Raw genomic sequence first — 288358 nt, 5'->3', positions numbered from 1 at the left:
TCATTTGAAAATATTTTTACCACAAATGGACTTTAAGGAGGAAGTTGACAACAGGTGTATAATAGGGGCGTGACAAAGGAGAAAAGATCTGGATGTCTTTGAGGCTGCCAGAAGGCAGTAAAAGGACAGCAGGATCCTGGAAGTGGCAGGGTAGAGAGTAAGAGAGGATCATGGACAAAATGAATTGCCTGTGGCCTGGGAAGGATGAGGTTCACAGGGCAATTTGTTCAGTCAGTTGGACTTTAGTTCCTCATCCAAGACGTATATCCTTTAAATCTTGCTGCTTCCTCATGCTCCCTTGCACACTGCCTCTTCCTGCTTCATTATTTCCCTGTTCTACTCTGTCCCTCACTGGTCCCATCACTCTTCTATACAGGACCAGGATACTGGAAACAGAAGGAGAAGCAATTGGATCTAATTAGCTTGCTTCTATAAAAGAAATTGCAGAGATTCAGGTGTTGGATATTTACATTAAGTTTTAAGCTAAAAAATAAAACAAAAATTGTGAATATTTAGGGGGTGACATGTAGTGTTACATACATGGGTATTTGTGCAATGTTCACATCAAGGTAAATTTAATCTATCTCCTAAAGCATTATTTTTATGGTGAAAACATTCAGTATCCTTTCTTCTAGTTTTCTTTTTGAATATACACTATATTATCTTTATCTATAGTAACCCTATTATGCAACAGCACAACAGAACTTCTTACTCTGAACTTAGTACCCACTAATTAATCTTTGGTTTTGTTTTGTTTTGTTTTGTTAAATCCTTCTGTTTTGCAAAGAGATTTGTTTCATAGAGATATTTTAAGGCATCTATAATCACAAATGCATGTATATATATATATATATATATATATATATATATATATATACACACACACACACACATATACATATATAATTTCTACATCAACTGCATAAAAATTGAGCTCTTCTGTAATTCTTGTGTCTGAAGACTCCACACTCAGAAAATACATTATTAGACAATGAACATATGCAAGTAGAAATAAAAGGGAAGCAAATATTTTTACAAGTGGAAAGAAAGCCAAAGATCCTCATTTCATATGTGAGACTTAGTCACAGGTTTCCTGGTCATGTCACAAAATTAATCTGCTGCAGAGCCAGGTATAGAACCCAGATCTCTCCCGGGTTACTAATCCTCCTTTCTTTAGTATTTCTTCTACTTTACAATATGCCAACTTGCATGTTAATCGCTCATTCGTATTTTAAGTTTTCTCAAGGATGCCTGCCTTCTAAAATGTTTTACACATTTCTCCGCATAGAGGAAGCAATGAAAGAGACGTTGAAGTATTGATTTGTTACTACTCCTTTAACCACAGGAGTGCTCTTACAGAAGTTCCAGAGTGAGTCTATTGCCACCATGTGGCCATAATGCGCAACTACAACGTTGAAAGTTTGTTGGAGGGATTTCACATTTAAACAAAGGCTCAAGAATAATTGGACGACCACCAGTTCTTGTTTGTTTCTTTGTGTTACTGCGGATTAAACCTAGTATACTATTATTGAGCTACATCGTCAAGCTTTACTTTATTATGAAACAGGAGTTTGCTAAGTTTAAAGGCTCTCTTGAAAATTGCCATCTTACTGCCCAAGTCTAAAGCAGCAGGGGTTACACATGCACTTGAGTGCCTGATGATGAGCACAAGTATTTTCACTATTTAGATCCAATAATTATTACAATGTTACTGTAAATATGTTATCTCTTTCTCAACTATCTTTGTTCTGAATGATTTAAAAGTAATTTGCACAAAGAAATGAATCTAAGATTATGAAAAATGACATATTTTATATCACAACATAAAATCATATACCCCAAAATTTACCTTACTGTTCTCAAAAATTAAATATAATATCATAAAAACAAACAACAAAAACAACAATAACAAAAACATAAAACAAACAAGAAAACAAACAAAACAGAAAAACTCAGAAACTAGGAAGGAGAGGAAAATGAGAGCCAAATGGAGTATCTGGCATTGCATAATCCTAAGGAGCTCACAAAGGTAGAGGAGTCAGAGGAGATGTGAGCATTAAGGCAGTGTCCACTTTCCAGCAGAGGTGGAGAGGGTGATGGCCTGAGAGATTGTTGATCTGGTGCCGCTGATGTTTGCTGGGTTTAATTGAGTTTTATCAAGGAGACATAGGTAAAAGAGAAAAGAGTCCCATCATGACAGGCCAGGGACTCATGGTCCTCTTGCAACAGCAAACATGGTCATTGGAATTAAAATGGGCATCATCTTGCATGGCAAAGCAATAGTGTCTAATTTGTTTGGAATAATCAACTGTCCAGCATGCAGACTGCAGACATAGAGGAGGTGCTCCATAAACAACAACCTGCTGCTGGGCTTAGCTTTAGAGTGTGTGCTTAGGGAGAGGTGCACCCAGTTCTAATGCCTCTCAGAGGAACTGAGCCAAGAGAATGGCAGTTTCAAGGCCAGCCCAGGCAAACTAAAGGAAACCTAATGTAAAAATTTTTTTAAAAGTACGTAAATACATACAAGAAAGGGAAAGTAACTAAGTGAGAGAGCACCCCAGGGTACATTCAACACACACACACACACACAGAGAGAGAGAGAGAGAGAGAGAGAGAGAGAGAGAGAGAGAGAGAGAAAGAGAGAGATAGCAAGAGCAAGCAAAAGAGAAAGAGAGAGAGAGGCAAAGGGGTCTAGCTCTGTGGAAAAAACATTAAATTGGATGAGACCATAAGGCCCCATTCACTAGTATTGTGAAAAGAGATCAATTACTTAATGAAAGGTAGAACAACTTACATAGGAACTGTAGAGGCCCATATGTATTCCCCAAACGTCATACTTTAATACAATTTTTTAAAGTCTTTTGATTCCCATATAGGAAAGCATCTGTGGGTCTTGGAGGAAATGCAAAGAATGAAAAGTGCAATATTCCAATCACCCACTTCAAAACAGGTGAGACAGAATGCCTGCATGCGGAAGCAGGCAAAACAACAACCATGAATGGTGTGGTTCACACCTGTGCAAACTTATGGACAGAATCAACACAGGGCTTCATTACCCACACAAACTCAGTGACATACTGGGGCATAACCTCTGGTCAGAGACAGGAGTCCATTGGCCACTGTGGACAAACACTTCAGGCCTGCAGGGGGCTTCTATGTCTCCTCAGTTCTACAGAGTATTGCATGACATAAAGGAAGACTGGGAAAGATTCTCTTTTGATTTCACTTCTGGGAGGCATTTCTATATAAATGTAAAATTAAAAAAAAAACTAATCCCCATCATTTTTTTCTGACAGGAGGTATAAAGAGAGTTGATATGGAATGCATTCCTATGCAAAGGGGTAACTACAGCTCTGCCTTCCTCTCTTCCAAATGCATACTTTTTCTTCTGCATCTTGTAGGTTTTTCCTTTTCCACATGCTAGTGTGCAAGGCCAGACCAGGATGTGGTCACCGGGAGAAGCATGACCAAGAAAGAGCATCTGATGAGAAGCTGCAAGAGTGGGAAACGCACATCTAGGCCTGTGGAGGACTGAAGGGGAACGGAAACTCTTGGTATTCCCTTGCCTCTGGTATTTTGTCAAAATCAGCAGAGTCAAGACCAGGTGTGAACCCAAGTACAAGAGCAGGCCCTAGATGGGGAGAGCCTCAGGCAGTGTTGGTCACAGGCAATTTCCTTCTGAAAGTTCTTTCTCTGATGAGCAAGACCCTTGGGGTTGGGGGAATGCCTATGAGTACTGAGGCTTGCCCTTTTCCAACACTTGGTTTTCTGACTTCAAGTCTTTGGCTGTAAGTTGGCGAAGGTAACCTTGTTTTTAGCTCAGTCTCTTCAGCAGGGCAGACATATAAAAATTTTGCTCTAAGAGAAAATTGCACTTGAATGTTCTCATTTGAAAGAACTGGAAAGGATTCTGACACAAGACTTCTCTAGCAGTGAGGCCCGTCTTCCACACTTTTTCTTTTTCTTTTTCAGACAGACTCAGAATAATTGCCCAGGCTCTCCTGGGTCTCCTGATGTCCAAGAAGGAGCCTTGGATTCCCAAGTAGTTTGGCATTTGCAGACTGTACTTCTCTGCCTGGGTTCTGAAACACAGGGTATTTTCTGTTTTTCCAGTATGGACCATTGAACCCAGGATGCTCTGCCCCTGAGCTCCATCCACAGCTCCTTTGATGCTTCATTTTGAGACCAGGTCTCTCTAATTGCAGGGTGTGGCCTTCCATTTTCAATCCTGCCCTCCCAGGGTCTTCAGTGTCTACATGACCTGGATTCTGGCCCATAGCCTTTGGAAAGAATGTGAACTCTGGGGTGGGACACCTGGCTACTACTGGAATGCACCGGCCACCATGTCCATGAGTGCAGGCTACCTCAATAGAGGATGACTGTGGTGAGACAACCTCATCAACCCAGTCACCTCTACTAGGCCCTCGATGCAGGCTGGCACTAGACATCCCATCTGCTCACTGCCCACACAGGTGTGGGTCCTAATAAGCTGGAGCCAATCTAGCACAAAGCAGGATGATCCAGTGCACTGGATTCCATATTGCTGATCCTCCATCATATCAACTGAAACAATGATGTCACCTTGAAAGTCAGCCAGGAGCTCAAAAGCAAAAGCAAATGGATACTCTGAGGTTTAGTGGTGGTGTTGCAGTGTTCCTCAACTGAGATCTCCAATTCAGACCATCTGCCTAGGTCACTGCACACCATCTGCAAACCCCCCACCCCCATTCCTGTGACATTCAGCATCCAAAGTGTGGAAACCTGTCTCTAAGGCTCTAGGAAGTATGTTATCTTCTTGTGGGTCAGGTGTCAGGGTGATAGGGTGGTGGGGCATCCTCACCTCCTAGGCTTCTAAAGGGCTGCAATGTACCAGGAGAGGGGCCCACCCACAGCAGCTCTCCCTGACTCAAGGAGACAGCACCCAGGGTTCTGAATAGGACAAGTTCCAATGTTTATTATGGCTGGCTGTCCTTGGCCTGGTCCTGAAGGGAGTCTTTTGGACATGTGACTTCTCTGAATTTGTTTGCATGACATTACCAGGATCCAATGTGTGTAAGTTCCTTAGATGAGGGCTTTGACACACACACTCCACCCTCAAACACTGTGGACATCTGGACCAGTGCTCTAAGTCGATCCTCATACTGGGCCTGTGGCTATCAAGTCCTGAGTGATCCAGGCAGGAGGATGTCAAAATCTGTGCCAGTATTTGCCAATTAGGGAGTTTTTCACAAAATGCTCAAAGAAAGAGTCCTACCCAAGAACCTGGGTAGCAGAGCACCCTGGTTTCCTTGCACATTACTGCAAAACAAAACAAAAACAAAGAAAAAAGTAAAGAAGAGAGATGTTGTTTGAAATAGGTCAACCATCACGTTTTCAGGGCTTTGCATGAGGAAAATGTGGCTCCTGAACACGAACTTGTGTGCTCTTCCAATTCTGCATGGTGTGTTGGCATGGATTCAATGACATGTGCCCAAAGCCTGAGACCCAGAGTTGGCAGGGGAGTTCCACTTGCCATCACATTTCCATTTGGGTTCCTGCCACCCAGTAGGGGGAGGCGGTTCCACTCCACATTGGAGAGCAGGAGACTAAGTGTGACACACTGGCAAAGACACCTCTTCTGTTGGATTCTACATTTCATGTCCATGGTCTTAAGGGCATTGCCCCCAGAAAAGCAGCCCCTTCTGGTGGCATGGAGTCCTCAAACTTTTAGGCAGTCACCTCTCCCCCATACTCAGGGGCCTCTATCTCACCTCCTCCAGAATGACCAGTGTGTGTTCTCCCCTACAGGACCCATGTGCTCTTCTGGGGTCTCTCCCATCGAAGCTACACAGTGTTGGTGGAGGCACAGCCTCGGGAATGGATTGAGCAGGCAACTTGATATCACACAATGTAAAACTTTATTACAATACTTTTTAACACAACAATCTCAACAATGAAAAGTTATAGCGAAATAACCATAACAACAATAATGAAAGAACCTGAAACAACAAAACAAAACTCAAACCAAACCAGATAGTAAATAAATAAATGAACAAACAAATAAATAAATAAAGGAAGGAAAGAAGGAAATAAATAACTAAAGGAAATAAATAAATAAGGAAGTGAATAAATAAGGAAATAAATAAATTTTAGAAATCCAGAAAATTCCAGAGGAGAGGAAGAGGAGAGGTGTGGTGGGATCTGGAACTGAGTAGTCCTCAGGAGCTCACAGAGGTAGAGGGGCCAGAGGAGACATGAGCTCTAGGGCAGTGTCCACTTTCCAGCACACGTGGAGTGGGTGCTGGCCTGAGAGATGGGTGACCTGGTGCCTCTGGTGTTGTGCTGTATTTAATTGAGGGTTTTTCCTGGAGAGGCAGCTGCAAGAGAAAAGAGCCCCAACATGATGCCTTTCCCTGGGTTTTTCCCGATTCTCAGAAGAACCCTGGCTGTGAGAAGAGCCCAGCCCCTATCCTGGCATCAGGACTTCTTCCCAGACCAGGGCCCTCTAGCTGCAGGGGGTCAGGAGTATTTGGCTGGGGACCACAGGCCAGTCCCCAGTAGGAGCGGCAGAGGTTCCAGGACACACACATGCAGTCACCCACCCGAGGCCCCCTCATCAGAGGCCTCAGACTCACGGGGATCTATGTTCTCCAGCCCTGTCAGCAGGCTCTCCACCTGGACTGTCAGCCCTGACTCCGGCATGGTGTGGAGCAAGAAGGTCCTGAGACTCCTCAGGCTGTCCATGGACCCCACAACATCTTCTGGGTACAGGGAGAGCCACATTTGGACGGTGGAGCAGAAGGCCCTGGGGACATAGGAGTGGGGCAAGGAGCCATGAGCGACTGGGCATCGCCTTGAGCTGGAAGCCCCTTTGGACCACCCGGATGATGGGCTTCCCAGAGAGTGGCCAAGTCCCATGCAGCAGGGCGAGAAGGGGGACGTCCTGTGAGGGCCATGTGTGGGAAAGAGGCTCCCCTCTCCTGTGCATAGGGGACTCCCCAAATTTGCCTCAATAGAGAAAAGTGAGGGCCATCGTGCCTGGGGTTGGCTGTGGAGGGGAGGTGTGCTCACAGGGCCAGGCTCTGAGGCACCAGCCCCTCCTGCGGTCCTTAGCTACCCAGAATCCCACCACAGCTATCTGCCCACTCCAGAGGGAAATCACCAGACCACATCCGTGTGCCACAAATCACAGAAGGTGGACGCCTGAGGTTTTGCCCACCCATCCACTGCCAAGGTTCCCCAAGTGACCCTGGAGTCAGAAGCCCACTCTCGTGGTCCCCAAATCACTCACTTCTGTCCCGGAAGGAAGACTTCCCCCATGCATTGCTGCTGGTCCTGATACCTAGAGAAGGCCAGGAGAATGTCACCTCTTACATCCTGTGCCCTACATGCGCCAAGACGCCTGGTGGCTTTGACTAACTTCCTGCCAATAATGAAAGCTCAGGAGAGCTGGGAGGTGTGTGTGCACTGCTTCCTAATGGATAGGCCATGTGCCTGCCAAGGGCAGGTGCTTCACATCTATTGGGCCCATGAATGAACCCAACCAGGTCCCCCTCCATCCACCCCAGCTGTCCCCGCTGTGCCTCCTCCAGGCAGGTCAGGGGCCCTTCCTCATGCAAGCCACATGCTCCTTCCCCAGTGTGCAAACTGCTCTTCCTGAGGCCTCTGTCCAGTTGGGCTGAGGCACAAGAGTTCTCCACAGGGGCAGGACAGGCACCCCAGGGGAAGTCCTGAGGCCTTGGAAGCCAGGCCCAGTGAACAAGGCCTGAGACCTACACTCCTAGGGCTCATCCTACTTGGTTGGCTCAACACCCCGGCAGGTTCTCCTGTGAATATCCTACATCCCACAGAGTTGCCAGAGGTCCAGAGTGGTACCCTGCATCCCACCCACCACGCCAAGAGATGGCCATGTCCCGGGGCCTGGAGGTCATACACACGTTTGACTGAGGAGCTCCAGCACTTTCTGGATGCTGAGCACCTTTGGGCGTCTGCACAAGAATCCTTCCACCCAGGAGGAGTGCCCCCTCTGCAGGACGTTCACGAGGTCCTTCTCCAACTCCTGGCGGACCAGTGAGGTGAAGCTGTCCACCAGACGGGACACAGCCAGGGACGAACGCTTGTCATCTCCCTAGTTTCAGGGATCAAAGAGGGACATTTCAACCAGGAAACAGTAGCATCTGCAAAATGTCTCAGTGTCGAACAGTCAAGTGAAAAATCTAATCTAAAGGCTCTCCTTCCCTTCTAATTCTCAGTTGAAATGAGGGAAACACACGCACTCACACCCACTCGCATTTGGTGAGGGTCTGAGGCTATCCCAAGGGGAGTTGTAGAGGCGGATTACACTCTGGTCACCTGCAACTGTCTGTCTTGTCTCACCTCCAGTGTCCTTGTGAAAAATCGCCAGGGTGTTCTGGACCCACAGCTGACCCAGCACCTCCACGCACGTGAAAGGCCACTATGAAGGGCTTTCCTGAGGCCAGGGTGTCCACCGAGGACTGGACCACAAGAGCTCATGGCTCTCTGCTTGTCTTGTCAACGCAAGTGAATGGACAGGGGCTGGAGGTGGACTGTTGGGACCTAGCTAGGAGGGTTCCAAGTTCTATAGGTTCCATGGCCAAGGAAGTGAGGTCACTTCCTCTGGGACTCCTTACCTGAGTCCCTTTTTCACACAAGATGGTTCCAAAGGCCACCTGGGGTGCTGGCTGCTGCCATCTTCCCATGGCATATGTACAAGTGGACAGATTCTGCCAACCCAGCCTGGATCTCTTCCCCAGGAAGATCCAGGTCCTGACAGCAGCTCCCCTGGTTGGGGGAGACAGAGCTGGGTTCAGACCCATCTCCTCCATCTGACCATGGGTGTGAGTCTCAAGAATCCAGGGGGCCTCACAGGCTCTCCAGAGCTTCCTAATGTATCCTCGGTTCCTTCCACCCTCTGCTTTCGAGATGGTCATCAGCTGTATGTGCCCATGCATGTGTGAACCACCACCTGGTCAACCCTCATGCTGGGGCCATGTGTCTGTCATGCACAAACACAGAGGTGATACAACACAGGAAGGTGAGGAACCAGGGATGACATGCAATTCTACCCCACCCTGAGTCCTAAAGTGAAAGAGGGATAGTGGACTCCTCTCTTGGCTCTGATTGTTCCCGACTGTGCCTGACTGGCAGCGTGTAGAGACTGATTTTCAGAGAGAGCCTTCATTTACCCCAGAGCTGCCAGGGGCTTCTGGGAGATTTTGAATAGTACCCATGTCTCTTTCCATGGTATCATGTGGGTACACTACGAAGGCTCCCAATCTCCAAAGCAGCCCTGTGCCCAAGTCCTGTAGCTCCCTACCCTCTAGGGGGATCCACATCACTACCTGGATTCTGAGAAAGAGGCCACAGCCAGGGTCATAGGGTATGACTTGCAACTTGGTCTCATGAGAAGTCTCAGGACTGTCTGGCTTCATTGCCCCCAGCAAGAGCAAGTGCTGGGATTCTGGAGCTGTGTGAAAAAAATAGGTGGAGTGGCAGCAGGCAGAGACCCAGGGGCCTCAGGAAATAACCAGGAGCTGTCATTTCTCTGCTTCCATTTCCTAGTGCCCCACATAGGTGAAAATATTGGGGTTTCAAAATATATCAAGAAGTGAGGATGATGTCAAGTGGTCAAGAGTCTGTCCAGTATCATGGTCTCAAGCATGGGCGTGAGTGCCCCTTCCTCCACGACTCTAGGGAGAGGCGACATTGCTTCTTTCAGGGTGGCAGCAAGCCACTTTGGTTTGTTTGGTGACAGTGGAAGGCAAGACTGTTGTCTCCCATTCTTTCAACACAGAGGAAACCAGGCCCCAGTATTAGGAGCAAAGAAGCCTCCCAGAAGGCAACATGGATACAATGGCCAAGGCTTCTGAGCAGGCCCAAAGACAGACAACTCAGTGTGGAGGAATGGAAAGGGAATAGGACGCCACTCCTGGCAGGGGCACTCCCTCACCAAATGCATGTTGACTGAGCACCCTGCGCTCACCGTTTACTGCAACCCAAGAGGCCGAGGCCTTTCCCTGCTCCCAAGGAACTTCAAGAATTCGCCACCCGTGCCAGGAGCCTCAGGTCCACCTTCCTGGTGCAAGCAGAGCTAAGTGGCTGCTCATCATGCTGCCAGCCAAGGTCAGAGGCACAGCAGAGACCACTGGCCAGGAAAGACTGGAAGATCACTCCTCACACGCCAAATCACCCCTGAGGGGTGGGCTCCCAGCACAGGGCATCCCTGGCTGCATCTGTGTTCTTGGAATATAGATGCTGGAGAGTGGCATTTGGGAAGGGAAGGCCACAAGAAAGACCAGCAGCCACTCAGAAGGGTGATGGCCTTGGTCCACCCTGAGGCTTCATTCCTCTGGCAAACAGGAAATGGCCCCTGTGTTTGAAGCTGCTAAGAAGTCAGAGGAATGGAAAATCCTGCCCTCTTGTGTCCTGAAGCTACAGGCATTCAGTTCCTGGCCTCAGGTGATCACATCCCCTGGGCCACTCAGTTTCTTGGGAAAGGAGAAAGTGCCCTGGACCAGCCTCTCATGCCACTTTGGGACCTGTGATAGGAGGAAGTTCAGTCAGGATCCCTGCCACTAAATACAACCATGAAGCTGACAAGGGCAGCTGGCGATTTTTTGTCTTTGGTGGCCACTTCTGGGAAGCGACTCAATATTGCTCGGCTCTGATCTTCAGGGAACTCTCCCCAACACAAGAAAGAGTCTACACTTGCTTCAAGGACTTACACCTGTAGAATTTCATCCCCCTGCTGTGGACGGAGACATTAGTTTCCAGTTTCCTACCTCACAACCAACTTTCTCTGAGAGGCAAGCAGGCCCTGACCCCATTTCCAATCCTCTTGTGAAAGCTACAGTTGCACTGTCGGGAATAAATGTATCTCATGGCACTGATTTCTGGCCTAGGTTTAACGGCCTCACAGAACTCCACACATTTCTCAGCTCATCCACGAGGGTCACCAAGGTTTCCCTTCCTGCTTTCTTGTAACACGCAGGCTAATGCTCAGGAAAGGAGCCCACAGGTGTCTCACGGGTCCTGGCCCCATGCTGGAATGCATCCCATCCCAGACTTCGGCAAGAGCCTGGCAGGACTTGGAGGACTTAGCCTTAACTTTCAGAGTCTGAATGTGGAGCTGAAGGCAGCGATCCATCCACACAGTGGATTCAGACAATGCCTCTGTGGAACATCCTTATCCCCTGCTAGTCCTGCCCATGAAGCAGAGGATTCTTCTTTGGAAACAGGCCTCCTGCTCCTGTGGCCATGTACCCCAGGCATGGCCCTGAGCTTTGGGTCCACTCAGGCGAAGCCATGCTCTGAAGAGTTTGGGACCAGCTCTGGCCTTGGGTCCGTGAATGGCCTGAGTGAACAGCATCACAAAGATTGTGATGCCCTCTGCATCACAAAGATTCCTCAGCTTCCCCCAAAATGGCCAGCCATGCCCTGGCTTGCCTCACTCTGGGCCACCAAGGAATGAAAGCCACAGCAGCCTTGATGGCTGCCAGCTTTCTGTGCCTACACACCCTCTAACATCGTCCACCTTAGGAGCCCCTAGGAAGAGGCTCTGCAGTCACAACAGGTGTGCGTCCCACTTCTGCCACCTTATAGCCATGAAGCATGCTCCCCTACCTCCTGTCCAGGCCCTTTGCCTTCAGTAGAATCCCAGGATTTCTCTTGCACAGAGTAAGCCCTGGAAGAGATGCCCCACCCTGCTAACTGGAACTCTTCTTGCCCTTGGTCCTCCCTTTACAGCTGCCCTAAACTCACCTTGTGGTGCTCCTTCTGCTCTAGTGCCTCTCACCTCCTTCAGAAAGGCTCCATGCTCACCTGCTGTGCTGTGTCCCCGGGTCCTCTCTCTCCTTCCTTTTCTTCTTGGACACTTGTTATATATTTTAACCTAAATGCATGCTTTGGCTAACCCACCGCCACTGTACAGGCTTCCCCAAATCTGTCCATCTCTCCAATCCTGTGTCTTTTCCAATTCTTTATTCCTTTGTTGGGTGGGGTTTTTTGTTTGGTTTGTTTGTTTTTGTTGTTGTTGTTTGTTTGTTTGTTTGTTTGCTTGGCTTTGTTCAAGTTAGTGAGGATGGATCCCCCTTTGTCACACAGGATAGGTAAGCAATGAGCTCTATTTCCCACCACTTTTTCATTTCACTTTAGACAGGTTTTATTTCACTTTGAGACAGGGTTGCACATTGGCCCGTGCTGGCCAGGGACTCATGATGCTACTGCCACAGCTAACCAGGTCATTAGAATGGAAGATGGGCATCTACGTGGCAAAGCAATAATGTCTCATGTGTTTAGTTGAATATCAAACATCCACCATGCACAATGCACACACACAAAGTGGGTGCTCCATAAACAACAGCCTGCTGCTGGGCTCAGCTTTAGAGTGTGTGCTTAGGAGAGGTGGCACCCAGCTCTACTGCCACTCAGGGGAACTGAGCCAAGGGAATGGCATGTTCATGGCCAGCCTGGCCAAAAAACGGAAACCTACTGCAAAAAAGTCAAAACGACACAGGGATGTCAACACATACAAGAAGGGGAATAGAAGGAAGTGGTAGAGCACTGCTGCATTCAACCACTTTGTCCCAGAGAAGGGGGCGCCTGGGCAGAGGGAGAGGCAGATATGCAAAGGGTCATAGCTCAGTGGAGGAACCCTTAACTTGGATGAGAGCATCAGGCCCCAGCATCATTCACTAGTATTGCCCAAACACAGGAATTACTGAATGAAATGTAGAACAACTTACATAGGCACAGGAATGGCTCCTAGGTTCTCCCTGAATCATCATTCTTTCATAGGAATTTTAAAAGGCTTTTGGATCCCCTAGAGAAAAGCATTTGTGGGTCTGGCAGGAATTAGAAGGAATGTAAAGCACAATATTGGAATCAACCATTTCCAAGCAGCCGAGACAGCATGCCTGCATGCGGTGGCAGACAAGGGAGCTCAGAATCATGAATGGTGTAGTCTTGCCCTGTGCCTATCTGTGAACCGATCCCTGAGAGGACCCCAGGACCCAGGAGTCCTCAGGGACTCAGGCGCAATGCAACCCGTGCTCAGAGCCAGGAGTCCCTCCGTTGGCCGCTGGGCGGCACGCGCTCCAGTGCTGCGGGTGGAGTCAGCGTGTCCTCCTTTCAGCCAAGTCGTGCACTGCGCCAAAGGGCGCTGAGAAAGGTGCAAGTTGCGACCTTCCCAAAGGCGACCACCGGCCTCTCACTCACCCCATGCCACGTCTTCTCCTACCCCAGCGCAGGCCACGCCTTCTCCGCCCCCAGCGCAGGCCACGCCTTCTCCGCCCCCAGCGCAGGCCACGCCTTCTCCGCCCCCAGCGCAGGCCACGCCTCTGGGTTGCAGGCTGCCGCCAGCGGGACAGCGCCCCTGGCGGCCGTTCCTGGGCTTTCTGGAGTGGCCCAGAGGCTAGGGTCCTTGACCCTGGGGTCAAATTGCTTGCATTGCACACAGGATGGCCTCCATCTGTGGCTAGTCCATGCCAAGACCTCCAGGGGGATACAGCAGTCCCTGCTGCCTCTGAAGAGTTTTCCTAAATCAAAATTGGGCAGAGGCCTCCTAGCTGGCCGATTTTGCTTTGTTTTCCACTTGTGGGACGCATTTGCATATGAAAGGAGATAAAGAAGACAAAAAATAAAAAAAATAAATGAAGAAAAATCATCCTCAGGACTCAGGCTCCCTAGCAGGTTAGGCTTTCAGCTTTATCTCTAGGCTGCAAGTGTAAAGAGATTTGATATGGAAATGCTTGCCTATGCAAAGAGGTAACCACAGCCCTGCCGTCCTCTCTTCCAGCTGCATACTTTTCTTCTGTATGTTGTAGATTTTTGCTTTTCCACATGCTAGTATGCAAAACCAGACCTGGGTATAGACACTGGGAGAAGCATGCGCCACAAACACCACCTGGATGAGAAGCTGCAAGAGTGGCAAGCCTGCATCTTGGCCTGTGGAAAACGGAAGGGGCAGGGAAAATCTTGGTATTCCCTTGCCCCTGGTTTTTCTTGAAAATCAGCAGGGTCAAAGCAGGGGGTGAACCCAAGTACAAGAGCAGGCCCTAGATGGGGAGAGCCTCAGGCAGTGTTGGTCACAGGCAATTTCCTTCTGAAAGTTCTTTCTCTGATGAGCAAGACCCTTGGGGTGGGGGGAATGCCTATGAGTACTGAGGCTTGCCCTTTTCCAACACTTGGTTTTCTGACTTCAAGTCTTAGGCTGTAAGTTAGTGAAGGTAACTCTCTTATCAGCTCAGCCTCTTCAACATGGCAGACATATAAAAATTTTGCTCTAAGAGAAAATTGCACTTGAATGTTCTCATTTGAAAGAACTGGAAAGGATTCTGACACAAGACTTCTCTAGCAGTGAGGCCCGTCTTCCACACTTTTTCTTTTTCTTTTTCAGACAGACTCAGAACAATTGCCCAGGCTCTCCTGGGTCTCCTGATGTCCAAGAAGGAGCCTTAGATTCCCAAGTAGTTTGGCATTTGCAGACTGTACTTCTCTGCCTGGGTTCTGAAACACAGGGTATTTTCTGTCTTTCCAGTATGGACCATTGAACCCAGGATGCTCTGCCCCTGAGCTCCATCCACAGCTCCTTTGATGCTTCATTTTGAGACCAGGTCTGTCTAATTGCAGGGTGTGGCCTTCCATTTTCAATCCTGCCCTCCCAGGGTCTTCAGTGTCTGCACGACCTGGATCCTGGCCCATAGCCTTTGGAAAGAATGTGAACTCTGGGGTGGGATGCCTGGCTACTACTGGAACGCACCTGCCTACGTGTCCATGAGTGCAGGCTACCTCAATAGAGGATGACTGTGGTGAGACAACCTCATCAACCCAGTCACCTCTACTAGGCCCTCGATGCAGGCTGGCACTAGACATCCCATCTGCTCACTGCACACACAGGTGTGAGTCCTAATGAGCTGGAGCCAATCTAGCACAAAGCAGGATGATCCAGTGCACTGGATTCCATATTGCTGAACCTCCATCATGTCAACTGAAACAATGATGTCACCTTGAAAGTCAGAAACAAGGTCAAGAGCAAAAGCAAATGGATACTCTGAGGTTTAGTGGTGGTGTTGCAGTGTTCCTCTAACAAGATCCCCCATTCAGACCATCTGCCTAGGTCACTGAACACCATCTGCAAGTCACCCCTCCCCCACAGACCCCCCATTCCTGTGACTTTCAGCATCCAGAGTGTGGGCACCTGTCTCTAAGGCACTAGGAAGTATGTTATCTCCTTGTGGGTCAGGTGTTGGGGTGATAGGTGGTGGGGCATCCTCACCTCCTAGGCATCTAAAGGGCTGCAATGTACCAGGAGAGGGGCCCACCCACAGCAGCTCTCCCTGACTCAAGTGGCACCCAGGGCTTTGAATCTGACAAGTTCCAATGTTTATTATGGCTGGCTGTCCTTGGCCTGGTCCTGAAGGGAGTCTTTTGGACATGTGACTTCTGTGGATTTTTTTTGCATGATATTATCAGGATCTATGTATGTAAGTTCCTTAGACGAGGGCTTTGACACATACACTCCACCCTCAAACTCTGTAGATACCTGGACCAGTGCTCTAAGGACATCCACACACTGGGCCTGTGGCTATCAACATCCTGAGTGATCCAGGCAGGAGGATGTCAAAATCTGTGCCAGTCTTTGCCAATTAGAGAGTTTTTCACAAAATTCTCAAAGAAAGAGTCCTACCTAAGAACCTCGGTAGCAGAGCACTCTGGTTTCCTTGCACATTACTGCAAAACAAAACAAAAACAGAGAAAAAAATAAAGAAGAAAGATATTGTTTGAAATAGGTCAACCATCACGTTTTCAGGGCTTTGCATGAGGAAAATGTGGCTCCTGAACACGAACTTGTGTGCTCTTCCAATTCTGCATGGTGTGTTGGCATGGATTCCATGACATGGGCCCAAAGCCTGAGGCCCAGAGTTGGCAGGGGAGTTCCACTTGCCATCACATTTCCATTTGGGTTCCTACCACCCAGTAGGGGGCGGGGGTTCCACTCCACATTGGGGAGCAGGAGACTAAGTGTGACCACACTGGCAAAGGCACCTCTTCTGTTGGATTCTACATTCCATGTCCATGGTTTTAAGGGCATTGCCCCCAGAAAAGCAGCCCCTTCTGGTGGCATGAATCCTCAACCTTTTAGGCAGTCACCCCTCCCCCATACTCAGGGGCCTCTATCTCACCTCCTCCAGAATGACCAGTGTGTGTTCTCCCCCACAAGACCCATGTGGTCTTCTGGGGTCTCTCTCATCGATGCTACACAGTGTTGGTGGTGGCACAGCCTTGGGAATGGATTGAGCAGGCAACTTGATATCACACAATGTAAAACTTTATTACAATACTTTTTAACACAACAATCTCAACAATGAAAAGTTATAGCAAAATAACCATAACAACAATAATGAAAGAACCTGAAACAACAAAACAAAACTCAAACCAAACCAGATAGTAAATAAATAAATGAACAAACAAATAAATAAAGAAAGAAAGGAAGAAAGGAAATTAATAACTAAAGGAAATAAATAAATATATAAATAAATACTTTTGCTTTTCCAGGTGCTGGTGTGCAAGGCCAGGTGTAGCCATTGGGAGATGGAGGTACAAGAGCCATCACCTGGGTGAAAAGCTGCAAGCATTGGGAAGCCTGAGTCTTTGCCCCTGGAGGACTGAAGGTGAAGGGAATCTGTTTGTAATTCTCTTGACCCTGACTTTTCTTGAAAATCAGCAGGATCAAGACCAGGGATTGAGCCTAGTAAAAGGGCTGGCCCTAGATTAGGGAGAAGACCCTATGTTAGTCTTACCCAATTTATTTCTGACAGCCCTCTCAATTATTCACACAGGCCAATTATTCCTTCTTCTTGGGAACCAGGGGATTAACCCTTTCTCTTTTCAGGAAAAGTCCTGCCTGTCCCACACCATTGCCTCAGCCTCTTCTTTCTGCTCTCAAATGCACTGTCTATGGGACCCTACATTTTTTGTCTTTTCTCCCAGGCTGTGAGCACATGTGCCTGAAGTATTGTCAGTCTCATCTCTCCTGGATCTTGGATTTGGAGTCTGGCCATACCCAAAACCCACAGGCAGGACTCCGTCTCTCATCATTGAAGTGGGAAATAAGGAAGCAAAACATGTACTGACTCTTATCTAGATTTGTCCTTCATAACTCTATTGGAGATTCTGAAATGCTCACTGTTTATATTCAGATTATCCTCCTAGGGTTTCTAGATGGGAGCTGGGCCAATACACAATTCTGTTTTTACTTTGAAAATTGACTTGTCATTCTATCTGCAGTTTTGAGTTGTGTTATTTCAGAGTATATTTTTCACTTGTGCTCTGTTCGTTTTTTCCCATTATTTTGTGATGAACAACAACCAAAAAAATAGCCCAGTAGCCAATGGTCATGTTGTTCACCTTAAACCAATCACAGGAACAAGAGGGGTGAAGTTTCATGGGAAGGACGATAGGAATATTAGGGGAGCCATCAATGGAGTGAACCAGGATACCAAACAGGACTTTAATAAGTATACATGTTAGAAAGAGTTCTTTTCTCATTGCTCTGGCTCCTAAATTATCTCAGTGAATGGCTTCCAACTCAAAACTATCTTTCCTGATAATTTTCTTTATACTCATTAAATCACACTTGAACTCTGAGAGGGATTCCAGAATACCTATTTTTATCTCAGTGAGAAAATTAGTATTGCAGTGGTCAGGATGACTTTGGGAGAAGGAGAAAACTTATTATCAATGAAAGGTAGAACTTAGTAATTAGATTTAATTCAAAAATGATGGATCCACAAGAATCAAATCACAGAAAGATGAAGGGATAAAGCAATAAAGAAAGAAAGAAAGAAAGAAAGAAAGAAAGAAAGAAAGAAAGAAAGAAAGAAAGAACACCAACTCTGGCCTGGGAAACATTGAAACAAACAATAGAAATATAAAACTACAAAAAGAGAGAAATTGATTTTGGAGAGCAAAGAATTATGGGAAGAAGTGAGACTCCAGGGGAGAGAGTAGGAAAGCAGAAAATGCAGTGGAGTTTGGTCTGAATTCCTCCTGTGTTACAGGAGTAATCTCCTTTGTTCTGAGGGAATTTCTAAGGCCTGTGCTGGCTCTCACATTATTATTATTTTTTCCATTTGAAGCTTGTTTTGTTCATAGTCTGACTTTACAGTCCTAAGTCCCTAGGGACTCTGGTTTCCCCAGGTCTTTAGCATTGCAGAGTATCATTGTACATTGTTCTTACAGATGTGACAGAGAAGGGACTCTTTTGGCTCCAAGTAACCCTCTGGTCAACTACTGTGAACCCCAATTCACTCCTCAGTGCCTGCTTCTTCCTCAGTTCTTTGGGTGAACTTTTGGCAGAAGTACAAAGATGCCTGCATCCTCTAGGCAGTTATATTTATCAATTGCCTGGAAATTAAGCTCACCTCTGTTGATAAAAAGAGGCACAACTAAATGGGAATGTTATGCTTTCTTTGTTGTCCATTATGTTATTTTATTTTTTTGGCGGTGCTGGAAATTAAACCCAAGGCTTGGGCATGCTAGTCAAGTGCAGTAATACTTGTTTACACTGTGTCCTTTTAGAAATGTTATTATGAGATAGGGACTTGCTATGTGTCCCAGGCTGTCCTCCACTATGCAATTCTCCTGCCTAAGTCTTTTGAGTGACTGAGGTTACGTGTGCACAACACCATGCCCCACATGATTCATTATTTTAGACAATTTTGTCCATTCTTCTAGGTTAATTTTGCCTATGCCTAGTTAAATTTCCCATATTATGATCATAACTATCTCAGTCAGCTCAGGTTCTCTCAAGAAAATGCCAATTGAGTAGCTTCAAAACAAAAATATATTATCTCACAATTCTGGAAGCTGGAAATTTCCAGTGAGGATGATAGTAGCTTGTCTGTTGAGGGGCTCTCTCTTCTGGCTTGCAAACAGAACCCGGTCACTGGTCACTATGTCCTCACATGGTAGACAGAGAGAAAGGTGATAGAGGAGATGAGTCATCAGTTGTTTGCTTCTCTCACTTTTTTTTATTTGTGGTAGTAGAAAAAACAGAGTCTCTTAAGAGGGGGGCAGCTGCCCTACTACTAAGAATCATCCCACATCCAAGATAGAGGAGTTTGATTCAGTTTAGCCTCAAAATCAGAATAAAAATTAAGATGTGTGAAGAACTGAAGGGATGCAAAAGAATAGATCTTGCTTCATGGACATGCCAATCAAAAGGAAGTTTAGGTGTATCTCAGTGAGTTTACCTAGCATGAGGGAAGCTATAGGATCCATCTCCAGCACTCAAAGAAAAAAAATAAGAACACATTCTTCTTTTTCTTTCTGAAGAACTTATGATAAATGTGTTCATGGCACAAATGGCAAAAAGTTGTTTGTGTTACAAGAGTATCACTAAAATCCAAGTCTGACCTGCACAAGGATGTAGAGGACAGGATTGCAAAAGAACAACTAGACTTCCTTTACTATTAATCCAATATCTGAATTCCGGGTCAGACTTTTTATCTCTTTGGCACAGACACATTCATGTCCCAGGCTAATTTATCCTAATGTACTCTTCAAATAGTTTCATAAACACACACACACACACACACACACACACACACACACACTTATTAATATTAGATATTGAGCCCAAGGGTGATATAGCAATATACAACACCTCTCTCCCTATAGAATTTTTAATTAACTGGGAATTAAATATATACAAGATTCAGAGAGACTAAAATTATTACTGGATGTGGTGGTCCCCACTGTTGTTCCCAGCACCCCAGGAGGCTGAGACAGGAGAAATTCTGGAGTCCAGGAGCCAACTTAAATAAAACAGGTAGACCCTGCCTCTAAAAACAAACAAAAAGAAAAAAGAAAAGCAAATTAATCAAAGGAAAGTTCACAGATTTATTGATGGTTGATCTGAATTGTGAATTAGGGCTGAGTGTAAGGATTAAATATTGCCTCTAGACTGGATCTGACAACCCCTAGGGAGATATTTGATCAGTTAGTCCAGAATCAGGGCCCACTTGAGCCTAATGCAGAAGCCAAAGATGAGGCAGCTGTACCTGAGAAATGCTTCAATGGTCTCATCCTCCCCAGAAGAAACTCCAATATACAGTGTGGAGAATGATGGTGGGGAGGTAGTTAAGTGGTAGAGCACTTGCCTGGCACTCACAAGACCCTGAGTTCCATCACCAGCATTGTCAGGAAGAAAAAAAGAGATTAAAACTAGATATATTCACTCTTCTAGAGAGAAACCTGTGAGAAGACCAGTGTCTTCTGCTTTTCTATTGAAAGGGAGGAGGCAGAGTTAGGCAGTGAAAAAAAAAAAAAAAAAAACAGGGAAAGGGAATGCCCAGCATCGGGGCTTAAGAGACAAAGGGGGCTGAGGTAGCTTCAGCAAGTGAGCAAGACCTCATCTCCAGATGACAATAGAAAAGGCTGAGGATGTAGCTCAGTGGTAAAATGTGCCAGGATTCTTTTCTTATTACTGAAAATAAACACACACAAAACAACAACAACAAAAATAACAACAAACAACAAAAACAAATGAAAAAATAAACAAAAACCTGGTTGGGTACATAGAGAGGGAGAAAAAAGGACCTTATTGGACCTCTATGGAATGTGCTTTCCATCAGAAACAATGTTCTGGGGAGAACACATTAGAGGTGGCAGGAGAACGGGATTTGAAGAAAGACAATGACTCTTTGTCCTATTCATGTGCAAACCTATGCTCTTGACTTAAGAGGAATCATTTCAAGTTATAAGTCTTGTCATCTTGGAAAAACATACTTCATGGGACTCTAGCTTCTGTAAAGCTGCTGATCACATTGAAGGGATACTCCATATTCTACTTCCCAGTCAGTACAGTTAATGAAGTTGCTAGACAATGAACCCATGCTCGGGTGATAGGTCCTCTAAGGCAGCCTGGAACCACTGAGCTGCTGATGCTGGACCCTGAGAGTTGAGGTCAGAAAGTGTTTGACCTACTGAATGCACCAAAAAGTCCATATGAGGGAGATATACCAGGCATCTTGTAGAGGAGGAGGAGGATTTTCATCTTTGTCATAGGAGTTAGTTTCTCATCACAGAAATTTGAAAACAATAGGAAACCATCCTCTGAACTAAAGTCACATTGGAAGTATGTTGTCAGAGCAAAATCCATCAGACCTGAGGATGTATGGACCCAGAAGTCATGGCTGTGTGTGCCATGAATGATTTAAATGTAATGTATTTCTGAATGATTTAAAAATAATTTACACATAGGAATAAGTCTAAAAAAACTAAACATAAGATATATTTTATATTCAAATTTCCAAAGTTTCCTAAAATATCTTTTAGAGTTCCTTCCCCATTCATTCCAGAAGCCAAAGTTTACACTTTGCATTTGGTTACTGATACAGTTGGTCCTTTTTAACCAAGAATAATCCATCCTTCCTTTTTCCCAGTGGCATTTAGTTATTGATGTCTAGACCAATTTTATTACAGAATTTATTGCACTGTGAATTTTTTTTGGTTGTTGTCTCAAAATTTCAGTGTTAGTTTTATCTGTGCCACAGCTCTTAAATGTGATTAGGATTTTACTTCTTCATGAAATGGAGTACAAGCCAGGTAGAGTGGCTAACGCCTGTAAACTCAGCAACTCCAGAGGCTGAGGCAGGAGGATTGCCAGATGGAGGCCAAACTGAAGAGCTTAGCAGGGCCCTAAGCAACTTAGCAAGACCTTGTCTCAAAATAAAAAATAAAAAGGAATGGGGTTGTGGCTCAGTGGTAAAACACACCTTGGTTCAATCCACAGTATTATAACAATAACAACAGCAATAATAATAATTTAAGAAATAAAAATGGAATATAGAGAGAATGATGCTGTATGACATGCTATGCCAGACACAAAATTTAATGTGGTTTCTGCCTCATCCTCCTAGGTAGCTTGCTCTTAGAATTCAGCAAGAGAAGTGATATTACAAATAGGTATTCTAGTTAACAATCTAAGCCAAAGTTCCTGATGACAAGACAAGAAGCACTAATGATGTTTTATCACAATCACCTATTATCTTCATTTTCATAAAAGAAAACAAATGGTGAGATCCCTGCTCCAAAGAGATTCATGTCCCAAATTCTTTGTTATAGTACTTGAGATTTTCAACAAAATCTATCAATCATTCAATTTTTTTAAGTGTTCGAGTGACTACTATATGCTGTCTAATATTAGTGCCAAATTGTTTCTTATATTTTATTTTTGTTTTCTTTAGAGATGATGGTATGGTAGCTCTAAAAGTCTGTTGGTTAGCTATTCCTTCATTCTAAAAAAGTCTCTTGTAAACAGGAGTATAATACAGCATATGCAGTGAGAAAATAAATAGGCTGGAGCCCTATCTGGCTACCTAAATTTTGTGATCTTGAATAAATAGCTAAATCCTTTGGAAGTTTAATTGGCTCATAAAAAAATAGCATTCAAGACAACAATAATCTTCATGAGTAGGACTTTCTGCCAATATTTTGTGCATGTGTGTAAGTTATGCTGTCAATATCATTTATTAGAAATGCTCTATAATTGTTGTTTGAATTTTTTTTTCAGTTCAAGAATTATTTAGAAGACTGATTTTCCTTCTTCTAAGAATGGTTTTTTTGTTTTAATTAGAATATTTTGATATAATTTCTAAAATAATGACAAAAGATTTACTACTTTTTGAGAAAGGAATTGTGTATTCACTGAGGTAGGTACATAATCTTAAATAGTTTGTGAATCTGTCCATTACTTTTATTATAGTTTGTTATATCCTAATGGGCCTTTAGTCAAATAAACCTAGCAAGTATAGAGTATGATATGGTGAAGCTTCTCACTATAATTTGTTTCTGTACATTTCAAATATATTTTAAAACATTTCCTTAGATATTCTTTATGTACTTGTGGTACCTAAAAGTGCAAGAGCAATAATTTAAAGACAGCAATTGACTGACAATATCCAGTGATATTTTTGTTACTGGGGATACATCAGTCAACAAAAAGGGCAAAGACCCTAGACCTTGTAGCACTCAGATTCTCTGTTGGTCATATTGACAACAAAAAAATAAAATAAGAAAATATGTAAGAGTGAAAAAATATGTGAGAGGTGGTGGTGACAGAGACCATTGTACTCTATAAGGTATTGAAAGTTGAATATACTGAGCAAAGATGTGAAGGGGAAGAGAATGTTAGCCAATAATTGTTAAAGAGATGAGAGACAAGAAAGCAGGATCCAGGCAGAAGGAAGAATGGCTGGTGTGTTCCAGTAACGGCAAGAAGAGAACATCTGAAGAGAAGTAATAAAGGTAAGTGGTAGGAATTGTCAGCAGGATAGCAAGGCAAGATCATGTAAACTCCTGTCAGCCATTAGGAGGACTTGGCTTTTACTCTATGAGAAATGGGAAGAGCAAAGACTTGATTTGCCTTCCATTTTAGTTTTTAGGGATCACCTTGGTTTCTGTATTGGTAAAAGGCTATGAAGGTAAAGGTAGAAGCCAGCAGCAGACAGGTCAGGAGGCCCTACAGTAATAAATCAAGGAAGGAGGGTGCTCAGAGCAGTGTGAGAGCGGTGGAGACAGTGAATGGTGCTTGGAGCCTGTTATATTTTGAAGGTGGAACAAACAAAATTTTCTGAGACATGGGTTTGGGAGGTGAGAGAGGACAACAGAGGGTTTTGTCATCGGGGTACAGGGAAGGGAGATTTGTTACCAAATATAATGTAGATTGGATTGATGAATTTATCCAATTGCCTAGTTGACCTTGCTGGAAGATGTCTGAGGAAATGTATTTATATGTTTATATATGTAAAGTAGAACTCTTGATGATGTGCTCATTAACATTCTACTTCAAAAACTGATATTACAGCTGGGTTTGGTGCTGCATGCCTATAATTCCAGCTACTCTGGAATTATAGTAGTGGATCACAAAGAAAACCTTGGCAATTTGGCTAGTTCCTAAGCAATTTAGGGAGACCCTGTCTCAAAATATAAAATAAAATGGGCTAGGGTTATGGCTCAGTAGTTAAGTACCCCTGGGTTCATTCCTGAAACTTAAAAAAATGGTATTATCTATTTACCTACTACCACTAACAACAACAATTCTTGACTCCTCACTATTTTTTTATCCTGCCCAGCAAGTTCAAGTGGCTCTACTTTCATAAATTCTGAATATTGCTTATTTAACTCCCCAGCTACTGTCTCATTACAAAGCCACCTAACCTCTCATGTTTATTTTCTCTATAGTCTCTTTTGGTGGTCTGCTTCCATTTTTAATTGCTTAAAACCTATTCTTATCAAAGAAGCTAAAGTAATTCTTAAAAATTAAATTGTATTCATACTAATTAACTGAATAACTGATGACTGATCATTTCAACCATAATAGAATTTATTCATAGAAAAAATATTCATTGAGCAAATACCATATATTGTATATAAAAATACAGGAGAAGGCACAGTTTTTGGTTTCTGTTCTCATTGAGCTCACAGAAAAATACAGAATACAAATGCTAAATCAGCACTTTAAATACAATGGATTATGAAGGAAAAATCGTAGGTGGTACCAAGGGAAAATTTACAAAATGATAACAGAAGGAAGATTATACTAATTTTCAGATTCAGTTTAACAATATATTATTTTACACCTGGGTCAAGTGTAGGCATTTCCTAGGAAATGAGGGGTAATAGCACCTCAATCATAGCATATACCCATAGCATGGCTATAAACTTGTTATAACAAAGACTTTTATATTTGAGAAATAGATAGAAGTTCATTAGATTCATTAGACACTAGGCCTGAAGAGGGACAAATGTCCTTTTTAAAACATTATTTATTTATTTACTTTTGTTATAGAAGTTAGATAATTAATTAGTTAATTAATTAATTAATTTTTTTTTTTTTGGTACTGGAAATTGAACTCAGGAGCACTAAACCACTGAGCCAAATCCCTAGCCCTTTTTATATTTTATTTAGAGACAGGGCCTTGCTGAGTTGCTTAGGGACTCTCTAAGTTACTGAGGCTGGCTTTGAACTCATGATCCTCCTGCCTCAGCCTTCACAGCCACTGGGATTACAGGGATGTGCCACCATGCCCGGCTTAAACTTTCTTACTAGATAATAAAAGCAAGTCTAAAAAAAGAGTTTGTGTAACTTTTAAGTTGTGTAAATGAAATTCTTATAAAGTAGAGCATCAGTTCTCCACAACTTGAAAGAAGATAGCCTTGTAGTTTTAGAATCTTGACTTTGATCAATTCCACAGGTCTCAGGAAAAATCAGCCCCACTTGGTCAGCCTCACCAGCCTCAGGTTTAATGCTGATAGTATATATTAAGTAGATTAAAGTCAATAGTCTTATGAATTGTAAGAGAGAGAAAAGTGAATGTGATTTGAGTTAATTATTAAAACAGGATTTTTAACTATTTTTTATTTTCTTTCATGTTCCAGTACACATTGCAATGGCATAAAGAAAGGGCATTATTATAGGTCTGGTGAGACAAAACTAATTGATTTTAAATGTTAGCTTATTTCAGCCATAGATCATTTGATAAACAAGATTTCCAAGAAATGGATGAAAGGTTAGTGGAAAAATTGGGCTTAAATGGAAGAAGAGAACTTAATCTTATAAACAAAAGCTACATGATTCTACCTATATGTAGCATGGAAATTGGTAAAACTTAGAACTGAGTAGAATGGGAGGAGAGAAGGAGATGGGGAATTTGATATTCAAGGGGCATAAAATTTCAGTAATACAAGATGAGTTAGTTCTACAGATCGACTATGTAACATTGTGCTTATAATCATCAACATTATGCTTGTAATACAATATACACTAGAGCACTGGTTAGGTCTACTCCTGGAGCATTAGAGCACTCATTAGGAGGTAGCTCTAATGAGTGCTCTAGGGTTTATATGTTAAGTGTTCTTAGAATTCTTTTTAAAATGGAGTTCAGGAAAAATGTATTCAAATATATGTGAAATTTTGTGAGAAGTAGTAGAGGGAAATCATGTCTTATTTATTTATTTATTTATTTATTTATTTTTAAATATTTATTTATTTTTTTAGTTCTCGGCAGACACAACATCTTTGTTGGTATGTGGCGCTGAGGATCGAACCCGGGCCGCACGCATGCCAGGCAAGCGCGCTACCGCTTGAGCCACATCCCCAGCCCATGTCTTATTTATTTTATTGATATAATAGAATAAAACTTGGGAATAGTTGAAAGATTGGCAGTTGATGCAGAGTAATTTACATAGCTGGATTGCCAGAGTCTTTCTCTACAAAACATTCATTTGTGTAGTTGTGTTATTTCTTCAAAACTAGGTCATGAATAAAAGTAAGAGCATATTATTATTCAAGATAGCCCTGATAAGAATAATTATCAGATATAAAAAAAGAAAAGCTCCATTTCTTTCCCTTCCTTTGGTACTAGATAATAGCACTGATAACTCTTCCCTTTATGTCTTCATTACACTTTAAAGATGTCATGGTTTGAATATAATGTGTCCCTCCAAGGCTAGTATGTTAAGGGCTTGGTCCCAGTGCAGCAATATTCAGAGGGGGGATTTGGGGAAGTGACTGCATCTTGAGGGCCTCGCTTTGTCAATGAATTAGCCCATTGGGGGATTCATGGCTGCAGGAGAGTTGGGATGTGGTGGTAGAAACTGTAGGAGGTGGAGCCTACTTGAAAGGAGTCGGTCCTTGGGGGCATGCCCCTGGGCACTATATCCTATCCCCAGCCCCTATCTCTGCTTCTCAGCTGCCATAAAGTGAGCGGCTTTCCTCTGACATGCCTTTCTGCCATGATGTTCAGGCCCAGAGCCAGTTGACTGTGGACTGAAACCTCTAAAACTATGAGCCAAAATAAATCTTTCCTCCATAAAGTTGTTTTTTACAGGTATTTTGTCACAGAGACAGAAAACCAACACAGAAGATGCCACAAGTCAGTGACCAAAAGGAAATAAACACAGTTCTGATCTTTAAAAAGTTTTTGGGGGCTGGGGATGTGGCTCAAGCAGTAGTGCACTCGCCTGGCATGCGCGGGGTGCTGGGTTTGATCCTCAGGACCACATAAAAATAAAGATGTTGTGTCCATGGAAAACTAAAAAGTAAAAAAAAAAAAAAAATGAAAAATTCTCTCTCTCTCTCTCTCTCTCTCTCTCTCTCTCTCTCTCTCTCTTAAAAAAAGTTTTTAACAATGACCTTATCATTATCTTGACTAAACTATTTTCTAATGCCAAATAAGTGCTTTCCTATTTGCACAATCTTTAGTTCATAAAAGAAAACCTGGCTTTTAAAAGAGCTGAGTTAACACTTGGATTTTGTATTTGTAGGTATTTTTAAAAGTTAGTATTATTATTGCTTTTGTTTTGCTTTAATTTTGCACCCTGGAAGGGTAAGTAGTCAAGGAAGCAGTTTGCCAATGTATGCGCTGGACTAAATTAAACAAATATTATTTGAATAATTTTCACAATGCCAGAACAATTACAGTTCAGCACATGGAAAAATATTTATGCTTCTTCCTTCTTCCTGGAACAGTGCAAATCCCTGACCTGGTAACAGGAAAATAACCACTGGCTTTTCTCAATCATTGATCCTTTCTCTGGCTTGAAATGTCAGTTGATCTAACCACAGAGACAGGCTGTACAAACACAGATGGAATTGTAGAGGCTACACATTGTACAATGGCCACATTCTACACAAACAGAAATGGAGCCAGATTAAGTTCAAATTCTTATGTCACCTTATAGGTCTTAAATTTATGAATTCTTAAAATGAGCCAAGCATTGTTCTAAGCACTTTAATAACTCTTTAACCCTTTTAAGAAACCTATGCTATAGATACTAATATTTTTCTAATTTTACAAATGACAAATTAGTTTCTGAAAGGTTTCAACTTGCCCAATATGAATTTGTACTTTAAGAAGCCTAGATTTGAAACCTGTCAGACTCCAGAACCCACAATTTAACATAGTATATTTTTATTCTCTAAAACTTTATAACCAGCAATATTGTCTAACCAATTTACCCAAGCTATATATATGTTCATTAACATATCAACATAATTGTTAGTCATATTTTATATCTTATTTATTAACATCAACATAATTTAAAATTTTATTTATTTACTCTAGTGTAATATACATTGTATTTATCAGCAAATGGTTAATCCCTTTCTCATGTCATCATCATTAATGTCTTTATAAAATATTTAAAGAGTTAATACTAAATACATTTGCAACAAGAATTTTTCTAAAAATTATATATTACATTTCCCCCCTTTTCTAGTCAGTCAGTACCAATAAATCTTAATTTACAAGAACTTTTTCTCCCTGAGACTTTTACAAAACTCCAACTTTATTCCTCTTTCTATTTTTTAAAATAATGTTCCTTCATTTCTTGTATACAGAAAACATTCAGAAATTTTAAACTAATGAATCGGTGGAAAAGGGAAATTGATGCAAATCATTAGAATCTGAGTTTCCTGTTCTGAAACTACACTTTGGAAAAACTTCTCCCTAAACAGAAAAGGAAAATATATATCAGTAACTGTCATCATTTCAAGATAATTTTATTGTATGTTTGAAAAACTCAATACTTTAAAATGTTCCTGTACAAGACAGTAAAATATAACATGAATATTTAGAAATTGAATGAAAAAGAACTAAAGCAAAATGTTAATCATACTTCCTGCTCTCCATGAATAAATTTTTTTTGTATTTGACTTAAGTCAGTTCTGCTAGTATTCATGAAACACTCAGCTTAACTCTTGTTTGTGCTTAACATAAAAATCTTAAATGCTTCACAGTTCTTGACAGTTTGGGGGCTGAAAATGGGATACCAACAGACGCATACACAATAATCCCCGTGAGTTGGGATACAGAATATGAGAACACTTCCTGAGGTCTGATGGTCATTACTGTTACCCAAGCAGTAGGCAGATAGGGAGAATAAAATTCTTCAACTGACCTACCACTTAATCAATGTTTAGGTGCCAAGTAAAAGAATTGAAGCAAATTTCCTGAATGATGCCTTACGTTTTGCTACACTGTCCTGCAGAAAGTAACAGAGGCGGGCAGTATCCAGTCTTACAGGGCCTCAGAGGTCAGGCCTTCGTTCCATTTTCTGTTCCTCCTAACCTTGATTAGCTTCCACATTGTAGGGAAATCACTCTTCCTTACCTTGTCCATGAAAGTGTTCAGCATTTACTGTTTCTTTATGTATAGCACTGTGACCCCAAAAGAATTTTAGAAGACAGCCATGCCTATATTTTACAAAGACAAATAGAAAAGAAATATAATTTATCATGGAAAAATGATCCTTCAAGCTCTTGAAGAAATTAAAAATATATAACACCTCTATTGTATACATCATTCCAATTGTTTCTTCCTTTCTCATTTTTCCTCTTCTTTCCTTCCTAGGATAGAGGTAGTAGGAACTATCTGTAGAGAAAGAACCATCATTGCTTTTCCTTGGAAGCCTACAAGTGCAGGGACAGAGAGGGGCCAAACAGAAGCACACTGGAGGTAGATGAGGATCTGAAGAGAGGAGGATATTTCTAAGGGTGGTTTGAGGATATTAACTTGGGCAAATTAATTTAGTTGAACAAATAGATAAAATCATGCAGATAATTAGAATTGGGTTTCTCTCACCTGGAAATATATTTACAAACAGGTACACTTAAAAGTCCAAAATAACCCTACAGTATTGGATTAAAATGAATTATCAGTGTGAACTCATAGTTATAGATGTTGCATGTTTATTTCTCTCTTTCTATTTGTCTTTTCTCTTGTGATCATCTACCTCTGCTAACTCTGTGTCCACTGACAGGGCCTAGAAACAATAGTACTCCAGTCATAGTGCACACATACAGCACCCAGTACTTCTAAATACTGTCCTCTTCTAAAGAAACCAAAATTCCTTGGAGGAATAACTGACTTTATGGTCAAAGCAGGGAAAGTACAAAATTAGTTTCTAAATTTGTTTTTTGAACTCATTTTAGTGGGGAACACAAATAAATAAGCAAGCTAATATACATATATAGTTTGTCATATGGGAACGTGTTGAAGAAAAATAAAACAATGAATAGACTTGGAGCTGCTGAGAAATGTATAAAATATAGTGGTCAGAGAATGCCTCAGTAGAAGTTGGCATTTGAGAAAAGACTTGGAGCTGGTGAGGGTGTGAGCCTTGAAGTTACATGCAGAAGATTGTTCCATGCAGAGAAACAGCAAGCAAAATGCTGTGTTGTGTGTACACCATGCTCCTTCCGATCTCTTAAGAGGGAGAGGGAAAATTCTGGCAACTGCCAGGTTCTAGGTCTGTAATAAGGGAGGCTGCTCCTAACATAAGTTCACATTTCACTTGCAGCATTGGACCTGAACAGACTCTTCTCAGAAGAGGATATACAACCAAACAACAAATACACAACAAAATGCTCATCATCTCTATCAATCAGAGAAATGCAAATTAAAACCACTCTAAGATACCATCTCACTCCAGTAAGAATGGCAGCCATTATGAAGACAAACAACAACAAGTGCTGATGAGGATGATGTGGGGTGGGGGGACACTCATACACTGCTGGTGGGACTGCAAATTGGTGTAGCCAATTTGGAAAGCAGTATGGAGATTCCTTGGAAAGCTGGGAATGGAACCACCATTTGACCCAGCTATTTCTCTTCTCGGACTATACCCAAAGGACCTAAAAACAGCATACTACAGGGACACAGCCACATCAATGTTTATAGCAGCACAATTCACAATAGCTAAACTGTGGAGCCAACCTAGATGTCCTTCAGTGGATGAACGGATAAAAAAAATGTGGCATTTATACACAGTGGAATATTACTCAGCTCTGAAAAAGAATAAGATCATGGCATTTGCAGGGAAATGGATGGCATTAGAGTAGATTATGCTAAGTGAAGTTAGCCAATCCCCCCAAAACAAATGCCAAATGTCTTCTCTGATATAAGGGGGGTGACTCAAAATGGGGTAGGGAGGGAGAGCATGAGAAGAAGATTACCTCTAGATAGGAATAGGGGTGGGAGGGAAAGGGAGGGAGAAGGGGAATAGCATGGATGGTGGAAGGAGACTCTCATCATTATACAAAATACATGTATGAAAATGTGAATTCGGTGTCAACATACCTTATATACAAACAGAGATATGTTAAATTGTGGTATAAATGTGTATTAAGAATTGTAATGCAAAAAATAATAAGAATAATAAGAGAGCTCATGTATAATGGCATAGTTTGGCATGAACATACTTTATATTCAGAGTTATGAAAAATTGTGCTGTGAATGGATAATTATGATTGTAAGAAATGTATGTATGTAAGAATTTTTTTTAAAAAAAGTGTCTTGAAACACATGCACTTTATGATTCCAAGGCTCAGGAGAGTGAAGAAGATTTGGAGGGGTGGAGGAAAGGAGGGTATGGGAAAGTCTCCATGGCTGAGGAGACCTGTTATTCTTAGGAATCATCTTCAATTAATATAATTTCCACTTATTATTTTAACTAACATGGACTTATTGTGTGCTTACTCTGTTTGAGACATGGTGCTCTGACCTAGAATAATATACTTGTGAACAACCAAACAGATTCTCTGTTCAGAGGAAACACAGCACAATAAATATTTACTAAATGAATGTTTTTCCAAAGAAATTTCCATTTCTGGCTGGGGGGGGGTATAACTCATTGGTAGAGCATTAGCCTAGCATGAGCAAGTCCCTGGATTCAATACCCAGCACTGAGAATATTAAAAAAAAGGAATGTCTATTTCTTCTCTTAAGTAAAATGTATGTTATGTCGTCTTCAATACTGACCCACATATATTATTTAATAACCAATACAATGACACTCACTTTGAAATTTATACAAAACCATGGAAAAGAATACTTCACAAGAAAATTTCACAGAAATATATTTTTAAAATAATTACAGCAAAATAAATGGAACCAAATATCCAAAATTTAGCCAAGAATATCTAACTACTTGTACCAAGAAAACCCTGTTAGGAAACACAGAATCAGAAAACACTGAATTTTAGAAGTTTTATTGGAAAAGTTAAGCTTTAATTACAAAAATTATGCAGGTTAAAATTCAATACCCAATAAAACATTTATAATAGCAGAAAATTTGAAGTGTGCCATGTGTTTATTGATGAATAAAAATAAAACAAGGCCTTAAGGCCCAGAAAGCATGCCTGTGCTCTGCGGAACAGTCAACCTGCTTTGGCACAGATCTGCTTCCAACTGGAGGGGGAGATTCTGTTCTCATTCTCTGATATAAGGAGCCTGATTCATAGTGGGGTAGGGACGGGGAGCATGGGCAGAGGGGTGGGAGGGGAAGGGAGGGGGAAACGAGTTAGAAAAGATGGTGGAATGTGATGGTCATTATTATCCAAAGTACATATAGGAAGACACAAATTGGTGTGAATATACTTTGTATACAACCAGAGATATGAAAAATTGTGCTTTATAAGTGTAATAAGAATTGTAATGCATTCCACTGTCATATATAAATAAAATAAACAAAGGGGAGAGAAAAGGCCCAGAGAGCATGCCTGTGCTCTGCTGGGCAATCAACCTGCTTTGGCAACGGATCTGCTTCCACCTGGAGGAGGAGATTCTGTTCTCATCACACAAGGATGGCCACAGGGACTGATGGCAGCCCTACCATTAGGAATCTGAAATAACCCAAGTATTTCTTCATTATGTGTTCTGAAGGAAGGTTCCTGGGTTTCTGATGGTTCCATTTAGGACCTGGCTACATCAGCAGGACAAAGATTTCCTTCTTCAGTCAGAGACAACATCCTCTTCAGTTTATCAACTAGTCACTGAAATTTCAAAGCCTCTTCTGAGCAATCTAATGAAACCCCTCTGGGGCTGTGAGGGGCTTTGGAGAGAGGTCTCAGCACAATGTCGGTTCTCTCTCAGATACAACTTCATGAGCAAATAGCTTTTCCAAGTTGGCAGTTCAGGAGACAAGGAGAATTTCATGCCTCAAAGAAATAGGAAGGAAAGACAAGAAAGCAAACAGAAGACACTCAGGGATGATTCCATAGGCCAGGCCAAAAACAATACTGCAGTGCTTTGTCAAAAGTCCTCCCAAAGCATAGATTTAGATAATAGATCTACTCACAGGAGCAGGAAGCCAGAGACTGTGCTTGCTTCATACCTGTGAGTCAAACTGCCCCATCTTGTGCAATGCATTGGAGCACATTGGCACCATAAAAGAATATCATGTTCTAGGAACTCTGTTTCAGGTTATACTGAAAACTATTTAAATGGAGCACTTGTAATTGGCATTTCTTATTTCCTTCTCTTGTGCCAACACTGCTATCAAAGTAGTTTCCATACTGTTCTATAACTGGGTTGAAAAATGTCTTTCATATTAGGTTTTAAAATCTCTGTGTTGGAATCATGTCTTGCTAATTATTGAACACTTGCTACATTTTGCAATGCTTGGGGGATAGTAACTAGTCAGTATTTATTTGTTAAATGGATGACATTATTTTACACAAACTATCATGCTTATTTTTATCCTCACCCAATTACTCAAAGGACTTTTCAAGCAATGTTCACATTACAAGCATTGACAGAGTCCAAAGGCAAGAGAGAAATGATGACCTTCAATTTGTTATGCACAGTAACTTGGTAATCTACCTTGAAGGTATTATTGGAAATTCATGATCACCAATGAATGGATTGACTGATCATGAAAAAGCCATTAAGATAAATTATTAAATTGTCATATCTTGTTCCAAGAATGTAATAACAATTTAAATTAACATGCTTGATATTTACTGTTAGATAACAATGTCAGTCAGATGGAATTTTGAACTGGCCTAAGGCAAACAGGATGTGAAATATACCTTTGAAACCAACTCCAGCATAGAAATATAATTTATAACCACTAATGTATCATTACTGTATCATTGTGATATTAGAAAGTGGTAGAAAGACGAATATTTGCAATTCCATTAAATAATATAAGAAGAGTAATATATAGATATTGTCTTTAAATAAATAATATAAAAAAGTAATATATAGATATTGTCTTTAAATAAATAATATAAGAAGAGTAATATGTAGATATTGTCTTTAAATATATCCACAGTAGTTACAGTGAGCTAGATGTACAGACTAAAATGATTATTTAGGGTGGTTTGAGGACTGCCTAGATCACAGTGAAGTAAGTTAGACTACTCAGTTAAAGTTATTTCATTTCACTATTTCATCATAATGAAAAAAAAAAAAAAACAAAGATACAATTTCCCAGTGCCTCCCTTGTTTTGCAAAGAAATACTTCTTAGTTGATTTTACCAGTTCAGGAGTTGCTGATAGGAGGAAGAGTTCCCCCAATTCAGATGAACCCAAGGTAACACATTAGCTAATTATTGAGCACTTTTGTTTTAAATAGAAAGGGGGAAAATCATACTTCGTATTCCAAATGTAGCATCCAACTTCCAGATTCAATGTTTTGATTCCATAATTTTATAATCAACTTTTTCCATGTTATATATATTGCTGCATCATCTAGCCTGTTTGTGTAACAACAGTTTGGGATATGGAATTCAACAAAGTAAAATTAACACCTGAGGATTCTCAGTGGCACCTCTTTTGTGGAATCTTCTTTGATCCTGCTCCCCTCCAGGCAGAAAATATATGTTTCTAAAATGCAGGCTCCTCTACTCTTTCACTTACATGGTCTGGATTTGTTTTTGTGTTGATTTCACCAATCATATCTCCACATCCTCGAAAAAGCAAATCATACATCATTTTCCTTGATTTTACCCAATTTCAACACCTAAAATACATATTTATTGGTTAAGACATTTATTGAAAAGTGTGTTGACTGAATAATACTAATTGAAAGCAAAGTGTTTTGCTTAGGCCATCTTTCTCAAGACGGGTAGCAGAAATTTCTAGAAGAATGATTGTTTCTTCAATGATTCTTTCTTCGATGAACTCCATAGTTATGAATACTACATTATATTTTTATTGTTATTACATATTCTTTCTTCAATTTAACCATCCACCCCTTTAATGTTTTAGTATTTTCTCTTGCAAAAAATTGTGGAACTAAAAGTGTCTGACCTATATAGTGGTGGTAGCATTTAATAAGTTTTTGTGCCAGGCATGGTGGTGGTGCATGCCTGTGATCCCAGCAGCTCGGTAGGCAGAAGCAGGAAGATCATGAGTTCAGAGTTATCATCAGCACCTTTGCAAGGCCTAAGCAACTCAGTGAGACCCTGTCTCTAAATAAAATAGAAAAAAGGGCTGGGGTGACATTTGTTTAGTTTTGTCTTTTTGTCTGTGTAGAATTAAATTGTTTAGGCAAATAGAAGGATAAAAACTGATCCTAAATGATCTTGGATAAAATTATGTCTGACATTGTTGAATTTTGTTTACAGTGTTGAAAAAATGTAGTAATCATTCACTGGGTCCTGCTTTAGACATCTGTTTCTTGCTACTTTATTTTATTTTACTGGTATATTTTAATTATACATAACAGTGGACTTAATTGTTACATATTTGTACATGCATCCCCCATTACTTCTTTTCAATAACTTATCAATGATTGTGAATATTTTTTAGAATTTTTTTGAAAAACCAATGATCAGACAGTGACGCAAGAGATAACTTCTGAGAGCAAGAAGGGTAGTTTCACTTTTATGAAGCAGCTTATTCTTTTATGAGGAAAAAGTGATTTCCCTTTCAATGGATTGCCATATTAGAAACTGAAGAGTTTTATTTATTTAAAACATAACTAACTTCCTAAACATCACTGATCTTGGGCAATACTCTTGCAGCATTAATTTTAAATTTTATAAAGGTGAAAAAAGAAGTTTAATATGTTTTCACTAGCTCTCTAATAAAACTATTTTTATTGAGTTTTTAATGGATTATAACACCATATAGCTAGAAAAACTCAACAAAATATTTTCATGTTTTAAAAAATGTGTAAAAAATAAAACAAGTCTTTTAAGGCATCACCTCAAATTTAGTTAAATGGAATTAGAGAAATAAACAGATAGAAACATATGTTTTATGATTTTTTTTTGGTAGTGAGGATTGAACTCAGAGGTTCTTAACCACTGAGCCACATCCCCAGCCTTTGTTTAATTTTATTTAGAGACAGGGTCTCACTGAGTTGCTAAGTGTCTCACTACTTTGCTGAGGCTGTCTTTGAACTCATGATTCTCCTGCCTCAGCCTCGCGAACCACTGGGATTACAGGCATGCACCACCACACAAGACATATCATCACCAGTCTTTTTCTACCACTGACCTTCTTCCCTTTTGTAAATGTTTTCCCCATGTAATTATATCAAAGTCCATGATAATAATCCCATTCCTGTACTATAATGACTCCCAATTCTATATCCATATCTATTTTTCAGAGCACTAAATTATTTCCATTAACTGAAATCACCTCTGTTGAACTGCAGTTTCATTCTACTTAATATATACCAAAGTTAAATCCTCCCTTCATCTATGCTTATTTTGTCTTTAAGTGCAAGAGCATTCATCTTTAGTGTTTAGTTCCCTCCTCTCTCTCCTCTTCAATCCCCTATCAAAACAGCCTCAAGCTCTAGGAATTGGAGTGAAAAAAATCTCTCTTCAGCTATTGCCATTGTTCAGAGTTTGAGCAAAGCTTTATATGTCTTTCTTACCATTACCCTATTCTTACTCTTTTTTATTTATCATAAAATAGAAGCGTTATTATACTTACTGCTCTTTGCTATAACATTCAAACTTCTTTGCACAAGTTACAGACCTTCACAAGGCAAACAACATATTTTAATCTGCTCATTGATTTATTTCATACCACTCTCTTCAAGGAGTGATATCTTGGCATGGTTTTGATTTGCATTTCCATGCCAATTAGTGATTTTTGGCATTTTTCATATACTTGTAGGCCACTTGTATATTTTCTTTTGAGAAATGGCTATTCATTTCTATTTATTCAAATCATTTTCCTATTTTTAATTCAGATTACATTTTTTTTGCTGGTGTTTGAGTTCCTCATATGTTTAATATATTAGTCACTTGAAAGAGGAATAATTCATAACAATTTTTCTCGACTCTGTTGATTCATTCCTTTGCTATTTATTTTCAAGCTTGTTACTGATAAGATACTCTTCTTTCAATTTTTGTGTTTATTCTTTGTTCCTTTCCATCTCTTGTATTTTATGGAGTGTGATAGAGAAGTCCCTTTACTTCCATCATCACCTACCATAAGATACAGGATACAGACTTAAAAACACACAGAGACTGGGAATATCAAACAATGATGACTAATATATAAGAGCTAATGAAAAATAGAGAACTGCAAGACCAAATGAGTGTCATAGGAAGGATGGAAACTTATAGAATCAAAGGTGTTAAAAATAAAAAAAAAACCGTAATGGCTATAAATAGCAGCCTTGATGGACTTATCAGTACACCGAACACAGCCAATGAAATAATCAGAGCCTGGAGCTGTGTTAAAAGTAACTTTGCCATCAGAGGTACAAAGAAATGAGAGAAGGGAAAAATATGGCATAATAGACATAATATTGTATAATGAGTTGAGAAATTACAATATAAACATAATTGTGGGTAAAATAATTATCAGAAGAAACATTTGTGGTAATAATGGTTGGGATTTTCCAAAATTAATAAAAAGAAATGAAACCCTGAGCACTCAACGCTCAGGCTCACCAAGCAGGATGAATCCCTGCCCCAGTCCAGTGTCCTCTTCAGGCTGCTGAAAAACTTAACGTAATTAGAGGAAATATTGAAAGAAAGCAGAAAGAAACTAATACCTTAAATATGTAGGAACTATGATGAGAATTACAATGGACTTCTGCTCAGAAAACATGAAAACAAGAAGTGAAGTGAAACAGTGTTGAAAGAAAGTGCTGAGCCTGGGGCTCAGTGGTAGCGCACTTGCCTGGCACGTGTGAGGCACTGGGATCGATCTTAGCACTGAATATAAATAAATAAAGGTCTATCAAAAACTACAAGAATATTTTTTTAAAAATGCGCTTTAAAAATAAAGTATATTGGGGGCTGGGGATGTGGCTCAAGCGGTAGCGCGCTCGCCTGGCATGTGTGCGGCCTGGGTTCGACCCTCAGCACCACATACAAACAAAGATGTTGTGTCCACCGATAACTGAAAAATGAATATTAAAAAAGAATTCTCTCTCTCTCCTCTCTCACTCTCTCTTTAAAAAAATAATAAAAATAAAGTTTATTATAGAAAATACTTTGACTCATCCTCAGGGGGAATGTGATCAAGTGGAGTTGATTTGAAATGTCTTAGGAGAGAAAGAAAATACAGAAGAGAGTATTGAAATTCATATATTCAAGTAAAATTGGGAAACAATGGGCAGTAACCACAAGGATGGGTTTTTAACCCATAATGTTCCAAGATCTTGTCAAGTTCTTTATTCTTGTGTTTCAAACTTGGAGAAATACAAGGAAACAAATGATTCTGCATGGAATATCACCCAATTTAATTGTCAGAGATATTTAAAGTCAACTTTAGGTTTGTGTATTATTCCTTCTCTGAGTCTGATTAAATCAACAGTTACCCTCCACGTGCTGGTGAGGACCTCTGTAGTCAATTATGGTATCAAATAGCTTTTAATTCTCATCAGCCCAAGGACCTCTGCTTTCTATCTAAGTGGTTAGAGGGAAAGAAGAAAATTATCTTTTTGCCTTATTTCTAGGATTATTTTACTAATTTAAAGTTACTGGAGTGAACATTGGCCTTTTATTTACAAGTATGCATGAGAACAGTAAGACAGTGGCATACAACTGAAGGAGACTTCTGGCATCTGGGCCTCACTTTGTTGCACATTGAAATCATCTGGCAGGTTTACCAAATGCTGATGCGAGGCTCCCACCTCTAAAGACTTTTCTTTGTTCTGAGGTGTAGACTTAACATAGGGATTTTTAATGTGCAGCCAGACTTGAGAAGCTAGAAGAAGTTCTTTCAGGACAGGAACATCTACCCTATGCTAAGTAGTGGTGGGGCAGTGAGCACGCCCTTTTTTACTCATAAATGTGGAGACATCACGATCTCTTTCTTTGTTACAGTAGTCTTTTTTGCCACCTACTCTCCAGGTGATCTTACGAGGATTAATAGCTCTGAGTGAACTCCAGAAACACATTTGTGTTTTCTGAGGATTGCATGTAAGTTCCAGCACCAGGCCCAGCGCCTGCTGCATATTTATGTTCAGCTGCTGACTTTACTCTCTTGTATTTCCTAACATCCTCCTGCCTCTCCTTTTCCTACCATCACCTATGCTACCTCTGTCCTCTTCTTGCTTCCTTTTTATCTTCCTTTCTTCCTCCTTGTCTTCCTTTCTTCCCTTCTCTAATAGAAGGTAAGATCCTTCATTTTGTCTTATTCATCTTGTTATCTTTAGGAACCTAGCACCGACCTGGACACATACAAGTTCTCAATAGGTATGTTGGGTTCATATATAAATTTTCTGGGATCAGAGCCCATTGGCCAGAAGACTAAGCTGATCACATGAAATTATTTTGGTATATCACATTCATGGAGAGAGAGCTACCAAGAAAGCATGTTGGTTCTCAGGACAATTTTTAAAAATAGTGTACAACATATACTTTTGATAACACTGAATTGTCTGGATAAAAGCAAGAAAATTAGGGTCATTTATTCAGCATAAAAGCTTTGCATTTGGAAATATACAAGTTTCACTACTTTAGATTATTGGCCTTGGGTATAAATATTTGGTTACTCTATACACAATCTGCCTTGTGGTGTCTTAGGTGCTGGAGAATGAAAACTGGTGTGTTTCAATTATTTTGGAAGCTAGTAACTTAATTTAGTATGAAGAGTCATTCTAATCATAAGCCTAATAGGCTGTCAGAGGAAAGGGTATCAGTCAAAATCAGTTTGAGATTCCATTGGAATGAACTTACACCTTAAAATTATCAGGGAAGGCCAACAGTAGAAAATTAGCTTCTTTAGCAAATTTGAAGAGAGTTGGCTTTCTCTGCAGGGTTGGAGAGAAGGCACACAGAGACAGAAGTCCTAGATGGGAATGAGTAAAGAAGTAATATCTCAGCTCTACTGAGAGCAACGTGGTCAGAATTTTCATGAACACTATTCTGCCTTGGTAAAAATATGTGGTCAACAAGGAGGCCCTGATCTCACACGCTTTAAATCTTGTAGTTGCATGTATTTTACCACTTGCCTTATAAGTCCTCAGCTGTTATGTAACACACTGCAGACTGTCAAGAGTTTTCCAGTTTCTTTGTCATGGCTTGTTTGCTTTATAGAAATGAGATGTTTTTTCAATTAAGATTATGGTATTGTTGTTTGCCAAGAAGTTTGTGTGTGTGTGTGTGTGTGTGTGTGTGTGTGTGTGTGTGTGTGGTGTGTTATTCTATTTAAATGTTGGGAGAAGATACTGGGTAAATTAAACCTCATCAAGAAAATTATATTAAATGTTGAATGCATATAAACATTTTAAATGTTGAATTCTGCATTCTTAAATTATAAAAGAATCACTTAACAATTTCAATTATATATAAAATCAGCTTATAAGGAGATCTGTTTGCATCATATTTTGGCAATATCATAAATGCCCCTTCTCTCATAAGTCTGAAAAATTTACCTTTTGGGAATTGGTATGATAATTCTTTGGAGAAGCAATTTCTTCCAAGTGCTACCCTGGTGTAGCAGTGTTTTGATAACTGCGGTTAGTCCTGTGAGTGAAGTTTGGAAATGTGTCCAAAGTGTCACACAACTAGTTTCTTTGTTTTTCCTCTTTCTTCCTGTCCAACTTGTGCTGCTGATTCTAAAACCAGAGCATTATTCAATGAACTTAAGCATGAACTTTATGTAAAGTGACACCCCCTGAAGAAGAAATAGGAGATGTGATTTAAATGTGACAGGTGGGTCCCCTGACATTTGCTCCAAAAAGAAATTGATCTTTCATTGTGCATGACTATAAAAGCAATGATACAAAAAGGCAGAACAGAAGGAAGACAGAGTTGAAGTAGCTGATTTCTAATGAGAAAGTTTATTTTAATGTTGTTGCTGTTCAGGCATTGGGATTAAAATGGTGCCTACCATTTTGCTGAGCACCTTTTTGCTTCATTGGACTATTGCTGTGGCTTCAAAACTGTAAGGGAATACTACACTATTTATACTAAACTACTAAAAATATGACCTTGTTAAAATAAGGCCAAATAAAATTTAATTGTATTTTATCATTTCAATTTCTGCAACTGAGTGCTGGTTTTTCCTATAAGTGCTTAGCAAGCATAACATCTTAATCTTAAAACATCTCTTCCTCTACCAAAGTTTGTTGTAATGCTACCTATCATAAATGTGTATTTTAGAAATATTTTAATAAGCTAAAATAGCTTCTGGTGGATGTTATGTATTTTTCATACTCTTATTTTTATAATGTTGGTTATTTTCTTTGCATAGGCAATATATCCTATGGGTCCCCTCTGTGATAAAGAGTTATTCTGCAGAAATAGCTTGCCTCCATCTTTTAAACCTCAATGAATCTGTATCCTTGAGTGTTTTCTTAGAATATGATGGATCTAATACCACAATTTTTGACCTGTCTGTGGGAGAAGATACCTTCTATGCTTGTGCAGATTTCAAGGTGAGGCACTGAATTTACTATTTCAGAGCTGCAGATGAGGACATTAAATTATTATTAAAAGATTATTTTTAAATAACAAAACTAGATTTTGGATGAGTTGTAAAAATTAGGGGGCACAATTAGGAATTCCAGAGAGGCAAGGAATAAAAGGAAAATTTATACATGCAGCAAGACTAATGAAATGTTGCTAATCTTCTATCATAAGAATTGATAATGAGATAACTACCTCACTTTAGATAGTAAAAATGTTTCACATTGTGAGGAAAGAAAATTTAGGGAAAAAAGAAAGGTTTGAATTCAGGGTAACAGCAACAAAAGAAAGTAAATGGAAGGCAAGAAGATACAAACACAGTTTATTAGAAAGTGTCCTCATACTAAATTAAGCAGTTTTAACAAGCAATCATTAATAGTTTTTTTTAAATTTTTAATTTGTTTTAATTAGTTATACATGACAGTAGAATATACTTATATACTTTGGTATATCATTAATAGATGGGATATAATTTCTCACTTTCCTGAGTATACATATTGTAGAATCACATTGGTCATACAGTCACATACATACATAAAGTAATAATGTCTGTTTCATTCTACTATCTTTCTAATCCCCACATCCTCTGCCTTCCCCTCCTTTCACTTCCTTCTACCTAATCTAAGGTAACACTATTCTTTCTTTTTTTTGCATTACAATTCTTAATACACATATATACCACAAATTTTGTATCTCTATTTGTATATAAGGTATGTTGACACCCAATTCAACTCTTCATACATGTATTTTGTATAATGATGTCCATCACCTTCCACCATCCTTGAGTTCACAAGGATCTCTCTGTCTAACAAGTCAAATTAAGTCATTATGTATGATTTTCAAATTCTCTGCTTTCCTATATCAACAGGTCTCTCAGAAGTCTTCTGAACAGTTTGCTTTTGTGACACTCTTGGCTAGGGGAGATACTCTTACAATCTTTGAGAGGAGATCTGTAGCAATCAGTTCAGAGGAGAAAGTAACTTTTGTGCAGACAGATAAGCCCATCTATAAACCTGGAGAGAATGGTAAGTCAAAAATCCCCTTTCCTTTGTATCATTGACTTTAGAAATGCATTCTTCAAATTAAAAGCAATCCAAACATGTAAGATTTTGTTATGTTATCCTCAATATCATTGGATCATAAATTTAAAAAAATCTTATTGATGATCTAGGTAAAGTATGGGATAGTACCCTTTAACACAATTCACTGAATATTTTGATTTGTAAAATTTATCCATCTTCCCCTTCCCTGTGTATAAACTCTAGTGACATAAAGGTATAAAGGTTCAAGCATGGAATGGGGAGTATAATTGATTGATTTGAATCATTGCTCCATAGTTTGCCAATTGGGCAAGTTAATTAATCCTCTTTTTTTTTTAAACATCAGAAATTTATTAGTTGCTCAAAACATTACATTAATCTTGACATATCATATATCATACATTTGTTTCAAATAGGGTATGAATTCTTATTATTCCCACGTGTACAGATTGCAGGATCACATTGATTATACAGCCATGTTTATGCATACTGCCATACTAGTGTCTGATTAACCCTCTTCTTAAGGTTAAATTATATCCTATGTAGAGAAAATGAAAATTTATCCCAAGAATATTGTGAGAATGAATATTAAAAGTGCCAATATTAAAGAGTGCCTAGCACATAGAAGAGATCTCATAAGTGATATTTATTATTTTCACTATTATTACTGATTATCATTAGTGTAACTAGATGGATGATAACCTTGGCAGAACCCTGTATTTTTTTATTAATATAATAAGAAGAAGGTGGCAGAAGGATGCAAAACTTGTGTTCCAAAGGGATTGATTTTGGCTTGGTTAAAAAAAGTATATTGGGTTTTGTCAAGTAAGTTTTCATCTTTGGAACTTAGTTTTCTCATTTTTAAATTTAAAGTTGACTTAAAGCATCTTTACATTTGGTCCTGATGAATATTATATGTTGCTATGGTTTATTGAAAAGAAGTAAATGAACTAAATACAGAATTTTTATACTGAGATTTTTTGCTGCATTATACCCTCTCTTCTGAATTTACAAAGTGTTATGATGATAGCTTCTATATTCTGTATGCAAAAAGGATCAAAATTTTTCTTTTCAACTGTTAGCTAGTATCAATTTAATTTTTTAGGAGTATTGCGTTCTCTCTCTCATCATACATTTGGCATATTATTTCTTCTATGACTATTTCTGCCACCAAGTCTTTAAGTGTTCCTGTGGCTCTTGGGGTAAAAGTATCTGCTGGTAGTGGCAGCCAGTGTGTCAATTTTGGTCACAGAAAAACACCATTAAGAAAAGAATGACAAATGCAATAAGAGAGATTTCTTTCCCAGTGAAACTCAGTCTGAAATGATAAAATTGGAGCTGGGAAAAAAACCGGAATATGGTATTCTGTGATAGCAGGACAATTTAATTTCTTTATGTATTTAATTTAATTTCTTTATGTAGATTGTTCCTTGCTTTTCTTTTAGTTAAATTTCGCATTGTGACATTGGATACCCGCTTCAAACCTATTGAGGATTTGGTGAGTTCAGTCATTTCTAATGGTGCAATAACATTTGAACATATTAAACAAATCCATAGCTATCTAACACATCTTCAGGAAGCTTTCTAAATGTATGAAAATAAGGTTCCAAAGTAGAGTACAAGATAGGTGTAACTTCAGTGCTAACCTCATATTTAAATATAAACTTTCATTTATAGGGAGTTGAGTTACAATTTTTTAGTTCTTTTCATCAAATAAAGAAGCGTGTGTGTGCGTGCGCACACATGCACACACACACACACAAAACACAAGTTGCATGAAACTTCTTTCTACTTCCCAGAGAGATTTAGGTTCTATTAAACATTTGGGGTGTGTTTGGCACTTTTATCTATAGAAATTTTGTTCTCTGGGAATCAAGGGCTAATTCTACAAGATATCATATGTATAGTACAGTATTTGGCAAAAAGGAATGTGCTATTAAAGTATTAATCTATTTTTTACCTCTTTCAGTATCCTTTAATCACACTTCAGGTAAGAGAACTGCTTTTTGTATTCATTATTTTAATTATTCATATAAATAATGTATGTCTTGTTCTTGTTTCTATAATTAGAAATCAAGATGACTGAAACAAAGAGAAGGCAGTCTTTATGTGCATGTACTCCGTAAGGCATCAGATTGAGATCTAAATTAAAGTCTGTTCCTTTTTATGTTAGCCTGTGGGGCAAATGCAATATCTTGTTTTTTATGGAATATAAAAGATTAGACTCTAAAGCAGATATATATTCAAAAGAGCCTGATTTTGGTTGCCAAGCCCTTTTCAGTCTTAATTAATTCATATCTTATTATAAGAAAATGGAAAACACAAATACCTAAATTATAGAAATATATGAGAAGGTGACATTATTATAAAGTGGATTTTTTGCTTTTAGAAAATAATTAACAGTTTCCTTCTACCAGTTTGTCTAGAGTACTGTGGCCTTCAATTTATTTGATATCTTATTCCTATTAGTAAATAGATTGAATTTTAATACATTCAGAATACATTACTGAAGTGATGTTGTTTTAATGATTTAAGACAATTAGTTCCATATAATGATAGTACTTTCTTTATTTCCAAAATAAAGAAGGAAAGAAAAATATGCAATTTCTGATTGTCTTTATTTATTATTTCCTAGGATCCTCAAAACAATAAGATTTTTCAATGGCAAAATGTGACCTCTTTCAGAAATATTACCCAACTGTCATTCCAATTGATTTCAGAACCAATTATTGGAGATTATACAATTGTTGTAAAAGGAAAATCAGGAAATACACTGATGCATGAATTTACTGTTAATAAATATGGTAACCAATTTCTAGTTTTTATTTTCTTATATAAATGAGTTCAAATAAATGAGTAAAATTTTACATTAGACTTAGGCGAATGTAGGTGAAGCTTGATTTGGTTTTCTGCAATCATCTTATTTTCTCTCATCAATCCTTTCTTGCTCCTCACTCCTTATTCTGATCCCTACTTATCTGTTTCCCCTAGGAAACATCTATTTTTTAGAATCCAGATAGTTTTCTAGAATGTATTTAATATATTTCAACAACAACAAATGAACCCAGGGACTTGTGTATGCTAGGCAAGCACTCTACCAACTGAGCCATATCCCAGACGGTGTAAAGTTATGAGGACAGGAAAAAGGAAAAAAGAAGGGAGGGGGATACTGAATCCTTAATGAGACACTATCACTTACTGTGGTGGACTAGTTTCACATACAAGTAGGGGCAATTGAAACATGGTCAGCACAAATATAAAAACAGGAAAAAATTATGCCATCATAATTTTTTTATGCATCATCACTATGGTTATCTACATGATTTAAATTAGCTTTTCTTCCAGCCATATGGGAGCTGAAAATATATATCTCTTTGTTTTCAGTGTTGCCCAAGTTTGAAGTTAAGGTCAGTGCTCCACAAACAATAACTATTTCAGATGATGAATTTCAAGTGGACACATGTGCTAAGTAAGTATTTATTATGATTTGTCCCCACAGGTAACAGAAAGCTCAGAGATAACAAAATAGTTTAACTATTAAATTTGTTCATATGCTCACATTAAAATTCTTAAGAGTATTTTTGAACATTTAAAAACTATAAAGGAAAATGTAAGAAATTAGCTATAATTAATTGTACTCATTGTCATTAACATTGTGATTAGTTTTCCTGTAATCTTTTAGGAATGTTTTCTTTGACAGCAATCTTACCTTCTTATCTACAATACTTAAGAAAATATTTTTCCTTATTATATCATCCTTTTAAACTATTATAATTCCTTTCTCTATCAACATATCTTTACACAGTTATCTTTAGCAAATTCACTGAACCATTATTATTTTATTATCTAACATGTGGGATGTTCCATTTTAATTTTTTAGTAATTAATAATTTTGTAGTATGTACCATTCTATAATACTGTATAATAACTTTGAATTAACAATTGTTTACTTAGAAAAGATTTACAAAAGGAGAAATACCAAGACAAAATAGATAAAAATCTTGTAATCTTTTGTTTGCCTTATAGATCACCAAAGTATTATGCCAAGGTACAATTCTAGCAGCTGGTACAAAAGTACCTACCTCACTTAGTCTTCACAATCACTGAATATTCTCATAAAAAATTAAATGAATATGAAAAGAGGGGAAAGAAAATCTAACATAGATACAATAACATATTATTAATTGTATCTTTAAAATACATAAAAATAATAACAAATTGAGCTATTGAAATTGTCATAGTGGAACTAAGGAATTTTATACTTTAATTTGAATTCACTTGAATCCTCTTAATACAAAAAATCCAAATTTCTATTTTCTCCTTGGGAAATTATTTCTGATTACTGACATGCTACTTAATGTCAAATCTATCTGGCATATAGTGTAAAGTTTCAAGAAGTCAGAATAATGATCATAATGTAAAGTAATGTAATAAATAACTTTGATGACAGAACCAGGATTTACACCTGGGCTTTATGGCTTTAAAGATACTTCTTTATTAATAATTCCATTATACTTTATGTAAACACTTAAAATATCAATATTTGCCTTATCTGTGAAATAATTTATGGCTGACATAAAATTACTATTTTTTAGTATTTTGGAAGTATTAAAGATACATTATATAAAGAACTGTATAGTAAATTGTGAGGATAATTTTTGAAGTTCTTCAGAATCTTGGAAACTTTTAGTCTTTTTTAAAGTAGTATTTAAAATCTTTGAATTCTAGGGAAATGATCATAAAATTTTTCTGAGTTTAAATGTGAATGTGTGCCAGAATTAATATATGTGAGATTACATATTATCTGTTAAAAATCATGGGATAATCAACATAAGAATGAAGAAATCAAAGATCATAAACTGGTTTTGCTAGAAAATCCTACACGAAGCCAGAAATTTTAATGCCTTTCGCATTTCTAATGTATTCAAACACCTTGTATTATGCTAAGAAAGTACAACCCCACAAATCAGGAGACCCAAAATGTTTAGGCAAAACTTTCTAAGCCAATCACTAACATGAAATTGATTGTTTCTTACATTACTTTAAATTATGATCATTATTCTGACTTCTTGAAACTTAACATTATATGCCAGATACATTTGACATTAAATAGCATATCAGTAATCAACAATAATAATCTCCTGCCACATGACCAGGCAATTACATAGGAGCTGTGCTTGCTGCAAAGATGTTACTGAGCAGGCTTTGATGGAAGGACGTGAAGTCACTGTCCAGATCTCAACACAATCAAGGAGTTACCTTTTTGGGGGTTGAATAGTACTGTACCAGTTGTGCCCAGAGATTTAGTTGGAATGGCTAAGGAAAACAACAGCAAAATTAGATTATTTTAGCAAACAATCTCAGAAATGAATTAGGCTTTTAAGAGTGAAGAAAATATACCTACAGATAAAGAGATTTTTAATAAATTCCATTAGCACCATCAAAAGCTTTTCAAATCACAAAGGGCTTTCCTACATGTTCCAGGGACAAACCTTAGTCTGTAAATAGTTGTATGGTAAGAATTTTATTTTATAAATAAAAAATAGAAGAAATAATAAGATATTTGTCTTATAATTCTTACATCTTACATGCGACCTAACATTTTTGGCCCAATCTTACTTCAACTTCTATTTTACATGTGGTTGATAATTAGAACTAACAAATGATCATAGTAATTTAAGTTGAATCAAGATGTCAAAAGCATAAAGTATTTTTATGAAAAAAGAGAAATAAGTTAGTGGAATGACAGGAGAACAGACCATGGAGTGAAACAGATCTGAGTTTGAGTTTTCATTCTTTCAATCACAACTTGGGGAAGTTAGCAAATCTCAGTTTACTAATCAAGGTCACTGGAAAAATTAAATCATAAAGATCTGGTACAGATCAAAGTCCAACAGTCATAAAAGCAAAATATTGAAATCTATAAAATTCCTAATATTAAGATTGATTATCTCCTATGTATTTGCTCTCTATTTCTCTAAATCTAAGTGGAAAGAATCCTTAAGTTAAGAAAAAAAAAACAAACACTGATATTGACTAGCTTTGTGTTTGGTTGAAATTTTTTTTGTTGTTGTTGTCAATGGATCTTTATGTATTTATATGTGGTCTGAGAATGGAACCTAGTACCTCACACATGCTAGGCAAGTGCTCCACCACTGTGCCACAACCCAAGCCCACTGGTTGAAATTTTTCAAAAATTTGCATTATGGTTTTAGGAGAAAATGAGATAATTTGTGTTGTGCTTGTATTATGCTAAGAAAGTACAACCCACAAATCAGAAGACCCAAATGTTTTTGCAATGTGCTATGTACAAAAATACTTTCTAAACCAAACACTAACATGAAATTGGTTGCTTCTTACATTACTTTAAATTATGATAATAATTATGATCACTCCAGAAGGTATTATACCTTTATTCAAAACATATCCAATTTATGTCAGTTCCAGAAACTTTTTGATTTTTGGAGTGGCAAAATGAGCATTGTTACTTAAAATGTTGATCTGGACATACTTCAAGAACCTGAATCATCCCAGATTTACTTACTTAAATACATATTTTCTGCTAAAGAAAGAGTCACAACTAATTTTTTTCCGATACTTCTATCAGATTAAAAATTATTTTTAAAAAATTAATCATTAAATTTTATTTGCTGAGATTTTAGATTACTTCAGATACTATGTTACTGAATTTGATTTTTTAAAAAGCAGCAACAACCTCCTAATAAATCAATTGACCAATTCTTCGAGGAAGACAGTGCCAATAGGTGAAGATTTGTAATTGAAGTGGGTTAGATTCAAGTCTTCATAGTTCAGAGATTTCATGTATAATTGTTGAAGGAGTTCAGAAAATACTGCTCTCATGTCATTCATCTGTAATCACAAGTGCACCTTTTCCCACTAGGTACACTTATGGCCAGTCTGTGCAAGGAAAAGCCCAAATCCGCATATGCAGAAAATTTATTTCTTCTACAAGTTGTGAGAATGAAAACAATGAAATATGTGAGCAATTTATTGCACAGGTACTAACTGTAATACTAAAAAATCTAATTTTTGGCTATTTTTTTATTTCATTTATAACAAGGACTTAACACTATTTTCATTTTGTGTAAAATGGAGGACTCAATTACAAAGGGTAAAAAATAAGGAGAAAATACAATGTCTAAAAGTTTATTACTCTCTAGGCAATGTATATTGTTATTTATTTATCAGTTTTTAGGATTTTTAAACTTTGAAAAAGGTTTTTTTTTGCGTTCTTCATATTATTTACTAAGTGGCCTTCCCAATCTTTAAATAAACTAATCTGCATTAGTTTTCACTATGCAGCCTAGACTTGTCCTTTTAATACAGCTTATGTTCAAACATCTGCAATACAGATCATAGACATCTATTGATTTAGATTTGCAGTTTTGTGTGTATGATGCTGGCGATTGAATCTGGGTGGGGCCTTAATATGTCCCCACACCCTGAGATTCATACGTCAAGCCCATAGTTGCTTTCTTCATCTATAACATCATAACTTTAAGATAATGACTCCACCCATTTCTTTTAGTTAAAATTGACTTTGGAATTCCCATAGTGAAATTTGCATATATCCCATAGTATATATCTGATTGTCCTGAAGTTACTCCTCAAATTTGATGATCACCCTCTAGGTAAATATCAATAATTGCATATACAGGCAAAAAGAACCCCTAACTTTGTATAGGAAATGCAGGATAAGAAGTGTTAAATGAATTTCTTCCACATCAGTTGCACATTGTTCCACTGAGGTTGTGATGTAATGCAGTCAACCATTTTACCTAGTGAAAGGTGTTCATTCAGCTAATGTTTTTTCTTTCCCTATATGAAAAACATAGCATTAAAAAAATCTGATGCAACAATCTCTATGTGAGAAGTTTTATTTATTTGAAACATTCCTTGGAGTGAGTTTCTTGAATCTAGGGAACTATAGATCGCTATAAACATAAAGATTATTTTAAGAAATATTAGCATATTGCTATCCATAAATTTCAGGCATTCAAATTCTTGTCAGCAAAACATGGGACTATATTTCCAAAGTTATTTCTAGCTATATATTTAAGACTTCAATTGTTTATCATTTTGGCAGACAAATTTATTTTGTTTTAACATGTGTTATCTAATTACTAGCTAATTTGAGCATCTTTTCATATTTTTGTTATTAATTTGGATTTGGTCTTTTGAGAACTCTTAATTGGCTCTGTTTTTCCCTATTAATATAAAACTAAAACTTCCTTTCATTATAAACATTATTCTCTATCCTCTAAGCAAATTTTTCCAGTATATTTAATAAAGTCAGAGCATTGACTTTGAAATTATGCTATTTTTGACATCCCAAGGTTCTTACCATTTATGGGTTTCGGGATTAGGGAGAAAATGTCTGATTTGTCCTTCTGTTGTACATGTAACTACCTAAGTATGCTTTAAGAGTATTTCAATTTCTTCAGTAAACACAAAATTAATTTTTTATATATTTAATTTAAGAAGTTTGTTTTCTCCCAGATGGATATTGAGTTCATAGCACTCATTTTACATGTTTGCTTTCCCTCTTCATTCTAAATGACACTTGTGTTTGTCTATTGTACAGGTTTTTAGTATAATCTTATGTTATTTTGGGTTCATCATCATTAGCCTTCATCATATTAATTCTTTTTCCTAATATTTTTAGTTGAAACTTAAAATATACAGTCATCCCTCCCTATCAATGGAAGTTGGATCCACAACCCCCATATATGAAAATCTATAGATATCCGGGGCCCTTCTATAAAAGGGTGTAGATTTGCATATAATCTAGCACATCCTCCAGTATACTTTAAACCTCTCTAGAGTACTTATGCTATGTACAAATGTACATGTGATTTCAATAGTTGTTATACTGTATTATTAAGGAATAATGACAAGTAAAAAAAAGTCTGCTTGTGTTCAGTGCAGGTACACTTTTTTTCCAAATATTTTTTTCCATAATTGGTTAAATCCATGGGTGTGGAGCCCACAAATACAAAGCTTCATTTAGTAATACACATATTCAGTGCTTTATATTTTTCTTTCGCCACACAGCTTAACACTATTTGATGCAAAGCATTTTTCCTTTACCCCAATATCTAGATTCTTACTAGTTTACTTTACTTTTCTCTTTGAAGGATTACTGAAAATGTTTTTCTCCTAATTTTAAAGTCATTAAGATTCTTTTGGCCACTTTTAATTATTTCATTTTAATTTGTATTATTTAGACAAAGTAGAAGTAATGTTTTTGATGTCATTGATAAAATAGTTCTTAGTATAGAGGAGTACACACTCTACAAACTACACACTTGTTTAGCTCCAACACCTTTTAACTCTGTGGCCTTGAGTAGGTTATATAATGTACTTGTGTTTCAGTTTATTCATCCTTATAATTGGTTTAATAATAGTTCCTGGCTCATATGACAGTTTTGAGGACCAAATGAATTGACAGGTCCTTCTTTTTAAAATTTAAATTAGTAAATATTTTTTTCAAATAAAACAAAATCTTTTTAATTATTGATATTACTGGTCAAAGGTTGTCTACAGATTTTTCTTTATTTTAAATGAACAATTGATCTGAAGAAGTGTTTATTTTGATGGTACACCTTTAAAGAATGATTCTTTTCCACCTGTTTTAGTGCCTTTCAAGATAATTTTAATTAAAAGTAATTAAATATTACTTTTTAAATATTATTCAACTTCATTTCCATCCTTTAATCTCTTCCCTTTGACACTGCTTTCAAGAGAATTTATTTTGAATCTGTAAAATAAAGATTATCTACTTTACATTTTTTGATATGCTGATATAATCTTTCCCCTCCCCTCCCTTCTCCTCTTTTAATTATTTTCTTTAATTATTTCAAAAGTCAGGGGTGGTGGTGGTTATATACTTTTGCTAAAATTTCATAGTTTTTAAAATCCTCTTAAATCTCTAACTTTTCCACTATATTTCTCTTTATTTTTCAGTTGAAAAATAGTTGTGTTTCTCAAATTGTACCTACAAAAGTCTTCCAATTTTATCGTTCTGGATTGCTTATGACATTGAATATCAATGTAGTTGTTACAGAATTTGGGACAGGTAAGAATTGAATTTTATATACAACTGGGTTATCAGCTTACTGGGAAGAAGCTTTTTGAGTTAGCAGTATGCACAAAATACACATCAATTATTGCTCAAACTGGTAAAATGTACTTTTTGCCCTTAGGTCAACTTGAGGTTTGCTTTTGAATAAAATTATATATATATATATATATATATATATATATATATTGATAAAAAAATTACCAAATTACCAAATCTAACATCTGATTTAATTCTCAGTGTTTAAAATCTATGTCCCCAGGGCCAATCCAGATTTTTTTTTAACACAGTCACATTTTGTTTACCTTGCTTAACAGCTATAAGCAAGAAGAGAACTTCTGTCAAATACTCAACCCAGAGTGGCCTACACCCTAGAATAACTGTTAGGCTCTTTATGGAAGTTTATCAACCCCTGATTTATTAGAATTGGGAACATTTGCAAGTGAAAAAAACTATTAGTGAGAAAATAGTTTTGTACTATGTATGTACAAACTCATACATACATAGTGAGTGCTCAGTAAATATTTGTAAAAAGAATAAAAAACCATGAAAGTGAGATTTTAATTTGGGCAAGGGAACCAGTTGAATTGCTCATAATTTCTTGTTACTTAAAAAGGGGTTGGGAATATACTATTTAGTGATTTATGTATATATACTTGATCAATATTGTGATAGCTCTCACAATAGGTGACTTTGTCATACTATTAGCAACTTAGCTAAATATGCTTCATTCTGCCTATTTACTTGGTTTTTTGATATCTCAAGCCATTTCTTTTTACTTTGCTTTTCAAATCTGAATAAAGTCTAAATATTACATTTATTTTGTAGTGTCGAGAAAGTTTTCAGAAAGTGAAAATCCTATTGTGGAGATGTTTAAGATATTCTCCATCATAAAGTTACAAGCCAGAACTGAGTGAATTGATAGGAAGGAAGAATTTAAGAGCATTTTCTCCTGCTCCTGATTTAATTATTTCCATACTAACATCATCATTCCTTTTGAAGATATAGATTGTGTGTGTTTCAAACAATTTACATCTCCTTTTCAATATAGAACAAAAATGTGAACCTGTGTTTAGAGAGTTCTCACATGTACCGTGTACCTTAAGCTTTTTTTTTTCTTTTGGGGTTTTGAGATTGAAGCCAGGGCCTTGCCCATGTTAGGCAAATGCTCCACCATGGAGTTATATCCCCAGCTCTGAAATATTTGGTGGAATAGTTAATTCTTTTTTGACACTGTGTTTCCTCGTTTCTTACAGGTGTACAGATCAGTGAAAAGACCTCCATTTTTATCACTCCATTGCTTGGCAGAGTCAACTTTGAGAATATGGACCCTTTCTATAGAAGAGGAATTTCTTATTTTGGAACTGTAGGTTTAACTTTAAAAAATGCAGGTCCTATTTCATTTTATTAGATCACTGATTATCCTTTGAAAATTTCAGGATACTTTTTTTCTACTTTCATAATACATTTTCAGTATTACTATGTCTGATTTACTGAAAAAGTCCTAGGCTAAAAGTCATAAACACAATCTTAGCTGTTTCCAATTTTATATATAAAACATAAATACTTAATGAAACATCTTTCTGTTCATTAGAATTTAAGAAAATTTCTATTGTGTGATCAAAGTTAAGGACAGAAAATTATTTCTCTGTAGGAATATGACATTTTGTATTCAAAGAATATTAACATTTTTTTTGTACAGCTTAAATTTTATGATCCTAATAATATACCTTTGGCAAGCAAGTTATTGCAATTGGAGCTCAATGATAAATTTATAGGAAATTACACTACAGATGAGGATGGTGAAGCTCAGTTTTCCATTGATACTTCAGACATATTTGATCCAGAGTTCAATCTGAAGGTAAGACATTAAAGAACAGATGAAGACTGGTAGGTATCCCACATCATATTAGAATGTTAGTGATTTTGAACATTAGGAATCTCTCTCTCTCTCTCTCTCTCTCTCTCTCTCTCTCTCTGCCTCTCTTTCACTCTCCCTCTTTCTTTCTCTTTTACAGATCCTCTCTCTGATGGTCTTTTTAAAAAATTATTGTTTATTTTTAGTTACATGACAGCAGAATCCATTTTGATATAATTATTCAAGCATAGAATATATCTTATTCTAGTTAGAATCTCACTCTTATGGATTTGCATAACAGTGGGATTCACTGTGATGTTTTCATATATGTACATGTGAAAATCATGTCAGATTCATTCCACTGTCTCTTAAAAGACAACATATGTTTTGTTATTTGCTTGTTGGTTAAATAATGTGTGAGATTTGCTCAAGATGATGAGAAGCTAATGATACTACCATACAATCATTATAAGTTCTATAACAATCAGTATTTTCCTCTGAGGAGTTAGAAATAGCTCATGAAGAAAATTTGGCTTTTTTTTTTCCCTCAGATCATTTCATATATAAATAAGGGAAATACTCTGATTTCTCTTTTCTGCTGCTTACATGGAATTTTGCAGTTAAACAATTTGTCAGTCTTCAAATGTAGCTTCAGGAAACAGAGATTACATTTAATTCTCTTTCAATCAAAAGTAAGAAACAATTTATTGTTAGTCTAGTAAAATGTTTATACAATTATGGTAACTTTTAATATATAAAAGAGAAAGCTATTATTATTTCGCTTCCAATAACTCCACAATGAAATGTCAGCCCCAAGCTAATCCCTGCTTGGAAGACATGTCTTCTGTTACTGTCTTTGGAAGTCTTTGCCTCTCTAAGATCCTTATCTTTCTTTTCTCATGTCAGGCGTCATATGTTCAACCTAAGAGCTGCTATCCTAACAGCTGGTTGACACCTGAATATTCGGATGCCTACTTCAGAGTCTCACGCTTTTATTCACGAACCAGCAGCTTCCTGAAGATTGCTCCTGAACCAAAGCAGCTTAGATGTAACCAACAGAAGATTATTACCATTCATTACTCCTTAAATCCTGATGCATATAAGGATGATTCACATGTCAACTTCTACTATTTAGTAAGTCTCAGTTAGTATATTCTTGGAATCCTGCCTAATTATGAGTCTTCTGAGCATAGGACAGTTCAGACAGTGTGCATTAGTTGTGCCATGCCAATCTGAATGAGTTCCACCCTCTCACTTTGCTGGCAAATGCTACAGGATCCACTAGAAACAAACAGATAAAATGCTCTCAGATTATTTGTTTCCCTAAGATTTAAAAACTTACTATTCAGAATCTGCTTTTTTAGGCATTCAATTATTAATTCATATCAGGTGTTTAGAACAGTTAGTAATAGTTGAATATTAGGCAGATGCAAAAAAATACAATGGAAGATTCACTTTGATAAGCAGTAAAAGGAAGTAGCGGGCCTGTGTCTATCCGTTTTGTGTCTTCAAGGCAGATTGCAGAGTGACAGAGAGATTTGGAAATTAAGGCATTCCACCCTCTTGTTGCTTCTTGTTGTTTTTGTTGTTGTCATTGTCTTCTTCTTTTGCTTGTATTTTTGTGGGTGTGGGTGGGTACTGGGACTGAACCAGAGTCACTCTACCACTGAGCTCCATCCCCAGCATTTTTATTTTTTTTTAAGACAGGGTCTCACTAAGGTGCTGTGGCCTTGCAATTTTTCTGAAGCTGGCCTTGAAGTTATGATCCCCTGCCTCAGCCTCCTGAGCCACCACCACACACAGCCCCCACCCTCTCCTCTTAATCAGACAAGTTAGTCCATCTTGGACAGGTTCTTTAAACTCCTTAAGCCTTGGTTTTCTCAGATGTATATATATAATTAGAAATGATAAATTTTCCCTCCTAGGGTGAGGATTCCATGTCAGGCACTGCCCTTGTATGTGTTGGCTGGCTTCATCAGCCTTACGGAAGCCTCATTTTTACAGCTAATGGAACAGAGGCAAACAGATAGAATGATGTGTCTTAAATCAAATAGTTGATGGAGATTAGATAAAGGCATATTCAGAGCCAGAAAGTCTGGATAAAATTCTCCTCCTCCTACAGTGCATTTCACATTGTTCACAGAGTTTCTAGTCCATGATAGGCTCCCAATCCATTGTGGTTACTTTCCGTTCTTCTTCAAATGTGCCAAGTTCACTTTTAATTTGTGGAAGCTTCCGTATCTGATGTAACAGAATTATCATGAGATAATTCATTATATAATGACAATATGATATGATATTAGGCAATAGATCTCATAGTGTGTTTTCTTTGTCCTGCACAGATGATGGTGAAAGGAGCTATCTTTCTCAGTGGACAAAAGGAAATCAAAAACAAAGGTGTATAATGCAACCATTTATAAATATGTACTTTACCTTTTTTCTCTTTGAGGAAATATTATTAGAGAGTCTAGAAGTTGAATTGAAATAAGAGCACTTATTTCAATTTGAGGACAGAGTACAAATAGGATGGCTTAAAAAAGCTACTAAATAATTGGAAAAATGACAGTTTGACCTCTTTCTACTATTCCCACATCATCCAGTACATTACAGAAAAGGGATTTCCAAAACCAGAGTATTCTAATTACCGACATTACCCAGTCTTATTTTTCATATGTAGTTGGCATTTGATTTGCTTGCCTTTAAAACAAAGCCTAATTTGTGCTTTATATCCATAAGTCATTCTCTTTTATCTAAGCATACCCAGTGATGCAAGAAATTTTTGGCATTATCTGTTGATCTCCTGTTTACCCAGCCTGGAATGGGAACTTCTCATTCCCCATCAGCATCAGTGCTGATCTGGCTCCTGTGGCTGTCCTCTTTGTCTACACCCTTCACCCCAGTGGAGAAATCGTGGCTGACAGTGTCAAGTTCCAGATTGAGAAATGTTTTAAAAACAAGGTGATTTTTCTTCTATGTCTGACCTGTCCAGAGTAAGAAGAGTAAGCAGTTTGCTTCTTGCTACCTCCTTAATGGACCACTCTGATCTTTACGTGGTAATCTCACAATAAGTAGGGGTATCATTTAACTTATTAGGGAATCAGAGAATTGCCAAAGGGAAAGAATTATCCTTGACAGTAGTGCCAATCCCGAGATGAGAGGAGGGTGGTAAAGGAGATGTCCCTTTAAGGAGAGTTGAGGGTGAACATGGGCTGGAGGAATATAGGTACAGAATCTATAAGGATTTCTTTAGAAACTATTGAATTTATTCAAATTTTCCTCATAGAAATCATCTCTATTCCTTTTCTTTCTCTTCAGGTTAGCATAAAGTTCCATAAGGAGCAGGGGCTTCCTGGCTCTAATGCCAGTCTCAATCTTCAAGCAGCTCCTGACTCATTCTGTGCCCTCCGGGCTGTGGATACAAGTGTCCTCCTGCTGAAATCGGAACAACAGCTGTCAGCTGAAAGTGTAAGATCCCTGATTTCCTCACTTTTCTTATTTCTATCTGGACTCTAAGTCTTACCCTTCATATGGAGCTTATGTGACATGGAACATGTTGAAACTATTGACTATTTCTTCCTTTGTTACTTTGTGAATTATTCACTTATTTTCTTTGACTTACTCAACACTCATAGTAAAACATAATTCAATAGATGATGTTTATTAGTTCAATGGGGATAATAAGACAATGGAGATCCAGGAAATCATCTTCACCATGGTAGTCAAAATTAATATCATCAAAGATGGGAAGAAGGATCTTGTGTACCGTGAGTGTAATATCCTGAAAAACACATCAGTTTTTGTGGTATCCTCATCAACATTTACACTTAAATTTAGCATTCATTGATAATTCTTGCCTGAACCAATATTGTTATAATAGTTGATGGTGGTTTTTCCAGTTTTACCTCTTCCTCTTTACTTGAGGACATACATTTTTTTTTTACTCAATGGTTCATCATTTATTGCTATTCTTAATTATTTTTATGTTCCAATGTTCCAGGTTTGTTCAGTAGGAAAATCATCAAGTTGGTCTCCCTGTCCTTTTTGACATGTCCATATGCTGGTTCTAGCACTCACCAACTTTCTACTTTAAGAGGTTCCAGAATTATGTTGTACAATCTTTGCATTAATCTTAAAAAGCAGTATTTTTCCAGGGATCCCTAATTCCTAGTATTGAATAATATTAATCTAATTTATCTTGTTTAATTTAATAGCTCTCTAGCTCTCATCTTTGCTCTGTTAGTTTAAAATATGAACTTTGTCATATGTTTCTATTTGTAATTATGTTTATTTCTGAATTTTATATTTCATTTCACTGGTCTGTCTTATCATGTCTCAGCCCCACACTGTTTTAATTATAGAGAATCTGTGGTAAGTACTAATTTTTGTTTTGAATCAAATTCTTTGGCTTTCCTGGGTGCCCCAGTCACTTCAATTTTACGGTTCTCATAAATATTGATTTTATGTACCAACTTATTTCCAAGTTCTCAAATTCCAGCCTACTGATATTTTTGTTATTACATAGAATTTATAAATCAACTTCATAATTTCATCTTTATGAGACGTTGTTCTGATTAAGAGCAATAAATGTCTGTTTATTTGTTCAAGCATACTTTTGTGTTCTTTGTGAATTTTAGTTTTAAATAATTCTCTTATATAGTTTCTTACTAAGCTTACCAGCATTTTAACTTTTTTTCTGTTTACTGTAAATGAGGTTTTTCCCCTTCCATTATATATTCTAAATGTTTTTATTTCTGTTCTTGGGAACTATTTTTGCATAATAATTTTTTATTTTATAAAATTGCCAGGTTGCTTTTGGTTGAGTTAGTTTTCCATTGGTTTTCTAGGGGCTTTTAGATATGCTACTATATTATCAGCAAATAGTTTCACCTTTCATTTTTCATTTTATATGACTATTTTTTACCCTAACACCAGTACAATACCAAATTGCAAGGCAACAAGAGCATTCTTGCCTTGTTCTAGTGTCTGGTGAATTTGTGTATCATAGACTCTTACCAATTTTCTTTTTCTTTTGGGGAAAATAATTTGTTTAAGCTTTTCTTATAAAATAATGTATGTCAGTTTTGGCATATTGTATTTTTTAAGAAATTAAAATATTTTGTATATTTTAAATTTTTGTTGAACAGTGAACTCTCAATAATTTTACCATGTTGCATTACTACATTCCTTTTATTTTTATGTTTTCCTGTATTATATAATTGTTATTTTGTATATTTGTACTTTTTTCCTTATTAGACTAATTAGTGGTTTCCCTATTTTGCTCTTCCCCGCAAATAGGATTTTAATCTACCAGTAAAATGCAGCATGGGTTTTTTGGTACTCTATTGCAATTTATCATTTCCTTAGCAGTACTTCATTTATTGTTGTTGTTTTTAGCTAGTTTTTTCTTTAATTTAAAATTTACACAGTTTTCTCAATTTTTTTTATTGGTTTGAATATTTACTTACTGGAACATTTTCTAATTTACATTAAAAATGCCTTTTTATTTTGGAATTTTATTTTATTTCAATTTATATTGTCTCATAATTAGTAATATTTCTACTTTATAAAGTTTAGTGATATATTTTTGTGCCCAAAATACGTTTTTGATAATGCTTCCATTTGTTCAGAAGGTATAATTTCTGTTATCTTATTTTGTACCCTTAAATCTGATTATTTAGATTTTTTTATTCTTGCCTATTTTCTTAAATTCACTTAGCCTGTCTTATACTGAAAGTAGTATGTAATAATATCCTGTTAGTATTGTTTTCAAATTTTTCTCTCTCTGTAGTTTTGCTTTATTACATGGGAATCAGGTATTCATAATTGTTGAAGCTTTATTATGAATTGCAGCTTTTCACAATATAAATCACAATTCTCTGTATTACTTGAAACATTTTGGCCTTAATTCTATTTTTTTTCTGATATTAGGAGGACTGCAACCACTGACTCATTATTTTTATTTACCTGCCCTTTAAATTTAACTTTGTTCTTTGAAATACTGAAATTTTGTGCTTCATTGTTTTTTGTATAAAATATATCTTTGGGTTTTGCTTTTTCTTTTTTTAAAAAGTTGTTTTTGAAGGATAATTAAGTTTTTTTCACTTGTATTGATATTGATTTATATATTTAGACTTGAATTCTATCATTATTTTTGTTATAATTACTGTTAAATCATTATTGTTTTTTGTGCTTTGTTATAGATAACTTTTTTCTTTTTTCTTTTTCTTTTTGGTATTTATCTTAGATCAAAATTTTGTGTTAGTGGTTATATTTTATAATACCGTAATCTCACTTTTTTCTTGCTTAAACTTTTTTTCTTTCCTTTTGCAGTTGTGGAGATCAAACCCAGAGTCTCACACTTCTTGTTTAACCTTGAAATTTAGTGGATTTTTTTTTTTTTGAGGGGGTGGTAATAGGGATTGAACTCAGGGGCACTCAACCACTGAGCCACATCCCCAGCCCTATTTTGTATTTTATTTAGAGACAGGGTCTCACTGCATTGCTTAGCACCTTGCCATTGCTGAGGCTGGCTTTGAACTCAAGATTCTTCTGTCTCGGCCTTCCAAGGCATGAGCCACTGGGAATACAGGCATGAGTCACCATAGCTAGTTATTTTTAAGTAGTATTCTTGACTTATACCTATTATCTACTCTACAGTCAATAATCTTATTCTAGTTTCTGCTTTTCTTTGCCTTTTGTCTCATTTTATAGTTGCTTCTTTTTCTTGTATGAACATATAATGCTTCCATTCTGACTTTGTCCTCTTATCTGTAATGTTTTACCAATTTCCCCATTACCTCATGATTACATCAAGATCATTCTCTACTGGTTTCCTCAGAAGGTCATATAGGCTTAGAATTCCCTAAAAGACTTTATATTCCAAATTTATTTTCTAAAGACTTCTTCACGCATGATGACAGTGACTTGTACATTAAAGTCTTGGCTCATACATTACATTACTTGGAATTACAGTTCCAATATTGCCTTGCTTTGAATACTATATTTAAGAATTCTGACTTCAGCCTAATTTATTTTTTGTTCTAGGTTATTTGACCTTTTTCTCTGAAGGCTTTGAAGGTTTATTCCTCTCAATACTTAAAATCTAGTAGTTTAAGTAAAATATACCTCAATATTTATTATTTGGTTGAAGCTTTACCAGAAGAACCATGGAATATATAGTCTACATTTTTTATTTCTAAAATTTCATCTTGAATTATAATTTAAACATTAAAATTTTTATTTTTCCCTTTCTTGAAAGACTCCATCCATGTAGTACAACTACTTTGTCTGCTTTGCAATTCAACCACGTTTCCTATGACCTGTTTTAATTCATTCTTTTATTTTTCTCCAAAACTGCCTTTAAAGTTTCCTTGTGATCATTTTCTCTTGATGTCTTTTGTACTTTCATACTTGCATTTGATGTTTTTGTTTATTTCATCTATTTTGGAGTTCATTAAATTATTATTATTATTATTTTTTGTTTCACCATTTTTATTCTATATTAAATTTCTGATTCACAGTGTTTTAAAATATCCAAATGCCAGCATGTGAACATTTCATTTATACTGACGTGTTTGGAGATGGCTTTTCTCTATTTATTTATTTACTTAATTACTTGAGTAGAGATGTTTCATCAGCTGAAATGTTTTGATTTGCAGTTTTTATTTCTCTTCTAGTAATTTTATATGGAGTTTTTTTTCTAATTCTTAGTTTTTACAGATAGTGTTCATAGGTGAAAATACTTTTTATGTTATTTCACAAAAATACTTTATTTTTTTTGTACCCAGGATTGAATCCATAGGTGCTTATTCACTGAGCCATATCCCTAGCCCATTTTTATATTTTATTTGGAGACAGGTTCTCACTGAGTTGCTTAGGGCCTCATTAAGTTTCTGAGGCTGACCTTGAACTTGGGATCCTCCTGCCTCAGTTTCCCGAGCCCCTTGGATTACAAGGTGTGTCACTTGCCCTGCCAAAAATATTTTTTAATGAAAAATTCTTCTTTTGTTTCTGTAGTATCCTTAATGTTATCCCATTACATCCTTTCCTCCTTATTTTCCCTGTCTGCAATAGTCAGTACCCCACCTCTCTTGATCAAATTATTTTCCAGTACAAATGTTGGGCTTTATTTTGAGTTGATTCAATGTGTTTCTTCTAATTTCCATGTCATTTTCTTTTATTCATGATTCTCTCAAACTTTCCCTCTTCAGTTCTATGCACCCTCAAATGTTTAGTGTCATTAGGAGCTCTCATTTTCCACTAACAATTGGAAGATCATAGAATTTTTCTCTGTGTCTAAGTCATGTTTATGATATAAGTCAAGGATATTATTACTTGCTCTTTTTTAAATTTTGTATTTTCTTATGAAGCCAAATGAGAAGATTTAGAAGCAAGCAGTTAATATTATCCTCTGGACCTGGAAATAGACTTAGCATTATTAATAAGAATAATGAATTCTTTATGTATTAAGCTTTGGATTAATCAATAGCTAGATCTCAACAAACTCTTTCATACTCTCCAAAATTCTACACTAGGGTGGAAAATTTTTGTGAATATGATGTTGACTGCCTAAAATAAAGTTGGTTTCTTATTTTGAAATAATAAGTCAACTAAAGAAATCAGATTAAATATTAGTCCCTTGTTCTTAAAGAAGAGGAAAAGAGTAAATGATTAGGACACAAAACTTTTCAATTTTGTTGTTATTATAGGTGTGATTTAAACCACTGAGAAACATATGCTTTTCCACACAGGTGTACAACCTGCTTCCAAATGTAGAACCATATGGTTATTTCTATCATGGTCTCAACCTAGATGATAGCAAGGTGAACCCTTGCATTCATCAGAAGAATATGTTCTACAATGGTTTGTATTATATGCCTATAAACAACTATGGAGATGGAGACATCTATGATATTGTCAGGGTAAGACCATTGAAGATTTTACAAAATATTTTATCTCAATTTTAATTTTAGTATTCATAATGCCTGTTTAATTGTTTCTCACCTAATTTGAGATTTAGTTTCAGTAATTTGCTAATACAATATTCCAAACTTGTCTTATATAAAATGAGACATTATTTTTTGAGTTTTCTCTTTTCTGTTGAAAATATTTTGCTGAAATTATAAAGCTTCAGGTTAGAAGTAATAAGATAGTCACCCAATATATCACCCAAAAAATATTATGCAGAAAAAGTCAAATCAAGAGGCTAAAATATAGTCTGGATTCCATATATACCTAGGCTACAAAATAGCTGTGCTGGGGGTTGTATGAAAGGATGTGTATAATAGAATCACAGTTGTATAAGAACAGGGCTATTAAATCAGACAGACGTTAGCTCAAGTCCCAACTCTTCAATTTAATCAGTGTCCATTGTGTGTATGTGTGTGGGGGGTGCTTTTTCTGTTAATTAGCTAGTGTTGATTTCATGAGTAATATTGAAGAATGATGTATAACACTTAGCAAAATAGTAACACATAAAAATAATAATTATTATCATTTTTTCCTATAAATTAGGAGTTTTCCCTAAGTCAAATAGAGTGGTGACAGGGAATGATCCCATATTCTTGCTAGCACAGAAAATATGCTTATTTAAGATCTATTTATTACTGCAATACTATAAGCCTTTTGTAAGTATTACATGAAAGGAATGAACTTTCTGTTTGTTTCTTTTCTTTCTTTCTTTTCTTTTTTTTTTCTGTTTGTTTCTTTAAAAGAACATGGGTCTGAAAGCCTTTACCAATCTCCATTACCGGAAACCAGAAATATGTTCAGAGGACAATAATCTGCCATTCCCTAGGCCTGTCTATCTAAAAAGAGGAGAGTATGCATTGATGCAAAATGCTCCAGCTAGAAGTGCATGTGCGTAATCTAGAATTTTGTGTTGGGGGATATTCATAATGACTCTTAAAATTAGGTGTATTGGGGATAAAACCACAGAAAATTTGGAATTTAAGTGTGAATTTTAATGTTTTGGGCTACAACTAGACATCCTAAGGTTCAGTAAGCAGAATAAGATAGGCCATAAATATTATTATTATTTTTCTGGCTATAAGGAATAATTGTCTTTAGATATGACAGGAATTTTATTTTTATTGGTAGAACAAAAGAAGTGTATAGGATCAAGCAGTGTGTGGTGATGTGTAAGAGGATAGTCATTATAAATGAGTATGACAGAGGAGAATGAGATCCCTTATGTGGCCATCATACCTTTATTATATAGAGAAAACAAAGTATAGAGTCAAAGGCAGAAGGTATTTTATTTTAGTTTATTTTTTATTAGTTCATTATAGTTATACATATATTGGGGTTATTTTGACATAATCACATGTTCATGGAATATAATTTCTTCCACTTCAGACCCCAGTTCTGCCTATTTCCATCCCTTTCATATTGGCCATTTCTATGTATTCTTTGGAGAAGTTTTTGCTCTGTTCTTTTGCTCATTTATTAATTGGGTCATTTGGGTTTTTATTTTTTGTGTGTGTTAAATTTTTTGAGTTATTTCTATATTCTGGATATTAATCCCCTGTTGGATAATCCCCTGTTGATTCTTGTCCTTAACTCTATTTAAATGATAAATTAAATTTATTGATTTATGTATGTTGAACCAACCTAGTATCCCTGGGATGAAACCCACTTTATCGTGTTATATTATCTTCTTACTACGTTATTGAATGTAGTTTGCTAATATTTTATCAAGGATTTTTGTATGTATGTTCATCAGACATATTGGTCTGAAGTTTTCTTTTATTGATATGTCTTTGTCTGCTTTTGGTATCAGGGTGAAACTAGTTTCATAGAATGAATTTGGCAATATTCCCTTCTTTTCAATTTCATGGAATAATTTGAGAAGTATTGGCATTAGTTCATTTTTAAAAGTCTGATACAACTCAGCTGAAAATGCAGCTAGTCCTGGGCTTTTCTTTGTTGAAAGGCTTTTAATTGCTGCTTCAAACTTATTGCTTTATATTAGTCTGTTTAGGTTTTCTATAACCTCATGGTTCAATTTGGATAAGTCATATATGCTTAGACATTTGTCAATATCTTCTGGATTTTCTAGTTTATTAAAGTATAACTTTTTAAAATAATTTCTAATAATCCTCCAGATTTTAGAAGGATTAGGTGATATCATTTTTCATGTCAGATTTTGTTGATTTGGGTCTTTTCTCTCTTTTGGTTAGTCAGGCTAAAGGGTTATCAACCTTGTCTATCTATGTCAGTCTCATGTTCAGAAGGCAGAGATATTTTAATTCCTGGATAGCCATAGAGCTGGTTTCAGAGATATGTGTTCCAATACCAGTCCATTTCCAGTTAGAAGGACTATAAGTACAAAACCAGGGAATAATCTTGGATGATTAATATAAGTATGCAGATTTCTAATATAGAAATATATTCAGGGAAGCAAAATAGAACAAGTTCATTATAATAGAAATGAAATCAAAGCTGTATTCCCAATGCATCTGAGAGGACTTGAATAGCATTCCTTAAATCCCTCTGTCCTCACATGGAGATTAGTCTAGTGATTAAAGTGGGGCTGATTCTGGAAATGGGTATTGGAAGTTTCACCTGAGGAAAATGAAGGGCCTGAAGACTTTATGTAAGGATAGGTTCAATGAGAATGTAAGAGGCCTTATAAATTCTAAAAGTTGAAACCACTTTGAAGTCTGGTCAAGATGTCTACTCTTACTAATGGATTAAACCATATTTAGTGATCTTTATCAGAATGTCTAAACTTTTCTTTATCTATAACTAAAATATATGGAAACCCAAAGCTATTCTTTTAAATACTTTCTCTCTTAATCATTCATTTATTAATTCACTCAATAAATATGTATTGAATCTGAGTACTGAGTGTATGCTGTAAATACACTGACTTAATCTCTGCTTCTCTGGAACTTTTCTCCTAAGAGGCAAGTATTACAATTAACAAGGTATTTACAAACACTGGGTAATAGTGCATTAAATGGAAATATATAACTTTGAATAGATGAAACCTAAATTTCTCAAGATCCTATGAAATGCTCCTTGGGGAATAATATATGGAGACCTGAAAGATAGATGATACTGTATCACAAAAAAGAGAATGATATTTCAAGTAAAAAGGGAACTACAATAAAAGATGAATTAAGAAGACCTGCTTGATAATAGCAGAAGGTGAGCCCAAGGCAAGAGCTCAAGCCCAGCTGAAGCAAGAATGATAAGCAAACTGATCATGAAAACCTTGCAGGGCATTTAAAGAGTTTAAAATCCATTCTAATTCGATACACCATTAACGAGCTTTAAGCAGACAATGTACTATGTGTTTTTAAATGATCTCTATGGCAGCTGTGAGGAAAAGGGGATTAGGATGTAGACTGCTTAAGAGTTTATGAAATTATGTAAATGTTAGTAAATTCAGGTGAAAGACAGTGGTGGCTTTGGATTACTATCAAAAGGCAGTAGAAATTTAGAAATAAACAACTTACATGTCTATAAGTTATTTTCAAGTTGTAAATAGATGACATTTGTAGGTTGATGAGTACTGGAAAATGCAGGGTAAGTAGGGATCAAAGATAATTCTGACTTGGGTAAATGGAGAGAAGCAGAGGGATCCATCATGAATTTACTTTGGGACCAGTTAGGTTTCAAATGCCTGTAAAGTATCCACAAGAAATAAGTCTGGGGCTCAAGATAGAGTTTAAGTTGAAAGAGGCATCAGACTAAGTATTACAATTAAGTCAGGTGTCAGGGTATCAGTGGGGAAACAGTACATAATAGAAGACCTACAACGGAGTTGCTAGGAACAAATCAAGAATGACGAGTTTTCATCCTTCAAAACAGACAAGAAAAACACTAGGAAAAGGTATTGTGCAGGTTAACAATAGTGCTTATTCGGGAAACAACACTGTTAAAGTATGTGAGATACAGTCTACAGACCACAAAGCTGAAAACCTGTTCTTGAGAATTATAAATACTAATGTCAGAGTTTATGAAATGATGTAAATGTTAGTAAATTCAAAAAAACTACTGTGCTGTTTATGAATTTTAGCAAAGCTAATGTTAGCTAGTGGAATTGACAGGCATTGGTATGTCAGATGAGAAACAATTAAATCAGTAGACATTACTTTCTCTAAATTTGACTGTGGAAGAAAAATGTAGTCTTATTCTTTTTTATTTGTTATTGCTTCTAATGTAGAGGTTCAAATCTCAAAATGTTGATAGATTGAGATTCCCCTTTATCAACAATGAGTCCCAGGAGCAATATTCTCTGTGTTGCTTCACACACACTAAAGTCACTCTGGGCATGTGTATTTCACATATTTTTATTCTCTCTAAATAATTCATTCTCTCTCTCTCTCTCTCTCTCTCTCTCTCTCTCTCTCTCTCTCTAGCTGTTGAGTTCACAGCAGATGTCAACTATGCAGAACAGGCTATAATTGAAACAGTAAGAACAAACTTTCCTGAGACATGGATATGGGATCTTGTCAGTGTTGAGTGAGTTTTTCTTTTTTGTTTTGTTTTTCTTTTTATTCATTAGCTTATGCTCCTGGATATTTATAACTGTACCATATTTGTAAAATATATAGTATCATTCACTTATAAATACCAATCATTTTTTGTCTTTTCTTCTAGATATTTTTTTTCACCAAAGATTTCTCTTCTATAAATTTCATTCAGATAGATGTAAGCTGATTCTCTTAAAAAAAAAAAACAACAACTAATGTGCTGTTTAAAGAATATAATCTTTCTAAGGTTAAGTTTTATAGAAATCTAGCTCTCAAGATTTTTATCTAATGACCTTTCCAAGCACTACAACTCATTTTTTTTTTAACCTTAAATCAATATGCTTCTGCTTACTCTGCACTGAATTCAGGTTTTAGTTCAAAGAATGTGTTTTGGTAATCATCATTCCTTGCAGTTCCTCAGGTTCTGCAAATCTTTCATTCCTCATCCCTGATACCATAACCCAATGGGTGGCAAATGCCTTCTGTGTGAATGGTGATGCTGGATTTGGTATTTCATCAACAGTCTCCTTGGAAGCTTCCCAATCTTTCTTTGTTGAAATCGTTGCCCCCTTTTCAGTTGTTCAAAATGAGCAGTGTGATTTGATCATCAATGTCTTCAGTTACCTGAATACTTGTGTAGAGGTAAGTTGTTCTCTTTTATATGGAAACCAAAATCTAACAAAACTAAAAGTTTCTTAATATTCCCCTTCAACATCAGTGTATTGTCTATACTCTCTAATGCAAAATGATACTATAAAGGAATAGACTTGGTTCCACATTCCTCAAACAAAAGCAATTGCTTTAACTCACAGCAATGATTTGTATAATGTTTTGAGAATAGCATTTTATAACTTTGCACATTTCTTGATATTTATCTTCTTACAAGAAGAGTCATTTGGTATCTTTTGCTAACTTAAAACAAAGTCAGCTGGGCATGGTGGTGTACACCTGTAATCCCAATGGCTTAGGAGGCTGAGGCAGGAGGATCATGAGTTCAAAGCCAGCCTCAGCAACAGCGAGACCCTGTCTCAAAACAAAATACAAAAAAGTGTGTGTGTGGGGTGCTGGGGATGTGGTTCAGTGGTTCAGTGTCCCTGATTTCAATGCCCGGTACCTCCACCAAAAACCAGACCAAACCAAACCAAACCAAACCAAAACAAAACAAAATCAATAAAGCTGAATTGTATAAGAAGAAAGATGGGATAATAACATTACAGAATTTAAGTTAATGAATCACTGTCTTGGTCCTTTTTTAGGTATCTGTTCAACTAGAAGCATCTCAGAATTATGAAGCCAACAAAAACACCCTGAAAAGCAATGGCAGTGAGATTATCCAGGCTGGAGAGAAGAAAACATACCTCTGGACTCTTATACCTAAGAAATTGGGTCAGTAGCTATATATTCCTGCCAATCTTCCATGAGAAACAAGCCTTTTCAGTAATCTGTTTCCCTTAAATTCCCTAGATAAATATTATTTTTTTCTTTCATTATTCTGCATTAAAACTCTATTCTTGGGCTGGGGTTGTGGCTTAGTAGTGGAGCACTTACCTAGCATGTGTGAGACACTGTGTTTGAATCTCAGCACTGCATATAAATAAATAAAATAGAGGTCCATTGACAACTAAAAAATGTTTTTAAAAACTCTATTCTTATCTAATCTCTGATTGCTAATATATAGAGCAAAATTCCATTCACTTGCATACATATATGTTATTAAAATACAACATAAATGTTGCTGGGTAGGTGAGTATATGCCTCTAATCCCAGTTACTTAGGAGGCTAAGGCAGAAGGATTGCAAATTCAAGGAAAATTTTAAAAAGGGGCCAAGGATGTAGCTAAGAGGTAGAACACTCCTGGGTTCAATCTCCAGTTCCATCAAAAAAAATTAAAATACAAAAGCACAATATAAATGTTAATTTCTATAACATGACAAGTCCACACATCATATCCTAAATAAAGATCACGTTTTCATTCATTAATGTGCCTTATTTTTTTTTCTTTTCAACACCCATCATTTATTCAAAATGTCATTAATATAAAAATTGTTTTTCAATCACAATGACCAATTATTGGAATTTCTTGGACATTTCTTGGAATTTACTAAATATGTGACAAGATATCAAAGACACTGAACACTTGAGTGAGGACCAAACACTGAAAAGGCTTTTGTCTCAGGGCATGTGTTATCTGTAGCATAGGAAACTAAATTTAGAAGTATCTTGTTGAAGATATAAGGAAGGGTGAAAGCTAAAAATCACAGTAAAAATTCTAGATATGATGTGCATAATACTAATTATGAGTAATTTTTTTAGAGATAGCAAGAAATTTTTTTAAATTTCCTGTGTCATATTCATTGTATTATTATTATTATTATTACTGTTATTATTATTATTATTATTATAGCAGCAAAGAGTATATTTATAAGATCATTTTTGTTTGCTGATATTAATGTGCCTTGGATTATTTTTTACACAATATTTAAACTTTGTCAATTTTTAGCCTATGCAAAGTCTTCAAAATTTTTACTTTGAAATTTATTTATAAATATTTTCATATAGGATTTTGAGATGGGTGAAATAAAATTTACCACATTATCTTTTCCAGGCAATGGAAGAAGCCAGTTAATTTGCTCTGAACAGTAATATGATAATCATCTACTCCAAGATATGATTCAAAGATTCTAACACTTTCTCATTGTGCAAGGAGCTGATGGTAGACTTAAATTATATTTGGGAATATTTTCCAGGTAAAGTGAATATCACTGTGATTGCTGAGTCCAAACCAAACAGCGCCTGCCCAGCAACTGAGCAGCAAAATCTAAACTGGAGAGACACTGTGGTCAGAAGCTTATTAGTAGAGGTGTGTACCTGAAAACTGTCAAGCCCTTTCTAATAAGAAATAGATACTGTCAAAGAGGCTAAATAAGAAGACATTCTTCTTGAAAAGAGTTAATTGAGCAAAGTTACTTTTGATAGAAAATGGTCCGTTTTAAATGAGTTAAAATATAAAAGTCTTTTTTAATTAATACCTTAACCAGGATAGTGAAACCTACAGACTTTGTATTTTTTTTTAATTCATTCCTGACTTATCATGCTTTCTATGTACCTACACCCCTCCCCTCTCTTTTTCAACTGATTCTCAAATCCAGAAGACAAATCTCCTTGCCCTACACTCCTGAGCAGTTCCTGTCATCCTAAATAAAAGTTGATACCACATTTCTAAGCATGTCTCTACAAAACACTCATCTGTCTGCTGGAGATGCAGGACAGGATCAGAGGAGTTTAGAGTGTCATCCAATGACACAAGGTTGTCCTTGTTCAACCAATAAGAACAGAGAGTCCAAAAGAGTAGAGCTAATATACAGTGACATTTAGATATGTGTGAAGGGGACAATGAACAGATCTGAAAAGGCAGACATTACCAGCCAGGCCTGAGTGAGACAATGATTTACTGCTTTCCTTTGTGGAAAGATGATGCAGACTCATTATCTTGTGTTTCCTTTTGTTTACTCTTTGATAGCCGGAAGGTGTTGAAAAGGAAATGACCCAGAGTTTCCTTATCTGTACAAAAGGTAAGAAGTTATTTTAGGTGGTGAATTAGTCCTAAAGAAAATTTATCAATGGGGTCAGTTTATTGTATAAATTTAGCAAACTATATATATATATATATATATATATATATATATATATATGCAGTTTTTTAGTTCACCTGTGGCATTGTTCTTCCTCAACCTGTTTTTTGACTCCTTTTTATTATGATTGTCACACGGTTTTGGTCATTGAGAAATCAGGATTATGTTTACATTGCACATAATATAACCTTTGCTTTTGTACTCTTAGGATCAAATAATACATAAAATATCACTAATCCTCAATTGCCTTCTTTATGGGCCTCAGGAGTACTATTTTACCTGGATAATGGTGATCAGATTTTAATATTTAACCAGAATCTTCAAGCTGTACTTTTTATATGGACTGTTTTAAATATCTTAGTCAGAAGTTTTTGCATCTTTACTTTTTGCCTCTTTACTTTTTACTGAAATATGGTTTAGACACTAAACTCATGCCAAATGGGTGCTACTAAAAAACACAGAAATATAGCATCTTCTGAAGATATTGCTAACTAAACTAGATCAAACCCTCGATTTAATTTCATATAACAAGCAATTTGTAAAATGAAAATAAATAATGAAATCGTTTTCTAATGTGTTTCTAAAATCTATTACTTATGAAAAGAAGTTTTCACATTATTTTTTATGGATGTTTTCTTTTTAGGTGCCAGAGCCTCTGAGGACATAGTTTTGGACCTGCCAAATGATGTAATAGAAGGCTCAGCCAGAGCCTTTGTCACTGTTGTGGGTAAATAGATTAAATTTTGTTTCATGATATTTGACAATCTTGGTTGAGGCGAATTTCCTAAAATAATAGAATGGAGAGATTTTCCTAAGCTATCAGTAAGAAGAAATTATTGTTTAGGTCTTCCCTTGTTTGTTTTCCATAGGGGATCTAAAGGGATTATAATACCATTCCCAAACCATGTGTTGCCAAGAAACATTAGTTCTGGCAGATGATCAGTGGTTCTGGGATTTTCTAGTAGAAGGAGAAATATGTTTTATAAAAGGAAAAGTTCTTGTCTATCATGAACACCCTTTGGAGAGAGAGAGATTACAGTTTATACTTCATAGGATCAGTTTCTCCAAAACAAACAGGCAAAACACGCTTTCCTAACTTCCTATTTTCTCTGGTTAAAGAGATTTTCTGAAATATTTTTCACAGCAGAAATCCCTTTAATTCTATCTGTGTTGTCAGTTTTTTGTCACCATGGCTAAAATACTTAACCAAGTACAACTTAGAGGAAAAGTTTATTTGGAGCTCACAGTTTGAGAGGTTTCAGTCTATAGACCACTGATTTCATTGCTCTGGGTAAGGCAGGACATCATGGTGGAAGTTATGGTGGAAGAATTAGGCTCACTTCATGGTAACAGAACCAGAGAGGGAAGAGGGGAAGGGAAGACATGACAAATGCATCCTGCCAGGGCACATTTCCAGGGACATACCTCCTCCATGTATGCTTCACCTGCCTATATTTACCAGTCTCTTTAAACTAACATGGACTGATTAGGTTACAGCTCATAAGCCAATCATCTTGCCTCTGAATACTCCTGTATTAACACAGGAGCTTTGGGGGATACCACATAAATAAACCATAGCACTTCTCTTCATATCCATCTACCTGGAATTACTTTATAAAATTTTCCTTGTTTCTACATTTTAAACTCAAAGTGATTTTCTAATTCCCCTATGCCTTTTTTAATATTTATTTTTTAGTTGTAGTTGGACACAATATTTTATTTATTTATATGTGGTGCTGAGGATCAAACCCAGGGCCTTGCACGTGCTAGGCAAGCACTCTTCTGATGAGCCACAATCCTAGCTCTTCCCCTATGCCTTTTTAATCTTTGGCTATTCATGCTGAGATGTCAAGAATAATTGATAGGACTTTCTGTTTTTCCTGTTTCCACAGGTGACATTCTAGGAGTTGCAAAGCAGAATCTGGATAATCTTGTCCAAGTGCCTTATGAATCTGGAGAGCAGAATATTGCTCTTCTATTTTCTAATACCTATGTCCTTGACTACCTGAAATTTACTGAACAATTAACAGAGGAATTTAAATCTAAAACTTTCTTTCTCTTATCTAATGGTAAGATGACTTAAGTAATTTCTGCCCATAGTTAGTCAAATTAATTGCTAATAACATCAAGAAGTCATAAAGCTGTAATTATACACTTGTCTGATGGAGCAAAAGTGAACCTGAATCTAGCCAGTCTGAGTCTTAGGTATGTTTTCTCTTTGACTTCAAAATTTGTGTGGGCATTTAGCTTCATAATTTAGTGCTGTAAAGATTCAAATTATAAATTAATTTATTTTAATGCCAAATGTTTTGACAGATTACCTTGTTTATTGTTGTTGTTAATAATAGATCTAAATGATTTATATTTCATCTCCTGGATTTGCTTTCCAGTTGTGTTTAATTGCAGTATTGAGATTTGTATGTAGAAAGGGGCATCTAATGTGATATTAAGGAAGCATGTGCTATAAAGGAAAAATCCAAGAGCATAATGGCTTTGTTTTACCTTTTTTTCAGAAAGGTTAAACTAAATAAAGTAAAATCATCTTTAAGGGAAAAGTATGGATTAGTAAGCAAAACGATGAGACAGTTATTAAGCTAGGCATTTTTCCCAGGAGTCTTATTTGCCATAAAAGTGCATAGGAAAGAAGTTATTTATTCCCCATATGGATAGAGTATCCAACTGTGAGAAATTAAAATCAGAAGTAATCATCATTCTAGTAATTTTTGTCTAAAAAATAATTTCCTACTACATTGTATTTTAGGTTATCAAAAGCAGTTGTCCTTTAGAAACTCTGATGGTTCATATAGTTTGTTTTCGCAGTGGAATCGGAAAGGAAGCATATGGTGAGATAACAATTTTATTTTCTATAATATAGGAATTATCTGAGGAGGGCTTAAAAGGAGGTAAGGGAGGATTGAGTTCAGTGTAGTTTTTCCAGCAAGGTAGATTTCAAAGTGAATTTACAGAGAAGAATCAGATAAAACCAAATTATTTGATTATTCTAATTCTCATGTGACAATTTGCCTGTAGTCTCATATAATTTGCTTAACAGCTTGATCATTTCATGACAATCTCTACACTTATACAGTTGGTTAACTTCATGGAAAATGGCAATTCTACTCTACATTTCTCAGCATTCCATTTAGATTTAAGAAAGTGATCCTGATGATGGCAGTTTTGTCTTCATGTACATATAATCTAACAGACTGTACAGCAAGACCTTTGAACTTAAACAGGCTAAAAACTACCTGCTCTAACTTATACAGATTGTTTTTCATAATATTTTACTAACACCAAAGTAATAGCCACTATAAATCAATATTGGTTGCCCTCAATATTAGACAAAGTGAACACATCCATCACCCAAAGGGAACAACAGTGATGAGTTGGCTGGGGAGCTGACATCATTATTTCTGTTTTTATCCAACTTTTGCTTTGGCCATCCACATTATAGGCTCACTGCCCTTACTTTTAAGACATTGGAGAAAATGAAAGAATATGTATTTATTGATGAAACAGTTCAAAAGCAGAGTTTAATCTGGCTTTCAAGCAAACAGAAAAGCAATGGCTGCTTTGAAAATGATGACAAGCTGCTCAACAAAAAGGTGAGAAACTAATAGCAGAGACATTCCTTGTTCCTCTGCCTACCTGTTCCTTCTCTTACCTCTGGCCTACTGTATCTGGAATAAGATCACTTGGTGGGGGGAATGTTATGCCTTCTGAATGGTCTGTAGTCATAGGCCTGTGGTGTCCTGGTCAACAGCATGGTTCCTGTTGTATGCACATTTAATCATAGCCAGGATACAACTCTTCCCAAATTTTGCATACATTATTAAGTCCTTAGTCCTTCCATTGTCAATCCTTTGCTGTAAACAAATTGAAAAGAGGATAGAGAGGAAGAGAAGAAAACTTAGAGAGCAAATCTCAATAAATTTGGAGCCAACGATTATTTTAAAGGAAAGGGAGAGCTTTGAGAGTATGAGAAATGTAAATTTGTACCTATTCATGGAATCAAGAAATCTCAGGGGACAGTGTTGAGTAATTATCATTGTTTCAGTGAGGAAGACTATTCTAATACCCTCTCAAGGAAGTATGAATTGGTCAAATACCTATAATGTAAATGAGGTGAAGTGTGTCCTTGGCAGAACTCACTTATTGCCCTTTCCTGCCCACATTTAGGTAAATCACTAAGCATTCTTTCTTCCTTCATATTTCTGTTCTTTGAAGATAGCTATCCATCTCTTCCCCATCATGTGTCTCCTCTAAACTTTGTTTCCCTTTGGATGCTTGAAATCTCCTACCCTGATATGTTAGCATAACCTAATAGCTCCTAAAAAAATTTCCTGGGATTTTCCTCTGTAACATTACTAATAACCACTCTTACTTTTGGAGTGAGGACTATAAATTTAATCATTACAAAATATGGATGAATAGTAACTCCTTATGAAATAGGACAGAAGAGTCTGGACACCCAATGAATTTTCAGGAAGCAGGTTTATTGGCTGTAGCTGGCCAGTCAAGAGTATGACTCATGCCTGAATTCTCCTCTAGACCAAAAGTCTAGAAATTCTTGGAACTTTATACCTGTTGAATCCCAACACAAAGAAAAGACCACTAACTCCAATTTTTAATCAATTTAAAGCAAGCTTGTATTTGTGTACACAAAGGGAGCTGATCAGCAGCTGTCTCCCCTAACACAGGCTGGAAACCAACCCCCAGCTCTCCAGGAACTAGGTTTTATAGCACAAAAAGTTGCAAAGGTAGGTGCTTGAGATCTTACAGATAACAGGATTTTGACAAACATAATATAAAGACAGATAGTAGGTTAATGATCTACAAGGCATGATATTTCAAGATAGGGAGTAAATTCAGATCCCAACATCAGGGTTTATGAGGCACTGCTGAGGTTTCAGAAAGATCTGTTATCTGGTCAGGGGGAGCCAGGATTTATGAGGCACCACTAAGGTTTTATAAAGAGGGTTGTTTCCTGGGCAGGGAAAACCAGGCATTGGTGAGTTCAAGGCATGGGCAGGAATTCCAAACAAGTTTAGAAATCGCAGTAATTTATAGTAAAAGAGAAATTAACATTTCAGGATTTTGTGATGAGATGGTTCCCAATCTTAAAATGGAATTAGGCCGAGTTCATCAATACCCAGTTCAAAATTCTTTGAACTTTATACATTGGTGTTTTACATTTTTGTGGAAGTCTACATGAAATAACTTTTTTATTTTGAGTTCTCAGAAAGTGCTTTTTAGGCCAGACAGAGGTTTTAAAAGTTTTTACCAAGAAAACAGAGAAATATACTTTTGTGTCACAAGCTTGACTCTAAATTTGTCATATCTTTTGTGTGCAAACCTGGATTTTTACAAGAAAGAGGAAGCTTCAAACCACAATTCCCTTTACAGACATTTTGCTGATACTATTTGTAAAAATCTTTCTGATAAAAGGAGAAGCTTAATTATGGTCAGCGTCTTTTGGGTGGGGGTACCTGGTCTACTTCACTTAATGGTATTTAACTTCTTCTTTTTTTTTAATGGTGCTTGGAATTGAACCCAAGGCCCTGTGCATGCAAGACAAGCACTCTACCAACTGAGCTATATTCCTAACCTGGTATTTAACTTTAATGCAGTTTATTTTATATTACCCTCTTTAGGTTACTCCAGGACCCTTAGGAGAAGAGTTATTGTTTCTATGTAGAAAAATCAATGACTTTTTAATGTTCTCTTTTAAACCACCTTCTCCATATCTTTCTTCTTATTGGATGTGCTACTATTTGTGTGATCTTACCCAATCCATTCTCTATGCAGTATAGCTGGCCCTCTGTATCCAAGAGTTCCATATGTGTGGATTCAACCACCTAGGATTAAAAGTCTTTGGAGTAGGATGAAGGATTACTTCTGTATTGAACATGTACTAACTTTTCCCCATGTCATTATTCCCCAAACAATATAAGAGTTATTCATAGCAATGTAGAGCTATTTAGTATAGCAATTATATCATATTAGGTATTGTAGATATTTTAGAGATGATTTACATTATACAGAACCTGGGCATCCAGGTTTTTTTTTTTTTTTGTATCTGCAGTGCATCCTGGAACCAATTCCCCATGGATACATAGGGATGACTGCAATTAAGTGTATGTATGTGTGTGTGGGGGTAGATTATGAGAAAGAAAGATTCAAGAGAAAAATAAAAACGTGGCAGAAGAATGGTGATACCACTTAACTATAATTTAAATGTACTGCTAATCACATCTTACTTTGGTGTTCACCCTGTGCTATTATTTGCACCTTGAAAACTTTGTTCTTCAGAAATATTACTTTTCTGAAGAAAAAAATATTTCTTTTTTTCTTAGATAAAATGAGAGTTTTGTATTAGATCATTGGAACTCAAATGCCAGTCTGAATGCTATTTGCATCAGAATCACTACAATACCCATTTCCCTGAGCACCCATTACAATTCATATTTCTGAGTTTTTTAATTATAATCTCTTGTGTGGATGCTAGCTTATTTAAAGCTTGAGCTTCTTAGGGAACTTTTATACACAGTGAATTGCAAATTACTTGATTTATAGTTTTTTGATTTTTTTTTAGTTTCACATTGTAAGACTCTACCTGACAACTGTTACCTCCTAATAATTTTGCATAGAGTTTTCAGTGACTTTCTATTTTACCCTATTACAAATTCTTTATTTGCTCTTTTCAAATTAATACCAAATAGTGTCAAATAGAGTCATATGAGTTTCTTGGAGTTCCTGCTTAATACCAGGCCACATAAATATCAGATATGCATTAAATATATTTAAAATTGTTAAGTTTTATTTAATTATTACGTTGGATCTTAACTGATTCCTGTTCAGATAGAATGGATATTAATTAGCAAGTTTAAAGTTTTTACATGTTTTGGTTTGAGGTTATAGCTTAGTGGTAGAACACTTGCCTAGCATATGAACCCTTGGGTTTGATCACCAGCATTGTGTGTGCATGCACACATGCACACACACATGCACACACACACAATTGCATGTGTTCAAGTATTTTATGAAAAAAGGATATTTGTGATATTTGTCCTGGTATTTCTTTCCACTTAGTTTCACTGCAGAAGAATAGCTGGGTTTTGGTTGTCTACTGTCTTATGTGACTCACTATTGTCCTTTTTAGGGTGGCGATGAAGAGGACATTTTACTCACTGCATATATCGTTGGAGCGCTCCTTGAAGCTGGGCTCAGTTTCACTGTATGAATTCCCATCAACTTCCAGTTTCAGCATCTGAATGCACATTAAATAGACTCTAGATTAAGAGTGGTTCAAAATTATTGGAGGGAAACTGCCATATTCTTATTACCTAAATTTTGTTTCTCACATAGTAATAATAACATTACAAATGTATTTCAGTGATACTTTTGAAGTATATTACTTTTAAGTATATATGAATGAGTTTATATGCAAAATATTTTTCAAAGATTACACACATATTATATATTGTAATATATAATAATTTATATATATATATAAATTATTATATATTATAATATCCAGCAAGCTTATACAATGTTGAGAATCATTTTAAAATATGTTTTTCCTCACTAGTTTCCTGTTCTGCGCAATGGGCTCTTTTGCCTAGAGGAGGCATTGGAAAGCGGTGTCTCTAATGGCTATACCCAGGCAATCCTCGCTTACACTTTTGCATTAGCTGGAAAAGAAGAGAAAGTGGAAGCCTTATTCCAGATCCTGGATCAATCTGCTATAAAAACAAGTAAGTCATAACATTCAATTTTGCTCTAGGAGATGATCTTTAAAACAACATGATGTAACTGAATGCACAATCATTTCCTAACCCTGTCTTCACTAGAATGTTCCTACTCCTCTTAAGAAATTCAACTGTTTCCCTTTTTCTTTAAAGAATACTGTGTGTTTTAGATTCCCCTCTTTCTCTTTTCTGTTAGATTCCTCTCAAATGAGTGTAGTAATGTAAACCAGGCACAGCAACCATGTTATATACAGTATCTTCTTCTGTTTTATTGTTTTATTTTGGTTTTGGTTTAGTTTTAGCAATTCTTGAGAGGAAACTCAGGGCCCCATGCATGCTTGGCTAGTAATGTACCACTGAAATACATCAATAATCCATACTTATGAAACTTAAGCACATACCACTTTTGCCTTTACATAGTTGCTCTTTGGAGTTATATTATTTTTCTAGAGCTAGTAAACAAAAGACCACAGTGACTTAAACAACATAAAATTATTTACTCACAGTTCTGAAGAGCAGAAGTCTAAGATAAAGAAGTCAATAGGTATAATTTTTTTACTTTAACTGGGCATCTCCTCCCTGTCTTCACCTGTTTTTCTTTTGAGTATAAGAATTCCTGGAGTTCCTTCTATGTCTCCAAATTTCTTATAAGAACATCAGATTACATTTAATCCCACCCTAATGAACTCATTTGAACTTTATCTCTTCAAAGATCTCATATTCAATTACATTCTGAGGTCCCAGGAGTTCAGACTTCAGTAGACGAATTTCAAGGAGGCATAACTCAACTCATAACAGAGGCCAAAAATGGAATTTTCCCCCCTCCTTATCTATAAGTTCATAGGAACTTGTTTTTCAGACTATGTGAAAATTCATCCTTTTTCTCAGATAATGTGATATATTGGGAAAGAGAAAAGAAACCCAACACAGAAGAATCCCCATCCTATACTCCTTGGGCACTTTCTGAGGACAATGAGAAGACTTGCTATGTGCTGTTGGCTGTCATTTCCTGGAAAAGTCAGGACCTCAGCTATGCTAGTAAGATTGTGCAGTGGCTGGCTCAACAGATGAACTCCCATGGTGGCTTCTCTTCCAGCCAGGTGATTGATGTGGGCCTGCCATTTACAACAAAAATGCAGAAGATGACATGCCATAAGAATCTAGATAGCAAAGATATTCACCAAAATTTACCTTCTAAGATGAAGAACATTAGATAATATATAAATCATCTTAGTCAACAATTATTTATGGCACAGTTATTGTACATCAGATACTCTATTAGGAAGTCTGTATAAACAAATGAATAAGATGAGGCTCCATATGTAGGAATTTACACTAGTTTACAGATCCAATTTAAACAGTAAAAGTAGAATGCACGTCTAGAAATAATTTCTACTACAAGCATCAGAATCTCAGTACATTAGATATCTGATGACCCTGTAGTCAAAGTATATACCTATGAAGAAAAAAGATTTCTTTCTAATTCTGTGCTCTAAACATTGAAAAAAGTAAATGATAAGAGTGGATAACAGGAGAAATCCATAACCATAAAAATAATGATTTCTTTCTTTCCCTAGTGGAAAAAAATGAAACTTCAAGGAAATATGATTTATTTATACACAAAAAATGTAATAAAAATATAATAGATATAATTTTATTTAGTTAAATATTATTTAAAACCTTTTAGAAAACTAAAATCACATTAAGTTTTCTTGAAGACTGTCAAATGGCAACTACTTGTACAAGTAAATATATTTTTTTATTGTTCAGGATATTGCTTCTTGATGTTCTGTTGACTGTTTTAGGGGTATTTATATGAATTGATTGAAGATTTACAAATGATGACTAATATTGCCTCATAACAGAACTTGGGTCATTGCTTGTACTATTTCTGTGCAGGACACCATAGTCTGCCTTCTTGCCATAACTCGATACATGAAATTAACCTTCTCTAGTGATCAAAACACTGTCACCTTTAGAAGTGAACAGTCCAATGAGATTTTCCAGATCAACAATGATAACCGCCTCCTGGTTCAACGTTTAGAACTAACAAAAGCACGTGGACAATACACAGTAGATGTGGAAGGACACGGCTGCACATTTATCCAGGTAATAGAAATCAACCTAAGAAGACATAGAAAAATGTTTACCAATGAATTGGCATCAGACCAATTGTCCAATTGTATATGAAGAGTTATTTTGCCATTTTGTATTGTTCTGTGATATCTCTATTCTTGCTCTCATACATGTTTTCTAATTAATAGCAGAAAATACAAGTTATTTTATGAAGAATTACTCACTTATTTTTTATGAGTTCATTTTAGCTATATATACCATTAGGGTTCATTTTGACATGATAATAAAACCAAGGAATATAATTTGCTCTAATTAAGTTTCTAGTACTTAATACATTGTAATGGTTCCAATGTTCACTCTTCCAATGATGTAAACCCAACTCCAATTTCCAATCATGCAAAAGATGCTGTGACATATTAATAAAAAATATATAACAGTTTGTCTACATGTCAGTAAGTTCTCTGGGAGGCATACTGTGGAACAAATATTTAGAATTATAGGACATTTATCTTTATTTAACTAAATTATTAATTATTAATCTTTATTTTAACTAAAATATATCAGCAGTCTCTACATGAGTCTAGAGACTCAACCGGGTTCATAAACAGTGGTGTCATCTAGCCTTCTAGTTTTGTTAGTCTTTTGGCTCTGAGAAGCAAATATATTGTAATTTAAATTTGCCTTTATTTGATTATTTATGGTTATGAATATTTCTTTTTTTTCATTTTTCTTTTTTTTTAAATTTTATTTTTTTATTGGTTGTTCACAACATTACAAAGCTCTTGACACATTTTTTTTTTTATTGGTCGTTCATAACATTACATAGTTCTTAATACATCATATTACACGGTTGATTCACGTGGATTATGAACTCCCGCTTTTACCCCGTATACAAATTGCTGTATCACATCAGTTTCCCTTCCATTGATTGACATATTGCCTTTCTAGTGTCTGATGTATTCTGATGTCTGTCCTATTCTCTACTATCCCCCCTCCCCTCCCCTCCCCTCCCCTCCCCTTTTCTCTCTCTACCCCTTCTACTGTAAATCATTTCTTCCATTTGTATTATCTTGTCTTACCCCTCCTTTCCTCTTATATGACATTTTGTATAACCCTGGGGATCGCCTTCCATTTCCATGCAATTTCCCTTCTCACTCCCTTTCCCTCCCACCTCTCATCCCTGTTTAATGTAAATCTTCTTCTCAAGCTCTTTGTCCCTACCCTGTCCTTGTTTACTCCCCTTATATCAAAGGAGTCATTTGGTATTTGTTTTTTAAAGATTGACTAGCTTCACTTAGCATAATCTGCTCTAATGCCATCCATTTCCCTCCAAATTCTATGATTTTGTCATTTTGGCAGAGTAATACTCCATAGTATATAAATGCCACATTTTTTTTATCCATTCATCTATTGAAGGGCATCTAGGCTGGTTCCACAGTCTTGCTATCGTGAATTGAGCTGCTATGAACATCGATGTAGCAGTGTCCCTGTAGCATGCTCTTGTTAGGTCTTTAGGGAATAGACCGAGAAAGGGAATAGCTGGGTCGAATGGTGGTTCCATTCCCAGCTTTCCAAGAAATCTCCATACTGCTTTCCAAATTGGCTGCACCAATTTGCAGTCCCACCAGCAATGAACAAGAGTGCCCTTTTCCCCGCATCCTCTCCAGCACTTATTGTTGTTTGACTTCCTAATGGCTGCCAGTCTTACTGGAGTGAGATGGTATCTTAGGGTAGTTTTGATTTGCATTTCTCTGACTGCTAGCGATGGTGAGCATTTTTTCATGTACTTGTTGATTGATTGTATGTCCTCCTCTGAGAAGTGTCTGTTCAGGTCCTTGGCCCATTTATTGATTGGGTTATTTGTTATCTTATTGTCTAATTTTTTGAGTTCTTTGTATATTCTGGTTATTAGGGCTCTATCTGAAGTGTGTGGAGTAAAGATTTGTTCCCAGGATGTGGGCTCCCTGTTTATCTCTCTTATTGTTTCTTTTGCTGAGAAAAAACTTTTTAGTTTGAGTAAGTCACATTTGTTGATTCTATTTGTTAACTCTAGCGCTATGGGTGTCCTATTGAGGAATTTGGAGCCCGATCCCACAGCGTGTAGATCATAACCAACTTTTTCTTCTATCAGATGCCATGTCTCTGATTTAATATCAAGCTCCTTGATCCATTTTGAGTTAACTTTTGTGCATGGCGAGAGATAGGGATTCAGATTCATTTTGGTGCAAATGGATTTCCAGTTTTCCCAGCACCATTTGTTGAAGATGCTATCCTTCCTCCATTGCATGCTTTTAGCCCCTTTATCAAATATAAGATAGTTGTAACTTTGTGGATTAGTCTCTGTGTCCTCTATTCTATACCATTGGTCCACCCGCCTGTTTTGGTACCAGTACCATGCTGTTTTTGTCACTATTGCTCTGCAATGTAGTTTGAAATCTGGTATCACTATACCACCTGATTCACACTTACTGCTTAGAATTGCTTTTGCTATTCTGGGTCTTTTATTTTTCCATATGAATTTCATGATTGCTTTATCTATTTCTACAAGAAATGCCATTGGGATTTTGATTGGCATTGCATTAAACCTATAGAGAACTTTTGGTAATATCGCCATTTTGATAATGTTAGTTCTGCCTATCCATGAATAGGGTATATTTTTCCATCTTCTAAGATCTTCTTCTATTTCTCTCTTTAGGGTTCTGTAGTTTTCATTGTATAAATCTTTCACCTCTTTCGTTAGGTTGATTCCCAAGTATTTTATTTTTTTGGAGGATATTGTGAATGGAGTGTTTTTCCTCATTTCCGTTTCAGAAGTTTTGTCACTGATATACAGAAATGCCTTTGATTTATGCGTGCTGATTTTACATCTTGCCACTTTGCTGAATTCATTTATTAGTTCTAGTAGTTTTTTTGTAGACCCTTTTGGGTCTTCTAGGTATAGAATCATGTCATCTGCAAATAGTGATAATTTAAGTTCTTCTTTTCCTATTTTTATGCCTTTAATTTCTTTCGTCTTTCTAATTGCTCTGGCCAGTGTTTCGAGAACTATATTGAATAGAATTGGTGATAGAGGGCATCCCTGTCTTGTTCCAGATTTTAGAGGGAATGCCTTCAACTTTTGTCCATTCAGAATGATGCTAGCCTGAGGCTTAGCATAGACAGCTTTTACAATGTCAAGGTAAGTTCCTGTTATCCCTAGTTTTTCAAGTGTTTTGAACATAAAGGGATGCTGTACTTTGTCGAATGCTTTCTCTGCGTCTATCGAGATGATCATATGTTTCTTATCTTTAAGTCTATTGATGTGGTGAATAACATTTATTGATTTGCATATATTGAACCAGCCTTGCCTCCCAGGGATGAATCCTACTTGATCATGGTGCACAATTTTTTTGATGTGTTTTTGTATTCGATTTGCCAGAATTTTATTGAGGATTTTTGCATCTAGGTTCATTAGAGATATTGGTCTGTAGTTTTCTTTCTTTGAGGTGTCTTTGTCTGGTTTCGGAAGCAGGGTGATGTTGGCCTCATAGAATGAATTTGGAAGAGCTCCCTCTTTTGCTATTTCCTGAAATAACTTGAAAAGTATTGGTATTAATTCTTCTTTAAAGGTTTTGTAAAACTCCGCTGTATATCCATCGGGTCCTGGGCTTTTCTTGGTTGGTAGTCTTTTGATGGCTTCTTCAAATTCATCCATTGATATTGGTCTGTTCAAATTGTGTGTATCCTCCTGACTCAGTCTGGGCAAATCATATGACTTAAGAAATTTATCGATGTCTTCACTATCTTCTATTTTATTGGAATATAAGTTTTCAAAATAATTTCTAATTGTCTTCTGTATTTCTGTAGCATCTGTTGTGATATAGCCTTTTTCATCCTGTATGTTAGTAATTTGAGTTCTCTCTTTTCTTCTCTTCATTAGCATGGCTAAAGGTCTGTCGATCTTATTGATTTTTTCGAAGAACCAACTTTTAGTTTTGTTAATTTTTTCAATAGTTTCTTTTGTTTCAATTTCATTGATTTCTGCTCTGATTTTAATTATTTCTTGCCTTCTGCTACATTTGCTGTTGTTTTGCTCTTCCTTTTCTAGGGCTTTGAGATGAAGTGTGAGCTCATTTATTTGTTGTTTTTTTCTTTTTTTGAGGAACGACAACCAGATGATGAATTTTCCTCTTAAAACTGCTTTCATTGTGTCCCATAGATTCTGATATGTTGTGTCTGTATTTTCATTTATCTCTAAGAACTTTTTGATTTCCTCCTTTATGTCTTCTGTAACCCATTGATCATTCAGTAACATATTGTTCATTTTCCATGTGATGCAGTATTTTTCCTTCCTTCTTTTATCATTGATTTCCAGTTTCATTCCATTATGATCAGATAAAATGGATGGTATTATCTCCACCCCTTTATATTTACTGAGGGTTGCCCTATGGCATAATATATGGTTTATTTTTGAGACGGATCCATGTGCTGCTGAGAAAAAAGTATATCCACTTGATGATGGTTGATATATTCTATATATGTCAGTTAAGTCTAGGTTATTGATTGTGGTATTGAGTTCTATAGTTTCTTTATTCAACTTTTGTTTGGAGGATCTGTCCAATGGTGAGAGAGGTGTGTTGAAGTCACCCATAATTATTGTGTTTTGGTCTATTTGATTCTTGAACTTGAGGAGAATTTGTTTTATGAATGTCGCAGCACCATTATTTGGTGCATAAATATTGATAATTGTTATGTCTTGTTGGTGAATGGTTCCTTTTAACAGTATATAATGTCCTTCTTTATCACTTTTGATTAACTTAGTCTTGAAGTCGATTTTATTCGATATGAGGATGGCCACCCCTGCTTGCTTACGAGGACCGTGTGCATGGTATACTTTTTCCCATCCTTTCACCTTCAGCCTGTGTCTGTCTTTTCCAATCAGATGTGTCTCCTGGAGGCAGCATATTGTTGGATTTGTTTTTTTAATCCATGATACCAGCCTACGTCACTTTATTGGAGAGTTTAAGCCATTAACATTCAGAGTTACTATTGATATATGGTTTGTACTTCCATCCATGTTTGATTATTTATCCTTTTTTAAAAAATTTTAGTTTGTTTCTCCATGATTATCTTTCCCCTCGCCCTCTGTCTTTACTGAGGCACTTCCCTCTTATGGTTTTGGTTATTGTTTTTCATTTCTTCCTTGTGTAGTGTTTTGCTCAAAATGCTTTGCAATGCTGGTTTTCTGGCTGCAAATTCTTTTAACTTTTGTTTATCATGAAAGATTTTTATTTCGTTGTCATACCTGAAGCTTAATTTTGCTGGATACAGAATTCTTGGTTGGCATCCATTGTCTTTCAGTGTTTGAAATACATTGTTCCATGACCTTCTTGCTTTCAGTGTCTGTGATGAAAAATCCGTTGTTAACCTTATTGGTTTACCCCTGAATGTAATCTGTCTCCTTTCTCTTGTAGCTTTTAATATTTTCTCTTTGTTCTGTATATTGGATATCTTCATAACAATGTGTCTTGGCGTTGGTCTACTGTGATTTTGTGTGCTCGGTGTCCTGTATGCATCTTCAATTTGTGTATCTGTTTCCTTTTTTATTTCTGGAAAGTTTTCTGTAATTATTTCATTCAGCAGGTTACTCATTCCCTTGGTTTGAATCTCTGTACCTTCTTCTATCCTGATGACTTGTAAGTTTGGTTTTTTTATGTTATCCCATAACTCTTGGATGTTTTTCTCGTGATTTTTTACCAGACTTTTTGAGTTGGCTAGACTCTTTTCAAGATGATATATTTTGTCTTCATTATCTGATGTTCTGGCTTCTACTTGCTCCACTCTGTTAGTGATACTTTCAATTGAGTTTTTAATTTGGTTTATTGTTTCCTTCATTTCTAGAATTATTGTTTGATTATTTTGTATAATCTCTATCTCCTGATAAAGATGCTTAACTTCTTCTTTTATCTGTTTATGTAATTCATTCTCAATGTGTTCTTTCGCTGCTTGAATTTGCTGTCTCGTATCCTCTTTAAGGTTCCATTCCATCTGTCTAAGGTGTTCCATGAGTTCTTTATATGACCATTTTTCTGATGACTCTAGGTCCTCCTGAATATTTAGGCTGTCCTGCATTGTTTGTACTCCTTTTCTTCCTTGCTTTTTGAAGCTGCTCATGTTACTTCTTGTTCTGTTTGACTGCTGAGTTACTGTTTACTCCTATAAATTTATTTGATGCTTGGGAGGAAAGGTATTAGAAGGGAAGGGAAGAAGTCAATAAAGAGAATGAGAGTAAGCAGGTAGCATTCAAGTAAGGGGGGATAAGATAATTTAAAAGCAATGAAAAGACAAAAGAAGAAAAAAAATAGGAAATAAAAAAAGAAAGAAAAAAATTTTTTTAAAAAAAATAATAAAAAAAATTAAAATAAAAATTGGAAGAAAAAAATTTAAAAAAAATTTAAAAAAAATGAAAAAGCAAGAAAGAAATATGAAAATGAAAGAAAAACCCAAATCAAAAAAAAAAGAGAAAAGAAAAAAAAAACTAATAAATGCAGTCTTAGAGTTTGATTAACTTCTCTTCTAGTAGGTGGCGCTGTGCCCACCAGGCCAAGTTTCTCCTGTCAATACGCGGGAACCAATCACTGTGCAGCAGCTCCTCCCAGACTGGGCAAGTCTCCAATCCTGAGTGCCTAGGGCCTCCTCTTGTGTCTAGTCACTTCCCCACTTTTCCTCTAGCCAGGCCCCTCTCACGGGTGCCGCTCAAATACTGGGTACACGCCAGGTCTGCTGCTCCCGGGAGCCCTGTTTTCATGAATGACTGGGCACACTCTTCCAGTTTGCCATTCCCTCAGACCCTAAGTTTGTAGAGCTTGGGGCTGAGAATCCTCAGTGAATTTTACTTGCCCTCCGGTAGCCATGCCGCCGGTAGCTGGTGCAAGAGACCTCAGCTGTCAGCACTGGTGGGAGCAGTAGTTCCGCGCCACGGGTCCCGTGCCACCTCTAATTCCCTCGGTCTCGCTACCGCTTACGGGAGAGCTGGGAGGGGCCCTTAAGGTTTCCCCAATGTGTGGAGAGGGAAGGCTAGGGGATTACACACCTGTAGCCACAGGTTTCAATGAAGTTATCTCCTCCGCCGCAGTCTGATGACGTCAGTTCTCTGCCATGGTGGTATCTCTTGCAAATGGCGACAGTTCGTTTCCCTTTGCTGGGTGACCAATGCAATGGGTGGGTCCTTACTGTCTCTCCCAAGCCCCGTTTCAAACCTGTGGCCACTACCTATGAAGGTTCGGATGGCATTACCTCCGTAGGATCAGAAGGGCTGACCAGTTGTTTCAGCCGGATGGATTAGTGCTGAGTCACTGCTGTTTGTCTGCGGGAAGTAGGCGAATGGGAGCTTGAATTCAGCTGATCCGGGCTCAGTGTGTGTTCTGAGAGGCCCAGACTGTTCGCCCCAGATCCACATCAGCTCAGCATTGCCTAGTGATCCTGAGCAAACAGATTTAGGCTGTTTACGACTCCCTATGCCTGCACAGCTGAAGAGGTCAGAGACTTGATCTCTCCACTCCCGCCGCCATGTTGGAATCCCCATGAATGTTTCTTTTTTATTTTGTTGGTTCTTTTTAGTGTACTCACTGTTAAGTCTAGCTGGCTAGCAAAAGTTTCTTGAGGGATATTGTCATTAGAAAGTATTCTATCTTCAATAAATTTTGTTGTTAAAAATTTTATGTCTGGGGGCTGTGGCTGTAGCTCAGTGGTAGAGCATTTGCTTAGCATGTGTGAGGCACTGGGTTCAATCCTTAGAACCACATAAAAATAAATAAATAAAATAAAAGATCCATCTACAACTACAAAATATTTTTTAAAATTCTATGTCTGATGAAAACTAAACCTGATTCCTTGATGATAAGTATGTAAAATGCATTAATAATAGGCTTAGAGAACAGTTCCTTCCATTCTTAATACAGGATGAATTTTCTCATGATATGTCATCCTTTCTAGGCAACCCTCAAGTATAATGTGCCACTCCCTAAGGAAGCTTCTGGATTTTCCCTTTCCTTGGACATAGTAAAAAATAACTCCTCAGATATATTCCAGGCTAATTTTGATCTTACAGTGACCTTCAAGTAAGTGTTGCTTTTTGATGTCAGCTCCCAGGTTGGAGAGAAATATATAAAAAATAATTAAACAGAAGAGAAATAACAAAATATAAATGATACTACCTGTGATAAGTTCACCTGGTGGTGGTGGTGATAGTTCTGCAGCACACTCACTTGCCAGCTTTGTGTATAGACACCACCATTTAGTACATCTTTACCTAAATCAGAGCTAAGATTATGCAAGTACAGTTTGTACTCTGTGCAAATATAAATGGAATATTTCACCATGCTGATATTAACAGCAATGCTTTTATTTATTTGGTGTGTGTGTGTGTGTGTGTGTGTGTGTGTATGTAATTACTTTTAGTTTGGTACAATGGATACAATGTATTTTCTTCTCAAGACAGGTATAGGTGGCCCTACAGTGGAAATTCCACAAATTTTATTTTATACCTAGAAGAGCTAAATATTAGATTTCTACTTTTTAGAATGGAAAAAAGTCATCTTGAATTCAAATATGATTTATAGACACTAGAGAGTTTTATCATAAGTTAATGTCAAGAAAATTTATTTGGGGAGAGTGTACCTAGGATTTCTAAATGAAAAATCTCTTGAACACCACAATCATGGACTAAATATATTGTGGAACTCTTAACTTTATGTCCCATTAATGCTTTCCAGAGGCAGAAACAGGTCTAGAAAATTTGAGGGCATATGTGTACCAGAATACTGTCCTTTAAACTAAGATCTCTTCTACATGTTGTGCCAATCTAAGGTTAGCATGAATATATGTAATATAAGTGTATAAGCTTTACTTATAAGTTTTGACATTGAGATCTCAGGTGAACTTAAGAGCAGTATTTGGGGAGAGTTTAGATCTAGATACTTTTTTATAGTTCTAGCTTATGTTGGTTTGTATCATCTCATCTATTATCACTCTGGTTGTACCAATTTTCAGATGTTTGAGGATAAATTTTCTAAGGTCTTTCTTCTTTAGCTTTTGCCTTTCCTCCAGACTTTTAGCCTATCAGTATTTATCTATCTTCCCCCTTTACTATGAATTAAGTCACATTTCTAAACTGATGTCTAAACTAATATTGTCATTGTTTTTAAATTTAAGATATACCGGAATTCACAATAACTCCATTATGGTCCTTGTGGATGTAAAGATGCTATCAGGATTTACTCCCATCCTGACATCCATTCAAGAGGTAAACAGTTGAAATACAATCTTTTGGTACAGAGAAAATGATCCTTGTAAATAGATGAAATAAACCATTGGTTAGCAAACAAATCCATGTAATTTTTAACTTAAACATCCTCTTTAGAGTCCACGTTTGTATTTTTGCTGTAACATAACTAGAGGGATGATGTTTTCAATTTGGAGCAATTCACAGTCATTTTCCCCCCATGGCTCATAGTATATTTGTTTGGTTCCTATGTGTGCTTATATAAACACCTCATAAATAATAACCTGACAAAATAACAACATGAACATACAATTTGGGAATGCTTCCCTCTGTGTTCTAAGATCTAACTCATCTTCCCTGCCACTTTCTTCTAAGCTTGAGAACAATGTCCAAGTAATGAAGACTGAAGTAAAAAATGACCATGTTCTTTTCTACATGGAAAATGTAAGTTCACAATAATTTTTTTGTTTTATGCCTTTTTTTTGTTGTGTCTTCTGAAAGATTATTGGGTGTTTCTTTTTCATATAGACATAAATTAAAGAGTTTACAAAAATATGAGATATTAAATATCCTGTCCTACTGATCCTCTTCTCCCTGTTAACTGTAAAGTTGTTTCATTCAAGCCTTGGTTACCTGAATAGGTAGTTCTCAAGTTTAGAATCTTCACCTCCCCATTTTTCATTCCCAACAACATCTCACATAGTCTGGTTACTGAGTAGAAATATATTTTACTCAGATTTTTCACCACGGTAACTAAAAGATCTGGCTAGAACAATTTTAAAGGAAGAAAAGTTTATTTGGAGGTTCACTGTTTCAGAGGTCTAAGTCCTTGGAGAGCTGACTCCATCCCTCAGGGCTCAAGGTGAGGCAGAACATCATGGTGGAAAAATGTGGCAGGTGGAAGCAGCTTACATGGTGATCAAGAGGTAGAGAGATAGTCCACTCACCAGATACATATATATACCCAAAACCATGTCACAATTCCCACTTCCTCCACCCACACCCTACCATGTCAGTTACCAATCAGTTAATATCTATTGGGGGATTAATTCATTGATTGGGTTAAGAATCTTATAACCCAATCATTTCTCCTCTGAACCTTCCTGCATTGTCTCACACCTGAGCTTTTGGGAGATACTCCACATCCAAAACATAACAAGATATAGTTATTTCATCATTTGACTTCAATTCCAATGAAAGTGGAGATAATTTTTTTAAATTCATTGAAATTGTATATATTTAAGGTGTACAGTGTGATGTTTCATATATATTTGCTTAGCGAACTGAATGTTATGATCAAATTAATTAACACAATATCTCTTTATATAATTACCTTTTTGTGAAGACAACACTTAAGATCTATTAGCAAATTTTGAGTATACAGCAGAGTATTATTGACTATTGATCTCATACTTTAGATCTTTATAACTTATTCATTCTATATAACTGAAACTTAGTACACTTTGATTCCCTGACATCTACCATTCTGCTTTCTGCATCTGGGAATTTAACTTTTTATATTTTACTTCTAAGTAAGATCATGCAGTATTATTTTCTTTATATGATTTATTTAACTTAGCATAATCTCCTTCAAGTTCATCAGTGTTGTCAAAATTGAAGATTTCCTTCCTTTCTAAGGCTAAATAATTTTCAATTTTGCATATGTACCATGGTTTCTTCATCCCTATCTGTTCATAAACAGGTTATTTTCATATCTTGGTAATTGTGAACAATGCTGCATTGAACATGGGAGTGCAAATCTCTCTTCAATATAATAATCCAATTTCTTTTGAATGCATACTCAGAAGTGGGATTGCTGAATCATATATTAGTTCTACTTTAACTTATTTAAAGAAACTTCAAATTATGTCATGAATTTTAGAACCAACCTTTCTATGTACACATCACTGCCACTCACATGAATATTCCTCTAACATTTTCAATTAAATTGCTTGCACCTCAATATAAACAGTGGAACTGAAGGTGGTATACACTTTAACAATAGCTAGCTCATTGTTTTTGCTATTATGCAAGGTAATGATCACACTAGATGTCTTTAATTGAGTAAATCATGAACAGCCTAGTGTTAAATTTCTTAGTATTTTCTTTTTCAGACATGTTAAAATGTATTTATCATTGTTTCTTTCTAGGTTCCTGGTATAGTAAAGAGTTTTACTTTTTCTGTTGAGCAAAGCAACCTCGTATATAACATTCAACCTGCACCTGTCATGGTCTATAATTATTATGAAAAAGGTAGGAAATCTAACATTCTATGAGCTTTGGGAGCTTTCCAAAGTCATCCTCTGTCTTGAAAAACTAAACAATGGATGGTTTTACATTGTATGATGATTATTATTACTCTGTGATATATTCCTGATTAGCCTATTTTCCAGTTACTGGAGTTTTTCAACACTTTATTTGTGATATAATGTGAAAAGGCTCCCCTTTAACTTGAAATATAAACCATGCTAAGATTCTAAGTCTTTCTTGTTTTTGTCATTGTTGTTGATTCCAAGACTTACCCTTTCTTGCTACCTCAATAGACTCACTTATGGGGGAGAGTGAAGAATATTCTCAAGTGTTATAGGAGAATTTCAGTAGCTTATGTGCCAGAACAGTTCCTAATACGTTGAAGAAACCATAAAACTCTTCCCTGAAAGGTTGATACTATTAGTTTATTGTTAAATGGCATATGAAGTTTGTCAAAAAATATTTTAACTCTGTCTCTGTCATTTGCAAATTGAATGCATTCTATCAAGTAACTTAAATTTTAGCAGAATATTTATGGATTTCTAAAATGGAGAAGTAACTGCTTCCCTTGAAAATTTATTGAAAGATTAAATATAACATGTTTATATTGTCTGACATAGTCTGATTATGGACAGTTGGAGAGTCAATACGGATGGATATTTCCTTTATTTTTCAGATGAATATGCCTTTAATGCTTACAACATCAATAACATTCCAGTTTCCCAATGAATCAAAGGTAAGGAAATTACCAGTATTATAGACTTGAAAGCATTCCTGGTAGAAAAGTGAAAGTATAAAAATGGAACAATGGACCAAGCCAAGAGAAGTCTGTAGTACCTCATAAGAATTATGTACCTATGTATGCTACATCACTATTCTGATGTTCATTAAAAATTTCTCATATTGTCTAAAATAGCTTTAAGAAGTGTATAGCTGGGGCTGGAGATGTGGCTCAGCGGTAGCGCGCTCGCCTGGCATGCATGCGGCCCGGGTTCGATCCTCAGCACCACATACCAACAAAGATGTTGTGTCAGCCGAGAACTAAAAAATAAATATTAAAAATTCTCTCTCTCTCTCTCTCTCTGTCTCTCCTCTCTCACTCTCTCTTTAAAAAAAAAAAAAGAAGTGTATAGCTATTTAAGTATTTTTTTTATCAACCTGTCATTTTTTTATAAGTTTGCAGGTCATTAAATCTATGTGTAAATATATTTTATATAATTCATGTATACATTCTATGTATATATGTATATTTTCTGAACATGTATATATTAATACATTTTTATGTCTATTTATTAACACAAAAATATACACATATATGCATTTATCTATTTCTTAAACTATGTTTTAAATCCCAGGTGGAGAACTACTTCTTTCAACAAATTCCATTTCTGTATCAACCCTGAAGGAACCATGATGACCTCACATCGTGAAAAATTTGAAATCTGTTTTGTCTTTTTACCAGATTTTATTTCTTTATTATCCCATTAAATGCTGTCATTTCACATCTGAGTGCCTCATTTTCATATATTTTAGTACTCATTCATAGTTTTTATTCTAGAAAACTTGAGGCTTCATGTGATACCACCTTGTATAATGCACTTTATTGTTTCCAACTCAGAATTCAAGCTTTTAGACATTATGACATATAGAATTGGAATCTTCCAATATGCAAAGAAAGATTGAGAGATAGAGGAAAGGAGAAAGATTATGTGAAAGTTGAAAAAGACTTTATAAAAGCTCAAGGAAACAAACATAAACACACAAACACAACAAAACAGACTCTTCTCAGTAAAATGTTATAAAGAGGAAAAAAGTAGAGAAGAGTCACAAATTAAGTGATAATTTTATTGGATTTATATGCAAGATCAAGATGTTAATCTCAGAGCATTTACCTTTTTAAATTTTTTTATTCTTGTGAGTTTATCATTTACTGCTGAAAAGTCATACTCAATGTTAATCCTTTGCCTTATTTAACACCACTACTGTAATGAATAATGAGGCAAGAAGAGCTTTCAGGAAAAGGATTGAGGGTCACTATTTGGACTTTGGCTTTCATTGTTCAGAATAAACCTGGCACTCACTGCAGGATTTGGGTAGAAGACGGGCCTGCCCCAGTTGTTTAAAATATATCTCTTGGCTTCTGTGTTGAGAAGAGGTGGTAGGAGTGCAAGAGGAGAAATAAGGAAACTTGGTAGAATCTTCTGCAATGATCTAAGCAAAAAGTGATGGTTACTTGAACCAGTGGTAAAGCTGGGCATATGGTGAAAAGTGAACAGGTTCCAGCTATGTTTTGATAGTAAATCCAATAGGTTTTCTTGATGGGTTAGATATAAGGAATGATAAAAATGGTGAACTGAGATTATTTAAAATGTGTTTTGCCTGAGCTTTGGAAATATAGAATCATCATCATCTGAGCTGGTCATGGTTGAAGTAGGTTTGTGATGGAAGATTAAGAATTCATTGGGGAGGTTTTGATGTTATAAACAGAAGTGGAGCTATCAAGTTGGAAGTTGAATAATCAGTATAGGAATTTGAGAAAGGGAACTTTGTATTAAAAATATAATTTGGGAGTTTTGGGCACGTTACTAATAATCTCTTCCCTTTCAGGTAGTGTCTGAATAGAAAAAAGAATCAAGAACTTTGCTGTGAGCATTGCAAGGTAGAGAAGGCCAGTTAAGAAGGAATCAGCTTTGGAGACCAAAGGAGGGGCGAGTGAGATGGAAAGCCAAGGGAAACTAGAAAGGAAAAAGTGTCAAGTGCTATTACTTAGTCATGTAAAATGACAACTGCAAATTGACCATTTACTTATGTAGCAGAAAACAAAGTTACAAACTGTTTGATTTTGGTCTCATAAGAAATATCATATACCAAAGTAACTGGATTCTGTTGAGACCATGGCCTAGTTCTACTAGGGCAGTGGAGTAGGTTGCCAAAAGGTGAAAGAAAATGCTTGAAGATAGTATTCAAGATACAAGGTTTATTGGAAAACGCTTTCAGGGAAATTCCATAGTGACAGGCTAGACAGAGAGCACCTCTGTCCCTCTTGGCACTTTGTCCAGTGGCAGCCAAATGGAAAAGTGACCCTTATCCTTTCCATAGTGCCACCAACTGTGCACTAGTTACTACACAGGAAGTGTTTTATAAGGTAGAAGACAGAAGCAGTGGCATTGTTATTTTGCCTAGTGTGCTTTGTTCTTTGTATGACTAGGATTCCAAGGAGCAGCTATTCTGGTATGCATGCAAGAAAGTAGTTCCTGCATATAAAACTAGTTTCCCCCAGTTGCTACATAGGTGAAAAAGAGAGTTAGTGTCCTGTTCATGATAGTAATTATTTGGATGTTCTGGTCTGAGCCCGCTTTTATTGTTCCCTTAACTTGACTAAGTTCTTGGGAATGGAAAGAGGAGTTTCAAGGACATGGTGTTTTATTGTCCTTTTTCAAGGATAGCATGCATTCATTCTTCTTACACCCCTAGCACAAGTGTACTAGAAGAATCACATTTTTCTTGGAAGGAATTTCTTGAACTTCATAATAGCCCAGGGTACTGGTTCTCTTTTTACAGTAAAAAATGTGAATTTTTGTGTTTTACCTTCACTAACTTAATGAGAATCTCTGAGATAGTGGTGCTTGGACTTTAGTCGCCAGAACCACCCAGGTAATGAGATTGTTGAGGTTCTTTCCCAGGAGTCTGACTCAGACCATCTGGATGAACAAAGACTTTGTATTTTGAGTAGATTCTAAGGTATTTCTGGTACTGTTAGGCTCAGGAAAACAAGTAAAATTTTCTGATCTAAGAGTGTAGCTTTGGCATCAAAGCTCTCCAAGCATTTCTCCTATTGAACTGGTTGAAGGCTGCTGCTTAGGAGCCTTGCCAATTCAAATGTGGTTAGAAGAGTAGCAGCACTGGCATTGCAGTGAGCCAGTTGGAAGTGAAAGGTGTCAGGTCCACATATACTGAACCAAAACCCATATGTTGAGGAGATCCTCAGATGATGCATAGACATGTTAAAGTTTCAGAAGCCTTGTTTGGACCATGTCTGAATGCTTCTTTCAGGAAACACTACCTAGGGAGAATGGGGAACCTTGGGTGGAATGTCTCTCTGAGGATAAGGGAAATTCTCAGAGCTGAAATCATCTGACAACCCAAAGTCCCCAATATTTGGGATTCTGAGTGCTTCTACCATAAAGCAGAGCATCTAAGGGCATACTATAGTAGAGCCCACTTTGGTTTAGTAATGAGGGATCTCTCTCTCTCTCTCTCTCTCTCTCTCTATATATATATATATATATATATATATATATATATAGATGTAGATATAGAGATAGATAGATAGATAGATAGATGCCAGAAGGAGCTATACAGAAGTGTTTCTTGGTGTGGCATCTGCAAAGACTTCACTCCTTGTTTAAAAGAGAGGAGAAAGTGGAGAAGAAGAAAGAAATGCAAAAGTAGGACATTCTTCCACTGCTGATTCCTTCCTTACAGATGGGATATTACTGGGTAGAAATAATCTCCAATTCTTCATGATCCAAATTGTGGCCAAAAAGGCAATAATATTTATACCCCAAGGATGTAGAGCATAAATAATATACAAATACTTTAATGGCACAAATGAGCTGCTAAATCAATCCCAGCACCACCATTCTTCGAGTTTGTTCCAATTTTCCATAGTAATTTGTGTATGAGTAGGAACTTGGGAGAGTGTGAGTATGTAACATTTCATCATTATAAGGATTTATCCAAATGTTTGCTATATGTCAGTCATGTTGCTAATCCCTTTAAGTATATTGATTTATCTAATTCTTATTATACGTTTATGACTTAACTGTTATTATTCCCAAGTATACACAAAAAGAAACACAGGGAATTTAAGCCACTCATCCAGTTCACTCATCTGGTAAGTGGTACAACCAGGATCTAAATACCAGCTGTAAAGCCTTCTCTATCACTGCCTTATAAGGAAAGGAAGGAAAATATTGCACATTAAAAAGATGATGGTCATATACGAACATTTAAAAGTCAGTGTAATTGTAGTCCTGTCAGCCCCAACAAAAACATAACTATTTTTATGAAAAAGACCTGCATCTACTGTAAACCTTTCCCACCCAGCAAAGGGCCTTCATTTCCCAACCACATTCTGCCTCCAAGACTCCATCTGCTTCCTGTGGCAATAAGTTTCTGGAAATGTGTATTACTTGCCATGACAACTTAATGCCAGATCAAATAAGTTTACAGATACTCTATTATGTTCCGTAGTGGTAATCCAGAGGATGCAAGCTTCTATCTACCCTGACACAGCTCCACCAAAGTCCATTAACCTTTGGATCTCAACACAAGGAGAGACTTTCAGGGAGAAGACAGGTGAACACTGCTTACCTTATACAGCATGAAATACCTACCCATTGAGGTTCTGGAAAGAGCCCTTGTTAAGAACAGGTTCTGCTGGGAAAAGCCAAGTTCTCATTTGTTAAATGACTCATAGTTAAGTTCCTGGCAAATTTCCCCTAAGCCTTTCAACTCTACCTGAGAAGAGACACTGAATGTTATGCAAACTGATGACAGCAAAAGTTGCAAAATGATTAGGCTTCTTTCCTAAAGTTTGTGACTTTCTTAATATTCCCCTTAGGAATACTACCACACTATAAAAAAAGTGAATCAGAAAATATGGCAGGATGTAGGAAAAATGAGAGGTTATATTTCAAAATTGACAGTGAAGTAAAAATATCCTTTCACTAGGAATGGAAGCATAATTTATTCTTACTCTTTTTACTTTTCATGAGAATATATGACCTATTTACTTTTTAAGAATATATGTTACATGTATATTCTTCAATCATTTTGCACTGTAGACAAAGATATCTAGATATAAATTTTTCTCTTATTTTAAATATAAGAAGTCACTGTAAATAAAAATACAGTATGTATCACCAGAATAAAATTCTTGCTATATATCCACAAAATAACTCATAATAATCATATTTATATTTTAATTAATAATTACTGAACTTAACTTTTCATTAAAATAATTGCTTCTCTTTGGGGGAAAAATCAATTTGAGGTATTCCAAATACATCTTTGACTAGAACAATAGTCTTAAATTTAGGAGCATTTGTTCAAATTTTATTTGGAATGCTTCTCTTATAGTAATTCTAAGGAGGACTTATACCAATACAGTTTTTAATAGTTGTGATGAGGTAAATCTCTGTTTCACAGGACAAGGGAATGGATATTAGGATGTAGGTGAATGAAAAGGGATTTTTATATACCCTGTAAATAGTATGACCCAATTTCCTGAAAACCCACGCCATCATTTTCTCCACTCTCTACACCACACCCTTAAATTTATTAATGATGTCTTTCTCTTCTTATAAATAGTAAAATCTTTTCTTACATTAGAAGGGGAATTCCCCATGAGGTGACCTGAAAATCAGAAACAATTGCTATGTATCCTCTATGCAAATAACATTGCTATTTATTGACTTAATCCAAAAGTCCTTGTTCAGATCTGTATTCATATGTGTATATATCTTTCTGTATTTCTTAATGTTTCCTTTAAAACAATTATATTACCTTTATAAAATTTAGATGGTCTAGTATGGAGATATGTAACTATGTATCTGTGCACATTTAATGTGCAGTTACTTTGTAGATCTGGGGAGACATCTCAAAAATAAGCAATCCTACTCACAGTAAGATAAAATTTATTGTAAAAGATATAAGGATAAGTAATATAAAGAGAATCATTCCGTAAGCATTGGACTTTTATGGAAAGAGAAACCATATTTCTAAATGTGAGCCCCAGGTATACAAATTTTAGGTGCTACTTAGCAATACAGAGCATTTTCATATGGGCCAATGTAGTAAGCTCAATGGTGACATAAATTTATTTTCCACAGAGTTATTAGTCATGTATTTAAAAATTATGATTGCTTTTACCCAATCAAATTATATGTATGTGTGTAAATATAAATTTCATTCATCTTATAAAAGAGAAATTTTCTGCAAATTTTCCTCCTATTCAATAATTTTTGAACATTTGCATTAATTTGTGTTTTTAACATTTTTATGTGAACTTCCTGTTATTTATGTTAGACTTGGACTTCCAAATTGTAATGAGTTAGTAAGATTTTGGAAGGCATTGGACCTCCAGGTGTCCCCCATTACTACTGTGATTTCCGTTGTGCATTTTATTTAGTAAGGGTATTCTATATAGAAGCAAATGTCTGACTGCATTTTTCAAATATTAAGTGACCATTTTAGATTCACACTTTGTAGTGAGTCTTATAGCAAGGGGAAAACAGACCCCAAGGAGTCAGTAATGGAAAAAAACAGAAAGAGTAGTAGATTTTGGTACTGCTTTTCATAAATAATATCATAAATGATCACCAGTCTGAGACTTTAAACTATTTGGCATATAAAAAAAGTAGTAGATTAAAGATGTAAAGACCAAACTCTTACTTAAGTGAGAAGGTTCAGTTTTCTTCATATTTGGTCAAAACCTTGTAGATGAAGAACAATAAAATGCCACGCTATCTTTCTAGGAGGAGTTAGGGATAAATACAATAGAATTAAATAAAAATGAATACCTCACTAAGCTGACCTGAAGATTATATCATGATTGGCATTATTCCATTTGCATTGACTGCAATGCAGAACAGTAGAAGCCTAGGAGAAGACATTATTACCCAGAAAGGGGTGTCTGCCTTTTTGCATCAAAAGCCAGTGTGTTCTCCTTGGATACAAAGACAGCACCCCAATAAGTGGGTTTCCTCACCAAGTCTGAGAGTCAAGGGTGCTTACTTACTTCAGAGACCTGCAATATTCCAGCTGTTGGAAAGCCAGCAACAAATCAAATCAACAGGCTGTGCCTTTGGGATTCTCACAGCCAAGTGGCACATATGACATGAAAACAAACAATTATGGTATAAAATGATATCCTGTAATAGAAATTTGTACCTAAGTATCAGGAGTTTAGGGAAGCAACAGCCAATTTCATCTTGGGAGTCACAAAATTTGAACTGAGTAACGAAGAATGAGAAGGAAATGTATTTGAAATGTATACCTGGTAAAAAGGAAGTCAGAAATAGTGAGAGAGAGGGAGAGTCTAAGACACATAAATGTTCATGGAGAGATGAAAGAGCATGGCAGACCTAAGAAACTGCTGTTTTTTTCATGGAAGAAAACAAAAAGTGTCTGTAGGGAAATGGTGGGTACAAAAGTATACAAGTACCTTATTAAGAAGAAACTTGGTGGAGTTTGGGATTTATCCAATAGGCAGTAGCAGAACACTAGAGAGTTTTAAAGACAAATTTATGTAATTAATTTGCCTCTTAGAAAAAAAAAGATTTTTATTCAATATAAAATGGATTTCCTGTTAGTAAAAAGGACAATATTAGAGGCAGAGCCTAATTAGAGATGTGGTAATATGATGAAATCACAGCAATTGTGAGATTATCCTGCCAAGAGCTTCTTAATCAAAACTCTAGCGATAAAGGACACAAAACACTTGGCAATAAATTTGTAATGGGAAAGACTAAAATTTAATTTAAAAAAGTGATATTTCAATAAACTTTCTTGCTAATATACTTTAATATGTTCACTTAGACCTTGATGAGGCTTACCTAACTCAGATTCATCTTAAGTTTGTCTGACTATGGAAGTGAAAGTTATGTCCTCATTTCTTCCCCAGATTCTGAAACAAATTGTTCCTACTCTATTTGGTTCTATTTATAAGAACTAAAAAGGGCTTTAACCTTGGTAAAGTAAAGGGGGCTGAGGTAGGAGGTACAAAAAGAAATAAAACCAAACCAAAACAAAACATTTTATTGCATTTTTTCCAAGGATTGTTGGGTATCAGTTTGCTTTAAGTGAAATGTGACTTTCTATGGTTATATCAATATAATAATCTAAATTTATCTTTAAGAAGCCAATTGCACTTTCTAAATAAGTTAATATATGTGCCATTTATTATGCACTTTGCTACATTTTTAAAAATAAGAGCAAGAGAAGATAATTTTATAACAATAAATTTTGTTGATTACTATCTTTGTTTTTCTTATAATTATTCCTTTGAATATTTGAGAACTGGAGTTAATTATTTCCTCTTGACTTAGAATTTCAAGTATATATTTGGCATGCAAACTATAGTATATGGAAAATACAACATCAACAATTAATAAGTAAAATCACATGATCATGTTTGAATCTTTTATTTTTCCAATCTGAGCTTCCATAAGCCCTTTTCTATTATTTTTAAATTATTCCAATTCTAATAACTACATGGAACTATTGCCAACCAAAAATCAATACTGTTATTTTCAACACAGATTTAGTTCTCAACCACAAAATAATGATTTAGCAAGATACCAATTTATTTTTAATGATTGAATTTATTGGAATGAAATTTCATTTGTGCTAGAAAGATTCACTCATAGTCATTATGTATTAACTCTAGGAGTATTTTTCGTCAGAAGATGATGACACACAAATGACACCCTAGTAACATAATAGACATGATTGATTACAGGGAGGTGACTAAAATTTCTAAAGTGTATCCAGTTGGATTACTTGTGTTATTCTTTAGGAATGATTCAGGAAATGGTCCTAGAAGTATTGCATGGATATATAGCTCTCCACACTTGGCTTTCTTGGGCAGTGAGAATGTCTGAGCTTCCAGCACATTGACCCGCGTGTGGATATAGCGATCACAGTCTATTGACTTCTTTGTCTATTTGGATCATGAAGTGGATGAAAATACTTCTGGGTGTTCTTCTCTTTCATCTGTCTCTTTCTCAGTCTCCCCAAGTGTAAGTGATTGCATAGAATTTTGTTATTTCATGTGGAACCCAAATAGAGCTTGATATTAAAAATCAGAACTTGTTATGTTTTTATTGCAGTGATTAGATTTTAAATATATCCTTACATAGCATAGTAAACATGTTAATTTGTATAATGAATTCTGAATTTGAATGGTACCATTATCACTGTTGGCATGTCTGCTGATTGAATTATAACACAATATTTATACCAATGAAGAGATGTCAAACAATTGCTGGGGGAAAAATGCTAGACAAACACTAGGCAAAAATGAAGTGGAATGTGCGTATCAGTTCAGGAGCAAAAGCATTGCATGAAGACACAGATGGTCATTTTCATAGAACTAATGACAAATTACTTGCTTTTTTGCAAGTGGTATTATTCTTGTTGAATTCACAAATTCAACTCTCAGGCAGCATATTCCTATTTCATGAATTTGACATCCTCTAATTTAATATGCTGTATGTCTCTAACATTGAGAAACAATACGTATTTCTTAAACTGCAATCCTTTAGATAACTAAATAATAACTAAGTATCAAATAATTTCTTTGACAATTTTAATGTTCCTGCTTAAATTTTGTAGGCAGTATGTTCTGCTGGTCCCTTCTGTTCTCCAAGAAGGCTCTTTGGATAAAGCTTGTGTTCAGCTTTTTAATGTGACTGAGTTTCTTGTTTTGACTATCTCCATCAACTATGGTGAGGTCCAGACCAAAATACTTGAAGAGCAGGTTACAGGAGAAAATGTCTTCAAATGCTTCAGCTTTGAGGTAAACATTTCATTCTGCTCACTATAGAGAAAATACTGCAGGGGCATGAAAGGCACCCACAAAACTGACTTTTAAGGACAAATGTTATTTGCCTGTCTATATAAAGTTATTTTAATGTTTTCAAAAACAATATACTCCTCAGTTTCAGATAATGTAAGTACAGTTATAAATGGAGGCAAGGAGAAAAGTCTAACTATTTACTATTTTAAAAGAAATTTATTGAAGAGAAGAAAACACACACACATACACACACACATACATACACACAGAGAGAAATGGAATATTTTAAGAAGGCTAGAGATGCAGCTCAGTGGTAGAGTACTTACCTAGCATCCTAGCATGTACAAGGATCTGGGTTCAATCCCTAGTACCATCAACAACAACAACAACAACAACAACAACAAAAAAAGATAAAGGAGAATTCCTTTAAATGATGAGATAATTTATCTAAATGATGTGATAGAAGCAAGAAAAATGAACAAGGTGGGTTATTCAATAAATAGAAACAACAAGTTATGGATTTAAATTCACTGGTTAATAATGCACAATTAGTCATGGAGATCTCCTGACAAAACACCAGTCTCATGAAGTATGTATTAATTTGCTCCCTAGGTTCCTCAGGCCAGATTGGACCCAGTGGCTTTCATCACATTCTCTGCTAAAGGAGGCACAATCAATCTGGAAGAGAGAAGAGCTGTGGCAATCAGCCCCAGGGAAAATGTGGTCTTTGTGCAGACAGATAAATCCATCTACATGCCTGGACAGAAAGGTGTGTATACCTACTCTCTGTTATCCTCAGCTAATATCATTTATAGAATGTTTAAAATGATAGTACACAATACAAGCTCAGAAAATTTATTACATTAAAATATACTAGGGAGATTGCTTTAAAATACAAAATAGCTCATGTTACCTAAATGTTTGAAATTTGATTTCAGTATCTCGGGTAGGGAGCCTCAGAAACTATTTTTAAAGAATTTCTCAATATTCTACTAATATCTAGTAATGTATATGTTTGGAAACCATGACATTTCAACTTATGTGAATTTAGGAATCATGGTTTAATTAGAAATTAAAGAGCAACAAAGTGTTTCAAGAACATATTAAGAGCCAGGCAAAGTGGTGCACAACTGTAATTTTAGCTACTTTGGAAACTGAGGCAAGAGGATCACAAGTTCAAGGCAAGCCTGGACAACTTATAGCAAGAGCTCCTCACAAAATTATAAAATGGGCCAGGGGTGTAACTAAGTGATAGAGTGCTTGCCTAGCATGCTCCAGGCCCAGTGTTCAGTTCTTAGTATCAAAAATACACATGCACTCAGAGAGAGAGAGAGAGAGAGAGAGAGAGAGAGAGAGAGAGAGAGAGAGAAACGAAGAGAGATGTTCTCCTAGTGGCTAAGTAATTGCCCTGCATGGTGTTGAATTAAACTGAAAAGCCTTCTCTCGTCTCCTGGGTTTAGAAAGAGATCAGGAACACAGCTAAATCTTAAAAAGGCAGACATTTCTCATGAACTAATGGAACACAGGAAAACATGGAGGTAGAATTAATTCAAAAGCTAGACCTTAAAATGTTAAAGAGATAAACTTATTTGCAGTAGAAAAAATAAATGGAAGGAATAAGAAATGAAATAAATGACAGTTGACGAAAAGTCCTGATTGTGAGCTGAAGTGGCATTTTCATGTAGTTGAGCAATATCTATGAGGCATCACTATGGCTTTGGGGATTATGCCATGATGAAACACTTTGAGGATTATTCTGAGAAATCTGCACATATTGTTATAGCACATCTTTTTTTAAGCCACTAGTAGTTGTGATGTTGTAATGAGTAGCACAATGTGCTTGGACAAGAAGAGTGGACATGAACATAGAGGAAAGGTTTGAGGAAAAAAATAGACCTGAGTGCTTTTATACTTCTGCTCCTCAGACAGGCTCCTTTTAAAAAAGAATAAACAAAAAAATTAAAAATATTACTTCTTTTGACATACGACAGGATCATGTTCTCATTAGACTTGCAAGTATGATCCTGTTGAATAATAAATTGAGATTTAAATATTTATATGTCTGTAATATAATATACGGTGACATTTATTTTTGATATACATATTGGGAAAATTCCATGCACTCATATATTTAAAGTTTAATGAAACATGCTGTTAAACCATTTTCATGTGTCAGTTAAAAATATATTTCATTTATGTGATGATCATTACTATCCAAAATATATTTATGAAGACACCAATTGGTGTGAATATTCTTTGTATACAACCAGAGATATCAAAAATTTTGCTCTATATGTGTAATACAAATTGTAATGCATTCTGCTGTCATATATAAATTTTTTAAAAAATTTTAAATATAATTCATTTAAACTAGATGTATTTTTTATTACAGCATTGTAAGTATACTTAGTAGTTGGGTTCATTTTGACAAAATCACACATGCAAAGAATTTTATTTCAATCCCCAACTTCCCCTCTTTAGCTCCCCCCACTCTCTCCCACTACTCTCCTTTCTCTGCTCTACTGATTTTCTTCTCACTTCTCTATTTATTTTTGATTGGTACTTTTTACATATACATAATGGTGAAATTCCCTTTGGAATTTAACATGATTTTGTTGAATTCATTGGATATTTCCTTCCCTTTTCTGTTCTCCCTCCTTCCCTCTTATTCTCCTACTGATCTACTCCATTGAGCTTTCCTATATATTTATGATATTTGATCCAGTCCCCAGCTGCCTCCATTCTCATAGATAGATAGATAGATAGATAGAGATGTAGATACTTTTTTGCTCTGGATTTCACATTTGAGAGAAAAATTTGGCCCTTGATTTTTCCGAGTCTGGCTTATTTTACTTAGCCTAAGGTTCTCCATTTTCAAGGATTTACCAGCAAATGCCATTATTTCGTTCTTCTTTATGGCTAAGTAAAACTCCCTCATGTATATATACTACATTCATCTATTCACAGACATCTGGGTTGATTACATAATTTGACTATTGTAAATTGTGTTTCTATAAACACTGAAGTGGCCATATCACTATAATATGATGGTTTTCATTCGTTTGGATAAATACTAGGGAGTGGGAGAACTGGGCAAATGGTGGTTCCATTCCTAGTTTTTCAAGGAGTCTCCACACTGCTTTCCAGAGTGGTTGTACTAATTTGCAGTTCTACCAACAATGTATGGGTGTACTTTTTCCCTGTATCCTGGGCAGAATTTATTAGTATTAATGTTCTCTATAATTACCATTTTCACTAAAGTGAGATGAAACAGTGGTACAGTTTTGATTTGCATTTCCCTGATTGCTAGAGATGTTAAATATTTTTTTTCATATATTTCTTGACCATTTGTGTTTCTATTTTTAAGAAATTTCTATTTAGTTCTTTGGGCCATTTAATAATTTTGTTACTTGAGGGGTTTTGGCATTTAGTTTTTTGAGTTCTTTATATATTCTGTTTATTAATCCAGCTATTTGAAGTTTCTGTTCTAATTCCCAAGTCTTTGATGCATTTTGATTTCAATTTTGTACAGAGTGAGGAATAAGGATCTAGTTTCATTCTTGTATATATGTATATCTAGTTTTCCCAGTACCAATTGTTAAAAAGGCTATTTTTTTTCTCCAACATACATTTTTGACACCTTTATCAAGTATCAGATGACTGTACCTATGTCGGTTTGTCTCTGCGTCCCACATTCTATTCCATTGGACTTCATGTCTATTTTGATGCAAATACTATACTGATTTTGTTATAGTTCTGAAGTATAATTTGAAATTGGATATTGTGATGTCTCCTACATCACTCCTCTGGGTTAGAATTGCTTTGGCTATTCTGGGTATCTTGTTCTTTAAATTAATTTAAGGACTGTTTTTCTAGTTCTGTGAAGATGGTCACTGATATTTTTCTTGGAATTACATTGAATCCGTATAACACTTCTAGTAGTATGGGAATTTTGACAATATTTTAATTCTCCCTATTCAAGAACATGGGAGGTGTTTCCATCTTCTACAGTGTTCTTCAGTTTCCTCAGTGTTCTTCAGTTTTCATTGTACAGATCTTTCACCTCCTTGGTTAGATTAATTTCCAGATTTTTTTCAGGTTATTGTGAAAGAGATGTCCTTCTTGAATTCTTTCTTAGCAGAATCACTGTTGCAGTGTAGAAAATCTATTGATCTATGAATGTTGATCTTGTATCCTGCTACTTTGCTTAATTCATTTATCAGCTCTAGAAGTCTTCTGATGTAATTTTTTAGGTCTTCTAAATGTAGAATCATGTCATCAGCAGAGATAGTTTGAGTTCTTTTTCCATTTGTATCCCTTTAATTTGCTTCTCTTTCTTGATTCCTTTGCCTAGAGTTTCAAAACTATATTGAATAGAAGTAGTGAGAACGGACATCTTTGTCTTATTCCTAATTTTAGAGGAAATGCTTTCAGTTTTATTCCAATCAGTATGATGCTGGCTTTGAGTTTGTCATATATAACCCTTATATTGTTGAGGTAAGTTCCTTCTATCCCTAGCTTGTCTAGCATTTTTAACATGAATCTGTGCTGGATTTTATCAAAAGCCTTTTCTGCATCTATTGAGAAGATTGGATGAATTTGTTCTTCATTCTATTCAAGTGGTGAATTATGTTTATTGATTTGCATATGTTGAACCAACCTTGCCTGATAAAGTCTACTTGATCATGATATATTATCTTCTTGAAATGCCTTTGAATGTGGTGTGCTAATACTTTGTTGCATCTATGTTCATCAGGGATATTGATCTATAGTTTTCTTTATACATCTTTGCCTGGTTTTGGTATCAGGGTGATACTCACTTTATAGAATGTTTGGAAGTAGTCCATCCTTCTCAATTTTGTGGAATAGTTTGAGAAAACCTCCTATTCGTTCTTCTTTAAAGGTTTGGTGGAACTCAACTGAGAATTCATTAGGTTTGTGGTCTTTCTTTTTTTTTAAGAGAGAGAGAGAGAGAGAGAGAGAGAGAGAGAGAATTTTTAATATATATATATATATATTTAGTTTTCAGCGGACACAACATCTTTGTTTGTATGTGGTACTGAGGATCGAACCCGGGCCGCACGCATGCCAAGTGAGTGCACATCCCCAGCCCCGTGGTCTTCCTTTTTTGGAAGGTTTTAATTACTGTTTCAATTTCACTACTTGATATTGGTCAGTTTAGACTTTCTATATCTTCTTGGTTCAATTTGAGTAGGTCATATGTGCCTAGAAATTTGTCAATATCTTCTAGATTTTCCAATTTATTAGAATATAAATTTTCAAAGTAGTTTCTAATGGTCCTCTGGATTTCAGAATTGTCTTGGTGATATCTCCACTTTCACTTCTGATTTTGTTTACTTGAGTCTTCTCTCTCTCTCTTTTTTTTTTTTTGGTTCATTTGACTAGGAGTTTATCAATTTTATTTATCTTTTCAAAGAATCAACTTTTGTTGCATTGATTTCTTGTATTCTTCTACTATTCTCAATTTCATTAATGTTGGCTTTGATCTGTCTTAAACTGATTTTAGAATTAGTTTGTTCTTCCATTTCTGAGTCCTTGAGGTGGAATATTACTTTATTTACTTGGAATCTCTCTTTTTAAATTGTAATTTAAATGTAGGCATTCAATATTGAATAATTTTCCTCTTAGAACTGCTTTCATACTGCCCCACAGATTTTGATATAATATGTTGTATCTGTGTTCTCATTTGTTTCTAAGAATTTCTTGAATCCTTGGGGCTGGGGATGTGGCTCAAGTGGTAATGCGCTCACTTGGCATGCGCGGCGCTGGGTTTGATCCTCAGCACCACATAAAAATAAAGATATTGTGTCCACCAAAAACTGAAAAATAAATACTAAAAAAAACTCTCTCTCTCTCTCAAAAAAAAAAAGAATTTCTTGAATCCTCTCATTTCTTCTTTGATTCATTCTTCACTTAAGAAAGTATTGTTCAATCTTCATGTGTTTGATTTCTATTATTTTTCTTACTTTTGGGTTCTAGTTTCATTCCATTATAACCCAATATGATGCATGGGATTGTATCAATTTGTTTGTGTTTGCTAAAACTTACATTGTGATCTAGAATATGGTCTATTTTGTAAAAGGTTTCATGAGTTGCTGAGAAGAAGGCAAATTCGGCTTTTTTAGAGTAAAATATCCTGTAGGTGTCTATTAGGTCTATTTGAATTATCAATGGTATTATTTAGGTTGGAAATATCTTTATTGACTGTTTTGATGACATTTTTATTGAAGATAAGGATACATTAAAATCATTCTGAACTAAATGTGTTTTTACCTTTTATATTTTTTTTCAGAGCATTTTAGCTTTCTTAAATATATTAAGAAAAATACAATTGTCTCTCGATATACAATGGGAATTGGTTCCAGGACCAATTATCAAACCTTATGGATGCTCACATTACTTATGAAATAGCATACTATTTCTGGGCATGATGACTTATGCCTGAAATTCCAGTGACTTGGGAGGCTAAGGCAGGAGAATCAGAAATTCAAGCCCAACCTCAATGCAGTTTAGCAAGTCCTCAGCAACTTAGAGAGACTATGTTCCAATTTTTTTTTAAAAATAAAAGTGCTGTGTATGTGGCACAGTGGTATATCCCTTGATTCTATATCTACCAAAATATAAAAATTTATAAATTGCATAGAATTTTCCTAGAAACTATGCACATCCTCCTTACTTTAAATCATCCCTACATTACTTATTACTAATACATAGGTAGTGTTTATAAACAGCTGTCATACTGTGTTGCTTGGGGAATAATAACAAGAAAAAACTTTGTACATCTATACATGTTCATCACAGATACAATTGTTTTGTATGTGAGTATTTTTAATATCTGATTAGTTGAATCCATGGATTTAGACCTCATGAAATATATAGCCAGCTGTAATACCTTATCAGTTATTGTCCTCCAGGACATACTATTAGGATATATACTTACTCCAGGATATATACTATTAGGTATAATTATCATGTATGAACATGAATATGTTATAACTCTTTCTAGTTGTTTACATATAATAGCACAAAAATATGAGTAGCTACAATTGTTCTCAAACCTCAGTGACTAAAATTAATTATTTAAGAAGTTTGTTAATCCCAGTGGCTAAGGAGGCTGAGACAGGAAGATCATGACTTCAAACCCAGCCTCAGCAAAAGCTAAACAACTCAGTGAGACCCTGTCTAAATAAAATACAAAATAGGGCTAGGGATATGGCTTAGTGGTCAAGTGCACCTGAGTTCAATCCCCAGTAAAATGCCCCCCCATCAAAAAAAGTAGTTTGTTAAAAGTCCATTTTGCTCTGAAAGCAAGGAAAGATTTAAAATCTGTGTTTTAAAAATAAATTTTATAGGTCTTTTTCTGCTCAGGATACAGAAAAATTGTTTTAGCACTGACCTGCTAGTTGACACTTGATCTTTGAGGTGGGTTTGAATAAGTTGGGTTTTTCTTAAATCATAGGCTTCTTAGGCATCAACATGCTGTGACTATGCAAAGCCCAAACAGAAGGAGGTGAAAAATACTGACATTGTGGGAACTGAGATGTATGAGTATTTTCATCCCACACCCTTCCACTCCCCTTTCTCAGAAAAAGTCCAAGATCCAAGGCTCTTTTGATGTTTTGGTTTGTTTTTATGGTGTTAGATAGACCTTTGCCTACAGAGCAGTCAAAAACAGGGGAGTTCGCATCAGTGAGGGAAACAGAAGCACTAGATAAGAAAACCAAGGTATTGATCAGTGCTAAAATTTAGACAGCACCAACAGTTTTTGAACAAACACTATAAATTTACTTGTGGTGGGTTTAGGCATGCTCAGGAGGAGGAAGATTGTATATAGTAGACACAAGCAAATGCCCAAGGAATGATCCTAGATTCTTGCTAAGAAGAATTGCAGAAGGCAGAGGTTGGTAAGGAAGCTACTACTTCAAACAGCATAGAAATGTAAAAACTTAATCAAAATGAATTTCTTTATTATTCTTATCCTATCTGCTTTCTAATAAAGGACCTAATGTGCACAGAAATGGTTTTTCTATACTGCATAAAATAAAGGTTGAGTATTAGACAATTAAAGGATATACAGTTTAAAAAAAAGTCATTTGTATCTGAGATATAATGCTGTAACTGTTCCTGGTTTACTCATTATAGCAGTTCTTCTTTTATATAAAGTACATTGCCATATTAACTATGACCTTATGCTAAAACTTCAGGGCACATATGATTTGTTATAGCTTCCTATGTGACCACTATCTTCATTTTGATGCATATCTATTTCTCATTCTGTCTCCTTCAAAGAAATTACAGATTATGTGACATCAATGCAAACTAAAAATTTTACAAGAAGTTATTGATGACTGTCATAATAAATTTAACCATTTAAAACTCTTAAGAAAAGGTTTAGAAATTAGCTACATGCATTTTTTTTAACTTTGTATTTTCCAACTTTCAAATTTGGCCTTTATCTTACATTGAAGAATCTTACCTTATTGTGATTAAAATCTTTAACCAGAATTATCTGGCTGGCTGAAAATTATGTACTTGTCTGACTGGGATTTTCCTGATTATTGTAATCACTTCTTACCAAACTTACCTCATATCAAAAAAAAAAAAAAGCAAAGAATTCTAACTCCGAAATCAGAAGTAAGGACAGGATGGCCATGTAACTTGTCTACTATCTCATAGGTAATTTGGACAGTAATCCTTAAAAAATTTAGAGCAGGTTCCAACTAGTATAATTTCAGATTGCAAATTCTTCCCAAAGCACAATTACCACCTGATTTTTGTTCCAAGAACTCTGTAGTAAGAGTTTTATTTCATTTGTTTAAAATACTTCTCCTTCAAAACAAAACATTTTTGAACAAAGAGATTTTTATTATTTAAACATTAGGCTTAATATTATAGTTCCCTTTTAAAGGTATATACTCATTGGTAAATCTTTAAAGATGTCAGGCATTTGAATAGAGGAAGAAATGAAACTAAAGTTTTTCCATTTCTGCTGGCAAGTGGGGCCTGCATAAGCTTCAGGCCTCTGTGGCACAGAAATATGCTATAGTTCTTAATGATGGGCCCCACTTCTATTATCTCACTCTTGGCCTGCAATCCTAGCTTCCTAGGAGGTTGAGGTCTGCAGACTGTGAATGCCAGGGGTGGGGATAATGTTGGCTTCTTCAATGGGGCTTTAGCTCAGTTAGGTAAGGCTGCTGTGAGATACCAGGTCAGGTGTACCCTGGCATACCACACCTCCAGCTTGAGCTAGCATATTGGGCTCCACTGGCCATGGTCAGTGCTCACTGTCCATGTTCCAGCTTGCCCAGGCCACTACTCTGCCACTCCACTAACCCACTGCTACTTCTCAGTGGGGATTAGTAGACTGGCTGTGTGGTGAATGGCTAGGGAGCCATGCTAAAAAAAAGTTCACAAAAAATCTGAAGATGAATTAATGTCCAAAAACAAAACTCTTAAGACTTAAGTAGAGATTATTTTAATTAACTTACTAGTCCAGAGAAAATAGCAGCACACCCACTCACCAGAAAAGAAACTTATTCATTTATTATGTTTCTAGTGACAACCATCATCATCTTATGAAGAAGATTGACAGTTTGGCACTCTTTTGGCAATAAGTTTTTCCTAGAGGCATAAGTGAACAATGTCAAATTAAATTATATGACTGTTCAGTTTGGATCAGGTATCCATCCAGGTGACCAGTCCAGGATACACAATCACACAGAGTGGTGGTACTGTTAGGGATTCACTCTCTTAGATATTCATACAAGAGAGGGATGGGATGGGCAGTTTTCCCCAGAGATATACACTATAGTATTAAAAAAGAGTATTGGAGAAAATATTGCTTAACAAAGAAAAAATAAGGCACCCATGATTCTAGCATGTAAGAAATAAGTTAAATAAGGAAATAAGTCTCTTTTTTTGAGAAGAAAAGAACTAAAGTTATTATAGACAGAAGTGACAGAAATAAAGATAGTGCTTATGATGAAATAACACAGAGGGACATGCTAAATGGCTTCAAGTTAGGTGACACCATGGGGAGAGGCTAGATAGGAGGCTGGAAGGGAGGGGAGTTTAGAAGGGAGGTAAGGCTGGAGTTTTCTAGAGAGAAATATGTTACTTGCACATTAAGTTATTAAGACACACTTATTTCACAATGGGAGGTTTTCTTCAAAGAAAAGATAAGATTTAGTCTTCAGAGGGTTGCTTTTATGATTATAGAAGGATTAAGTAGTTTAGGGCAACTCCAATGGCAGAGATCCAGTTAGTGTATCTTGAAAGAGACCAAGAAAAAGACCTTTATGTATTGAATAAACTTAATGACAGACTAAAGGAGAAGGCAGTGTCTAAATGGCAGTGCTAACAAGTGGGTGGAAAGATTGGGGCTAGAGGAAAATACTTGTTTAAGGTAATTGAGCAAAGGCTTCAGTAAAGTGAAGTTGTGCAATGTGGGTGGGGAGAGTCATTCTGGGCAAGAGATAAGGGAAGCACAGTATTTCGCAAGTATATAGGGAGGTACCATTGGAAGAAATCCAGGATTTCTGATCTGAACACCTGTAGTTATAAAAATACCCTTTTACAAAATGTGAAAGAGTAAGACAAAAGTAAGTTTAAATGAGGAAATGGAGTTCATTTTTAACTGGTGATAATAGCTCAGCTAGTAGAGAGATTGCCTCGCATGCTCAAAGCCCTGGGTTCAATCCCCAGCACCACCAAAAAAAAAAAAAAAGTATCAGTGGAGTTCATTTTTAGACACATTAAACACAAGCTGGTTTTTAAACAACAGGGCAGATAAGTAGGCAAGTAGGAAGTATGTTTTATAAATCCTTAGGTTAGAAGAAAGGGTTGTCGCAGTGACTTTGGGGAGCCATCAATAGGAAATCACATTTAAAAGCATAAGACTTAATAAGATTGGTATTTCTCTGCCAGTTTATGACAGGTCCATGATATACAGAGGCATTTTTTCTTTATCTTTATCACTTGACAATAATCCATGCACACACATATGAGTGATAAAATATATTCTCAATGAACATTTAAAAAATGAGTATGTGCATAAGTAAACTGAAATAAGAAGAGGGTCAATAGTCTGGAAGAATGAGATTAACAAAGCTGATCTCTAATTCAGTCTGAAAAACCCATTTAAAGGGCTTTAACCAGATGAAAACATGCATTTATAGGGTCAGATGGTTAAAACCATCTGACCCTATAAATGCATGGCTTTTTTTCCCCAAAGTGCAATAGCATTGACCTATTGACACAAATTTTGACACCAATCTTCACTTTCCTTAAAAGGACAACTAAAGGACCCCCATCCCATGGAGCATTTTAAAATGGTCTATGATATCTCTAGCTGGTAGAAAAGAATGCCATTAACTCATTGAAATTCTTTATATGATTTAAACAGACAATAGCTACTTGCTTGTTTTTTAACAAATGACATCTAAAATACTTTCTCTTTAATTACAGAAAAAGGAAATTGTTTCATTGGAAGTGTAACTTCGGGAATTTACTTACTCCCATTTTGGGTGCAGGAGGTATCAGGGATTGAACTCAGCAGCACTTGACCACTGAGCCACATCCCTAGCCCTATTTTGTATTTTATTTAGAGACAGGGTCTCACTGAGTTATAGGGTCTCCCTGAGTTTCTTAGCATCTCACTTTTATTGAGGCTGGTTTTGGACTCACAATCCTCCTGCCTCACTAACTCCAGCCACTAAGATTATTGGTGAATGCTAATACGTTCACTTATTCCCATTTTTAAGTCATGTGGACTATGAATTTTTCCCCTTAGAGAGACCTAAAGGGCAAAAGGTAATCTCAGTGCAGAAAAGAAATTGAAAGAACATTCTGTGAGGAAAATAGGGGCAAAAGAAAACACCTTTAAGCAGAATGAATTTCATTGACAGCAGTGTAACATGGATTTGACAAGGGCCATCAGGTTAAGAACAGATAGGACTTAAAGAAGAGTGGGAGAGTAGAGGGGCCTGCAGTTGCTTACACTGCATATTTTGGAAGAAGAGAATTAGTTAATGACCTATAGACAGGAAAAAAAAAGCCTACTTGAATTAAGTCCACACAGAATTTCTGGGATGAATTGTACAAGTAAGATAAAGTTAACTTATCTGACTTGCCTCCTCTTTCTTTCATTATTTTAAGAAAGTTATTAAGCAACCTTGATTACATTTTATGACGATACATGGGAGGAGAAGGTGCAGATGGAAGTAAAAGAATGAGAATGTCATTTTACTGAGCTCTTTCCTGAGTCTGCTTTAACAGTCCCAAGATCATAGCCCCTGTATTTGATTTGTATCACTTTGGATATATGTGTTTCTACTCGTTACAGTTTTGTGGTAGTCTCATGCTTTCTGATTCACCTAGGTTAACCCATTTAGGATAAAAACTGTTATGACACTAATGATAAATACTGTCTTATTTCCTTCTTCAGTGATGATTCGAGTTATGTCTCTGGATGATTATTTGAAGCCTGTTGAGGAAATGGTAAGTTATACTTGGAAATATGTTGAGCATATGCATAGTTCTGTTTCTCACAGAACTATGAAAAAGAAGAGATCAGACTTAAATTGTTAGTTATGTGTTCCCATTAGTCAGTCTATGACCCATGGTGTTCCTCACTTAGAATTAAAATGCTTCTTCTTCTCCCTCATCCTCCTTCACTTCTACTTTCCCCCCTACTCTTCCTCCTTCTTTCCTCTCTCCCTCCTGTTCATCGTCTTCCTCCTTTATTTATTTATTTATTTATTTATTTATTTATTTATTGGTCGTTCATAACATTACATAGTTCTTAATACATCATATTACACGGTTGATTCACGTGGATTATGAACTCCCGCTTTTACCCCGTATACAAATTGCTGTATCACATCAGTTTCCCTTCCATTGATTGACATATTGCCTTTCTAGTGTCTGATGTATTCTGCTGTCTGTCCTATTGTCTACTATCCCCCCTCCCCTCCCCTCCCCTCCCCTCCCCTTTTCTCTCTTTACCCCTTCTACTGTAAATCATTACTTCCATTTGTATTATCTTGTCTTGCCCCTCCTTTCCTTTTATATGACATTTTGTATAACCCTGAGGATCGCCTTCCATTTCCATGCAATTTCCCTTCTCACTCCCTTTCCCTCCCACCTCTCATCCCTGTTTAATGTAAATCTTCTTCTCAAGCTCTTCCTCCCTACCCTGTCCTTGTTTACTCCCCTTATATCAAAGGAGTCATTTGGTATTTGTTTTTTAAAGATTGACTAGCTTCACTTAGCATAATCTGCTCTAATGCCATCCATTTCCCTCCAAATTCTATGATTTTGTCATTTTTTAATGCAGAGTAATACTCCATAGTGTATAAATGCCACATTTTTTTTATCCATTCATCTATTGAAGGGCATCTAGGCTGGTTCCACAGTCTTGCTATCGTGAATTGAGCTGCTATGAACATCGATGTAGCAGTGTCCCTGTAGCATGCTCTTGTTAGGGCTTTAGGGAATAGACCGAGAAGGGGAATAGCTGGGTCAAATGGTGGTTCCATTCCCAGCTTTCCAAGAAATCTCCATACTGCTTTCCAAATTGGCTGCACCAATTTGCAGTCCCACCAGCAATGAACAAGAGTGCCCTTTTCCCTGCATCCTCTCCAGCACTTATTGTTGTTTGACTTCCTAATGGCTGCCAGTCTTACTGGAGTGAGATGGTATCTTAGGGTAGTTTTGATTTGCATTTCTCTGACTGCTAGCGATGGTAAGCATTTTTTCATGTACTTGTTGATTGATTGTATGTCCTCCTCTGAGAAGTGTCTGTTCAGGTCCTTGGCCCATTTATTGATTGGGTTATTTGTTATCTTATTGTCTAATTTTTTGAGTTCTTTGTATATTCTGGTTATTAGGGCTCTATCTGAAGTGTGTGGAGTAAAGATTTGTTCCCAGGATGTAGGCTCCCTGTTTATCTCTCTTATTGTTTCTTTTGCTGAGAAAAAACTTTTTAGTTTGAGTAAGTTCCATTTGTTGATTCTATTTGTTAACTCTAGTGCTATGGGTGTCCTATTGAGGAATTTGGAGCCCGATCCCACAGCGTGTAGATCATAACCAACTTTTTCTTCTATCAGATGTCGTGTCTCTGATTTAATATCAAGCTCCTTGATCCATTTTGAGTTAACTTTTTTGCACGGCGAGAGATAGGGATTCAGATTCATTTTGGTGCAAATGGATTTCCAGTTTTCCCAGCACCATTTGTTGAAGATGCTATCCTTCCTCCATTGCATGCTTTTAGCCCCTTTATCAAAAATAAGATAGTTGTAGTTTTGTGGATTGGTTACTGTGTCCTCTATTCTGTACCATTGGTCCACCCGCCTGTTTTGGTACCAGTACCATGCTGTTTTTGTTACTATTGCTCTGTAGTATAGTTTGAAGTCTGGTATCGCTATACCGCCTGATTCACACTTCCTGCTTAGTATTGTTTTTGCTATTCTGGGTCTTTTATTATTCCATATGAATTTCATGATTCTTTTATCGATTTCTACAAGATATGCTGTTGGGATTTTGATTGGCATTGCATTGAACTTATATAGGACTTTTGGTAATATCGCCATTTTGATGATGTTAGTTCTGCCTATCCATGAGCAGGGTATATTTTTCCATCTTCTAAGGTCTTCTTCTATGTCTTTCTTTAGGGTTCTGTAATTTTCATTGTATAAATCTTTCACCTCTTTTGTTAGGTTGATTCCCAAGTATTTTATTTTTTTGGGGGATATTGTGAATGGAGTAGTTGTCCTCATTTCCGTTTCAGAGGATTTGTCGCTGATATACAGGAATGCCTTTGATTTATGCGTGTTGATCTTATATCCTGCCACTTTGCTGAATTCATTTATTAGCTCTAATAGCTTCTTTGTAGACCCTTTTGGGTCTGCTAGGTATAGGATCATATCATCTGCAAATAGTGATAATTTAAGTTCTTCTTTTCCTATTTTTATGCCTTTAATTTCTTTTGACTGTCTAATTGCTCTGGCCAGTGTTTCGAGGACTATGTTGAACAGAAGTGGTGAGAGAGGGCATCCCTGTCTTGTACCAGATCTTAGAGGGAATGCCTTCAATTTTTCTCCATTCAGAATGATGCTGGCCTGTGGCTTATCATAGATTGCTTTTACAATGTTGAGGTATGATCCTGTTATCCCTAATTTTTCTAGCGTTTTGAACATAAAGGGATGCTGTACTTTGTCGAATGCTTTTTCTGCATCTATTGAGATGATCATATGGTTCTTATTTTTAAGTCTATTGATGTGGTGAATAACATTTATGGATTTCCGTATATCAAACCAGCCTTGCATCCCAGGGATGAATCCTACTTGATCATGATGTATAATTTTTTTGATATGTATTTGAATCCGATTCCCCAGAATTTTATTGAGGATTTTTGCGTCAAGGTTCATTAGAGATATTGGTCTGTAGTTTTCCTTCTTTGATGTGTCTTTGTCTGGTTTCGGAATCAGGGTGATGTTGGCCTCGTAGAATGAATTTGGAAGTTCTCCCTCTTTTTCTATTTCCTGAAATAGCTTGAAAAGTATTGGTGTTAGTTCCTCTTTAAAGGTTTTGTAAAACTCTGCTGTATACCCATCCGGTCCTGGGCTTTTCTTAGTTGGTAGTCTTTTGATGGTTTCTTCTATTTCCTCTATTGTTATTGGTCTGTTTAGGTTGTCTATATCCTCCTGGCTCAATCTGGGCAGATCATAGGACTCAAGGAATTTATCTATGCCTTCACTATCTTCTATTTTATTGGAGTATAAGGATTCAAAGTAATTTCTGATTATCTTCTGTATTTCTGAAGTGTCTGTTGTGATATTGCCTTTTTCATCCCGTATGCTAGTAATTTGGGTTCTCTCTCTTCTTCTCTTCGTTAGCATGGCTAAGGGTCTGTCAATTTTATTTATTTTTTCAAAGAACCAGCTTTTAGTTTTGTCAATTTTTTCAATTTCATTAATTTCAGCTCTGATTTTAATTATTTCTTGCCTTCTACTTCTTTTGCTGTTGTTTTGCTCTTCTTTTTCTAGGATTTTGAGATGAAGTATGAGATCATTTATTTGTTGGTTTTTTCTTTTTTTGAGGAATGAACTCCAAGCAATGAATTTTCCTCTTAGAACTGCTTTCAATGTGTCCCATAGATTCCAATATGTTGTGTCTGTGTTTTCATTTAACTCTAGGAATTTTTTAATTTCCTCCTTGATGTCTTCTAAAACCCATTGATCACTCAGCAACCTATTGTTCATTCTCCAGGTGATGTTTGATTTTTCCTTTCTTCTTTTATCATTGATTTTCAGTTTCATTCCATTATGATCGGACAAGATGCATGGTATTATCTCCACCTCTTTGTATTGTCTAAGAGTTGCCCTGTGACATAGTATATGGTCTATTTTTGAGAAGGTTCCATGTGCTGCTGAGAAAAAAGTGTAGCTACTTGATGTTGGGTGGTATAGTCTATATATGTCAATTAAGTCTAGGTTGTTAATTGTGTTATTGAGTTCTATAGTTTCCTTATTTAACTTTTGTTTGGAAGATCTGTCCAGTGGTGAGAGAGGTGTGTTGAAGTCTCCCATGATTATTGTATGTTGGTCTATTAGACTCTTGAACTTGAGAAGAGTTTGCTTGATGAACACAGCTGCACCATTATTTGGGGCATATATATTTATGATTGTTATGTCTTGTTGGTGTATGGTTCCCTTGAGCAGTATGAAGTGTCCTTCTTTGTCCCTTTTGATTAGCTTTGGCTTGAAATCTATTTTATTAGATATGAGTATGGACACTCCTGCTTGTTTCCGCGGTCCATATGAGTGATATGATTTTTCCCAACCTTTCACCTTCAGTCTATGTATATCTTTTCCTATCAAATGCGTCTCCTGTAGACAGCATATTGTTGGGTCTTGTTTTTTGATCCATTCTACTGGCCTGTGTCTCTTAATTGGTGAGTTTAAGCCATTAACATTTAGGGTTATTATTGAGATATGGTTTGTTCTTCTATCCATGTTTGTTTATTGATGTTACTAAACCTGATTTGTTATCCTCTTTGACTACTTTCCCCCCTTTACTGTCCTACCTCCCATTGTTGGTTTTCAATGTTATTTTCCATTTCCTCTTCCTGTAATGTTTTGCCAAGGATTTTTTGAAGAGATGGTTTTCTAGCTGCGAATTCTTTTAACTTTTGTTTATCGTGGAAGGTTTTAATTTCATCTTCTAACCTGAAGCTTAATTTCGCCGGATACAAGATTCTTGGTTGGAATCCATTTTCTTTAAGTGTTTGAAATATGTTATTCCAGGATCTTCTAGCTTTTAGAGTCTGTGTTGAGAGATCAGCTGTTATTCTGATTGGTTTACCCCTAAATGTAATCTGCTTCCTTTCCCTTGTAGCTTTTAAAATTCTCTCCTTATTCTGTATGTTGGACATCTTCATTATAATGTGTCTAGGTGTGGATCTCTTATGATTTTGCACATTCGGCGTCCTGTAGGCTTCTAGGATTTGGGATTCTGTCTCATTCTTCAAGTCTGGGAAGTTTTCTTGTATTATTTCACTGAATAGATTGCTTAATCCTTTGGTTTGGAGCTCTGTGCCTTCCTGTATCCCAATGACTCTTAAGTTTGGTCTTTTGATATTATCCCATAGCTCTTGAATGTTCTGCTCATGGTTTCTTAGTAGACTTGCTGAGCTATCTATGTTCTTTTCAAGTTGTAATACTCTGTCTTCATTGTCTGATGTTCTATCTTCTAAGTGATCCACTCTGCTGGTAGTATTCTCAATTGAGTTTTTAAGTTGGTTTATTGTTTCCTGCATTTCTAGTATTTCTATTTGTTTGTTTTTTATTACCTCTATCTCCCTGTGAAATTGATCTTTTACTTCCTGGATTTGTTTGTCAATGTGATCTTTCATTGTCTGATTTTGCTGTCTCATGTCTTCCTTGAGACTCCAGATCATCTGAAGCATGTATGTCCTGAGCTCTCTATCTGACATTCCATCTGTTGCAGCTATTACCTCTTCTAAAGTTGAGTTGGCCTGCATTGCCTGTGGTCCTTTCTTTCCTTGTCGTTTCATACTGCTGGCGTTTCTTTCTGCTTAGTGAAATTGTTGTGTCTTTGATATTTTCCCCCTCTATTTATTTATATTGCTCTTGTATAGTTGAAAAATCACCCTTGCAGGGCAGGTAGTGGCTGTGATCCTCCTCCAATTAGTGTGATCCGTCTACCATGCTGGCAGGCCCTAGGTCTGTTTTGCTGGTCGGTCAAAGGTCCACCTACCCAGCAGGCGCCAGGGGCACCTGTGTCACTCCATAGGTTGCTGGGCCTAACCTCCCGATGGGTTGCAGGTTGGCCTCGCTTGCAGGCACTGGGGGAGGGGCCGGTTCCGCCCCTCAGCAGGCTTTGGGCCCACTCTGCTGGTGTTCACAGTCCCCCGACTACCTGCAGACACTGGGGGAGGGGACGGGCCTAGGCTTTGGGCCCGCTCTGCTGGTGTCCACAGTCCCCCTCCTACCTGTAGACACTGGGGGAGGGGACGGGCCTAGCCCTCAGCCGTCTGCCGGACCTGTCCTTGTGGGTCCGGTCTGCGTTCCCCACCGGCGCGTGTAGCTGCTGTCACTTGGCTGGTTGCTGGTCCTGACCCGCCCGCCCGTGGCTTGCAGGTTCGCCTGGCTGCAGGCACTGGGGGAGGGGCCGGTTCCGCCACTCAGCAGGCTTTGGGCCCGCTCTGCTGGTGTTCACAGTCCCCCTCCTACCTGCAGACACTGGGGGAGGGGACGGGCCTAGCCCTCAGCCGTCCGCCGGCCCTGTCCTAGTGGGTCCGGTCTGCGTTCCCCGCCGGCGCGTGTAGCTGCTGTCACTTGGCTCAAGCTGCTGTCACTTGGCTTCCTCCTTTTTCTTCTCCTCTCTCTCTCTATATATATCTCTCTCTTCCCTCTCTCTCTCTTTCTCCCTTTCCCTCTCCTCCCTTCCCATTCTCCCCCTCTTCCTCCCCTCCTTCTCCCTGTGTCTCTCTCTTTGATCAACAAAATAAATATATTTTCCAATTTTAAGCAGAATTCTATAATTCACTGAACTCCCACCACTATAAAGCACTGTGTTACGTAAACTGTTATCCAAAGATAGAAAAGATATAAATCATTGATTCCTCCCAAATGATTACATTAGAACTGAGTTTGTTGAGAAAGAACAAAAATTACCATAAGGAAAGTGGCACTAAAAACATAAAAGAAAATGAATCATTGAATACTTGGCATCTGGAAGAAAAGAATATGGCAGATCATAGGTTTTTAAATTATATAGTGGGTAAATTCTGTATTGAGTGAATGAGTATTATACAGCATGAATAACATTGTATAATGCTTGTATGAATGAATTTATAATGTATGAATGAAAGCATTATGGTTGCTTCATATTTTAAATTATCAAGAATGTTAAATGAGTCTGCTTTAATAGTCCCAAGATCTTAGTCCCGATATCAAGTGAGGCATTAATTTAAGTCACTTCCTCAGAATCAGATCCTGAGACAGAGAAAAATGAAAGAATAAATTATTAAGGAAGTGCTTCAAGAGAATTCAATATGGGAGTTGTGGGAAGCAGGACAGTGTGAGGGAAGAAGCCAAGCTTGTGTGCAACTGGTTTCAGGCTAAGTCATCAGCCTGATGGGTAGGAAGCTCCAGAACACATGTTATAATTCAGAGTTTGTTCCATTTTTAGAAATATTTTCATATTCCACACCAGACAGTTGTTGGTTAAAGGCAGTCCCCTCTGTAGAAATAACCTCCCAGGAACTTGCCCAGAGGCCCAATGACAGGGCTCTCAAGAAGTTCAAAAATAAATGCTGCTAGGAACAGAGCTCAGGGAAATTGGGGCTGGGCACAAAGAACCAGAAAAAGTGATCTGATAGAGAGCATTGTCCACAACTGCTACAGGTGTCAGGGAGAGGTGAAGCTAAGACACTCCTTAAAAAACAGATGATCCAATGGTTAAATTAGGGATAGTAAGATATTTAGAAAGGGATTTGTGAGAACTAGCCATTCTGTTGTGATGTCCCATGTTGACTCATCGACTGAGCAGTTACATCAAAGCTTGTTAAGCTTATAAAAGCTAAATAGATGGTTTCTCTGTAGGTTGACTATTTCTTTCTCCCTCCAAATAATCCTCATCCTTAAATAGTTAAGACATCATCTCTTCTAATGAACATATTTTCCCCATCTCCTATAGCCACAGTAATCTTGTAGAATTGCTTCTTATTTTTTAACTTCTAGAACATATACCTATTTTGAATGCTAAAAATTCTTTTAGTAATTTCAATCTTAAATCACTTCTAGGAGACACCACTTGCTTCCTGTTCTTCTTGGTTCAAGGTTGAAAGTAATTTTGTTTTTAAGGATGCTTTTCTTTTCTTTAAACAAAGCAGCAAATATTTCTACTGCAATCATTGAGTCAAAGATAACTAGCCCTGACTAGAAGGACCATGGGAAAGTGCTGGGTCCCCTGAAAATCTGAGGGACTCTCTTGTTAGGATCTTCCACCAGTATTGTTTGTTTGTATTGTCAATAAAACCAAATATTATTATCTTATTTCCACATTTAGTAATTATTGCATTTACATGAAGCAAATAGAATCAATTAATTCTTCTTCAAATATTGGTCACAGAAAATAATATCATTTGTATCAGTCATTTCTGGGAAAGATTCTATGGCATAGCAAAGAGCATTCACTTTTGTACCGAGATCAAAATTAATGTAGCCTTTCCAAAAATGGTAATGATTTGAAGATTACATTTTGTGTATTTTCAGACCAATATTTCTAAGGTCAACCATTGTTTCAGTATCATATTCCATTTAAATAAGTGACTCAATATATGGTTCCTTCTACAAGATCAGGAATTCGTTGTAATTTTGATGACAATTACCAAAACATAGTAGTGATATAATTATCAAACGGACAAAGATATAAAGCATGCACCTAATTTCTCCTTCCCAGTCTTCTTTCCCTTCATTCAGAAGGTGACATGAAGATGGTCTTGGTCCTGGGCTGGTTGTGCAGATTAATTTTTTACTAGAGAAGATTCAACTCCATTTCAATCTTTGTTTTTAAAGAAAACTAACATCTTAGAACAATGATATTATACTTTTACTTGATTTTTGCATACTAGTTTTGTGAAGTAGTCTATCCTTAGTAAAAACTAGACAAAGGAATAAAGATTTTAAGTATTAAACACAATGAAAGTCATCTGCACTGGAAGCATCACAAATAGTTTTTTTAAAAAGAGATAGTACTCTAACTTTGACCCTCATTATTAGAATTTGGTCCAAGTGGTCAACCTCTCCCTATGCCACCTATGGATAAGAGTTATTTATTTCTCTCCTGTGAGGAGATCCCATGAGAAGATCTGTCTCCCTTAATATTTGAGTTAATAACACAGTAGTAGTTATCTTCAATACCATCCTGACATTTCATCAAAGAAACCCATTTTATGATCCTATAATACAAATAGATACCCCAATTCTGCTCCTTTATTTTTCAGTTCTAAGAATTCCAAAAGCTATGGATCCTGTTTGTATTTCTCTACATGTATGTTTTATCATGTTATTAGATTTATCATGTTTTACAGTTTGTAGGGAGTAGCGCTTTGTTTTGAGGGGTGGATAAAGAAGCTTAGGTAGCTGTTTTAACTTACCCTTTCGCCTGTTCACATCTGTCCCATGGATTCTAAATTACAGGCTTCTTGGTTTTAGTGTCCTGAGAGATTGCATTAAGAGATGAAAAGCAAACGGTTGACTTTGTGGGTCTAGGGGGGCAGAGAATTGTATGCACTAGTGAGAACTGTTGGGCTGTGCAAAACAGATGCAGGAAGGCAAAGGAGAGAAGACCCCAGGGCCAGATTTAGAACAAATGCCTAAGATTATTTACTCAACTTATACAGAAAAAAAGCATAAAAAATTAAAAATTTAAGATAAATAATATACAACTTAAATGATCAAAGTATTTCAGAAGCCAACCAGCAGTGTAAAACATTGTCACTGCTAGATTGAAGACTGGCCATGGATTGTCCATAAGGAAGTAAATCATAAGGTCAGAGAAGTTTTTTATATTATGTTGGAAAGTCCTAAGGACAGGGTTGCTTGCTGAGAATGCACGGTGTGCATTTGTGAAAGCAAGAAGTCAATGAAAATTCTTGGAAACTATGAGACAGTTTCAATATACACAATAGATATTCAGACTTTCAGTCAGAAATTAATGCTTGAGTTTTCTTAAATTATCTGCTTATGTACACTTACTAATTCAATAATAGTTTTATAATTAACCTCTGTACTCAGTGATTAAAATCAATCTTGAGAGTTCATATATTAACATTATTTTATTTTTATTTCAGTATCCAGTAATCACCCTCAAGGTAAGGTAACTGCAAGTTTAAGAGTGTTAATTTTCCACCTCAGTTTTAGAGCATCTCCTCAAACCTCAGTATTAAAGGGCAATTGGCGGGGAACATTATCTATTTAAATAGGTAAGAAATTATTTAGTTTGTGTAACCATCCTCAAGAGAATAGAAATAAGTTTTTTTCCTTCTCTTTGATTTAAATTCACATCTATTTTTAATATGACAGGAAGCCATTATAATTCATTTAACACTTATTGAATGTGTCTAAAAGTGCACTGGGGTCAAATTATAGTTCACCTATAAGAACTGAAATTTTGATGCAGAAAACAGCTGTAACAAAATAATAATTCTAGAGATATGATAATTGAATCCCCAGTACTGCAAAAATAAACAAATAAATACAGACACAAAAATATACTAAATGCTCTGATATATAGAGATATGAATCCATGCAAAACAATAATCACTTCTCCATGGTGAATCATTTAAAACTTGTGTTTTAAATAGGCAGATTAGAATTTTAAGAACTAGGAAGTTAATTGATGAAACATTATGATGAATGAAAAATCCAAAATGCAACACAATATACGTTATTCCTCCTCAGGACCCAGAGGGTAATCACATACAACGGTGGGTTAATGAAAAGGCTGTGAAAGGCGTGCTACCACTCTCCTTCCAGTTAATCCCGGAGTCCATCCTCGGATGGTATGAGATCACCGTGGAGATGGGCTCTGGAAACAAAGAATACCACTCTTTCTCTGTGGAAGAATATGGTAAACATGCAGCTACAAAAATATGATATATTAATCAGAAAAAAATGTCAAACTATCCATTTTTCCAAAGGCCTATTCTTAGTAATTGTGCATCTCTGAAGCTTTCCTCCTAATGGTCACACGTTTTTCTGTTGACCTAGGATGTCTATTCTATTTTTCTTTCATGATGTCTAGAACTGAATTTATGTGAGGGTTTCTGGTATGTTCACTTTCTTTTTTGGCCATATTTATGCTTTGAAGCATTTTTTTATAAAAGGAAAGGAATTCACATTAGCCATGTAAGGAGGAGTGCTGCTTGTAGGATTTCAGTAAATCGTCATAAAATTTCATAATGATATCATTATTCTCATTTTACAGATGAAGAAATTGAGGCACACTTACCCAAAATCAATATTTCAGAAATTATGTATTTGGAATTCACACCCGCATTTTCCTATTCAATTTCAAAGTCCAGCCCCATATACTTCTGCATCTTCCTAACACTCTTAATTATCAACAAATATCGGCAAAGAACCATGGATTATAAAAGGGGAAAATTGCTTTATATGAATGCCTTATATTCATAAGGTTGCCTTTTTTTTCTTTTTATGAACAGTGTTACCCAAATTTCAAATGAATGTGGATGCACCAGGAAACATCTTAATTGTGGACTCTGAATTCAAAGTTAATGTCTGTGCCTCGTAAGTACAAATTGTACACAATAAAATGATGTATTAATGGAAATACAATAGAGTATAGAAGGTAGCTAAAAAGAAGCACAATAAAAAATGATGGAAGACAAAGGAAAAGGACAATATAAAATTACCTTGCTGATTTTACTTCAAATAATGTAAAATGTAATTACATTAATAATTATTGGAATATGACACATGTTAGGTAACAGTTTGACTACTGATTACTGTCTTACAACATAACACGTTGTTTTATACCATCCAATTCAGTATCTACTGAGTGGCCCTTTGTGGGTAATTATATTCCAACAAATTAAATAAAATTAAACATTCCAATCCCTCAGTTGCACTAGCCACATTACATGTAACCAGTGGATGCTGATTTGAATAGTGTGAATGTACAATGTCATAAGAACTAGGAAGTTACTTGATGAAATATTATGATGAATAAAAAATCCAAAATGTAACACATTAATGTGCTCCCACATTAATGTATATTAAAGCATACTTTGCACATCCTAATATTGCACCAAACACAATGTAGTAATAAATGACTTTTAGATAATACTGGCATGATTTAAGAGGGAGGGGAAAGCTTCACATAATGGTTGCACCCCACTATTTTTTAAAAAAATACCATAAAATCTGCAGTGATTATGTGGTGATATATGGCATTCCCATTTCAAGAGAGCTCTGCTGGTATTATCTTGTGTTTACTCTGACTTCTTGATGAAAGCTCTTCTTATATTACATGATTAGAAAAGAAAAGCATAGGTCAAAATGTATCATAAAGAAAACTGCCATAAGATCTCAAATTGCTCCTGGGCAATCCTGGTACACTGTGTGGAGGATATCAAGGGCAGACAAGGACTTGGAGGGCACATAACAAGATGCTCAGTTGGTATATGGCAGTGGTAATAGCCAGAGAGTTAAGTAATTTTCTCCCTCCCTTTGTCACTAAATAAACAGTTGGCAGAATTTTCATAAACTGGCAAAGACAGCAAGAATGCAAACATCAATTTATTTTATAACTTGTAATTTCTAATTATAAGCAGAGTTTCTGCTTGTGTTCACCCTACACTGGAAATTTAGGATGGTAAAGAAGGGATGTGGCTATCTTGAGTATAACCTACAGAGTAGGAGGAGAAATAAATGTCAGGAAAGTTTCATTGTACTTGGATTATAGAGGCAGACAAGTACTGGGCAAGTACCTATGAGAAATGGAAATCCTAAGAGCCCAGATGTCTATTATGTTCCTGCGATTCTTGTCTGTGACATTTTTTGCTGGAGAAACATTGCAATTAAGTGTGATAAGGCTCCCTGGGAAAAGCCAACTGGAAAGCATAAAACATAAGTATAAATGAGTAAGTAGTTGAAGATTCTAACATTTTTAAATCATAGCACTAAGCTAAAAAATTGAGCAATTTATACCTGGAAAAATAATTGAAGATCATCCATAATAAAAGCTTAGAAATAAATATGACTGAGTCAATAGTGTACCTTTAAAATTAATCAAAGGCCTTAAAATTCAGCATATTGATTGATACAGTAAGAATATATAATATATATGTATATATACTAACTGAAAGAATGGATGGTGCTGAAGGGAGAATTAGTGACTTGGAAAATGAAATTGAGGAATTATAAAATGTAGTTCAGAGGATCTACCATTATTTCTTATAGACAATTTTGTTCTTTTCAACCTATTGTTTGAATTTTTAATAATGAGAATTTATTTGTGTACTTAGATATAAATAAAAATAAATATAATTTGTTTTAAAAGTAAAGTCCATAAGAATAATAAATGCTCATATACAATATTTTGGAAACACAAAAATGCTAAAAGAAGTAAAGTACTATCCTAAGAAATGAAACAATCAATGTTCATTGTATACTTTTCCCTTATTATTATTTTTCTTCATTTATACTGTATTTTAGTGACTTACATAAATGAATTCTACATGTTGTCTATTTTGATCATTTTAATTAAAATATATGTTGGCCCAAAGTGATCAGTTCAGTTTTAGTCAATACCATTGTTTAGATTTACTCCAGAAAATAAAATGTAAGATAATTTGTTGTGGCAGTGATGGTTTTAGGCACTAAAAATATTTCAAATAATCCTATGCAAACTAATTATACCATTGATTTTTATGGTTGTATTCTTGTTATATCATTTTATTAGATACACCTATGGCAAACCTGTGGAGGGGAAAGTTCACCTTAGTGTATGCAGGGCATCTACTTTTTATGGTACTTGTCGTCCTCTCAATTCACTCTGTAAAAACTTTACTCTTCAGGTAAGAGGCACATCTGCAAAATCATAAATAACTGCATTAACCTTGTGACCTCAGCTTCCATTTACCTTCCTTTCTTCTTCTTTCTCTCTTTAGAATTAAAAATTATACTTCTCTTCTATATACCTATTTTCATTTTTAAAATTTCTATTGTTTTTTTCTTGCTAATTTATCATGTTCTATTAAATGACAAAACACAGATTGTATTACTGGAAAGCTCTAGAGTAAATTTCGATTAATTAAAAATGAATTTGGTTCCATATCAAAATCTGTACTCTAACAATGTACTACATGGGATATATCTTTCACTTTCTACTTTCTAGATATAGTTAGGGAGATATGTATTTTCAAGATTATTAGATGGGTGTTTTTTTTTCTCAATCTTTCCTCATTGGAATTGGGTGTTTACAGTATTTCCAGATGGTACATATAACAGGCGGAGTTCTTATCTACTAACAAGAGGAATTGACTTTTCCAAACTTTTTCCAAACTTTTCCTGAAAAGATTCAAGTAAAACTTGAGAACCAGCATCAGAAAATTGACCCAACAAAGCCAGGATATGGCAAGGACTTCAATTATAATTATGCCAGAGTTTGACTTGTTAATACACAACTGCTACTTACATCTCTGTATCACAAATAGCAGCACACCCACACACATGTACTATACATACACACACACATTATATATTTCTATTATTTATAGAGAAGAATTTTTGATTAAAAATATTTGTGAATCCTCTGGTTCTTAAGTTTAAAAGTTGAATTTGGACAATAAACAATAAAACAGTAATAATTATAATAGCTAACATATTATGGTTGTGTCAAATGCTAGGATTAAGTAGTTCATATACATTTAACTATTAAAACAACTGTATATGTATAGTATTGTTATTATCACTCATCTGCAGATGAATGGATTTAAGTAGGGAGAAGCTTAAGTATATTGCATGATGTCAAATGTATATATTAATAGCATTGCTCTATCCTTAGGCATTTCAGAGGCTACAGAATTTTCTCCATTTATTTATTCAATATTGAGTTCCTTTAATATATAAACATTATTGTGTTTAGAAGCTCCAGTGTTAAACCACATAGACCTGGTCCTGTCCTCATGGGGCTTGCTTTTTATGAAGTGGTCATTATCTTTATTAGATGCACACTCAGGAAAAAGAATGAACCAATATAGGCCAAGAACATGGGGGTGGATAGATCCCAAAATGAATTACAAAGAAGCTTATGTTATGTAGATGCCCTTCAGAAGATTTGAGAGATCTTTAAATTTAAAATACAGCAGGAGTGTAGCCTAAATGATTTACCTGACTGCTAACCTTTAACTCTAATGAAATTTACCTGGACCTTTAAGATTGTGGAACTGTCTTGAGGACTTCATACATAGAGTTTCAGGGGCCCTGAGAAGCAGCATGTGATTCTGGTTTGGTATTATTTCTCTTGTTTTGGTGATGCTATGGGTCCAACACAGGGCCTCACATATGCTGAGCATAAAATGGCATAGGATTTTAACCTGCCACTCAAGGACCCAGCTTCCTGATCTCAAGATGAAGGAGTACAACAACAGCTCAGTTGTCCTGTAATAATCTACTAATCTATGAACGCATTTCATCACCACCCTAAATACCTTTGAAATATTTTCAATTCCTTCTGTTTAACCATTTCCTAATTATGACATTTAAAAAAGTCCCCAATGAGGCATTCTAAGTTGACCAAATAGACACTGAGACAAATTTAAAGACTCTAATAAGAATGATACCTACCATTTACTAAATGTTCACTAAGTACCAGGCACTATGCTAACCACTTTACAGCAATATGGCTGTAACATCTTGTTTTATACCAAGTAGTAAGTGATAGAACCAACATTAAAATCACAGTGTTTGACTCAAAAGCCTATGTCCTTAACTGTCATATAATTTTAATTCAATAAATATTCAAGGCATAGTAACTACAAAACATAAAACACAGTTTCAAAACTGAAAAGGAATATGGTTGAAATTAACAAAATTGCAATATCACATCTGAGTAAATGTGATCAGATTTAGATGTGTTAGCTTATAGATTAACAAAGTAATACTGCCAGGAGTGTTCTGTTTAACTCATATTCTCTTTAACTCAGAATTGTGAGAGTTGATATTTGTTAAAAATTCAGATGAAGTCAGAGTTAAATACATGAATTGAAATTTTAAAGCATATAAACACAATGAATTATTTTATAAAGTTCAAATTTGAGTAAAACATTTCTCTTAACGTTGCTTCCTGTAGGTTACATATTTTTTTCCAAAACTGGTATTTCTTATAGTCTTTAAAATTTGACTTATCTTTTATTATTACATTCATTAATGTTTCAGTTGGGGAAAGATGGCTGTGTCTCCCAGCTTATTAACACAGATGCTTTTGAGTTAAACCGGGAAGGATACCGGAGTTACTTTGAAGTACACGTTCTTGTCACAGAAAGTGGAACAGGTAATGTTCCTTAAACAGTAAGACCCCAGTGGATAACATTTTCCTATTTGAACTATTATCTACTAAGGTTAATTTCACAATGTTAATATGTTAATATAGTCATTTTTTGCATAGGATATGTTACCAATTTTTTAGATCCAAACTCTGTTTCTTATCTTAACCATAAGGTTTTAGACACCTATTGATGGATGGATAAATATTACTTTCAAATGAGACTAAAGTAGAATTCAAAATGCTAGTGTATTAGCATATAAAGGGAAGATCTGTTTTGAATATTGGTATATTCCCTTTCCTTAATCATTGCAATATGTAACTGAGAAATAGAGTGGTTGATTGTAAAATTTTGGGGGGAGCATAGAATCAAAACAAGGGAAGTAGAATATAGTTTTTTGAGAATATCACCAAACCTCTGAAAAGAAATTCAATGAAATATCTTTAACCCGCAACCAGGAATATATTTCTAATGACTTATTTTTTCTCTCTCTGATGCAGTATATTTCTCCCTCTTTATTAAATAGAAAGTGATAAATTCTTTTTCTTGAAATGGTCCTGTTCTGACCATTTCCTTTCTGTTAAAATAGACTTTCTTTAACTCACCTATGTGATATATCAGTAAAAATTTCTGTCCATGATATCTTAAATACTAATATGCTTCAATCCATATTCAAAGTTTTAGAGATATCTATCACATCCATGTCACAGGAAATCCATGTCCTGTGACACATCTGTCACAGGAAATTCAAGTAATAAATAAAAATTTAATGGATAATTAAATATATTTGTCACATTAAACAAAATAAATAATGAAAGGATAGCTAACTAAATGATAACATACATTTATGGCTACAATATTATGCACCATTAAAAAAACTAGGTTTTTAGAAAGGTATCAAAACCTCAAAATAATGTTTAAAATCATAATGTCAAACTACATATTTTTTACAATGCAGATAAATATATATATTTACACACAATTATAATCCCAACTACATTATTATAAATGATAATTTAAAGGCTAAAAAACTTGCAGAAAATAGTCTACTTGTTAAATTTTGTTTCCTTTGGCATGTTTTAAAATTTGCATTATCGTCTTAAAAGTTTAAAATTTTTAATAATATACATATATTACCTCTCTTACTATAAATAGATTAAAATGTATGTTTTAAGCAGGGATATTTTGAAATAAAAGTTTCAAACCATTACTGATGAATAATAAGAAAACAACTGGGCATAGTGGCACAAGCCTATAATCCTAAAGGCTTGGGAGGCTAAGGCGAGAGGATCCAGAATTCAAAGTCATCCTCAGCAAAAGTGAGGTGCTAAGCAATTCAGTGAAACCCTGTCCATAAATAAAATACAAAATAGGGCTGGGGATGTGGCTCAGTGGTCGAGTGCCCCTGAGTTCAATCCCCAGTACCCCCCCAAAAAGAATAATCAGAAATCAGTGACTTTAATCCATCATGAAAGACTAGTAAATGAATTGAACAGTGTATAAGGAGCAAGAGCACTGGTCAAGAATGATAAGCTTTTTTGATTTTTCCCATCTTTATTAATTTACTTTTAAAAACTTCTGAAAAAATAACATGTATTAAAACTGCATAGAAAAAGTGAACTATTATAAAGAATAGTGACATTTTGAGATTTTTTTTTATAGTTCTGTTTGGCTATATTTTGAGGATATTTTCCTAATAATACTTAATTTACTGCAGGTATACAGCTTACAAAATCCGTGTATATAAACATAGACTCATCAATGGTGAATATTAGATTTGAAAATATGGAGACAATCTACAAACAGGGACTCCCTTATTTGGGCCAGGTAAGAGAAGTGATAACTTCTTTACTTTCTCATTCATTTATTCCCTCATCTATCTTTCACTTATTTGTTCATTCATTCATTCATCTATCCAACAGCTCTTTTCTGAGAAATTACAATATTAGAAACTCTGTGTTAAGCTTTGTAGGATGATTTATTCTGTTAGTTTTCACAGACCCATCTTGGTTTATGCCTTTTATGAAGTGGTAACTGTTAACACTGTCCTGTTTCATACACAAGTGTCCATGATTGAAAAATAAATTGTTTATTCTGCATCAGAATTAGGATTAAAAAAAAGAAAAGCACTACTATTTGCCCTTGAGGGTTTTATAGCTCACAGAAAATAGACATTAAACAAATAATTTTATAAACAATGAATGAACTATAGTCATGGGTGCTCTGTCAGTGAAATACTGACCATTTAGTAACTGTTCTACATTAGGGAATTAGCAAACCATACTCCTTGGGAAAAGCCAACAGAGTCCCACTTTCCTATAGCCAGTGATTTTGAGTGGTTTATCATTTTTTAAAGATTATAAAAACAACCAAAGGACGTGAGAAAGAAACAATATTTGGCCCCATAAAGTTTATCATATTTATTATATGATCCTTTATAGAAAATTTGCTAAACTCTGGACTAAATAGTCATAGAAAGTTTCTCTAAGGAAGTGATATTTAAGTTGATACAAGAACACTAATAAAGTATTGCAAAAGTGAATTACTGGACTAGATCTTACGGAGAAGTTTTCTCAAACTTGATCCTGTGTTAGAATCACCCAGAGGGCTTGGGAAACAAATGTCAGTAACAGCCATTTTATGAATAAATTTAAAGTTTGGCTTTGGCAACTAGATAATTTAATATAAGATAATTTCATTTACTAAGCAGCCATTGAGTACATGCTAACAATTTTCTCTCCTTTATCTCAATGCATTTTTGTTTGAAATGTTTCCATGTTCTGTTACTTAATATGTAAATTTGAGGATTATTATACCTTCAAGGAATAAAATTACTTTCCAAATATGAAATAATTTTCTCTGGACTGGCGAGTTTCCCTCAAACATTGTCATCAAACTCAAATGATTTCAAATGATTTCCTGGGTTCCTCTTTGTCTCTTACATCTTTTCAGTTCCATTTAAAAGCATATTCTATTAAAAGATCATTTTGTGAGAAAATGATATATTTTTAGCATCTTTTGTATACTTAAGTTTCTGGAGTATCGTTTAATAGTTTGTTTTATTTAATTGGCTTAAATCTCCAAATTGAAGATCAAATATAATAGCGGACTTTTTGTCACTTTATGCATTTTGAGGAATACTTTTTTAAAAATCTAATCTTCCGGGCTGGGGATGTGGCTCAAGCGTGCAGCCCGGGTTCGATCCTCAGCACCACATACAAACAAATATGTTGTGTCCGACGAAAACTAAAAAATAAATATTAAAAAAAATTCTCTCTCTCTCTCTCTCTCTCTCTCTCTCTCTCTCTCTCTCTCTCTCACACACACACACACACACACACACACACATACACTTAAAAAAATCTAATCTTCCAGGCTTCTAAACAAAAGAATTTTGTAAAACAAATTCTCAAGTCAAAGAATCTCCTTGTTTAAGTTTAATGAGAACTCTCAGTACAGTTTTGATTTTAGATGTTCTCTTTCTCTTAAGTAATTTTGTTATTGTGTGTGTGTGTGTGTGTATGTATGTATGTATTTCCCATTAAATTTAGGCTTTGAAATTATTTACATTAACATTTCTAACATTCACTTATGATTTGAAGAAATAAGTCTACCACAATTTATTTTTCATTTTCTATTCCTAGTCTTGTGGGTTTTTTCCTCCATTGGTTGTTGGCTTCCTTAATTATCTTTATTTTTACTTTATTTTAAATAAATTTTACTATCATTCAATTTTATTATAACCTTTCTTCTTTGGATTTTATTCCTAACTTCTTGCTATGATTACTTAGGTTAAACTTTCATGTTTTCAAATGTTTACATTTTTAAGTACTACTTTACTTTTCATAGGTGTTTTTCTGTGCTATTTTTATTTTTGAAATTGTGGTAAAATACATGTTACATAAAAATTATTATCTAATTCACTTTAAGTTTAGTTAAAATTATTTTTCATGATTTTATAGCATTTATTTTCACTTTCTCTTTCACCTAAGAATGACTTAGGGTTTTAATTTTTTTTTTGCCTAATATGTGTGTTTGTGATTATACATTAAAAAATAAGTAAATTTTTCTGGGTGTGTGATGCACATCTGTAATTTCAGATACTAAAGAGGAGGGTCACAAATTCAATACCAGCATGGGCAACTTAGACCCTATCTTAAAATAAAAAATAATAAGGTCTGGGAATTTAGCTCAGTGATAGAGCACTTGCCTGGCATGCATGAGGCCCTGGGTTCCATCCCCGGTACCTTAAAAATAAAAGGGAAAAAAAAAACATAAAAGAAAGAAAAGTAATTTTTCTTTTAGCACAGGCAACATATATATTAAAAAGAAAAAAATAATATTATTGATAAAACTATAAAGAACATTTAGCACTTCCCCTTTAAGAGCTTTATGTCCTGAGCAGCTCTCTAGGAACAACTATTTTAACTCTTTCAGAGATTCCCACAAATATAAATCTTCATTAATATTAATAATATTAACTGTCACTTTGCAAAACAAAGGATGAAGAGCAAACCTTTTACACCTGCCCCATTACTTCTACACTCTGTGCCCCAATGAATTACATATTTCTAATTAGACATTCAATTGTTATATTCTTTTAGTATGTGCATCTGTTTTTCACATGATAACCAATTTATGATTCTAGGATTAAATCTCATTTGTGCAATATTAGGTTCTCCTTTGCTATTATTATGTGCATGTCACTACTAATGTTCAAAAAGTTCTAAAATTACTCCCAAAGTTTTAATTAGATGGTCAAAATGCAGGTTACATCTATCATTCTTGATCCATCTGAATTGCTCTCTGTTTCTCAAAAGATAATTCTCAAAGATAATTTCCCTGATATCTTGATACTTCCCTTTGCTTTTTCCAGCTTCAAATGTCCTGTTTTTTAAATTCCATTTCCTTGGTTTCCACATTAGTTCAATGGATCAAGCCCTCTAGTAGCTTCTTGAGCAAGGACAGATGGTATTTGGAGAAGGTTAAATATTCTGCATAATTTTTAATTATTGGTTGGCCATTTTTAGAGTTTGAATTAAATATTTCTGCAATAATTGTGAATTTCTTAACATTTTTTGTCATTTCTGCCAATGTTTGATACATATACACACACAGAAAATGTTGAAATTTTTTTGTATTATGTATGTAGCCTTTTATCCCTATTGGTACATTTCACTTCTCCCATTCTGCTTTAATATTTTAAAAATCAGTTTTTGAGTATCACTTTTAATTCCTCTGTGTTTAACCTTCTGTATATTTTTATGTATGTTGATGATGAAGAGTATCTAGATGAATTTTCAAATACAATATAAAAATTTTCCTTATTAATAGGTTTAACCCATTTCTTCATTAATGCTGGTAGAGGTATATTTACTTCTACCAAGTTATTTTTGTTTTCTATTCCCATAGAGTTTTTTTTTCAACCACCTCTCTTTTTTTAACCTTGTCGTCTACTCAGTTCTTAAAATTTCTCCTTGTAAGTTTTTCTATTTCTTAAGTATTTAATACATTTAAATTTCTATTTCTATTTTTATCCTAAAATTTAAGTGTTTTTGAAATCTTAATTTTTTAGTTTCCAATTTTACTGCCTATTATTCTACATGAGACTATTTTAATTCATAACCACATCTGCTTAATGCATAAACTTGTTTTTTGACAATATTTCTAGATAGTTACATACATTTATTCTAAAATTCTTCTAAATTATTCTTATCTGGATTTCCTAAACTGCTGATAATAAAAATTTATGGGCATAAGAGGTTATGAATTGTCTTTCATAAGATATATGTCAAGGACCTGTCACATTTTCTATTTTAGGCTCCCATGCTAATGGTTCAATTAATTAGAATCCTCAGATCATGAAATGATAACATAGAACATATCACTTATTTTATTTATATGTTTATTATTTCTCCTTTATCTTTAGTTCCTACCCACTCCAATCTTAGTTATTTACTCTAATATACTTACTTATATTCTTAAAATTCTATGCGTAGACCTTTCTCTAAAATATATCCTCTGCAGTGGAATTGCTGGGTCATCATCAGATACATGTAAAGTTTGACTAGCTATTGCCAAATTGCTCACAATAATAGTTACAAAGTCCCCAGGAGAGACTCAGAGGTCTCACATTCCAGCAGCTCCAATAGCACTGCATCATCACATCTCAACATTTAGTATCACCCAATTAATCAATTATCTTGATAATCCATTGGGCTTTAAAGTGATTTGTCATTATTGCTTAAGTTTGCATTTATCATTTTACTCATTTGCTTCACCATCCCCTCATGTACCTATCATTGATTTGAACCTTCTCTTTTGAGAACTGCCTGTTTCTATTGGTTTATCATATTTAAGGACACCTTGCTTATTCTAGATGTTAGACTATTTTGCATTTGGGTATTAAAATGTATTCTGCTTTTTATGAATCTGATGACATTTTGTTAAAAAACGACAGGCAACTTTTGTTAAAAATATTTCAAGTATTTAAAATATTATAGAAAATAGTATATAAACCACCATGTACTATCACTCAAGTAAAACATTTATAAACTTATGCCAAACTTATTTCCTATATTCATCTACCAAGCTTCCCTTTTAGATTATTATAGATGTATCAGTCCTTCTTTAAACACTTTATTATTTTTTTCTAAAATAGATGTTTTTTTTAAACCTATTACCTCAACTTCATTATTTCATCCAAAAACAGAATAGTACTTCCTGAAAAATCAAGTTTTAAACTCTCTAACTAGAATTTTTAAGTATATTTTAAAGTTATTGTAACAGAGCAATAATGTATCTAAGCATAACAGGATAGAAATAAGATCCATAGATTCTATTGTTAATGTGTCTCTTAATTCTATTTAAAATTTAAAGGACCCTCTTTCTTGAAATATGTTTATTAAGAAACTGTGTAATTTTTCCTGCAGATTTTTCCAGAGGTTGGATTTTTCTGATTGCATCTGCAAGTTATCATTTAACACTTTTCTCTGTCTCTTACATTTCCTGTACTCTGGTAGTTAGCTTTAGGTGCTTTACCATATTGGAGTTCATTTTTGTGGAGGAAGTCAAGATAACTTCATAGATATCATTATATATTTTTCTTAGAACAGACTTTCTTATTGTGATGTTGGCAACCATTGCCAATAATTGCTTAGATACATTATTTCTCTAGCCATTGTCTCTTAGTCTTGGCACTATTTAAATTTTTGGTCAAATAATACTTTGCTGTGGAGAGCATCCTGTGTATGGCAGATGTCTAGCAAGATCTCTGACTTCTTGTTAAAGGTCAGTAGCACGGGTCCCCACCCCATTTGCTGCAACTCAAAATGTCTCCAAACATTCCAAAATAGCTACTAGAGGGCAAAATATGTTAGCTAACAAATGAAGCATGATAGAGTTTTGTAAACTCTAGAATAATAATTCTCAACAAAGGGGAATTTGAGATACTTTTGAGCATGTTATCTAAATGATATTATTTTATCTAAAAATTAATAATCATTCCCTAAAATTTACTTGTCAACCATGTTCTAAACTTAGCTCAGAGATTTTATTTATTTTTCTCCCACACAGGATCTGGGTCTGAAGGGCGTGTATGTGTATGTTTGTGTGTGTGTTTAGAAGCTAAGCCTCAGCCTAGCTACTAAAGCCCAGGTCTTTACCATTCCTTCTCAAATGTTCTTAATTCATGAAGGTATAACATCATCTCCCGCTATGATCAGGAACCCCAGGATATCTCTTCCTATAAGGAAGAATTAGGAAAACTAACTGAGGTGAATCCTAACTTATCACAGGAGAGGGTGATAGGTGACAGCTACGTGGCTCAGAAGTCCTTGGCCAAATCCTTGGCAAAGTAGTTTGTTCTACCATAATATGATGCAGCTGTTCAGTGTGGATATATTTTCTTCATTAGCATTTGAAAGAGTTAGTTCTTGGAAACTAACCTAACAGCTCTCATCTCCTTGACTATTGTAGGGGAACAGATGGCAGTCATAAACAGATGTGACTAAGTCTTAATAAATAAAATTGTTTTCATTAAAAAATATGGTTGTGTGAAGTGGTCTCTTCCTGATTTTTAGATATTTCTTAATGGCAAAAGCTCTGATCACTCCCTGGGATGGGCTAGTAAAAATCAATCATTCCTTTTCTACTTTTTAGAAATTAAATGATTACTCTGTGATGCATACTGCAGTAGCTGCATTATTATGAATTACAAATAGCACATCTGGCTCTGCTTTGAGTATTAGAGAACTCCAAACTTGGCTCAGCAATGTTAGGTGTTCCTTTGGATGGCAAGTTTATTACTAGTACTATTTTATCTTTGTGCTATCTGCTGTAAATTTCAAAACTTCAGAGATAAGGTTTCCAGAGGTATCTATATTTGAACATGAAAATGGAGCAATGGTGTGGGTTAACAGAATAATTTCTTCATAAGTGACAGTAGTGGTGTTATTGGATGGCTAAAATGATAGCGCTTAAATATGTAAGACACATGACACATAGAGTGTCATGTGACACAAAGAGAGTGTTGCATGCCTCCCTGCAGTCTACAGTGAGCTTAATACCACTATTCAAGCCTATTTCAAAGTAGTGACAAAAAACGTCCCTAGGAAGCTTGTGGATTATTCCTTCTGTGACTAGAAAGGGCTCAAGGATCTTTCTTAAGTGTAATAACATTAGAATAAATAAATGTCTGTGGGGATCATGGAAGCAGGGTATCATGTGTCAACGGCCTATGGATCATAAGTTGAAAATTTTTATGAGGTCAAGCTATAAATTGATACTGAATTTAAAGGCCATGTAAGTGGTGCAAGTGAGGCATGAATCTACAAAAGCCAAACAGGGACTGAAATTAGACTTGAACCAATAGGAAAATAACAGGAGCCAGAAATATCAGGGCAGGTGTTTTTCAGAAACCACATGAGCTGTAAAAAGGATTTCTGGTAAAAAAAAAAAAAAAAAAAGGTTTTCCCCCTGACATCTGTGGCCTTAGATGTTGTTAAGAAATGTGCACTTCAAGGTTCATGACTGGCATAGATATTCATGTAGGCGTTATATCTACTACAAACATGCCAGTTTCGTAAGCAACTTTGAAAAGCTAATATTGCCTGTACCAGTAAGACAATGAGAATGAGATTTCTAACTAATAAATGCGATTTAACAGCATTCCCTGAAATGTTTTAGGGAGAAAAATTCTGAGTTCTGAATTTTAGAGAATTTGACTTTATGCCACTATAAAGAAAGGATAGAAGCATTACAGAATATAGATTGGGTAGGAGACATCAACGTATATGAGGAAAAAAAATAAGAAATTGATGTAAGGCAGTAATAGAATGAATATGATAAATTATAAAGTAGAATGATAAAATTTTAAATTAAAAATATCTTATTAACAATTATAAATTGTAGATTTGATTTCAGTAGCTAAATGAATGGTTGGGCTGGTCATTGAAATAAATAGGAGAAAAAGAAAGAAGAGAAAGTAAGTTGTAGCAATAAATCATGGCATTTTGAGGATTTCTGTGATATTTTTATTATAAAACATTCAGTATACAATTATATATATGGACTTGAATATCCGAAGATCTTTATTGGAAGAAGAAATGGAGTTTAGATTGAACAAAATATTGATGGTATGCATCATGCAGTCAGCAGGAATTGGAGCTACCTAGGAAGCACAAAAGAAGACATGTCCATGTCACAGCTTGACAGTTTCATCAAAATTGATCCCCAAATTTATTAGATGCTTCAGAAATTGCTTTTCTTCCTCTTAAACAGATTAAATTGCTTCATCCTGACAACTCTCCCATCCCAAATGAAGTTATCCAATTGCACCTAAAGGACAAAATTGTGGGTAACTACACCACAGATACAAATGGCATTGCACAATTTTCCTTGGACACATCTAAGCTTACATACCCAAATATCACTTTGAAAGTAAGTTATCCAAAGGCAAGTAGAGAAAAACAAACAAGCAAAAATATATTGGCTAACTAAAGTTTACATTTATGCTACATTTTATTTTTGGAATAGAAATGGGGGGGGAAGCATGTTGGTTTGAATTTAGAATGCCAAAAAATGGTTAACTATTAAAGAAATAGTCTCTATAAAATAGATAACTATTTTACAAATCCTGAGAAAGTACAGGATAGCCTACACATTAAAGTATATAGAGGAAAATTAGCTGAAAATAAGCCACACTTCACTTTTACTATTGAACTAGAAAGAGAATTGCATTTCTATAGAGGAAAATACTTGTGAAATCTTGTAATCTATTATCATGGATAATGTAAAGAATTTCTCTGCACACATTCAAGAGAGAAGCAACCTAGTATCTTAAATGAGTTAGTAATGACTAAATGTCAAATTTTCCTAGATATTTTTAAAGGACCTCACAGACTTGTGTGTTTGGTAACTGACCATTGTTAGATTAATCTCCTTGCTCTATTTGATAAAAAGTTTTTTTCATTTTTCAGAAAATTCCATTTTGTTATTATTTTCAACATCAACTTATGTGTGCATTCATATGTTCTTCATATAATATTGAGAGATACAATGTATACATACTTGTAAAAACATCACTTTAGTACAGAGCATAGTAAAACAGTGTAATATTACTGAAACAGGATTTAAATAATAAATTATAAAAACAATATAGTGGTGATTCTAGAGTATAACTGGAAAGTTGGATTAGGGAATTCAGTCAGACTTAATGAAGAATGGGCCTGAAATTTTCCTAGAGATAGATCACCTTGATAAAAAACCATCTTAGCAATATTCTTTCACTTATCCTTTCTTTTTACCTTAAAATAACTAAATTTGATTTTTTGCCTAGGCAACCTACAAGGACAATGAAAATTGCAATGCATGGGGGTGGGTGTTGCCTCGTTACCCACAAGCAGAGTACTTTGTGACCCGATTCTACTCCAGGACTAATAGCTTCCTAAAGATTGTCCCAGAGATGGAAGAACTGAAGTGCGACCAGCAAAAGAAGGTGGCAGTGCACTACCTTCTCAACATGGAAGACCTTGAAGACAAAATCTATACAGTAAACTTCAATTATTTGGTATGAACTGAAATATTCTGCCCAAACTAGAATTGCTCTTGACTTTAAAACTTCTTTGAACCTAATGTAAATCCTTTGGCCTGAATATCATGAAAAAGGTCAAAGTAAACATAGAAGAAAAAATTTAACACAACTGAAGTTTTAAAGCTCCCGTTTTAAATTAAAAAATAAAAATAAAGGGGAACCAGACAGAGGATGTTACTCTAACCTTGATTCACTCCATCATCCTTGCCACTCTTCTTCATAGTTGCCCATTTTTTAAAATACTATCTCTCACTCACGTTTTTTTCTTTCCTTCAGCATTTCCACAAATATTAAAGTATTTTGGACGAGTAAGCCTGGACACCAAATTCTCAGACTAGACACTATATAACTCCACACTAACCCTTAGCTAAGCTGGTGCGGGTGGAGGTGCTGGTTGTGGAGAACAGGTCCTAGCCGGGCAGGGTGGGAACTCAGAGAAGTGACTCTATCAACCAGTACAGAAATTCTTCAACATTTCAACAGCAATATTGCGAGGAATGCCAAAGAACCTTGGGTGAGAAGCTGAGCCTCTTAACTAGTCTGTACATTAACACTCAAACATCTCCCTGATTTTTGCGTCTCTCTTCCCTGCTGCCACATCCTGCCCATCTCAGTATCCAATAGCTCCCACTCCAGAGGGAGCCCATTTTTAGATCTGTGGGCAAAGTGGTTTATTTCTCATTAGTTTCCCTCTTGAAACAGCTCAAGATCAACCCTTTCCTGCTCTGATAAATCTTTTATGATTACCTCTCCTGATTTCCATTTAAAATAGGAAATTTGCCTTTCCCTCCCTTTCTTCCTTCCTCCCTCCCTCCCTCCTTCCCTCCCTCCCTTCCTTCCTTCCTTCCTTCCTCCCTCCCTCCCTAAGTCTAAAAATTTAAAGTGATTGTTTTCCAGAGCGATTTGGGTTATTTCAATCCTCTAATAGAAATACATTCTATAACTTCCTGTCTCTATTAAAACAGCCAGCCCTTCTCTTTTGCCTCTTGTAGGGCCTTGCACTAGCCAGCTGCATTCTGCACTTTGGCCTTCTCTACTGCTGACTCATGAGCCTGTTGTTTTTAATGACAAGCCACATTCTTATCTATCTCAGGAGCCTCTCGAAACCTTTTCCCATTTATTGTTCATAACCATCATCTTTCCCTTTTGCTGCCACTGCTCCTGCACCCCCTGTACCCCCTTTTTCTAGTTGATTCTTCCCATCATTTCTCACTCAGGTGAAGTGAATTTTCCTATTCTCACTGGTAATTCAAGTCTTACTATGTACACTTTCACAGTACATTATTGTTATCTATAGTCACTCTGCTGTCCAAAAGCACACCAGAACTATTACTCCTAACTATAACATTGTATTCATTGATTAACCTCTTGTCATCCCTTCCTCCTTCTTACTCACCCAGCCTCTGGCCACCACCATTCTACTCTCAACTTCTATGAGATCAACATTTTTAGATTCCACATGAGTGGTATCACACAATACTGGTCTTTCTGCGCCCAGCTTAATTCATTCAATGATCTCCATTTCCTTCCATGTAGCAATAACATGAAAGTCTCTTGATAATGCCTCTGTGAACTGTGTTCCATTAAAATCAATAAATTTAAGTATAATTCAGGAATTACAAATATGAATGAAGAGTTTTTCATTTGGTCATAGGAACTGATTTGGAATATGTAACACTAAATTGTTTTATAGGAAATTTAACCATGAATCTTAAATTCTCTTGAAGATTGTTAATAGGATTGTATGCTCATATACTTGTATCCTGAGTTCACTGGTAAACATTTTCAGTTATGTTGTTCAGACCAGGAAAACAGAAAAATTGTTTAAGTTTATAATTAAGTAAAGTTTGGTTTCTATTTTATAAACTTTGTCATAATATTTTTTCTCCTAGGTTATTGCAAGAGGTGTAATTGTTCTTCATGGGCAACAGAAAATTGAGAAGAAAGATGCTTGTGAGACCTCTAATTTGAGCATGGGATTTTATGCAAATAGAACATTTTAGTTGGGGCATATTTTATATATATATATATTTTAAGTCACAGCTTTCACATTTTAGGCCTTCTAACCCCAAATCACCCTTGGAGACCATGTAATACATAAAAATAGACAAGATATCAAAGAAAAATGATCAATTAATAAGTATTTTTTATAAAGCTAACTATTTTTAAAGCATCACATATGGGAAAGAGCAATTGTTCCTTCTCTTTCTCTTCCAGGAAATACAGTTAAGTATTTGAACACTCAAATAAGAAGGAATAAACAATGAAACAAAATAAAATTTTAGAGTTTGAGGTAATCAGAAATGTCCAAATAGTCCTTCCAGACCAACTTATGAACTTCTTCTAAAAAGATTCCATAAATTAAATGTGTTAGATTGGGGGAGTCTTATTTAGTGGCAGTGGGTGGATGTCTAGGAAGGTTTCTGCAAGATGACAGTCGACTGTTTTACCAAGGCACTTCTTCAGTTTGAGCTTTTCTTTCCCCAGCTATGAAGGGCGTATTTTCCATTCCTATAGATGTTAGTGCCCAGCTAGCTCCTTCTGCAGTTATGCTGGTCTATAGTTTGCATCCTGAAGGAGAAATAATTGCTGACACCACCCGATTCCAAATTGAGAAATGCTTCAAAAATGAGGTGAGGAAAAAGAAGCAAAAGACTCTTTTTCAGATTTGTTCAACTTATTGGAAAACTAAAATGAATTTGAAGTGCATTGGGCTTATAACCCATTTACTCTGAGTTTAAAATGAAATAAAAGCTAGAATGGTAGTTAATATGTTAGACAATCAAAAAGTATCAGGATTAGGCATTCACTTTGGATGTCGTTCCTATCCTTCTAAGTTACTGGTGTCATTAGAAGAGTAAATCAGAGAACTTCCATGTTTCAACTTGTATGTTTGAAAATTAAAAATAGTCTGAAAGGTGATTCTTCCCAAGTGGTTTGCAATACCTTAACCACCCCCTTTTTTTGTTTGGTTTTGTTTTCTTTTTATTTTCAGGTCAACATAAAATTTTCTAAAGAAAAAAGTTCACCAGGATCTACTATCAGTCTTCAAATCTCAGCTGCTTCAAATTCTCTTTGTGCTCTTTGGGCTATAGATCAAAGTGTATTGCTACTGAGGAATTACGGTCAGCTCTCAGCACAAAGCGTGAGTGAAACTATCTTATTTACTACCAACTATATAGGGTTATGTTTTTACCTTTAGATATAAATGAGAAACCTTAAATAAACTACCGCACAAAGAAATTTTCTGGAATCCAAGGAAAAAATATTTCAGTTTAGAAATCAGATCAAATGGACTTTATTTACTAATTATACATATTGTTTCATGCTAAAAGTTAGCTTTACCACTTTTAAAAATGAATTAAAAATTTTTAAATATTATTTTTATCTTTTTAAAAATATATAATATATATGTATATATACTTCTGTATGTATGTGTGGACATTCTTGTACTATTACTATTATACCTTTATTATAACTTTCGCTATCTGATAGTGCTAATTTTCTAGTCTTAAAAATTATGTTCACTGCTATGATTTATTGGTTCTTTTATATGAATTTTAAGATCAAATTCTTATTCTCTGCTTAGAAAATGAACTGTTGCAAATTATTAAAATAATTGTATTGAATATATACGTTTACTTAAGGAGAAGTTACTTCCATATGATCTTGAGATTCCTATTTCTAAATATACCTTATCTTTTCATTTAATAAATATTGTTCAATCCAGCTTTTATATATATATATATATACATATATATATATATTATCTGCTGAATGTCTGCTGTTTGACACATACTATATTGAGTGTCTGATATATGTTATATAATTTTATTCTCATATAGCATTAATATAATATCCCCATTTTGACAAATGAATAATTTTAGGCTCAGGGAGATTTAACAAATTAACCAAGGGCATTATCTGACAATGTCTTTGAATGAGCCATCAAAGAATATTGAGACTTCCCTTTATCTGGAAGTTATTAAAATCCAATTGTGTTTCACCTGTCTTTGTTGATTTTATTTCAAAATGATTAAGCCAACCATTATTTAAGTGACTAAATATTGTTTCAGTCTTTATAGCTTTTCTTCCCCGGTAACTATATGTTACTCATAATAAAAAGAATTTTAAAAATTGCTTTTTTAAAAAAATATATAATTGATTCTCTTCTATCACTCAGGTATATAATCAGTTAAATTACAGGGAACTATATGGCTATTATTTCAAAAGTTTGAACTTAGAAGATGGCCCAGTAGTGCCATGTCTGAAAAATGAACAAATCCTACATAAAGGAATTTATTATGAGCCTGCATTGGCTGACTTTGGAAGAGATGCTTATGATCTTGTTAAGGTAAGATACCTAGCATTAAAATGTTGACTGCATGTGACAATATATAAATAAGTAGAATAAAAATAATAAATGTCTATTGTGTGAATTTTTAATCCAAGAATCATCAGTCTAATCTATAATTAGTATTAATATCTGAGAACTAATATTTCAAAAATATATTTATAAAAGAACCTATCATTATACATTTGTTATAAATTATAATATCACATGATATAATATTATAAATAATTGATAATGTCATAATATTGCTAAAAGAAAACTAATATCTTAGAGAATTATGTTTTATTGACACAGTGTTGTATGCATTTTATGCTGTCTCTAATATAAATACTCAAATATGTTGCTCCTATGTCTGTGCCCCAAATTCAAATTCTATTATGTTAAGTTATACATATTTTTGAAGTGCTTACAAGTGAGATATTTTCCCTAGTCTAAGAAATATGTCAAATTCAAAACAGTGACAATATAGTGAAGTAGGAGATGAGCTGGGGTCTGGCTGGTTTTTTACTCTGTTTTCTGTCCTCTCTTATTTAAAGGTTTTCCTCATTATCTGTTAATTAGGAAAACAAGACAAAGGTCATTAAATCTAAGAACCTAGGGAAATGGAAAACATAGACCTTAGAAAATAGCTATCTCTAAATATGTGACCAGTAGAGATGGAGAAATAAATAAGAGAAAGAAATAAAAACATCATCAGTTTGAAAAAACTGATCAAAATGATAGCCTGTACTATCATATGATATAAAACTGATTTTTATCTTGAAAGGCAATAGGATTAAAAGTCTTCACCAACTCTCATTACCGGAAACCAGTGCTATGTGAGGATCTCAAACATCCAGGCTGTGCTGATGAAAATTATTCAGGTGAGTTGTGATATAATGTAAAGGAGAGATGGCAGCTTACAGTCTTGTAATTCATCTAAATTGATCTAGGGCAAGAGGAGAGGATGTTGTTTTGTTCTGTCTTGTTTTATAATTAATTCAATAATTAATTCATAGCAAATGCTAGAAATATAGTGAGAATAAGGTAGGCAGATCTTTATATTCAAAGAGTTTAGACTGAATTTTGGATCATGATAATATATAAAAGGCATAATTTCCGATGAACATAAGTGCCCTGATGGCTAATATTTATTGAATGGTTGCTATGTACCAAGTAATATTTTAAGCATTTTACATATATCAACCAATTTGCTCATCACAGGCTATAGATTAGAAACTGTTATCTCCAATTTAGTAGAGAGAAAATGAAGCAGAGGGAGGAGAAGTAGTTTACCCAATGCCACAGAGAATAAGTGACAGAGATGGGAGTGTGGTCCAGGCATTCTGGTCCTAAGTCATATTATATTATCATTATGTTGGACTCTTTCGAAAACGTACTGTAAAGAAAATATAAGGGAAGAGAGCAGACCATGAGGATGCTGTTTTAAGTAAGGTAGTCAGCAAAACTCTCTATTAAGAGACAACCTTTGATCAGAAACCTGAAAATTTTCAAGTTCTATATAAAGAAATATCTGCAAATTTTAAAAAAATATGAAGACATGATAAAAAAGGAAAACGAGAAAAATACATAAAAATCTTATACAAAATTTTGCTAGTAATTAGGAAAAATAATTAAAAGAACATCAAGAAATCAGTTCACATACATGCTAATAGCAAAAAGAAGAGAAAGAAAAGTCAGATAGCAATAACTGAACAAATGAACAAAATAGGAACACCCCACACACTATAGGAGGGAACCATAAGTCAACACAGCCATATGTGGGTGAAAATCCTTAAACCAATATGCGTCTACCTTCTAACACAGCCATACAATTCTCAGCATATATACCAAAGGATTTTATTCAAATTCACAAGAAGCAAGAATGTTATGGGATATCTAGCCCATTGTTGTGTGTGCTGCCTTAGAATGGAGACAACCCAAGGGGCTTTTACTAAAAGGATGGATTAAAATCATGTGGTGACTACATGCTATGGAATATTTTATAGCATTAAGAAACAGGATGAAGGCTGGGAGCAGTGGCCACGCCTATAATCCCAGGGGCTCCTGAGGCAGAGGCAGAAGGATCCAGAGTTCAAAGCCAGCCTCACAATTTAGCAAGGCGCTAAGCAACTCAGTGACACCCTGTCTCTAATAAAATACAAAACAGGGCTGGGGATGTGGCTCAGTGGTCTAGTGCCCCTGAGTTCAATCCCCAATACTCTCTCTGCAAAAAGGAAAAAAGAAACAGCAGAGATATGTTTTAAGACCAATTTTTATGTGGGGAAAAGTAAGAAACATAGTAACATCCAAATTGTACTATCATTTGCCTTAGTGAAAAATAGATAAATGTCAAGTATATATACATATCCAGTATATACATAAAATAACTAGAGTATTAGTGGAGGGAAGAGTTCCTCATGAAAAATACAGGGATGATGTTTAGATATTTATATATCATATGTACTAATAATATATTATTTTTATGTTTACTTTCCAAGAAGTAGAAATATGGGCTAAAATTTGCAAATAGAAATAGACACAGATCATAGTCAGCATTCAAGATTATCTAGGTATCTAAAATAAAGAATCAGGAGACTGTCTAGATGAAAGGAATTTAAAATGTAAAATGTACACATGAAACCTCCCATAGAATATGTTCTCATGACTAAGAATAAAAATTATAAGCTTCTGAACAATACGTATACTTTGAAAGACTATGAAAGTGAACAACAAAAAGAAAGCTATCTTTAAAGCTAAATGGACCATTGAATAATAAGGAAAAGATATTTAAATGAATATTATATTTTTTAAGGTATTTAAAAAGATGAAGTGAGCATTGGTGGTAAAAGTCAAAGGAACTTTGGTTTTGTTTTTTGTCTTTTAATTATTTAGTAGGATAAAGTATTTCCATACTAGTTGTGTAGCATATGTTTAAATACAATATAACAAAATATCAATGATTGATGTTTTCAGGGGTGAATTATTTGACTTTTTAATAAGCATTTGTAAAATTTTCACAGGTTATTTACCAAATATAAGATATACCTAGAAATGGAATTTTAAAGCTTTGTCAAAGATTTTTGTGAGAATTGGATGAGTTTTTTAATTAGTTCTAATCAGTTATAAATGACAGCAAATAGAGCACAACTCTTCATTTCTCTGGTTGTACACAATGTAGATTTGTACCACATGTGCAGTCATACCTGTACCTAGGGGTAATCATGTTCATCTCACTCCACCATCTTTCCTACCCCCATGCCCACTTCCCTTCCCTCTCTCCCCTTGGCCCAATCAAAATTCCTCCATTCTCCCCACCCCCACCCCCATTATGGATCAGCACCCACTTATCAGAGAGAACATTTGGCCTTTGTTTTGGGGGGATTGGCTTACTTCGTTTGGCATGATATTCTACAGCTCCATCCATTTACCTGCAAATGCCATAATTTTATTTCTTTTAATGCTGGGTGATATTCCATCGTGTATTTATACCATAGTTTCTTTATCCATTCATCTATTGAAGGGTATCTATGTTGGTTCCACAGTTTAGCCATTGTGAATTTTGTAGCTATAAACTGAAGTGTCTGTGTCCCTATGGTGTGCTGTTTTTAAGTCCCTTGGGTATAGACTTAGGAGTGGGATAGTTGGGTCAAATGGCAGTTCCATTCCAAGTTTTCTAAGGAATCTCAATACTGCTTTCCAGACTGGTTGCACAAATTTACAGTCCCACCAGCAATGTATGAGTGTGCCTTGTCATATAGGAAAAGTGCTTTCAACCCTGAGACATACCAGTACTTCTGTTAAGTGATGACTGCTATTATTATTAAATACTGCCCACAAAATATAATCCCATGTATTAAGATATGAAGTTTGGGATATGAAATAACTAATAATTTGCTGCCTTCCTCCAAATATGTTGTATTTTATTCTATTAAGACTTGTAAATTTACAAATAATAATTTTGTGTATTTAAGGGGAACAATTGGATGTTTCAGTACAAGCATACATTGTGAAATGATCAAATCAGGTTAATTAACATACCTTTTGCCTTAAATATTTATAATTTCTTTATGGTAAGAACATTTAACATCTTCTCCTTTACCTGGTGCTGAAGAACTACTATCAGAATCATATTCTGATCGTGCTCTTGGTGGATCTTATACTGAAACACTGAGGAAATCATTTCCTGAAACATGGGTTTGGAGTCTTATTACAACTGAGTGAGTTTTTAAATTATTATTATTTTTTTTCATTTAATTTTTTTTGGTCTGAGCGAGAGAAAGTATCCATTGTCCTTCACAAAATGAGCGTGCCCTAAAGAGTAAAAATTAAGAGAGTGTGTCAAAATTCTGCCAAACCTGTGATAGGTTTCCACTAAATTCTCTTTTCTTCCTTTTACTTTCTCATTTCTTTCATTTATTTACTTATTTTTCTTACTCTGTTACTTTTTGTCATTTACTTTTATAAGAACTTGACTCTATTGGAAGGAAAGTTTTATATAAAATAGTCTGGAATTTTGGTTTTTGTTGTGTAACATGGTGAACATGACACTCATCAAGTACACATGGACATAAGGGAAACAGGAGAAAGAAGAGGAACTAAAATGCTAAGGAATCAAAACGGGCAACAAAGAAGAAATAATGAAAAGGAGGAAGAAAGGGACGAAGGGAGGTTGAGAAAAATGAATTTCTAAACAGCACCCAAAAAATTAAAGTACAAGGCTAGTGTACACATTTTAAACTTGAAAACCACTTATGTGACTCATATTTCTATGCTTATCATTGAAAGTAGACTAAACTAGTCCTTAAATTATATATTCTGTGTAAATTAAATGAGTCCTTAATTACATGTATCCTGCTCACCCAACATTTCTAAATGCTTGAGTGTCTGAGACCATTCATGGAGTCCACTAATAACAAAGATAAAAATATACTCAGATAAAACCATCTTAGTATTTTATAAGAAAGTGAGAGATTTGTGTCTATGTCAAGTATTTTAGTAGTTTTTTAATTTGGTAGGAATTGTAAGCAAAAATATACCTTCAAAAATATGGAGAGTTAAAAGGATGAGATCACAAATCTTAAAAAACAGAGAAGAAGCAAAGATAACTTAGTACTATAATAGGAGCATCTAATGCTCAGAACACAAATACCTGATTTTGAGGTTCTTTATAGATAATGTGTAACATGAAGCAAACAGAGTAAGAATAGAATAAAAAGAAGATTTGCTTACTGTAGTTTAGTAGCATTGAACTGTCAAAGGAAAGTCCATAAACATTTGAGTGGATGGGATGAGGTGATTATATGGTGACAGCTCCTCTCTTCAGTGGTACCTGAATCTCCTCTTTTAGCTCCACAGGAATAGCCAACCTTGGTCTGACGGTTCCCGACACCATTACACAGTGGAAGGCCAGTGGATTCTGCATGAATGACAAAGCTGGATTTGGCATCTCTCCAACCATCTCCCTGACAGCTTTTCAGCCCTTCTTTGTTTCCCTCACTTTACCCTATTCAGTGGTTCAAGGAGAAGCATTCACTCTAAAAGCCAATGTGTTCAACTATCTGAACAAAAGTGTTCAGGTACTAACTCAAGACTTCTTACTAATATATATATATACCTTAGTAATAATATGCCTTTCCAGGTATGTCCTCCCTACTTTTGAGCATATTAAATAGCTTTACCAACATTTTAGTGTGGAGTTTAGAAATACAAATTACCATACCTGGATGACTGTCTGAAAATAAAATAATTTAAGACAAGGTTTATGAAGTAAGTCATCTGTGTGTGAGAGGAGGATGGATGGGAAGATTAAATGAGGAGATATGTGGCACCTCTATTTCTTCAACATATTCAAGAATTTTTACACACAAGTCCCTCTGAAACAGAAGGATTTACAAAATTAGTAAGCTAGATATTATTAAATTGGAATTTCAATTGCTTGCCTTTCACCTTTGGATTACCTGAGGATATACAGAATATATGAGATTGTAGTAGTTTTGTGGACTTTTGACATCTGGAAGGTGGCTTCAAAACCAAATAGCAATTTCATATTAGAAAAAAGCTCAGACATTTAAACCTGGATTCATGTCTTAGTTTTAATAGATTCTAGTTCTGTAGCTTTGAACCAAGTACAACCTTTTTTAGTCTCAGATTTGGAATGTGTAAAATTATGTTAATAATAGCTATTTCACTGCATTTTATGAGCATTGAATGAAATAATATTAATAGTCTTGCACAAAACACTGCCGATAGGCATTGGATTTATCTTCCTCACCCCAGTCAGAATGGCAGTCATCAAAAATACAAGTAATAACAAATGCTGGAGAGGACATGGAAAAAAAGGAACACTTTTACACTGTTGGTGGGAATGTAAATTAGTACAACAACTATGAAAATCAGTATAGAGGTTCCTCAAAAGACTAGGCATGGAAGCACCTTATGACCCAGCTACACCACTCCTTGGAATTTGTCCTGAAGAATTAAAGTCATCATACTACAGTGATACATGAATGCCCATGTTTACGGCAGCACAATTCACAATAAACTATGGAACCAACCTAGGTGTCCATCAACAAGTGAATGGATAAAGAAAATGTGTTACATATATACAACAGACATAATAAAATTATGTCATTTGGATGGAATTTGAGACCATTTTGTCACTCCTTTATTGATATCCATTTATTGGGTCAAAGTCACCAAACAATAGGTACAGCATGATGTATTCAAAATGCCAAGTAATATAAATAATCAACATATTTTTACTTTAACTGATACTATTTACTGAAAAGAATAAAGGGGGTTGTATGTATTGTTTAGTAGTAGAGTACTTGTCTGACACTTGCAAACCCCTTGGTTCAATCCTTGGGAAAAAATAAAGATAAAATTGGAAAATAAATCATAAAGCTATTTAGTTTATCAGGATGCAGTATTGAGTAATAGTCATCTTTAGAAAAAAAATAAGAGCATTTTTTATATTCAAGATAGTTTGCATTTGCTTTTTTGTGAGACTGAATTGGAATATACTGTTCTAGATATTCTGTATATGCTATGTTATGAAACCAAGATTCATAAGAGCTTATGTTAATTTATGTGATCAAAACATCAACTCATTTTGCCACAGATCTCTAAAGAAATGTCTTGTTTAGTCACTAGTGCATTGATTGCTTTTTCAAAATAATTAGTCAGAAAGTGCCAAAGGCCAAGTTATAATAATTATGTAATGAGATTTTGAAGGTTTTCCCATGGTTTGGAAATCATTCTTCCCACAGCAGAACATGAAATGGGAGAAATTTAACTTCTCAGGCATGCATGACTATATTATGTTTACATATGGAAAAGACTAAATCTTTTTTTGTATTTTTTTTTACAAATCTGTCCTTCACAGATAAACACTGTACTAAAAGCATCTAGTTTTTACCAAGCCAGATTTCTCTCAACCAAGGATGAAAATGATTATATCAACAGCAATGAACAAAAGTCCTTTACTTGGCTGGTTACCCCACATAAGCTCGGTAAGACTTTATGTAAGACATACTTTTATATAAGATATGATTTTATATTCTTTTATAATGCTCCTAAGAGTTTGTTATACTGTTTCTCTACTATAACAAATTTACCCATTTCATAGTACCACCATCCATTCTCCTCCTATTCCTACTACAGCACTTGCTCTCTCTCTCTCTCTCTCTCTCTCTCTCTCTCTTTCTCTCTCTCTCTCTCTCTCTCTCTCTCTATATATATATATATATATATATATATTCTTAGTTGTAGTTGAACACAATATCTTTATTTTATTTATTTTTATGTGGTATCAAACCCAGCACCTCACACGTGTTAGGCAAGCACTGTACCACTGAGCCATAACCCCAGCCCCTACAATACTCTTTTATCACCTAAATCCAATATACCTGGGGATAGGAGTAGGGAGTTGAATCAATTTCTGACTTTAAAATTTCCTGTTTTCTATGCAATTCTCAATTTACAGTTCTGTACAATTTCAATTACTTTTACAATTTGTCTCAACTTAGATCCCAAAATGATCATGCTTCCTTGAATCTTCATTTAAATGACTCTGCCATTCACATTTCTTGCCATTTCAGGTACAATCAATATCACCATTACAACTAAAACCCTGCAGAGGAGTAGCTATGACAACAGGACATCCATGGGTCAGGATGTTGGTTGGAAGGATACATTAATCAAACCACTGCTGGTAGAGGTATGATCTTAATGGAAAACTGTGGTCCTTCATGTTTATTGCAGCACTGTTTGTAATAGCTAAGATGTGGAATCAACCTAGGTGCTCGTCAAAAGGGGAATGGATAAAGAAAATGTGGTTTATATCCATAATGGAGAATTATTCAGTCATAAAGAAAAATGGAATCATTTTATTTGAAGAAAAATGGGTGTAATTGGAGGAGAACATGTTATGTGAAATAAGCCAGATATAGAAAGACAAGTACCATATACTCTTTCCTATATGAAAAAGTTAAAAATGTTGATTTGAAAGTAGTGATTACCTGAGATTGGGAAACACAAGGAATAAAGATGAGGATAGAAAAAGGGAGGTTATATTTGCTCACAGTGTATATCACATTTATGCATGGAAATGTCACACCGAACCTCATAACTATGTGCAATTAATGTGTGGTAATTAAAAAAAAAACTTAACGGGCTTTGAGGAGAAGCCTACTTGTATTTCAAATTTTTTTCTTCATAAATAGACATTAGGTAGATGTTTCAAAATTTATAGAAACAGGTTTTATTCACTTATGTAACAATACAGCACAATATTTTAATCAAATATTTGGGACAAAAGGCCAGAGATAGCCATTTATTCCACTCCATAAAGAGAACATTTGCAAACAATGTTTATTATTCTTGAAATTGAGCAACAGAATTTTGGAGATTGAAGGATTTTTGAGAAAGTTCTTGCCTTCATTTTTTTTTAACAGCTTCTTCTTTTATAGCATGCAAAATAAAATTTTCATTTCAGCATTATCTTGGACTTAAAATTCATATATTCATTACCTGTTACAAATTTTTCAGAATGGTTTATTCATATATTATTGTTAATTTACAAATGTTCTGAAATTACTTGAAACATGAAATTAAGTATAACTACCCTCTCTTCTTTCAACAATTAGCCTGAAGGTATTAAAAAGGAGGTGACACAAGGCTCACTTATTTGCACAAATGGTAAGTAGATATCTTTACACAGGCTTTCTGACATGGCAATGTTGAATGACACCTCCATTTGTCTTTGGGGATTATTATTTTTTACCTCTAATATGTGGCTACTGGGAAATATTAAGTCACTTTCAAAAATAAAAATTTAACATCCTATGTGTCAAGGTAATTGTAAAACCTCTAGGTCTTCCTTATTTCCTACACCCTAAATCAAAAACCAGAGCATCCTAATTTTATTTAATTCTTAATTCTACTCCTGAATTTCTTTCCATCTAACCCTGATTCTTTCATCAAAATACTCATGATTACAAATGTTCTGTCCAAAGACCACCACCAAAGTAGAATGATCTCTAACTACTTCAAATACATAGCTTCTAGGACCTTCTCTTGTCAACCTATCTTGGAGCCAAATTATGGTAAGTCTTTTTTCTAACTACTACATCACCAGAGATTCATTACTTACCCAGAGGTCTGACTCATATCTATTGTCTACATATCTTTCCATTTCACCAAATTCAACAACTAGCTTGCGGTATAAATAACAGAGTACAACAAATACTTTTCTATTATCTAACTTATTTTTCAGTGGCTGCTATTTTTTGTTCCTTATTTGTTTGAATGTTAAAAATGCAAAATTCTTCTAATCAGAGAAGCCAAAAGTCTCATTTTATTTTCTAATATCTTATCGCCTCAAGGAGTATACTCAGGTAGTAGAGCACTGTAGCACCTGTGTAGAAATTATACTGACCCTGAATTCAAAAAGCCTGGATCCAAGCTAGATGTTCTCTTAATTTTTTTCTGATTGCTTTATAGTTAGGAATAAGCAATAAGAAGATATTAAGTAATTTATTAATAACATATAAAGTATAATATAAAACTCCTGGTTTTTAAAACAAATGAGAGTTCTGAGTTAATTGATGAACTTTTGTGTTTCCTAGGATCCACAGTATCCCAAACAATAACATTCACTTCACCAGAAAATCTTGTGAAAGATTCACTGAGAGTTTATTGGTCTGTTCTTGGTAAGTCTGAAATACTATGAAATGAGGAAATTATACATAGGTTTAGAAGAGGAAGAAAAAGCATTCCTATTTTTGCCCTGGTTCTATTTGCAGCTTGTCATCTATTTGGGTTCCATATCTATCCTTCTGATTTTATGATTGATATTGATATATCTGACTAGATATTCAGCTACACTCAGAAATCAATTGTCAGAAACTCTAAAACATCTTCATTTTTCTGGCTCTTACCTTTCCCTTTTTTAACTGAGATAGAGTCTAGCAATATTGTCCAGGGTTGGCAATCCTCCTGCCTCAGCCTCCTGAATAGCTGAGATTACAGATTGGTGCCACCAAACCCCAGCCTCTTTCCTTTTTATAAAGGTCATTGTAACTCTGGTACATACAATTTAGTCTCACTATTGATCTTTCCATGTGGTGTCTCAATTAAAGACCACCACAGTAAAGAATAGTTCTGATGTGCTCTCAGAAACTAGTGATTTTCATAACATAGCATGTAGGGCTAGTAAACATTGGTATTTCACTCCTTTTGATTGGAATTATAATACTGAGGCCAAAGCAAATAACATTCCACACAAAGGTAGTGATTCTTGCAGGCCAATGATCACAGGCAGACAAAGCCTTTCATTTCACTCTGCAGGCTCTATAAACATAGTCATCTTCAAATAAATGCAAGATCTTGAGACTAATCAATAACAACTAATAAATACTTTTGGAATATGCCCAAGTAGTTTTAAAATGGAGATCTGAGGGATTCAGTGGAAGGGCTCTGCACTCCATGTGGCATTATGGTTAATCCTCTTGTTGTCAAAGAAAAAGGGTGGTCTAGAAAAGTGCTCATGAGCAAAAGAAGTCAAATCAAGAACATCCTCCAACCTTCAACATCAAAACCCAAAATATGGGGGTTTAGCTGAGCTTACACTTTAGGCAAATCACTCTCATCCTTGAAACTATGCCCTAATAATAGATTGCAAGCATAATTATATTCATGGCAATCACCCCAAAGCATTCCATGAACTTATTTGTAAATATTTTAATTTATTAAAATGGTGTTGAATTTACTTTGCTAGTATTTTGTTGAAGATTTGGGGGTTTATGTTCAGCAAAGTTACTGACCTATAGTTTTCTCTTCTTGAGTAAATGCTGGCCACTAAAACAAGTCTGGGAATGTACCATCCTCTTTAATGTCTTGAAATAATTTAAGAAAAATTAGTTTAATTATTCTTTAAATATTTAATTGAATTCACTGTTTAGCCATTTGGTCCTGAGCTTTTATTTGTTTGGAGACTTTTTTATTTCTCAATCTTATTACAATTATTGTTCATATTTTCTATTTCTTCATGATTCAATCTTGGCAAGTTGTTAATTTCTTCTAGGTCATCTAGTTCATTGGCATATAATTATTCAAAATAGTTTTTTTATGATTCTATATATCTCTGTGACATCCATTCTAGTGTCTTTTTTTTTTTGCTTTAAAATCTCTCTGATCTTATTTATTTGAGCCTTCTCTCTTTTTACTCAGTCTAGGTAAGGATTTGTCATTTTTTGTTTATCTTTTCAAACAACCTGCTGCAAGTTTTTTTTCTATAATTGTTTTTTAAGTCTTTATTTCGGTTCTGATAATTTATTTTCTTCCTTCTGTTGGACTTAGTTCTCTTTGTAGTCCCTTCAGGTGTAAAGTTAGTATGTTTATTTGACATCTTTTATTTTTCTTAATGTAGGCATTTATTGTTATAAACTTTCCTCTTCAGCTACTTTGCTATATCCATAAGTTTCTTGTGGTTTGTTTCCATTTCTCTTTTTCTCAAGATTTTTTGTTTTCTTTTGATTTCTTCTTTGACTCATTAGTTGCTCATAAGTGTGTATTTAATTTCCACAGATTTATGCCTTTTGTAATTTTCCTTCTGTTGTTGATTTCTAGTTTCATATGATTTTCATCAGAACAGATGCTTGATGTGATTTCAATCTGTAGACTGTGTGCTTTGCCGTAACAGAGCACAGCAGATAAGAAAATTGACTCTCACAGAAGGCTACCTAGATTTGAATCCCAGATTTACCACTTGCTGTATCATTTTGGACAAGTTTCTAAACCTCTCTGTGCCTCATTTCTCATTGTCCCTTAAATGAACTTAATAATATCACTTACTTCATAAGCTTGTTATAAAAATTAAAATAAGATGCATGGATACCTCCAGATACATAGTCAGGCTATGGAAGTGCTAGGAATTGACAGGAAGTATGTTAGGGAAGGGACTGAGTCCAGGAACTCAGAATCCATATTGATTTGGCTTATTCCTGACTCTGTTGCATCTTTTATGAATGATGGTGGAAATACTTTTAGCCTTCTCTGCCTCTATTTCTTCATAGATAGGAGCTGTAGTATCTATTTATGTTATTGTTCTAGGGATTGAATGAATTAGTATGAGTAAAATGCTCAGAAGAGTATCTGCTACCTGCATGTTTCATAGATGCTCAATTGGGGGGCCACATTTTGTCTCTTTTGATTGATGAAGGGCCTGATATTTTCTACTTCATCTTGGGACCTCTTAAGACTTGTGATTCCCACAATCTTTTTTAGTTCTTTTTCTCTTGACTGTGCTGCTTGGGATAACAATTTCCCCCTTTACTTCTGTAAATAGTGCCTTAAATTATCTTGCTAATTTTATGGTATGGCCTCAACAAACAGAAAAAAAGAGAAAGCTCCAATAATATTTTAAAAATAGTTATCATGAATATCCATTACACAGAAATATTGAGCATAAACTAATTTTATTTATTTTACCAATTTTTATGAAGCACATCATATTGACTTGATTGTCTTTTCAGGAGACATTCTGGGTTCTATCATGCAAAACTTACAGAATTTTCTCCAGATGCCTTTTGGGTGTGGAGAACAGAATATGGCCTTATTTGCTCCTAATATTTACATCTTGGACTATTTGAATCAAACTGAACAACTCTCAGAAGAGATAAAATCCAAGGCTATTGGATATTTGACCACAGGTGAAACATTTAAAAGCCCTATTTTGTTTATCCCAGTTAAATCTCTGAATCCCAGCTGTTTTGCTTATTAAGTACATAAATGTACACATATATATGTATATACATACATATATACGTATATATGCCTATACATGTATATATTTATCCACATGTAATAAACATAACTATTCAATTAATCAAATTTTCCTTCTGGACAATTGCTTCTAAACTGAAAAATAGTAACTCTTTTCTTATTTTAGGATATCAGAGGCAGATGTCTTATAAACACTCAGATGGATCATATAGTACCTTTGGACATGAAGATCAACAAAAAAATACATGGTTTGAATTTATTATTTATATCAGCAGTTAACTAGATATTTCAAAATATGTCTACTTTTAAATGGATTTTGGAGATTTTCTAAAAAGTATGGGTCCTGTCCTCCAAAGTATCCACATTATTTTAATATGACTCTTGAGCTCTTGGGTTAAACATTTATGGAATTTCTATCTTTTACTTACCAAAAGAACACATAGCAAATAAGCAAATCATTAGACAATACACAGTCACTCAGTGGGACAAAATAAGGGATGGGAAATCACACTTATTATATAGCAAATTATTCCAATTGAAACATTAACATCTTCCAACTCACCTTCAAAGATAGGGCCAACATTGCTTGTGCTGACTTGTGATACTACTCAGAAATCGTGTTGTATAGACATGTACTCTCTTAATGGCAAATGAAGAAAACCCCACTAATTTGATTAGAATAATAGTTGCCAAAAATAGTGCAATAAGAACCAATACAAAATAAATTAAGCATAGGTTGTGTTTTTATTGTAATATTATTCTACTTGTTTTAAATTTTATTCCCATATAATTACCTTTTAATTACAGACACATATTCACTCCTTGTTAATATGTCCTGAATATTAATATGGTTTTGAGATACAAAGAGATAAATAGTAATTAAAGTAATTATTGTTGTTTCTTTTATAATCGAGTATAATTAATCCCTGTAACAACCCAATGGAGCAAGTAACATTATGATACTTATTTTGCATATGAAGAAATAGAAACAGTTTATTTATTGACAGGGCTACCATAACAAAGTGCCACAGACTGTGTGGCTTATCCTCTTACAATTCTGGAAGATGGGAGTCCTAAGGTCAGTGTGATGGCAGAGTTGATTCTCTTTCCTTGGCTCCCAAGTGGCTACCTTTTTTCTAGGTTTCCCTAGTCTTCTGTCTGTCTGCATCCAAATTTCCTTTTCCTCCTATAAAGACACAAGGCACGTTGGATTAATGTCTAAACAAATATTACACTTTTACTTTGTTACCTCTTTAAAGACCCTGTCTCCAAATATGGTCACTTTCTGAGGTATTAAGTGTGAGGACTTCAACATATGAAAATAAGGAAGACACAGGGCAACCCATATCACAGAGAGAGTAAATATATTCTTCTAAATGTACTCTGCTAATTATGTGGTAGATTTTTAATGTTTTTCCAGAATCTGACCTTTTACCTGCTCTAATATTTTGCCCCTGAGTACTATACGATCTCTGACCTCAGAATGTTTGCAGTACATTGGGAAAGAAAATAAAGTACATTGGAACACAACATGGCAAAAGATGTAATAAAAATATACACAAACTGCCATGGTAGCTCAGAGGCAGGAAAAGTTCCCCAGGAACTATATAATGACGTGTTTGTACACATTAACATGTTGATGAATCTGACCTAACACTTAACTGTAAGGAACACAAGTCTAAAAGGGAAAAGGATGCATATCTAAATACACACCTTATTCATCATGTCTGGAGGAGCCATTTCAGGTAATCATCTGTGAAAACAAGTCACACATGCCTGAGCTTGACTGCTAATAGGTTTTCTTTAAAAAAAATATTTATTTATTTTTTTAATGTAATATATGACAGCAGAATGAATTACAATTCATATTACACATACAGAACACCTTTTTTCATATTTCTGGTTGTATACAAAGTATATTCACACCAATTCTTGCCTTCATACATGTACTTTGGATAATGATGTCCATCACATTTCACCATCATTTCTAACCCCATGCCCCCTCCCTTTCCCTCCCACCCTATTTAGAGTTCATCTATTCCTCCCATGCTCCCTCTCCCTACCCCTACTCCCTACTATGAATCAGCATCCTTATATCAGAGAAAACATTCAGCATTTGTTTTTTTTGAGATTGGCTAACTTCACTTAGCATTATCTTCTCCAGCTCCATCCATTTACCTGCAAATGCCATTATTTTATTCTCTTTTATTGCTGAGTAATAATCTATTGTGTATATATGCCAAATTTTTCTATCCATTCATCTATTGAAGGGCATCTAGGTTGGTTCCATAGTTTAGCTATGAATTGTGCCACTAAAACATTGATGTGGCTGTGTCCCTGTAGTATGCTGTTTTTAAGTCTTTTTGGTATAAACTGAGGAAAGGGTTATCTGGGTCAATAGTGGTTCCATTCCCAGATTTCCGAATTTTCATACTGCGTTCCATGTTGGTTGCACCAATTTGCAGTCCCACCAGCATGTGCGAGGGTGCCTTTTCCCCCACATCCTCGATAACTAACTTATTGTTGTTTGTCTTCATAATAGCTGCCATTCTGACTGGAGTGAGATGGTATCTTAGAATAGTTTTTGAATTGCATTTCTCTAACTTCTAGTGATGATGAACATTTTTTCATATATTTGTTGATTGATCGTATATGCTCTTCTGAGAAGTATCTGTTCAGGTCATTGGACCGCTAATAGGTTTACATAGGTATAACGTTCTGTAACTTCTTATTAAATTCGTAGACATTAAGAGAAGAGAAATGCAGGAAGTCTACTTTGGCTCAAGGTAAAGATAAAAGAATCTGAGAGTACATCATAGTGGAGATAACCCTTCATCTGGGACACATGATGAATGGGGAGAAAGAAAAGGAGGCACATGAGCCAAATGAGAGGACATTTGAAAAGGAAGCAGATACATTATGAGACTAAAATTTGGGGAAGAAATTTTCAGGATGTGAAACTCAAAAATCCAGTTGTGTCCAATCACCTATGCTAATAAGAATGTTGTCTTCCTCTCAATGTTTATTATAAATATGCACCATATGTAATTTTTTTCCAGGCTCACTGCATTTGTATACAAGTCATTTGCACAGGCCAAACCCTACATTTACATTGATGACAAAATTCAATCTCAAACACTTATTTGGCTCTTAAGTATTCAAAAATCTGATGGCTGCTTCATAAATCATGGCAAAGTCTTCAACAATGCTTTGAAGGTATGCATGGAATTCTACCTTACAGTTTTCTATTCTTTCATCATGATCATTTAGTGACTCCCAAAGTACCACTTTGGGAAATTTCTACTGTAATCAAACTGGAATTTCTACTCACATAAATTAACTCTCAGGAAAACCAGTAATTTCTTTTTCTCTTCACAAATACATTATTTTGTTTCCATCAGCCAGATTTAAAACTAAAAGAAACTAAGAGTAGTTGTGGGGCACTGTGGCAAGATGACTAAGAAGAGTATTAATGGAAATAAAAAATGTAAGAGAACCCAGATAATCACCAATAATTTAATAGTTAATCATTTAAGAAATTATTCTTGGGCAGCTAAGGCAGGAGGATCACCTATTTGAGGCCAGGAGGGCAACTTATGACTGGAGATGTAGCTTAGTGGTAGAGAGCTTGCCTAGTTTACATGAGGGCCTGGGTTCAATTTTCTGGATCACACATGAATAAAGGTTTTTTTCTCAACTTTTTTTAATTATTAGAATTTAATTTGTTGAATTCTCACTTGTTAATATCCCCAAGGTAGTGTTAACAAATGAATTTGTCTTTTATTTCTGAGCTTTTCCTAAACTTGTATTTTCTTCATAATTATCATGTGTTTATAGTACATCACAGATTTAATATAAAACATTTACCAAAATATTATCCCTATGTCAACAACTCAGAAGCAGCCACTGTTTTGGCAATTGTTTCCTTCAGTCATTTCTCCAATGCTATATATACATAATTTGGATTATTATGTACTGATTTTTTTAATCTTACTTTTTTGAAACCTAATTTGTACATAATGATTTGCCATTCCATTAGAATAACTTAAAATCATAAAATAAATATCTTTTTGTATACTCCATCATATGGATAAATCATCAATTTTTAAATTATTTGATCTTCTTGTATTAAGTGAAAACAATAAATAAGTTGAATATTAAATACAAACTAAAGTTACATAAAAATTCTTATATGTTCTCCAATTGTATTAACTTAAGGACAGATATCTACAAGTAAATTTTTTTGAAGTTCTAAAATGACACCAGACTGATTTTTAGTAAAGTTATGTCAATTTATATTTTCTCTATGTAGAGAGTGTCTATCTGAATCATAGTACTATCACTAAAATTGAGCAATATATGTATGAAAACAGTCTTCAAAAATGTAGGAACACAAAAAACCTGCTTTATCCTATTTCTGTTTACAAGTTAAACAATTTTTTTCACATGATTACTTGCCATTTATATTTTCTCCCTTGTAATTTTCATTTAATCTTTGGAGTAACTTAGATTTTATTTACTACTAGTATTATTGTATAATCTAAAAATCATTTATTTGTCTACTCTAAATAGTTTACCATTTGTAGCACCTCCTGATAATTACTGTTGTCTGGGCTTTCTGATTTTTGAGGCCATTTATATTGATGATGAAGTTCAGTCTCAAACTCTTATTTGGTTTCTGCTTTCTGTACTTGCTATGATTTCTTTCTGCTCTGCTTGTTCTGTTGATCAACATGCCTCTCTATTTTATGCTACACTCTTTTAATCATTGTAATATGTTAGTCTGCATTTTCCATGACACTTTCTAGGTTCTTTCTGGGGTGAGGATGAAGGAGAGAGTTGGGAGATGTTTGCAGAGCATCCTATGCCTCCTTTGATTTTAAATACATTTGTAGGAACATAATTTATTTTTCTAAGTTATGTTACTATTTCTATAAATGTTTTATATTTTCATGCATTATTTCCTAATTTATGAGAAGTGTCTTTTGAGGATATGAAAATCTTTGCCCCCCCAAATTAGGAAAACATGTACAAATATGAAGTTTCCACAATACGTTACATTTATTTTTCCATTTGTACATTACAATTATATGTAATAGTGGGTTTCATTATTCCATATTTGTACCTGCATATAATATAATTGGATCAATCTCATTTTCCTGTACCTTCCTTTCCCTCCCCTCTGCCCTTCACTATCTGCTTGCTCTGATCTTCTAATCCTTCTTCTAATTTTATTATTATTTTAATTGGTACATTATAATTATAAAGGCTAACAATACATTGCATTTCAAAAGAAAGGCTTCTTTTCCTCTGAATTTCATGAAACTGACATGATCATGTTTTATTCAGGGAGAAGATAATGAAATCTCCCTCACTGCATATGTCATCAACGCTCTGCTTGAAGCTGGTCATCCAGTCTCAGTAAGTCGCTCACAAGCGATACCACTAACTAGCTTCTTAAGAATTCAAAACTTTATGCTAACAATATAGTAATAGATCTAAAACTGTATGTCCAGAGCTATTGCAGAATACTGCTAAACCAATTTCCTTCTGTTAGATTTAAATACAAGGTGTCCCCAAAAGGTATTGTGTGGGATGATGCAAGAACATTCAAAGGTAAAATGATTAGATTATGAGAGGTGTAACCTGATTAGTGCATTAACTTACTAAAATGGATTAACTGGGTGGTAATTATAGGAAGGCAAGGTGTGACTGGTGAAGATGGGTCACTATGGATGTGACTTTGGAATTCATATTTTGTCCTTGAGCAGAGCTCTCTCTGCTTAATTACTATCTTGTCCTGAGCTGCTTTCCTCTAACAAGCCCTTCAACCATGATTGTTCTGCTTCATCTCAGGCCCACAGCTGACTGTGGGCTAACCCTCTGAAATCTTGAGCCAAAATAAATTTTTCCTTCTAAGTATTTATTTAAACAGTGATTTAATAGTCAAATCACATTGTGCAGGTAGAACTATGCAGATATTAAAAATAAATTCATTGAATTTCCCTTTGAACATTTCAGCACAAACAAGATTCATTCCTGATTTTTTTCTAGTAAAAACATACCTACCTGTATTTGGACATATGTTTTCATGTGCAAAGATTTTTTCTTTTCCTTTCCTTTTGCAGTTTGTGGCAGTTCAAAAGGGTCTCCAGTGCATAGAGGCTGCATATAGGAAGAGAGTTCTGACTACCTATGACCAGGCTCTTTTGGCCTACACTTTCAGTTTAGTACAATATAAAGAAAAAAGAGAATTCTTCATCAATGAGCTGAGCAAGAAAGCAAAGAAAGCAGGTGAGTACCTTTGACATCTTTGGAATCACATGTTGAACAAGAAAAATGGCTAGAAGGGGTATAATTAATATCCTTTCATGTTTCTGTATTTCTAATTGTGGGGTTTGCACTCCCTCAGATATCACCGGTCCAGTTACACGCATATAAAATCCTGTGCTTTGACATAGGTGCTATTACTGACTTCCCTTCACTTTTTTCTCAGGTGGCTCAGTGTATTGGGAACTGGAAGAGCGAATTTCTATGGAAGGCTCATCCTCTTTCTACTATCCTCAGTCTTCCTCTGCAAACATAGAGACAACCTCTTATGGCCTACTAGCCCTTCTTTCCAAGCCGAGGCTGACTTCAGAAGAGCTGTCCAGTGCTTCACAGGTTGTACAGTGGGTAGCAAAGCAGCAAAATTCCTATGGAGGTTTCTCCTCCACAAAGGTAACAATATATTCTCTAAATCTCTAAGAAAACTGGGCACCTACTCGGCCCTGGCAGTGTTGGTCTTTTAATGTATAAATTATATTTTTCCTGCGGGTGGCAGGGGAGCGGGGGTTGTGGCTCAGCGGTAGTGCTCACCTAGTACATGCGGGGCCCTGGGTTAGATCCTCAGCACCACATAAAAATAAGTAGATAAAATAAAGATATTAAAAATATATATTTTTCCAATTCAATTTGATATCACTATTAAGCTTGCTATCCTTATTTCACCTGTAACTCATAGTAATCTTTAATTGGTGTACATTAATTGTACAGAATAGTGGATTTCAATGTGGTATGTTCACACGTGCCTATAATTTTTAAATTTGCTGTGTTTCAGGTTTGGGGGAATATTTTCTCTAGTAAGAACTGCAAGTATTTATTCAAAAGATAATTAGCTTTTAATTTTTTTCTGTATAGAAGAAAGCCTTTTAATGCAATAGCTTAACACACAGTTCAAAAACTCAGTCAGTTCAAATTAACTTCAACATATTACAAAGAACTAAGAAGCCTGGAGGGGCCACCACTTTGGGGAGGAGGGTGGGGAGGCAAATTGCTTCCCAGAATGGAAGGAAACTGACCTCAAGGAGGCCCCTCTCCCCATCCCAAGAGGTGTGTCCATAACCTTTGGGCTCTTGCAATAGCTTAGGTACCTCCATGCAGAAGGCAGCAGCACAGAGTCAAGGGCAGAGTCATCTAAGGATCACAGCTCTGCCTTCTCACCAGAGCAGGCCTGGAAAAAAGGCACTGGGGCTGACACAGGAAACTGTTCCCAAGACAGGGTGGGGACAGCAGCTGCAGCACTGGAGAACCAGCTCAACAGACTGATTTGGGTGTAGGTGGGCCAGGGATTTTAGCTTCTCCCCCACCTCTACCCAGGAGCTAAGTTCAGATTAACTGCAGAGAGGTGAGGTCTGATGCAGCTACAAAGGCAGCATTCAATCTGCAGTACACTTGAGGCAGGGACAAAGCCAAGTGCTTTGCTATTGAGGACCTGCTTGTCTGATATGCTAGCTAACTGAGGCAGCAGGGTGGGAACAGGGCTCTAGCTTCACACTCAGCTCTAGCAAGGCCCTTTGTGGTGAAACCATGTCTGTGCTTGACTATGCTGACTTAACTTGAACAAGCACAGCCTCTCAAAGGTGGGGGCCACTGCTGTCGAAGGGGCTGAGGAGGGTATTTCAGAGCTCCCTGTGGGGCATGCTAGGTTTCGGGGGTGGCTGCAGGGGAGGACACCCCTGGCTTCTCTGGGAAGGTCTGACAAAAGATTCCTGCTGCCCTTTAAAGTTTTATTTCAGTTTCTGGTTAACTTCCTGCCTTAGCTTCTGTGCAGGGCCATTCCTGGGCTCAATTTGTAGGAGGCTGCTAATGTCTGCAAGGCTGGATTTATAGTCCTTGAGTGACTTGTAGGCTTGAGCCCGTTAGGTACTGGGAATTGAACACAGGGAAGCATTACTACTGAGCTACATCCCTGTTTTAGTCAGCTTTTATGCTGCTGTGACTAAAAGACACGACCAGAAAAATGTTAGAGGAATAAAAGTTTATTTGGGGGCTCATGGTTTCAGAGACTGTCCATAGATAGTCCACTCTATTCCTTGGAGCTCAAGTAGGGGCAGAACATCATGGCTGAAGAGTGACAGAAAGAAGCAGCTCACATAATGATCAGAGAGCAGAGAGGGAACTCTCCACTTGCCAAATACAAATATAGACCTCATGTTCCCAGGGCCCCACCTCCTCCAGCCATACTCCACCTGCCTTCAGTTACTACTCAATTCATCCCATCAGGTGATTAATTCACTGTTTGGGTTACAGCCCTCATAACCCAATCATTTCTCCTCTAAACTTTCTTGCATTGTCTCACACATGAGTTTTTGGGGACACTTCACATCCAAACCACAACAATCTCCAGTTCTTTTCATTTTTTTATTATTTAGGTATCATTAAGATGCTGAGGACCTCCCTACATTGCTGAGGTGTGCCTGGAACTTGTGGTCCTCTTGCCTAAGCCTCCAGAGTCACTGAAATTACTGATGTACACTACTACACCTGGAACAAACAAACAAAAACCAAAAGCATTTATTCTTGATAAATTATACAATGTCCAAGACAATATAGTTCACAAAACAATGAAAAATTAACAAAAATTGCAGTAGCTTTTAAAATTATTTTGAATGAATCACAGCTACATTTGACTGTGATTTCTAAGTCCTAGAATATGCTCTAATACAATCCTGTCATTATCATTTTAGGATACTGTTGTGGCTCTCCAAGCTCTAACTCTATTCCAAAGGCTTACTTATTCTAAGAACAGACAAAATTTGGTGCAAATTTCCTCTGACAAAGCATTCAATATGGCCTTCGAAGTGAATGAAGAGAACCGATTGCTGCTACAACAATTTCCATTATCAGAAATTCAGAAAAACTACACTGTGGATGTGAGTGGTGATGGCTGTGTATACATGCAGGTAAATCTGGACTTTTTCCCTTATTTATCACAATTGTCAAATTCACATGAAACTAAAAAGTGTAGTATAACCAATACCCAGATCAACATTGTTCACATTTTTTCTATTTGCTTTACTTGTTTTTTCTTTTTTGACTGAATTTTAAAATAAATTAGAGGCATCACACCACTCCTGAGTATGTTATAATGCAGCTCCAAAATGTTCCATTGTTTGGCTGCAATGCCATTATCACAACTAGCACAAGAGCATAATAGTTTATAATATAATTTAATTACCACCAAATCTATTTTGTAGTTGTTTTCTTTTTCAAACCAGATTCAGTCATGGAAATGCTTTTCAATTGGTCATTAAGCTTCATAAATCTCTTTTAATTTAATAGATCTATCATGTCCTTTATATTTTTGTGTGTGTGACATTAACTATTGAATTAATAATTAAATAGACTCAGACTATTTGTGTTGTAGAATGTCCTTCATTCTGGATTTATCAGATTGTTCTCTTTTGAGTATTATTTAATTTGTGCCTCATTACCTGTGTTTTCTATTAACTGAAAGTTAATCTTGTATTCATTTTGCTCACATACAGAAATATATCACTCTTGATGTTATTATGTTTTATCATTAGCTGAACACCTTCAAATAATGGCTAAATTTCTTCTTCTGTTTTATTTTCTGATTTGCATCTACCAATTAATATTTAAAATATTACATTGGGACCATGCAAAAGTCAATTTTTGTATCAATTTTCATCAACATGTCTTAACATACATTGAAGATCTTTGCCTATATAAGATACTTCAATAAGGGCTATGAAGTGGTGAATATTAATTCTAATATACCTTCTGTTTTTATTAGCTGGCATTTTTACACAGTATAGATATGACAGAGTGTATTAAATAAATTAAGTATGAATGGACATTTGGATTATTTTTCTTCTTTCTCTATTACATAGAGTATTGTAATAAATAATATATGCAAATTACTTCAACTTGGGCAAATGCAACTTCAGAATACATTTCTATTAGTGTGATTATTAGGTCAAATTAAATCTTTAACCAAATGTATTTTCAACTCATGTTATTGTTGAGTTTGATTCTATAATTTTTTATTCATTTAATACAGGTATTCTCCTTAATATTGGAACTCTTGCATTATAATATTAGCTATTTCTTACAACAAAAATCAGATCATTTTAATTATCTCCCCAAAGATAGTATGGATATAATTTAGCTATGCTATTGCTTATCTGTGTAAGTTTTGAAAAGTTAGTAATCTCTCTGAACCTCATTTCCCTTTTTTACAATGAAAAAGACTAAAGTAGCACTGGATTCACTGGGCCATTGGAAATAATAAGTTATTACAGAAAAAGCACTTAAAAGGGAATACATAGTATATGCTCAATAAATGTTAACTTATCATAACTACTATTACCAGTGGTATATAAAATAGGAAGTACATAGGTTCAAATTGATTTTTAAATTAATTTTAAACTTCAATAAGGAGGTAATAAGTGAAAAATTATTTTTATTGATATGTGATATATTCTATGTTTATTTAAGACAACTCTGAAATATAATATCCTGCTGCCCAAGAAGTCATCTGGATTTTCCCTTTCTGTAAATACAGCCAATGCTTTCTGCAGAGGATTATTTGATGCAAAGTTTGATCTTGTGGTTTCAGCCAGGTAATAACATTTTTTGTTTTGTTGGTAAATTAAGATGTGTCTCCACCTCTAATAAAGATAGCCTAGGTTTTCTTCCTAACTTCATGTGAAACCATACCTCAATCTTTTTATGAAAGAAGTTGGCCTATTTCTTTTATCTAGGGAAATATATTTTATCTTGTTTAAATTACCAAAATTGTGTGCAATAAACTAGATAAAAAATAAACATGGCTTCAAAAACGTTAAATAGAAGACAAAGAAGAGAATTGTACAAAAAAGTTTTATAAATTTCTCTATAATAATTGTATTCCCTCCCAGCCACTTGGGAGGCTGAGAAAGGGAGATCATAAGTTCAAAGCCAGCCTCAGCAAAAGCAAGGCAATAAGCAACTCAGTGACAAGTTAGTTATCTCTCTGAATCTTATTTCCCTCCTTTATAAAATGAAGACTAAAGTAGCATTGAATTCACTAGACCATTGGAAATAATAAGTTATTACATAAAAAAGCACTTAAAAGGGAGTATATAGTATATGCTCAATAAATGTTAATTTATCATTAAGCAACTAAGCAACCCTGTCTCTAAATAATATACAAAATAGGACTGGGGATGTGGCTCAGTGACCAAGTGCCCTTGAGTTCAATCCCCAGTACCAGAAAAAAAGCAAGAATTGTATTTGTCTCAAATTTCTATTTCATAAATCAACATATTATAGCATATTGTAGTTCTTACTTTGGGAACTCCAAATTCCAAAACAAGAATATTACTTGGGCTCTGTTTTCTATGTCCACTTGGAAATGGATTGAAATGTATGTTGTTTCATTTTGGAATACCACTAATTTCAGTTTATTCTGAGGGTTTAGTCTCAGAACAATAAATGTAAATATATTTTATTGGTAAACTGTTTTCTTAAATAATAATCAACACTTATCTGAGTTTTAAATTTTGTATTTCTTAAAGTTATTCTGGAAGGCACATCTCTTCCAACATGGCAATCATTGATGTGAAGATGCTCTCAGGATTTGTACCTGATAAATCTTCAGTTGAGAAGGTAAAGAATTAAATACTTATATTTAAAAGAGCTTCAGAATAGCTATAATGTATTATGCTCTGTGTTATACATTTGTCATAAATTGATGAAAATACAACACATATTCTATTCTTAAGGAATAAAGATTAAATCACATATATATCCAATAGAACATTATTCAAAGTTCTCAAATTTATTTGAATTGAGCTAGTATCACACTAAATGGTGGATAAAAATTGAAAGCTTTCTCTTGAATATGTAAAACAAGACAAGAATGCCCATTCTCACCACTTTTATTCAATACATTACTAGAAGTCCTACACGGAGCAAAAAAAGTCAAGAAAGTAAATAGAAGGCACCAATTAGGAAGCAAGAAGTGAAATTCTCTCTCAATGCTGGTGACATGATCATACAAAAGACTCAGAAAAAAAACAACTGTTAGAACTGATAAACAAATTCAATAAAGTTATAGATTAAAGATCAATGTACAAAATCAGTAGAATGTTAAAATACTAACAACAAATTATCTGAAAAGGAATTTAATTTATAATAGCATCAAAAATAAATGAAAATCAGGGTTGGGGTTGTGGCTCAGTAGTGGAACACTTGCCTGACTTGTGTGAAGCACAGGGTTTGTTCTCAGCACCACATATATAAGATCCATTGACAACTAAAAATATTTAAAAATAAATAAATAAATAAATGAAAAAAAAAAATATATATATATATATATACACACACACACATACATACTTCAGAGTAAATGTGACCAAACAGGTAAAGAATTCTGTACATTGAAATTATATAATATTGATTTAAAAATTGAAGGAAACACAAAAAAAGTGGAATTATCTTTCATGTTCATGGATTGAAAGAATTAATATTGTTAAAATACCCTTACTAATCAAAGCAGTGTACAGTTCAGTACAATCCCTCTCAAAATTCTAATGGCATGCTCACTAAAAATAGAAAAAAAAAAACAATTCTCAAAGTTTTGGGAACCAGGAAAAACTCTAAAGAGCCAAAACAGTCTTCACAAAAAGAACAAGGGCAGAGATATCAACTCCTCTTTAATTTCAAAACTTATGAGAAAACAATTATAATCAAAAGAGCATTGTATTATAACAACAGACATACTGACCAATCGAACAAGACAGAAACTTAGAAATATACCCAACTAGAATCAATTGATTTTGGGCAAAGATGTGAAGAATACACATGGGAAAGGACAGTCTCTTTAATAAATGGTGCTGCTGAGAAAATTGAATATCTACACACAGAAGAATGTAATTGAACCTTTGTCTCACACCATATATAAAAATCAACTCAAGATGTATGTCAGATTCAACAGTTGAGGTACTAGACCAAAACAAGATAAAAACTCCATAACGTGGGTCTGGGTAATGATTTCTTGAATAGAACTGAAAAATTCAGGCAACAAAAGCAAAACCAGGCAAATAAGATTGCATCAAACTTAAAAGTATCTGCACAGCAAAGAAAATAATTAGAGAAATGAGGAATTATACCCCATCTATGTATGATATATCAAAGTACATAAATGCATTCTACTATCATGTGTTACTAATTAAACAAAAACATTTCTTTAAAATAGTGAAGAGACAACCTATAGGATGGGAGAAAATATTTGCAAACACAATCTGATAAGGGGCTGATATTGAAATTACATAAGAAACTCAAACAACTCAGTAGCAAGAAAACAAATAATCCAATAAAAACAGGCAAATAATTTGAAAAGACATTTCTCAAAATAAGAGAATAAATGACCAAAAAATAGATAAAAAATTCTCAAGACATCTAATCATCAGAGAAATGCTAATTAAAACCACAGTGAGCTAACACCTTTCAGATGTTAGAATTGCCATTATCGAAACCATGAATGATAACCAATTTTGGCATTGATGGTGCAGAAGTAGTGCCCTTGTACATTATTGGTGGGAATATATTACTGTTTAGCCATTTTGGAAGATAACATGGGATTTCTTCAACAAACAAAATAGAATTACTGTACAGTCCAGCATCCCCACTTCTGGGCAAATATGCAAAGGAATTGAAATTGGCATATCAAAGAAACATCTGTACTCCCATGTTCATTTCAGCATTATTCATATTGGCCAGAATAAGGAAGCAGCTTATGTGTACAACAGCAGATAAATTGATAAAGGAAATGTGGTTTGTGTGTACAATAGCATATATGTAGAGTGGAATGCTAAAGTCTCTAAAATAGAAATTCTATCATTTGTAACAATGTGGATGAAACTGGAGGATATTATGCTAAATGAAATAAGCCAGGCAGAGAAAAAATACCACATGATCTCATTTATATGTGAAATAAAAATTTTAAAATGTGATGACATGAAAACAGAGTAGAATAATTTGGACCAGAGTTTTGGGGCAAGAGGGAGAGCTAGTAAAAGAAAAGATGTTGATCAAAAAGTACAGCATTTCAGTTATACCAGAGGAATAAGTTTTAGTGACATATGGCACTACACATAGACCATGGTTAATAATACTGTATGTTTTAAACCTGATGGAGGGATAGAGAAGTTGGTGCAATAATGAATATATTAGCTATTTCATTTGAATCTTTCTTCAGTATATAGATAGATGAAAATACCACAATGCACTCTGTAAATATGCACAACTATTATTTTCCAATTAAAAATAAATTTATGTTGAAGTTGAAAAGGTAAGTTAGTGTTTCGTTATTCTATTCTATTCTATTATTCTACTTAATATATTTTTTTTAGAAACCAATATTATACAGACAGATCTCTCAAAAATGTTGAACAAATGATACCCAAAGATTAGTGTCTATTGTTGAGGCTACATGGAAACTTCACAAGTATTTATAAAGATGCAAGAAAATTACCAAATTAAAATTAAATATTTTTATCTTTGGATTATTAGTTGTTCATACTTCTAGTCCCCTAAATGTTCAGCATACTTTTTTGCCTTATTTTTAGCTTCAAGAAGATGGCAAAGTACAACGCATAGAAATCAAAACCACACATGTGTTTTTCTATTTGGAGAATGTAAGTTTAATATCATAATTTGATTTGGCTATTAGTGTATATGCTACTGACACAATTGATTTTTATTTTTTATGTTTTTTTTTATATTTTCCTATGGGTATAAGTACCAAAAGATCATTGTTTTATCTTTGTTTTTGTTTGTTTTGTTGTTGTTGTTACTTTCATAGTTTCATTTTGTTTTGGTTTTGGAGGTACTGGGGATTGAAACCAGGGCCTTGAGCATGCTAGAAGCTATCAGTGACCTACATCTCCACCTCTCCAAAAGAGCATTTTTAAAATAAGTCTAAATATTTGAAATTAGGAAAAAAGGTTAAAATATGCTTTATATGCTAAAAATATTGATTTATTCCCAGGTTACTCAAAAGGAAATTCAATTCTCATTTTCCATTGAACAAGATGCACTTGTATCCAACATCAAGCCTGCATCTGTCCAGCTTTATGATTACTATGCAACTGGTAAGAATTTTACTTCATTTGAGTGCCATCATATTCTACATTTAATTATTCATAAGCCAATTATTGCTTTCTCCACTGATGTTATAGTTTCTCTTTTTGAAAACTTCGCTTGTTATTTGGTGTTTTTAAACTTTGCATATCATCTAATACAAAGTACTTCAGAGTTTTAATAGCTAACTTTTGTACAAAAGTTCATTTACAGAACATGGATAACATGTACCAAAGATCATGTGCAAAAGATTATACCTGAAAACACTTAAGAATGATCATATACATTTATACAAAGTCATAGGAATAAATGTACATCTGACAGTTTTCAATCAAAGAAGTTGTTATAGTAGCATAGTGTATGAGAACTTATTTATAAACAGATAATAAAGATGTTTTCTTCTTAAACAATGTTGTAAGACTGTTTTGAGTAACAATTTCTCTCTTCCAGATGAATTTGCAGTTGCAGAATACAATACACCATGCAAACAGATATCTTTTGAAACCTTTTAGTTCTCAAGAGAAGTGAACTGTGATGGAAAGGAAGACACTTTGGAATTGGGATTTATGTTAAGAGAACATTGCCACTGTTTCAACCAAAGAAAAGTTTCAGAATCTTCACAATGCAGCACATGTTCAAGTTCTCCCACCAACAGCATCCTCCCTCAGTCACTCCATCACCAATTTCATTCTTTCTGCCTGAGGACTTTCTCTGGAGTCCTGGTAGCCAGCTTAGCCTGTGTACAATTTTAAATGGGAAGCACAGGCTTAATGTTTACAAGAGCAAACTTCAACTTGCAGAGACTAAAACCACTAGGCTCCTGCCTCCTGCTTTTACTCAGAGAACTCTGGGATCATTCCACATGCTTCTGATGAAATCACCTTGAAATCAGTGTAAGATCAGGCGAGGTGGGCAGTGACCAAAGGAGGCAGGTTTAAAAAGGCCTCTGAACAAGGCTTTATTTGAGATATCACTCCTGGGCGGAACTCGATCAGACTGACAGGGTGGACTGGAGAAGGGTCTGAGAACCCCATGGAAGCTGGGATTTTATGGGGCTGAGGCAGGAAGGGAGGGGCTTGAGACAGGAAAAGGTGTTTTTAGAGTCCCTTGGCCCTCTGGAGTTGGCTGGGGGAGCTGGCTGAACTCTAGGATTGGCCAGGGGGTTCTGATGATTGACAGGCAATAGTCAGGAGATCCTGCTGATTGATAGGCTTTCTGTCGGTGCCTGATAGATGTTTCTTTCCCACGTGGGCTGCTTTGTTCTAAATCACCGCCACTGACCTGATAATCAGCATTTCATTTTCTCATAAATCGGCCTCCATAGATAGTTTCTTAAATTAGCCCTTTTGCTTTCTTGCACAATCTCCCTGATCTCTCACTGTTGTTTCCTGAGATCACCTCTGAAAATAATTATCTGCACTCCAGTCCTTGCTTCAGATTCTGCTTTCAGAACAAAGATAATGTATCACAGCAATCCCTGAATAACTACATAAAATGTTTTGTTAGGTATGAAATATCTGTCTGTGTTGTTAATTTAGTTCTAGTGTTTGTTTATACTGTAGAAAAGTAGAACTTTTACAACATTTCAATATAAATATTGCTATTTTGACAAATATTATTGAGTAATACCTGATAAGCATCTGTGTATTTTATCTTCCATTTCAAAATTAAATTTCTTTTCTCAGTATAAACCTAGTGTGAAGTAAATACATTCTCCTTTTCTTCTTACCACAATCACTTGGGGTATTTCTGAAAATATATTTGTAAGATTCTCTTGGATATAAAAAATATGTATTTTAATATAAGATCAAATTTCCCCAAATTCTACAAATCTGGAGAATACACAAGCATGAAGATCTTACAGTGATACAGGAAAGATAACAAAATCATATTTAATCATTTTTTATTTTTTAAATAAATATGTTTGAGTACTAAATATGATATTTTAATTAAGATGATATTATATCAGATAAAGTGGAAAAGATTTCTCAAAATGTGCCATGAAGTACTTGAAGAAGTTGAATACATGTGAGCACCTGGCCCAAGTTATCACTAACTCCCAGAGATAATATTGATTTAATATTGATTTCATTCTGTGATTGCAGAAACTGCATCATGAAAACTCTCACTGAGATGATTAGCTTTATAAAGGAAAGCAAATTAAAACAGCACAAACAAGTCAATGCCAATCAAGTGATTAAATCAAATTTGTTCAGCTCACATATACTCTTTCAAATCTGATGAAAGCTTCAGAGTCTATAACTATAAAGATTCTCTGTCATGTGAATATATAGAATTTCTAGGTATTATTTTAATCTGTGAAGTTTACTTATGGAAAAATTATATTTAGAATCCTAGGAAAACCAGAATTTTCCCTGAAGAATCTACTTTCTAATACTCAGCTTTCACCTAAAATTCAGAAAGTACTTTTGTGATGCCAAAGCATATTAGGCATAACTGTATGGAAGGGACAAAGAAAGGAAAAAATATGCTGTTTAAAACTCATTTTTTTTCACTTGTAGAATTTGGATTTGAGAAGGGACATACAGGAATGGTGATTTTTAAATTTAATTTAATTTAATTTTTGGTATATCAGGTATTGAACCCAGGAGAACTTAAACACTGAGCCACATCCACAGACTTTTTTATTTTTTATTTTGAGACAGGTTCTCACAAAGTTGCCTAAAGCCTTGTTAAATTGCTCAGGCTGGCCCTGAACTCATGATTCTCCTGCCTCAGTCACTTGAGTTGCTGAGATTACAGGCATACGCCATCACATCCTACTGATAAATTCCTAATAATTTATTTTTATTCTGTCAAATGGCAGTTTTTCTTTCTCAGCTTAATAGATAGGTTTCTGGTTTTGTTCTTGCACAATATTCGCCAGAGATCCCACAAAGAAATCAAATTTAGCTGGTATATCCTACCTGTGGTACTCCTGAATGTCCTGAATTGAGAGAACATTATGATACTTCACTCATGGTAATTGCTTGAATACAAAGTTTTTCTACCTTTAGATGAAATAAAAAAGCATTTAAACAGAGTGATATTATGTATTATTTTAGTGTTGTTTCAGTTAGAAGGCAAAATAAAGATGTGTGAACTTCTGGGACTGGATTTTGTCTCTTGGTGTCTCTAAATTTTTCCCCAATGAGATTAAAAAACAAAACAAATTTTCATTTGTCCTTGAGAAGGAAGTCAGTCTTAAACTAGGGGAAGATACCAAACTCTTATTAAATCTATCCTCACTTAATAATATCTGATCTTTTAGAGACTTGTAAACTTCATTAACTTTTACCTTAGGGACATCTATGCAGGGAATAATCTACCTAGTGAACAGGTTACATATTAATAATAACAATAATAATAATAGCAGCTGAAAATAGCACCTGTGACTTAATTTATTCTTCATATATTTGGGAATAAATGATTCCACTCTTCATGTCCAGAACAAGGTTGCTTCTAGAAAGTAATTTATGAAATGAAACTATCACTGTGTCCTGAAATAAATCAGCAGAAAAAATGTTTGCTTTACATCTCTTCTGTATAGGGAAATACCCTCTGATTTTCTTTTACAATCAATCTCTTTCAGTACCTAAAGATACTATTTATTTAATCAAATCATATTTATATTGTAGTAGAATCAGTAACAGGTAAAAATCAATTTTTGCAAGGGCTCCTCACCCCAAGGGCAGTCAATTTTCTTATAATATGAAAACTGCAAAACTGTTTTTCCTCCAATTCCTAAGCTAACATTCAAAAAATTGTAGAATGGTGTTTGATGAAGAATAAAGTTCAATAAATTTTTAGAGGTGAAGTTTATTTAGGGCTCACAGTTTCAGAGGTCTCAGTCTAGTGGTGGTCTCTGTGGTATTGGAAAACAGCTCAGGATATGACCACCAGGAAGCAGAGGGAGCAATTTCACCAGGGAAAAAAATTATACCCCAAAGACATGACTCCAGTGAACAACCTCCTCTAGCCACACCCTTTCTGCCTGCAGTTACAGCCCAATCAATCCATATTGGTAGGCTAAGCCACTGATTAAGTCACACCTCTCATAACCTATCATTTCATTATTTCACCTCTGAATGTTTTTGCATTATCTCACACACTAGCTTTTGGGGATACCACAAATCCAAACTATAACATTCTGTCCTGGCCTCTAAAAGCTTATGCCCATTCCACAATGCAAAGTACATTTATTCCATTCCCAGGAATCCCACAGTCTCTCCATATTTTGCATTGTCTAAAAGTCCAAGTCCAAAGTCTTCTCTGAGTCTCAAGGTAAAATCTCAGCATAATTTTGTAAAAATAAAAAGCAAGTTATATATATCCAATATATAAAGAAACAGAGTAAGTAATGGCTTCCCACAGGGAGAGAGAGAGGCACTGAAAAAAGAGATGGGACCAAAGCAAGACTAAAATCCAACTGGGCAAACCAAGCTCTGAAAGAAAATAGATGCTAACCAAGAATCTTATAGTCAGAAAAATTAAGCTTTAGATTTGAAGATGAAATAAAAACTTTCCATGATAAACAAAAGTTAAAAGAATTTACAACTATAAAGCCTGCACTACAGAATACCCTCAGCAAAATATTCCATGAAAAGGAAATTAAAATCATCAAAGGGAGGTGTTAAGGGAAAACCAATCAAAGGAGAAACCACATCAAGTTAAATACCAAAAATAAACAAAAATGACCAGGAATACAAATCATGTCTAAATAATAACCCTGAATGTTAATGGCCTAAACTCACCAATCAAAAGACAAAGACTAGCAGACTTGACTAAAAAAAGAAGACCCAACAATATGATATCTTCAAGAGACTCTTCTCACAGGAAAAGGCATACACAGACTGAAGGTGAAAGGTAGGGAAAAAAAAAAAAACATATCACTCACATGGACTGCAGAAATAAGTAGGGATTTCCATGCTTATATCAAATAAACTAGACTTCAAGCCAAAGTTAATCAAAAGGGATAAAGAAGGAGATTTCCTACTTAAGTAAACCATACATCAACAAGACTTAACAGTTATAAATATATATATGCCCCAAACAATGGAGCATCTAAGTTCATCAAACCTTCTCAAGTTCAAGAGTCAAATAGACCACAACACAATAATTCTGGGTGACTGTAACACATCTCTCTCACCACTAGATAGATCTTTCAAACAAAAGTCAAATAAAGAAACTATAGAACTCAATAATACAATCAACAGACTTAACTGACATATATAGAATATTTCATCCATAAATGAGTGAATGCATTTTCTTTGCAGCAGCATATGGATCCTTCTCTAAAACAGTTCATATATTATGCCACAAAGTAACTCTTAGCAAATACAAGAAAAGTAAAGATACTACCTTGCATTTGGCAAAATACAGCACCCCTTCATATTCAAAACACTACAAAAACTAGTGATAACAGGAACATATCTCAACATGTCTCCAACATCTGGAGACTAAATAATATGCTATTGAACAGAATATGGATTCCAAAAGACATCAGGGAGGATACTAAAAAATTCTTAGAGGTAAATAAGAATACTGATACAACATATCAGAATGGGACACTATGAAGGCAGTACTAAGAGGAAAGTTCATTGCATGGAGTTCATTCCTTAAAAGAAGAAAAAGTCAAAAAATAAATGACCTAACATTACATCTCAAAGCCCTAAAAAAGAAGAACAAATAAACACCAAAAGCAGTAGAAAACAGGCAATAATTAAAATCAGAATTGAAATCAACAAAATTGAAACAAAAGAAACAATTGAAAAAATTGACAAAACAAAACAAAAGTTGGGTCTTTGAAAAAGTAAATAAATAAAATTGATAAACCATTAGCCATGCTAATGAAGAGAAAGAGAGAGAAAACCCAAATTACTAACATCCACGATGAAAAAGGAAATATCATGATGGACACTACAGAAATACAGAAGATAATTAGAAATTATTTTGAAAATTTGTACCCAACTAATATAGAAAATATTGAAGGCATTGACAAATTTATAGAGTCATATAATTTGCCCAAACTGAATCAAGATGATATACACAAGTTAAACAGATCAATTTCAAGCAATGAAATAGAAGATACCATCAGAAGCCTACCAAACAAGAAAAATCACAGGAACAGGTGGACACACAGATCAGTTCTACAAGACCTTCAAAGAAGAACTAATACCAATACTCCTCAAATTATTCCATGAACTACAAAAAGAGGAAACACTTCCAAAGTCATTCTATGGGGCCAATTCACCCTGATTCCAAAACCAAACAAAGACACATCAAAGAAAGAAAATTTCAGACCAATATCTCTAATGAACATAGAAGCAAAAATGCTCAATAAAATACTGGCAAGCCACATACAAAAATATGTTTAAAAAATAGTGCACCACATCCAAATGGGGTTCATCCAAGGGTTGTAAGGTTTGTTCAACATATGATAATCAATAAGTGTAATTCATCACATCAATAGACTTAAAGATAAAAATCATATGGTCATCCCCATAGATGCACAAAGGCATTTGACAAAATACAGCACCTTTTCATATTAAAAACATTAGAAAAACTAGGAATAATAGGAATATATCTCACCATTGTAACAGATATCTATACTAAAGCTTCAGGCCAACATTATTTTAAATGGCAAAAAATTGAAAGCATTCCCTCTAAAAACTTGAACAAGACAGGATGCCCTCTTTCACCACTTATATTTAACATAGTTCTTGAAATTCTAGCCAGAACAATTAGACAAAAGAAATTAAAGAGATACAGATAGGAAAAGAAAAACTCAAACTATCACTATTTGCCAAAAACATGATTCAATACCTAGAAGATCCAAAAAATTCCACCAAAAAACTTTTAGAACTAATGAATGAATTCAGCAAAGTATCAGGATAAATCAAAGGAATTTCTCTATATCAGTGACAAATCCTCTGAAAGAGAAACTAGGAAAACTACCCCATATACAATAGCCTCAAAAAAATTACTTATTGAAAGAGGTGAAAGACCTCCAAAAGTAAAATTACAGAACCCTAAAGAGAAAAATCAAAGAAGATCTTAGAAGATGGAAAGATCTACTTTGTTCTTCAATAGGCAGAATTAATATTGTCAAAATGACCATACTACCAAAAGCACTGTACAGATTTAACACAATTCCAATCAAAATCCCAATGACATTCTTCATAGAAATAGAAAAAGCAGTCATGAAATTCATCTGAAAAAAAAATAAGAGACCCAGAATAGCAAAAGCAATCCTTATCAAGAAGAGTGAAGCAGCTGACATCACTATACCAGACCTTAAACTATACTACAGAGCAATAGTAACAAAAACAGCATTGTATTGGCACCAAAATAGACTTGTAGACCAATGTACACAATTGTACACAGAGACAAACCCACCTAAATGCATTTATTTCATACTAGACAAAGGTGCTAAAAACATATATTGGAAAAAGATAGCTTCTTCAACAAATGGTGCTGGAAAAACTGAAACTCCATATATAGCAAAATGAAATTAAACCTCTATCTCTCACCATGCACAAAATTCAACTCATAGTGGATCAAAGACCTAAGAATTAGACCAGAGACCCTATGCCTTATAAAAGGAGAAGTAGGTCCAAATCTTCATCATGTTAGATTAGGCCCCAACTTTCTTAAGAAGACTCCTATAACACAAGAAATAAAATCAAAAATCAATAATTGGGATAGATTGAAACTAAAAAGCTTCTCCTCAGCAAAAGAAACAGTGAGGTGAATAGAGAGCCTACAGAATAGGAGCAAAATTTTACCATACACACATCAGTCAGAGCACTAATATCTAGGATATATAAAGAACTCAAAAATCTTAACATCAAGAAAACAAATAACCCAATCAATAAATGCGCCAAGAAACTGAATAGTCACTTCTCAGAAAATGATATACAATCAATCAACAAATACATGAAAAAATGTTCAACATCTCTAGCATTAAAGAAATGCAAATCAAAACTAAGATTTCATCTCATTCCAGACAGAATAGCAGCTATTAAGAATACAAACAACAATAATTGTTGGCGAGGATGTAGGGAAAAGGGCACACTCACACATTGCTGGTGGGACTGCAAGTTGGTGCTGCCAATATGGAAAGCAGTATGGAGATTCTTTGGAAAACTTGAAATGGAACCACCATTTGATCCAGCTATCCCACTCCTCAGTTTACACTCAAAGGACTTAAAAACAGCATACTATAATGATGCAGCCAAATTAATGTTTATAGCAGCAAAAATCACAACAGCTAAATTATGGAAACAGTCTAAATGCCCTTCAACAGATGAATGGATGAAGAAAATGTGGCATATATACACATTTTAATGTTACTCAACCATAAAGAAGAATGAAATTATGGCATTTGCTGGTCAATGTATGGAACTAGAGATTATTGTGCTAAGTGAAATAAGCCAATACCAAAAATCCAAAAGCCAAATGTCCTCTCTGATATATGGATGCTAACTCACAATAGGCAGGGGTGGGAGGAAGAGGAAGGGGAAGTTCACTGAATTGGACAGGGAAGAGTTGGGGGAAGAGAGGACATAGGAATGGAAAAGACAGTAGAATGAATCGGACATAATTTCCTATGTTCATATATCAATACATGATCATCATAACTCCACAGCCTGTACAACCACATAAATGGTAAGTTATACTCCATGTATATATGATATAAACTAAATTCTACTCCCATGTATAGTTAAAAAAAATTAAAAACTTTAAAAAATAAATTAAAAATTGTATTAAATAAATTTTCTCTCAGAAAATAATAGTAAACTAAAAGAATATAAAAGAGAATTGCATTTCTTTTTTATTACATTTAGCTAATATTTTTATTTTATGTTTACATGTCTAGTACACACACACATGCCAAAAAATATAGAGAGATACATATGTATATGTTCATATCACTAATAATAAGAAGAAATTGTCCTGTGATCTTATAATAAACTGTGCAATTGAGTCTGGAATATGATTATTTGCATAAAGACTAAATTCTCATTACCTTGGATAAGTCTTAACTCATTCTCCTTAAAATGTTATTGTTTTGTTCTATGTTAAACATATACTCACAATTCAATTTATTTATTCTTTTTCTATACTTTGTGAAAAAGAAAATCAAGTGTCATGTCTCATGGTCACATGATTCTTTTGTTCATTTATTCCACAAATATTTATTGACTGTTTGCTATTAGTCGACATTGTTCTTGATGGCAAGGAAAAGTAAAAAATAAGACAAAGTCTTTGCCACAATGCAAGGTAATAAGTATGAAGTATAATAAGCACATTGTATAATATGTCAGAAATGACATGTTCTATGACAAAAAGCAGAGCAAGAGGAATCAAGAGTGCCAGAAGATGAGAGATAGACTGCAATTTTATAATCCAAGGTCAAAGTAGAAGTCACTGAAAAGTTGATAGATGAGCAAATGTATAAAGAGATGAGTTTGCTATATGAACATCTGTAGAAGAACAATCCAGGAGGAAGTTTCACAAAGCTCAAAAGCTTTACAACAAGTGGAAAGGGTCTCAAGTGCTGGAGAAAGACAATGAGTTCAGATTGGCTGAAGTGGAGAAGGTAGAAGAGACAGCAGGTGGAGGATGTAAGAACAAGGGGTCCCATGGCGCATGTGGGCAGGCATCAAACCTTTCTTTCTCCTGGGCAAAACTTTCACTGATTACTTAAGAGAAAACTGGGCTGGGGAGAAGATTAATTTGCTACTATGGCAGTTTTTAATGATGCAAGCTGAAGAAAATACCTCTGCAGTCCTGAATAGACAGGCTAGAAGAATGATATCTCAGATGTCAAGTGCATGGGCTGATCTCTGAATACCGATGTAGTGTTAATATTAAACATGAGTCAAAGAATAGCACATTTCTCATATTTTTTAATCACTGGTCCTGCCTTTGAGAATCTGTGCAGGGATATACAGGAAGGATGAAAACATGTTCTATTATTTAATCCCTGATTTTTCCAGCCTACTCTCAAACAAGCAAAGTATCCACAAAGAGAGAGAGAATTATTTAGCAAGCTATAATAAGAGATAAATTATCACAATAAATATTTCCACTTTTTTCATTAAAAATATTGTTATTATCCAGGAATAGTGGTGCATTCCTATAACCCCAGCAGCTCAGGAGGCTGAGGCAGGAGAGTTGTAACTTCAAAGCCAGCCTTAGCAACTTACTGAGGCCCTAAGCAACTTAGCAAGACCCTCTCTCAAAATAAAAATATAAAAAGGGATGGAGATGTGATTCAGTGGTAAAAAGCCCCTGGTTTCAATTTCCAGTATTAAAAACAAGCAAACAAAAATTATTATTGTTATTAATGTCTTTTCTATGTTCATAAGAGCTTCAGTTTCATTCTATGTATGCGAGCGAGTCTAACTGTACCTCCCCCAATGTACACTATGATGACAAAGGCACTTTTTATCCTCGAGCCTCTTAGAGTTGCTCAATGCTCTGTAAACACAGATCTCTTGGAAATGACATTAGTTTAACTGTCCAAAGGTTATGATGTCTTTTGTCACTTTTATAAGTAGTCTTATTTTGATGGTTTAAAAGATCTGATTGTTATATAATTGTCAGCAATTACAAGTCAGCCCTTTCACTTGTACATATTCTCTTATTTATGTAACTACTTTCTGCTAGAATTTATAACTTCGATTTTGTTTTATCTTTTTCATTAAAGCCTTGGAGGGTGTGAGACACTCTTCATATCCAATACTTTTGACAAATTTGTAACAGTTGATGGAATTCCATGAGATTCATCTTTGACTTTGATATTTGTCTAAACTCTTATTCAGATGCAGATTTGTTCTCAATTTCAACATCACTTCTGGAATCTTTGAAATTATGCATGATAAATAATTGTGTGATTTTTGTAAGTAATAATTATATAAAAATAATTACCATTATCATACTGTTGACAATATAATCATAGCATGAACTGTGGGCTTTTTAAAAAATATGTGAATATTCTGTTTCAGTTATATGCATTTTAGATATATCTTGAAATGAACACTTACTACTTTTCTCTTACAAAAAAAGACATTTCAATACATTGATAATTGTATAAACTCTTTTTTATTAGTTCTTTTAGTTTATATCTCAGTAGAATTCATTTTGACATAATGATAGAAGCATGGAATATAATTTATTCTAATTCCATCCCCAGTACCTCCTCTTTAACTTCCCTCCCCCATCCCCTAGTCTTTTCCTCTACAGATATATCTGCCACCTACTCATTGTTATTTTTTAAAATTAATTTCTTGTGGACATGCATGATGGTGAGATTCATTGAGGTATATTCATATATACATAGGAAAGTTATATTCGATTAATTCCACTATCTTTTCTTACCGCTTTCCCTCATTCCCCTTTGTCTACTCCATAGGTCTTGCTTCTATTCTTCCTCTACCCTTATCATAGGATAGCTTCCACATAATCAGATAAAACTTCTGATCTCTGTCTTTTTGGGACCGGCTAATTTCACTTAGCAGGATAGTCTTCAGATTAATATCTATAAACACTCTAATAGTCAAGGCATCTGCAGCCAATCCGAGGCCTTATGTATCTATTTAATTTAAATCTATTTCTGGTGTGAAAAAAGCATGACATTAGAAATGACTTCTTCTACTCACTTTTCCTTTACACATATATTATAAAGCAAATAGCAGAAATGACAATTTTTCATTTAAAAACAGCACCTCTTTCCTTCTCCAACCATTTCAGTGTTTGTATTCCCTCTGAGAGTTGCACAAGAGTAAAGAAGAGGGCAAGGGAAGAGATAGTAGAGATATTTTACTTCATATAGATAAGAAATATCCAGCAATAATCTTCACCCTATAATAAAATTGAGAAGTGGAAGAGTACCATAAGAACATAAATTAAAGTTATTGGAATTAAAATGATGAATATTTTCCTGTCAGAAATAAGTTGAATTTCATTATTCTGACAATGGCTTTGCAAATTAGGCTATTGTCAGAAATGTTCTATAAATATAATGAGCTAAATGTGTAAATCATGCATTTGATCAAATTAAAGAATTTTATGAAGTTCTAGATTGACAAGAGAATATTTAAGTTGACATTTCAATTTCCTCAAATTCCTGAGTATATTGTGTCTTTAAATAAGAAAGTAGGAATTGGTAGCCATTTGTAAGTACTGATAAGCTTTTTAATTTTTATATTTCTAAGAACTAACAATAAGAATAATTCTAAAGATGTATTTTCAAATCCTTTTGCAATTGGCCTGGTTTCCAATTGCTTTAACAAAATTAGTGAAGATATATTTAATTTATCAACTTAAACATAATTAAAATTAATTTTTAATGATGATTATAATGTGAACTTTGCCTTATAACTTGGAAGCCTAAATGATTAAATGACATAGTTAGAATTTCCCCTATTTCTATCTCACTTTAAGTGAATACATTTAATTGTTCTATTTCCTATAAAACATAATAGAAAATATAATGTAATAGGAAATAGGAGTATATAGAATAGAAATAGACTCGAAAAAATAGGAAGAGAATAGACAATTGAAACCTCTCTCAATCTAGCAATAAGCAAAATCTATCCAAGAATACTCAACATCATTGAGAGAGCCAAATGGAATATTTTATTAATTTCATTAAGAAATTATTGTCAAACAAAAATTTCTTGTGTTACAACATTTCTTAGGATTAAAATAAATATAATTTATAATTTTAATAATAAATTGATGATTTCAAAGATAACTTTATATGGAAATATTTTATTACTACTTAGAACTTCAGATGCACAACACATTTTTATAATTTTTATTATATTTAGTTGCAGAAATATTTGATAGGGTATAAAATACTTGAGTAAAGTGGCTGCCAGAAGTAGGATGGAAATACAGATTTAAAAAAAAACAAGAATGATATAAAATGTTCAACATGTAAGGAGGTCAGATAAGTTTAAGTTTTCAACATATACTGTTGAGTATAAAATTGTGGCAATATTTACATTTCATTGGATACATTTAGAAAACATTACACTTTTATTTTTTCAATGATAGTTTATATGATACAACTTTTGTCATCTTGCTCATATGATAATTTTGTGGTCAAGTAAGCATGAAAGATTACACAAAATTATTTTCATGGAATTCTTTCAGAGAATATAAGAAAAACGTTTGAAGATCATAAGATTATAAGAGCATTAGTTGACAATATTGAAAAAGTACTGCTTTTGCATTATAATATCAAATATTTAAAATACATTTATTAAAATTCTAATCAAAATTTGATAATATTTCAGGTTAATTCTTTCATTTTAGAAGTTCAAACTATGAAGATGATTTTTCACCATTCACAAAAGGATTTGTATACTTAGTCATTTGGCATTACTTCAAATATATGCTTTGGTCATTTGACATTAGTCCAAATATGGACTTGATGAGTATCCAGAAAGTATAAGTATTCCTGAGAAAAGTTTATCTACTTAACTTGGAATTTTTTACCTGTGTTCATTATAATAATTTACATAGCTGTAGTTTCATAGTTGACCAAATGTTCTCATGTGTATTATCTTCACTTCTCTGTCACTCTTTCTGATTATAGTTTAAAATGTACATCAAGGTGCTGGGGATAAACCTTACTAGTAGATCTTGTCTAGCATGTGCTGAGCTCTGGGTTCCATCTACAGCACCACCACCAAAAAAAAAAAAAAAAAAAAAAAAAAACAACGTTAAGACTTTCCTGGCTCCAATTTACAGGAGAGCCCAATAAAATATTCCTCATTCCTGTTTCTTACATATTTTATAATTTAAAATAGTGCTCTTTTCAAAATATGCAAACTCCAATTTGGGGATGTCTGTTTATATTAATATAATAGTAGGATCTTTCTTACTTTGAGAACTCAGTAACAAATGGATTCCAGCATTCGGATGTACTCTGGAGGGCAAACAGGATGATGAATCACAATTGATAAAATATCTTTACTTAGGTAAAGTTAAACATGAATGTTCAACAAATAAATTTTATTTCCTGGAGAATAAAATAAATTAATTGGCTTTGTATTCTTGAGGTTTAGTGAAATTAAAAATTGTATTACATGGGTGATTATATCCAAATGAACCATAATTTTCTTTATAAAAAATAAATATAAGGGCTGAGGCTATACAGCTCAGTGGTAGAGTGCTTGCCTAGAATGCATGAGGCACTGGGTTCGATCCTCAGCTCCACTTAAAAACAAATAAATAAAATAAAATAACAGTATTGTGATATTTTAATAAATAAATTAAATAAAGGTATTTTTTTAAATTCAACTTAAAAAGTGTCGTGAATTTAAAAATACAAATATAAGAATAGGTATTTTAAACAAAGTTCAACTTATAAAAACTAGAGGAATTGCCTCCAAGTTTTTTTTGTTTAGAATTCTGTGACAGATTTCATTTCCTTATTTTATAAAGGACCCACTGAGGATGAATCTTAAATGAGTAAATGTGATGCTCTCTGGATAACCAAGAAAAAATCTGGAATAGAGATTTACATTTATTATACTTTTTTTAAAAGTCAAGAATATTAATTTATTTCATCAAATCATGTAATTCATCTGAGTTTTTCCCAAAAAATTTAAAGTGCTGATTGATAAGCTCTACCAGTGGCAGCCTTAAAGTACTATCTATCAAACATTTGGGAAATTTAAAAATGTGGATGGAACAATATTGATGTTCTTGGAAATTATCTAGAATTGATTTTTTTATACTGAAGTAGTTAATATGTTACAAAAATAGAAGGTTGACATTTAGCCTTCACTACTCATCAGGTAAAATAAAAACCAGTGAATCAGGAACAAGATCAGAGTTCAAGGTATCAAGAGCTCATCTCCCATTCTCTTCTGTTCCTCTCTACACCATGAAGGGAAATCAATCACCTAAGCCAGTCTTGATTCTACTTTTTCTGCTTCTTCCCAGAAATGCTTTGGCTACTGCAAAACCGTAAGTAATATTTCCCCCCAATCCTATTGTCCTTATTTCCCATGGTGTTATCTCATTCTTGATCTTTTTAATTTCCTGATTTCCTGCTACTTGAGAGGGTCAGCAAATTGTTATCACTCATGTGGAATGACATATTACAATTCTAGAAAACTTAGACATGAGGCAGCAATATTTGTCAATCATTCATGAAAGAATATAGTATTCTTATTTTTAAAAAGAAAAAGATACATTTTTTTATTACTCATAAGCAGACAGCAGTGTTCTGGCCATTGTGAAGTGGCTCTGTGTCTGTGTTTTCCCCCATGTGAGGGGTTGCCAACATGGATGGAGGGACCTACAGACAGACAAGCCAGGATTTGTGTGTCAATTCACTTAATCTTTCAACAAATCTTAATGTCTGGCATTAGGTCTCGGGAATACCCAGATTAACAAAATTTAGATCTTTTCTTCAGTACTTCAGAAAAGAGAAAAAGAGAGAGACGTAATACAGAAAATGAAATATAGCCACCCCAAAACAGAAGCAGACACTGCAGGATTTTAGGAGAATACTGCCAAGAAACCCTAACTCTTCAAGGGACCTGCTGTAAGAAAAGGGCCATCCCCAAATTCTGCATAAAAGAAACTGTTTTTGAGATAAGACTTAGGAAGCTAATTTAAGTTTTCCAGATAGACAAAGACTCTCAGAAAGAGAGAGAAATGAGCAAACATACAGCATCATGAAGTGCATATGTGAGTGACTATAAGTGAAAGAGAAATGGCTACAGGGGAACGGCCTTTTCTTCTGGGAATAACTGGTAGTGTGTGCTGATTAGCCTAGCTTAGATTGGTTCAGCTCTCATCACCAGAAAGTGAAAGAAAGAAAAGAAATAAGATTGCTTCTTAAACTGAAGCAAAAACAATTTAGTGTCTCCCATGTGTTAAATGTTATTTTTCTAGTATTTTCTGGAACAAAGAGATTTGTGGAAGTCATATGGAACTCAAGATCACATGTAGACAGGATTTTAATACCTTCAAAAGTGACTTGTTGATTAATTAATGTAAATTTTGAATTTCTATCCAACATATGTGATAACTCTTAGATTCTTTTCCTATAGTTTTCTAATATTCCAAGGGTAGAGGTTTCTAAAACATAAGAGATGCATATCAATTTTAATTTGATGTTTTCTGAGTTCCCATGGTCTTTTATGTTGGCCTTTGAGCAACATGAGATCTGGTTTATATCGGTAATCTGGCTCTATGCTATGACTGGTAATGATAGAGAAGATTTTCTAGAAAATGGTAATAATTTTGACATCTTTTGAACCTCTCTCTGTTTGATCCTTTCTCCACAGGCAATACATGGTTCTGGTCCCATCACAGCTCTATTCTGGAGTTCCTGAAAAGGCCTGTGTCATCCTTAATCACCTGAATGAGACTGTGACACTGAATGTGAATCTGGAGTATGGAACACAGAGCAGGAACCTCCTCACAGAGCTGGTGACAGACAGGAACTCCTTCCACTGCAGCCCCTTCACTGTTAGTATCAACCACTGGGATGAGGGAAGTGGCTAGAGAAAGAGGGTTGAGACTTTATGTTCTCATTCCTCAAATTTAAAAAAGAAAAAAAAAACAGCATAATGAAGGAAAGTGAGGAGTATGGAGTAGGTTACAAATGAGAATCTAAGAATTAAAGTGTATTGAATATGCTTACACAACACAAACAGATCAAATGCAGTATTTGATTGCTTTTGAGATAAGTCTTAGGAAGCTAATTTAACTTTTCCAGATAGACAAAGACACTCAGAAAGAGAGAGAAATGAGCAAACATACAGCATCATGAAGTGCATATGTGAGTGATTATAAGTGAAAGGTAAATGGCTACAGGGGAATGGCCTTTTCTTCTGGGAGTACCTGGTAGTGTGTGCTGATTAGCCTAGCTTAGATTGGATCAGCTCTCATCATCAGAAGGTGAAAGAAAGAAAAGAAAGAAGAAATAACAGTAGCTATAATATTTCATTTGATCTTAAAATAAACTTGTGATGTAAATATACTCTTGACATTATTGGTATAAATACTGAAATTATCAAAGTCAAGACACTTATCTAAAATCTCACAGGTGGTTGATTGTTGATTTATTCCACATAGCCTTTTATCATTTAAAGTTTTAAATCTTTAATCCGACTAGCTTACTCTAAATGATAAAATAAATTTGTTATTGACATTTGGAAAATAAAATATAATAATTATTTTAATTATGAAAAATAACTGAAAATGAAATGAGAACATATCACTTCTTTTATGAACATGACTGGATTAAAGAGTTAGTTCATTTTATTGAAGTGATATTTTCCCTGTCAACCAAATCAATAAATTGTTAGAGTCATGTTACACAATTGCAATAATCTACTTATAAGACAAGAAATGTAGACCTTAACCTTGTTCCTTTCTAATTCTCAGGGAATTACCAGGAAAACAGAAAATCATGAAGGCTGAAACTTTCAGAAGTGGGTCTGGGTAGATTCTTCACTCATTTCTGTTTTGCAGATTCCAGAGTTGCCATCTCTCACAGCATTCATTACTGTTCTGATAGATGGGACAACCCAGCATTTCATAAGCAGGAAGCCAATGCACATAATGAAAGCAGAGAGCCTGGTCTTTGTCCAGACAGACAAACCCATATACAAGCCAGGACAAACAGGTATAAAGAGCCAAAAGAGCAAAGACCACTTGGGGGAAAGTAGATCTTCTTGATTATTGATTCAGCAATCATAGGACTTCTAGCCTGGGTTCCCACTGGAGTTTTCATGGGGAAAAAAATCTCTGTATTTCAGTGAGATTCCGCATTGTCTCTGTGGATATCAATTTTCACCCATTGAATGAAACGGTGAGTCTCATATTTGTGGGTGGGATTGAGGAAAATAGGCAAAAATTAGGTTCTATTGGAAAACCAGAAACCAGTGTAGGAGACACTTAATTCTTCCACACAAACAAAAATCTTATTAAAGTGAACAAAAGTGTATTGGATTTCTCTTCCTAAAAAGCTTTTGTAGGTTGGGGATATAGTGAAGTTGGTAGAATGCTTGCAAATTGCATGCACAAGGTCCTGGGTTCAATCCCCAGTACCACAAAAAAAAAAAGTCCTGTAAAACAAGTGTCATTTAAAAATAATAATAAACTTACTATTTGGATCTTTATCCAAATAAGTTTCCTCAATTGTATGTTATTTCACAAAAAGGAAGACATGACTTCTTAAGAGATGAACGTACCAAACTAAACATATAAAGTGCTATGAACCAAACAAGGAACATTTCCTATTTGGACAAGAAATATACGTTCTTCCCCCATCCATAACTTTTATCAGTGTTGACTTCCCAGTTTTCTCTTTCTAAACACTATCACATTCTCATACTACTTTTTCTTCCTTTTTTTTCAGTTCCCAGTCATTTATATTGAGGTAGGTAATATATTGTGCATGTAGGTTGGAATGAGTACTCATTATGAGTTACATTAAGTTACCTCTCTCCTTCTAATCACTACTTTAACAAAAATAACAAACACTATTTTCCCTGTCTACCTTAAATTCTTTGGGAAAAGTGGGTTATATACAAATGAAAGAACAAATTACTTGAAATGATGCAATTTAATATCAAAAGAGGTACTAGTATGAAATGTCATGAAATGCCATCTGCAGTACCTCAGAGCTAATAAAGTTATTTTACTTCTCTCAGTCTAAAATCTACTGAAAATGTTACTAATAGTTATAGTGCCAATTTGCTAGCCCATTAACATCTAATACCCAATGTCATTCTTACCTAAAAAGCTGCCCCTCTACTCAAAAGTATCTATTTCAATTGTTTCTATGAACTCATAATATTTTTACCTATAGAATCCCAAGAAGAACCGAATTTTCCAATGGCAAAATTTCAAGCTACAAAGAGGACTTAGCCAACTCTCCTTCCCACTGTCAGTAGAGCCCATCCTTGGTCTCTACAAAGTCATGCTGGTGAAAGAGTCTAGGAAAATAATACAGCACTCCTTTGAAGTGAAAGAATATGGTAAGAATTATGCAGGAATAAGGCATGTATAACACTGTATTTATAACAGGAACAAGCAAGGTCCAGCAAACAGTCTTTGAAAATTACCAAGTTTTTTTGTTCACTTGAGTATTTGCTAAGCACTTGTCATGCATTATCTCATTTCATCCTCTCCACAGTCTTCTTTCTGGGGCATATACAATTATTATCTTCACTTTACAAATGAGCATATAAATACTAAAAATTAGTCATTTATCAAAATCATAAAGCCAATAAGAAACAAGAGAAATTTCAATAATTACAAGTGACTATTCAAATATTAATTGCTAACCTACATTTATCTGTCTTTTAACTGAAGGTATTTCTTGGCATTATCTCATAGTTTTCTAATTTATACTTGTAGTATTCTAATCAACTATGATCCTGAAATCATAGTAATTTAGTACTCAAATAAATTATACATCAACTAAGTAATCAATTAAATTATAACAGTTAATTTAACAATCAGCTAATTACTAAATCAGACATTGAACCCATCTAATTAGTTACAAATTATGTGGATTTTCTAATAAAGATAAATGTTTCATGCCATGTCTGAGGGGTCTTATTATAAAAAAATAATTCTCAAAGCTCACCAGAACTGCCATGAAAATCACAAAATAAAGTTATATTATAGGAATAACCTCTTACACAACTGAGAGAGAGAGACTAGAAAATAAGAATGTATCAGGAACACTTGACAGAGAATATTGCTAACCACACCTGAACATTTAATGGGGATGGATTGATTCAAATTTGGGAAGAAAACATCTTCAGTGGCCAGAGTGTACCATGTTGGGGAACTTATAGAAGGACCTAGAAAGGGCTGTGCACTCTGCGTAGTTATTAGTTCAGTGGAACCATAGCTGAGGGAATGGTGGTGGCCTGGGATTTTGTTAATCAGCAAAACTAACATTTAGTAAAAAAAAGCTGCACATAGAGAAAGACTAAGGACACACTGGAATCTATTTGTCCCTCTGCTGCCATATCTTACTGTGATGATCTTCAGAGGCTCATGGTACTATCTTCCTTCTACCTTTGAAATATGGTACAAACTCAGAGAATAGCAGTCCAGGAAATATAGCTCAACCAGGGTAACACAGTACAATGTGCCCATGGTAATGACCAACTTCTCCTTGTCAGTATTTTCCCTCATGCTCTGTACTATAATTGAAGTCAAATTACATGATCCTATGTTATAAATTCCACTAATGGAATTAATATTTTTAAATCTAATATTTTTAAATCTCTGGCCCACTCTCACCTCTTTTTCTCTTTTATTCAAAACAGTTTTACCCAAATTCGAGGTCCAAGTAAAAATGCCCAAGACTATTCCTTTTCTAGATGAAGAATTGGAGGTATCCGTCTGTGGCTTGTGAGTTGCATTTTCTATTTCATCTTTGTCTCCATATTATATGTAAGAGAGTGTATTTTAAATAAGTTGCTGGACTTTGAAGTATTTTAATTCAGAGAATTGTTACCCCAGCTCTCCTATACTAAGTAGCAGGGATATATGTATATGACACTTCTACTAATAATAACATCATTCACTGGACATTTAAAATGGTGACAGATAATGTTTTAAGCATATTTTTATTCTTATACTAACTCTGTATAATAGAGATAATTATTATCCTCACTTTACAATGAGGGAAACAAAACACATAAAGGACAAAAATACTTGTTTGAATTATTGTAAAGAATGGATGGAAGACTGGAACTTAGATATAATAGTGTACCTTAATGCTGTACCTTAACTCCTAGATGCACATAATAGAATTAAAATGAATATCATAATTATTTCTTCCCTGATTACCTTAATGTACTACAGCATCCTCAACTTGCTTTTGAAAATAGCATGAGTAACATGTTTTCATTCCTTTCAAGAGCCTTGATGTTTTAAATATTTTCATCAGAGGGGAAGTCTTTTGATCCATATCTACATATAAGATTTGAAATCTAATTGAAATTCTACAGGTTACCAGCAATTTATATTTGTCAGCAATTATAGGAATTTTGAGGAGAAAACTATAGAAAAGTAAAGAATGGGGCACTGAGGCTAAGCCTCACCTACTTCACAGCTACAAAAAAGCTACAGAAGTCAAACTTGAGGGTACATGAGAATTTTGAGAAGGTGTTTAATTAAAATGAACACCTCTGGTCCCCTCTACAGAGATTCTATCCATAAACCTGGGGCAATACTCAAGCATCTGGCATTTCAATCTATATTATAGGTAATTTCAATGGTGGTGGTTCATAAAATACACTTTGAGAAAAAAATAAATTGATTTGAGCTTTGCATCATAACCTTCCATCATATGTGGCAAAAAGTAAATCAAGTCATTATGATACTGTTCATAAATCACATTTTTTATCTATAGCTTCTACTTACTTTCTAACTTCCCCATTCATCCTTTTAAAATACTTAGGAATTATGGCAGACTTAGAAATATATTCTTTTCACACATTTATTTTATTTTTTGTTCTAAATCAACTCAGGTGTTGTCAAAGCTAGAATTATAACCTAGATAATCAGACAGCAGAGAAAGTGAGAGACAGAACAGTGTTAGAGTAAAACCTCAATGGAAGGAGAAAAAAGATCTAAGAAAAACTAAAGTTATAACTTTTCATTTGGAGATCTTTCATAAAGATTCAATCAGATTTCTCTTAAAGTCATAAATGTGTTCTTACTAAGATAATTAATACACAGTCTCTCAGAATAATTGCTCCTTGAGTGCAAATGCCATGGAAGGTACAACTATTGATTTAGGTGCATAAGACAATGTACAGACAGGTCAAATCAGGTGAAGAAATATCTGTTTCATTTATATTAAATACTTTTTGTATGACCATATTAATATTATAGATACACATATGGAAAGCCTGTCCCTGGTCTGGTGACAATTAATGTATGCAGAAAACATTCCAAATACCGTTCTACTTGCCATGGCAAACATTCACAAAATATCTGTGAAGAATTCAGTCAACAGGTATGTGACTTCAGAGCACTAATACCAAATCTTGTTTTCTCATGGGTTATGATTATAAACATAATACAATAGAGAATATGTTCAAAATAATCAACAAGCAAAATTATGGAATAAGGAAAATTTTTAAGGCAGGCAGTGTTAGGAGTGTTGGGCTCATGAATTTATTGTCCTATTTGTTTGGCCAATTTTATAATTTTCTTCCAAGAGCAATCATGCAAATAAAAAGTATGAAAAGATAAGCAAATATCCAAATTTGACATTTGTCCAACAGATAACAGAATAATGTGGCAGGTGCTAAGAATTTGGCTGGTATGAGAATTGAATGATGTGTCATGGATCCAAACTGCTTATGAAGAGTGTTAAGTAAAAACAAGGTTCAGGAGAGGACCACCTAGAAGGACAACAGATTGGAGGTCCCACTTACATCAGAGAAGATGTTTATTAAGAATAATTAAAGAAACAGCTGAAAGTTGAATATGTTGCATTGACAAAATGGAATTCATAAATTACTGATTCACAGGAAAAGTATGTAAAAGTCTAGGGTATGACAAGGACAGTGAGTGCTGCAAGGGTAAAAACAATGAAAGTTATTTATCAAAGCTGCAGAAATCAAATGAGAGGCCAGGATGAAGAGTATGATGATGATTATCAAGATAAATAGGATAAACAAGAGAGGAATATAGCTGCCAAAATCTTTACTATATCAAGGAGACTAGTATTAATTTTTATTTTAAAGTGATTCAGGACATCTGTATGTGAATAAATTTTAACATGATTGAATCTTATTGTGCTATAAATATTTTTATGTAAATGAGTACAAAATGAAAACATGAATCCTAACATTTCTTTTGGAAACTTGATCATTAGAAGGATTCATCTTGTCCCTGAATGTATATGTTAAATATCCAAGATATCAGGAAAATGCAGTTAAGAGTGTATAATCCATAGTCAATATTTAGGTGAAGGTGGTTACGGAGGCTTCTTAGAATGTGGTATGCCTGAATTGAGCTATGAGGAGTAGCAACCCTTGGCCAAGGATAAGAATGGAAGAAAGATAGTTGTCATTTTGGGAGCAAAACATGCAAAAGCTAGAATTATTAAATATCATGGTACATGTGGAAACTCTAAGAAGTTCACTGTGCGAGAAATGGGATTATTCAGAAGACAAGGGATAAGGCAAAGGTTAACAATGAATAATTCAATGATTAATGAAGAAACTTTATATCCCAAAAATTTAGTCTGAACACTTGTAAAATGTATTTATATAGCCAATAAAAAGTTCATAGACTGATGACTTTTTGACAACAAATCAGAGGACCCAGGAATTCTTTCCTTTTCTCTTCAGGCAGACAATAAAGGATGTTTCACACAACTGGTAAAAACTAAAGTGTTTCAACTGAGACAAAGGGGCTATGACATGAGAATACAAGTAGAAGCCACGATCAGAGAGGAAGCAACAGGTTTGCATTCTTTTTAAATTATTTATTAATTCAATTAACATTTACCCAGCTTCCATTCCATTTAAAATATTTTATAGTTTCGGTAGATTATGAAGAAGACAAGGGCTCTCAAGGCATTAAAATTTTAAATAAAGGTGTTTATATTTGTTTGTGTGTATGATCATAAAATTTCTACAAGAATTATAAAACTAAGGGCCAAAAGGGTATGAAAAGAAATAATTAATCCTGATATAAAGCTAGAAGAAATCTTTATAAGATAAAAAATCATATTAAATTATTTGAATAGGATGTCTAATATTTTGAAAGATTGGATGGTCAGGGCAACATGAAAAACGTAGGAAAAAATGGGTTCATTTTCAGAAGAACCCATTCATTTTCAGAAGAATCTGAAAATGTAGGTCAGTGCTAAAATGGGGAAGAAAGTAAATCATATACTGAAGAGTTTAGAAGTCATTCTGAAAAGTATTAGTTATCAGATAGGTTTGAAGAGATGAATTAAAAATTGATACTTTAAAAACATAGCTCTATTAGATACAGAGAAGATAAGCTAAATGAAAACTGTGTTACAATGTAATATACCAGAAACTGATTCAAAAAAGATGAACCCAGATTTTAGTTCTTTTGGATAAATAGCAAGGAGTGGGATAACCATCACAAGGTGGTTCCAGTTCTAGTCTTTGAGGAATCTCCACACTGTTTCTCAAAGTGTTGGAGCTGATTTGCAGTTTCACTAACAATGCATGAATGGATTCCAAATACGGGGCCTAGGAAAAGGATGACTAGGAAAAGGAAATGCCATTAACCAATAAAGAATACATGTAAGGGGTGGGATTGTGGCTCCGTGGTAGAGTGCTTGCCTAGCATGTATGGCTCACTGGGTTGAATTCTTGATACCACATATAAATAAAAAAATAAAGTCCATTGACAGCTAAAAAAAAAAAAATTAAAGGAATACATGTAAAAGAACTAGTGTGATGAAAATATGTCAAATTGAATTAATTACATACATAATATTAAGTTGAAGTGGATACATTGTGCCAATAATAATTTTAATCTTTATAAAGAAAGCCATCAGAACAGGGGTGAGAAATATAAATCTGAAGCCACACCTTCTGTATCCATATCCTGAAAATGAGTGCAGTACTTTCTGAAAGTGAGTTATTTAGCATTGCTAAATTTAGGATACATACCGGACAAAGAGGATCCCAAGAAGAAAAACAACTGCATTAGGAGATTACACAATAGTATATAATAAAATCATAAGATCTGGGGATAGGGGAGAATAAAAGTGCAGAATTTCTTAGAAGCCTTGGGAAAGACATATCACAAAGGTACTGCTGTATGAAGTACTACCAATGGTTCACATATGATGAATCTGAGGCAAGTAATCTATATGGGGTCAAGTCATGGACCACTTAGACTTTGATAACATGATGACTTAGATGATAGAAAAAGGCACAGATAATTCTTCACTGAATGGAAGAGTACCAGATGTTGGGTATACTTTGGACAAGCCATGCAATGAAAAGGAAGTCTTTCCGGGAAAGTATTTGTGATAGAAATAAAAACATATTTTAAGGCCAATGTGAATGTGAATGATCTAATTGTAAGCACAAAGTTGAAAGAAAAAGCAAGGATGTATGAGAGAGGTTACTTGCAAAACCAGAATTAGGGATTGTGGATGCTAACTATGTTTTATATGAAAATGGAGCTAACATCAAATTTCTTCTCAAATAGCTTTTATAGTGTATGTGTGAGAAATTCTGGAATAAATAAGAGAATATAGATGGTATTTTGTTATGATGGAGTGAAGATAAGGTGAAACTAGAAGGTGAATTTGGAATACATAGAACTGTTCAACTTCACTTTTTTTCTTTTTTAGGATTAGAATTAACTGGTTATGGATCAAGTGAAATCACAAATACCTTGAGCAAACTGAAATTTACTAAAGTGAATTCACATTACAGACTTGGACTTCCTTTTCAGGGACAGGTAAAATTATCTTTTCAATATATCTTAATTTCAGACATGAGGCTTTTAAGAAAACAAATTTAAAACAAAAAGTCAATATTTATAAGAAAAATAAAATTCAGAATAAAAAATTATGGCAAATAAATTTGTCTACCACGCGGCCTGCTATTAATGAGGTTCTAGGCATAAAGTTAGTTAGACGAGATCGAAATAAAAACACAAGACTCAATTACCTTAATTCTATTGCTAGGTCCGAGACGGCTCCCCTCTCTGGTTCGCTCCTCTAGCCGCCCAGCAGGGCAGCAAGGATTACTCAGGGCTAGCAGGAGAGAGAGAGCGAGCACGCCGGGGAGTAGCCTTTTATTAGGGAACCAGAGATTCAGGGGAGAATTCCATCCAATGAAGGTTGAGGGGGGGCTGCACTCCAAGGTCAGGGTCAGCGATTGGGTCCCCGGGGTCAGTGGTCAGGCACACCCCCACACGGATGGGCTCTCTCATCAGGAGAGGGACGGGAAAAACTTCGACATTTGCCAAAGTGCCTCAGACCCTCAACGGGAGGCACCCGATCACGTGTGAGAATGGCGTCCCACATATTCCCCCTTTTTTGTCTTAAAAATGAGGCGGCGGTTTATTCTCTGGAGTTCCTGGATTCTTGATTGGAAGACTCTCCATCCTATAGTTACAATACAAAAGAGAATTAACAGCAAAGAGAATAATCCAATAATGTACCAAGCGGAGTGTTTAAGAATATTTCCAGGGTTAAATCCATTTAACTCCTTCAAAATTTGGTTAGCCAAAGAAGAAGGATCTGAAAAATCAGCTCTATTATTTTGAATGTCTTGGATATGGTGATGAAGTTCCAGAATATCCAAGCTATTATTACTATCTTGCCAAATACCTAATAAATGGTTTTTAACTTTCTCCCAATCCCAGAGAGAAGCATTGTACTTGGCAGCTGTAACACATACATACTTATAATTAGCATGGCATTTAAGCCTCTCCTTAAATTTTAAGGCTGAAAGTTCATTACCTATGTCTATAACAGTCGCCTCTAAGGCGTTTAATTTAGTTTCAATCCTTTCATCAATATTTACTTGATTACGCAGAGCCTTGGAAGTATTTTGAGCTAAATTATTAAGAAATTTTGCATGCTGAATATTTTGAGACAACGTCAGAGACGCAGAGACAGTTGAGGCAATAAATGAGACCAGTGCTAAGACACCAACAATTATGACTCCAATAGCACGTTTAGGTCTTGTTAGCTGAGCATGAATTTGCTGCAAGACTTGTAAACCAGCATCAGCATACCATGGCTCTGAAATATTAGCAGGTAATAAAACAAAAGAGGGCTGATGAAGTATTAGCACTCCTTTTCCTCCATTATACCTAGTAATACAGTTGGTTAGGTTGCACTTATTACAAGTAATAATATATCTGTCATCTATCCATTTAACTTTTACATTTCCAATAATTAAAACATAAGGAGATTGGACACAAGCTCTTAAGCCATAGCAAGATCCCTCTTTACAGTTCTTGCCGACAAATTTTGGTAAAGGCTTATCTGTAAAATGTAAATACTCTGAGGCAGCAATTAAACGCCAAATATCTTTTTGAATACCTCCTTCACTATAAGTCAAAATATTACTAACAAATCCTGCAGGTGTCATAGCAGAATTTCTTCGTAATTGTCTTTTATCAATCTTTGGAGACCAGTCTAAAATATACCCACTATCTTTAGACACCTTATGTTGTACAGGAAAGGCATTTACACAATCCATCCATTTAGGAAAGGTGCCGATCTCAATTATAGAACTATTTGGACAGTGGGGTATCCGTGGAGGTTTTGCAGAAATGACTGGCTTGTTATGGGAAAGTCCCATTTTAATTACTGATCTAGTATTAGGTTTTAAGTCCCCATAAATAGAATTATTTGTCAATCTAGGTTTATCAATCGCTGTCTTTTCTTCAAATGATACTTTCAGACAGCCAGCATGTTTATCATATGACCAACACAAAGGTAATTGGGCACTGTAGCCAGAATAATTAAATCTAGTCACATGATTGGGAGTAATATGAGTATCTGTAAATCCTCCCATCATGAATGAGTCATTAGTAAATACTGGAATAGATTCTCCAGTCCACACAGCTGGGTGTACCAGGGGTGGATCTGGGAAATATGTCCAATAAGTGTCTACTTGATTCCCTTTTACCTGACAGCCCAGTAGGGCAATTACTGTCGCTACCATCAAGACTGGGGTCCTGTTCTTTCCTAGGCGTCGAAGTATTTGGGAAGCCTGGGTTGTTAGCTTCTTTACGTCTTTCCACGAAATCAGCTTTTCGACTGGTTCAATCTGGTCTTTCTTCATCCTTTTCCGAAATCTCCTCCTTCTGGGTAGTGGCTCCTCTGGGTCGATCCTCAGTCGCTTGAGTCTGGGTTCTATCTCCTCCATGTCTGATAGCACGTTCAGGCACCCAAATAGGATGGAAAGCACCTTCTGGGAAGATACAAGCATGGCCTTTTCCCCACATTATTACCGGATCTGGACCCTTCCACTGACCAGTCTGTAAGTCTTTCCACAGAACTCTGCCTAAGGGGCCTGTTACTGAAGGAGACATTTGTCTCTCAGCAGCAGTGTGACCTTCTGCATCACAGTTTAAAAAATTTAAAACAAACAAGGCATGATTAAGGCTATTTTGGGGAGTCACAATCCTATTCCCCCCTTTTAATTTTTGTAATTGAAGCTTAATAGATAAATGAGCTCGTTCCACAATGGCTTGACCTTGGGGGTTATAAGGAATTCCTGTTTTATGATTAATTTTAAACTCTTGGCAAAATTGTTGAAAAGAAGAGCTTACGTAAGCTGGAGCATTATCTGTTTTAATCTGCATAGGGCACCCTAAAACGGAAAAAGCTGCTAAGCAATGAGAAATTACATGTTGAGCATTTTCCTTAGTACGTGCTGTGGCAAAAATAAATCTAGAATAAGTGTCCACTATGACATGTACATAACATTGCTTACCAAATTGAGGAATATGAGTTACATCCATCTGCCATATCTGATTTGGTTTTAATCCACGGGGATTTACCCCTGATGGCAGAGATGGAGTGTGAATAACACACTTTGGGCATTGGCTTACAATCTGACGAGCTTGTTCTCTGGTAATACTAAATTTTTTACGTAGGCCAGAAACATTTTGATGGTGCAAGGAATGGGAAGCTAGTGCACAGTCATATGAAGACATCTGTTGACAAAAAGCTACTAACTTATCAATTTTGTCATTACCTGAAACTAGAGGTCCAGGAAGATTAGTATGGGCTCGAATGTGTCCTATGAAACATGGGTACTTTCGCATTAGCACTGTCTTTTGTAAATTATGAAATAATTCAAATAACTCCTGTGATGAAGTAAACCCAATCATTGAAGTTTCAATATTTTTGGTAACTCCGACTGCATATAAGCTGTCAGAATAAATATTAATAGGCTCATTTGAAAAGTAATCTAAGGCACAGATCAGAGCTTGAAGCTCTGCTCTTTGGGCAGAAGTATAAGAAGTTTGTATCACCTCTGTGTGAACATGACTGAAAAAACCTGCCTTACCTGAGTTAGAACCATCTGTGAACACTGATAAAGCTCCCTCTATTGGATAAGCTCGTACAATTTTTGGAAAAATTAGTGATGTTAATGATGTAAATTGTACAATCTTATCACGAGGATAATGGCTATCTATCTGTCCAGGGAAATCAGCAAAAGCTATTTGCCAATAGTTAGAAGTTTGAAAAAGCCAGTTAGTTTGTTGAGCAGAAAATGGAATAATTATGATATCAGGCTCAGATCCAATTAATTGTAAAATCCTAGTTCTACCTTTAATTACTAATTGAGCTATAGAATCATGAAAAGGAATTAATGTTTTTTGAGGAGAGTGGGATAAATAAATCCACTCAATAACTCCTAATCTTTGCCATATGGCTCCTGTTGGGGTATGCTCAGTTGGAAATATTAATAAATACACTATTTCTTTAGGATCTATTCTAGTAAGCTGTGCATTTTTAATTGCAACTTCAACTTTCCTTAAGGCTGCCTTAGCTTCCAAAGTTAGCTGACGTGGAGAGGTTGGAGAAGGATTTCCTTGTAATATCTGAAATAAAGGACTTAACTCAGAAGTAGTTAGTTTTAAGGATGGCCTTAGCCAATTAATATCTCTTAAAAGCCTTGAAAATCATTAGGGGCTTGTACGGAAACTGTTTGTTCCGCTCCGGTAAAATCAAAGATGGCGACCCCCATGGTCGGCGCGATGACGTCACATTGCGCGACCACCTACTTCCTCACTTTCGTCCCGGGGGCGGGCCGACCGGAAGTTTGTGTTCCGGCTAGGCGGAAATGCCGGCGGCGAGAAGGCGGGCTCATCCGCGCCATCTGAATCCACCGCGTGGCGTTGAGTCCTGTAATATCTATCATTGTTAGAAAATGGAGCTCTGAACTTAAAGCCGCGCATGCGACACTCCCGGGCAAAATGATTGTTTCTACCACAAACGTAACATCTACCGCGGGACTTTTGACCTAAATTTTTTGGCCCCAAGGTCTCTTTTAACGCAGCCGCTAAAGTCACTGCTTGCAACTGTGTGGGATCTAAATCAGAACACAGGCGAATAAACTCAGAAACAGTTCCTTTTTTACGATGCGGTCTGAGGACATCTTGACAAATTTTATTAGCGTTCTCAAAAGCCAATTGCCTGACTATAAATTCGCTTGCTCCTGGGTCCCCTATGGATCTGTTGGCAGCCTGATATAATCGGGCTACGAAATCTGAATAAGTTTCATTGGCACCTTGTCTGATTTTGGTAAGGACTAAATTGGACTGGTCCTTGGGGACGATCTGTTTCCAAGCACGCTTTGCACAGTCAGTTATCTGATTGTATACTGCAAAATCATAATTTAATTGCCTTTCTAAAGCTGCAAAATCTTCAGTCCCTAAAAACATCGTTACTGGCGTTTCTAGGCCCTGCCTTCTGTTTCTCTCTGCTTGTTCATTACAGAAATCACTCCAATAGGTTTTCCAGATTAAGTAATCTCCCCCACTCAGACAAGATCTGGCTATAAAAATCCAATCGCTAGGAGGAAGGGGTTGTGAACAAATATTTTCTATCAGACTCTGAACAAAAGGGGAATTTGGACCATACGTCTCACATGCACTTTTTAATTCTTTAATAGTTTTAAATGGAATTACAGTATGAACTCTTACTCTCTGATCTTGTTCATCAGTTTGTTCAAAAACTGGAAAAAGGTAAAAACCACTAGTATCCTCCCCCATTTCTTGAGCCTTCTTAATACCTTGCTGGACTGGGGTAAGAAGAGTCATTTTTAATTTAGCATACCTGTTAAATTTGGTCCTTCTAGCAGGTACCGGCCGAATTTGAATAGCTTGGGCAGGCGGTGTTAAACGCAGCCTATTGAAATTTCTCTCTAAGTCCTGAATTTCAATATCTGATTCTTCCTCTTCAGACTGTGAGTCATGGTCCGAATCTGAACTATCGCCATTTTGAATTTGGGTTTCTACACCACGTGGTTGAGAAGAACCCTGAGCCCCTCTAGGAGTCTCTTCCGTATTTTCCTCTCTAGCAAGATCATCTATCTTTTCCGGAGGGCCTTCTAGGATCTGGGAGGTTTCTCCTTTATGATGTTGCTCTGTACAATCGGCCTGTGGGTTAGTCTGATCCTGTGAGCTAAAGTCCACATTTTTAACCTTTGGCTTGGCCCCTAGTGCCTTTGTTTTTAAACGGCTTAAGGGAAAGGGAATTAACTTAGCCTCAGGCTGATTCTCCATTTGAATAGACCTAACAGCTCGTTGAATGCCTTTTAAAAGGTCCTCAGGGGGCCACGAACTCTGGCCCATATATTCAAAAAGACAAACTTCTAGAGCTGTCCATGTTTTCTGTATATTTTCAATGCCTCCAGGTAATTCATTAGAAATACAAACTCTCTGTAACTTCCTTCCTAATTTCTCCCAAGTAAGTAAATTTGGAGATTCCTGTTCACAAAACCAAGGACAATATTCACCTACAATCTTTAAAAATTGTAATAACTGAGTTTTCTTTATCTGTTTCCCTTTCTGATTAATTATACTGTCTAAAATAGTCAGGTACATTTCCTTATCAGTAGAAGTTGAATTTCCCATTTTAATTAATTTAACCTCTCTTTCCTTCAATAACTCCAGGTACTTTTGTGACCCAATGTCACCTCTTCCTTTATCTTTATCTTTTTCCTTTATTTCTTTATTTCCTTTTTCCTATCCTTATATCTTTTTTTTCCTTATCTTTATAGCCGGCTCCCACTCAATCTAACTAATCTAGAATGCCCCCCTCGTGGGCGCCAAATCTACCACGCGGCCTGCGCAGTGGTTTCATTAATGAGGTTCTAGGCATAAAGTTAGTTAGACGAGATCGAAATAAAAACACAAGACTCAATTACCTTAATTCTATTGCTAGGTCCGAGACGGCTCCCCTCTCTGGTTCGCTCCTCTAGCCGCCCAGCAGGGCAGCAAGGATTACTCAGGGCTAGCAGGAGAGAGAGAGCGAGCACGCCGGGGAGTAGCCTTTTATTAGGGAACCAGAGATTCAGGGGAGAATTCCATCCAATGAAGGTTGAGGGGGGGCTGCACTCCAAGGTCAGGGTCAGCGATTGGGTCCCCGGGGTCAGTGGTCAGGCACACCCCCACACGGATGGGCTCTCTCATCAGGAGAGGGACGGGAAAAACTTCGACATTTGCCAAAGTGCCTCAGACCCTCAACGGGAGGCACCCGATCACGTGTGAGAATGGCGTCCCACAAATTTGAAAAGCAAATAGCACAAAATGCAGGGAAACAAAGCATGATTTTATCAATTAAATTTCAAACATAACTCTAATGCATTTCCTGTGTAATTCTCTTTGATAGTCTCTTTGTAAATAATATTTTTAAAATATAATTTTCCATAGGAAAAATAAAAAGGTAATTATGTCAATCACTTTTACTATGACAAAATACTTGACATAATTAGCTTACAAAGAGAAAAATGTTTATTTTGGCTCACAGTTTTAGAAGTCTCAGTACATGATTGATTGGCCCCATTGCTTCAGACCTTGTGGTGAGGCAGTACATGATGGGAACACATAGCAGAGAGAAACTGCTCCCCTCATAACCAGAAGGGAGAGAGGGGAAGAGAAGCAGGGGAGGGAGAAAAAGAGAAAAATATGCTGAAGTGCCACAATCTCTTTCAGGGATGTACCCCCAATTTTCTAAGTACCTCCCACTAGCCACCCCCATCAACAAAGATTCCACAACTTCCCAATAGTAACACCCAGGAGACAAAACCTGTAACTATAGGCATTTGAGTGATATTTAACATCCAAACTATAGCAATAATCTTTCATCTAGATAATTTTTTTATTACTGATATTTTTAAAAAGTTATTTTGAGCTTCAAAGTTCAATATCAATAATGTCAACAATGGTAAATTTTAGGATGGATATTCCAATTCAATAAACTATTAATTTTCTTTTATATAAGATATGTAAGTTCCTGAGGATTTTAAAAGTTGCTTTTGTACTAACTTATCTTTTAATTGACAGCTTACAGCCAATTTCCTCATTTTATATTTCGAATTTTATATCTGAATTTGTGATTTGACATCTTCCTCATTCATTCCAATATTTCATCCATCAAATGGGAAAGAAATTAGGAACTATATAGATATAGTCTGGCCAGGCCATTTCAGATAGAGAGAAGATTATGAGAAAACTTGAAGGATGAGAATGACCTGTCCAGAAATAGGAGACTGGCCTAGGCCCAAGGTGTGAAATAGTTTCAGGAACAAAGAACTACAAGGTAGACAGTGTGACTGAATTCACCAAATAGTTGTAGGGAAGCCACATCAAATCTTTGAGAGCCTTCAAGGATATGGCAAGAATTTCAGATTGAGAAGTGACTGAAGGTTTTAAGGTACTCACCATGATCAGGTAAGTTCATGCTGTATAGAGAATGATTTGGAGCAATGAGGAAGCAGCAAGAGGGCAGAGTGCAGACTACATAGAAAGCTGTTGAAAACCAGGCGGGAAAACACTGGAGCTGGAGAAAATTTGGGAAAGTAACTTCACGGTTCCACTTTTGAATAGTCTCAAATAAAAATATCCAAATAGAAATATTAAAAAGATTTTAAGATCGATTTCACAGCAGAGGTTCTATAGCCAATCATATTGCATTTATAAAAAATAGTAAATTTTAAATGTCTCACTATAAAATATAATAAGAAAATAAGGTGATGTATATATTTCTGAGACATTACATTATGTCTCAGAAATATATACAGCTATTGCTTTTCAATTAAAATAATAATAAAATAAGCTACCATTTAGATTTTCAAAAATCACAAGAATAAAGAAATATTAAAAATAAATATCAAAGTTTGGAGCTCAGGAAACACATCTTGATTGCAGACTCTAAGATCTTTGGTAAAAGGTAGGAAGTGACCAACAAGTGAAGACCTGAACAAGTCAAAAGAGTAAAAGATGTCACTCCTACGTAACATAACTACTACTTTCATATTTCTAGGTTCTTCTAGTTGATGAGAAGAATCAGCCAATCCCCAATCAAAACATAACTGCCAGTGTGAACAACTTAGTTTCCAGTTTTACTACAAATGAGCATGGTTTGGCCAACATTTCCTTCAACACCCTGAGCTTCACAACGGCTTCCATTGTTGTCACCGTGAGTGAAAAGGGGCATCTGGGACAGAAAGATCACTGGGGCTACATAGTTCAAGGATGTATGAGAAGCATGTGAACTCTAGGGATAAAAGAAAAGGTGATAAAGAATAACATAAATTAAGCAATGTGGAGCCCTAAATTATACAAAAAAAATTCTCTGCCAGAAAACTTTCACTCTTAGACGGACTCTTTACAACATGGTCTAGTGCTGGTCTAGTGCAGGTGCCATTGCATAGATCATCTTGATGTTTCCTTGATATTTTTAATGCTCTGTAGTTCTAATGCCCATTAGATGTTTCTTTGTTAGTTTGGCATAATATTGTGTTTGGCTTTTACTGAATATTTAAATGCTCTGACACAATTTTACAGCCGTAAAGTCTTTAAAAAAAAGTAATTGAACTTGACTACAAGTGAATAATATCCACTGAATAAGCTCAGCAAACACCTAAATCACCTCAGGAGGAAGGTGGCTATGTGTTATACTGTACACTGTATTTAGGAAAGCAGCCTCTTGACGTATTTAGATAGATGAGAGAGAGAGAGAGAGAGAGAGAGAGAGAGAGAGAGAGAGAGAGAGAGACTACAAATAGACCTTTTTATTTTCACATTAGGTTACTTACAAACAGAATACTAACTGCTTTGATAACTGGTGGCTCGATGAAGTTCATGAACAAACACAGCACACTGCAAGCCTCATATTTTCCCCAAGCAGGAGTTATGTTCAGCTTGAACTTGTTGCTGGTACTTTGACCTGTGGGCAAACCCAAGAGATTCAGGCACAATACATCTTGAATGAACAGACCCTGAAGGATGAAAAAGAGTTAACCTTCTATTATTTGGTAAGAATAAGAGTCACTGTATCTCTTTCTCAATTCATTAACTCTAAAATTGCTGGATTCCTGTCAAAGTATTAGTTTTCATAGCGATATTAATAAAGGGAGTATTGTTTTTATGCTAGAAAATGAATTAATTCCTACGGAGTTAATGCCTTGATTTCTCATTTATTTCTGGTCATCATTGAAACACTAGCTATACAAAACATTTCCTTATTTTTATAAAAAAAAGTAGAAAATTAAAAAGTTACAATTTCATTTTGATCCTGTATAAATTACTTAATTTCATCAATAAAGACAAATACGTCAGTTCACCTGAGTATTGGAGATAATAACCACTTCATATAATCATTATTGAAATTAATTTCAATGAAAAAAATCATTTAATTTCATGTCTAATACAAAGAGAATGCTGAATATATTTGTGTTTTAGAGAAAGGGGCAACAATAGAGAAAACATGTATAATTTATATCCATCTTCATTATGCATTGCTCTGCATATAGTAGGTACTTAAAATATTTATTAAAATAACATATAAACTTGAAATAAAACATCTAATAGAAATGGTAAATATTAAATGAAAGTGTTAAGCATTCTAAAATTTGTTATACAAAGTAGATAAAACACAGTTAGGAAAATACTAGAAGGTAAATATAGTAATAAAACAAACTTCTGATTGGAGTTGTATGACTATTTTTTACATATATTATGAACATTTCAAAGTAAGATTAATATATATACTTTTAAACAATAATAAATAAATTTCTTTCTATCTTTAGGTAAAAGCAAGAGGAAGCATCGCCAAATCAGGAATCCATGTATTGTCAATTGAAAAAGAAAATGGTAAGCATTTTCTAATTCCATGTTTTGGTTCCTTCTCAATTGACCAAATCCTGAACAATTTAGCAGGCTAGAGCTATTTTCACAGTAGAGGAAATTGTTACCAACCATATTAGCTATGAGGAAGCTGATAGAATAGGATGGCACACTGGGTTCATTTTCACTTATATAGTATTTCCTTTCTTCTTTTTATAAAGTATTTCAATATTTCACATTTTATAATATTTTATAATTGATTTTTAAAGAAAAAAAACTGAAAATGTAGAAAAATAACCAAAGAAAAATGTTGCTTTGTTGTATTTCCATATTAGTTCCCTGCTACAATAGATTACTACAAATAAATTGTCTTAAAAACACAAATTTATTATTTTATAGCTCTGTATGTCAGAAGTCTAACTAGCTGAAATCAAGGTGGAGCTCTAACAAAGAACTGATTTTTTTCCTGTTGTTTTTGTTATTGTTGTTTTGTTTTGTTTTTACCTTTTTCAGCTCCTGGGCACCCACTTTATTTCTTGGTTTGGGGTCCCTTCTACTCTCTTCAAAGACAGCAGCACACCATCTTCAAATCTACCTTCTTATTTCTTTCTTATAAAACTTCTTATAATTACATTGTGTTTACCTGTATAATCCAGGATAATCTTTGCATCACAAGATTTCTAATTGAACCACATCTGCCAAAGTTCTATTGTCATATGATATAATATATTCACAGATTTTAAAGACTGGGCATTTTAGTCAGCTTTTTTATCACTGTGACCAAAAGACCTGCCAAGAAAAAGTAAAGGAAAGAGAGTTTATTTGGCTCATGGTTTCACAGGTTTCAATCCATAATGATCACCTCCTTAGCTCTGGGCCTGAGGAGAGGCAGAAAATCATGGCAGAAAAACATGGCCTAGGAAAGCATCTCAGGATATGGCAACAGGAAGCGAAGAGAGTGCTTGACTCGCCAGGAATAAAATATAAACCCCAAATTTGTCCCCAGGAACCTATCTTCTCTAGCCTATTTGACCTGCCTTCAGTTACCAGCCAGATAATCCCTATCAGTGAATTGATCCACCGACTGGATTACAATTCTCATTCGATCATCTCACTTCTGAAGCTTTTAGTATTGTCTCACACACATGAGCTTTTGGGAGACACCTTGTATCTAAACTATAATATTGGATATCTTCAGATAGGCACCATTCTGCTTACCACAATCATAATCTGGCCAGCCAAGTTCATAACCCTTCACATGAAAAATGCATTTTCTCTATCCAATGTCCACAAATGCTTTAGTCCGTGCAGCATTGACTCAAGACCCAAATCTCATAAAGTCTTGTCAGCTCAAAAGTCCTGAATCTTATCATCTCAATCATCTAAATTAGGGGTTGAGGCCCTAAAAGAAATTCATTCCAGGACAAAGGAGTCCAAGTGTTGAAATCCAATGTTAGTTTTCAATGCCAGGAATAATTCTTCTTGGTTCATGTCTCCATCCTCTAGATTCAAGGATAGATTCAAAAGGGGCTCTTGGAATCATCCTTCCTTTTTCATTAGTTATAGAATGTGTTTACAGCTAAATATTTTCATCATTTTATTTCCTGTTGGTAAAATTAGAGTGGTTTGACATTCTTCTTTATTTCATACTCTCTCTGTCCCTTCTGGTGCAAGTTGACAGTGTTTCTTTCAGCATCAATTCCTCAAGAACCACATAGATCTACTATGTGTCACAGTGATTCACCTTATTAAACAAAAAGTTACTCCACAGATATTTCTTGGATTACATCCTCATTTTGGCTTTCTTTGAGATGAATTAGGTGTCTGAGTCATATACTTAATTTCCTCAAGGAGAAATTTTGAAGAGAAAATTTTTTGTGTGTGACTGAATATTGTGACATTTTCATTTTTTTAAGATATTAACAAGAGGTTGTCTAGTCACATTATGGCTTTCTTTCTAGAGTACAATTTCCTGATGGTATTGTTTGTTTGGTTTTTAAAATCTGGATAATCTATTTTCCAAATTATCAAGTTCTGGTTCCCTTTCAGTGAAACATTCTTTCTTAAATTTACCTCTTTTCTCTTGAATTTTTCCACAAGCAGCAAAAAAAAAAAAAAGGTTAGATCTCATTGCTTTTCCTTCATAGCTTCTTACTAAATATCTAAATTCATCATTTACAAGATTTGCTTAACATAAAACTGCAAGACACAATTCAGATCAACTTTCTGCGACTATGTGAAAAGAATCCCCTTCCCTTCAGTTTCCTTTGAAGCCCTCATGAACAGTATTTTTAATGTCCATATTTTTACCAACAGTCTGTTCATAACAATTTGATACTCTCTAATATGACATATTTCTTCTCTACTATGATTCTCACGTTGAATTCTTCTTAACAGGCTTTTCAGCATTGATATTTCTACCAAGAGTTTGTTAAATCAGCATAAAATTTTTCACTTACTGCTCCTCAGAATTCTTCCAGAATCTTCCTATTTCCAAATTCTAAAACCAGTTTCATGTTTTTTGATATTTGTTATAGTAGCACCCCACTTGCAGGTACCAAAATCTGTATTATCATTCAAGTTATCTTTCTACTTGAATCCTTTCAAAATTGTTTCTTAATTTATTTAGTAATGTTTTACAACCAGCTTTTTTACCAAATTATCCATACATCAAAAATTTTATTTTGCTTTTAATATCTTTCTATAACACAATTGCTATTTACAGAAAAATGTTCTAAAACATAAATGTTGGCACCAATGCACTGCCTTTTTATATGTAGATTAAATTATGCCTAATAATACAATTAAAATCCTGTAGTCTAACACAAAGGTCTAATGTTATACATTTCCTTCTAATTATGGTTTTAGCTGCATGCTGGAAATAATTACATGAATTACTTATGTTATTTACTTATGTTATTTACTTTATAAATAATAGGAGATTTTAAAAATACCTTTATTTTTACTTGAAAATTATGTTTATCTTGTGACTTTAATTCTTCTAAATTTATTGAGACTGATGATACAGCCAGGAATATGGTCTACCTTGATAAATGGTAGAATGTGTATTCTGTGGCTGTGGATTTTTCTCTAAATATTATTTAGGTCAATTTGGTGGAAAACATTTCTATATTTTAAAACATACTCTCCTGAATTTCCTTGAATCAAAAAAAATCTGTTAATTTCCATTATCCCATAAAGAGTGATTAATTTCTCATGAAAATAATAAGTACAATAAAAGCATCTTTTCTTACAAAAAAGATAAATATAACTGGCCTATTTACTTGTTAAATGTCGTCCCCACATTAAAACACCCTAATAGGTTTCTTTTCTTTTGCTGGTTCATTTAATATTTCACAGGCCATCATTAGACAATAAACAATTTTTTGCGGGTGGTACCAGGAGTTGAACTATGGGTACTCAACCACCGAGCCACATCCCCAGCCCTATTTCATATTTTATTTAGAGACAGGGTCTTAGTGAGTTGCTTAGCGCCTCACTTTTTTTGAGACTGGCTTTGAACTCGAAATCCTTCTGACACAGCCTACCAAGTCTCTGGCATTACAGGTGCTCCACCGTGCCTGACCAGATTAAAACAATTTTTATTAACAGCCACATCAAAAGTAACCATACCTTCAAGTGAGTTAATATAGACAGAAAAAGTCTGAATATCATGATCTTAAGTATGTTTTTGTTTTACTTTTGAAATACCATTTCTTATATTAGTACTTGGCACATAATGGGAATTTAATAAATATTTTTAAATTAATTTATGAATCTAGGGTTTGATATCTCTTTGAGACCAATTAAGGAGAAACAAACTTTGAAATAACTTTCCCATCAGAACTATATCAAAGAGAATTTATCTTTCTATCTTATACATCTTTGTAAAAGATTTGTATTCATGGATTAAAAAAAAATGTTCCAGAAACTCAAGATACTTACCATCTTAGTGTAGGTATATTAAATTCTATTTTTCTATTGAAGCACTTAGAAATTATAACAAATTGTTTCTGAAAATCTGAATGGAAGAGCAAAATAAGGACTTGGAAGTATTAGTCAATTTCTCTATTTTGCAGGTGGGAAAAATCGATACCTAGAGAAATGTCTCAACTTACTCCATTTAGTAAAAGCCTATACCAAGAAGAGTCTCCCCTGAACCTGTTTGTCTTGTTTCATTTACCTCTGTTTATTTATATAATTCAACACAGCATCAAGAAAAATCGTATTCTAATATCTTACAAAATTTTACAGATGAAAATTGCTTTTTAAGTACTCAACTAATTCAGTTATTTGAATATTTCTTTTAAATAATAATATAAAGGTGATTAACATATCCCTAAAAATTAATACGAATTTTAGTTGGACTTCAAAATATTAATTAACTTATTTGCAATTCTTTGAATTTCAAATTACCCTCCTAGTACAATTCTTTTTAACTCTACCAAAATAGAAATATTTTCCCCCTAGACTTTCCACTTTTCAAGTATCATGAGTCTGCCAAAGCCATGATACGGACACAAGAGCCACCACTCTAAAATTTGGCTCATCATGGGTTCTTCTTAGGTCTAGAACATCTCTTACAGCTACAAAATTACTGAAGAAAGTTATTCCAACCTTTTTTTTAAAAAAATGCATGGAATTTGAATACATTCACATATGATACATTCACATTTAATTTAATCATTGATTTGATGTGGTTAGATGTTGGTTCGCTTTTTTGAGCAGATAAGGTTATTCCTAAAAACATGAAAAAAAAAAAAACGATTTCATAAAGCAATAGCTTCAACATTTTTTTCTGCAGTAGGGTTTAAATCATTTATTTATTGAGTACCTACAGAGGTGAATGGGAAAAAGAAATATAACTTTAACAAAAAAAATATGCTTCATTTTATTCAATGATAATATATTAGTGGGTGCTTTTCCATACTTACTTATATTTAACTGTTTCAGAAATCTACCTTCATATATTTTTAGTATTATTTTTTCCAAAATTTATTTTGAACCTATTGGTTTTGCTTCTACCACAAGCTAACTTCACACTTCTGTAGATAATCTCAAAACTTATTAAAATTAATTCCTAAATAAGAGAAGACGTATAACTTGTTCATAAAAGGAGACTTATATCAATTGTACTCAAATTGATCATCTTGTGCTGATTTGGATCTTAGGAATAACTAGACCTGACTGAAATTCTCTCCTTCATCCTCTCCCAAATTTTAAATTTTTTCATATTAGAAATAGAGATATGACTAAATGGTTTTTTCCTACTTAAGCAGAAAAAATAAACAATTAAACCTATATCTTAAAAAAGTTATTATTTCAGCATATATTTATTAAACAACTATTATATGCACAGTAGTGTATATACAATTATTTTCTTACTTCAGCATGTTCCAAATGTGAATAAGTTAAATAATCTGAGAACCCCTGCTTCATAAGATTGAGAAATTTGTTCCTAATCTATAATCTTGAATTTTCTTTATTCTCCAGTGAAGGGGACATTTTCCTTCTCCTTTCAAGTGGAACCAGACATTGCTCCTACTGCTCAGATTCTTCTTTACACTATTTTACCTAATGGAGAAATTATTGCAGACACTCAGAAACTTGAAATCGAAAACTGTTTTGCAAACAAGGTGGGTCACTTTGTTTAGGCCTAGTCATTTCATCCTGTTCCCCTTTCTAAGTATGGAAAATAAGGAAGTAAACAAAATACTCCCCTAACATGATCCTAAAACTTTTCTCCAAAGAATCTCACAAGGCAGAATGACATCATCCCCTGAAAGGTCTGGTGGCAATATTCAAAGCTGGGGGTCATGAGCACAATTTTCAAAAACTCTTTTTATCATAATATTTATATGGATTTCAAAATCATTCCAGTATAAACTCTTAATAGCTTTAAGTTTAAAATATTTCATTACCAAAATTTTCACCTGAAAATAATGCTTCACAAATCTGTGTCCATTTTATCCTGTCACATCTGAGCACATTTCCATTCTGCACACTGCAGAAAACAGTAGGTTATTGGAAGTTTGCATTTAGCTTGACAACATAAACCAGGAGCATATGTCTGTACTTTGCTTTGAGAAACACAGTCTTGGTACTCAAATAATGATTACAGCATAAAAATCTAACATAAGAATAAATGGAGTCTTTTTTTATTTTTAAAGAATACAAAGCTGCAATGTGAAGCCCACTAGACAAAAATAAGTTTTGTCTCAGTAGAATCTGGTGCTTTTATCTGATTTTTACTATTCTGGCAGTATATTTAAACATTAGCAAATAGAATCTACCTACTTCAGATATCTCTTCAAAAACTGGGAGGACTCAGCAACACACACTTTACAGAAAATAAAACAATGTGTGTTTATAACACCTGAACTTTTCTCCCATTAAAACCATATTTGCATTACTTTTAAAAATATATACACTGGGGCTGGGGAAATAGCTTAGTTTTTAGAGTGCTTGCCTCACCTACACCAGGCCCTGGGTTCAATCCCTAGCACCACCACCACCAAAAAAAAAAAAAAAAAAAAACAAAAAAAAAAAAAAAAAAAAAACCCTGATCTAAGAAAAACACACAATGCATTCTGATACCTATCTTCATGTATCTTCAATTCCATCTAAAGAATGCTACTAAGCCTGGACCTTGTGTCAAAGAGCCTAGTGCCTGTTCCTTTTGGGGTTTTGGTGTGCTTTCTGTCAATGAGCTCAAGCTTCATGGCTTTCACTGTTAACCCTGGAGAGTGAGTTGTTCAATCCTGGAAGGGCCCTGCTATGCCACAGATATCAGCCCATGTCACTCATTCCAGCAGTGGAGCAGTGCTCTTTCTGATGAGTTGGTATTCCCGTCACAGTGGAGAATCAGAGAGGTTTTAAAAAATATAATCAATAGAACATCAATTTTTTTCCTCAGAGTTCAAACTAAACAATGTTTCTCATTCTGCAAAATATACAACAATTTCTGTGTAACACCATGAGAAAATTTTCCCACAGAAACAAAAGCCCATGGGCGTTATATTTCTCTTCATATCAAATACCACAAAAAATTAGAAGAATAGATCAATTGAAGGTATAAATCAATTTAGACAACCTGACAGGATGATGAATAAACAGTGGACTAGAACATGAGGAAATACCTCAGGTTTGATTGAGACATGAATTCCTTCAAATCAAATATAATTTAAATGTTTATTTTCAATCCTTGTTGGGACAGAGAAAAACTATTTTTTATTTTAAAAACATCTTCCCTTTAAAACAACAAAGTTGGTGTACACGTTGAGTATGTAATGAATTTTATTATTTGGTATTCTCCACTGGATATACTTATTCATTAAGGAAAACACTAATTAACACAGCTAGATACGGACTCCTTCAAAACATGCGATAAAGTTCTTTTGGTTTTCATATTGTTAAAAGATTTTATATTTTCTCACATTTCCATTTCTTGTTCAACAGTATTTTCAGTTGATTACAATTCCAAATAACTTTCTTGTTCATTTGATGTGTATATTCATAAATTTATTTTAATGAACTTAAATTTTCTAAAACTAAAAACATTTAAAATGAAATTTTCCTTAAGCATTGTTTTCCAAATATATTGAATTAGAGATATAAATATGTCTATATTTTGAGGATATATAATTAGTGATTTATTTTTTATGCATGTTGTTTGATGTATGATTCCAAACTGCTCAGTTAGCAGACCACATAGCAGGATTCTTGTAGTTAAATTCAGTAAGTTGAATATTATTTAGCTAACCATACTAATCTTTCATTTCAATTCAAATAAATTTCTAGTTCAAGAATTTAGGAAGGCCAGAAGCAGTGGTGTATTCCTATAATCACAGCAGCTTAGGAAGCTAAGGCAGGAGGATTGCAAGTTCAAAGCCAACTTTAATAAGTTAGTAAGGCCCTAAGCAATTCAATGAGGTCATTTCTCTAAGTAAAATATTAAAAAGGGCTTGGGATGTGGCTCAGAAGTAAAGCACCCCTGGGTTCATTCCCTGGTACCAAAAAAAAAAAAAAAAAGAAAAAGAAAAAATGTAGGAAGTTATCTGATATTACTACTTTAAATTCAAATGTAGCTCAGGTATTGCTTAAGAAATATCTGTATAAATAGAAGAAACTAAAAGATTCAATTGTCAACTAATTTCTACTGGCGAAAGCGAAATCAATTCTAAAAAAAATCTGCATCATTTCACATTATTCTGTTGTTATTGATCTTTATTCACAGTCGTTTGAATTCCCTAAAAACTGTTAGGATATATATTAGATGTTTAACCTATTTTGTCCCATCGTCCTATCTGTGAATAATCTATATAAAATTTAAATTGAGCAACAAATATACCACCTATAGTAACTTTAAAATAATAATATTTTACTATTTATTATGTTTACAGAATTTAAAACTTAGAATATCATGGATTATTTTTGAAATGACCTAATAAACACCCAACCATGATTATCAGTAGTACCCTGCTTTAAGATTTCATGTGGTTAAGATATCCAGCTGGAAGAGAATTCAGTTGACCAATTTCAATGCTGAATGTGATTTTTCACAGAATCTTACAAAGCACACACATTCATCACAATACACTGCACAGAAATAGGGCAGCCACTTACACTTAGTTTAAGTGTTTTCAATCCAGCCCAGGATTCGAATTCTATGTGATCCAAGCCAACTTATATTTCCCCAGTTATATAAGGAATAGGAAACCTAAGTTAACTGGAACCTCATGTCTAGATTATTCCAAGGATGTTTAATTGGTGGTTCCTGGGAAAATTCATCTCTTATGTCTGCTCTAAGAAGGAAAGAGAGAAAGAAAAGGTCAAAAAGACTTATCTTGGCCTGGAGTAAGAGAGATGTGAGACTGTAATATTTACAAAAGTTGCTGCTATGATCATATCCTCTTTACAGGTAAATTTGAGTTTCTCATCAGTCCAGGGCTTGCCAGCCTCAGACACTCACCTGAAGGTCAAAGCCACGCCCTTCTCCCTCTGCGCCCTCAGGGCTGTAGACCAGAGTGTGCTGCTAATGAAACCTGAAGCTGAGCTTTCACCTCAGTCAGTGAGTACCACTTCAGACTTGGGTTTAACAAAATGCTCACATGGCAAGACTATTTTTGGATGTTGTAACTGCAAAAGACAAGTTTTTCTGAGTTGTTGGCATGATTTAATTCCACAGCAATCATTGAACCAAGCACTTTACTTGTATCATCTCATTTCATTCTGTTATGTACTCTTTGACAGAGCAATCTTGTTTACCACCACATTCCCCACAACTAGCACAGTGTCTTAAGTATAAGAGGAGTTTAACCCATTTGTCATGAGTGAATAAATAAACAAAATTTCAAGTAGGTATTATCTTATTACTTTATGGCTGAACAAAATATACCTAGTCCATAATAAATAATTATGGAGAAAGCATGCTAAAGCTGTGTTTCAGAGGTAAAATTTATAACAAATTGGTTGCAATGCAGCTTCCTAACCCACTGTATTTAAGTTGTTATGTAAAGTGTCAAGTTTTAAGTTTTTCAGAAATCAAGCCTTTACTGATTTTAAGAGTAGGTGAAAGAGAGTTTCTGTCCAAATTTATCTTTAAAAATGTCTCTTATAAATACAAATGACCAAGAAATATATGAAAGAATACCCAACATCCATCAGAATCAGAGAAATGCAAATCAAAACTACATTGAGATTTCATCTCACTCCAATTAGAATACCAATCTTCAAGGATGCAAATAATAATAAATACAGGTGAGAATATGGGGGGAAAGGTACACTCATACATTGTTGGTGGGACAGCAAATTAGTTTATACCCACTTTGGAAAGAAGTGTGGGTATTCCTCAAAGACCTGGAATGGAGCCACCTTATGACCCAGATATCCCAATCCTGGGTATTTATCCAAAAGAACTAAAATCAGAGTACTTTAGTGATACAGGCATATCCATGTTTATAGCAGTACAACTCAAAATAGCCAAAATATGGGACCAGCCCAGATGTCCCATCAACAGATGAATGGATGCAGAAAACACACACACACACACACACACACACACACACACACACACACACACTGGACTTTTACTAGCCATAATGAAGAATGCAATTATGGCATTTGCTGGTGAATTGATGGAACTGGAGGACATCATACTAAGACCTCCCATATCCTGGATAGGCAGAATTAATATTGTCAAAATGGTCAAACTAACAAAATTTTATAAAGATTTAATGCAATTCCAATTAAAATTCCAATGTCATTCTTCATAGTACTAGAAAAAACAATCAGGAAATTCATTTAGAAAAATAAAAAAAAAAAACAGAATAGCCAAAGCAATGAAATTAAACCCCTATCTCTCACCATGCACAAAACTCAATTCAAATTCAAATAGACCAGAGACCCTGCACATAATAGAAGAAAAAGTAGGCCCAAATCTTCACTATGTTGGCTTAGAATCTGACTTCCTTAATATGACTCTTAAAGTGCAAGAAGTAAAGAATTGATAAATAGGATGGATTCAAACTAAAAAGCTTCTTCTCAGCAAAAGAAACAATAATGTGAAAAGAAAGCCTACAGAATGGGAGAAAATCTTTATCACATGCACCTCCAATAGAGCATTAGACTCTGTGTTCTTGATAAGGTAGGCTTAGCAAAATTAAACAAACCCCATAACCTTTGAAATACCATGTTGAATATTGTCACATTAAATATAAACAAAATAAGGATTTCCCCCTTATTCTCCCAATTTCACAGGTATATCAGTTGCTACCAGTAAAGAGTATTCTTAGCACTGGATACAGAGGTCCACCGAATGCAGATGGTGAAAAATGTGTCCATGCAGAAGACATAATTCTCAATGGAATGGTATACACACCAAAGCAGGTCCTACAGAATGATGATGTTTACAGAATTTTTGAGGTAATTCTTTTTTCACAAAATAAAACCTAAGTTGATTTTTAAGTCTTTATTAAGGTGGAGAATCATAGAATTCTAAGCTATAGGATCTGGCCTTCCACAAACTCTAACAAAACAATGACAAAAGGGTAAATATTGGAATGTCAAAGGCATAGAAAATTTTGTACAGATTTTCAAACATGAATTTCTCTGTTACCTTAAACAGCAAGTGATTTATTTTTAGAGCCAAAAACCTTAATCAAATTGATTTTCATGCTGATTTCAATCATCATATACCCCTTTCAGTGGTTCTTAGAGATTCTAATGTGTGAATAGTTTATTGAAGCCATCATACAAATCGTTAGAACAATAAATCCTTGTTATATAAATAATGACTGAATGTTTAAAGTGCAATACTCTCACCTTTAGGGTAGGAACATTTCAGGCAAACAGAAAGCAACCATTTTGTTAAGAAAGGATTAACAATATTTGCCTTAGAAACATCAAACTGTTTGAAAAATGTGTAATTTTAACTATTCTTTAGCAGAGTTATAAAAGAAGAGTTTAACTAGTTTGTGAAATTAAATCTCAATCATACACTGCCAAAAAGAAACACAAACTTTTTGTATACCTTGAGGAAAACACACGTCGTTCTTCTGACAGAGGTCAGCAGCTGAGCTGAAAGAAATTTAAATCTCTCTTCTGAAGCCTCTAAATTAATAAATCAGATGATTGAGGGATTTAAAAAACACTTTATGTTTATTAAGTAGCTGTTCAGTCTTTGAACCTTTATGTCTGACTCTTTCTGTCAGTGGCAGTTGTGACAACTGTGCCCCAGGGTCATGTGGTTCCCCAGGGACTCTGAGATGAGACAGTAAGTAGAGTTTATCAGTGATGAATAGTGAAGGTAAAAGGTGGGGACAGGGAGACTCCAGGAATCAGACTATTGTGGCATGTGTGCTGTGAATGCAGATATTCCATATAGTTAAAAACTGGGAAAGAAAAGAGGGAAGGAAAAATCCCAAATGGAATGAATCCAGTATACTTATTCATGGAAAGGAATATCTTGGAATAAATAAAATCTATTAAATTGTGGAGAAAAATCTCTAGTATGCAATCCCACAATTCTAAATGACAAAAACATACTTTCTACAGGGAAGTCATTAAGATTTATCTAGTTGGCTATACATATAGGGATGCAGATCTTTGGTGAAGAAATAAGAGGGAAGAAAACATCTAAGACTGAAACCTACGTTACCTGGGTTCAAAAATAAATCATTCCAGAGGCATCACAGTATAACAGACAATCTTTTAAAATAGGAATCATAGGAATCGAAATGGGTTTGAATCTCAATCCATTATTTGGTAGGTGAACTTCACCTTCTGTGACTCCATTGCATATTTATAAGTAGAGGAGTCTTTATTGTGCAGAATTTTCATAATGATCCTATTAAGTCTGTGTTAAACAATAGTGAAAGTGAAATTAAAATTCAAGAAATTAATGCCATTCTCAAGATTAAACTTCCTCTATGCTTTTAACAATCTCTCTTTCAGTCTATAGGATTAAATATTTTTACCAATTCACAAATCCATAAGCCACATTTTTGTCCACCTCCTCACCTATATGCACCAGTTCCTTTGGCCTATGGATTAGGTAAGGTTGTACTTTATTTGTCTGCTAAAACAAAAGAAAAATTATACTTTACTGGGGTGGGTTGGGATAAATAATTCTTCATCTAAATACTGACTCTTATGACTCTGCATCAACTTTTTTGGCAAGTTATCCACAAGTAACATCTTTCCCCTAAATAGGACTTTAAATAAATTATTGTTCTTCTCTTATGCTCTCTCTGATGTCAAAATTGGCTATTTTTGTGTGTGAGCCTTCAGTACTTTTGCTATTTCAGATACTCTTTATCCACTGTAGATTCAATACCTGAATTAGTCAGGGTAAGATCTATTACATTGCAATAACAAACTCACCCCTGTATCAAAATGGCTAAGCACCTAGCCATTTATTTCTTTTGTTCACACAAAAGCTACTTGTGAGTCCACTAGCTCTCTAGGAATTCTCTTTCTATCAAACAAAGTCAGGGATAACCAGTCTGCTTTCATCTGGTAACACCACCACCTCCAGTGGACCTTTCAAAATCACAATAATGGTAAAGGAGCAGATTGGTGTGTGATTTTTATGACCAGAAGTGGAAATGGCAAATACCACTTCTGCCTATATTTCTTCCCTAACTGCAAGGGAAGCTGATAAATGGGAAGGATCACATGGATATCAACTACGGCATGTCTTTTTATGAAAGTTGAATAACATAGAATAATTCAACTTTTGACAAATGTACTATTGTTCTCTATGTATTTTTTCAAGATACATAGAAATAAGGAAAAGTTTAAAGGATCCTGAATATTTTTTTCTACTTATACCAGGCGATCAGAGATCTCTCCCTGGAAGCTTGAATGTCTACTAATCTTACTCTCTAGTGAAAAATGACTGTGGTAATATAAAGACTTTTTTAAAAGAATAAACACCAAAAAAATTCAAATGCAAGTAAAATTACTATATTAGACAGGGGTCTAAAACCTCTTGGGAAGACAAGGGTCAAAGATCTATTTATGAACCAAGGAGTGAATAAAACAATTTCCTTAACAGGAAGAAAATCCAGTATAATGAATAAGTATTATTGTTTTCTTAGAACAAAGGGACAATTTAATATCTCCCCTTTATTTGTTGTGATAGATATGACTTTGAAATCCCACAGATTCATGTGACCTTCTGCTGGCTCAGTGATTTCATATCTAGAATCAGAATGACCACCAAACTCACTGAGGTGTTCAGAGCATAAATGGAAAAAAAAACAATCTAATTATGATTCCATGTAATAGAATGTTCTGAAAAAAGAAATCTGAACTGCACTACAAATTTATTTTCCTTTTCCTTAATACCAAATGCATATTTTCTTTTCAATTCTAAGAGAAAAAAAAACTGTCAATGGAATGATGCAGAAAAACCTGTAAATTCAGAGTACCATCATCATAGTATTATCCTAAATATTCTGAACAAAGTTTTCCTTCAGCACCTATTCATTCTTTCCTCTTCATTTTCAGTTACATCTCACCTCATTCCTATCCCTTACACTTTTATAACTAGAAAGCCATCTGAACTTTCCTTCTTGTCTCTGGTCTTTCTCCACTCAGTCTAACCCGCATACTGTGAAAGGCTAATTGCCCTTAAACAGTTATCATGTCTCACTCCCTACTCTCAGAAGGGACTGTGGCTATGGCTTTCAATACCATATCCAAACCTTATTTTATACATATATATTTATAATTATATATCAATATATAATTATACTAAGAAAGTGATATTCTAGAATTCAGAGCTATATAGCTATACAAGTGTACAATAACAGTATAATAAAGATATATGAAATAATATTTAAGATTATGTATATATATACATATATGTATATATATATACATATATATATATATATACATATATATATACATATATATATATATATATATATATATATATATATATATTCTGATCTCTGTAATATCTTTTTTATCAAGCTAAGGAACTGTTGCCTTAACAGATCTAATTTATTTGTCCTGACCTTCATGGTGTCTTATAATTACATCTACTATTTAGTCAGAGATGTTAAAGTTACCCCCAAATAAACATTCTTCTCTGGAAGGGGGAGTTTTTCATAAACTCTTTGAATTATTGCTTCCTAGCTCTGCAACTCTGGGTACTCCTCTTTCACTAGCATGCCCTCCATTCTCCTCAGCTTCCTACCCACTAAGGAGCATATGACCTTGCTCCTTGTTAAAGTCTTTTCTGCTAAAACTGAAGTCAATTCTCTTCTCCTTGTCTGTCTCCCTCTTTCTGGTACTAGAGACCAAACCCAGGGACACTCTACCACTGAGCTACATATGCAGCACTTTTTATTTTTTATTTTGAAATAGAGCCTCACTAAGTTTCTGAGACTGGCCTTGGTCTTGTGATCCTCCTTTATCAGCCTCCCAATTAGCTGGGATTATAGATGTGGCGACCATACCCAACTATTCTCTTTTCTCTCTTGAGAGTTTATGTCTGTAACACACACATTACTGTGTTCTATTGTTTACTATTTATATCTCCATATCTCATTCACTATTCAAGCAAACAACCAACAAGTAATTTCTGAAATCTTCTTGCTGAGGCTAATGTCCATTTTTCTTGTTCAATTGTTACTGCCAATGGGAAGCATGATGTTCATTTCAGTGTAACAGCATTATTTGATATATTAAATTACTCTAATCTTTTCCTAATTAATTGAAAAATCATCTTAGAGCTACATTTGATTTTATTTATAGAGAAAAATATATTTAGCTCTAAACTGTATTTGAACAAGCAATAGGACTAAACTTTCTACAGGACAAACAGGTAAGAAAACAAAGCAACAACTTGGTAGGCTAAATAATTCTAAGAAGAAACATTCCTTGCACAAATGGCCTTATTCCACCTGAGAAATAAGCTACCATAAGAAATTAACGATGAAGCTGAGCATGGTGGCACAAACCTGCAATCCCAGCAACTCCAGAGATGGAGGCAGGAGGATCTCAAGCCAAAGGCCAACCTCCACAACTTTGTGAAACCTGCGTCAAAATTTTTTAAAATCAGGCTGGTGATACAGCTCACTACTGGTAAAGCACTACTGGGTTTCATCCCCGGTATCACATGCACAAAAATAGAAATTAATGATGAAAACAAGGCTTACACTGGGGCCTATGTGCTCTCTTCCCATAGCAACAACAGATGGCTTTCATTCTGGACCGCGTTCTGGATTTCGAAGTATGCCAAGGTTGAGTTCCTCAGTGCCGATGATGACAGACTCTCCAACTATGCAAGTGAAAGAGACAGTCCGGAAGTATTTCCCTGAGACCTGGATCTGGGACTTGGTGGACCTGGAGTAAGTCACGTGTCCTCTGACATTCAGTTCAGGACAGGATTTGAATCCTGCTCTAGGACTCTTGTTCTTGACCCTTTGAGTTCTGCTCTTTTCTTCTCTGATAACTATTTTAGGCTCACAGTTCATTTAACTCACAGATAATCAATGCTATTAAAAAAATTCTCCTGGGATAACTAAAATAATAGAAAGCAGGAGCATACCCTCTCTGCTACAGGAGAAAAAGAAAAGAATATAGAAAGGGATGGAGGGAGAGAGGAAAGAGAGTGGCAGAAAGGGAGGGAAGAAGGGACGAGAGAGAAAGTGCCAGACCTCCAGAGACTCACTGGTCACTAAACCTTAGGTCAAGCTCACAAGTTTACTGAGTCACCAGGTTCTAGGATCAGCGATGGCTTGAGCTAAAAATGACATTTGTTCACCACCATCCTCTTTCCCCTCATTAGTTTGTCAGGGCAGAGCGAGTTGCCCCTGAAGATCCCTGACACCATCACAGAGTGGAAGGCCAGTGCACTCTGCCTGTCTGGAACCACGGGGCTTGGTCTTTCCCCAACGGTCTCTCTTCAAGTCTTCCAGCCCTTCTTCCTGGAACTCACGCTCCCCTACTCTGTGGTGCGAGGAGAAACCTTCACCCTCAAAGCCACTGTGTCCAACTATTTGTCCCACTGCATCCAGGTAAATGCACCTCTCTGGAAGTGAGTGGATATGAAAAAAAAGGCACATGGTTACCATGATCATCATTGCCTTTGGCTCCTAGGGAATCCCCAGGAAATCAGAACCAAGTGTGATATAGCCTAATTTCAGAAAGGAAGTGAGTAAAGCCACCTTGGCAGGCCCAATCTATTATGATTACAAAAATCTACGACGATTTTCACTGGGGCCCCTCTTGTTTGTTCCCCAAATCCAGATACCGTTTCTCCATGATTGCTTCATTTTTTTAACTCTAAAGAAATGTCTTTTTCATGCATTGGCACAAGGCATTTATCCTTTTTCCTGCAAGTTTTTCAATTCCCTAATTGCAAATGCCCAAACTGCAAGGTAGTAGATAGGATCTACTTGTTCAAACAATGTCTCACACCCTTTGGACTGGTATGTACTGTCCCTCTAAGCTTTTCTTCCTACAATTGATCTTCTGCCCGTGTCCTACCACCAACTTGCATTTGGGTGTGGGGGCAGGTCAGAGTGCAGCTGGAGGTCTCTTCTGCTTTCCTGGCCATTTCAGAAGAAAATAATGAAGAATCTCACTGTGTCTGTGGAGATAGGCAGAAGACTGTGTCTTGGGCTGTGATCCCAAAGTCACTGGGTGAGTACTACAGCTGTTCACAATCCATGATTTGCTTTCTTCTCAAACCCCAAGACATGCTTTTTCTCCTCATTCACCACTGGTTAAGAGGAAGAAAGCCATTCAATGCAGAACAACTGTTTAACTCCCTAAAATCCTTAATCCTCAGGAAAGGTGAATTTCACAGCTACTGCAGATGCCCTGCAGTCTCAGGAAACATGTGGCAATGAGGTGACTGAATTCCCAACACTCATACATAAGGATACTGTGATAGAGTCCTTAATAGTTGAGGTATGTCAATATATTTCCTATCTTGAAAGCTTCATCATATATTATTATCTAACTATGTCTGAACTCTGTTCATTTCCAAGAGTAAAGGAGTGTATCCACAACTCAATTTTTCACAAATATTATTATTTTTATTTTCAATATAAAGCCTGAAGGAATAGAAAAAGAAGAAACTTACAACACACTGTTATGTGCATCAGGCAAGTATAAAAGTAGGTAAAATTCTCATGTTAAGCCACTTATTAAAGTATATAGTTGTAGAATAAATGTCCATTGGTGCATGCTTCCCTTTGAAAAACTCTCCTGTGAATAACTCTAAATACATTTGATAAGGAACATCCATTTTCTGATTTAAAAAAATCATATGGTATTGGCTCTATTTTCTCAGGGGAGTGAAAAATAAATATTATTAGGGTATTAATTTTTAGTAATTAATTTGTTTATTTTAATTAGGTATATATGACAGCAGAATGAATTTTGATTCATTGTACACAATTGAAGCACAAATTTCCATTTCTCTGACTGTACACGATGTAGCATCGTACCATATGTGCAGTCAGTCATATATGTACCTAGAGTAATAATGTCTATCTCATTCCACCATCTTTCCTGCCCCCATACCTCCTCCTCTTCTCTCACTCTCCTTTATCCAATCAAAATTCCTCCATTTTTCCTGTCCTCCCAATTATGGATCAGCACCCACTCATGAGAGAAAACATTTGGAGGGTGTTATTATTATTGCCATATTTTAGGGATAAAGGCAAAAGACACAAAGAATCGAAAAGACTCGCCTTAAAGCTGTTAGCTAATAATAAGGATTAAAGTTGTTGACCCAGAAAAGAAATTTTTCTAATATATCTGTGTTTTACAAACTTCTCCTGAAACTGTATTCAAAATATTGAAATATTGGTATGACATTTAATATTATTTATTAGTAGTATTTGCTATTATTTATTATTATTACTATTTATTTTTAAACTAGTAGCTTAAGTGTACTCATATTTGTGTAAAACTCTTAATTTCATGGGGAATTCTATGAAATTTACATGTATAAAAAATCAGTATTTCACTAGTATCATTAATGTAATCATATTAAAAAACTACCACTAAAAATTTAATTCTGTGTCATCTAGTATCATTTTGAAGACAGTGTACCATCTACACATCTGTTCTCTATGCAGATGCCCTCAACTTATTATGAGATTACAGTTCAAGAAACTTACCATAAATTGAAAACACCATGATGAGTCAAAAATGCATTTTGTGCCAGGTGTGGTGGCACACAACTGTAATCCTAGCTGCTTGGGGGGCAGAGGCAGGAAGATAAGAGTTCAAAGCCAGCCTTAAAAATGGCAATGAGCTAAGCAACTCAGTAAAAACCTGCCTCTAAATAAAAAATACAAAATAGTCTAGGGATGTGGCTCAGTGGTGAAGTGCCCTTGAGTTCAATCTCTGGTCCCCCCCCCAAAAAAAAAACTATGCGTTTTGTGCACCTAACCCAACATCCTAGTTTAGTAGATAGTACAAAGTAGGATGTCTATTTTCACCATCATGATCCCATGTCTGGCAGGGAGCTGTGCTCACTGTCATGGCCCAGAATTACCAAAAAGTATTATATTGCATATTGCTACTCCAGGAAAAGATCAAAACTCAAATCCACAATGTCTATAGTTCCTACTGAATATACATCACATATGCACAATGTTAACTCAGACCATCATTTGTCAATCACCTATAGGTTTGTAGCTTTAGTACCAACTATGTGCTAGAGACCATAAAATTGACATTTTGGTGCACATCTCCTTCCTGAACTCAAAGCCATGATTTCTACTGCCCACTTATTATCTGCACTTATGGGCATGCAGGTCTAATAGCATGTTTAAAAAACAGAAGCTCTGCTCATCCCCATAATCTTGCTTAACCCATAGTTCTCTCCATTTCAAGTGATGGAAATTTAATTTTCTACTTTCTGGGGTCAAAACTTTTAGAGTTTTCCTTGTTTATGTTCTCTTCCACTCCACATCCAATCCATTCACAAATCTAGTGAGTTCCACCTTCAAGTGACATCTGAAATCTGCCTACTTCCCGTCATGTGCACTTCTCTCTAGTCTTTTCTTCCCTGGCCTATCTCAATAACTTCCTCACTGCTCTCCTGATCATCTCCCCTTGTTTCTCTACAACAAAGGAATCCTTTAAACCATATATCAGACCAATCAGATCATGTCTTTCCTCTACCCAAACCCTTCAGGGGTTTTCAATGTTCCTCAGTGTTGAAGCCTGAATCTTTAATGGCACCTATAAAGCCTCACCTCATCTGTGACTTCATATCCTACTAATTTCCCCCTTGCTCACTCCACTCCAGTCACACTGGCCCACTCTGTCCTCTTGGAATACATCTAGGATGCTCCAATCCCTGGAGTAGGTTTAGTTTGGGTTCCTTTGTTCTGTAAGTACCTTTCCCCAGGTATCTCTAAATATTACTCCCTGCCTTAATTATGGTGTATGCTCACATATGACTTTTTACTAATGAGCCTTTCAATAGGGAGCCCCCCCTCTCTCCACACCTTCAATTTTCTGATTAGACATGGTTGACTAGCTCACCAGATAAACACTTGTCCTGTTCTAATTTTTTCCATAACACCTATCAACCTCTATCATACTACACATGTCGTTGCTTATTTACCTTACTCCAGAAGTTCAGGAAATTCATTTAAAAAATTATTATATCACTACACTTAAAAGAAAACTTGTTACATAACACACAATACATATTTATAGAACAAATGTGGTTATGTAAAAGCACTAACAATAGTAGAAATTAAAATCAGCCATGAAAGGAAGGCAATGATTATATCTTAAGTCCATGCTTGTAAGAAAGGTCATAAAAAAATCATATATATTTGTGCTAATTTTTTATGGCCTGTAAGAAAGGCCATAAAAAATTAGCACAAATATATATGATTAGTGTGATTATATTATGATTAATTACATATGTGATTATATATGATTAATTTTTCTAAGAGATTAATCATAACTTAAGAAGAAACTTGGATTGCATCAAAAAATATGATATAATTTGTGAGAGAAATAAAAAGTTGAATCTGGATCATGTAGAAGAAAAAGATTTATAACAAAAATAGAACACTTCTCTCATTTGCCCCTCCCTTATATGTGTTTATCTTCTTTCATTAGATACTGGAGTGTCTGAAAAGCTGTCACTGAGAGTTCCTTCAAATGTGGTTGAAGGATCTGCCAGGGCAACATATTCAGTTTTGGGTGAGTCTCTCAGACCAACAGAAACAGCTGTCTCTCTCCACAATTCTAGTGCATGGTCTTACTATCCAGGATTAATAAAATCACTGACACTCAGCATTGGATTAAAAAAAAAGAACACTAAACTAAGGATTGCACTATGTATCAGTTAGAAAAGGGGGTTCAATGTATGCTGTGTGACATGTGATGCCTCGATATAGTCTAAAACATAAGGAGGGTCACAGTTCTGTACCCTGATCTTCAAGTGGTTTGCTAGGTGGCAATGCTTCCTAATGGATTTTGAAATGGTTAGTAGTTCCATTTTATAAGATGCATGGTCCTTCAGAAAAGATGTTGTCACCTGCCATTCATTTTTCCCCTACTTTCTTAAACATCCTAGAAACATCTGTTTTTTTCACCTTTTGCTTTTCTTTCGTTCTTCTTTCTCGCCTTTTGTGCTTTCTGGTTCTTCCCTCCTTAATTACTGTAGCATCTCAGTTATCTAGTCATCTATTTTCCTAGGCCATCACAAACCATTTCTGTGGTTCCTCTGATTTTCTTTTTTATGAATTTCATTCACCAGGAGATATACTAGGATCTGCAATGCACAATCTCCAGAATCTTCTAAAGATGCCCTATGGTTGTGGAGAACAAAATATGGTTCTTTTTGTCCCTAACATCTATGTCCTGAATTACCTGAATGAGACACAACAGCTGACAGAGAAGATCAAGTCCAAAGCCATCAGCTACCTTGTCAGTGGTAAGAGATTACCTCAAAAGAACAAATGTTAATGGACCTCTGAAATATCTTATAGTGAACTCAAATCAGTATCTCCTTGGCTAAGGTTTGATAATTATCATTGCTCTGATTTCCAATAAGATAATTTAATGGTATCATCAATTCTTGGAGACATCTTAGCAAAATAATAGTTTCCCTATGATTCTTTAATAATATTAAGAAAAAAACCACTAAATTTTCAATGTCTCTGCTATTTCATACATCTATGAAAATTTTCTCTTCAGGGTATCAAAGGCAGTTGAATTATAAGCACAGAGATGGTTCATACAGCACCTTTGGAGAGTCTGATGGTACAAGACAGGGAAATACTTGGTAAGATAATTATCTCCACATGCTCTCTGCTGATCCTTGACATTTCAGGATTCTAAAGATAGCTTCTCTGATGCCTGGAGTTCTTTCATGGAAGATTGTTAACCTTTAATAATTGTCCCTACTAATTAATCTCTGAAAATTCACCTGCTCTGATAGCACAGCAAATAATGGTAAAGTGAGGATCCACAATAATAGAAAATCAAGAGAGTATCATCGTGTAAAAGAACAGAGGATAAAGCTTCTACACTGCACATTAGAAGGAGAGGAGGGAGAGCCTTGAAAGAGACTGAGGTGGAATAAAATCAAGAGAAGTCATTTGGGAAACTCAGTGTTGATGGGAGGCTTGAAGGTTCCAACAAAGCCTTTTTGAGAAAAGAGTGAAGAATAGCATCAATTGTAGAGAAACCAATAAAATTGAGAGAGCAAAAAGAGAGATCCAGACATTTGCTAGACTAGAGAATACCCAACCCTCAAGTATCATTTCCCCCATCCTTTCTCTCCTATTATTTCCTCCATTGCATTGTGATGGTCTGTATCTGCAGGCAGTGAATGAAGTGAGCTTCAAAGGTGAGATGGTTTTATATCTCCATATCTTTTGCTGGACAGGCTCACTGCATTTGTGCTCAAGTCCTTCGCTCAAGCTCAGTCATACATCTTTGTGGAGAAATCACACATCACAGATGCTCTCACCTGGCTCTCACAGAAACAAAAGGAAAATGGCTGTTTCCTACTCTCTGGATCACTGCTAAACAATGCTATTAAGGTGACACCTTCCCTTTTATTCTGATTCCTGAGGATTGTGATATGTAGGAGGGATTGATGCTCCTGTTGAGTCTTTCAGTCATCATTATATGAACTTTAAAATCTATCAATATATTAGTAGTATTTTTAATGAAAATAGAGGTTTAAAAAAATAGAATTTACCCATGTTTATATCTGCACAATTCACAATATCCAAACTACAGAACCAGCCTAGGTATCCATCAGTGGATGAATGAATAAAGATAATGTGGTAGATATATGCAATGGAGTTTTATTCACCCATAAAGAAAAATGAAATTATGACATTTGCAGGAAAATGAGTGAATCTAGAGACCATAATGTTAAGCAAAAATAAATCAATTTCAGAAGGTCAAAGATCATTTGTTTTATCTCATGTGCAGAAATTATAGAGTAAAAAGGAAAAGAAAGATGGAGAGGATCTCAGGAAAAATCAAAGGAGATCAGTAGTGGAAAGGGACCAAAGGGGTGGGAGGAAGGAATGGAGGTGAGGAAGTGCTGGAGAGTGATATGGTCAAATCATATAATTTTAGTGTGTGCATGTATGCATATGTAGCAACAAAACCCACCATTATGTACAACTATAATGAACCAATCAAAAATATGGAAAAGAAATCAAATGTAGTGTATAATTAAAAGTGAGGAAAGGTGAGTTGGGACAGACTTTGATATTTTAGATATAAGGTAGAAGGGGAGAAATCAACAATGCAAAACAAACAAACAAAAGCTATCTAGGGAAGACATCAAATGCAAAAGGAGAGAGAGCTAGCAGACACTGGCTGATGAATGTTGTAGTGTTTGAGACTGTTGCCTCTGATCCTTCCAGGGCGGGGTAGATGATGAGGTGACACTCTCTGCCTACATCACCATTGCTCTGCTGGAGATGCCACTGCCTGCCACTGTATGTACAAGCCCCTTCCCTACACCTCCTTTATGAGTAAAAGAAATAAAAAATCAAATAACCATGACTCCCTGAGGGAAATTAATTGTGATTTTCATGATATTTAATTTTGGTAAATTTCTCTGGAATATAAAGAATTAGTTCCTTTGAGAAGCTACAGGGGAAGACATAATTAGGGGAAGCTAATTCATTCTCTGGTAATTCTAATGTTGCATAGACACATTGGTGTTTTTAATCTGGGGTTAGCATGGGGACAGTTCATGAGCCTGGTTCTGCTACTTAAGGATCACCTTTCATCTTTACAGCATAATGTTGTCCGTAATGCTCTATTCTGCTTGGAAACAGCCTGGGGCTCCATTTCAGAGACCCAAGGAATTCATGTCTATACCAAGGCATTATTGGCCTATGCCTTTGCCCTAGCAGGACAACAGGCCAGGCGGAGTGAGCTGCTTGAATCCCTAGGCAGAGAGGCTGTGAAAGAAGGTAAGAGCTGTTACTGCAAAATTTACTTCTAACAATCACTACTGATCAAAATGTGGGAGAGTACCTCTACTGAGCTCACACCCATCATGCTACCTTAATTATGATGAATAATTAAATTTTATACAACACTTAAATCTTAGGAAACATGGACCATTTTATCAATACATACATTATCAAATTTATGCAACTCAACTTCTAATACAAGACAAGTATATAGACACAGAGTCCATGTGATTGTCTAGAAGCTTAATTTACTTTTTTGGCAAAGATTTGCCTGATGGTGACTATTTAAGACTTTCACTTCATTTGTATCAATTTGTCAGGGAGCACTAACTACAATCATTGCTTATGGATTAGATTTTAAACCGTTCTCTAAGATGAAGGTTCTGTCCTTTTCATTTCAAAGAGGATTCAATGCACTGGCAACGTCCTGGGAGCTCCCAAGAAGCTAAGACATTCTATCAACCTCGGGCACCTTCTGCTGAGGTGGAGATGACATCATATGTTCTCCTTGCTTACCTCACCACCCAGCCCACCCCATCTTCAGAGGACCTGTCTGTGGCATCACGGATTGTGAAATGGATCATCAAGCAGCAAAACCCCTTTGGAGGATTCGCCTCCACTCAGGTCTGTGGAGTGACCATGGGAGGGAAAATAAATAAGTTAACACATGTGATGACACAACCATATTTTAAGAGTTAAATAAGTATGTTAGTATTTATAACTTACATGTTCTCCATTCCTCCACCATCAGACAAAAATATAAAAAGCATTTCCATTACTTTTAAAATTTGAAACCATGCAGACAGTGTTTCTGCATGATTTATTACATTAGAAATCAATCACCTAAAGATACTTGGAACCCTACCCCCACATATCAACTATTTCAAAATTAAATGATACATTTATAAATATCTCAGAGGTCAATAAAGAAAGCACAAGAAAAGTAAATAAAAAGTGTCTTGAACTAAGTGATAATAAAGCTTAAAATATCAGGACCTGTGGAATGAAACAGTACTCAGATGAACATTTATAACTTAAAGTACTTGTATCAGAAAGCTAAATTTACAATCAAATTATTTTCAAGTTGTGTAGTAGGAAAGAAAAAATAAGAATAAAAGCAAAAATATATGAAATATAGAAGAAATAATGTAACTAAAATTTGATAAAAATCAAATAAGTCTAATCAAGAAAAAATAAAGAACATAAAAATCAATTTCAATGGAAAAGGAGGTATCAAAATAACCATATAGTAGTTAAGAATATATTAAGGTAACATTAAAATTGTGTGCCAACCTATGTGATATCATATATAACATAGTCTGTATTAGAGAAGGATTCATATGTTACTGAGAAGAAAGTGTATTCAGTCATTAATGAATGAGATATTCTATATATGTCTGTTAAGTCTAAATTCTCAATTATATGTTTTACTTCTATAGCTTCTTTATTTAGTTTTTGTTTAGAAGATCTATCCAGCAGTGACAGAGGCATGTTAAAGTTATCCAGTAGTTACCTAGTATGTGTTGTGGTCTATTTGATTCTTGAAATTGAAAAGGGTTTGTCTGCTGTACATAGATGCACCATTATTTGAGGCATAAGTATTTACAACTGTTATGTCTTGTTGATGTATAATTCCCCTTAAGCAGTACAGAATGGGCTTCTTTGTCCCTTCTTTGTTTGATATGAGGATAGAAACCCCTGCTTGTTTACATGATCCACGTAAATGATATGTCTTTTCCCACACTTTCACCTTCAGTCTGTGGAATGTCTTTGCCTATGAGGTAAGTCTCTTGGAGACAGTGTATTGTTGGGTCTTGTTTTTTAATCCAATCTTTCAGTCTATGTCTTTTGATCAATGAGTTGAGGCCATTAATGTTCAAGGTTTTAATTGAGCTATTCCTGGTTTTTGGGGTTTGTTTTTAATTAGTTTCTTCTTTTATTGACTATTCCTTTAGTATAGTTCCTCCCTTTGCTGATTTTCACTTTTTTTCATTTAATTTCCATGAAATATTTTGTTGAAAATGTTCTGTAGTACAGACTTCCTAGTTTCAAATTCTTTTAACTTTTGTTTGTCATGGAAGGCTCTTATTTCATTATCAAATGTGAAGCTTAATTTTGCTGGCTATAGGATTCTTGGTTGACAGACATTATTTCAGAGCTTGTTATATATTTTATTCCAGGACCTCCTAGCTTTGAGGGTCTGGGTTGAGAAATCAGCTGAGATCCAAATTGGTTTCCCTAGTACATAATCTGATATTTTTCTCTCACAGCCTTTAAAATTCTATCTTTATTCCTTATGTTAGGCATTTTCATTATAATGTCACTTGGTTTGGTCGGTTCTAATTTTGTACATTTAGGATCCTGTAAGCCTCTTGTATTTGTTTTCCATTTCATTCTTTAGGTTTGGGAAATTTTCTCATATTATTCCATTGAAAAGATTGTGCATTCTTTTGGTTTGTATCTCTGTGTCTTCATCTATCCTGATAAATGTTAAATTTGTTCTTTTCATGTTATCCCATAGTTCTTGGAAATTCTATTCCTGTTTTTTTAACATCTTCTCTTCTCTCCATGGTCAACTCTATTTTCAAGATTATATATTTTTTCTTCATTACCTGAGATTCTGTCTTCCAAGTGGTCTAGACTGTTGGTGATGCTTTTTATTGTATTTTTGATTTGGTTTATTGTTTGCTTCATTTCAAGGATTTCTGCTTGTTGTTTTTTTTTTCAATATCTCTGCTTCTTTATTGAAGTGACCTTTCCCTTTCTGTATTTATCTCTGATTTTATTTCTTAAATATTCCTTTACTTTGCAGACCAGTTAACTGTGTACATTCTAAACTCCTTCTCTGGCATTTCTTCCACTTGGGTGTCCATGGATTCTGTTATTGGAATACCTTGGTTTGTTTGGGGACATTTGTTCCCTTGGTTTTTCATATTGTTTGTGTTTCTACCATCTAACAGTATGGATCTGAGGCAATAGAGTTTCTACTCTGTGGACTTATGGTGTTCCTGGAAGTTTCTAGTACCTCACTGTTTAGGCGGAGACAAATAATAACAATAAGCAATGCAAAGAATATATAGCATTAAACCAAATAGTTCCTACTATGATGTCTACAATGTTAATTATCACAATAAACAGAAATGATCTGATGAAAATTTTTTTGATGAAAAGTTAAGAACTTCTTTCCATTTTAGGGTTCAAAAGATTCTCAATTTCTCTTCTCAGCAGTTTTAGGTGGGATCATCTGGGGCATGGTGCTCCACCCTCTGGATTTCTGGAGTGAGAGAAGTAATCCTGTAGGCAGAATTCCTGGAGGTGAGGTTTAGGCTAAAGTGGGCTCCATGCTCTTTTCTGAATGCCAATTTATTTGGAGATTTTAAATCAGTGCACCTTCAGCACCCAGTACTTGTTGGTTCACGCTGAAAGACTGGACCCAAGGGATTTCCAGTGTGGTGGGTACCAATTCTTAGTCTACTATGTCACCTTTGCACCCCAAGTTTCCTGGTCTCAGGTTCAGTCCTCCAAACAATCTCTCCCACCTGTACCCTTCTAAGTTCCTGGCCAGATGCATCTCTCCCAGCTGGTCCCACAAGCAGTTGGATTAGTTGAGAGGAGGTAGAGCCAGGTGGGTTTCCACAACCAGATGTCCCCTGTGTAAACCTCTTTCCACATCTGATTTTCACCTGGTCACTTAAGCACACTCTATGTCAAGCAATGTGTGTGTACTGGGCCTATATTTCAGGCCAAACTTGGGTTTCCCAGGAAATGCCCTCTCAGCTGCCAGTTCCTGGGCAGTGGCTGCAAAGTTATTCCTTCCTGTGTCCTGAGAATGCCACCTGGATAGATGGCAGCTTCTTTCCCTGCACAAGGATATTGTGAAGCATGTCTTTCAGGTTTGTTGGGCAATGTCCTTGATCTCTAAACACTCCGTATCCAGACATGCTTTAGACTTCCCTAAAAACACAGGTTCCTTTAATTCCCTTACCTCTTCATTATGCTCATGGAGGGAACTCTCTGGCTGGTGCTTCCAGTCTCTCTGGGCCACTGAGGATTTCTTATTTTATTATATGCAACCTCCTGTGTCCCTGATCTGCATTCAGTGTTAAGCTTTAAATTCCAGTAACGTCTCCAACATCTTTTTGTTCACACATTTTGCTGAGAAGCGACCTGTCTGCTTTTTTGATTTCATTTCATGGAGAAACCAGGAAAGCAATCTCCTCTATTCTTTCATCTTGAGAACATCCTGCTAAAATTATTTAATGTTTCACCCCAAATATCTCCCATTCCTAGTAATCATAAATGCACAAATCCAAGTAGGCAGAGCCCTTTGGTTTTCTGGAATTGGCTCACTTCCATTTCCATGTCTTGTCTTAAACCCTTCCTGGAACTCCCTGATGCCTCTCTCTGTCTACAGAAATGTTCCTTAATATTCAGGGGTATCATTTCTCACCTTCATCAGTCTTCTTTTACTGTTCTAGCCCACATTTTCTTCTGCCTTTTCTGAATTTTTGAACAAATATTGCTACATGAATTTATAAATTATTGAAATAGCCTTTTATTATGTCAGATAGTTGAGTCTTATTGCTCTATGTGTATTGTAAACTACTACAATGAAAAAAAATATTTATTTTTTCCAATGTACCTAGAATGGTTCATCATTAAAATCTATATTTGAACTGAATTTAGATTGTATTAATGAATTGTTTTTATTACTAAATAATCCTGAATGAATATAAATTTGATATGGTTTACATTTAGTGTGATTTAGCTACCTCCTCTTCTGTGATTTTTGTACCCATCTTTTTTTCAGGATACAGTGGTAGCTCTCCAAGCACTCTCCAAATATGGAGCAGCAACTTTCACAAAAAGTAAGAAGGCAGTTTCAGTCACTGTCAAATCTTCTAACACATTCTCTGAAGAATTCCACGTAGATGATGACAATCGCCTGCTACTGCAGGAAGTTATGCTGCCTGAGATTCCAGAGGATTACGACACCACAGTGTTGGGGTCAGGATGTGTGTACCTCCAGGTGAGACTGCCATGGTGTAAGGGATGCTGCAAATGGGAAAGTCTCAAGGGTAAATTCTGAATGTTAAAATAGGAAATGTGTGCTAACAAAAGAAATGAATTGTTTGAAAGTGATTGTTAAATTTTTTGTGTGCAAAGATGAAGTATTTCCCCCCTTTTTTTTAAAAGACTTCACTAAGATATAACGTCCTTCCCAAGAAAGAAGGGAAAGAGCCCTTCACTCTGCACGTTGATTCTCATCCCAAAAATTGTGATGGAATAGATGCTCACAGGAAATTCCAGATTCATATCAACATTAGGTAAACCCTAAATCACAACTAGACTTTTTTTGTAGAATATGAAAACTTTTCTTTCCTTGTATTGGGGGAACTCTATTGTCCAAATTAATTATGTAATGGGTATGGAAGTCTTGTAGTATTTATTTATAAGAAAATTTTCTTTACCCTTACTGAAAAGCCTTAACCTTAATAATATATTGCCTTAACTGAAGAGTAGAATTGACAAGGGTGGGTTTTTCAAAGAACAATAACGCAAATACAGTCGATAGAGAAACTGAGTGGTACAAATAAACAAGGTGAGACTTATATATTCAATCAATTCCAAGGAATTTTATTTGAAGGTTTATCACTCTGCCTTACTTCATAGTTATGCTGGTGAAAGACCCAACTCCAACATGGTTATTGTGGATGTGAAGATGATATCAGGTTTCATACCTGTGAAACCATCAGTGAAAAAGGTAAATCCAAAATGTCTTACAGATAGCAATCCAATGATAAAATGTGATATTTACATTGTCAATTTGATTTTACTAATTTCCTGGATCTTGCCTCTCTAAAGTATATTCCCACAGTTTTAGTGTAGGTCAGAAGATGATATGATGTCAGTTAAGGTAAAAGTCATAAACATGATAAATAATGTTCTAGAAGGCTTAGACATCTAGGTATGTGCAGAGATACTGAGTTACCTTCCAACTACACAAAAAGAAAAAAAAAGAGGGTATATAAGTGCATGTGTAACTATCACATATATATCGAATATACATTTATATCCTATAGGTATATCATATATATGGATATATGAGAGTAATAGGATCAATAAACATTATCATTATTGTTATTCCTGAAGAAATAAAAAGTAGTAATTTGAATGCTCCAGAGAACTCATTTTGATGATAAATACCTAAAAACTGCTCTCAATATAGAATTTCTTCAATCCATGTTTCTGGCTTATCTTCTTTGTCCATAGCTTCAAGAACAGCCTGATATTCAAAGGACTGAAGTGAGCACCAATCATGTCCTAATCTACCTTAGGAAGGTAAGACTTCATAAGACTCTGCTAGGTCTGTAAAACTAATAGAAGTTTTAATAAGTCTATCCAGACTCCAAATAATGCTTTTCACATACACAATGAGGAAGGACAAAAGAGTCACAAAGGGAAATGGGACAACTGGTCAGTGAGGTTCACTTTGCTCCATTTGATTGCCCACAGAAATTTTGTCCTTTTTTTGTCATTGGGTATGTTAAGAAAGTCACAAAATTCCCCATTCTTTCTTAGGCTTTGATAGGGATATAAAGTACAGTTATGGTATTTGATAATATTTTAAGAAAAGGAGATGTTAACCAGTAAAAAAGCTAATCTTTGATCCCAATTCATTTCTCCTCTCTCCAGCTAACCAATAAAGCCCTGAGTTTCTCCTTCTTGGTGGAACAAGACATGCAAGTAAAGAATTTAAAACCAGCTATAGTAAAAGCCTATGATTATTATGAGACAGGTGAGTGAGATTTACATATGCTAAGCTTTGATACAAAAATCTAACAACATAAACAGTTGCATTAACTGATATGAAACTCCAAGATATTTCACTGGAAGAAAAGGCAAGTTTTGGTCACTAAAAAATCATGTCCCTGTATATTAACCTCATATTTGCTCCGTAAGTAAGTTTTTGAGTCATTATTATAAACTGATCATCAAGTAGAGATAATCAGTTCTCTCTACACTTCCCTCTAAAGTTGCTGTCTTGGACTGAATTATTCTAGAAAGATAAGAAAAGTAGCAATAACTTAAAAACTACATCTCAATATTGATGTATAATATAAGAAATTGAATTTTTTGGTTTGCTTTGGACAGTCTCACACAATTTGGGGAATTTTGTAATATATTAAGAAATTCTTCCATTTCCTCATAATTTTAAAGTCAAGATTTACCAGCACCAGAGCATGCTGCTACTGTTAAGATTTATCTCCTTTTTAGTTTAAGACAGGTTCATAGAGGAAGGCATAATTCCACTGGGGAAGATGCATCTGTGGGAATTGACTGTCCCCAGTGCTGTAGTGGCACACAAGCACACCATCCATGTCACCAGCCCTCAGTTCTGTGCCCAAGAGCTTAGTTCTCTTGGTCTCTTTCCCCAATCCCAAACAGCTTAGTACAGAATTGTTTTCATTGGTTCTGTGGGTATACTTTATGTTTATTTACTTAGCTTATAGGTTTGTTAATTGTTAATTAATTGCTTATTGTAGGATCATTTTTGTGTTTCAGATGAATACACTATTGAAGAATACAGTGCCCCTTGCAGTGCTGGTACAGTATAAATAGTAAAACCTAATGCCAATTTAAAGAAAATGAATAGGTGCCTCAGTTTTCCACATAAGGCTGCTGCTTAAGATGAGTGTGTTATTTCCATATTATAAAATCCTATGTATCTTTATGAATTGAACTAAACCATACATATTATAGAAATTCTCAATTAAAAAGTTCAAGTAAAATAAAATTACTGGTTTCTAAAATGATTGCTTCTAGATAAGTTCAAGAATTTATCACATATAAAAACTAAAATGTCTATTATTTAGTTTACATTCTCTACCAAGTGTTCACCCACACCTATCTAGGATATTTCTGAATATACATAATTAAGGCTCAGAAATGTGTCTCTCTAATTATCCATATAGCATGAGAGATGCAATCTATAATACCTTCTCTTAGGCTTATTAACAGGGTCCAACTTTGACAATATTGTACTATGTCAAAATTTCTGTGTCACCTTTAGTTCTCCGTTTTAAAATACATAAAAACTGAGGACAGACCTATCATTTAAAATGATCAGGTTATTAAATTTCTATATTTATAATTGAATATAAAAATGTTCTTTTAGTAGGTCAAATATTTTCTTTAATGTTTCTGCATATTCTTTTACTTTTTAGAATCTGAACAAGGAAATGCTTGAAAATGGAGACTTATGGATTTAATCAGAAAATCCTTGGAAATGAAGAACAAAGACTTTAAAAAGGGAAACAATTGGAAACACATAAAATTTATGTCACATAAATTTATGACAACTCTATCTTTTCTGTTCTTGCATTCTTCTGATTATTCCCCATCATAATTTCAGACATTCAAGCTGAAATAGAGTCTATTATCCTGTGCCTTGTTTTGCTATGGTTTGGAGGTTTGCCCACTAAATTGCATATGTTGGAAAACTAATCCCCAAAGTTCTGGTGAACAAAAAGTCCAGGACTAGACAAACCCTATCCCAACATCTCCCCCAGCAACCTCTCCCCAGCATTCACAGTTTAGAACAACCAAGATGTCCCTTTTCATCTCAAATGGAAGGTACCTCATGCAGGCACAAAACAGAATGTTCCACCTGGTCAAGGTACTCACCTGTGTCTGCTGAGCCCAGGCTGGCCCTCTAAGGAAGTAATGATATGGCAGGTAGGTGGTATGCACACACTTCTCAGGGAGGCCTGGGACAAAGCCAGAAAGGGAAAGGGGGAAAGACAAGGCTTATTTTCTAAATGCTGAGGTGGACATCCCTCCCCACTGGGGCTTAGACCGAGAACTCAAGAAGCCAAGACCAGCTCCTTCCTCCTCCCCTAAGCTTAAGAATTGCCAAGGGTGTTCCAGGTCATAAATGAACACTGTGTTGGTCTCCCAGATGGTGAACTCTGAGGCTTCTTGGTGGCTATTGACCCAGTCCTGGTCAGCTTCAGACTGGCCCTGTGGACCCCTGACTAGGTGTGGAACAAGCACAAGGAAGACGGAACTTCTCAGGCATTGGGTTCATAACTCACCCCTCACTCTGGGGAAAGTAGCCTTGTCCTTTGCAGGCCCAACTTTTCTCCTCCTCCTCAGGAAGCTCTCCTGCCATCCACATGAAAAGACCAAGAAACACCTATGCCCAGGATGGTCTATCTTCCTCCCATGTACCAACCTGGCCTCAGCAGAGCACCTGAATCCCTCCAGGACCATTAGTCATTCCCTAGCCCTGGGCCCCATGCTCACAGCAGCCTGAACCAACGTACAGATGTGACTGGTGCTGAGGACAAAGCTAACTCCCAACAGCATGATGCCCAGGGCCTTCCAGCAGCTACAGTGAATGGGGACTTCCACCACAAACCTCACTGAAATATACAAGACAGGAGATGCAGCCAGGAGCCCTTTGTGGGGCCAAAGGAGACCCCTACCATCCAAATGAATGTTTCCTCAGTGGGACAAGGAGTCTCCATAAAACATACCCTACACACCCCATTCTCCATCTGCTCCAGGAAGAGCCAACCCAGAGAACCAGACCTCTCACCTCCCTGAGTCTGAATTTGGTCAGGGCCTGTATCTTGGGTGGCATAGCCCAGGGGCCAATCACACTCCTTGCCCTAGTCAGCTTTGCCCACAGCTGCCTGATCTCTGGATTGTCACATCCACTGTGTTGGGGAAGATTTGAACTGCCTCAAGAGACAAGTGTCCAGTTTGAGCTCCAAATTTTATTTTTGGATAACAGTCTTGAAAACTAGGCTTCCTGCTGAAAGGGGAAAGGATTTTTCTGCACATCAAGCTGAATACTCAGCCTAAGAAGAGTGCCCTGCCCCACCAGGTGTAGGGAGGCCCTGGGACACCCAGGGGAGATCTTCAGGAAAAGCCTTGTCAGCTTGGCCCAGGCCCTGGGAAGGAGCTCAGAGGGAGGGAAACCAGAAAACACCCATGGGAGCATTCCCTCTCCTAGGGATCCCAGTAGGGTGGAGGGTCTACACAGATGACATGATGTGACCCTCCAAATTGTTCTCACTTCCCTATAGTCTATGGGTGCTCAACATGCCCACAAAGGGGGAAATGTAGAGTCCATTCATTGGCCATGGTGCCAAAAACCTACTCAGGGAATTAGGAGAGAAGAGGCACTCCACAGTGGCCATCAGAGAAAGGGGGGCTCTGTCAAGACCACCAGGGTTACAAAAACTCCAGACACCTTTACCTAGCCACAAGATGCAGATAGCTTTGGGGAAGAAGGAATTGAAGAAAAGGGATGAGATGTGGTAGATGTGGACAGTCCCACAGTTTATACCTTGAACTGACCAGTTCCCTCAGTGACAGAGCAGAAGACAGAGTTTACAGTTTGTCCATCAACAATAGAAATGGATGGACTGGGGATTTAACTTAGTGGTTGAGTGCTTGTTTAGCATGTATAAGGCCCTGGGTTCAATTTCCGGTACCCCCACACCTACCCACACCAACATAATGGATCTTGACACATGAAAACTCCCTGTGTTGGCAGGGAGTTTGGGTGAGGCTTTACACAGAAAGTGAAACTTCAGGGCTCCACCTGAACTGGATTTGGGTAGGTCTTGGTCTTTACATTTGCAACAAGCGGAAGCCATTAGTGATAAAGGCACATCTTAGCTACTGGACACACGTGGCCACTTCTACTTCCCATCTCTTCAGAGGAAGTCTACTCAACCCTCACATTCCCCCGTGTGTAAAGAAACGAGAAATAGCTAATCAAACAAATCCTCCACTTGCATCTCTAGATATGTATGAGGAAGAAAAATGCAGCAAGTGTTCAGGGGATATTCACCTGTGTTTTTTCCCCACACTGATCCCCTCATTTTGTTGGTTGGTTTGGTTGGTCAGTTGGTGGGTCTCCTAAGAAATTTTGTCTCCAAATAAATCCAGAGCCCAAACTGTGAACCTCATTCCTCTTTTGTGACTGAAAGGAGAAGGACCCAGGAGCACCTGAGGGAACTCATATTCTAAGCTCAGGTCTCTATGAAATCAATACCTGAAAAAGGATAAGCCTGGAATCACTCTGGTTAAATTACTGGAAAATCAATTGCTGAGCCCAGAGAGAGAAATCTAGGATTTGAGGCAGAGCCGGATTGGGGAAAGGGAAACTCTTAGGAAGTGAGACCACTCTTCTGCTACCAGACTCCTCCCTTGGCTTTTCCTGTCTCTTCTCCTGGTTTTCTCTAATGCTATAGCCACGGAGGTGAAAGCCAGCCAGATAAGTATACATGTGTTCACGTGTGCTGTGTGCGCACGCTCGTGTGTGTGTGTGTGTGTGTGTGTTATACATGCATGCTCAAGTGCATGGGTGTGTACATAATAGGTATGAGTATCTGTTGGTAGGGAAGGTTGCAAGGCTGTGTGTATGCATGTGTGTCTGCACACCTATGCACATACATTTGTTTGTGTATGTGTAGATGTGTGTTAATTTGGGGTGTCAGTCAAGGAAGGAATGCAACCCTCTTTTGCAGGGGAATCTTATCCTCACTATCCTTCTATGCAAAAGAAAAAATGAAAAAAAAACACTACCTTCACCTTTAAGAAAAATTATGAAAATAAAGTAATATAGTTCTTTTTATTATCCACACTTTCAATCAAGACCCAGCCCCACTCATGGAGGGCAGAGGGGCCAACCTTGCAGCCTGGATAGCAGCCTTTATCCCCCTGCCATTGCTCTCCCTTTCCTGTGCTACTAGATAGACCTCTCTTTCCCACCCCAGCAAAAAAAGGACTAAAAGGTACTGAGGATTCTCTCAGATAAATAGTTGAACAGAGGGGCTATAGAGAAGGGGGCAAATGCTCCAGACACTTTGGGCTTTTTGACTCTGATGCCTGTGGAAGAAGAATTTAGCTTCTGGACTTGCATCTGATACTCCTCCTTGGGGTGAGGACAGGGCTCTCAGACTGCAATGTCCCTAGGGTATGCAATGAAGGGCATGGACTCAGAATAGGGGATTAGTTGCTCAAAATCAAGTCAGGTCCCCTCCCAATCACATATCCTGACCTTATCTGAGCCACGCCTCCCCTGAGGTTTTTCAACTAAACCCTCCAAATGTCATGCCCAGTTTCCTTGTCCACTCCCCCTGATCAAAATCCACATTTCTCCACATTTCCTCCTCTTCTTCAAATTCAGAATAGCCTCCTCAATATTGATGTGATTAGCAAAGTACATTGGGAGAAACAAAGGGCATCTTTAGTACAGAGACAGCCAGTATCTGCATTTCCTAGAGCTTCCATAACAAAGTACTGAAACTTTGTGTGACTTTAAACAGAAATGTACTATCTCATTGTTCTGGAGGCTAGAATTCTTAAATCAAGGTGTTAGCAGGGTCATTGTTCCTCTGAAAGCTGTTGGGAAGGATCCTTTCTTGCTTCTTTCAGCTTCTAGTGGCTTGCTAGCAATCATTAGTGTTCCTTGGCTTGCAGTATTAGAGAAACAATGATCTAAAAATACTTATTAAAGCATGGGAAGATACTTTATCCAGGACCATTATAATAGGTATAGAGACTATTGCAATAGGGTCTTAGGCTGGGGCAGAGTGGTAAAGTGTCCATGAGTTCATTACCCAATGCCACAATTTAAAAAGACAAAAAAATCACTTAGTGTGTCATTGTTGGTTCTTTGCTAACTGAAGAAGAAAAATTTTGATAGTCCTATAGAACTTTTCTAGTTCCCCCAGTGCTGGGGATTGAACCCAGAACCATGCTAAACTAGTGTTCTACAATAAGCTATGCCCCCAGTCCACTGTGGCTCAGTGGTTAAGTGTCCCCAAGTTCAATTCCTGGTACCAAAAAAAAAAGAAAAAGAAAAAGAAAAAAGAAAAGAAAAGAAAGAAAAGAAGGCCAGAGTTTCTCTGATCATTGCCAACATATATTTTTATTTATCCTATGAATGAATCCCCTCCACAGAATTATCTCATTTAAAATCTCAGCAACTTGAAGCCAAAATCTATACATGCCATTGTCCATAACCTCGAAGCTGTGCAATCCATGAATTTAGATGGTGTATTATCTATATTAAAATGTTCTCTTCATGAGAAAAGAAAAAGTTAATTGGGTAACAGTAATTATGCAAACACTCATTGGCAAGCCTTTGCAACATTCAACAGCTTTTGCATGGCTCTCACCTTCCTTCGTGCACCCTCACAGTTCTAGTGGCCATTCATTTCTTTGTGCTGCCCTTGTGACAGATTGAGGAAACCTGACCAGAAGTTTGTAACTTTCTTAATGTCTTCTACCATATGAGAAGCAAGGCTGTATGGTTTGAGTTATTCTGATTTTTCCAAGTTCTCCCATTTTGGGGACCCTACAAAACAGTCTTGGCAGTCTTTCTGCAAGAGCTTTACCATTTATTTACTTCATGAGGGCAGGCTGGGAAGGGCCTTGCAACTGTCAGTGTTTGGCCTGTGCTCTGCTCACCATAGCCATTTCCTGATTTCTATAAACGTGCTGTATAGGCTTCATCTAAGTGCCAAGTATCTTCCACTAAAGAAAAATAAAGAAAGTTGTATCCAGGGTCAGGGTTTCTAATTGCAGCCGATTTCTGCTCTTTACATGCTAAATGATTATGTGTGTGTGTGTGTGTGTGTGTGTGTGTGTGTGTGTGTGTGCATACAGAATGGCCATCAGTGCTAGTGATCTTCCATTAGCTTTCCTGGTTAATGTGCCAAGTGTCTACGCAGGGAAGCAAGGCTAGGCAATCTCGCAGAGGAATCACCACCAGGTATTGGGTGAACCAGGTACATGCCGCACCATGATACATTTTTCTCTCTTTCCTTCTCCTACCATTTGAACTTTCTTTCCCTTCACCTTTGCTGAGGCCACTGGCCTGGAGTGGGGATGTGGAATGAGCTGGGAATACCCTGGGCATTGCTGATCCTCTCCACACTGAAAGACCTCGACTTGGCAGTCTTGACAAGGCCCATCTTGCTCAACGGACAGATGACTTCCCAGTGTCCACTCTTCCTTTTCCAACTCTGACCTTGGTAACAGTGTTCAGGTCTTTAGTAGAGAAGAATGAAATTTACCCACTGTATTGTAGTTCCCTAATTTATCAAGAGAGCTCCATGGAGAGAGCTGGAAACTACATCCACCTTTCCATCTTCACATGAGTCTATTTAACCCCCACCTGGCTTATTGTGTTTCCCTGCTTTCAACATACCAGGTCTGTGATTACAACAGAAATACCCTCACCAAACAGCTCAGGTGGGAATTGTTCTCAGAGATATTTGCAAAGCCTTGTCATACTTTCCAATGAGCTGCTGGCCCAGGTGACACTCACCCTGTTCCCATCTCTCCTAAAAGGACATTTTAGAATGATATTGCTGTGTCAATAGATATATTTTGCCCCACAAAATAAGGAGAATGTGCAATTTCAATGCAAGTTTTGACATTTTAAGATGACTGGTTTACTGTCTCTTTACCCAGGAAAAGGAAGTTGAAGCATATCTTCCCAGTGAAGACTGTGCCATAAGTCTGTTTGTTCTGAGTGATTTTTATCAAGAGAATGGTTTTAAATTCTTATGCATATGTGTTATTGCCAGCCCCCAAAAGGAAAGAAGAAATTTATTTTTGCTTGGCCTTATTTTTTTTTACTGTGGCCATAGTCTTTTATTTATTTTTTCCTACAGATTAAATAGCTCATGCAAGCAGAGCTCAGTGATTCTAGCTAGTAATCCCATCAACGCAGGAGGCTGAGATAGGATTGCAAGTTTGAAGCCTGCCTCCCGCACATAGGGAGACACATACATAAAAGAGGCATGGATGTAGCTCAGTGGTGGAGCACTTGCCTAGTGTAAATGAGGCCCCAGGTTTTATTCCCAGTACTGTGTTATAATAATAGTCATTACAATAATCATTACAATTCAAAAATTAAAGTGCCCATCTATTGTCTTCTTATTTCACTAAGTTCAATTTATTGCTAACTCTGTCTCATCTCCTCATAAATTCTGCAATTAATTAGTAATTTTAGAAATTAAGTTCCTTTAAGAATTTTACTTAAACAACAGGTTCATTTCCCCTCTCTCTCTCTCTCTCTCTCTCTCTCTCTCACACACACACACACACACACACACACACACACACACACACATACACACACACACACACACATCACATTCCATGAGCTCTGCTTGTTACAACTCTGGTTTGTTCAATTTAGCATTGAGGATTGGTCTGGCTCCTCCTTTGCTCTCCTGTCCTCTACCTTTTGTCCATTTTCATATCTACAAATTCTGCTTTCCACCACAAGCAATGTGTCTTGGAAAAGATACTGAGGAGAGAAGAAAATGAGATTTGAAGATAACCAGTGATTCATTTTTCTTCCTATTTGAAGATAACCAGTGATTCACATTTCTTCATAATGTGGTAACATTATGCTGTTGACTTAAGTGTGATCACTTCAGACAATCAGTGTTGTCTTCCTCTTCAGCACATACTTACTTGGTTCATCTCTAGGTTGTGCAAACCTGATCATCACATTGAGAGAACACTGCATATTCTAGTCACCTCTTAGCATAGCTAACAAACTTGCTACAAAATGAACCCAGGCTTTAATGCTAAGGCATCCTGGAGCACCTCAGCAGGTGATGCTGGACCCTGAGAGCTGAAGTCAGGAAGGATTTGATTGAAAGCATGAAAAAAATCCACATGATTTAGATGTGATAAGTGTCTAGCAGAGAAGGAAGACTTTTTATCTTTAGCAAAGGAATTTCTGGCACTTAAGAAACTGAAAACATTGAGAAAACATTCTTAGAATTAAAGTCAAATCTCAGTTGTTTACACAGTAAGATTATATTTTTGGAGAAAAATTCACCAGCTCAGAGGATATACCCAAGTTTTCATGACTGATATGTGAAGTAGAGAATATTTATTTTTGTTATAGTGGAATTCTTTAATTTTAGTTTGGAAAAAGGTTGATAACTCTGCTTTTATGAGCACTGACAGCCATTCTGTATTCACACACACACACACACACACACACACACAATCATTTAGCATGTAAAGGAAAGAAATCAGCTGAAATTAGAAGCCCTGGACCCTGAACATAATTTTCCTTTGCTCTATACCCAAGTGTGTATCAGACTTGGTCTGAAAAACATTAACATCAAGACCTGTTATGAACTGTATGAAAATGGTGGATGTATTAATTCAAAAGATATACTGGTAGTTAAAGGCCTTGTGCATGATGGAGTATATTAAAACAAAGGCTGGGATTCCTTGCTGTTTGAGATCCTTTTTCCCTCAGGTTAGATTTGACTATTGCATTGCAATGGCTCCTTTGACTGAAGCAATCTCCTCTGGTGAGAGTGTGATTGTCATGACTGATGCATGAGTGAGGGAGGTCATAGGTATGAATGAGATTCAGCTTGTTTCCAGTGACATATGGACCTTTGTTAACAAAGAAAGACTACTCTGAAACATTCAAAAACTATACCATTGTTGGAGTATTTATGTCAACTGGGAACCCATGTACAATAGGTAATAATTGTTTGCTTTTAATGGTTCTAAGTTTGTGCCCACATCAGACTGATCCCCAGCCCTACGATGTTGTGTACTTAATGCTGATCCATGAAGAGTGATTTTAAATTTAAATAAATTTAAATTCTCAAAAAAACCCAGTAAATTGAAGGCTGGGGTTGTAGATCAGTGGTTGAATGCTTGCCTCACATGCATGAGACACTGGGTTCAATCCTCAGCACCACATAAAAAATAAATAAAACAAAGATATTGTGCAAAATACTAATGAGGTTCATTTTTTTCTGTAGTCTATGGAGAAACTTTGAATGTTATGTACATAATATAATTAAAATTGAATGCTCAAACTAATAAATTATTATCTTAAACAAAGATATTGTTTCCATCTACAATTAAAAAATATTAAAAAAACAGTAAAGATTTTTTCACAAGAATGAATTTATTTATTACCACTTTATGACTCTTGCTCATGTGTTTCCCCCAAAGCATCAATGCAGTTTTTCTCTTTTGCTTCATTTTGTTTTCTGAGGTAATGGGGTTTGCATCCTAGGATGCTCCACCACTAACAGACAATCCCACCCATTTGATGTTTTTTTTAATCAAGGCTTGCTACTTTACCCAGGCTGTCCTCAAACTTGCCATCTTCCTGCTTCAATTTTCTGAGTAGCAGTGACTCCAGACACGAGTCACCACACCCAGCTCAAAGCATCACACTTGCACAACAAGAGCTTTACTGCTAAAGGTGACACATGGGACGTGGACCAGCATCCATGGCCACACTTCTGAACTAAACCCTGGGAAATGGGTCCAGGTGGGAACAAGCCAGTGCTGTGCTGTTTCTAAACAGAATTTTTGCCTTTCCTATTTTGGTCCTACTAATGTGAGCTGGGTTTCATGTTACTTTTATTTATATTGGCTGTGTACCTCAGAAAGGGAATTTTGAAGTCTGTGTATTCATTATTCATGCCTAAAAAACTTGTTCCGTCCTGAGGCAGATTCCAAGCATGGAAAAGCTCAGGGCAGATTTAATACTGAAGGTAAAAAGCTACTAAAATGACAAATTCCACTTTTCAAGGAAGCCTTGATTTTGGGAAAGATGAGAAGTGCATTGAGCTCCTTGATTTTGGTCCCAGTGGTGATCGTGGGCCCTCACATCACTATCACACCCTTCAATCTTCTCCGATGCTCTTGACTCAGACTCAAGGAAACCAAGCCGAAAAAGGTAAGAACCGCTTATCAAGGATGGAATCCGCCATGGCTGAGAACAGCACCTGTGTAGAGCAGTGACCTAAACCATGGCTGTCTCACTCTCATGGCTGCATTTGTGCTAAGAGCTGCCTGTGCAATAGTGTAATTCAAGTTGGCCCAGTTGCTATGGTGACACCGAACAGGAGAGGCTACATGCAAAGGCATGCAGCAGTTGTCAGTTTTGGCTTTGAATTCATTGCCAATTCCTAGGGATAGTGAGTTCTAAGGAAAATAAGAGGACCCTAATGTCTCACAAGTCCTGCATCCTTCAGATCGCCTGCTTTGCTGAATCTTTCGACAATTAACCTTTTGATAATAAGACCTATACAATAAACATACTAAGTTACCTCTGAGTCTGTCTGAAATACAGAGCTCCTACCATCCTTTGGCAGAAGGGAGCAGTGAAGACATACCAGTGGTTGACATAGAAGATAAGCGATAGGAAGTCGGTTACGCTGTGGACCAGCATAAGTCTCTATCCCTCTGCTAAAGCCTGTTTTCTAACAATTCGAAATGATAGGCACCTGTCTCTGCTCTCAGGCTACACTCCTCATCTCTGCCCACTGTTTCAGGCAGTGTATGTTCCCAACTAGATCACTACCTTCTGGAAAAAAACATCCTTTTCATTTTATTTTAACTTAACAGGTGTTCTGGACTAGTAGAATGTGTTCAAGTTGATTTTCATGAAAAATCACTACTTGCAATGGGAACACTAGAATTTGAAAAAAATCTCAAGGTTCATCTAGTCTAACTTCTTTATCTTTAAAGCAGAGAAACTAACAACAGTTAAGTATCTACTAGCTCAAGATCATGGAGCTTGAATTAGCACCCTCATCCTCTGATAAAGATTTCATCTTTTTCCAAGTAGCATTCAACTCTTCCATTGTAACAAACTAATAATCACCTTCCAACAGAAAACAAAGGAAAAGCAACTTCCTTTTGGTATTCACTGTGTGCCGTGGCCTTGACAGCTTGGGTGTGTGGAACCTGCTTTTGGAACATTGCCTTACCTAATACCTAGGATAACTCCAAATGCTAGGCAATAAGCACTCAGTTCTACAAATGAGGAGAATGTAATTTGACCATGATTAAAATAAGTGGGAAAACTTAGATTCTCAGTCTACCAGAGAAACTACATCCTTTACTGCCTCTCATTGAATTTACCCTCCAAATGCCGAAGTTTCACACAGACTCCAGCACAATGCCTACCACAGATGAGAAAATAATGTTTACATAACTCATTAAGTGGATTATTTGATTCAGTACAACAAATCTTCTCTAATTGCCTATATCTGCAAAAGAAGGTTTCATTGTTCAATTCATTACATAATCTCTAAGAAAGGCTTTTAACATTTAATATGTGCTTTGCATATTAATAGATTTAAGCAATGAGACTTTCTCATCCTACAAATAATTCATTTGTTCAACATGTATGTAGTGAGAAACTATTTTTTACAGTGTTAAATGTGAAGATGAAAAGTAAAACAAAACATTTCTGCAAGATCCTATTACCATCAATTAAAACAGTTATAAATTTCTAAATCACTCAAGAATCCAAAATAAATGTGTAACACTTTCTTCCTATTTCTGATGGAGAAAAAGAACTAATACATACCTGAGCATCTTCAATATGCCAGTTCTTAAACTTACACCCCTGGTCATCCTTACAACCAAGCAAATTAGGCAATATTTTATTTTCTTATCCTTAAACTGAGGCTTAGTGAAATTAACTTACCTCAGGTCACTTAATTGCTAACTGAAGATTCAAAACTGGAACCCAAAATGGAGTCAGAAGTACTATTTTTCCACTCCTCTCCAAGACAGAAAATGAGTTTTTTTCAAAAAAAAAAAAAAAGAAAGAAAGAAAAGAAAAATAAGGAAAGAAAAAAAGAAAACACTTTGTTTGCTTTTATTGTTGGTACCAGGGATTGAACCCAGGTGCACTTAACCCCTGGGTCATATCCCCAGCCCTTTATATTTTCTATTTTGAGACAGGGTCTCTGCTAAATTGATTAGGGTCTCACTCCATTGCTAAGGCTGGTGTTGAATGTGCTGCCCTCCTGCCTCAGCCTCCCAAGTAGCTGAACTTACATGTAGTCACCACCAAGACTGGAAGAAAACAATTTTAACAATAAAAAGACATTACCTCATCTAATCTTTTCAAAGCACTTATTTATCATCATCCATTATTATAAATGATGAATCTGGGACTTAAATTGTGTGCTCAAGAACACCCTTCTGGTAAGCAGCAGAATAGCAGCTGCAAGACACTAACCACAGAAAAAAAGTGGAGAAGAACCCCAGTCCACACAATTGCAAACTGATTGCACCTTGCTCTTGATGGGTAAAAGGTAACAACATAGGAGGAAACGGAGGCTTCGAAGGTTGTTGCTCTGAACCAGAGGTATCTGAACATTGTGCAGCTGCACCCACAATCCCTGCCCCACAGTGGCTCCTTGTGGCCCCTTACTCTTTGCAATTGGTGGCATTCCTTGCATCCCTGCTGCCAGGACAGTGGGCATTGGTGCTCCTCTGCCTCCTTCTGCTCCCCTGAGTTGCCACACCACAGCCTTCTCTTTGGTGGAGAGTGTGAAAGCAGCAGCCCTCTGGACTCCTAGAAATCTCTAAACATTTCAGATCACATACTGACCAACTTGTGTTGATATTGATGAAATTTTTTTTGAAACATTAAGATTCTTTGAGTCAACATGGAATTCACCATGGCCTTACCATTCACTTGGTTATCAAAACAGGAAACAGGCCTCCAGATCATTCAGCCCCACAAATACCAATGAAAGCAATGTTACCACCTCATGAGCTCCAGACAGTAGCTCCACATCTGTTTCTGCTACTAATAATCCTTTCAGTTTTGGTGGCCTAAAGGACTTGTAAGCCTGAGTAGCTTAGATCTGAGTACTACCAACTCTGTTGAACTACAGAGACAAATGCAAGAACAACTTTTGTCCAATCCTGAAATTTTCAGAAGCTTCAGGTCATGGAAAATCCCTTCATCCAGAGCATGCTTTCCAGTCCTGACCAATGAGGCAGTTAATCATGGCCAAATGCAGAAGTGGATATAGAGAAACCCAGAAATGAGTCATACTTTGAAATTCCAGCTAAATGGGACAAACATTGGAACTTGCCAGGAATCCAGAGATGATACAGGAAGTGAGAAACCAGGATCTAGCCTTTAGCAAACTAGAAACCATCCCAGGGGATGTGATGTTTGAGGGTGCATATAACAGGGAGATTCAAGAATCCATACTGAGTGTATCAAGAGAGCAGTTTGGTAGTCTTCTACTTGTTTCCATAGTGAGTAATACCTCCTCAGGTGAAGGTAGTCAAACTTCTTGTATAGAACATAGGGATTCTTCCCTAATCTATGAACTTCACAGGTGTCCCTGAGGTCATCAGCTTCAATGCCAGGAGAAACATTGTGTCACTGCTGGGCAGAGTACTACTGCGCCAACTCTGGTGCCTAGGGCAGGAGCTATTAAGATCATCAGAACAAGAATGCAGAGCTTGTTGCAATAATTAACTTAACCCAGGGCTTATGCAAAACATGTGGTCTGCCCCTTACATGAGTAGAATACTGCAGTCCCACTAAACTGAACCCTGACCTTGTTGCAAAGATGATGCTGAATAACCATATTTGATGGAAATCCTCAGCTTCAAGGTCAAGTGAGACAACAGCTCCTGACTTTCCTCCAACAAAATGCAGAATCCTGACACTCTGTCAGCAATGACTAAGCAGCCCTAGAGCCTGCCTCATCCCAGGACTGACTCCTGGCCTTTCCTAACTAGGGGGCATTAGGAACCACTGGATGCCCTTCAGAGACCAGTGGGTCTAGCTCTGCACCTACAGCAAGAACCACTGAACCTGGACACCAGCAATGCAACAACAATGCTTCAGGCTCCTAGTTAAATTGATGGAGGTGATCTGGAACTTGTAGTCCCCTGCATCAGGCTCCTGAGTCACTGGGATTACAGGTTATGCCACCATAACCAGCTTTGGCATATATTTTTGCAAACAACATGCTGTAAGATTTATACTACTGGCAATATTTGCTTAATTTCTTTGCCCTATGAACATTTGGGACTGCATTTCCAAAAACATGCTGTAGCAGATTATATGAAAAAAATTGTAATCAAAAAAGCAAAAAGAAAGAACTACTCTTAAAACTTAATGTTTTCTAATACTTAGAACTTACAGTATCATTGATAAATATCTCTCAGCAAAAGAAGTTAGTCACATTTGTTAAATAATAAAGAAGCTAATACTGTTATCTATTTAGGGACATTTATTTTATACCCAGCATAATATAGCATTGTCTCAGTATTCACAGATTAGACTGTCAATAATTACCTTAATCTTTGTGCAGTGGAAAGAGCCCCGAAGTACACTCTACAATGCATTTGCCTAGGTCTTTTCAGCTTCTCCCATAGGCAAGTTGAACAGATGTTGCAATTGGTAATTAAAAGATTGCTTTCACTGAACGTGTTGACATTTCCATGTCTTAAACACCATACAAAATCAGAACAATATTTGGGTTTTTCAGTTTTATCATAGATGGGCAATAGGTGAATTTAAAAATGATTAGTGAGCTATTTGTTTCTGAAATGTTTGGATAGTTCTCTTGAGAATTAGTTAAGTATTATGCATTTCAGAGACACAGAAGGGGAAAAGAGGAAGGGGCAAGGTGGATTCTATACTGGATTGGGTCAGCCTCAACAAATAGCACTGCCAACTGTTAGGATGTCTGTGCATATAGTGAAATCATGAAATATCATTTGGGTGAAAAACAAAGAAAAATTTTAGCAACACTGAGTACATTTTGCTGCCCCATAAACTTGTCTTCCCTCCCCAAGGAAGTCCTTTTGCCTGATTCTCAAACTATTGGGCTGGTATGTGCCCCCTAGGACTGATTAAAGCAGGGTGGCACACGCCTGTAAGCCCAGTGTTTTGGGAGGGTGAGGCAGGAGGATCATGAGTTCAAAGACAGCCTCAGCAATTTAGCAAGACCCTCTCTCTGACTAAAATACAAAAAAAAGGGCTGGGGGTGTGGCTCAGTGGTTAAGTGACCATAGGTTCAATTCTCGGTACCAAAATAAAGAAAAAAAAAGCCACATGACTTGAGGGTCAGTAAAGTGTTTGGCTGACTCTGCTTCAGTATTCTCTTAGATCATTCTATTCTCTCATATACAGTTTTTGGAAATTGCGATGTTAAAGTTACCTAAACAGAAGCCAGACCAATAAAACTAAGGGAAACATAAGAGATTCCATTTCTTCTGTAAGTTGCTTGGTATTAAATTAGGTCAAGAGGCCTGCTTGCCCACCAGTCATTGCACTGTCTAACACTTTCCCAGGAGATAATTGTCCTCTAAAGTTGTTCTGGTCAGATCCTTTAGAAGCAGTGAAAAAACGGACGACAACAGCTAAAATGGAAACAATAATGTCACTCTCCCTAGTGAATAAAAAAAAAAAAAAAAACAGCTAGATGCAATGGTTCACACCTCTAATGCCAGCAACTTGGGAGGCTAAGGTGGGAAGATAGCAAGTTAAAGGACAATTTCATCAATTTACCAAGACTGTTTCAGAAAAGAAAGGAAGGAAGGAAGGAAGAAAGGAAGAAAGAAAACAAATTAATATAAATGCTTGGGATATTGCTCAGTATAGATCACCCAGGATTCAATCCCCAGTACAACACATAGAGAAAGAAAAGTCGGTAGCAGAATACAACAATTACTAATAGGGCATTATGTAAAATTGTGGATGTGTAACTGACGTGATTCTGCAATGTGCATTTGGGGTAAAATTGGGAGTTCATAACCCACTTCAATCTAATGTATGAAATATGATATGTCAAGAGCTTTGTAATGTTGTGAACAACCAATAAAAAAAAGAAAAAAGAAAAAAAAGAAAAGTCAAAAAAGACATGCTCCCTCCTTTCAAAAAGTGCTAATCCCTTAAAGTCGTCCTTGTTGTGGCCAGAGGGCATGGTACCAGCCAGGAGATTGGTGGAGCCAACTTAAGGTCTGCATTCCCTAGAAGCGCACCAGGGATGCCAGTGAAGCCAGATTTAAAGTTAGGTAGTCAGTGTAGTTAGGTAAATCGGGTCTAATATCGAGTGAAATCTAAAATGGAGGCCATGCTGGGAATGACTCAGGGAAAACTCAGGACAATTCATGGAATGTTAGTGAAGTCCCGAAAAGGCCCTATGCCAAAGTCCACCTCAAAGAAGTGTTAATGAACAGCCCCCAACAGATTTGGAGATGGCCCATCCCAGAGAAGTGATAAGCCCATCCCAAAAGTCCTTCCTGCCCTTTCGGCCCACCGGTGTCCCACCCCTCGGGCCTTCCAACCTACAGTCTATCACTGAAAGAACTATAAAAAGGGGAGACAACTGCACTTCCACGGATTCCACCTTCTGGGTCCCCTTCTTCCTCTGGGAGAAGTCTTTTCTGCTGTCCTTTAATAAATTTCTAATCTCTACTCTGACCTTGCCTCGGCGTGCTTCTTTGGTGTTATTCTTCAACATTGGGGAAGCAAGAACTCCTCACCGGTCAACAGCAGTAACACCAGCACAGTTTGCCCCACCCAGGCAGGCATCCTTGTCCCTGGACCTCCAACCTCGGGTCTGGCTCTTTCTCTCCACTGCACCTTCCCCGCCCCGACTCTGGTGAAGCCTGGGCCAGGGTCTGGACCTCCATAAGCACAAAAACCAATTAGGATCCGGAGGGCCAGCCGCTCCCTGTTGGAGTCCCGCCTGCCATGAGGGAAGCACTTGGTACTTGAACTTGCAAGGCTGTTTAGGTTTCTCTAACAGGTGGGAGGGGGACTCCCAGGCCAGGTGAGCCAGCTTGCAGCAGTGCATATTATATACTAGCTCAGACCCCTAAGTGGCCTTGACTCTAACCAACTCACAATCTTCTCAGCACCCGAGCCTCAAGGGGGGCGCATCAGTGACAGGAGCCATGGAAAGATCTAGCAAAAACCCAGTAGACTTCATGGTCCTCCCTGGCCCAGTAAATCATCTCTGCAGGATACATCGCGCCTAGCTGGAAGTTCCAGGAGACCCTGGGGTAGGCGGCAAGAAGCCTTTGGGACTTAGTCATGCACTGCTGCAGCCTCCTAGGTATCCGGAATGGTTTTGAGCTCCCTGGGCCTGAGGGGAAGGGGTGTCCCTGCCAGAGGTGCTTTGATGATGCTCACCAGGAGCACAGCCAGCGCTACTCAACTCGGTGCACTATGCACACCAGGACGCTCTGGTTGCCCTCATATCAGGTACTCATCCCGCAGGCACGAGGTAGTCCATCCCCTTTGCTGGGGTTTGGGGGTGTTGGGGAGTTCATGGGGAAGTTGACCGCTGCTGCAGCGGAAGCAACAGAAAGCCCTGAGAAGGCCAGTCACCTGGTTTCCTGGATGTCCTCCTTGTCCTCTTCTTCTTCCATGAGCCACTTCAATGGAGCCCCAGCAGAGAGCGGGACTTCACCAGTTTCCTCGGCTGGGCAAGCTCGGAGGCTGCCCCCTCCTCCTCCTCTTTATCTTCCTCTTTCATCTCTTAAGCCTGTTCGATTAGAGCAAGGTTTGAAGTACTTACCCTATACAGGTGAGAACACCAAACAGGGAACAGCTGAATATCAAGGAAGGAAAAATCTGTGTAAAAGCCTGACCAAATTGTCCAGAGGTTCTGAACTAAAGTGCTGTTCTTAGACCATGACAAACATCAGTCTTGATGGGCAGGTATTGCTCATTTATACAGGTGTGATGGTGATGTAGGGGTCCATGTCAAACACTATGTCCAAAATCAAGTAACTAAATTCACTTTTCCTCTTTCCACGTAGTAAAGATTTTCATAAAACTTCTAAGCTAATGTTGGGCACGAGTGTGGTGTATTCTTGTAATTCCAGGAGTTCAATGGCTGAGACAAGCAGATCACAAGTTCGAGACCAATTTAGCAGTTTAGGAAGACCCTCAGCAATTTACAGACATTCTGTCTCAAAATAATATATATATTTTGGTACCAGTAATTGAACCCAGGGGAATTTAGCTACAAAGCCACATCCCGAGTCCTTTCTATATTTTATTTTGAGACAGGGTCTTCCTAAATTGCTTAGGGCCTTACTAAGTTACAAAGACTGGCTTTGAACTTACAATTCTCTTGCCTCAGCCTCCTGAGTCGCTGGGACTACAGGCAAGCACCACTGTACCTGGCTCAAAATAAAAAAAAAAAAATTAAAAAGGATTGGGGATGTAACTCAGTGGTAAAGAGCCACGTGGTTCAATCTTCAGTACCACAAATAAAGCAAAAGAAAAATTAAAAAATAAAAGAAATTAACTTTAAGCTAATGCATTCCATTAACTACCATATAAGCCTTATTAATAGTTTATCTTTGATTTTTAGGCCCCCACACCTGAGCTCATCCATGCCTGGGATCTGACTCAGAAGAAAACAGAATTCTAAACAAAGAGGTGAAAGTAAGGCTTAAGGCCAGCAACTGAGGTAGTTCCCTTTCTGAGGAACCACAGCCAAAATAAATAAAAGTAACATCAAATATACCTCATGTAGGTAGGGCCAAAATAAAGAAAGAAAAACTTCAGTTTAAAAGCAGCATAACACTGGCCAGTTCCTACCCAGAAGTCTTTACTCTCAATGCAGATCCAATGGGTGTTGAGTCCAAATCACATCAGTCACCTTTAACTGTAAAGCTCTTGTGGCTACAAATGCGATGGTTTGGGCTGGGTGCAATGCCTCTCACCTGTAGTTATAATCACTCTTCAGACTAAGGTGAGAGGATCCCAAGTTGGAGGCTAGCCTGGGAAAATTTGGGAGCTCCTGTCTCCAAAACTTCAAAATGCCTTGGAGATGGCTCACTGGTAGACCTCCCCAGATTCAAGCCCACTTTCTCAAAGAACAGAAGGAAGCAAGATTTAAAAAAAAAAAAAAATGTGATTCCCTAGGGGAATCACATGAACAAGTGCAATGAAGTACTAATGAAAAATTTCTGAACAATGATACTTTTGTTTTTCTTAAGTTTACATTCATCAGAAAGGAAAAACCAGCCTACATTGCTCAGCATGAGAACACACCACACTAGGGCTGACTAGTACTCTGATGTGGGCAAAAGGTTAGGAACACTAAAAACAAACAGAAGTTACCTGCAATGTGAAGGCCATTGTTTGAAGTAAATCTCCCATTAATACTGATATTTTGAATTTTTTGGAGAGGAATTTCTTTCACAAAGATTCATATGAGTGGAAACAAGTTGAATCACCCATATACATACACCTACCTCATCCACACATGCATCAGTCATTACAATCAGACTGTAAGGGAGACAGCTTCACCCCAAAGAACCATTTAACTATAATAGTTCAATCTAAATTAATGAACAGATGATCTCAGTCAGTCAATAATCACAGACTATCACTTAGAATATGTTTAATCATTAACAACATCTTTACTTTCTATTGTTTCAGTTAATACATTTTAATGCACCTTATGATATGCCATGGTGTCAATTTTTTTAGAGTCTTGAATATAAAGCAAGTTCATTGCTCCCTCTCAAGCTAAAATAAAAGTTTGTGCTGTATCAAGAAAAATGTTTCAATCATCAAAACATCACAGCCATGACATTTTCATTGGTGGATTTTGCTCAGAGAACATATCCTGAGAGGTGACTTTAATTCAAAGAATGTTTTTCCATTGTTTACCAAATATTTGTTGTAACAGAAATTTCTTTGCTAAAGATGAAAATCTTTCTCCTTCCTAAGACACTTATCACCACTAAGTCCTATAGACTATTTGGTGCACTCAGCAAGTCAAATCCATGATCTCAGATCTCAGGGTTGAGGCAGAATCTGATACTGAACAAGATGATCTACTTATTATGCTCCCAGGGAATGAGAGGCCCAGACTGAGGAGCAACATTTATCTTTATTTTCACCCCTATTTCACAATTCAGATTTACCAACAGTAAAGCTGATAATTTTTTTCTTGTTGTTTGTTTTTAGAGAGAAGATCTTACTGTGTTTTCCCAACTCCTAGACTCAAGTGCTCCTCCTGCCTCAACTTCCCCAGTAGTTGTTATTACAGGTGTGGGCCACCAGCCCAGACTGCATATATTTTTATTTTTGTCAGATTCTCTATACAATTTTATCCCTGTATTAACATTTAATACAATTAGGAAGACCTTAGCCTATCTCAGCTTAGGAAGATGAGGAAAAGTCTGATAATATTGAGGATAGATACAATAAGACAAATACACTTGTAGCCATAGAGTGAGAAAATCATTGCTGAATTGATGATACTTGAATCTATCAGTAAGTTTTGGGGGAATTTCAGTAATATTGTATAGTTTTCATGACTGAAAGAAAATAGCATGCTGAGACACAAAGAGGTTTGAGGTTTAGGGTATAACATGGGAGCTTTTTCAGTTGCTCTGCTCATTGTTCAATCTTATTTATTGATTTATCTATCTACCATGGTGCTGGCTCTTGAATCTAGGGCCTCATGAATGCTAAGCAAGGGCACTTTCACTGAGCCCACCAGCTCTTCCTTCCTTCTTTTCTCTCTCTCTCTCTCTCTCTCTCTCTCTCTCTCTCTCTCTCTCTCTCTCCCCCCCCCTCTCTCCCTCTCCCTCTCTCTCTCTCTTCCCCTCTCTCTTTGTTTTTTGTTTCATAGAGGGGCTTGTACCTGGTGTTCTACTAATGAGCTACATCCCACATCCTTATATATTTTGTAAACTCTGAAGCAGTGCCTCCCTAAATTACCCAGACTGTTTTCAAATTTGCCATTCTTCTGTCTCAGCTCCTTTGAGTCTCTGGGATTGCAGTGGGGTGCCCGTACTACCCCCACCATTCATTAAAATAAAAAAATGATACATATATAAATTTGGGATATTCATACTGTCAAAGGACAAAATTTAAACAACTTAAGGATCTTCATTGGCTTTCTTTCACAACTCTAGAACCAGACAACACTTCATTTCATCAAATAGAATATTATTCTATGGGCTCATCAGTGAAAGTTGTTTTATAGACAAGGAAGTCTGGAAAAAACAGAAACACAAGAACACAAAACAAAATTGTTGCTGGGGCAAGCCCAAGAGGGCTATAGTTAGGCTCCCTCACCAAGGCTTCTGGTGTACTATGTTATGTTGTTTGTATGTAGGCAAGGACATGAATCCACCATGGTATGGTTAGTCAAGGCCGGAAACACTCTGATTCACTGAAGCACTCAGAGTCATAAACATTTGCTTTTTAGTACGGGTCCACTGATGTAACCTGTTGGCAACGTGCCTTCTTTGTGTGGCCTACATATAAAAAGGGCCTATGGAAAAGACTTGGGGCAAAATGGAACTGTCTGGGGCTGAAGCTGAAGCTGGAGGTTGGAGGTTGTAGCCATTACTGAAAAAAGCATGTCTACCATCCTTACTACATCTTACAACTTCTTCCACCTCACAAGCCCCAAACCTTGTTTCCTGGGCTGAGCTGTAACAGGACAATTATGCATTTTGAAATTAATTCCCATATAAGGCAAGGATAGGGTGACAAAACAATAAAAAAATAACTAATTGTTAACATCAAGTTACTTCAAGTTGCCTTTTTTATAAATGTTAAAAGAAGGACATTTGTGATGAAAATTAAAATTAGTCTGGGAGTTTTTGTTCTCTCTCTCCAGATATCTGTGGGACTTTTGGACATTAGCTTGAATATTCCATTTTTTACTCCTTCTCCCTCTCCTCTCTTTCTTTTCTTTTTTCTTTTTTAGTTGACTTCTTGCCTATTTGTTTACTGCCTATTTGATGGTGCTGGAGACTGGTCCCATGGTTTAGCCAAAGCTAAGCATGCACTCTACCTCTGAGCTATACACCCAGCCCACTACAGAAGTTTAGTTCTGTTAAAAGAAAATCTTTTAGACTAATGAGGTTTAGTAAAGCTTTTTGTTTGTTTGTTTGTTTGTTTTAAACCAAGGACTGAACCCAAATGTGTTCAACTTCTGAGCCACACACCCAGCCTTTTATTATTTTTTATTTTGAGACAGTGTCCCATTAAGTTGCTTAGGGCCTCACAATTCAGTGAGGCTGGCTTTGAACTAGTGAGTCTGTGATGAAGTTCAAGACCAGACAGAGTGGACTTAGGACCACAAGGTCTTCAAGAAGAGAATGCCTGCCTTCACTTCCAGAGAAGCAGAAGAACGAGGTTCTGCTGCCTCGGCCTCCTGAGCCTCTAGGATTACAGGCCTGCTCCATGGCTAAATTTTAGTAAAGTTTATCTGAGCAAAAAACAAGAGAGGAAAACAAAGCAAAATTTTTTTTTTAACCTGGCAGCTCCCAGAAAAAGTAACACTTCTGGGACTTCAGCCAACCACCTAATCAGATAGCACTTAGAGAAAAACAGAGGGAAGCCATAGAAAACAAATGGGCTGTAGCTTAGTCAGCCTGTCAATTGGTTACAATTGAACAAATTAATGGTTTTAGGGCCTCCATAATCAACCAAAGCTGTTGCTCATTAAACTCTTTTATTGACTTGGGCTGTTGGGCCCAATACATGTGCTTACTCCAAACTCAAGTCCTCTCACTAATTTCAACAGTTCTAAGCAATGGCCTCCCATAATTGTTTTTAACAACACATAAAAAATATGCATAGAATATTTTTTTCCCTTATGTGATGAGGATTGATCCCAGGGTAAAAATAATGGTTTCGTTGTTGTTTTCTTTTGTTTGTTTTTTGTTTTGTTCTGTGGAGCTGCCAGATGTCTGGGAGATGCCTCACACCTATCTCCTGGTGGCACCAGACTGGAGCTTCACTCTTCCCTGACAGCTGCTGCAGGAGGACCACAGGCCTGTGGTGATGAGCTAAGGAAAACTGTGGACACTGGAAAGGGTTGCAGTGCATCCCTGCACCTGGGCTCTAGTTACCAGCACTCTGATCCTGCCTCTGTGGGTCCTGGACTGACCCACACCTCCGATTCTTTCACCAGCTCGCTTAGCCACCAACTCGCTTCAGTCTTATTTGCCTATAGGGTGAGCCTGTGATGAAGTTCAAGACCAGCCAGAGCAGACATAAGACCAAGAGGTCTTCAAGAAGACACTGCCTGCGTGCACTCTCAGAGAAACAAGGTTCTGTTGGCAAGTACTCAGACCACAGCATTGTCCCAGCAGGCGACCTGTGGTGCTGCTGAGGGAAGTTTATATAAAGGAGCCCGAATCCAGGGAAAATTATGAAGATGTATATGTGAGTCAATGAGATAGAAGATTGGGAAGATCCTGTTAACACAGAAAGGGAGAGAGAATGGTTCAAAGTAGCAGAAGCAACTAAAGTCTCCAGTGTCATAAATCTGTGCATGCAGAGTATCTGGAAAAATTAAAGCTGTGTTGTTCCCCAACCAATGGAAACTCCATGGTTCCTTCCCTTTCACATAACAATGCCTTATTTGTGACTGTTGCACATACCTTTGTGTTGCCAGCTAGTACAAGAGAATTAGAAGGCCCTCCTCCACCACATGTGATTTCATGGGGAGAAGTTTCTTCATTTTCTCCTTCCTAAACATCTGCTTTATGCACAAACTGCCTGAATTTGCAGGGATTTCACACAGGTTGAATGTTTTTCAAATGCTTTCAAATCTTGTTTTTTTTTTTTTAAATAGTGTAAAATATTTTAATAATCCAAAGCCATGTGGAATTTTTGGAGATTCCTTAACTGTGCCCCTTCATGTTATTTTTGTTATATTTGTCACAGCATTATTTTTAAATTCTTATTGTCTATTTGACTTCACTCTTTTACTTTGTCAGATCAAATTACTGGTGGGTGTATTCCCCCTAAGTTGTTTTCTCATTTGTAGCCTTGACATATTCAACCAAATTTTCTGTGGTGAGAATTTATGAAAAAAAATATTCTTGGTATTAAATCCATCCATTTAAGAATTTGTTTCATAGGATCAGAATTTTAATCCATAAATTGAACATTTAAGGTATCTCTGTATGGCCCAATGACTATTTTGGTGAAGGACTTTATCTTGCTCTTTTGGGAATTTGTTTGAATTTTCATAACTGGCATTGTGTTACTGTCATCCTGCTATGGGTATTTCACCTAAAGTTCAATAGTAATTTAACATGAAATATTACCCTACAGAGTTAGAAACTTTTAGAGAAGTATTATCAAAATGTACATATTATACACGTTAATCATGAAAACTAATTTCTTTAGCCTGCTCAGTTGCCAATTCCCTTTATCTATAAGCTCTCTTTACATAGAAAACCTTAGAGCCATTATTTCCCTCAATGTAAATTACTCTTAAAACATTTTCAGTTTTTGATTTGGTGACCCATTTTCTGTTAAATTTTCATGTTTACCAGTAACCACAGACTTTACCAATAAAGTCTCACCCTCAGTGCCAATCAGTGATGTTTGCGCCACAGTGGATTATAATGGCCACTTTGCTATTCAGCTGTTAGGGGTTTAAGATTATCAGAGAGCAACTTTGAATGTCCCATTTTTTTTTCTAGGTTATCAGTAAGTACTGTTTGTCATATAACTCACCTTTGGAGCACTGGAACGCACGTAAGCTAAGAATTATTTCATCTTGTCCTTTACACTCACTTAAAATCTCATCTAAAATACATATGTATTTGGTCTGAAACTTCTGTTTTTCCCCCCAGGAGGTCAGAAATGGGGCAGGGTGAGGGTGGGGAGGAAGTGCAGAAATTTGACCAAGATGTGGCATTGGGAGAGTAAAAGGTCACTTGTTATGTCAACATTAGCATTTTGTGAATATTGTAACTGATGAGTATAAAGTACAAAAAATACAGTTAAAACATTTGCTGTGTATAATTGTTGACCTTCAAAAATACAATTGCTGTTAAAAATAAAGTTCTTTTTTTTGAGAGAGAGAGAGAGAGAGAGAGAGAGAGAGAGAGAGAGAGAATTTTTTAATATTTATTTTTCAGTTTTCAGTGGACACAACATCTTTATTTTATTTTATTTTTTTGTGGTGCTGAGGATCGAACCTAGCGTCCCGTGCATGCCAGGCAAGTGCGTTACTGCTTGAGCCACATCCACAGCCCCAAAATAAAGTTCTTATACTTCAGGAAAATTGGTGCCCTGTTTTGAAAATTAGCTCTTGTTCCTTAAATGCAACAGAACTAAATATAAACATTAGTTCCCAAATTAATGCTGTCAACAGAATGAATAAAGCAGGAAAAACTTTTAACCAGTAATATTTTATTCTAAATTATGTAGTATAATCAAACACAATCATCCTGAATTTTTGTATTTTTCTTTTTACTGAGATTATGTATTCTGGGTGCTTTTGAAAAATTAAATATTTTAAATCCCTCAAATTGACATTTCTATCAATCACTTATGGACTAAGATTTTTTCCCATGGTCTCTGAAATTTATCTAAATTATATACTTAACACAGCAAAGAAACTGGATTATTTTTGTATACAAGACTGCTTCCAACTGAAATGCTGTCACAAGTACTTGTGGGAATTTATCTTGTATCTGATATTGTTAGAGGAAATAATGCATGGACTTATTTTATGAACTCTGGGACTATATATATTTTCAGGAAAGGCACTGGGGATAGAACCCAGAGGTCCTTTATCACTGAGCCACATCCTCATCCCCTTTTTTATTTTCTCTTAAAACAGGGTCTCATTAAATTCCTTAGGGCCTCACTAAGTTGCTAAAACTGGCCTTAAACTTGTGATCCTCCTGTCTCAGCCTCCCAACCTGCTCACTAACACACAAGCACCACTGTATCCAGCTTGGACTAGATATTTGATATAAAAAAAAAAAAACATACAATATTAATGTCAACGGTCTCTTGAAATTTAGCCTGTGAATATTTTTGTATATTTTTCTGTGATGAGAAACATTTTCATGTAAGAAGTGCCATCAGGATTGTCTTTGATGCCTTTTAGCAAATCAACTGTTTTTAGTCCATGAAACGAGGAAAAATTTGTACAACATGACAGAGTACTAGTACATTGCTGTTCTTTTGGAACCCACTCTCACAAAATTAGAGGAAAGTTCCAAGGAGATTTACTTAAGACAAAAAGTCAAAATTTTCTGGTTAAATTGTTAAATTTACTGAAGATAATGATAATGTCTACTATCTCATCCCTCCAAAGTTTGCAGACTGTCACTTGTGTTTATTTGTTAAGTTGAATAAAATTGGGCAGCTAAATTTTTCAGTTTGATACCCTTCATGTGAAAAACAAAATAAGTAGTTACTGAAAATTGCCTTGAAGACAAAGTAGACGCTGTCCCACATGTTGTTGTTTAGTAAAGAGCTGACATATTCCAATGAAGCTCACGCTGTCCAGTTTCCTGTCAATCACACTAGTATATAAACCAGCAACACTGAAGGGAAGAAATAGCTGCTGTACACACTGAATTTTTGTTGTGCATAGTCTTATTTAAGTAATGGGTATAAGAATCTTGGCTTTTCTTTTTCCTGAGCATGAAAATAATTTATTGATTAGATATCTGATTTATTCAAATAGTAGACATACCGAAGATAAAATTAACAAATTCATAGAAGAGAAAAAAATTCCATCCAGCAACTGCATCATTTCAAATTTCCTGGGGGCAGTTTATGCATTCTATACCATAGCCTCTCCCTGAAATATCCACATGTGCTTCATGTTAATTAACTTGAACAGGATATAAGAAAATTCATGTATACTCAGTTTAGCAAATATCAATAATAATGTGACTTTCAGAAACATTTCTTAGGCACTAGAAATAGCACTGTCTGCAGTGAGTCTTTAAAATCAAAGAAAAAAATACCATTAAATATAATCTTACAAACAGAAAGAAAAATACATGCATTTTTGCCAATGAATTGCTTCCCATATAAGAAAAACGTTGCAAGATTTTCTTTCTAGAAGATTAAAAAAGTAACTTTTAATTGATACTCAGGTAATCTTATGGTATTAAAAATCAGAGAAAAAAATAAAACCAATTTAACCTAAATCGAATTTAGGAAGAAAAGCAGAACTAGTAATATGGAACAAGAGCTACACTTCTTTGGCTAACTTATTAAAAACTGCCAATTAGACATTTTCAGTAAAAATTATATTTTATAAAGCACAGATTAACATTACAATTCAAGAATTAAATTTAACTATGCACTTGACAATGAAGCACATCTGAGTATGGAATAAAAACTGTTTTCCAGAAAACATTCAAATACATTATCTCCAAATACCCAAATTATAAACCACCCCTTGAAAGCCTCTTGTTAAGTGAAATCATAAAGAACTGAAGATTTATTGCCATGAAAACAAACCTGTAATACAGTAGTATGAATCTTGGGTATTAAGCATAATCAGTTGAATCAAAAGTTAAAAATGTGATAAGAAGTGTGTGTGTGTGTGTGTGTGTGTGTGTGTGTGTGTGTGTGTGAGAGAGAGAGAGAGAGAGAGAGAGAGAGAGAGAGAGTAAGATAGTTGACTCAAGAACAACTTGTTCAGTTGAGACCAGGCATCATGTTAAATCTCCATTTTTTAGAAGTCAATTAAAAATCACAATTCCAACAGCCCAAAAATCAAATAAAAAATATTGTAGAAAGAAATTAAAACTTTGTTCAAAGAGATTTTTCTCCTAGCTCCTTTTCAGCAACCAAGGAAAATAAAAGCATCCATGATTATCACAGATGAAAACAAAATGAATGTTATTGGAATCAGTTATTTTTTTCCCACTGAGGTAAAAAATATACATAGTAGAAATTTGATACTATACTATAAATTGTACTTTTCATAGTCTGTTTTAATTTTGTTTAAACCCTGTTTAATATAGTTTTTAATTAGTATAAAATGTTGGTTTTGTAATTCTGAATCTGATTCCAGTTCTTTTTCATTTGCTTTCATGTCAATATTAAATATATTATCTATCAGTTGTAATCAGGAAAAAAAATTCCGTAATCTTTTCATGATGACAACACACTCAGCAGAAATTACTGATGTGCAAGCAAATTATAAAAGATACAGCCTCCGGAAAGCACATTTTGTTGACTGTTTCACTGTCCAAATATTCTTTCTCATGATTCTTTTTTAATTTTTTATTTGTTTTAATTAGTCACACATGACAGTACAATGACCTTGACATATAATACATTTGAGTCAGATGGGATATAATTTCTAATTTTTCTGAGTGTACAGGTTGCAGAATCACATTGGTCATGCAGTCACGTATATATACACAGTAATAATAATGTCTATTTCATTCTACTATTATTCCTTTCCCCCCATCCCTACCCCTCCCCTCCCATCATTTCTCTCTATCCAATCTAAGGTGATGCTATTCTTTTTTTTCTCACATGATTCTTGATGAAAGATGCTTTCAATCTTGCAAACACCAGTGTACACAGTCTCACTACTATGCAGTTGCACATCCTTGGACAGGAAGGCTGGTTCATAGCTAATGAAAAGCTAGAGAATATAAGAAACTGATCATAGCTGATCCCACAGAGGAGAAAAGTACTTTTCCTTATTTGCTACGTAAGAATTGGGCAGAAACATATGTGAGGTAGCCCAGTCAATTCTTTTTCTTTTTCTTTTTTCAAAGAAGAACCAATACAAATACTCCTCAAATTATTCCATGAAATAGAAAAAGAGGGAATGCTTCCAAACTCATTCTATGAGGTCAATATCACCCTGATTCCAAAACCATACAATGACACATCAAAAGAAGAAAGTTTTAGACCAATATCTCTAATGAACATAAATGCAAAAATTCTCAATAAAATTCTGGCAAATCAAATACAAAACCATATAAAAAAGAGAGTGCACCATGATCAAGTGGAGTTCATCTCAGGGATGCAAGGCTCAACATATGGAAATTAAAAAATGCAATTCATCACATCAATCGACTTAAAAATAAAAATTATTTGATCATCTTAGTAGATGCAGAAAAGGCATTTGCCAAAATACAGGACCTTTCATGTTCAAAACACTAGAAAAACTAGGAATATCAGGCATTGTAAAAGCTCTCTATGCTAAGCCCAAGGCTAACATCATTCAAAATTGGGAAAAAATGAAAGCATTCCCCCTAAAAACTGGGACAAGACAGGGGTGCCCTCTTTCACCATTTTTATTTAACATAGTCCTTGAAACTCTAGCCAGAGCAATTAATTAGACAGATGAAAGAAATTAATTAATGTGGATAAGAAAAGAAGAACTCAAACTATCACTATTTGCCAACAACATGATTCTATACTTAGAGGATCCAAAAAATTTCACCAGAAAAATTCCACAACTAATAAATGAATTTAGCAAAATAGCACTGTATAAAATCAATACCCACAAATCAAATGCATTTCCATAAATCAGTAATGAACCCTCTAAAATAGAAACTAGGAAAACTACCCCATTTACAATAGTCTCAAAAGAATAAAGTACTTGGGAACCAACTTAATGAAAGAGGTAAAATACCTCTACAATGAAAATTACAGAACACTAAAGAAATAAAGAAGACCTTAGAAGATGGAAAGATCATTCTTGTTCTTGGATAGACAGAATTAATATTGTCAAAATGACCATACTACCAAAAGCACTAAAAAGGATTTAATGCAATTTCAATAAAAATCCCAATGACATTCCTCAAATAGAAAAAGCAGTCATGAAATTCATTTGGAAAAATGAGACCCAGAATAGCCAAAGCAATCCTTAGAAAGAAGAGTGAAGCACTTGACATCACTATACCAGACCGTAATACAGTTATCTCATACTAGACAAAGGCGCCAAAAATTTCTCTCTCTCTCTCTCTCTCTCTCTCTCTCTCTCTCTCTCTCTCTCTCTCTCTCTCTCTCTCTCTCTCTCTCTCTCTCTCTCTCTCTCTCTCTCTCTCTCTCTTTTTTTAGATGGGATCTTGTGTTGCCCAGACTGGTTTTGGATTTCTGGGTTCAAGTGCTCCTCTCATCTCAGCCTCTTAAGTTGCTGGGATTATAGGCATATATCATTGCATCCAGATAGAATTTTCTTTTTTCCAGAAAGGAGTTTTCTTCTGGGCAAGGTGACATATGCATGTAATCTCAATGATTTGGGAGACTAAAGCAAGTTCACGGTCAGCCTAGGCAACTCAAGAAGACTCTGTCTAAAAAAAAAAAAAAAAAAAAAAAGTTTGCCAATTATTCTTCTGAGATTTTAATTTAATTCACATTAGATATAACAACTTGTTTGTATCCCTGTAAATAGAGATTTTTTTTTCCTCCATATATTTTGTTTTCAGGTGCACTTTTAAGTTTTCCAGTTATGGCCATGGACCACCCATTTCTACAAGTATTATGAGGACCATCTAGTTCTTCTCTAGAAACACTAACAAATGGTAATGAAATTAGAGTGAGAAGTATTTTGGGATGTAGTAACAATATTGAGTTTTGATTTGCTTTCTAAGCTGCTTTTTTCTATTATGACCACAATTTGACTTCAAAGTTAATTTGTCATTTTACTTTCTTTTATATTGGCACACATTTCAAAAAAGCAAGCAACTTCATCTTTTTATTGGAAAAAAAATAGCTAAATCTGAGAATTATGAGGATTCTGATGATACTGTAGGTTGAAGTTTTAGGCCTTATTCTGGTTCCTATGGTTATGGTGTTGAATAAGAGGGCCCTCTGGTGGACTAATTGCTTTCATCCTTGGATTCTCTCAGGGGATGTAATCTAGTGATAAACACTATAAATTAGGAGGATTTTGCCACTGATAAATTAAGAGCAAATAAATTAATTTTTAAAAACTAGTGTTATGTATTCAATTTATTGACAAAAAAGAATAAAAACATTGAAGATGGTAATCGAAGGGGTTTTGGTTTTGGTTTTGGCCATGCTGGGGCTCCAACATAGGGCTTCATGCATGCTAGACAAGTGCTCTGGAAATTGTAGGTTTATTTTAGGTTTTTAATATTTTAAACTGAAAGCTTTATTTGATTTTACTTGTATTTTTATACATCCTGACATTCTCCACAAGGGATTTATGACTGCTTACAAAAACAACATTCAAAAAGCAAAATTTAATGTAAAAATTGAAAAAGCACCACCACCACCACAACAACAAAACACAATTGTGGCAGCTTTCAAGCTTAATATAATTGCTGCATTAAGCTTCAGTTTAGACTGAGTGTGATGGCAGCCAAGGCACTGGGTAGTTAAGTTCGATTCCTTGTTAGAAAGGAGAAAGCATGAGTTCCCCAGTCCCAGAGAATACTATACCAACATGGAGATTTAAAGAAGTTTGTGCTCATTTTCATTTCAGAGGATTTGTCACTGATATACAGGAATGCCTTTGATTTATTTGCCACTTTGCTGAATTCATTTACTAGTTCTAGAAGTTTCTTGGTAGAACCTTTTGGGTCTGCTAGGTATAGATGGCATTAGAGCAGATTATACTAAGTGGAGTTAGCCAATCCCTAAAAAACAAATGCCAAATGTCTTCTCTGATATAAGGGGAGTGACTCAAAATGGGGTAGAGAGGAAGAACATGAGAAGAAGATTACCACTAAATAGGGAAGAGAGAGGGGAGGGAATGGGAGGGAGAAGGGGAATTGCATGGAAGATGGAAGGAGACCCTAATTATTATACAAAATACATGTATGATGATGTGAGGGAAAAAAAAGAAATGTGTCACATTAGATTGGGTAAAGAGAAGTGATGGGAAGGGAGGGGAGAGGAAGGGGGACAGGAAGGGCAGCAGAACAAAATAGACACTAGTATTGCTGCATATATATACATGTCTGTATAACCAATGTGATTCTGCAACCTGTACACTTGGAAAAATGAGAAATTATACCCCATTTGATTCAAATGTAAAAAAAAAAAAAAAGAAGAAGTTTGTGTAGTGATGCTCAATGATACACTGACCATGCTTCTCAAAAAAAAAAAAAAAGAGCTTTTGGGAGCTATTTTTCAGCAATTACAGAATATGTGTGCTTGGTTTATTTGTAGTCACCTCTGGTAAAAGTGATAATGTACCATTAAAAAGCAACTCTGGGAAGGTGAGTCTGCAAGGACATAGTTTAAATGGTCAAAACTGATCCAGGAATAGACCCAGAGTTTCCAGAGGTATGTATGGTTGCTAGTGAGGGTGTAATTCATATTCTTTAGAAACAAGAATAGTGGGTGTTGGGAAATGAAAGAACCCAGAAAAGACATTCTCTTGTATTGAAGATGAATTTTTCTTTATAGGCTTTTAGAGGATCTACAAAGAAAATGAGATTTTACTTACTGAAGCCCTTTTAAATGTCTTTCAGTTTACAAACTAGTACTTGATTAATTTTATAAAGTAAATACTATGAAAGATGGCTAAAATTCAAAGCAGACGGTATCATCACTGTGGTTGCCTAGACTAGGGTTCAGTAAAGCCTTGGTAATGCAGACAGCAATGCATTATATCATAAATTTATTAAACTTTGTATTGTATTATCCTTCAATGTATAAAGCATAACATAGATTTCTAGTTATAATGTCAAAAATTGCTGGAATCATATGGAATATGTACATAGTGTTAATATGAGCCAGTTAATATTTGGAAATGTTTGCCACTGAAGGTTTACTTTTGTCTTGTGATGCCATTCTTTGTAAGAAAAAAATTAAGTATTGGGACCACTTAGACCATCTCTTATTTGAAAAATAAAACATCTCTTGGTAGAACGAAATTTTTCATTGTATTTTTTTCAACTTCAGGGAAATATATGTTATAAATATGTCATTATTTACTTTTTCTTTTCACATTAGAAGGTACAAGTAGTTAAGTTAGTTCCTTAAGGAGATCTTAAGAGGATAACATGGCTTTCTTTGAAAGATGATACCAAGAAAGGGTAAGTTTTTGGGGGAATTCATTGGTATTTAACATTTAGTTATAACAGAGACACTGAAACATTGAACGTAGAATGTCATAAAAAATATTTGTAAAGTCTTTACTTGTAGTTGGTGTCAGGACTGGAGGTTTACTTAGAATAATTCAAAAAGAAGCTGGACTAATGAATAATATGATATGTAATACAATGTTTGATTTATAAAAGTTATAAACATTGATTAAATATACAAATAAATAATATAGCTGATATTTATACATAATATGTACTTCCCTCTCCCCTGATGCCAGGAATTGGGTCCCATACCTCATACATGCTAGGCAAGTTTTGTACCACTGATCTGCAACCCCTTCCCCTATATGTAACTTGAATTCTTGTTTTTTTAGAATACACATATATTTATTTTTAAAATTTAAAATATGCAGTTTTCAGGAAAAGGTAATAGAGATAAGGATGGTTAACAGGCACAGGACTATAATTGTCTAGAAGAAATAACATACAATGTTCTGTAACACAGAAGGGTTACTGGTTACTATGGTGGCTATTTTTGTACTACGTACTATTATTGTACTATGTACATTTTAACATAGCTAGTAGGATTTTGAAGGTTCTCAACACTTAGAAATAATAAATGTTTGAGGTGATAGATATGCCAGTTTCCCTGATGTCATTACACATTATGTACACATATACATTGCACAATGTACCCATGAATATATTCAATATATGTGCTCATTAGAAATAAAAAGTATGTATTATAAAAAGCAATCTTTAAATGAAGATTGAATATACATTGAATTCTCAATATGTACTGTTTCTTTTTAGAGGTTTTTTTTTTTTTTTGGTATATCTAGAGTCAAGTTAAAATTACCTGACAGCTTTTAAAAAAGAGACCACTAAACAAACACTGTTACAATTCAACAAATGTAGTGTTGATGTGTACCCAGCTTTTGGTAATGGTCAATTTCATCAATTCTCCACCAGAGTGTGAATACCTTGAGAATAAGCATAATATTTTATTCATTCTTGTATTTTTCCTAGTACCTAGTGCACTGCTTTATATAAACAAAGGTTTTTAGTAAATAATTATGGAAAATTGAAAAAAATTAACACATAACTGTCATTTGCTTTCATAGATGTCAACAACTTATACTTTTTAATACTACTTATACTTTTTTAAATATTTTCAATAAGTTTCATAATAGTGTTCATATTTGAGAGGTTTGTCTTTGGGTATTTCTAGAAGAAAGTCTGTTGGCTTAAGGAGGTATGGGGAAATGGTATTTCAGCTGTATGACAGAAACTGCGTTCTTTAGGATTGTTTTGTAGTTATGGGTATTATTATCTCTCCAAAAAAGTAGCAAACTCCACAAAAGTAAAGACACTCCTGTTACTTTTGTTTTTCTTTGTGGTGCTGGGGATCAAACCCAGGACCTCATGCATGCTAGGTAAACATCCTGCCTCTGAACTACACCCCCAACCCTCTTGTCACTCTACAAATCTTAGACAAGAGCTCATTGAATAACTGAGGATACGGGACACTAAATAAATTTACCTTCTAAGAGCAAAGGGAATGAGTTGAAGATAGATTAGCTTGACTTTCCTGATGGAGAATTTTGGAACAGATGGGGGGAGTCCTGGTCATTGCATAAGGCCGAACTATAGTACTTTTTGCAAGATGGAAACTATCTGTGCTATAGCCATTCACCATGTGTGGCTCTGTGAGTCTAAATTTAAATGACTTAAAATTTAAAATTTATTACCTTAGTCACACTACCCACATTTCAAGGGCTCAGAAGCCACAACGTGGCTAATGGTTGCCTTAATGGAGAGAACAGATATTAAATTTTTCTATCTTTGCAGAAAATTCTTTTGGAAAGCTTTGACCTAAGGTTATCTCAGTTTCCTTGGTATTCTGTAACAAAATTCCCTAAACTGGGTGGCTTTTATCAATTTTATTTCCAGTTTTGGATGTTGGGACATCTTAAATCTAGGTGTGTGCCATTTCAGTGTCTGGTGAGGGCTGCCTTCTGGGCCACAGATAGCACCTTCTCATTTTGTCCCCATGTGGTAAAAAAGGCAAGGCAGCTCTCTGGGGCCTCTTTTATAAGACACTAATCCCATTCATGAACTTGTAGCTCTTATAATATAATCACTGCCCCAAGGTCCCAGCTCCTAATTTTTAGCATATGAATTTGGTGTGGAGGGCAGGGACATTTAGACCATAACAGAGAAAAGAGGTAGTAGGAGGACTCAGGGAGGGAGATGAAATGGTCAGAGTGATTAAAAAAGGATTCTTTCTATAGCCTCATTAAGGGTAGGTCTTACAATGAAATTGATGATCATTCTTGGAACACACACACATTCACAGATTAATTTTAATTTTTCTGGGTTCTGGAACTCTTTCTGTCCTCCAGAGGCCTGGATCGTGTGGCTATGTTAAGAACATGCCAGTGGTATTTGCTTGTTGGAAGATAATGAGAGGAGTTCTTCTTTATGAATGTTTTAAAGGATATTCCAGGCCCATCCAGATTGCAGTAAACCTGGAATTTATGGATTCATGAGATATAGTTCATAAGTCTCCAGCCTGTGTGATTTATGGATTTATGAAACAACTTATAAACTGCATAACCTGTATCATTAATGGTGTATAAAAACTAAGAAGCCTCAACATAAAAGATTTCCTATGAGTTGACATGTATCATACACTGCCACATTGAGAATGTATGCTGCTTCTTGGCTTTAACTCTGAGGCCCTCGGGAAGAACCCTATGATAATATAAATAGCACAATTATAGAAAAGCATCCTTAAAGGAATCCTTGTTTCAGAGACAGTGCACCTGACTTAGGTACATTTCATAATTGTAGGGAATGTGCCTAGGCTAGATGCATAGTAAGGATTTTAAGTAGTAAAAAGAATTTTTAGTAACAATTAAAATTAATTGATCCCTTTTCTAAAGCAGTGTTTATCTGTATATTATTTTTACTAAAATGCTTCTGCAAAGTTAAAATCAAATCATTTTAAAATATGAAATAATGTCCCTTTAATGATCAGATTTTGGCTTTAGTATATGGCAGGTTAATAAACATGTGGTACAACTGTGATAAACAAGGCCTGAACCCCAATGAGATATGTGCAATCTTTTGTTCCTTAGGTTGGTTTCCTAATTGCTGTATACATCAATATTTTAAATTTATAGATAAAGTGGAAAAGGCTACTAAGATGAAAGAAAAATCTTCCTTGTCATCAAATACAAAACCTTCATGAGACTGTTGGAAAAGTTAAAATCATCATCCCAAAATTTTTTTGTTTATTTAAATGTAATAAAACAGTTCATCTTCTCTCAAATTATCTACTGTAAATATGTCTTTATGGATGTTGTCTTAATTTATTGATAGGAGAAATTACTCTATATTATTTCAACGGAATTGATGATATACTACTTTATAATTGTTCATTCTCTTAGGAAGGGAAGTTAGGTTATTCTGATATAAGGCAAACCCTGAAAATATAGTAAATATTTTTATTCTATTATACTTTAACTTTCCCAAGCTGTTTAAAAAATTAAATATGTTATCAAGGTTTTTAACAAACCTGTGTCACTTTCTCATTCAAAATTATAAGGTAAAAATCATTAATTTCTTTCTTTTTCAAGTTTCTGAATCTGGATTTATTTTTTGAAATAAAAAACTGCATTTTAGAATTATGCAATAATTTTCTAGAGATAGCCACTGATTTTTACATTGTTAGGTAACCATTGTAAATAGCTGCATTAGACATTGCCTGTGTGACCCTTCAAGGCCTATTGAACTACCTCATACTCCAGCACTGCTACAAAACACTTGCAATTAGCCTTCTGACAACTACACATGGAAGACATTCCATGCAGCTTATCTTGGCCTGATATCCTGCTGTCCTGCTTACTTGCACAGGGATCCTTTGACACTGGCTTAGGAAGCCCATTGGCAACCCTCTGCATCATCCATGTGTAGTCTAAAGATGTGGGGGAGTTAATTACCTTCCCTGACTAGATGAGAGGTAGAAGGCTAATATTTAATTGGAACTGAAGGGTTGCAGGGGACCAATCTTGACTAATGGGAGATTTCATGTATATCTGCCCACCCCACTGCTTTTATCTGCTCTTTGAAAATTCTGAGATGTATTTCATAAGCTTCTTAAGAAAATTCTGTGGGACTGAGCACTGGTTACCCATAGCAGTGCGTGACTGAGTAACAGGTTTTTTTATGTTAACTTTTTATTTTTCCTTTTTCCACGTCCCCATCTCTACCTTGGGCTCACTCAGATCACTTTCCAAATAAATTATCTGTGTGAACATTTGTCTTAGGCTTTGCTTGGGGATCAAAGGATCAACTTGGGCCAAGAAAGTTGGTAGGAAGAATGGCTTTAGAAAGCCAACACTTTATCTGAGGAAGTTGCATTACAGTCAGCATGGAAATGTTTTGTTAGCTACTGTTATCTGCTTTGGAAATCTTGAATGCAGAGAATGACATGGGCTTGTGTTAGCCACTGAACTCCAGGCATGCTGTGAAAGCCATAGTCCCTGGATAGCACTGTTTCAGGAAAGTCTCATCTGCTGCAGATATAAGGCAGACTTTTCCTGATCAGGTCCAAATGTTACAGGAAAGGTGGGAAAGCTGCAAAGGAAGTTGAATGAACAGCTTTGATAGTCTTTTCTAACAAAGTAAGTGTGCTGACAGAAAGAATGGATGTCAACTTTGGGATTAGGAAGTGGGGAATCTGATAATCTTGAACCCTGAGGTTCCTCTGAGCTGGCAGGAGTGGCATCCTCCAGTTTTGTAGAGAAGAGTAGCCTGCCCTTGCCTTGACATCCTGCCAAGGCTTTATCTGAGGATGTTGTATTACAGAGTGACAATTGTCCTACACAAGACCCATCCTGCTACTTCTCATGAACTCCCAACTCATAGGATCAGGGCTCAGCATACCCCACAGGAGAAATATAGTCTTCCTCTAGCAGGACTGGTTATATTATGAATGAATTGTAGATTTTGGTCAAAGTGTATCTGGTCTGTGTGTAGACCTTGACGATGTTAAATCAAGGATTGGGGTGGGGGAAGAATACCTTGATAGGAGAGAATGACACAGCAGCACTCACTCATGCTACATGATTTAATGCTGTGGAAAGTGTATCTAGAGTAGGTCCTCACAGACTGTAAGGATTGTGCTTACAAGAGATGGTGGACATGCCAGCAGTTATTTGGAACAGTATTGAGGAATGGATCAGAAGGCTCAGGGAATGCATTTATTATTTGAAACTGGAGAAGCTGAATTCTGAATGTTCTCTTGAGACGGTCAAGACGACACTCATAACTAATGGAATAAGACATGTAATGGTTGAGACTATACTGGGAACATTGACCTCTACAGTAACTGACCTCTGCAGGTTAGAATTGGTGATAGAAGATGGTGTTATTATACTGGGCTCTCTACTGTCAGTGTAAATAAATGATGAGATGCAGAAATCTTGAAGGCTCAGTTGTGTATCTTAACTGTCAGAGGCCCAGCAGACATAACTAACTTCATGAGCACCAAGGCAGAAGTCGGAACAAGTTCATGTTCATAATGTTCCAGGGGCAAGATCAAAGGACAGCTATTAAAGATGTTTGATTTGTTCAAGTGCTCCCACCTGACCCTTGAAAAAGAACCTGAGAACTGACAAGCAGAAGGCTGACATCAATCATTGTCATAAAAAATCACAGTTCCTCATCTACTTTCCAGATCTAAGTTGGTTCAAATCCAGAGCCCAGAATGGAAGGGAGGGGCACCTGATCATTCCTCACAGGGGGAGTCATTTAGTACCACTTGGTGGTAACTGCAGAGTGTATAAAGATGAATACTTAGAATTCTAACCCAGGATACAGGGTCTGCACTAAAGTAGATTCCCAAGGGCCAGAATCAGCCTTGTGGTTCACTCATTAGATTCTTGTTTCTCCCCATTTTTAAAGTCGGGTTCTCTCAATGTTGCCCATGCTGTTCTTGAACTCCTGGGCTCTAGTCATCCTCCAGCTCAGCCTTCCCAGTAGCTGGGACTACAAGCCACATCACTATGCATAGCTAAGAGAGAGGAATTAATAATTATATTCCACTGTGTGCACTTGCATTTTGACCCTGATTTCACTTCTGGATATTGGTCCAAAGTAATAATTATACATTTGTGCATAACATAACTACCAGGATCTTTCCAGATGTGTCTAGATGGCCACAAGATGAGACTGGAACAGTAACAATTTGCCTGTTGATGTGCTACTCTAAAGGTGTGGACAGTAATGTCACAGGGGATTATTTCATAGTAGAACATATTGCTCATGTAGATACTCCTTTAAAAACAGATTATACAAATGTGAGTTGCATATATTTTCATTTCCATCCATTTTTTATAAATACCTTTTCTTTTCAGTTATACAAGACAGGAGAGTATATTTTGACATATTGATGCAAACATGGAGTACATCTTATTCTCATTAGGATCCCAGTCTTGAGGTTGTACATGATGTAGAGATTCTTTGTGGTGCATTCATATATGTACTTAGGAAATTCTGTCAAATTCAGTTCACTATCTGTCCTATTCCTATCCCCCTCTTGCTTCCCTTCATTCTCCTGAGTCTAATCTACTGAATTCCTATCCCACCTTATTGTGGTTAGGCTTTCACATAGCACAAAGCACACTGGACCTTGTTGGGGCTGGGGGGCATTGGCTTATATTGCTTTGGATATTTGTCTCCAGATCCATCCATTTACCAGCCAAAGTCATAATGTCCTTCTTTTTTATGGCTGAGTAATATTTCATTTATTCTTTCTATTATACAGATTGTGTGTTACTTAGAGACCATTTCCACAAATGATATCTTAAGTTTAAGGTGTATCTCAATGGTAGTGAGATTGCCTAGCAAGAATGAGGTTATGAGTACAATCCCCATTCCTAGGAAAAAAAGAATGAAAACTGATATTTTCTTCTCTTTTTCAGCAATTCACAATAATTGTGTTATGAAAAAACATTATAAATTTTGTCAGAACAGTATCATTAAGATCAGTGTTTGAGCTTTGGAATGGAAGGAGAGGTCAGAAATATAAACAGGTAGCAATTATTCATTTGTGATTAACTCAATTCCTAGTGAAATATTTTATATCTTTCACATGAAACTTTTCAGGTCCCAGGTGAATTTACCTGTGAATTCTCTTCAGATACTTTTGTGAAAGAAAAAGGAAAAAAAACAGCAGTACTGGATATTGAACCCAAGGGTGCTCATTTCTAGGCTTTTTACAGCTCACCCCCAACACTTCTATTCTTTTGCGTTGTGAGAAGAGTTCTCCTTACGTTGCCCATGTTGGCCTGAAACTTCCCATTCTTCATCTGTAACTCCTGAGTAGCTTCATTTAGAGGGGTGGACCTACTTGAATATCTTGAATGCACACATCAAAATGACTGTGTTGGAGTGTGATGGTGCAAACCACTAACTCTTTCCTTCTTCTGTCATTGCCAAAGCCTACAACTTGAGAATCAGTCTTCACCATTGCTGTTTTCTCCTCCTCTCCTCTCATCCAATTCACCATTATGTACAGCAATAAGAAACACCTCTCCCCCTGTATAATTTTTAATGAACCAAGACTTAAAAATATGTAGGTTTCAGAGAGAATAAAATGATGATTGGAAGTGTTGGCCCCCAGTGTCATCCTAGCACCCCAGAAAGCTGAGACAAAGAGAAACCCTTGAGCCCAGGAGTTGGGGGCAGCTTGCACAACACAGAAAGATCCTGCCTCTAAACACAAACAAACCAACAACAACAAAAGAAGAAAAAGAAAAAGGAAAGGTATCAGGTATATTGAGTGTTAATCTGAATTGTGAAATAGAGCTGAGTAAGGAGAAAGTGTTGCTCCTTAGTCTGAACATTTCATCCCCTTGGAAGACCTTTGTTCAGCTAGTCCAGGATCAGGACCTGGCTCAGCCTAATGCAGAAGACCAAGAGAAGGAAAGCCACACGTCAGATAGAGAGCCACGCCTGAGAACTGCCTCAGTGGCCTCACCATTCCAGAAAAGAATCTCCAGCCTAAAGAATGGGAAATAGTGATGGGATGTCATTCAGGGGTAGAGCACTTGCTTGGCACTCACAAGAGCCTGAGTTCCATAACCAGCACTATAAGCAATAAAAATGAAATGAAAAATAGAAATACATCACACTCTACTCCTAGAGAGAAACCCTATGAGAAGAGCAGCCCAAGACTTTCTTCCTCAGTGCCATCACATGAGAGGAGACCGAGTTGGGCAGTGACAAGAACAGGTGAAGAGAATATCCAGCATGATGGTTTATTCCTGTAACCCCAGGGACTCGGGAGGCTTGGGCAGGAGAATGTCAGGGCTGAAGTGAGCCTCAGCAAGTGACCAAGACCTCCACTCTCGATGAAAATAAAAGGGATTGAAGGTACAGCACAGTGGTGAAGTGTGCCTGGATCAATAATAAGTCATCATTAATGCAAATAAATCAATAAATGAATATATAACAACAACAAAACCCAGAAGAGGGAAGGGGGGAAACTAGTGCTTATTTTTATTCTTTTTTCACATTGACTTTAAAAATGTCTATAATGTAAACCTAATTAGCATTTCTATTCTGATCATGAAAACAGCCAATGCAGTCTTCCTCAGGGGAAATGACCTTGATTGAACTCTGGATGGTGTTTCCCATAGGAAGCAATGTCTTGGGAAGAACACAGAGTGGGTAAGAGAATGAGGTTTTCAGATAGACAAGGACTTGTTTTCCTATTCAGGTGGCAAACTTATGCTCTTAGGAGGGATCATTTCCTTTCATCAGTCTTGCCATCTTTGGAAGAACAAACTTATTCCTTTGAATCCAGCTTCTATAAACCTGCTGATCTCATTGAAGACACTTTGTATCTACTTCATAAAGTTGCTAGAAAGTGAAGCTGTTCTGAGGTGCTGGATGCTCTAAGGCAGCCTACAGCACTTCAGGAGGTGATGCTGAGGTGAGCGCAGTCCTGAGAGCTGAGGTCAGGACTTTGACTTGTCCATGAACCAAATAGTCCACGTGAATTAGACATACCAAGCATCTTTTAGAAGAGGAAGTTTTTCATCTTTAGCAAAGGATTTTTGTCATTACAACAAAATCTTTAAAACAGGAAAATGTTCTCTGAATGAAGGCACCCCTCAGTTACATACACATTAGGACTTTGTTGTCAGCAAAATCCACCAACCCTGAGGGTGCAGCCATTCATCATGGCTATGAATTAGGGTGGAAAAGATTGGCCCTGGACCCTCAGGTCTTTAAACATGAGGACCAGTGTAGCTGTTGGGGAAATCCTGGCCTCTTCATGGGCACTAGGTGCAAAAGATCATGGAAGTGCAGAGCAAGAGGGACATGTCATAGTATTCAGTCCCTCCCCCCTTATCAGTTGGGTCCCATTGAGCCTCACACACTTGAATTCAGATCCTGACTCTCTGTTTGTGGGAGGGAGAGCGTGAAAATAAAGCCTCAGTTTCCCATCAGTGTATCGGGGATGCTCATTTTCTTTCCATTGTGAAAATGTCAAAGTTTGCATTACAGTAACTCATGTGGGGGGACAGATGGCCCTGAAAGGAAACAGACAAGGTGGCTTCTGCTTTGATCACCCCAATACAGATGTCCTGCTGCCGTGAACACTGGCCTCTGCCCACTCTGTTCCTTCTGCTGGGCAGGCTTGGCTTTGTCTAACTCTACTCTTCTTCCTGGAATCCTGTCTCCAGCCCCCAGTGGGGCAGTTTCCTGAAAATCTGTCTTGACACTAGATTGACTTGTAGGTATGGCGCATGTAACATTTTGAGAGTTTTGTTTTTCATGGAATTTCACAAGCTAACTCTCCAATTCATATCTGTGAACTGGAGTCAGGGGTTCTAAAATATGCTCCGAAAAATGAATTGGAGGGTTTTCCTACCAGTCGTGGAGAGCTGTTGTAAAGCTGCTGTCACTGCAACGGGGTGCTCTGCAGTGGCAGGCAAAGGCAGTCCAGGCTGTTGAGCAGTGGACCTAGCCTGTGGGAGAGGGACATCCCAGCCAGGATGCCCCCCATGTCCCCTGACCCCCCTGCCTCTGTGTGTAGCACATGGTTGACACATGGCTCAGTTGCAGGTATGTGATGCCCCAGTGAGAGATTCAGACACCTTGCAGCCTGTGGAAGACCTGAGAGAAAACTTGTCACCCTTCAGAGATGGGAATGGTTTTTGAAGTCGCCAGGCGCTTTACAGCAGCAACCAGAAGGGGAAAGGTGGATGAATTGGACAAGTTAAAATCAACTGTGTCACCATAGAGTGATCGAGAAGACAAACTACAGAGTGAAAAGATGGTTGTAGCAGATGACTGTGAGGGCTGGTGCAGAACAACTGTACAGAGATGCACTGTTCAGTGGGACTTTGAGCGCTAAGGTCGCTGTCCAGCTGCAGGCCAGCCCGAGACTCCAGTCAGCAGCATGACTTGAAGTCTGGCCAGTGTGCCTGAGAGACAGCCTGCTGCTCAGTGAATGGACAAAGACCTGAGCAGGTGTTTCCCAGGAGCAAGTTCTGGGAGCATCAGAGCAACCAGAGGAAGCTGCTAGAACCAGCTCACGGCCATGCTGTAAGGATCCAGAGGGAGCTGTGGCAGGATTAAGTGCCACAGGGTTCCTCCAGATGTGAGTTTCCCACAGGTGGTCTTGCCCTCAAGAATGCTGCCCTCTGCCAGCAGGATGCAGCCTTTGGAAAAGGGGAGAGTCACAAAGTGACATGATGAGAGAAGCCCCTAAGGAAAGGCATCACCAGCCTAAGACTGGAAAGCAGGCCAGGCTGAGCTACAGAAGGATGCTGGGTAGGGGGTGAGGCTAGGAGAGGAGGGTTTTCCCAGGTGCCAGCAGGCCCTGTCTTCCAGGAGGTGGAGAGCATGGTACTACACCAGTGTTTCCCCTGGGCTTCTTAAGCAGCAGGCGTGCTGCAGAGCTGCCTTTTCTGGAAGGATATATTTGCTAAGAAATCAAGAAAAAGAGTGGTGAGGAAACGCTTCACATACTGGTATGTACTCATCCAAAACCAAACCAAATCAAATCAAATTGGAATTGAAGGAAGCTGCTCAAACATGTTTTTTTTTAATTGTAGTTGTAATGGACAGAATGCCTTTATTTTTTTTATTTGCTTATTTTTATATGGTGCTGAGGATCAAACCCAGTGCCTTATGCATGCTTGGCAAGAGTTTTGCCGCTGAGCTACAGCCCCAGCCCCTGTTCAAACATCTTAAAGACCAGTTGCCAAATGGTATCAGAGCAGATGCACACTGAGTGTGCAAGTGGCCTGCCACTCCCATCCTGGAGGGCGAAGGCAAGCTCTGTGTGCCTACTCCCTACACACTGCTTTGGTGGTCTCAGTGATGGAGCAGAAGGCTCCTGTCCCTTTGT

General features: G+C 35.8%; 3 protein-coding genes, 1 long non-coding RNA gene and 1 pseudogene across 5 annotated transcripts; 4 read left to right on the top strand and 1 right to left on the bottom strand.

Annotated features, from left to right (window-relative positions):
• Positions 1–41094: 41094 nt before the first annotated feature.
• LOC113176143 (ovostatin homolog 2-like) lies at positions 41095–94543 on the top strand. Its single transcript, XM_026380555.2, has 36 exons — positions 41095–41159; positions 41469–41652; positions 42552–42708; positions 44169–44221; positions 44693–44713; positions 45359–45527; positions 46108–46192; positions 49625–49742; positions 52711–52822; positions 54082–54191; positions 54528–54686; positions 55590–55817; positions 57026–57080; positions 57496–57641; positions 57999–58148; positions 63434–63604; positions 64397–64541; positions 68054–68156; positions 68581–68809; positions 69424–69553; positions 70915–71027; positions 71688–71746; positions 72450–72526; positions 73692–73868; positions 74561–74642; positions 75254–75404; positions 78962–79036; positions 79391–79556; positions 80439–80650; positions 81450–81659; positions 89601–89725; positions 90819–90909; positions 91264–91332; positions 93039–93141; positions 93815–93874; positions 94494–94543. Exons 1-35 carry the CDS (start codon positions 41095–41097, stop codon positions 93865–93867), a joined length of 4353 nt encoding a protein of 1450 aa, XP_026236340.1. The 3' UTR covers positions 93868–93874; positions 94494–94543.
• Positions 94544–102876: 8333 nt separating this feature from the next.
• LOC113176140 (ovostatin-like) lies at positions 102877–176979 on the top strand. Its single transcript, XM_026380551.1, has 34 exons — positions 102877–102944; positions 103540–103723; positions 104336–104492; positions 116190–116242; positions 126126–126146; positions 126736–126904; positions 127500–127584; positions 129761–129875; positions 132238–132352; positions 134062–134171; positions 142125–142283; positions 143182–143412; positions 145329–145389; positions 145954–146069; positions 147620–147790; positions 148557–148653; positions 151848–151989; positions 153120–153348; positions 155157–155283; positions 155872–155990; positions 156919–156970; positions 157900–157983; positions 160807–160983; positions 163800–163842; positions 164116–164272; positions 166406–166477; positions 167185–167350; positions 167553–167776; positions 170065–170280; positions 171839–171963; positions 172900–172990; positions 175954–176022; positions 176376–176478; positions 176918–176979. Exons 1-34 carry the CDS (start codon positions 102877–102879, stop codon positions 176977–176979), a joined length of 4170 nt encoding a protein of 1389 aa, XP_026236336.1.
• Positions 176980–191342: 14363 nt separating this feature from the next.
• On the top strand, positions 191343–244651 carry LOC113176142 (pregnancy zone protein-like). 2 transcript variants are annotated; one of them, XM_026380554.2, is made up of 36 exons: positions 191343–191461; positions 192793–192976; positions 193985–194138; positions 194272–194324; positions 194874–194894; positions 195327–195495; positions 196804–196888; positions 198380–198503; positions 199849–199963; positions 201846–201955; positions 210519–210674; positions 211285–211512; positions 212287–212350; positions 217817–217959; positions 221244–221393; positions 223082–223246; positions 224777–224876; positions 228027–228189; positions 228630–228858; positions 229360–229486; positions 229635–229756; positions 229902–229953; positions 232946–233029; positions 233589–233765; positions 234029–234116; positions 234723–234879; positions 235723–235797; positions 236103–236280; positions 236687–236907; positions 241094–241312; positions 241480–241610; positions 241957–242047; positions 242557–242625; positions 242980–243082; positions 243850–243891; positions 244512–244651. In XM_026380554.2, the coding sequence occupies exons 1-36, from the start codon at positions 191379–191381 to the stop codon at positions 244532–244534; spliced, it is 4455 nt and encodes a 1484-aa protein (XP_026236339.2). In that variant the 5' UTR covers positions 191343–191378; the 3' UTR covers positions 244535–244651. The 2 variants fall into 2 exon arrangements, with proteins under 2 accessions (XP_026236339.2, XP_026236338.2); XM_026380553.2 differs by having other exon boundaries at positions 229902–229965.
• LOC144254864 (uncharacterized) lies at positions 202313–207477 on the bottom strand. Its single transcript, XR_013343618.1, has 3 exons — positions 207309–207477; positions 204145–204450; positions 202313–202607 (listed from the first exon to the last, which is right to left on the bottom strand). It is a non-coding gene; the product is annotated as an uncharacterized LOC144254864 (long non-coding RNA).
• Positions 244652–253890: 9239 nt separating the features above from the next.
• On the top strand, positions 253891–258006 carry LOC113176141 (ubiquilin-1 pseudogene; annotated as a pseudogene).
• The last annotated feature ends 30352 nt before the right edge of the window (positions 258007–288358 follow it).

The sequence above is a fragment of the Urocitellus parryii genome, chromosome 5 (assembly GCF_045843805.1).
Source record: "Urocitellus parryii isolate mUroPar1 chromosome 5, mUroPar1.hap1, whole genome shotgun sequence".
Lineage (NCBI taxonomy): Eukaryota > Metazoa > Chordata > Mammalia > Rodentia > Sciuridae > Urocitellus > Urocitellus parryii.
This window is presented reverse-complemented; position numbering and strand designations above follow the sequence as displayed.

Bases quoted from the DNA above. Each gene is read 5' to 3' on its own strand.
- LOC113176143 (XM_026380555.2), top strand. From the start codon at position 41,095: ATGGTGCCTACCATTTTGCTGAGCACCTTTTTGCTTCATTGGACTATT. The intron at 68,810-69,423 runs GTAAGTTGTTCT...GTCCTTTTTTAG, and splicing joins ACCTGAATACTTGTGTAGAG to GTATCTGTTCAACTAGAAGC. The intron at 93,142-93,814 runs GTAGGAAATCTA...TTTATTTTTCAG, and splicing joins CTATAATTATTATGAAAAAG to ATGAATATGCCTTTAATGCT.
- LOC113176140 (XM_026380551.1), top strand. From the start codon at position 102,877: ATGAAGTGGATGAAAATACTTCTGGGTGTTCTTCTCTTTCATCTGTCT. The intron at 134,172-142,124 runs GTAAGAGAAGTG...CCTCTTAAACAG, and splicing joins GACTCCCTTATTTGGGCCAG to ATTAAATTGCTTCATCCTGA. The intron at 151,990-153,119 runs GTGAGTTTTTAA...CTCCTCTTTTAG, and splicing joins TGGAGTCTTATTACAACTGA to CTCCACAGGAATAGCCAACC.
- LOC113176142 (XM_026380553.2), top strand. From the start codon at position 191,379: ATGAAGGGAAATCAATCACCTAAGCCAGTCTTGATTCTACTTTTTCTG. The intron at 223,247-224,776 runs GTAATTCTTTTT...TCTCTCTTTCAG, and splicing joins ATGTTTACAGAATTTTTGAG to TCTATAGGATTAAATATTTT. The intron at 229,966-232,945 runs GTAGGTAAAATT...TTCTTTCATTAG, and splicing joins TGCATCAGGCAAGTATAAAA to ATACTGGAGTGTCTGAAAAG.